General features: G+C 35.2%; 1 protein-coding gene and 1 pseudogene across 1 annotated transcript; both read right to left on the bottom strand.

Moving 5' to 3' along the window:
- Positions 1 to 15,620: 15,620 nt before the first annotated feature.
- Positions 15,621 to 232,809, bottom strand: LOC149534865 (acetyl-coenzyme A synthetase, chloroplastic/glyoxysomal-like). Its single transcript, XM_089807220.1, has 18 exons — positions 231,972 to 232,809; positions 222,509 to 222,652; positions 222,139 to 222,294; positions 196,398 to 196,520; positions 196,116 to 196,284; positions 145,262 to 145,344; positions 108,525 to 108,626; positions 108,329 to 108,417; positions 88,588 to 88,678; positions 74,764 to 74,877; positions 26,658 to 26,734; positions 26,278 to 26,356; positions 25,946 to 26,014; positions 25,649 to 25,824; positions 25,183 to 25,239; positions 20,872 to 20,962; positions 20,664 to 20,762; positions 15,621 to 16,103 (listed from the first exon to the last, which is right to left on the bottom strand). The coding sequence occupies exons 1-18, from the start codon at positions 232,263 to 232,265 to the stop codon at positions 15,918 to 15,920; spliced, it is 2,199 nt and encodes a 732-aa protein (XP_089663346.1). The 5' UTR covers positions 232,266 to 232,809; the 3' UTR covers positions 15,621 to 15,917.
- Positions 232,810 to 283,478: 50,669 nt separating this feature from the next.
- Positions 283,479 to 288,358, bottom strand: part of LOC149534866 (uncharacterized) — a 13,094-nt pseudogene continuing 8,214 nt past the window's right edge.

Consider the following 288,358-nt stretch of genomic DNA (forward strand, 5'->3'; position numbering starts at 1 on the left):
CTACAAGGTTAAATTTGACATCCAAACAGCTGTCACGACAGTGCAATATGGCATGCATGTGACAGTTAAATGGTTGTCAAATTTAGGATACTGAAAAGGTGATGTTAGCAAAAGAATTAGCCCTCTGGCTTACGTGGCAGTATAGATGATGATGTGGCAGAGTTGTACGATGATGTGGCAGTACAGATGTTGACTGTGTAGGTTGTTGACATGTTGGTATGGACTGTCGACTGTGCACTGATGTGTCCAATGATTGGGATCCAACATGGCATTGTGGCATCTGCGTGGCAGGGACTCTGTCATGTCAGACGATGTGGCGCCAATGTGGATAGGAGAAGTTTGATGTTGACAGTGGAGAGGAAGGGTGACGAAGGACAGTGGAGATGTGTCAACAGAGGGCAGGTCACAACTATGGTGTTTCTCTGTCGGTTGACAGAGGCAGAGCAGCTGGGCGGTGGTGTGGGGATTTAGTCCCACATGTACCACATAAACAAACACAACCGAGAATAAAAGGTGAAAGCCACATAGGGTTTATCGGCTTTGATCTGCCAGTTACTGATTTGTGAAGTCCGCCTATTTGTATGGCAAGCTGCTTGTCATGTGATTTGGAAGGCAATTTATGGAAGTTCGTCGATTATGATGAATGTATCAGATTATGAAGAAATTTTGGTCGTAGGCTGCTGGGGTTTGATCGCCCGGTTCGCTTGCAATAAATGCTCTCCTACAAGCTTGATGGCTAATTTTTTTTGGAAAAATAATAATTGTAGATCCAAAAAAATGTAGAGATGGAAATAAAAAATACAGATTCAAAAATTAAATGCATAGATCTAAAAAGATCATACCAATTTTGCAAATTAGGCCTTCGGGTTTCGGTTTGCAAATTTTTTTTGTCTCAAATTTGATTATGGCCTAGGATAGGCAAATTTATATTCAAAATTCATCAAATTGACACTTTGGATGCAATGGTGAGGTCCTCTTTGGCTCTAGACGCTTCCAATTGCTGCAGATACTCCAGATCTGAATCATGATCCTTTAAGAGGTGAAGCAAAAATGGTCTCCAATGGCTATGAAATGAAGCTCCCTTAGCTTTGATACCATGTAAGAATTTACCTTAGAGAAAAATGACACCAACATCAAGAAGCTCAAGAACTTAGCACAATATGGACCAACAATGTATGATCATAATAACAATATGAAAATGAATAATTGATTAATACACACTAGAAGTGCCTGTATATAAAGGCCTCTAGAATGACTAGGAGTTAGCAAAGTGATAAGCCTCACAACTAAGCACATGTCCACCAAGAGTGGATTATCCTCCACTGAGCATAGGAGTTTGTGCGATGATGAGAGGATAAGCTTACATAGGTGTATCTCGTAAAGAGATGTTGTAGACACCATGTGCTCAATTAGAGTACAAACAACTATGTTGTCTACGTAACAACTCAGTTGAATATGCAAACTCTTGTGTTGTCAATAAGACAACTCATATGACTACGCATACTCTTAGGTGTCTACATGACAACTAATATAATAATGCATTAACCTAAGTAAACTCAAGTAAAGTGTAAATAGTAATTAATTATTTCCACTAACAAGATGATCACATTTAATCGAACATTAGTTTCATCACATGATTTTAATGATGATTTTTTTGCATATATAGATCAATTAATTCATACATCCACATCCTAATGCTCTCGAACAAAATAAATTAAATCCAAGATTTTATGGAGAAAATCAATTTGAGCTTTATGCAAAGCAATAAAATTGGAAGTAAGATATGATAATTTACAAACTAATATCGCTTGATCACATAACTTTCTTATTTCATACAATAACTGAATTTCTATTTAACAATATTGAAGTTACAACATTTATTCCATTTCTTTCATAATCATTCTCAACATGGATATACAATACAATAGGTGGTATAACAATGGAGAAACCTCCAATAACATGACGTCAAGAACACCATTAGTGCCCCAAGATAACTCGGTTGCTCCATCTTGAGAACCTATCCAGACAATCTACAAAATATAAAGAACAACCATGGAGAGCTCACCTCTCGTCCTAGGCCTTGAAAGGCCATCCACCGAGCTAGGAGAAAAATAATCAAAAGGGTGACATTCAAAGACCAATCAAAATGACATAACTCAACATATAATTCCCATCCAAGGTATGCACAACAGATTTCATAATGAACCTATGACTAGGGAGAAGGTGGATTTTCCTAGGTAGGAGATCTCAAATGAGAGACCAAAATGAAAATCTTGATGGTTTGTAATGTATAAGGTTTTGGGTCCTTTCAAAACCTTTTGCTCGCCTGCTCTTTTAGAGGTTGTTCCTTTTAGTCAGGCTCTCTTGGCCTTCTATTGCATGTTGTTTCTTTGATGTTTTATTTGGTTTAGGACTTAATGTTTGTATCCTTTGTAAACCATTGGGTTCCAGTCACCCGTTAAAACCTCTTTTACTTAATAAAAAATATTAAAAAAATTGACGAGTTATAAGTTAATTTGTTAATGTTAGAATTTAAATGTTATGATAATAAATTATAGTTCAAGTAATTAATTGAAGCATGTTTATTGACCATTGATATGTGTTAATGATGGGAATCAAATTTCAAATTGTAAGTTGGAGACTCTTAAATGGTTTGTTAGTGATGGCATCTTGTAGTTGCCATGTGTCCTAGAGGTTGTTATAGACTTCGAGTCTTAGGTGATGACCTTTGAGTTATTTTATGAATGATTTTTGAAGTTCTTGGAGTTGTCATCTATAATCACCTAAAAATGGTCATCTAGACTATTAGCCCCCTTCTCAACATTTTGGCTAATTTAATTAATCATTTACCTAGACCAAATTGCTAATAATCAATTAATTATAACTTATAGTTTGACTATGCTATCCTAAGTTCATTATTTGATTAAAAGAACATTTTCCCTTTTAATTAAAAAGTATCACACGATATTTTGTGAAAAACCCTACAAATGTGCAAAAAACACCAAAAAAAGCTCGAAAAAATGACAAAAAGAGGGTGTCGCAACCGACTGCACCTGAAATAGTGTCGGTGAAGTGGAATGTTCACCAAAGCCATGATAGCCTCTTAAACACTCACAAGCTCTTAACAAATCACAAGTCAAAATGATTTTGAAAATGACACTTGGGCCCCTTTTATAGCCCCCAACCTCATTGTTGACCTAATTTTTTTACCCCTCGAAATTGCGTGAAAATTGCACCCCTGGATAATTTTGACATCCTGGATCAATTTTTTGGATTGAAATCAAAATCTGAGTTCATCTCAATGGTCAAAATTGCATTTTAAAATTTCACCTTCTTCTGAGCAGTTAACCTTCTGAGGTTTAATCTCCGAATCATTGCTGGGGCATCTTCATTTCTTCATGTCTTCATCATTTCTATGCTTCATATCTACTCAAATTCACCTTTTCATGTCTAAAATCACCTTTCTACTCGATTTGACCTAATTTTCATGCTTTATCCTTTGTGGTCAACTCTGGTCAAACTAGGGCATTCTATCACTTCTTAGTAGTCGTTCTTTGGTTCTCATCACCTATCTGTCATCTTGGACATTGCTATACCTCAATTTTCTCATATCTAGTCTGCTTCTGCATTCCTTGTACCCCATTTTGATTTTGATCCCGAGGGGGCATACATATTCTATCATCACTTGCTATAGCTATCTATTTCTCAGGAGCATTTGTCCAATCTTTTCATGTGCTCTTGATCTATCTGCTTTGCTAGGTGTTAGCATTCTTCTTGAATTCTAACATCATCTTTTTTTTTTTTCTAGTGTTCAGTACTACTGTTATCAAGCTGTACATTTAGGATTTGCTATCTATTTCTATATTTCGTTCTTCAGAATTAGATATCTATATCTATTGCTGCCTACTTGGCTTCTTTTTTCTTTGATGTAATGTGTTCCCAGATCAATGACACATTAGTCAAAGAGGGCAAATGTAATCACCTAAAAATGGTCATCTAGACTATTAGCCCCCTTCTCAGCATTTTGGCTAATTTAATTAATCATTTACCTAGACCAAATTGCTAATAATCAATTAATTATAACCTATAGTTTGACTATACTATCCTAAGTTCATTATTTGATTAAAAGAACATGCCCCCTTTTAATTAAATAAAAGAGCCCATTCTTCTAACCCACTTAAAGTGCACACATAAAGTCCTTTTTCTATTTAGCAATTAAAAGAAAAGGCTTGTGAGACTTTTTTCTTATATGACAAGTCAACTTATTTTCTATTTGTTGACTTGTGTGTGCACATGGATCCCTCCCATTTTTGAAATCAACCGTTGATTATCCACCATCTCAATCTTGATGTCTATTGTCCGTATGACTTTAAAAGGGAGAGAGCTTTCCCCCTCAAAGGATCCACACTCTTGAGTATTGTTATGCTGCAGGTTTTCTATTCAAATGCTTGAGAGCTTTTGTGGAGAACACCATTTCTTGTCTACATTTCTTTCATCCATAGCATTTTGTCATATGGCATCCTAGTTTAGTTGCATGTAGTGTAATTCTTTAGCAAGTAGTTTAGATCACATAGTCTAATTATTATGGATGTAACACTTCCATTTGATTAGCTTAGTTGCATTGTGCATTTCATCTTAGTTTACTCGCATCCTTGTGTTGCATATTCAAGAGTTCTTTGACATTAGCATTCTTGCTCTTGCTCAAAGAATCTCCCATTTCATGGTTTACTAGCAAGGGTTGCATTGCTAAGGCTCAACTGAGAGCCATTTTATGCTCATTCATATGCTTTTTGCACTTCATGACTAAGGAGCCCTAAGCTGCCATTTCAAGCTTTCCAATCTATGAAAAACTTTGGATAGAAGGGTTTAGGGAAGTGCACTTTTCTTAGTGTACATCATCATGGACACTTGGTGAAAGAAGAGTTTTAGATCATTTGGAAATTTTTTTGGAGTTCTTAGAGTCCTCTTTTGAGCAATTTTCTCTGATATCCGACTTACACTCCTTGATTTTTAGGGAAGGTTGTTGCATTTGTTTTTTGTTATATACTTCTCATTTTAGTGAGAAATGGTTTAGTTTTTTTTGCATTAGATATATGCACATGTGGAATAGATTTGTTCTAGGCATTCTTCTTCATTTTTTGGACTGTTCATGTGATGATCTATTGTTCTTTTGGCCTTTGAGCATAATACAATTTCTTGGACACAATTTTGGAGAGATATTTGGTTGTATATTTGGTGATTGATGTTACTTGATGTGTTTTGTTTAAAAAACCTTTTGGTAATGTCTCATTTCTACATCTTCCATAGTCGATCTATGTTATTTACAAGTCATGAGTTGTGCACTTAGGTGATGTATTTGAATATGATTATTTCCTTTCATACTATCCATTTTGAGCCTCCTCATTGAAATACTTATATGTGTAACGATTTCTTCAAGAGCGTGTCTAGTGTATATTTGTTAAGGATGTTCATTGTGTGAAGATATAAGATTGATCTGCATTGTTTATTTGGTGTATCACCTTTGTTGTGCATTATATTCAAGTTTTCCATTAAAGGCTCTTTCTTATTCCTTTTTTCGTCAAGTTTATAGTTTTCCACTAGGATAGGTGAAATATCAAGTTAATACCTTATAGGAGTCAACCTAGAACCTAACGGTTCAATAGTTTTGTAATTTACCCACAAGCTCTTGATTGTTTCGATGTTACTCCAAAATTGCTGAAGTTTTAGAACCTTTGCAGTCAGGTGTAAATTTTAGAGGTGACAATAACCTTACATGTTTTTCTATCCAAAATTGTAAGTCTTTTGGGATTAGTAAGGTTGTGTAAGGAAATTTTAAAAAAAATCTCTAGAGATTAATAAGGTTGTGGGAGGAATTTAAAAAAAATTCAAAGATAGAATTAATAGCAACATAAGTGAGCTCCTTGGGAGGTGGTTGGTCATTATTCAATTTAAGATGGGAGATATAAAATTAATTGAATCTATATAAGTTGGACAAGGATTATGCACGTATTCATACAAATACAAAATTATTATTATACATAGATCATATACACAAGCTACAAGATAAAGTGTCATCCTTTAAAAAACAACCAAAAGGGAAATACTCTACTTTTAAATGCATCATCCACACTCTTTTTTTATAGCAAATAATAGTTTGTGTACTTCTAGTATTACAATAAATACTTCTGAAATATTAATCCCTTCAATGCATCCTTTATGTGTCCACGTCTAGACCACATATCCCATGTGATACTCAAGATAAGCACTCCTTAGGAAGACACAATAGTATGAAATCCTACTCACCCACCCACCCTCAATCACTAACTATGAGCTTACTTTTAATGATATATCTTCACACAAATACAATGAAGTGCTAATGTAAAAGTTTTTCGACAAAATTGTGGACACAATACCATTGATCCCCCATTTGAAATTGGTATTAATTTTTCAATTTATCAATATTTTCCTAGCATTAGATAAAATATATTATTTTTCCAATATAAGACCTCACATTAAATATGTTTCAAAATGTCTCTTACAACATAATGACCCAAAAAATGTTAGCTCATAATGATGCATGGCCAACTATACCCCCTTCACTAAACACAACAATAAAATTATAATTATAATCATTAAGCAAGGTTTTAACGCTTTGTCTTGAGGGTCATAAAGGAAGGATACATAATAATCATTTGAAAAAAAAATTAATGACCATGATTGGGTATATTAGTATTGTGGAAAGTGAATGGAACAATACATATTTTTAAACGCTTGCTTGGAAAATATTAATTAACAACGAGTTTATTGTAAATGAAGTTGGTCATTTTATGGAGGGTAGAGAGATCTCTAAAGATGGAAAGATGAAGAGGAGGCTATGCAACTCTTTTGTAAAGGGGACAAAAGAAAGTATATAGTGAAGGTCTATAATGAGTATAAGAGAACCACTCTAGATAACCATTGTTGAAGTGATATAAAGCATCTTCCCCTAGAGGGTCAGTTAAAGATCATTTATAGTTACCATTTTATCTTTGCTAAATGACTTTAAAAACACAAAGTGATTGTTACACGATTGATTCCTAATGTTGTTTGAGTTTTTCATTGAGCATCAATCATTTTTTTAAATTTGCCCATAATTTATGAGGGGGCTTATCTAGCTCTTAATCAACCATATGAAAATATTGGCCCCCAATAAGCCCCTTGGTAAATCTAAAAAACTGCCCAAAAAGTTTGTGATTGTGTCTTCTCTAAAGAGTAAAAGCCTCCTTAATGGGTTTTATTGCTAATTAAGGACTTGGGTGATGATGTGAACTTTGAGAAGTTTATGGAAATAGAGGAAAAGATTTAGTTGCAACTTGTTGGCAAGATAACAAAGGGTGCTTAGTAGATGCCGGAGAAGAAAGGTTTGAAGTGAGTTAAGAGGTTGCAAAGAGAAAATAAAACTAGATTGTTGAGAAGCCCCCTTAATAGGAGAATAGATAGGGAGACAACAAAGATGACAATGAAGATGAGCAATGTCAAGATGCTTATGACACTAAGATCAATTTTATTGGGGCAAGAACAAAAATTCATGATGGAGGCTTTTAGATTGGTAGAGTAGTCGATTGGTACAAACTTCTTGAGCATGGTGTTGGTATTTTTCCCTTTCCATCCCTAACCTCACCCCTAGAATCCCAAAGGATTCCCCCCCTTGATTATCTAATGGAAAGAATCTAAAAAATATGTTGAACTTCATTAGGGATGTTGTAAATTCCCAAAAAGAATCACTAAATGATTTTTATCAAACTAAACTACATAATTAGGTGAATAATTGTCATTTAGGAGTGGTAGGGAGGTCAATTGACTCTTCTGAACCCCACAAGGAAATGAATATGAATAAATTGGAGGGTATCTTTAAAAATAATGGTCTAATGGTGAACAAGAAAATATCTAGAAGATTGAGGCTTAAAGACATGAGATGGAGGTAAGAGTTGATTTCATGGAAAAGGGGCATTTAAAGCATTAAGAATAACTTTGAGAGGATTGTCACTAATAGTCAATGCTTCATTTGCAATAGAAATAAGGGAATCAACATTCTCTTTAACAAGTTGAAGACCCTTTGTGAAGACCACCTCAAGGATGGTGAAGGGAGGAACAACAGTATCAAATTTTTGGTAAAAGTTGTCTTAGTCCAAGTGGGGATAACAATCTTTTTTCATGCAACGTCTCATTTAAGTTTAGCAGCGAACTGGCATCAGCTTTCTATAATAAGAAAATATAGTAACATCCCTCCCTATCCCTCTACGTGCATGAATTGGGTTTCAATATAGTTGCCATTTCACCCCCTGCATTCACTGGCTTCTACAATGGTAGCCTTAATAGCCCTCATTTAGTATAATCCGTACACCACAGATAGTAAAAATAAATTATTTAATGATGAGAAGAAAAAGTTGACCATTTTTGCCACCCCTACATGCAATTATATCAACAAGAAATTGAAATTGTCAAAGCCTTAAAGGAGATTTAGCTATGTTATCGTTTATGTTTTTTCTAGTTTTATTGTTGGTTTTTTGTTAAATGCCCTATGAACTTCTATTTTGTTGTTAGTCCATTGTGGGCATTTTATTCTGTGTGATGTTCCTTGCATTTATCTTGTAGTCATCACTTTGTAAAGAACTTTGAGGCCCATTCAAAACCTATTTTCCCTAAGCAATATAAAACATTGTAGTTTGATGCATGTTATAGCCTAGGTGCTAAAATTTAAAAAAATTAACAAGATGAAAATTTTTCAAGTTTCAAGCCCTAACCATAAATGGATACTTCAAGATTATTTATTACATTAAATTCATACTTAGACAAAACCTTAAATGACAAGTTGCATAGAGTGGAAAATTTTATTATATTTTGAAATATATGGTAGACTAAATTAAGTGGTTTTGAAAGGGAGGCTTTTGTCATTCATTATTTAATTGTGTGTTCTCATGAAAGTGACAAATTAAAAAGCAATAAACTTATGCCTCACAAACCTCTACAAAATGCACTATACACTCTCACCTTTTTTATTCCTCTTTGTTGTTATAGTACCTAAGAAAGAAGTACCCTTTTCCCATTTCCAAATAGGTTGAATTAACCAAGATTTGCATATCACACTATTTGAACATTGAAGGAGAGATATCCTTTTAGATTTGTAGTAATTATCGTAGAAACAATTAGATTGTGACACAAATGATTAGTGAAATACTCTTCATTTTGGAATTATAAACATCATATTTTCTTCCTAGTAGTAACTTTGCATTTTTCTATAGTCACGTGACTTGGCTCAATAACCGAGTCACAATTTGCCTTGATCTTACTTTTACCTAGAGATTTGGTGTGAGTGGCGCATGCTAGTGGGAGCTAGTCCCCCCAAGATCCAATAACTCAAACAAAACAAACAAACAACAATTAAACCTAACAAACAAGAGTTGAACCTTGTAACTATATGTGAATAACTCAAACCCTTAGCAAACTCTTGTCAACTACTCAAACTAATGGGCTAACCCTAAATAACTTGGCATGTTACTAATGGATTTTTTTATCTTACATCTTACACTATATATTCTATTATTAGCCAAATAGTTCCTTTTGTACAATCACTTCACATTGCTGGTGAGAGTTTGATGGTCTCTACTCAAACACATTGAAACTTTTTTTTTTTCATGCATATTATTATGTAGCTTAAAAAAAACAAAAAAAACCTTGATATAAATACTTTCAACTCTTATGCTCAATTTCAAAAAAAAATTAAAAATGATATATTTCTTTTGTTTTAGCTCCTTTAATATAATAGCCTAGAAGATAAATTTGTACAATGTGCCCTAGTAATAAGTTTGTCCATTTTTTTATGTTTAGAAAATACTTTAAACCTTAAGAATCTTACATTAGTAATTTAGATAATTGATTTACATTGCATACTATTTTGGTTTGAGATGTTCCCAAAAATAATGACAATAAAGTTGTTGAACACAAAGAAAGTGATCATCTTAAGAGGTGCTTTCAGTTCACACATGCAGGAAGCAATCATTCAACTTTCTTTTGAGCCACAATACTCCTCTCAACCAGCTCATTGGAATTTCTTTTCTCCTCCTCAGATTTATATTACAAGTTTTTTTAAATTGAAAACTGAGGAAGTGTGAGTACAAAAGAAAAAAGAAAAGGAAACAACATTACAAATGAGAAAATAATTCCCATTGTAATTTATGTTATTTCAAAACATCAAATCAATTTGAAAGTTACCCCAGCCCATGAGTATGCAGGAAGCACACTAGAATTTGAGGGTGTACAAAAAAGCTATAAAACGAAAAGGGAAAAGTTGACTAAATATAGCTTTTGAGAATGGCTGAACAAAAAGAAAGAGATAAGAATCACATTATCACCATCCATGAGAATCAAATCTATAATTCTCCTTAAAAGACTTATCATAGGCTTCTAGGGAAGCCTTGTTGCAATATATAGACTTCTTCCTTTTAGGCTAATTGTTAGAAACATCAATTTCCTTGATTCATAATTATTGGAAACAATTTGTTGGTGGAAGAAAAATGCATATTAAGCTTTTTGCGAGAAAACATTTATTGCTGCTACGTATCTCTTCTTCAAAATGCTCCATGACATGGCTTGCAACTACCTACACTAAGGGATAGCCCAAAGCAACCCCTTGATTTTTCATTTAAATTCCCCCGAGCAAAAGAATGTTGACTTTAGACATCGTAAGTTCAAATTTGACAGATTGCTATAGTCAATGATAATTTGTATATATTAGATAGGATAAAAACATAACGCTATTAGACTATTACCAATATTTTTAGCAATAGAATAAGCTACACTTTTCTATCCTAACTATATTATGGTCAATCCCAGGATTAATCCCAGCTTCTGTACAAGAATCCTTGCAGAGATGAAGTATTAATATAGTCACAATATTCCCTAATTATCTCATCAAAGTGATCAGATACTTGTAGCAGTGCCCTTATCATTGTTGATAGAACATATTAGGCTATAAAGACACCTAACTAGCTAGTTATAAAATCTCCATATCATAATGGAAGTGTGGTGCAAGGCGAGTCTCTCTCTAATAAAATTAGTACTAAAACTGGTGAATGAAGGGGATAGATAGAAAAAAGTAATGCTGTCAAAATCATTATACATGGAATTTATGCAAGGAGCTAATTCTAATTATAAAGACTTCTCAAAATCATTAAAGATACGAGAGGAAAGCTGTGAACTAATTAGCTGATAGGCTTTCCTTCTGGAGTTGCCTCCAGTCGAAAATTGTCTCATGTCGAAAAAATAGTTGTCAAAAAACTTCTTGATTTACATTTGTCGCTTCTCAGGAATGGTGCAAGAAGAAGGTTGGGTTGAGCGCGGTTTGGCGGAGGTTGAAATAATGTTGAGGGTTTGATTAGAGAAGTGACCTGTCAACTGGATAAAGCAATTATTGAAAGCTTTACAACCATTATTGAGATCTCTAGCTAAAGGTCTCACACCTGAAAATAATTGCTTGGAATTGACGCACGCTGGAAAAAATTGCCTGAATATGTAGTTTACAACTCATAGTTCTAGATGACATAATTGCCTGAAAATGTAGTTTACAACTCATAGTTCTAGATGACATGATCGTTATTAGCTATAAACTACATATATGACTCGAGAAGTTTTTCCATCATCCGAACTGTCATTACTTTCCAATGAAGCTTTATCAGGCATGCCAATATTGTCAAAGGATGTAGGTGGGAAGGAAGCGGTGCACCGTCCAGAGAGGCAATTGATTTGGAGGATGTTCTCCTCTGCTTCACCTTTGATAATGTATGCATTGTCACACTGAGAGTCAACCTTGGTTGTTTGGTGGGCGGAGGAGCAAACACATAAAGTAATTGTTACGAGCCATAATTGCATAGCAAACAATGCTCTAAATTCAAAGAACACCAAGGTACTTTCAGCTGAGTGAGACAGAGTTGAGTTTTTGACATTTCTTGTAGAGTATTGCATAGATGATCTGCTTTACAATTATTGGCTGCTCTGGACTTTTTTAACTCATTTTTTGATGCAAACATAGCATGTAATTCTTTGTGTTGTTATGATGCATAATTTTATTTCTGTATTTTGTGAGAAGATATGGGTCGGAGTGAGGATGCGACTTTGGAAAATGACACCTCATAAAAAGGCAATGAGGATGCAAGTAAGTCAAAGAGGAAGAATAATCACTACAAAGGTATAGCCACGTATGCAGATATGCCTTCTGTTGATGATGCACACAATAGCCAGAGTGTGTAGCAGCTCTACCATTGCATGCTCAAATTCACACAATTCCTAGGGGATTCAACATCCCCTGCTTTGGAGGTGTACATGGCCCAAATTTTGGTCCTCCTATTCTTCACATTCTCCCGTGGGTTTAAGTAAACACACATGATTTTCTAAAATTCTCTAAGCTATCATTCTACAAGCTCATTGGTAGGCTCTTTGATAAATTTGCTTGACCACTGATAATGATTAGGTTTCCACAAGCTGTATTACACATTAGTTTTGCATTTATCTTGATAAGTTTCTACAGGTTTTTCTTATTGGTTAGCTTACTTATTTTAGAAGCCCAAGTGCATTTATTCTTACAATAGGTTCAAGTATGTGAGATTACTTTTGCACCAAACTTCTATGTAATGCACTTTAAATTATTCTCTTTCTTAAATTATTGAAAATTATTGTTACTTATCAATTATAGTAGTTTACCATCTATAGGTTCACACTTGGTTATTAAGAAGAGGAAACGAAAAAGATTTATAATTACAAATACTACACTATTTAGTGTTTCATGCATTTGAACCAATATGTTTTTTTAAGATGACCTATAAAAAATGCATTAGGACACTATTAATTTCCAGGAGAAAATGCTCTGGCTGCTTTCGAAATGTAGCCATGCTTTTCAACCTAAGTGGATCGACATGTGGGTGTGTTCTCACATTACTTGTCTTGTCTGTAGAGTCAATATGATCCCCATTGAAGTCTGAGTTCCATTTGGAAATGTTGAATCTTTTGTCGAGTAAAAATTGTCATCATTGTAGATCGTGAAAATGATGAATCTTTGGTTGCAATTAATTATGAATTTGCTCAAGTTGTTAGGGTTACGAAGGTGGACGAGAGCTCAGTGGCTGAGGATTTGAGAGGAAACGAAAAGGTGTAGTGATCGCATTCAATAGGGCATTCTTTGGTTTGTGTACACAAAGATCTGGAGAAGTTGAAGGAATGGTACATCGCTATGCCCTGCAAATTACTCCTGATTTGCACCGGAGCTGTAGTTATGTTGGAATGCACCATTCAAGGTCGCAAGAAGTTTCTTCAAGCTTGAAGGTCGAGACGACGGATCAAGTCGTGATGCAGGGTACAATATTCAATAAAACAAACAAACAAAACTTACCTAGGCATTAATTTTTTTGAAAATGCATCTAATATTACTCTGAGGAACATAACACGTAATGTCTATATTATGACAGAATTACATAGGAGGTCTCTCCCTAAATAGAAAGAACACAGATGATACACTTTCCTTTACCCCTTGAGGCACTGGCCCCATTACTTAATTAAAATTGTTGGGAATGCTTTGGATACTACATATTTGAAAGCAAAAAATGTTTGACAAATTTATCTCCTGAGCTCCAAAATTCAGAGTAGGCTCACTAGTCTACATAAAATATCTCAAAATCTGGCAGATATGTCTCTCAGATGTTCTCAAAGTAACCACAATTAGTAAAAAAAAATCTCAGCACTAGTAAGATCTATCTTCTAACCTTTACAATTCATAATTTAGTCACACCAATTCAGCTAAGAAAAATCACATCTTATAAGGCATCAAGTTGAACTCTTCCTGAGCAGAAATGAAGCTCTTGTGGTAGACATGAGACCAATTCCTCCATCCAAATACTTCTTTAAGAAAGGAACAAACATAGAGGACTCTAGATCTTATTTTTCAAACTTTGTAATTTTTTATATTTTCAAAAATATTAACAAACCACTTCAAGGCAGACATAGTAACAAATAGAGGAAGACATATTACACCTGACAAACTGATACAATATTGCTAAAAATCAATGTTGAATTTTAGTAAATAACACAAATTTTGAAGCACAAAGACTTAATATGGATTCTCTAATATAATCTTAGTTAAGGTTAGCATCTTCTAATGCTAACTCACACTAAATTTTGAACATTTTAATTGTATAATTAATAAAATATTGTTTTTTTATGATAAACCCATGGCTAATAAAATTGGGTGTGAAGTAGCTTTGGTCTAGTTCCAACTTCAAGCCCATTAATTTTTCGACCCTAATTCAGTGAAGTAACATCAGGAAGGGTTGTCCACTTTTAGTCACTTTATCTTTTACTAAAATTGTTTTTAATTATGTGTCATTTGGTTCAATAGAGTCTTTTTCTATTGGAATGAGGAGAGATTCACAATGGATATAGATTCACTATTAGCTTATTAAAAAAAAAAGTCATCTTGTCTTAGATATTTATTTTTGTTTAATATACAATCTTATCACTTTGGTAAATGATCGGGTTATATTTTAGTCTTTGTGAGATAAATGGGCTCAGAGTGAGGCAGATGCCCATCTTTGTTTACATCTACACCTGTATGCAACGTAGTAGGGATCACAATGTCCACATCCTATATCAACAAAAAATAATTAATTAGATTTGTCTCCATCTTTCAAGAGTCTCTTTCAATAATAAGCATACATTGTAGTTTGGGTTTATGACAATTAACCTTGAGGTCGTAGAAAATCAATATCTCAGTGAAAAGGACAATTTTAGGTGTAAAAGAATGTATACACCTTTCTTCTATGAACATTGGTCTAGAACTCACATTTCCTGTTATGACCCAAATCAACAATTTCAAGAAGTCACATTGTTGGTGATATAAACCTTTATTGAAGTGCAAAATATACAAGAGTAAAACCTTTTCATTTAATTTTGTTTCTTGTCTTTAAGGTAGAAATGATGCAATTTTATCATTTTGCGATATTCTATTGAGCTATGTATGCCCTTGTTGTATGTGCATCACACTTGTGGTGGAATTTTTCTTGGATTCAATGGAATATCATTTCCATATAATGGAGTGGTTTACATCACAAATCTCTTTCTAAAATAAAAAATCAGATTGTTCAACATTCTTTTTTTTAAAAGATTGAATGATAAATTGAAATCGGGAGGTTATACATTGACATATTTGTGATAGAAACTTGTACATGTGGATGAAACCTATCCAGACTTCAAGGCTATTAGAAATACATCAATGCCAATAGTTCATTGAGCTTTTATTTTATAATTATTAGTATTTCTTTCAATGGAATATACGATACTATCTTTTAACTCTTGAAATCTATTGTGCATGGGCTTGGTTTTTTATGTTTTGCAACCTTATGTGATCAATTTTGGTATGCATTGATTGGTTTTAGTATTGATCTTGTGTTCCTTATTTATTTTGCATTTTTACATTTAAAATATTTTGTCAAACTAAGAGAATGAGCTCTACACTCACTTTTAAAGTATTGATTGTTAAATTACTTTGTTTCTTCAATTCATGAAAAATATTCACTCATGAATTATAACATTTCACCTTTTGAAATAGAGACGATTTGTAATTAGAAATAAAACAAAATTTTTCCATGTATTTTAGTATAGTGCTTTTTTAGAACCTAAAAAAGCCACAAACTCTATTTGACACTAGTATTTAGTAGATTGCTTTCTATAATTTTATCATGCAAAAGTTCAAATATACTTTCAAATTAAATACCTATCGGCATACCTCTTGCACCTCTTTCTGGTGCAAGTGCTAGTAAATAGATACACCAAAAGGAGATTGAATTTGGATCACAGATTTGTGCAAATCAGACTTTGTGTCAAGCAAGAAAGTTTTAGATATTGCTCAGCTCAATCAACTGGTCAATTACACCTGGATCTGCCAGTGTACTGGTATCACCAAGTTCATCCCATTGCCTTGAGGCAATCTTTCGCAGTATTCTCCTCATAATTTTTCCACTTCTAGTCTTGGGTAGGCCTGGGGCCCAGTGTATCCTATCTGGAGTAGCAAAAGCTCCAATCTGAAATTCAAAAATTGCAAAACTACTTAACATTCTAATATATATTTAAGCTACACTAACAATAATAATGGAAACAATGCCACAAAACAAGAGCATCAGTTTAAAAACCATCAAGTTTAGTGTAGTGTGAAAGAGAACTCTCTTTCATTTGCATCTCTTTAATTAAGGAATATACTATACATTTAAAAAAAATTAACATCAATCATAAATATTTTCTTTATTGAATAAACGTGTCAGAATGTTTTGCAAATTACCCCAACCACTTAATCATATAGTGAATTTACCATCTAATTTGACTTGAGCTGCAAAGAGTCAAGGTTCTTTTACTTTATGTTGTTTTGAGATTTGAGGCAAGAAAATAAATTCCAACAAGAAGATTTTGGTAACTGAAAATGAAATTATAAATGAAATGAATATTCTTGCATGTGTCCAGGGACCAACAGTGGAGTGGACAGCATCTAAATGATAAGGTAATTCTATATGCTAGAGATATTATAATTAAGGAAGCTTCAGCTGTAATATACCCAAAACAAGGACTCGTGCATGTGTCAAGGGGCCAACATTGGGGTTGACTTCATCCAATGCTAAGGTAATACTATATGTTAGAGATACCTAACTAAAGAAGCTTCAGCTTTTATATACCCAAACCAAGAATGTGTGCTTGAGCATGCGTGTGCATAAGTGAGAGAGAGCTCAAACACTAACAAAAAGGAAATATGTTTGTCAAGCACTGTTAGGCAAGCCTTGATAATTCATGTGTACCAAGTCAGTTCCATTACATCCCATCCCATGAACACATTTGCAAAACAAAACTTCCTGAGTGTCTACTTTGTAGAGCAGGGATAGCCCTGAAGCAATCCCCATAACAACAAAGAAGCTGCTCCTCCTCAGGGTTAGGAAAAGCATAAGCAGACTTAGCAGTTTTACCAGCCTACTACTCTATGTAGCATTATCATTCTCCAGAAAAATCCAATGAATACCAAAAGCAATTGAAAAAGGTGGAACAAAACGAGATCCAAATATAGGTACAAGTATTTGAAAATACTGCAAAACTGTATGACATAGATTAAAAGACAGGTGCATCAGAGTTTGGACCATACCAAAGGTGCCCAAGAATTGAAGACCGTAGTGCAGGTGTGTTGGTGTACCAAACCACACTGGGGATGTGTAGTGCCTGCCCCTAGTTTATATTTCTGTTATCATTGCCTAACTCTTTTAGGCCAATTTTATGCTTGATTATTAGTAGTATTGTTTTGAGATTATCAAATATTGTTTCACATTCAGTTGATTATATGACGAGATTACTTATACTTCATGTATGCATGATGATTATTACAGTGATTTAAGTTATTGATGATGATTAGTTAGATGGATTATCATGTGTTTTCTTGTGGATACTTATCCCATATTGCATGTGTATGGTGTGCGTGTATATTTTCTTTATGTATGAACGTTTTTGATGTGGTCAAGGAAGAGAGTCGTAGTCACCTGCTAGTCGAGATCTACAGAATGCACCACTTCTTGCCATTGCCTATTTAACTTAGTATATATGTGTTTGTACATGTGTGGATTTTATGCGGATTGCAGGTATCGGGTATCGACTTCCTTGAATTGCTAGGATGAGCATACCCTATCGCATTATCTCAATGGTAATAGAGGGGAGATAAATTCTTAAGTCCAAATCCTAACCTTTAAACCCATTTGTCCTAGAAAATTAGGACAAGTATTTGAGTTTATTATCTTCCGAATGTGTCTTTTGACGTAAGTTCATGATTATAACCCTTTAGCTTCATCTTCTATGTGTTTTTCTATGATGGGTTTCATATTTCATCCTTTAAGTCTTTGGTGATTTTTCTATTAATTAAGTCAAATTAAATGATTAAATTAATTAAATAAAAAGAATTAAATTTAAAGATAAAATTATAAGTTTAATTTTAGAATGGGATAATATTTATTTAATTTAATAATAATATATTTAGGAGTCCATTTTTAAATAAATGCTAAATATCATTATTACTTAAGATAATAAATATTTTATCAATTAAAGTTTCGAAAATAAATTAAAGCATGGAAAAAAATTAATTTATTAAAAAAATTTAAGATTGCATAAAGCATGCATGAAAAGAAAATTTAATAAATTAATTAAAAAGAGAAGTCAAGTGAATTTAATTAAGATATTTTATATTTCAATAAATGTGCATGAAAAAGATAAAGAAAAAGATAATAAAGAGTTAAAAACTGGTAAGCAAGGAGTCCTCTCAGGTGATCACACAATTAATGCCCCGATTTTAGGAGAGAACTCCTTATTACAATTGAGGGTTCATTTTCAAAGGTCCATGAATTTTTGTAAGGAAAATTTTGGAAGAGAGAAGGTTTTGAGAGGAGAAATTTCTCTCACAAATCTTTTTGGGTGTAGCGATTTAGCATCAGAGCCCAGGTAGATTCTTGTGATTAATTCGCACAGTTAATTACGCTATTTCTTTTCCTGTCTTCTTCGTGATTGTGATATAATTATCTGACGAGTATTTTAATTTGGAATTATCGGTATGCATGTAGATTTCTTCTGCATACGTAGAGATTAAAACATCTTAGATTTCTTGTTCAGTAATTTTGAAAATTAGATTTAATCTAGGAAAGGTTTTGAAATAAAAAGGGAAATTTAATGAGAAAATTCGACTGTTTGGTCGTATTTCCTCTATCAGATCATAGGTGGTCTAACTTTGGGAGTTTTGACTTTGCACTTATGCCTTGCTTGAATGATTCCCATGAGTTTGATAACCCACTTAGAGCTATAAGGTATAATTCTTTGCTTTCTATCTCATGCCCTATGTTTGATAGTTGATCCCTCAATTCTATTATTCTCATGAAGTAAGCATTTACAGATTCTTCTTTATTCATATTTATGTGATTCAACTGTGTTTTGGGTGCAAGGGTTCTGCCTGTATTATTTATCTCGACGGTGCTCTCTGGAGATTTTAACATAAGGTATGCAGTTGTCTGCTGTGCCAAAATAGGTGCTATGTGGTCTCTCATAGAATCCACAATTAATTTCATATAATATCTCGACGGTGCTCTCTAGAGATTTTAACATAAGGTATGCAGTTGTCTGCTGTGCCAGAATAGGTGCTATGTGGTCTCTCATAGAATCCACAATTAATTTCATAGCTTTCTTGTTCTTTTCAATCCATTGGGATTTTTTAGGCTCATCTGCAGGTTCTGACCTTTTATCTTTCACATATGAATCTACTTTGTGCTCATCCGATATCATCATGATTCTTAATTTCCATGCTACGAAGTTGTTGGCTCCCTCAAGGCGATCTTCAAACCTGATTGGATTTGTCTTTTTGAATGAACGAAGAATGGCAGAACTCCATCAGCATAGGCATTCAGATTTCTTAAGATTACCTCCAATATTCTTAACGAGGCTTTGATACCATGTGAAAGTTCTGGTAAACATAATTAAGACTGCAATAATGTCACTTGCAGAATACTGATTTTGTTGTCCTCTCTTCTTGGTTCAGGTGATCACAGTCCTAATACACAATTCCGACTTAAGGATTTTATTCTGGATTCAAAAGCTCTTGTTATTTCTGATATCTGATGCAGATATAGAATGATTTTATGTTTTCTATTGTTCTATTTTCTTGCAACGATATCACATGTATAGCCTTTTGAAAGGGCAGTCATGACTATTGATTAGAAATAGACATGACGTTTCAAATTGATTTGTGATTGGTCTCAAACCTAACTAATAATTTGATAAACAAACTAATCCATATATATCAGAATGCAGATTGGGGATAATTCATATTAATGATGCATGTTAGAGACCAAGAGATGATAGAGGATTTCGAACCTGGAAGTGTTTGTAGCCAGATCATAGTTGAAAGAATCGATGCATGTATAGTTATCAGATTTATCATTCTTTCATCCTGACCGACGCTACCAATTTTAACAGCTTTGGATCCCATTTCCCTTTTCCCAATTTCATAGATTCTTTGGATTGTTTGAACAAATTCTAGTCTACAGTGTACACGTACTTGCATCCCCCAACCTCTGCTTTTAGTTGTACAGTGTAAGCATGATAATTGCCATAGGTCTTATTCTAAGTATGAATTGCATAATTTGAAACACACTTTTAGTTCGGTTGAATATTTGTATTTCCAGATTTGGGTTTTAGGTTTTATTTACAATAAGCTTCCCTTTCTGATTCAAATGATTGTTTTGCCATACTCTTTCATTTTGTATCACTAGAATTTGCAAATTAAAGTGTTATATACAAGTCATAAGCATTTTTCAAAACCATATTCCACAGTTGCTTTCCTCGGGTTCTTCCATTCTCCTAAATGCCATAATAGCAATCCTTTTGAAATTATTTTAATTATGAAATAAATAGACATCAGACATTTCATTCTCGTTAAGACATGTAAATGCACTATTGAGATGCACACAGTAATCATTGTGAAGTATTGCCATTCATAAGTATAACATTTGAATTAAAAAGTTATGAGAAGGTATGGTGTTCAAAATAGGTACCAATTATTTGGTTAAAAACTCTACCTGATTTCGAACAGATAATTTAAGTTGTGTACGAAGCTCTTCACTATATTGAACCCCTTCAACAATTGTCACAAAAGCATAAATACTCTGACCTTTAACCTGGAAAATACATTACAACAATAAAAATAAAAATATTAATATCTGCAAAAGGGACATATTCTGAGCATGCTAACGTGGCAATACTTCTTTATGCAGTTGTAGGGTATACCTCGTGCTCTACCCCAACCACAGCTGCTTCAGCACAAAGTGGATTTGAGACAAGAGCAGATTCTACCTCTGCTGTGCCAATACGATGCCCGCTGCACATACCATAAGCAAAGCAACACTTTTATGATAAATGAATAAAATAGAGAACACATTATCTGAGAAAGGAAATAATAAAAGTAAATGTGAAAAAATCGTATATTTTAACAGTTGAACTGCATTCTAGCAAAAACAACAATGTGAATACAAAGTTTGAATATGAAACACAAAGAAAGTTATATCAGGCACCTCCTAAGGGCCAGTACTAAGGAATTAAGAATTTCTAGTCTAAAAACACCACAAAACTTAGATGCAAGTGTAAGTCATCAGAGCGATGCATACAGGCACTTTATGAAACATAGCAAACACTTAGATTTGATTATATAACACACAATGACTCTAGTGTAGCAATTAGGTTATGGTGACATGGACAATTGTGAAATTAAAGTGTAATGTACACATCTTTAATCTGTGGATTATAGATGGAATTGGTAAGAATATGCATGAAACATTCCATTCAACAAAAATGTCTTCAAAGTTTCCTTGATTATCTGTTTGTTGGGTCAATACAATATGTTTCCAGTAATTCATCAAGTTCCATATGGTCAAGGTTGAGTATGTTGAGAAATATGTACATTAGAAATGTGAATAATGATGTCATTCCTCTTCATCTAATGTCCTGAATATTCATTTCTATCTACAGTGTTGCAATCTTATAAAGTCAATAGAATAGTTTACCTCTGCACATGTGCTTCAAGCAATTGATCCATTCTAATCAGCCAAAGGTATACTAAGACTGATAACAGCATCTAAATAAGGCAATAATGTGAATGGAAAGAGCAGGCTACTATATGACTAGCAAAACATATTACTACACTCTCACCAAATGTTATTTAGCATGTTCATCTCCACTTACCTATAAATCAGACCATGCTGGAATTTCATTTACATGGTATTGACCAAGAAAACTGAAGGTGTAAATAAAATTCAAATAATTGGGTTTAAGATGAGAGAAACCCAGCAAATTAAAAATACTGAAATATTTCTAACAAAGAGAAGAAACAAGAACTATTATTTCATGGAATCTAGTGTATGGAAAGGGAAACAAAAATAGAATGATTTGAAATCCATTTACAACTCATACAGATCCAAAGATAATCTTGACCTGGCTGAATAATATACTTTTGGCTTCCAATTCTAAACAACGCTTAGTTATTGTACAACCATACAGATTCAATATAATCTTGGCCTATCCGAACATACCAATGACACTTCCTATAGAATGGTTTGGAATCTAATGACTATGCAGATTCAGCATAATCTTGACCTAGCTGAATATAATACTATTGCATTTGTTAAATCGCAATTTTCAACCTAATTTTAAATGTTCATATAGCCATTGAGATGTCATGTGAAGTCAGTTGACAGTTGAAATTTGTTATAATCATGTGAAATGGTAAGATGGTTAATCATTATAATTTCATATGAAGGTGACATGCTAGTTAATCGTTATGATGCTATTCTATTGTTATCTTGAAATCTTAGAAAATTGGTTATCATCATGGGCAGTGGGATGATGGTTTATGAATAATAATTTGTTATGGTAAATTGTCATTATATTGAGGAATATAATATAATCATGGAGAATTCCCTTGCAGGAGCACGTCAAGGGGGGGGGGGGGAACATTGCCAGAAAGGAATTGGGCATGGAGGGGCACCACCATCACTGAGAAAATAGGTACAAGCCCTAAACCACCTAGGCTAAGGATAACGACTAGGCAGGCAAGAGTGTACATTGGACGACCATGAGCTAACTTGTTAAATCACATATCATTTAATAGTAAAAGAGATTACTAAGCATGAATTGGAAATTGAAAGAGTTTGTACCTTTGTAATTGTGTTGTTGGTTGGAGCCTTCTAATGTATAATCACGTCTTATCATATCGACATCATGATACCTACATATCTATACATGTACATAAATGTATAGGCGTACATACGTAAACCAACTTTATATATCTAAGGACGTATATGCATACTTGATATTTGGCGTAAACGAAAGAAATATATAGTTGGGGCTTACACATGTACACGTATATGCATACATACATATCTAGGTATCTATAGATACCATGATGCTAAATACTAAGACAATATTATTTCTTTAACCTTGGCGGTGGTCTAATATTATTTCATGCATAGCAACCTTTCATATTCTATTTTATTTTTTCATCGGGCCTTATAATTTGAGTAGGCCATTTTAAATATTGGGGCCGATGACTTCTTGTTTACATTTGTAACTCTCACCGCCACCCTCTTCTTGTTATTAATGTGCATATGATTTTTTTTTTATTATTCTTTCCGATGCCATGGAAGCGGGTCTCTTCCTCTCGAAATTGTCTGGGTTTACATTTGTTCTGCAAGGCACAAACCCTCGGCAACATGGATTACTGTCTTTTCTTGCATCGCTATTTCTCAGAACTATAGTCGTAGTTCTTACATCTGTTTGATACGAATTTTTCCTACATTCTGAGTTCATCTAAACACCAAGTAGAGTCACTAGAAGTGATGCTTGTTCTACACCTTGGTTTGATAGAACACAACAGCGAATTGTATGAAACGACTCCAGGCACAGCACAGTCCAGATCATGGTTTGCTTTTTATGTTTAAATTTTTATGTGGTCTTTGAAATATATGCATCTAAACTTGAAGCCTTTTTGTGGCTCAGGCAGTACATACAACCACCCATTGGGTGAATATGTAAGTGAATAAGGCTTTTATTGCTTGAAGTTGTGGTAGCAAATCGGATTGCCCAATTTGATGGCAAACCCTGGTTCAAATCCGACTGATGACCACAGGGGGGGTACATCCAATAGTTTGAATAATGAATTACAACTGTTTGCTGATGATTCCCACTTAGAAAATTAATCGCATAATGATACATGTTTTTAGTTAGTCAAATCTATGAAATATCCTCAGAGTAAAGACCTCTACTCTTTAGTCTATGAGTTAAGGACAAGAAGTAGAATAAGATGCAAATATAGTTTGCTTCATAATACTGTGATAAGTCCGGATAGGACATAAGATTTGATTGTGATTACAATACAGAAAGAACACATAAGCGTGCACCCAAAAATTCATCCAGGAGGCCATCTAGGCTGAGATGAAAATCATTGTACCATAGAATTATTTCTTGCATGAAAAGAAATCAGCCATTATTAATAATAATTGTAAGCTCAAAGAAAAAAGATATTAATCCTCAAGAGTCGGCTCATGGTAGTCCAATATTCAAATCTTTATGCTTAGTCGAGCGGTGGGAATGATACCCTAGTACTAGGTTGCTCAGTGACTGGTTAAGTTGTTCCATGTCTACTTTTGGGTAGGGACGGCCTTTCTGGTTAAGAGAAAGTGTGGGGATAAGTTTGAGGTCCATGGTTGGGTGGTTAAGGCCCTGACAATGTTTCCCCTCTCCATGAGATGTCAAGATGTGCATCAAATAAAGATAAGTTGAGCATTCAAACATTTATTGGTATCAGGTATTTTACTTTTGTGATGTTTATTCAAGTAAGAAGATAAAATGGATTTATTATATATCATCATTTCAGATATTTTCCTTTATTGAAAGCAACCTTTCTCGTCAATATAATTTGTAACCAGTTAGATTGGTTGATCTTCCAACTGAATATGGAATATATCTATAGGATTGTTATTTTAGTCTTTCATTTATAAGAATAATGATTATGAGCATATCTTCTAATCTTATGTTATCGCCATAGTTAGCAATGGGAAGAAAAGGAATGAAATAGAGATAATCGACGCCCTAAATGATCCAATGGTAATTGATGCCCTATTTGATATAGTGGTATGTGATGCCCTAAATGATATAGTGATATTTGATGGTAATCGTTGTTTGATTTTGATATAGTGGTATTTGTGGACTAACCTAGGCGTTTGAAGAAGCAACCCTAGATTGATTTCAGTTTCGAGTTCCATGGTATGTATATTTTAATTTCCATAGTAAATTTATTGATGGTGTTTCAATTGTTAGTTATGAAAATTTTGTGTAACTGACTATAACCTTTAATCTCATTCACTTGAAACTGTCTTCCTATGAAAATGAAGTAGTAACTATATTTCTTAAATATGATAGTTGCTAATTAAGACCCGGGAAAAGTGGATGTTACAGCCTTCCTATTCTCAATGACTTCTATGGTCTTTGTAAGTGAAATCTACAAAAACATCTGAAAAGCTCAACAATGAAAGTTCTTAAACACACCTGACATTAATAACGTCATCCACGCGTCCCGTTAACCAATAGTAGCCATCCTTGTCCCTTCAAATGCAAAGTCAGACAATCAATGATACAGTACACATAAATATATCTAAAAGAGAAGCTTATAGGTACTTGAATAACAAATGTGTTTGCTTGGCATCTAATATTTATATTTAAAATTTTTATCAAGGACTAATTTTTTCTCAATACTTGTCTTAGTGCATGCTAGCTTGTCTAATTGCACCTCAGCCTTGGATTGAATTGCACACAATACATAAACTTGTTACAAAAGCAAATAATTATTAATTAGAATAATCTTGTAACTATTTGACTAGTAATACCCATTTGCTTTACATTATTTCCTAATCATCTCGCATTTGTTTCAAACACTACACATAAATAATAATTCACATAGGCAATATAATAATTTACAAGAGACTTCATTTATCAGTTCTACAGACTTCTTTACCTATTACACCCATCGCCACTGAAGTAATAACCTTTGAAGGGTTTGAAGTAAGTTGTTTCATATCTTTCATGGTCACTAAAAAGAGTTCTGAAACAACCAGGCCATGACTTCTTTATGCACAAATAGCCACTGCATTCTCCTTTCATTTCAACCCCATTTTCATCCACAACAGCAGGCTGGAAACGATAATTTAATAATGTAAATTTGGCAACAGTTGCAACATTTAATATAGTAAAATATTCAGAAAGCTAATTTGAAAAAATTAACCATGGTTGCATAAAATATGTCAATACCTACCTCAACACCAAAGAAGGGAAGAGTTGCTGAACCAGGCTTTAGTGGCCAAGCACCTGGTATAGGGGTAATCTAAGCAGATAACAGAAATAAATGAGATTCAAAACTCTCAATAAAATGTTACCTCAATTTAATTTAAGTTCAGACAATCGCGTTTTCATGATTACATAACATAAGGCTGCAATCATCCATACATGGTCTAAACAGAATTAACTATAAATTTCAAAGCCACCCCAGATAAAGATTATATACATAGATTTAGTGATCATAACTGCCCAAATGTGACTTTTCTTGATGAAACTAAACAATCTAATAAGCACATCAACAAAATATACCATGAAGCCACCAGTCTCAGTTTGCCACCAAGTGTCAGATATAGGACAACGACCATCTCCAACAATGTTGTAAAACCACCTAGACTTATGGTCAAAATCAATTTCTATTAGTATTGTCTATTCTTTTCAAATCACCTAGAAGAAATGTTTTAAGCTTATACTTCATAAACGAGAAGTATTTATTATTTTTATTAGGATAAATGGTTCTTCTCACTGAACATATATTGTTCTGAATTCCTATTTGTGAACTACAAGAAGCAGACATTATAAAGTTCAAAACCCTTTTGATTAAGTGGATTTTATTCCCACTAAGATATTTGTAAATATGACAAAAATTAACTATCTTGCTGAACAGTTCTCAGCATAATGAATGTACACACCTCCAAGCTGTTGGATTTATGGGCTCTCCAACACTTCCCAAAACTCTCAATGATTTACGTGAATGACGCCGAACATTCTGCATAATCAAGTGCAACAGAAGAATCAAATCATGTCACTCTTGCAAAACATATTACAAAAAGTTTGTATAGGATCAGAAAAGTTCTGTTTTTAAATTTATTCAAAGAAAGAACACAGGGAACAGAATAATACAATCTTCCCATAGCTATCATCATAAAAGTTTCCATTTGTAGATGTAGGACAAAAAGGATAACAATCTAAAGATTTGAAACCCTTTTGAATCTATCCTTTTGCATGCCTTCAGTATTAAAAAACATTTCAAAAGTTGATAACTACTTTATAAATGGAAAGAGCAGTGTTAAGTGGTTATAGTATATACATGTACAATTTCAGGATCAAAGAGGACATAAAGAAAACATGATAGCCAAACCAATAAAGTATATGATTATGCAGAAACCCCTCACTTTACTCATTCAATCATCATATATAAATAATACATGATTCCAGATGGCTATACTAATATGCAGCTACCCAACCGATGAGCATTTGCTAACAAATAATTAGGTAAGTAGTAAATAAATTTATTAGGAATCAATGAGAAGGTCATAACAAATAATTAGGTAGGCGGAAAATAAATTAAGCAGGGAACACATAGGGGAAGATCAAATATGTACTGAGCTATACATGTAATACAAATTCAAAGTAGACAGGATACTTTATATGCAAACATTCAAATTTCAAACAATTCCCTTTTAATTAAAAGTCTCAAATAACAACACAAAGTATGAATCAGTCCAATGGATAGCTCAGGTGTATATTGACTATAACCTAAATAGAAAGAGATTGATGTTGTGCACAATTGTACATTGTGCATATGCAACTTTGGCAGAATTTTATTTTTATCCTTCAGAAAAAATGTCTCAGCCCTTGGTATTGGCATCTATCAATCACAGAAACTGCCGTAAAGATTCAATTTCCTAACCCAATGCAACCATAAATATAGGTAACACATTTGTAAATGATTCACTCTCCCAAATGATTACTTTTGACTATTGTGTAGAGCCATCTCCAAACATGGTTAAGTTGTACTCCTACTCATCAATGCAATCAATCTCCAATCAAAGAGATCAACTCAAAAGCTAACGTCAATCGCATCATAAGTTCTCACTCCCATATAATGATGTGTCTAGTAATATCACTAACCCTTTCCACTCAAAAAACTAGAATCAATGTCCAACATCAAGCAAACCAGTTACCAAATGATGTCTCATGATCAAGATGCTAAACTAGTCGATCCCACTTTGTAATAAACCAATCATAATGGGATGATCTCATTCATCTTTCAGATCCTATCACTTTGCTGAGCTGCAGCTGATGTGACAAATCCATAGTGGCCAGCCACAATGATAGTCTTCAACTCTCACCATCTTTGGGACTGCTTCTTAATCTCAAAAGCAATATCAAAATCTATCAAACAAGGCAAATTTGAAGTGTGGACATGTAAAAAACGTGTGTAATGTTCCAATCCTTGTACTCAATTATGTGAGCCTTAGATAACAATTGTTCCAATCCCCGTACTCAATTATGTGAGCCTCGGATACCAATTTCTTCGATGTCAATTGAATAGGCAATGCATATGGTAGGGGAAGAAACAATTGAAGGCCTGGAAGGGACCGTACATTGTTTAAGGTAAGGTTGTACAGTGAGGATGAAGAAAGGCTGTACGGAGGAGATAACTTAGATATCGTACGGTGGGAGAAAAGTGATGTACGGTGACCAAATTGCAGGTTGTATAGAGTCCAACGCAAGTTTAGTGACAAGGTGTTCGTACGGTGACAAAAGTAGTGGGGCCATATGATGGGACAGAGGGACGTACAGAGAGAGTCTAACTTGGCTATACGGTGCCGGTTGAAAATGGCCGTACAGGGTGACAAGGATGACCGTATGTGGGGGAAAATACTAGGGGCCGAACGGTAGGCTTACGTGGTGAGCAAATGTATGCCTAAGGGGATCGTACTATTGATGCATGAGATTGGAGTGTACAGACAGTGTGTCAACAGAGAGCAAATAAACAAAGAGATTATAATTACCTAATACAAAATACTAGAGAGTTGATCAATTAAACAAAGTGATTAAATTCGCAATATGATGGTGCTCTGACTTGCCAGATCCGAGCGAAGTGTTACAAGCGGCAGAATAGGGTGAGGGTTAAATCCCACCGAAACCGGACAAAACCAAATAGGGAAGGTCTTTCACTTCCGAAATGGCGAACAACAGAGAACTCCAACAGCAATTCACAATACAGAAAAATAATCCAAATTGCATATCTAATGACTACCTATAAGCCATGCTTAAATACTCGTCGAGGAAAACTTTCCGAGGGTGTACAAAGATAGCCGACGACGACACAAACTACGAAAACAAGACAAAAATGGGTCCAAGATTAATTGGCCCATTAACAATAGTTTGATATTGGTTTATTTTATAACGGGAACATTATAGTCCTCTCATCCCAAATTTTGCTTGTCCTCAAGAAAATGCAATGCCGAGTGTTGGAGAGTGTGCTCGCCCTCCCATGTCACTTTGTCCAATGGCAAGTGTTTCCAATGCACCAAATATTCCTTCATCGTGCAGTTCCGCAGGGTCTTCTCACGTACTTCGATGATCTCGACTGGTTCCAATATGAGCTTTCCTTCTTTATTGAGTGGCGGAAGGTCTGTGGCTACCATGACGTTCTGCCCCATGACCTTCAGACATGACACATGAAAGACGCTATGAATACAGCTCCCTTCCAGAAGTTCCAGCTCGTAAGCGACTTCACCAATGCGACGAACTACATGATAAGGGCCATAAAATCATGGCTTCAATTTTTCTTTTCCCTTTTCCTTCAATGAGGATTGTCGATATGGCTGGAGCCTGAGATAAACCAAGTCTCCTACTTTGAAACTCTTCTCCATTCGATGTCTGTCGGCGTACATCTTTTGTTGATTCTATGCACGTTGTAAGTTTTCTTTCAAGTATTGCAGGATGTCCTGTCACTCCTGAAGCCAGTCCCTTGTCCTTGGTGCACGACTGTCTCCTAGCACTGTGTCAATGAAGGAGAGGGGTTCATACCTGTACAGAACTTTGAATGGTGCCATTCTGAAGGATATGTGATATGTGATATTGTAACAATATTCTCGTAGGTGTATATACTTGACCTATGCCCATTGTTGTGCCGAAACATAGTTTCAAAGGTAACCTTCAAGCCACTTGTTCACGATCTCTGTTTGTCCGTCTGTCTGAGGGTGGTAACTAGTACTTGGTGACAATTCTGTCCATGCCAATCAAAACAGTTCTGTCCAGAAGATACTAATAAATCACCCATCCCGATCACTAACAATGTTTCTTGGTAACCCGTGCAGATGAAAGACTTCTCTAAAAAACACATCGACAACTTGTGTGGCCTGAAAATTTGAGGGGATGGCGAAGAAATGTGCGTACTTTGTCAATCTATCAATCACCACAAAAAATACAATCCTTTCCGTTTACCTTGAGAAGTCTCATTATGAAATCCATCAAGATACTTTCCCCATTATGTTCTGGAATTGGCAGAGATTGCAGTAACCCAACAAGTAGAGTATGTTCGGATTTGTTCTACTAGCAAGCCGCACACTCTCTTACATATTTGCAATGCCTCTCATTTAAGTCCTTTCCATGAAAACCTCTCCCGGAGACTTCTGTAAGCTTTGAGGAAGTTCGGGTGTCCTGCCAAGGGTGAGAAGTATACCTCCTTCAAAATTTTCTACTTCAATTTGGATTTCGGCACTAAAAATATCCGACTCTTATAGTAAATGATGTCATCCACCACTTTGTACCAATCATCCAGGGTGTTGCTATCCATTAGCTTACAGGCAAATGTGTTTTTGGAATATTCTACCAACAAATGCACCTTCCAGTCAGCTGAAATCTAGTTTAGTGAGCAGATGGCGGGTCTCCTGGACAAGGCATTTGCTACCACATTGTTCTTTCCTTTCACATATTGAATGTCAAAATTAAAAACTTAAACCTTACCCATTTTTGTTGCCTCTCGTTCAAGTCCCGTTGCTTTAGAAAATATCTCAAACTATTGTGATCCATATGAACGACAAACTTGGCACCCACTAGATACTGCCGAAACTTGGTTAGTGCATGTACAATGGGCAACATCTCTTTGTCGTAGATGGAATATAAGTGTTCCGTTTGTGTAAGCTTCTTGCTCTCATAAGCTATAGGGTGTCTATCTTGCATCAAAACTGCGCCAATGCCTTCTCCGAATGCATCACACTTTAGGTAATGCAAGTACGGGACAAGTGCTCATTGTCTCTTCCAGCTTATCAAAAGTGAGTTGTTCCTTTTCATTCCACTAGAAAGACCCCTTCCTTGTCAAATCTGTTAAAGGTGTGCTGAGCTGAGAGAATCCTTTAACAAACCTTCGGTCATAACTGCACAGCCCGAAAAACCCTCCCAAATCCTGAGTGATTTTGGCGGAGGCCAATCAAGGATGGCCTAAATCTTCCCCTGATGAACTTGAACTCCATATTTACTGACAACATGCCCTAGGTATAATACTTCTGTCATACCAAATTCACACTTGGATTGTTTGATGAACAAAGACTGCTCCTTCATGATCCTTAGGACTTCATCTAGATGCTTCAGGTGCTCCTCCCATGTCCTGCTATAAATAAGATCATCAAAAAATACTAGCAAGTACTTATGCAATTGTTTGTTGAAGATGCGATTCATGCATGATTGAAATGTAACAGGTGCATTTGTTAATCTGAATGGCATGACCAGGAACTCATAATGTCCGTAGTGACAACAAAAGGCTGTCTTTTTCACATCTTCCTCCCTCATGCAAATCTAATGGTAACTAGAACGGAGATCTATTTTCGAAAAATAGACTACACCATGTAATTCATCTAGCAACTCATCTATCCTTGGAATGGGATATCTATTCTTTATTATTTTTTTGTTCAACGCATGGTAGTCCACACATATGTGCATCATCTTGTCCTTTGTGACTAATGATGCGAAGGGACTGGAACTGGGACGGATCCATCCTTTCTCTAACAGTTCTTGAATCGTCTTTTCAATCTCATTTTTGAATTTCTTGGGATGGCAGTAAGGTGTGGTTATGACTGGCTTGGCTCTTGCTTCCAACTCAATAGTGTGTTCAAACTCTCAATGAGGCGGTATGCCAAAAGGAATGTCTATAAAAACTTTTAAAAGTTTACATAAAATATTCTGGAGATCATCATCATGGGAAGGTGTCTATTTCCCTTTTATAGGTTCTGCCAAAACAAAACAATGTGCAGCCCAAGGCATATCATCACGCCAAAAAATTGTCTCCATCTGATGTGCGGAAACTTCCTTCGGACCCTCATTTTCCATTCCGCAGAGAATAACCTTCTTTCCATCGACAACAAAAGTGAAATTCATTCGTTTGAAGCTCTGAATGTATTCATCAAGTGTCTCCATCCATTGTATGCCCAAAATAACCTTCATGTCATAAGGTCCACCATGAAGAAATCCCTGGTCACCATGTGATTCGCCATTGTGATACTTAGCTGAGGAACAAGGTGTGTGCACGGCAGAAGAGTCCCTTCGACAACCTTGACCTGAAATCTTGCATGTGTCTCCGTAGGTAGACCTCTTCGCTTCACCAGAGATGAGTTTATGAAGTTTATAGTGGCTCCGCTATTGAGCATCACCATAACCCTTTGTCCTTGAAGGGTTCCTTGTACACAAAATATTGTGCACCTCGAGCTACTGGCTAGGGTGATAGTTCCTTCGCACTGTACCAATGCTGTAATTCTTCCCGTATGGTTCAAACTAACCATGTTGGTGTCATCGTGATGTTGGTTGTCTTCGACGGGTATTTCTTCCTGTTCGTCCTCATCATCGGACACGACCTCAATGTAATGGATCTTTCATTTTCCAAGGCATCTGTAGCTAGGTTCCCAAGTTCCCTTGCAATTGAAACATAGTTTCTTCCTTCAGAGCTCCTATCTGGTGGCTTCTTCCAACGAAAGCTTCTTGGGCGGAGGTTTATTATCTCTGTCTTTCGGAAACACCGACGGTTTGGAATGTGAGTCACTTCGCGAGGATGATGCCGATGATGATGCCATGCTCTATGCCTTCTTAATGGCCTCCAACAGGGTAGCAGGATTAAACCCCTTTACCCAACCTTTTATTGGGTCTGTCAGTCCGTCCATGAAGAGCACTATCCGACTGCTTTCAAAAATGTCCATGACCAAAACATAGAGTTTTTGAAATTCTGCAATGTACCAGTCAATTGAGCCGGTTTGTCTCAGCTATGCCAAATCTTTGAAATTGAGTTCCAGATCTTTACCATCAAATTGATCTATCAATCTCTCAGTGAATTCCGCATAAGTATTTATTTGATCATGCCCCAGTGTGATGGTATTGTGATGCCACCATTAATGCACTACTCCCTCTAGTGTAATGACGCAAATTTAATTGCTTCTTTCTTTTGGCATGGGATTAAGATGGAAGTATCGACCTTCATTACCCACGCTTGCACGGATATGGATCCGGATCCATCAAATGGAGACAAATTTACTTTACTCAACTTCCTCCTAAGAGCATCATTAAAATATCCTCTGTAATCTTTGTAGGATGTACCTTCCTCCAAATTCGCATTCTTCCAATCTTCCCTCAGTTTTTCTTGCATTTCTTCAAAGGTCGGTTGTTTCCCTCTGTGTGGTGCCTCCATCTGTAAAGGAAAAGATGACATGGAAGGTCGAGAGCTTGCTAGATGAGGGTTTGTTTTACCTGACACTGAGTTTGTGCTGCGACCATTTTGTTTACCAGATATTTTATTATTTGCCAACTTCTTGAGAGTTTCTTCCATGAGTCGTTGAGTATCAATGATTTGTGTCTGATTCCTTGCAAGCTCCCTCAGTAGTGCCACTAGTTCGGCGACTGTGGGTTCCGGTTCAGCAGCCACTCTATCAACGGAATGTGTTTTTCTTCTTTTCCGGCTATAAACTCTCATTCACTGTCTACAGCCTGGCAGGATCGAAGCTCTGATACCACTGTAATGTTCCAATCCCTGTACTCGATTATGTGAGCCTCGGATACCACTTCCTTTGATGTCAATTGAATAGGCAATGCATATGGTAGGGGAAGAAACAATTGAAGGCTTGGAAGGGACAGTACACTATTTAAGAAAAGGTCGTACAGTGAGGATGAAGAAAGGTCGTACGGAGAAGACAACTTAGATGCCATACGGTGGGAGAAAAGTGATGTACGATGACCAAATTGTAGGCCGTACAGAGTCTAATGCAGGTGTTTGTACAGTGATAGAAGTAGTGGGGTCATACGATGGGACAAAAGGTCGTACGACAGGAGTCTAACTTGTCTGTAAGGTGCAGGATGAAAATGGCCGTACAGAGTGACAAGGATGACCGAATGTGGGAGAGAATACTAGGGGCCGTATGGTAGGCTTACGTGGTGAGCAAATGGATGCCTGAATGGGATCGTACTATTGATGCATGAGATTGGAGTGTAGGGACAGTGTGTCAACAGAGAGCACATAAACAAAGAGACTAAAATTACCTAATACAAAATACCAAAGAGTTGAACAATTAAACAAAGTGATTCAATTTGAAATATGATGGTGCTCCAACTTGCCAGATCCGAGCGAAGTGTTACAAGCGATAGAATAGGGTGAGGGTTGAATCCCACCAAAACCGGACAAAACCAAATAGGGAAGGTCTTTCACTTCTGAAATGGTGAACAACAAAGAACTCCAATAGGAATTCGTAGTACAGAAAAATAATCCAAATTGCATACCTAATGACTACCTACAAGTTGTGCTTAAATACCTGTCGGGGAAAACTTTTCGAGGGTGTACAAAGATAGCCGAAGACGACACAAACTACAGAAACAAAACAAAAATGTGTCCGAGATCAATCGACCCATTAACAATAGTTTGATTAATGATTTATTTTATAATAGGAACATTACAACGTGGACAACATGAATAATCTCTAGCTGATTGTAGTGTCTCCTATCAAAACATTAGTTTATAAAACCTATTCTTACATACATTTCTCCATTTTCCAAATACCCCTATTCAAATTCTATTTTATATATATATATATCAATTCTACAAGTCATACCTTTTCATAATATAATAATTATATTAATAATATAATAATTATATTAATAATATAAATTATATCAATTACATAAGTTTAATTATATTAATTATATATTAATAACATAACAAATATTATATTTCTTATTAATAATATTATTTAATTCTCATATCTTAAAAGTAATATATTATGCATTATTATAGTATGATTATAATAAATTATTAACTATATCATTATTTATAATAAAACTGTTGTCACCAGAATTTGCAACCTCAAAATAAGCGTTTAAACACTTAGAAATTTTGATGAAACATTGGAACAATCACGAGTTTGTGGGTAAACTATTCAGGTGACTGAACCTCCGGATTCTAGGCCGGTCCCTGTATGATGTTATGATATTTCACCTATGGTATGAACTTGTGAGGGAAAGGGAAAGAGAAAATATGAAAATGGAAAAGAACTATCTGAACTAGAAAGGTGATACACCAAGACGAAATGATTTTATGTCTAAAAGCACAATGAAATGACATGCAGTTGAGAATACTATTTTGATGAAAAATCTCTGCATAAAAGTGTTTCAGGAGAGGGCTTTTAATGAATAATATCAAAAAGACATGGATCATAATCAATATAATTTCATTAAAATGCACGACTTATGACCTATGCATAGAGGTTTTACTAAGACATATAAGTACGAAAATGAGACATAGACTTTAGAGGTTCTAGATAGAACACAGAAAAATAACATCAAATCACCTGTATTGCACACAACAATGAGTCCCAAAATAGATTCTGCCAACTGTATTATGCCTTCAAAGGTCGAAAAAACATCAGTTCAGAGATGCAACTCAGAAAAATGAGTATACAAAGGACAGTAAGATGTCACAATGATCTATTCTCCCTCCAGAACTGTATCCATCCATTCTTGGTATTACAGTTTTTAGAAAACTAAATACCAAAACTCCTGGTCGAAATCAGGAAAAAAGGCTACAATAAGGGAGTCAAAACCTATCAACAAAGCTGACTCACAGCTTAACAACTGCACCAAGTCATAACAGAACCTATGACTCACTTTTAACTGCCCTTAAAAGACTCAAAAAATCAACACATGGCCTAAAAAGGCTAGGACAAAGTCAAGATTCGACCCACAGTCCTGGAAAGACTCAAAAAGCCTTAAATAGACTTTAAAAGAAGCTACTAAGTCTCTAAAAACAAGACTCTAGGACTTAGTCTAAAAGACACATGCTACAATGATTTGTTAATCATAAGATCAACTTAAATTCCCCCTTTTCTCTCCTAAATCCGAAAATAGATTTATTTAACTTAAATTTGCTTAATTTTAATAATAATCAATTGATTTATAATATCATCAATTTGATTATTACTAATTACATTTTAAGTTTTGCAAATTTACATTACAAATTACTCATCAATAAAAGTTAAATAATATAATAATATATTATTTTGGCTAAAATAATACATTATTAAAATAAATGAGTTTATAAATGCATCAAAAGATGATGCCGATATATCTTGCTGTCGGATTTCAAACTTCATAAAATATATGGAAATGTGTTTGTCGGTTTTGAAAAAAACCTAAAAACTCCATCTTCATTTGCGTTTTTTTCACTTTATGAAAAGAGGGAAGTCGGCTGGGGTTTGCTGAGAGAGAAACCATTGCTTGCCGTCACCAGTTTGCTGTAGCGTTTGAAAAACCTTGTTAGCTCATTCTCTGTTGTGACTCAGTGCTGGAAACACGAATTTTCTTTCTTGCTTTTGTTCTGGAGTCGCCATGGTTTCTTACGGCTGGAGGTAACGTTTTTATTTTATTTTTTAAAAACGTTTTGCTGTTTGTGAAGCACGATTTTGTGGAGCACGTTCCCCTTCTGAAATACATGCTTCGGTTATATGATGGGGTATTTATAAAATGTTATGACAAATGCTTTTTGTAACAGCTGCTTTTAAAACCAGTGTTTGAAACACGTTTTTTTGCCTTTATCTGTAGATCTGTGACTGTAAATAACAGATGCGTTTTTTGCAAGGGAATCTGTTCCACTCAATAGCCGTAACCCCTTTACTAGCAATTTCATTTGAGAAAAATAAATTCCTCTTCTACTGAGTCCCTTTCTTGCCTGTAACAACGGATGTAACACTTGATGTTTTTATTGAATGTCTATCATCATTTGGGTTCTCGTTAATTTCTCTTGGCAACTTCTGCATCAAAATGACAGCATTTGGTTTGCTACTGTACTGAGATTTGGCTCCTTTTTTGCATACATAAATTTGTTACTTTCGTCTTATTTCAGGCTGTAGCTTGTGTTCTAAAAAACACTTGACACATAGGGTTTTACTGTGCTTACCATTTGCCCTTATGTGCTAAAAGGGTTCTCTATTGTGTTCCAGTCTTATTACTTCTTTTGCACCCTTAGCTTCAAACTGGTATATATAACCATTTAGCTGTAGTTATTTTATTCATTCACGCATACTGTAGCAGATTCGAGCAGCAAAACTTGATATGGCTTGATAAACAATTTTTGTTTAACTGCTGGCACGATTTGATGTGTTCAAATTTCATCATTTCCTTTTCCGGATTATTACTTTTATGCAATGAAAAACACTTCTTACTGCTGTCTAATAAGAGTTTTGTAACAAAATCTGGGCATTTCTTACCTTAAAGATGCCATTTTTATGAAAGAAAACATGTGTTTGCTAATCTGATTTCTGTATGTGTTTGACTGAATGCTCGTCTTTTATCATGCTTTGTGTACTAATCTTGCAGATTCTGTTACGAGTACCTGAGAGAAATGCCAGAAAAATACATTGTTGATCTGTATATTAAATGAGATTTTCTCTTTAAATTCCACATTGATTCAAGCATGCTGTAATCATTTGATTTCTTTCATCTGATATGAGCTTTAAAACATTCCATAGTAATAGTGATAAAGTATGTGTGCATATCTTCGTGCTTGTTACTCCCTTTTCAGTTTAGAATGCTTCTGTTGTTTCTCTGTAACTGCTGGTAACTGTTGTGTTGGATTTTCTGGAAGATATCATGGTCTGCAATATAGATTCCTTGTGTCTGTTATGTAGACACGCAAGAATTTTCTCTGCAACTATAGCTCCCTGCATTCCCTTGCATTGTATTACTTAAAGAGTCGTTCCTATTTACTTACAGCATATGCACAAACAATAAATAGAACATTTTATGATGTTCGAGCACGGGCTCGTGACAGTCATAATCCATTCCATATTGTATTTTGCAGTTATTTCTTATAAACTGAACATACCTATGTTTGATTATAATGAAAGGTTTCGTATCAAAATAATACGTCCCTTTCTAAAACATTATGCTTTGCATCTTTTGTATGTATTCAGAATAGGAGAAATGTAACATGTGCAAGAATGTAGCTGTAGGTAACTAGTTATTGCTTAGATCAAAAAGATCTAACCCCACCTTTTTCACCTGCAGGGGAATGATGAACCAGGAGCTTTACCAGATCGAGAGCTGTACCACGGGCGACAATGTAACAACAGAACATCTAACCAGTCAAAGTCTGAAAGGCAATGACTGGTTATCTCTGACTTTCTCCCATATGTTTCATTTTTTTTGTTTTGAGTACATATGAAAGATAGCAATTGTTTTCATGACTTGTGTGAAATACTTTGCCTCCAACATTTCATTATTTTTGGTAAAATATCAATTGTATATTCAAGAGACGAAAAATACAAGGACATTTATATTCTTTCAAATATCAAAATGAAATGTGATTTTATCAAAATAAAATTTTTCATGTCAGAATTTTAACATGTGTTAAAATTAAGCAACAATTACTATTTTATTAATTTATCTTTTAACTATATTTTAATTATATGATTCCTATTTTGAGGGGGATATTAGTCCTCCCCTCTCAAATTTTGCTTGTCCTCAAGATAAAATATTTATACGTGACTATTGTAGAACCATCATACAACGCATATAATTAGGTGCAAGAAGATTTTTAGTATACATCATAATGCATGAAAACACGAAGCATACACAAACTAGGCATATGTATGCATGAAAACACGAAGTAGACACATGAATGCATGAAAACACGAAGCAAACACGATGTAGACATATACATTCTTGATTAATGCTTTACAGTTCACTAAAGTCAAGAGATGATTTATAAAGTTTATTTCTTCCATAGAATTTGACACCCACAAACGATCATTAGTACACGTCTATATATTATTTTCTAAGAAAATGTAAGTCGTGATAAGTTACTCCAAGATTACCCCATACTAAGCTCAAAAGCAAAACCTTTGGCTAATTACACTTCTTTTCTCTTCCCTAAAACTTAATATTGATTATACTATTCCTTGAAAGAATTAGTTGTTCATCTTTGACACTTATATCAACCTCAATAGATGGAAGGAGTTGATGTTATCCAAGTTGCTTAGGCACCAAATTCATGGTGGATTCCCTTAAAGGTTACAAGTTGAAGCTTGCGTCCCAAAAGATCATGGATCACTAATCCCTACCCTATCTTGGGACAAAGATCCCATTGTTTGGATTTAAACAAGCCCCTCCTTGGTAACATCACTGCCTTCTCTTATTAGCCATATAGGAATAGAATACATGTCAATAAATGTAGTCATGGATTGGAAGTAACATTAATTCTTGTATATCCAGTCATATTATTATTTTAACTCGATGAAGGACAAGGAAGGTGTTATCCAAGTTGCCTAGATACCGAATTTGCAATGGATTCCCACAAAGTTTATAGGTCGAAGTCCACATCTCAATATATCATGGATTGCTGACCCCTATCCTATCTTGGGACAAAGATCCAATTGCTTGGATTTAAACAAGCTCCTCCTTGGTAACACCATACTCTTCCTCCCATTAATAAAATTTTAATAATATTAGAAGGTAATTCTATTTTCAATAATATCAACATAATAATATTAAATTATTCAAATACAATATAGATTAAACTAATATCTAATTTAAACATATATTCAACCTTCTATGTAAATTTTAATCTATGTTCTCAAACATATTATCTCCTTATTTCTTCAAATATTTTAATAATCTAAAATTCACTGAAATTACATATTCATGATAAAATAGGCAAATAATACTTACCTTGCACTACTTCCCTATGCAAGCGGTCCATGGAAGGCTTTATGTTCAATATATATACTTAGTAGTGCCTCTACCCCATTAATCCACATGGAGTATCCTTTCTATGCAAGGTGGATAGGTTACAATTCATTTGCCACCTTCAATATAATTTGCAGCGACAATATTAGCTTTTTATAATACTTTCTTTTTTGACTAATCTTTGACCTGGAATCAAACGTTTTTATCATTGTCATTGTGCCTTAACTATTGAGGGTTCTAAGGTAAATGTTACTATTCTTGAGGCACAATCCGTTTTTCTATGAACATTATACCGATCGATTCTCTTGCCTGGACATGTTAATGCAGCAGTATCTATCAGGCCTCCATATTAACCTTTTTCAACCCTTAGACATATAGCAATTCAAATTCTTTTCTACAGTATATGCGTAGCTCCTAAGATATTGTCTCACAATTCAAAGTTTCAATAAATATAGGTATTGCAGTCCTCTTACCATTAGTATTTGAGCATGGCAAGTAGTTGAGATATATCACAGCATCATGTAATGCTATGGTAAAAGATACGTTGTGTATGATTTTCGGTTGTTAAGTGTATTAAAATCTCTGATTCTCTTATTTAGTTTTGATCTCACATCTCCACTTGCTTCTGCAATGATAGGTAGATGCCTGCATGCAGACATGACTTTGTCTCTCCATTCCGATTGACTTTCGTAGATGTCACCTCTTTAACTCATCACATGCCTTCATCTTTGTTTCAATGCCCATATATATTATTATTTTTATTTGAGACCCTGCCGATGTCATCTGCTTAAATCATCACATGCCATATGTTTTCTTTTTAGTTCTAAAATGTGCTGCTGGCAATTAATGATCTTGCCAAATTATATGGACACCACATTATAGGTTATTTTATATTCAATGTCCCTTTTACTAATAATTTTTTCTTCCTTATATCTCCCTTATACTAATTATCTTGCTTATATATGTTTTCACGAATCTCCAAAAGTCGCGTATTATTCAGTGCTACATTAGATATATCTATATTATGAAGATCATAGAGTAATCAGTGAAGATGCAGTGATTATATCAAACTAGATATGAACAAATAGATGTAGTGGTCATCGTTGGGAGAACTGTGTGGAGGGACAGCAGTATTCTTCTCTGTAATTATTTTCCTTATCTATGATCAGGAACACACTATTTCTGTGATCTGAATATTGGCAATCTATTCTATGTACGATCTGTATGTGACATGATGGATGAGAAAAAAAACCTGTGCAATAAAGTTGTATTGCAGGTTCTGAATCAATCCTCCTCCATAATATTATGAATCAATCCCTTGTAATTTGAACCAGTCAACCTCCTCTGATCTGATTTTCCTCCAAATATGATGACTGTGATTTTTCTAAGGTGATTAGACTTGAGCTGTATGTCTATTGTCTCAGCTGAACATATTCGGTTGCAAATTGATGCATCTAAAATGGCACTTTCAAGTTGAGAGTAGAATTTACAAACTTCTATACAATGCTCTCTTTTATGATTTTATTCCACTAAATCACTTTTAGTTTTGCTTTCAAGTTGAGGGTAGTATGCTGGCTAAGCCAGTCCAAGATTCCTTGCTCCAATTGGCTAAAACTATTTTCTGCCAAACCTTAGAAGCCTTTTTCCAATTTATGGGGATTCGTGCTTCATTGTGATATGATAATGTAATGTTGGGTTTATGTTGGTCTGCTTGCGGCCGCGTATTCAAATTCTTATCTCGTGCTTAGAATATGAACACTTCTTTTGAGTTCGTCATTGTATTATGTATTCCAAATTCCAAATAGGGAATTTGATGTGAAATTTTGTGTTTTATTGAAAAACACTTCAAAATTAACTTCATCAAAGTAAAAACAGGGGTCTCATTGCTCGCTGGGGGTTACTGTGTTCAAATAAAGTAATCATCAAAAGTCAATTATTCGTTCTTATTGCTGACTGACACTCTTGATTGATGATGCATGTTCACATTATGAAGTAATTGGTAAAATACTTGCCTATTATTAACAGAGACCGAGAAGTTTATATATACAAAAGAATAAAACGACGTTTCCTTAGGAAACGATCGTAAAGAATAGAAACATTCTATTCTACCTAAAAGAAAGCTAAAAAAGCTAACACATAATTACAACTAACTAAATATTAGAAACATTCTAATATTTACTGTTACCCACATATTAGCCACGTCACACCTTTTCCTCACATGTTGAAATAAAACCCTCTTTTTCCAAACAAGTCTCCAGCGTAAACCTAGAAGTCAAGCTGTCCATTAGTTTAGAGTCTTCAGACTCCTTCCTTTTTGTTTCATTATTAGCATGAGCCTCAAGTTGAACATGAACTTTGAACATAATGTATATAGAGGGTCATTGTTCATTAGTTCATGGGTACAAAGAGTTGGGTTGGTAGATATTTAGGCTAAATTGTCAATCATCGGAAATTGTTGCTCATTATCTATGTTACCCGAAAACGCGTTTCCACCTCTAAGACACAGGTTTCAGAAACGGGGACAGTTTCAGGGACGAGGGGACAGCAGGAAACGTTTCCAAGCCATCCCCACCTAGATAGGAAAATCGGAAACGCGTCCCTGAAACACAGGAAACGGTCAACGAGTTTCGAAAACTTGTTGACTGTCCCGGGGACTGCATTTTTGTTTCCTAGAGGTTTCCGGGACTTCTAAAAAAGTTTCTAATTTTTACCACAAAAATTAAATAAGCCACCTGCGGACCCCGCAACTTCAAATATATTAAAAAATAAAACTTTTAATGTTTTTTATATAGACTTAGGTTTGTTAATATAATAATAACTCAATGTTTTCATTTCCTATCTTGATGTTTTATTATATATAATCATAACCTTGCGTCCATTAATAATAATAATAATTGTATACTTCTGCTGTTACATGATCCATTATCCCCACGGATATCATATAGATCTCTTTATCTTTTATGGTTTAATTTATATTACAGATCTAGTTTAATTTAAAAGTTTAATTGTTTAAGTCTTAACTTTTCAATGTTTTCATTTTGTTGAAAGTTGATGTATTTCATTGTCTCATTTGATTCATTTCATGACTTACTAATGGTATTGTAAGTACTTAGATGATGATTGAAAGTGATTATTTGAATTTTCTTAGATAATTGAAAATGATGCTATTTAGAATTTTGATTTTCTATGACGACTCAATTAGATGCTGATTGCTATGCCCTATGATCATTGATGAAATGAATTGATAATTTTTAACTATGTTGCTGTGATGAATGTAGAATTGATGAATATTTTTGAAAATTCATATATATATATATATATATATATATATATATATATAGCCGTCCCTTGCCGTCCCCTATTCCTGCAAAAAAAATAACCGTCCCGGAAACCCATTTCCCCGTCCCCCTGTCCCCTCGTCCTGAAAACTTGGGGTAACATAGCTCATTATTGAAATTGAACTTTGAACACTTCATGTTCAAGTTAAATAGTTCACTCAATAGAGTTTTGTCTTGTTATGAGTGTCAGTTCCAATGTTTTAAGGCCCACGAACTTGAACATTGCACTGTTACTAAGTAGTCCAATAGTTCATAGTTCACGGGCCGAGAGGCTCTTGATGGTAGAGACACGTGTCCAAGCAAGTGGCATTACAGAGGATTTCCCTTTCCTTTCTGAGGCTCGTGGGAAAGATACACATTTATTGGTAATTGATGGTAATAATGACAAAGTATGCTTCGGTATGTGCGAAACTGAAGGAACAATTAATGATGGAAAGTAACCTGTCTTTTCAATTATGCTCTTCGCATCCACACGCTTTTACCTCCAGGTTGCATGCCTTAAAAGACTCCTTTCTTTTCATGTTGCCTTAGTTGTTTAAGGTAAAATATTTTTTGTCTAGAGATACAAAGAGATAGTAGTAGGCCACATTATCAGCAATGCTTATACATCCAACACGGTGAGTCCTCCATTTTCTTTCTGTTGCTTGTTGTTTCTTTTCTACAAATTGATTGCTTGTCTATGTACTTTCTTTTGGTTTGGTCTTTTCTCTGCTTCTTGTCTGTCAATCCCAAATACTTCATGGCTGCCTTTCGCCCCAAATTACTTGAGAAATTCAAATCATCAGCCATAAGTAGTTTTCTACCCGAAATTGAAGATACATTCTTGGCTAATGAGGATATTAGCAAGTTAGTGGCTAGATTCTCCAATGCAAAACTTGGGTCAATATCCGAAAAGGTCTCAAGTAGTGGGTTGTTGGAAGCCTCTAGCTTTCCTGATGTTATCCCCTGCCCAAAACTGGTTCTAGCGTGTCGTGATAGGTATGATGTTGTTGCAAGGTGTATCCGCACATACAATGGTGAAGTATTGGTATATGTAAACAGGGTTGTTATGGGCACGTTGAGGAGTCCCCTGTGCGAGGTTTATGAAGATTGAACCATCAACTCTTCCTGTGCCGAATTCACCACCAATGCCAACAAATACAACAATGCAATTGCCAAGGGTTGGTTACTCAAGCCTAAAAGAGGTGGTTCCTGTCTTCCACATCCTTTGACCAGAGAGCACATGATCCCTAAAATTAAAGATATCATAACCCTGCTGAACAAAGTGAAAGGGAACTCTCATGCCTTCCATTGGAAAAATTGGATGTACTTTTTCATCCAAACTATTCATAAGAAAGAACAAGTTTATTGATTGGGCTGACATTATAGCAACAAGATTGCAAGAGGAGCTTTCTCAAGTATCTGCAACCTCCAGTTTTTATATGTCGTCATATTTGTTTTTCGTGCTAGCTTGTGGAAGAGAATGGAAAGGCCTACCTCACCAAGTGTGGAGCTAGGGCATGCCCATTTATGAATACTATCCCTTATTACAGAAGGATAAAAACCTAAAAGGTTTTAAGAGAGTTCAAGATAACTTTTGGTCAAATTAGTGTTTGAACTCCAGCGGAAGGAAAATAGGAGGCTATAAGAAGAGGCAGCCCAGCTGGTCAACATTTTTGGTAGTTTCTTTATCTAGTTTCAGAAGTTCACTTACTTGAGGATTGGAGGATATGAAGGGAAACCTTTAAGATTGCCCCAGCATTGTTTTGACCGTTATGTGTTAATTGAAGTATGCAGGCAATTGACAGAGGTTGAGAGAAATTGTAAAGCTCGGAAAGGCTCTAGTTACACCTTTCTAGTAGAAATTGGACATTACAGATCCAAGTCTTTTGAAGATGCCTTGAGCCTAAGGGTGGAGGTTAAAATTATGAACCTCTCATTTTACACCCCTTGTTCCAATTTCGATAGTCAGGAATTTGCATCACAGTATTTTGAGATGCGTACATCTTTCCCCCACGTTCCTCAAATTGAAGACTACTGGGCAAATTGCCAAGATAATTATGAAGTAAGGAAAAGATTGTGGTTAAGACTTACTTTAAAGGAAATCAAGGCTTTTAGTCTACAACTTGATATTTCAGGAGTCCTTGAAGTAGTTGATCCAGTGTATATTGAACAGATTGAAACATACCCCCTGCCTATTGTCGATTGGTCGACTTCAGAAGAAGATGTCTTACAAGCCAAAACCCTGCCTGTGATAACCAGAACTAAACAATGGCTCGCAAGAAAAAGACGACCCTCAACAAGTACCCTTAATGTTCAAGACACGCTTGCTAGCCCTAGTTCAACTCATCACGTTGAAGACACTAATGAAATTGTTCACTCTCACACTGTAGGTTTGTTGAAGTAGAACATTGAACTTGAACTAAATGTTCAAAGTTCAGTTCAAATCCACCCCTAGGTCAAGTGGACCTATTGGTGTAGCACGCAGAGGTTGAGTCAGTAGGGCTCCATCAAGGAAACTTGCACGAAGCCAATTGAAATAGATCCAAGGGACTCTATGACTGAGACCTCGAGTAACAAAATGGATCGAGGAAGTAAGCAAGTAGTTGAAGGGGCTAATACTTTGAGTTCAATGGCACTCAACACTTCTTCCGCGTTACAAACACCTTCTCCAAAGGATAGCTCTTCAGGTCCTAATTGATTTGATTCATCAGTAAGGATGAAAAGAATCTCGGTTCCTGCAACTCTCCCGGTTGAAGACATGGCGAGTAAATGCTTGGGAAAAACCCCTAAAACGAAGAAGCCTATTGTTGAAACTATACTAGACATTGATGAGAAGATTGGACATTGGGTAGTAGATGTTCTAAAGTCGGCAACTGATAAGAGTTTAGATGACATACTTCCTCAGGATTATGGCGTGGAAAAGACCACCCTTGATCTCGCCTCTAGGTCTATAGCTATGAAGATATGGAGTGTTGGTAATTCTAGGATCTCCTGTCGTATATGTTGACAATTGGCTAATGAGGATATGTAATTGTTGTCATTTATGGCAACGCATGATGTACGTGCTTATAGGAAACGTCAAAAATAAAGATACTTAGCTTTTGGAATTAGAAAATTGTCCAAGTATGGAATTTGGTATACAACAGTGTATTGTTTTATTTATAACTTGTTTCTGATATCATATTATGACTAGCGAAGATAGATGGAGATAGTATACATGTTGGTGATGATGTGTATAACCTCGAAAGTCAGTACGGATTGTACAAAGAAGAGATATTTGTATTTTAGCGAAACAAGATAGCGGAATTGAAGGAATGAATTATTTTGTTCACAAAAAAATTACTTGGTCCTATTAGGACCTGATGGAACCTAAATTTTCAAAAAATTTAGGGTTTCCATTTAAGCAATAATGTTGGAGATTTGATGAAGCCTTGTCATTGGTCCACATTAAGATGCTAAAGCACATTCAAAGAGTATATGCATTTCGAATGCAACATTAAATATCTCTTGCATTGATATGAATCAAATTCTGAAAGTGCATGGCTCATAGTGAATGTTTCATGTGTCACAACTTGATAAGTGAGAGTCCGAACAAAGGGATATGCAGTTAGATGTAACCATGAAATCATATTGAGAAGATGGTTTTCAAAAGAGTTAAGTACACATATCAACTAAAAGAATTTGCAGATCTGAAGAGCAAAATATGAATAAGTATGGGATGCTTTTGTTAGAATTGATTGTATGTGAAGGGTAGACAGTGGTAAATATGTTCAAGCTTTGATGCAGATATCTAACAGGTAGTTAAGAATGAAGTAGCAGAATGTAAAAGAATTGATTTTGTTGTCTAGTTTGAGGAGTACAAAAAATAGATATGATGAAAAGCTTTCAGACAAACACACTCAGCAAACATAGAGAGATTTTTGCAACCTTTACCAGCATCCTCCTTATGTAAGGATGTAAAAGCACAAATTGTGAATTGTTAAAAACATAGATGGAATCACCTAACAGGCAAAAATATGGAAGCCCTGGAAAGCTGCTCTTTTATACGATCCTCCTGCTACAGGAAATACTACATGTGGGGCAGGGTATGAGTCACAATTGTTATAAGCTTGTGCTGACAGTCATTAATATCATGTGCATTATTAACCTGAGATGTTTGAACAAAAGTATCCACATCCCTTTGTCTGACTTGAAGGTGAAGCACTTTGTGTTTCAAATGTCTGGAATAAGCTTTGGTGAGGCATGTGAAATTCAGAAGTGATCAAAGTATTTTCTAGTATATTTATGGGAAAATCGTCAGACTTTTTGTTCTGTAATAGCATTGATTGGGCATGTGGTGTCAAGCCATTCATTATTTACATTTGTTGTATGTAATCATGTGCAAAGTGGAATAACTAGAATTCGTGGAGCAGATATGCGATCTCTATCACATGGATTAAAAAGCACCCCAAGCAATCTGTGCACAAGGTAAACATGGATGTTGATATGAAAGTAAGCATGAGCCTCGGTTGTTGAAGAATGGTCTTCCAAGTGATTTTTGAGTGTTTTGGTGTGATTCCATCTATGCTCTTCACTCTGTGAGCATTGAGATTTTAGTCCAAAGCTGTATGAAAAAGAGGAACATTCTTGTGATTCCATGATAAATTTATATCTGACGTTGCTTTGTATTGGTTGCAGATAAGGAAGAGATGATTGGAGCAGATACAGATAGATTGATGTCTTCAGGCACCCGAGCAGAGGATGGACAACTTGAACATACTGTTGAAGATTATTTGTGAACCTAGGCACAGGAGAAAGAATGATGCGTTAGGTGACCTTTTCACTTTGTGGTGCCGTCAAGTTCAAAGATGCATGCGTGAATTGAAGAAATGCACCTGACTCCATGGAGATAAAGGCTCAGGTCATACAAACCGCTAATCGCACACCCAAACAGATGTAACCAAATCACGAGATGATGGATGATTCAGAAGATGAATGCACACATCAACACCCTTGAAGACACGTCTATGAGGTAAAAGCAAATTCTGGAGGTTGTTTTATTAGCATTGATGAGATGCCCCTGTTCAATTTATATGATCCAATTCGCAGCCGGTTATTATGAGAAGTTTATATTTTAAATATTTCATACGAGTTAGTGATTAGTCATTAGTTTTGAAAGGATATGTCATTAAAATATGATTTTTCATAAAGACACAACTGTTCAAATTGTGACTCTTCACATATTATAAATAGGAGATGTAAAATCAAATTCAAGGAGGGACAATATTCATTCTTATATTTTAGAATTTTACCTATCCCATGCTCTATGATGTATTATATTTTTCAATTGGTGGAGAAATGAATTTTTGAACTAAGCTCGTCGATTTGAGTTATTGGGTGGATTTTGTGCGACCTGGATATGTTCGCAATAGATGGATCATCTGTAAGGAATGATTTTATTTCCGACATTATTATTTATTTTAAATTTTGGAGTTTTAAATTATTAATAAGTTGTGTCCTTTGTAAATGTTTTTTATTATTTTCTATAAATATTTTACTATTCGGATAAGTGGACTGGGTCGTTACTGCATTTTAAATTAGATAAACATAAATATTGTGAAATATTTAATTATTTCCATATTTGTGTCTAATTTGTCTCTGTAGGAGTTAAAGTGCATATTATACTAATTTAAATTGCATTTATATAATTGATCTGTTGTGTCTAAATTATTAAAATTGTTTATAGTTAAAATATATTGAACTTTATAAAGTTGTATGTTTCAACTTATAATATTGACTCAAATTGCCCATTTAATTAAGCACTGGTCCTTTACTCCTGATTCATAATCCATATGCTAGCAACTGTTTCATTTCTTTCCATTGAAGAATTACTATATTCATTTGTTGTAATCATCTATAATAATCACTTTTATTTAAAAAAATATTCATACAATTATTTACTTTTATTTTTAATTCGTAATTTGCAATCTTAAAGCTTTCTATAATTCTTGCCGTTTTGAAAGCTTTCATCGCATTCGTATTTTAACTGATCTCCTTTAAGCATCTTGGATATAAGGTTGTTATCCAGGATCAGGCACACCCGCCTCGGTTTTGCAGAGTCGAAAGCACAGGAGATTTAGATCATGTCGATCGATCTCATCAAGTTGGCCTTAACCAATTGGATATCCTAGCATCGAGTAGGCAAGGCTCATAAGATTCCAATCTGCGCTTTTGGGAACCAACACGACCGACATCCTAGATGTTTACTCTAAGATTGGAAAAGTGTATTTTGGTCTTAGTCGACCTAGCAGCAATTTGTGTAAAGGCATGGTATTTATGCAAACGACATTTTGCAATGAGAAGTGATAATATGTGCTAATTGTGATGTTGAGCAATTGTATGTGAATTTTTGTGAAAGTGATATATGCGAAGTTTTGTGAAAGCTATTTTTGTGATCTGAGATCGAGCTGAAGATCGGAAAGAAGTTCCAATACCTATATTCCAAAAGTTTGATTACTTGTTTGGGCAATGAGCTCTTCTTGTAATCGGAAGTGCATGTTTGGGCAGTGGGCTCATCTTGCATCTATTGTACTACAACTCTTAATAGGGTTGGAATCTCCTAACAGGGATTCAAAGTCTCCTAATAGGGACTCCTTATACTAAATTTTCTCATTGACTCCTAACAAGGTCCATCCTCTAACAAGGAAATTATATATCAGTATATTATCTAGTGGGTATCATCCCCACTGGGGTTTTCCCTTGGCTAGGGTTTCCCTAGTTAACAAAATATGGTGTTATGAGTTATCTTTGTGCATAGTTATTGTTACTGTTCAGCATTACTTTATTACTTTGTTATGTATGGTTTAAAGTAAGAAATAATATCCAGTTGGCGACTAAAGTTTGTAGGTTACTGATTCACACCCCCCCCCTCCCCCCCTCGTAATCCCTATTTCTAACAATTGGTATTAGAGCACAGTTACTTTGAAGAGGCTTAACAACTTAAGTAAGATCCCTATGGATATGGAACAATTGATGAAGAGGCTCTTGAACAAATTGATCTCCTTACTGAAGAAAGAGATAAGCTGAAGGACATATATGAAGACTCCAAAATATACATTGGACAATTGAAGGAAAAGATTGAACATCTCAAATCCAAGCCTGAATCTATTGAATCTAGAACTAGTGATGATGATTATTCAAAGCTAAAGACGGAGTACAAGATCTTGAAGCATGAATTGAAGATTACGAATCCGAAGTTGATTTTAAGAAATGATCCTAGCAAAGTCGAATATGATTTGAAGACTGAGAATGCAGATCTTAGAGCAAGTCTGGCAAAGAAAACATCTGAATTTGAAACATTGAAAGAAGATCATGAAAACTTCATAAGTACAATACTATTGTGAAAGGTGAATTAACTCAGTGCAATTAGTAGCTTGAGAAGCTTTATTCTAGCAAAGAAAAGCTTGATAGTTCAATGTCAATACGTAGACCTACTTATGGTAAGATTGGTCTTGGTTATCTAATTAACATGTCTGCGAAGAAACCTGAGATTAGATGAGATCCGGAAGAAAAAGATAAATCTGATGATAAGATTGAATCTAGTTAATCTTCTGATAAACCTAAAGAAGTTGGACAAGACAAGGAAGTTGAAATTTTAGATGAACCTAAGCAAGTGGAATCTCCTAAGGAAACCAGGTATGAATTTAGAGGAAAGTGTTTTTCATGTAATGAAATAGATCATATGAAAAGAGACTGTACAAATAAGTCATTTAATCATGTTAAGGACTTTTATTTTCATAATTGTCCTAAAGCAATTGATTGTCGGAAACCTAAGAATGATAACGATAGAAGGAATAATAAAATGTCTAGAAATACTAACCCTACAGCTAGAAGAACATCTAATGAAAGGACATCGAGAGAAAGAAGACCTTATGAAGATAGAAGATAGGTCATGTGTTATAAGTGTAACAACTTAGGACACACTGCTCGAAATTGTCATGCACCAGATGATCAGCAGAATCCTAGAAGCAAACCACCAGTATGTCAGTTACGTAACAACTTTGGACATACAACAAAGTATTGCAGAATGGACAAAAACTTTGGAGATAGAAGGAACAATGGAAGAAACTTCAAAAACAGAAGGAATGATGGAAAGAACGTTGGAAATGATAGAAGGAACCATGAAAGGAACTCTGGAACTAACAAAGACAATGAGGAGCAAAGAAACATAGTCAGTGAACTTCAAGAAGAACTCAATGAGGCATTTGTAAAAGGATTAGATATCTCAAAGGAAAAGCTAGATGATGATGAGACAGCTAGATTGAAGTCATTTATTGAGTTTGATTCAATTAAGTTGAATTAAGCTTGTTTACAACCCCAGAATTTGAGAACTTCATTCAGAGATTGAATTAGAGGTAGCGAAATTGGGAAAAGGTGTATCGAGCTAAGTTTAGATGGCAACTAAGCTCGCTTGCAATTTGGAGCTTATCTAAACAAGTTATGAAGGAATTAAGAGTTACTGGTATTACAAAAAAGGTTAATTCTGTAGAAGACGAAAACTATGTTTTGCAGAAAATTTCGTGAAGCGAAGTCTTGAGGAGCATTGTCATGATGAAAGGAGGCTATAGTAAACCTCGGGTGGCATCTAAAGATCGGATAGATGATCTTGAGCAGTTATTTGATTATAGAATGTAATTGACAGCTTTTTCATGTTTGCAAAGTATGCAAATAATGCAAGTTCAAGTTGATGAAATAAATGGAGTACAAAATTGATTTTCATTTCATTGCAAATACATTTGAAGCGAAGAGCACTCAGAAGCAACTTGTCAAGGCGATTTCGAAGCTAACCCTATTTTCGAAAAGAGGTATTTTATCATTTTTCCACAAATTTATTCGGTAAAAGTTCATATTTCATAGAATCATGGTTATGTCAGTAGTGCACAATGTTGAGAATGAGGATAGACCTAAGTTGAAGGTCATTTCCCTGAAAGCTACTGAAGGAAACCCTAACTTAGCATTATCCATTACTCCAAATAATGTAGTATATTTGGAAGATGTAGGAAGTTATCTTAATAGTAAATTTGAATCTATTGGGAGTGAATACATGAACAAGGATATGGAATTAGTTGTCAATCACGACATGACTATGAAGCCTGAATTTGAATATTTGAAGGAACCAGACCTGTTCAAATATCATTTCTACCGTGAATTGGACACAGATGAGTGGACACAGATCATATTAAGTGTGATACATGATGGGAAACTATGGATGCAAGATAGTCCAATTGATATTTTTGCCGACCTTATTCATGAGGTTATTGGTCTTAGTAAACAAGGCAGTGTACCTATAGGCAAGAAAATGGTCAAGAAGAAAGTTGAGAGTTATACCAAAGCAATGTATAATGGAAAAACTATGGGATCAACACCATTAAGTAAGATGATGTAAGAATCCTAAGTGGAATCATTTCCTACTCTGTATGTGCAAGCTCAAAGAATGATGAATTATTAGCTGGATTCATCTATGCAGCGTATAAGATATGTGTACAGAAGGAACAAGTAAACCTCAGTGAAATTCTAAGAATGCAATTACTTGAGAATCTAGAAAAGATCAAGAGCACTAAGAATAGTGTGTTTAGATTTCAGTCACTAATTAATCACATATTCTTTCATGTGCTTAAAAGATTTCCATATTTATCAATCACAGATATAATGAGCAGTGATAGATGTACTATGGAGAAGATCACAGAAGTATGCAGAAGGCATCCTGCAGACAAGACATTGTGATTGAACAATTTCTAGATGAATGTGCTGAGTTACAGAAGGAAATGAACTGTCTCAAGGAAATCTTAACTGCTTTCATTAAATGTATCGATGTGAAGCTCATGGAAAACACTGACCAAGAAGGCAAGACTTCTAAAGAAGTTGAATTGGCTTTCCTTTCCAAAACAGGGGCATTGAAACAGACAAAAGAGATTAGTGTCAAAGATCTCATTGTTAACATGAGGGCTGATTCTATGATGATCTTTTGTGCTAATCACCTCGAAACGCAAGATAGGAAGTTGGAACATGTCAATAGAATTATGATGATGTGGAAGCTGCACCTGGAGCAACTCGGAGTTCCTTAGCAAAATGAACTGAACAACTTCCTAGTTGTTCACAAAGCATGGAAAGAAGCTGGCGGCGGTTTTCCTATGACCCTAGAACAAAATGCTGATGCTGGCAATCTTGCTGGCAATTAGTTAGGGATCTAGGGGCCATAAGCCATAGTGGTTTTATTTCCTTTTTGGTTAATGTTTTATTAAGACTTGGTTTACTCGACAGTTAGTAACTCCTTGAGGAGTTAGTTTCTAAAAACAGATTCAGAAGCCCTACGTGGCTATTTTAATTGTTTTTCGTTAGATCCCTAGGGTCGAATCTTTGAACTCAAAAGCACTAATAATATTCCTTTTTTGTTGATATAGTAGTAATCATATTTGGTGGCATTTTGATAGTGAATTAATGACAAATAGTGTTTAATCGTATGGTTATTCTTAGGTTATCACTCATATGATCATATGGTTGTTTGAATTGGTTGTTATTTCGTGTGGAATCCAATCTCATAGTGATGGCTTATTTTCATTAATTTGCTGAAGTAGTGCATGTATTTATCTTTACAGTTCAGTAGGTTTGATCAGAAATCAGAATGGCATTTTGATTTATGTTGTCTGGCATAAGTTGTGGAATAGTTATCCTTTGAATTCGTAGCATTCTTTGGTGTTTATAAGAGGATTTTTGTCCTTCTATATGTTCTTTCAAGTTAAAAGAACCATTATTCAAAATTCTTTCATAATAAATGCTTATCATGATTAATCTTTTAGAAAAGGAGATGTACCTTTAAGAAGAGTGAATCTTTTTTTTTTCTTTCTGAAGTGATAGCAAGACTCAGTTGTGGCGAGTTAGTTTTTCGTTTGTTGTTAAGAGATAACAATACTCAAGAGGGGAAAAATTGTTTGCCAAGATTTACAATAGATTACAAATAGATTACCATTAACTAATAATAGACGTTTATCTATTATTGTAATACCCTCCCTTAATGGTTAATCTATCTACAACACCAAGTTGTCCTCTGAATTTGACAAACTTATCAGGACCAAGAGGCTTGGTGAGAATGTTTGCAGTTTGATCTGTGGTAGAAACATACTACAAATCTATTGTCCCGTCTTCAATTGTCGTATGTAGTGACAACAAACAACCACATACTTGGTTCATTCATGAAAGACTGGATTTTGGGCTAACTTGATAACGCCTTCGTTATCAGCAAATAGAGTAATCAGTCTTGCTAGTGACATTTGCATATCCCCAAGCATTCGACGAAGCTAAACAACTTCACATCTTGCCTTAATAGTCCCTCTATTCGGCCTCTGTAGAGGAGAGAGAAACTTCCTGCTACTTCTTACTGGTCCACATGATGGCACCGGTTCCCAAACTGAACACATATTATCCAGAAGTTAACTTTTTATCGTCAACAAAGCCTACCCAATCTGAATATGCGAACCCATTGAGTCTAGGATTAGAACTTCAAGAGTAGAGAAGTCCCTAATCTTAAATGGCCTTCACATAACGAAGCACATGCTTTGCGGGCATCCAATGGTTAGGCTTGGGAGCTGTCATAAAGCATAAAATGTAGCTAACTGCGAAGCTAATGTCAGGTCTAGTAGTAGAGAGATAGATGAGGTTGCCTACTAGTTGCCTGTATGTAGTATCATCAACAGGAGGAGAATCAGACTTGGTTGATAACTTGAGGCTTCTCCATGACTATTGATGCAGGCTTGCAATCTTGCATACGCAATTTGTCTAATAGAGCCCTATCATATTTGGACTGAGAGGTGAATATACTAGAAGACTGTTGCCAAACCTCAACACCTAGGCAATAATGCATGAGCCCAAGGTCAAACATATCAAAAGATTGGCATAAATTCAGTTTGATTCCCCAAATCAAAGATGTCAAACTGCTAGTGATGATCAAATCATCCACATAAATACCCAGAAGGATGATGTCATTGTCAGTAGTCTTAATGTACGGATTTGAGTCTGAAGAACTCCTCTTGAAGCCTTGATCACTGAGGTACTTATCAATTTTTATGTGTCATGTTTGAGGGGTGTGCTTCAAGCTATAGATAGCTTTCACCAATCTTAGAACCTGATGGTCTTTACCAACAACCTTCAAACTAGGCAGCTACATCATGTAGACCTCTTCATGGAGATCACCATTCCGGAAAGCACTCTTGACATCCATCTGATGGACCTTCCAGCCAAAGTGTGTTGCCATGGCTAGGACTATTCTGATGGTGCTCATCTTTGTAGTAGGAGCAAAGGCCTCCTCATAATGAATGCCCTGAGGCTAAGAAAAGCCCTACACAACTAAACAAGCTTTGTATTTATCCAAAGTACCATCAGATTTGTATTTGATTTTGTAAAACCATTTGCAACCAATGGGTTTCTTCCCTAGTGGAAGATCAGAAAGGACCCAGATGTTATTCTTCAGCAAGCTCTGGTGTTCAGATGTTATGGCCTATTCTCACTCTAGAATTCCCTTAGCCTTGGAGTATGTTTGAGGTTCAAACACACTATGAATGTTGGCCATGAGAGAAAAGTTAACAGAGTTTGTAGGTTTGCTCTTTTTCTAAGCAGTTCTCCCATCAATGAGCTCATCATCACGAAGATCAACAAGTCTCTTAGCCCACCACTTAGGTCGAAGAGGAGAACGACCAACATTAATATCAGGAGATGCTTGGTGATTAGGTTCCTCATCAGAAGAATCTAGATCAAACTCAGGTGAAGCATCTACAAATCGAGGTGATCTTGCAAGAGAAGGTAGAGGTGTCTGTATAGAAATCACTGGAATAACTAGAGCTGCAGGAGCTACTGGAGCCCTCCCATCAGGTGGACCTAATGGAAGCTAACTCCAAAATCACGAGGATCAAGAACAAGAGAAATAGGTATGAATGGTCATCGTTGCTCATCAAAGACTACGTCATAATTGTAACAATTGTGTCGATCAAACGGTAGGCTTTGTGAAGATTACTGTATCCAACAAGCATGAGATTCTGACTCTTGGCATCCAACTTGGTGTGTAACGCATCAGGGATCCAAACAAAAGCAAGAGAGCCAAAAACCTTCAAGTGACTGATTTAGGGCTTGCAACTTGACCAGGCCTCTTCCAAAGTCTTACCTGTGACTGCTACTGTGGGTAACCGATTCAAAAGATAAAATGTGGTGTTGACTATTTTTGCCCAAAACTTATTTGGAACATGTCTGTGTTCGACCAAGGAACAAACCATCTCAGTGATTATTTTGTTTCGACGTTCAACTACATTGTTCTGTTGTGTTGTGTGGGGTGTGGTTAACTAGTGTTTGATGCCATGAGTATCCAAGAAGCTAGAGAATTCATTAGAACAAAAGTCTGCCCCATTGTCTAATCTAAGAGTAATAATAGATTTCCCAAATTCTTTTTCAACTAAATGTTTAAATTTTGAAATACAGAAAATGCGTCGGATTTCTGTTAAAGAAAATACACCCACATTTTTCTATTGAAATCATCAACAAACAACAGAAAATATCTGGACCCATTGGGCTGCAGATATTGGCATGAACAAGCTAAAGTACCTGAGAAGCTCGCCATGAATTGCCACTGGTGAAAGGTATACGATGTTGCTTCCTAGCCTGGCATGCATCACAAACTCCAAGCTATTGAGTTTGAATCTTTGGCAGTCCAAGGACAAGCTCATCCCGAGCAAGTTGAGCGAGCTAATGCACATTTCAGTGCCCATATCGCTGATGCCAAAGTTTGTTGACTAGAAAGACTGCCAAGCAACCATAGCTAAGTCTCGAGAATCACCAGAATTAGTAAGTCAGAAAAGACCATGATCCTCAAAACTCACTACAACAGTAAACTAAGTTGCCCAATTAATGATAATACACTAATGTGAACTGAAGGTGACATCCAAGTGTAGAGAATGTCATAGTAACTGACTAACTGAGAGTAGATTCAGTTCCATCCATGGAACGTAGTACACATTGAGGAAAATAAGATTCCTCCCAGCAAATTAAATCTGAATGTTGCCTTTGCCAACAACGGTGTACTCTTCTCCATGACCAAAAATAACATAATCTGAATAAGGCTAGTAGTCAATAAACCAGTCTTTGCAGTGAGCGAAATGATGAGAGGCACCTCAATCAATGTACTAGGCAAATGACTTCACATGATCTACAAGTCTTTTAGCCATGAAGGCATAAAAGACAGATTTTGTTTTCTCAGTGTGCTCTGCATTGTTCACTTTGGAGTGCGAACATGATTGCTTAGATTGGGCAGCTAAGCATTTCCAACATTCAACCTTCATGTAAACAAACTTGCGGAAAAAGTTGCATTGAATGTTCTTCTGGGAGCCTTCTCAAGCTGGAGCAAAGGACTTTTGCTAAGAGTTGTCTTTATCCTTCTGAAAGGATATGCCAGCAAAGGCTTGCTCTGTGGGGGTGGAGCTGGAGCTACTACCAAATTGTTGTTTCCACCGATCTTGTTGAAATAGAACTGTGCAAACATTAGTGAACTTCAACACCAGAAGACGTAATGTTGAGAGTCTTGATAAAATGCTCGTAGGACTTTGGTAAACTCCGAAGAATGATAACCACAATGTCCTCCATCTTGCGACTGATGGCAAGCAACTAACCACGAATTTCCTAAATCCTATTCAGGTGAGCCTGAAGAGAGGTTCGCTCATCCATGATAATAGAAAATAGGGTGTTCTTCAAGAAGAAAGCTCTTCTTTTGTCAGAAGTCTCGTGAAGACCTTTGAGATATGCCCATATCTTGACAGTTGTCTTGCTGGATGTAATTTGAGAGAGCTAATCATCAGCTATGGATAATTTGAGAAGCATCACCGCCTCTTGATTATTTAGATCCCATATATCCTGATCAGTACCAGAAGCAATCGGACGCTTTGTAACATCTAGAACAATTTGATTAGTATTCTGATATTAAAAAATTGCTATGATCTGCTGCTTCCAAGTGCCATAATTTGCACCATTGAATTTTGAGGTGTACTCAAGCAAAATATTAGTCAATGATGCCATGGCATGTTTTTCAATGAAAAATCGTTAAAATCTAAAAAGGCATGTACTTCGAGACAAAATAATAGAAGACCCAAAAAATTTGAAGAGTGACCCAGAAGAGAGCTCTAAAAATCCCAAAAGAATATGTTGTTAGTTTCTGGATCTGTTATCTCAAAAATCGAGGCACACAAAAAAATGGACAACCCAGTTGAGCTCTCAAAAAACCCACCAAGAATTTGGAATCAAAAAATAATCCTGAGCTCAGAAATCAAGGTTTCGAAGAAAACCCTAGTTGGCAGCCATTGAAGGTTAGATTTGCAAAAAAAACATAAAAAAATTGGTAAAGAAACATTAGGCATTTTCTAGGATTGGATGTGCATGGATGATTGTTGCTAAAGAGGGTAGAACCGACACCAAAGAATGGTGTAGCAGGAGCATATGGAGAGAAGAATGCAGAAAATCGTCTGCAAAAAAAACCGATGCTTGTTCACTCAAACAAATTCGCCATTTTTTGTTGATGTGTGGTCATGAGCAAAGGAGTCATGATCACCAAAGACTCACAATTTTAGAAGTCGCGATTTGAGAATAGACGCAAAAGAATAGAAGAAATAATAGACACATTTTTAGAAGTTGTGATTTCTGTCGATTTCTTTGTAGGAGAAAAAACGAGCATGTATAAACAAAAACAACCTTTGCTTTTTTGTTTGTATGGACATGATTTGTAGATGCGTTTTGCAAATCTTCAAACCCAGATGCATTTCAATATTCAATTTCCTCAAGGTAGAAACCCTAGGTGGGTTGTAGAGAAATTAACTGAAATAATTTTAAAAAATTTAAATAATTTCGAAAGAAATGATAAATTTTGTCGAAAAAAATTGAAGTATTGGCTCTGATACCATAGTACGAAGTAATTGGTAAAATACTTGCGTATTATTAACAGAGATTGAGAGGTCTATATATACAAAAGAATAAAATGATTTCTTTAGGAAATGATCGTAAAGAATAGAAACATTCTATCCTAGCTAAAAGAAAGCTAAAAAAGCTAACAAATAACTACAGCTAACTAGATATTAGAAACATTCTAATATTTACAATAGATTACAAATAGGTTACCATTAACTAATAATAGACGTTTATCTATTATCGTAATAGTTCATCTTCCCTTCTCATGGTCAATCTTTGTTTTTAAATGCAGATCTTTGTTTTATCTTTCTCTATAGGATGGCAAGATTGTCGCTCTGATACCAATTGTAACCCTATCAGAACATTAGTTTATAAAACCTATTCTTACATACATCTCTCCATTTTTGGAAAACCCCTTATCAAAGTCTTTATTCCATATATATATATATATATATATATATATATATATATATATCAACTATATAAGTTTAATCATATTCGTTATATATTAATAACATAACATATATTATATTTCTTCTTAATATATATATATTTTTGGTCGGTAATAAGTTTAATTTTATTAATACTATAATAATAATTACATCAAGATTATAAGGTCCTTAATTCTATCTATAGGACCATCATTTACAATATGATATGTTTCACCTATACATCTAAAACACAAAAGGCCTCTCCTAGGCTGATTTGCTTAAAAGCATTTCCTCCTTTTTATGAAAAACGCATCACATAAACCTGCATCCATCATATCCTTGACGCTTCCAAAAAATTTCATTGAGTCGCTCCTCCAAAAACATCCATATTCTGAGGTTGCAAATTCATATCGACATCTTCCATTACAGAGCCAGACATCCTTATCTGCATTATCTCTCATTCCTTCAGGTCTTCCTGCTTTCCAAAAACGGCTCTTCTGTTAAACCAAGAGGCGGCGTTATTCTACTATCATCTTCCACTCCCCTTTAGCAAAAACATCCAACCCTCCCTTACCATTAGCTTTCATAACCAGAGTTTCCTTTGCTGCATCAAAATTTATCACTACCCTCCATCACATTAAACATGGCGAAAATTTCTTGCCGACCTCTTTCCCTTTGGGAAATCCATTGGGAAAGTGGCCCCCTTCTTTTGTTCATTGTAGGCCAGGATTGCAGATTTGAGATCATTCCATGCATGGCTTCGCTCATTTGTGTAAGTTTCCCTGTCAATGTGTCTGTGCAGCCAATTTACAAAGGGAAAAATCTCTTTTTCTATTTCTTCTTCCTCATCTACGTAGCCTTCACTAAAGTCGAAGGCCCATCCTGGATGCGCCCATTCCAGCAGTGTCTCCAAGTATGATTATAATAAATTATTACCTATATCATTATTTATATTATTATTATTATTTTGTTAATTTATTATTTAACTAAGTTTTAATTATATGATTCCTATTTTGACGGGAATATCACACTAATCAAGCTATGTGGGGCAGCTTAGCACCATCACAAGGTGTTGCAGGACATCCAGAAGGCAACTTTACAATGCAAGAAAATAGGAATTACTAAACACAACAATACAAACAAATTATGCATCTAAACAATCACAAAGCATTGTTTGCTAAACACACAATAATGTGGCCTCAACCATCTACAACTCTTCATCAAGCACAATTTAGGCAGTTGCAAAATAAAAATCTGCAAGAGGTACAACACAATCGATTTGCATCTCTAAAGAGAGCAACACAAGTCCTCAATAGCAACAACTCTTCAAAGTACTCAACAAAAAAACAATGGATCAACTATTCTCTATAACAACTCAATGTGTATAAGAAATATCCATTCAAATCTGGCACACACACAAGTCCCCAAGCAGATAAGAGAAGATAATGTCAAAAATAGTCTTCCTTGTGGAGGAAACAGTGCAGAACATCATATGCTCCCCCCTGATTGGGAAGCACAAAAACACATGTCGTTGAAATGAAATGATCCCAACTGCACTAATTCAATGACACCTTTAATTAAAATGAAATGGTCACAAGTGCACTAATTCAATTACACCCTTTTGGATTTTCATCATGAGTCCCCATTGAGCCTATCTTACAAGCTTTCAACTTAATGAAAGTTAAGCCGCTCTTCCAGGGTTTCAGTTTAATGAAACATGTACAAAAGCATCACGCCACTAATCATCAAGAGGACTTGCACAAATTACCAGCCTTCAAAAATTGTGTTCTATAAAGCTGGTCACACACATCAATCACACCACATGGTGCTTCTTGCATCTGCCAACTCACACATCAAAAAACTTCCCTAACAAATTCTCTTAAACACTAAATTTTGAACCCAAATCAGAAGGAGAGAAGATCATTTACATCAAAATCAGAAGCTGAAACAATAACTTCTAGCACATGTATTACTTTCAAAGCATCCCTGGCAGTAAATATGAACTAAGAATTGGTGACAAGCAACAAATGCAACAAAGGTCTAGACAGATTCTTAGAATATGAATCCTAGAGAACATATTCTTCACATATTAATTTGTTCAGCTCCCCTTTTCCTATAACATTAAATCAGTAATATTCAAGTAACCCTGTTTCACTATCAAGAAAATAATACAGCTACTTCAAAGGAAGGTTTGGCCATAATAAGTATCACAATATTAAATGGTACACCTATAATTAGGTGAAGCCAACCAATACAAATTTAACCACAAAAACTCATATAAAAAATATGCCAACAGAATAAATTCTGTATTTCTAATACAACCCAAAAGCAACTAAGTCTAGAAACCACAAACCAACCAAAAACCTTAAAACACTTTTCTTCAGAATAAATCCAAAAAACATTGATACGCTATTGAAACTGCTCTTTTTGCACAATGCAATCCGTAAATGGAATCAAGTTTGTTGAGTAAGAGGGTTCCCCAAATCCAATTCAGAAATCAAGTGGGTTTTCATCTTCTAATTTCATTACCAAGAACATTCTTGCAACAAACATACATGCTCAATCTTCAAGAAAAGAGTTTTTGTAACAAACAATACTCATTTTAATCTCAAGCCTAAACACTCAAATAATCTTCTATAATTAATTTCCTCGATTATAGGGGCTTTGAAATTTTATAATAAAAACCTTTCACATAGCTTAAACTAAATTATTTTCCAAGTCCTCAAAGGTGGACACAATATGGAATCAGATGATCCTAACAAAAACATCATCTATTATAAGTCTAAGGATAGATCCTGATCAGACCTGTTAAAGAATGTAGCTTTGGTTTGACAATGACTGTGATCAAGATCTATATATACATGTGTGTGTATATATATATACCAATATGATTTACATATTGTTATATATACATACATACATATATAATCTCTTTAACTATCATTCTGCAAATGATTGATGCAGTTGAAACCAATTGAACATATATATATTTTATATGAGATCCTATCTCTGTCATGATCGTAACATTATTCGATTCCTTTGATTTAAGATCATAATCGATCTGAATAAATATCATTATCAGACTGCATATGAATCGAGTTCATTATGATGAGTAATATATGATTAGACTTGTTCTAATGTCCCTGGTTTCCGATTAGGTTCCTAAGTTGTAACCTACAACCATTTGTTAGTACAATATCAAAAATTGTATGTGTTACTGTAGTTTTTTATTTCCTAGTAGGTTATTTATTTTTTCCTGTATTGCTAGGTTTTTCCTACACTTTTAACAATCTCGCTTACGTTAATAAAGCATGTCTTATTAGGGGAATGGTTGCAAGGTGTCACCTTCCTACATGTGAGCATCCAGTAGCTATATTAGGAAGATACTTTGCTATCTTTAGTCTGATAGATGGTTGCTCCTCATTGGTCGGTGTTTCCACCTCCTCCCTCTTCCTAGCCTATATAAGCATGCTACATCGCTTGTATTTGCATCTTCTTAATGCTATTTTGCTTCTAGCATTTGCATTAATCTCTTGGTGACTAACTCTATGTTGCTATTTTGATTTTGTATAATTTGCATTCATAGTTTAGATATTTATTCTTTGCACTAGTTTTCTAAGTTATTAGTCTTTTTAGATTCTAACATGGTATCAGAGCTTTTTTATGTGCAAGAGTAGATTTTAGTTTCCTTATTTGAGAGATTCAGGGGGGGCTAATAAATCTTATTGTAAGTTTTTGAAAAATTCAGTATGCTCTTCTCTCGCATCTTTAGATGATCTTGAGAATCATATAAGTTTGACAAAAACATTTTTAATCTCCGAGTGATTGCAGCATTTCTGGTTATATTGGCAACATTTCTGGTTGTTTCAACGTGTCCAACAGGCTTGAGAAAGTCAGATTTGGCTTTCATTTTACCGAGATTAGAGATTGTCATACAAGTTGCAAAACTAGAGTTTCAATCTCAAATCTGACAACCAACTTGCATATTTGGTGTTTTCAATCAATATTGTAGATTCCAGCATGCCATTTATTGACTTAAGTAGCTGATTCAATCTTTTCATGACATCTTTTGGTTGCTGGGGTCATTTTTTGATTGTTGGGGCCGTTTTTTGTTGTTAAAGGCATTTGATTTACACTACAGCTACATCTTTTGTACATTAGTAAGAAAAATGCTTTCTAGGTTTTGTTAGCAGCCCCGAAAAACCATCTGGGTATCTTTTAGTTTTTGCATGCAATTTGTAAATTTTGCAGAATTGAGCACGGAAAGCTACAGTCGTACCCCTCTCTGTTGGCAGTCACAGTTTTGAACGCAGTTTCCAAATGCCTTGTTCTTGCTCATACAGACTCCAATTGCAACGATTCTTGTTATGACCTTGGACATTTTTTTGTGCTCTGTCCACTAGTGGAGTTGTTTTTTTGATTTTCATGCATAAATTTTTTAGAAATTACAGATTCTCGGCCGTGATTGTGCACAGTTCTCGTTTTGAAAACTTCTGAGGATCATAACTTTCTCATACAACCTCGTATCGAGGTGATTTTTTTTTGAAAGTGCATGATTTTTCAAGTAGATCGTAGTGGTGTTATTTGTTTCCTTGATTATTCTGCCTAAGTTTCACTTTCAGCATATGCTCTTCATGAGGGTTTGTAATGCATTGAAATCAAGACCACTAAGTATTTCTTTATAGTGGTAGTTGTAAATGCACTAAAATAAAGTGCCAAATCATATTTCTTTGGGAGGGGGGGGGGGGGGGAGGATGGGGGTTCTTTGATTGAGTAAAGGGGGCGGGGGGGGGCATTGTCATGGTTGGTTTCTCTTCTTTTTAGCGTTTCTTCATCATGGATCAAACAAATATGCCCATCCTAACTCCATACAATTACTTTGAGTGGAAATCACACATGACAATTCACTTAAGGAAAGCTGGATTAAATAGGATAACTATGGGACTTGAAACTGAACCTGATAAAGATAAAGATAAGCCTAAGTGGTTTAACAAATGTGATGAGGCATATGGAACATTTTGTTTGTCTGTTTCTATTGACTTGCTATTTCACATTGAGTCTTTGGATACACCAAATGAAATATGGACAAAGCTAGAAACACTATTTGGCACACAAGATTTAATGAGGGGTCATATGTTGGAAAATGAACTAATTAGTTTAAGTCCAGGCAATTTCAACACAATCTAGGATTTCTTCACCAAATTGAAATCATTAAGGCTACAGTTAAAACAATGTGGAATTGAAAAGAAAGATGAACAACTGATTCTTAGTATTCTCTCTAAGCTAAGTTCAGAATATTATGTGTTTGTCTCTACCTTATGCTACTAAGGGTGCACTTGGTACTCAATTCACCATGCCATCTTTAGATGATTCTGCTGTCAATCTCACTCGAGAACAGGACAAGCTAATCCAGATGGGCACTCTTAAGTCACTCTAGATCTCTTGCACCACTCTATTGGGCAGAGGCCATTAACTCTGCTTGTTATATCCAGAACTGTGTTCCTCACCGAGCCTTGAAGGGAGTTACTCCTTTTGAAGCTTGGAGCGGTCGGAAACCATCAGTTAAGCACTTTCGAGTTTTTGGCTCTCCTGGATGGGCCCACATTCCTACAGAGAAACGTAAGGCCTCGGATCTGCAAAGCAGACCTTGCATATTTGTAGGTTATCCTGATGGTGTGAAGGGTTATTGGTTGCTCCACCCTACTACACATGAGTTATTCATTGAGAGGAGTGTTCAGTTTGAGGAGGGATCTTCAAGCTCACTTTCTATCACTTCTCCAACTCCTACTTTGACATTGGAGTCACTTGGAATACATGAAAAATCTTCTGATGAGTCAGATTTACCTGTACAGTCTTCTATCTCCACTTCCGATGCAGAGAGTGATTCAAAGAACTCACCTCCTTCCTCTCCTAGTCATCATTCAGAGGTTAATGATTCCCCACTAGATTCTCCATCTTCCAGTCCACTTTGGGCTAGACCGACCTTCTAGTCCGCAGGTGATTGGGTTGGAGATCCATTAGACACCAAGTGGACTTGTTCACAATTCCAGGATGCTCCACGTGTCTTCATTGCTACTGCCTCAGATCCACGTTCCTTTCATGAGGCTTTTGGTATTCTTGAGTGGGATACAACTATGCAGGAAGAGTATAGTTCCTTGATGAGGAAGCACACTTGGGATCTTGTCCCTCTTCCTAAGGGAAGAAAACTTGTTCAATGTAAGTGGATCTATCGAACAAAATTTGCAGCAGATGGGTCAATTGAAAAACACAAGGCTCACTTGGTCACCAAAGGATTCTCCCAGGTTCCTCGGATTGACTACTCTGAGACTTTTGCACCAATTGCCCGAATGAATTCCATTTGACTTGTTCTTGCCATTGCTGCAACTAAACGTTGGGAAGTACATCAAATGGATGTGAAGAGTGCTTTTCTAGACGGTGACCTTCATGAGGAGATCTACATGGAGCAGCCACAAGGCTTCCTTCAGGATTCTTCACTTGTGTGCCATCTTCAGAAGTCTCTCTATGGCCTCAAATAGGCTCCTCGGGCTTGGTATGCCAAGATGGACTCCTTCCTTCTATCACTTGGGTTCACTCGGTTGCATTCTGATCCTAAGGTCTACATTTTGCAATAAGGTGATTCACTTCTATTTTTGGTTTTGTATGTTGATGACTTGTTGATCACAGGAAGTTCTTCACCCACCATTAAGGCCATCAAAGTGGCCCTTCAGGGCAGTTTTTTGATGATTGACTTGGGCTTGTTGCATTACTTTCCTAGGACTGAGATATTTTAGTCTCCTTCTGGGATCACCATCACATAGTCCAAGTATGCTCTAGATTTACTCTCAAGGTTTCATATGGCTGACTGTAAGCCTGCTCTGACTCCCTTCCTTTCTGCAATCAAACTTGAGGCTCAGTGTTCATCTCCACTTGTTGATGGCACTTTGTATTGCCAACTTGTTGGGAGTCCCATTTATCTAACTCATACAACACTTGACATCTCATATGTTGTAGGCATGGTCTCTCGATTCATGCAGGAGCCCCATGAGCTGCACTGGAAAGCAGCCAAGCGGATCCTTCACTATATTCAGGATTCTCACAGTTGTGGGATTCACTACGTAGCAGGTATTGAGCTTGATTTGGTGGGCTACACAAATTCAGATTGGGCAGGTGATTCTCAGGATCACAAGTCTACTTTAGGGTACAACTTCTCACTTGGTTCAGGTCCTGTTTGTTGGTTGAGCAAAAAGCAGTCTGCTATTGCTCTATCTTCTATTGAGGTTGAGTATCGGGGGGCTGTAAATATCACCACTAAGGCTATTTGGCTTCAACATCTTCTCATTGAGTTTGGTATCCAGATTAGATGACCATCAATCATATTTTGTGACAACCACAGTGCCATTCAGATCTCACAGAATCCGGTTCATCATCAGTGGACCAAACACATAGAGGTCCACATGCACTACATCCGAGAGCTCATCCATGGTCATGTCATTGACCTTCGCTATTGTCCGACTTCCGAGCAGGTTGTTGATATCTTCACCAAACCCTTCACTGAGAGCAAGTTCCTTCATTTGCGAGCTTTGTTGGGGGTGCGGGATGCTTCATCTTTTTGGGGGGCCTCTTCCTCTCACTCGGAGTCCTAACTTTTTTTGGGGGGTCTCTTTTCTCTCTCTTTTGGGAGGAATCTTATGTACATGGGTACCTCATCACGCTTGACTTGCCGAGACCCATTTCTACATCCACTTAAGCTTCGCTTATGGGGGGGTGTTAGTGTAGTTTTTTATTTCCTAGTAGGTAATTTATTTTTCCCTATATTGCTAGGTTTTTCCTACACTTTTAATAATCTCACTTAGGTTAATAAAGCATGTCTTATTAGGTGAATGGTTGCCAAGTGTCACCTTCCTACATGTGAGCATCCAGTAGCTATCTTGGGAAGATACTTTGCTATCTTTAGTCCGATAGATTGTTGCTCCTCATTGGTCAGTGTTGCCACCTTCTCCCTCTTCCTAGCCTATATAAGCATGCTACCTAGCTTGTATTTGCATCTCTTGTTTTTGCATCCTCTTAATGCTATTTTGCATTTAGCATTTGCATTAATCTCTTGGAGACTAACTCTATATTGCTATTTTGATTTTGTATCATTTGCATTCATAGTTTAGATATTTATTCTTTGCACTAGTTTTATGGGTTATTAATCTTTTCAAATTCTAATAATATGTAAAACAGATTAACATTAGATTTAAGTAAATACTAATCTAAATACTACCCAAGCTACCCTTCCTAATCCTTTGGGAGAGATCCTTTCTCCAATCACCTAACCCTCTGGTGAGAACTACATCTCGAATAGGTAATTGTCATAGAAAGAGCTTCTCCCTTAGGCCTCTTTTGGGATATTTAATAACACTACTTGTTAGAAATCCCAGCTCTACCAAGTCTTTTATCTCTAACATATGCATATGTTTGACCAATACAATATATATTGTCTCTAAGAGATTCTCTACAAATCTCTCTCTGGGACTTCAATCCCAACATTCATTTCTGAATGTCCTCTAATCTTTAAGTTCCCCCTAAGGAAACTCGACATCACACAATGGGATGTCCTCTACCAAGGTCACTTGGTCTCTTAAAAACTATACAACTCTTATTTCACTATGATTTATAACATAAACATTATAAAATAAATGTATCCCTCTATAGTGCTCCTAATACTTCCTTTGATCTACTTTGGTTTTAGACTCATCTTATATGTCTCTATATTGTCTTCTTAATTATGGAATTCAACAGAATAATGAGCTATTATATATAATGACCAATCATCTTTGTTCACTATGGTGGTGCTTCTATGTTTACTCATAAGTGATGAGAATGATTCTTATTCCTGTCCCTCTTAACTTTTTCCTTTATATGTGGTTGTTGTTTGTCCAGTGGTCATTGTTTGTTCTACATGGTTCTCCTATATATCCCACGTGGTTTCTAAGAAGACTTGTATTATCATTCTGCTAGCTCTCGTTTATATTTGAACGAAATGCTTGTTTCCTTCATTGGCACAAAGGACATTAAATGCCTTTAATGTTATTATATGCGTCCTTACTCACGGAGTCATGACACTCAAATTGCTCGAACATGTGTATGCAGCTAAGAGATGGGATTTGTTGTATGTAGGGATAAAATTGTTTTTATTCAATTTCTATTGTTATTGATCCCCTCTCGACATGGCTTTCATATGTTGTGGTTCAACTTGTATGGATTTCCTTCTATTGAACTTTGTCCCTTTGCTGATGTTTCACGCGACCTACTTCAATCATCCTTTGGTGTGAATTGGACATGCACTTGGAAGTGGCTCCACTCACTTTGATGGTAATTTTGTTCTTAGCATCAACCAAGAAAGTTTCCATAGTCTTATCTATTGCTTAACACTTATATTTATCCATGTTTGCCGCTTCCATTCATCCCTACCCTAACAATTGGCATGTCTATCCTTTGTAACACTTGACGGGTGTTTATATGGTTAATGATCTATAGTGGATCAAGCTAACCGAGTGGAACTCGTGAATTACTTCAAATCTTCTATCTTCTTATATTGCATATGTCAACTTTGTTTGTCTAGCTATGTGCAATCCTATGCTTCTTATGTTTGAGTGTTTATCTCATGCTTGATTAGTAGTTGCGTTTGTGTTCCTTCCTATCTATTCCTCTAATTCTCTCTTTTGTTGGCTTTCGACAATACAGGTGCATTGGAATTCCATCTCTGCTCCTTTGTGTGGATATATTCTTGGAATATATATTTTCTGGATATAATTTGATGTACTCCAATATTTTTTTTCTTTTTTTTGTTTCCTTTCTCTCAATTCCCCTTCATCCAACGTGGACTTCATTTTTTGTAGTCTCGTCATGCTTCAATAATATATATTCTTCTATAGATGTGACTGAACTCATCTTGCTTGGTCTGCACCCTTTTTCCCTTTGTATGATTTTGTTATATATTGTTTCAGGTCTCTCTAATAGTCGTGTCTCTACAAGATCCATCATTATCTTTACTTAACTAAATAATATACATTATTCACATATTGTTATAATATATCATATTTAGTTATAGATTTTTTTAATTAATGTTTCCATGAGATAGAAAATAATATTGACTCATTTATATTGTTAAGTTTTCATTCTTTATAATATTTATAATATAGTTAATAACAATTTATATGATTTTTTATTATAATTATATTTTACTATTTTATTAGGATTAATTAATCAATCAATTATATTATATTTTACTATAGTTCAAAATCATAATTTAATATAATTATACATATAATTATCTTGGGAGAGGGGATATTACACTTGTGTTGAGTCTAACCCTGAACGGGTATGATAACAAACACCGAATAGGTGTGACAGTGAATGGTCATGTCTCCATTCAGAGACATGCCCATTCACTCTCACACCCCTCCTTATTTTATATATATTCAATCTGCCCGATATTGCAAGGCATCAAAATCAATTAATGCAAGCATATCAAAGGATCGTTAACATCTCAAGTTCAAGAACATCTTTGTTATCTTTGTTATTGCTGTACTAACATATACAGATTCTAGAGCAAATCAAATTCATTTACATTAGTGTTCAAACCTGCAATCAAAGTTGTGCATCAGTCAGCTTCATATTGAAATCTGATAAGAAACTTTACATGGTATTAGAGCATTGTTAAGGAGAGATCTCATTTAGTTTAAGAGATTAGATTTCACATTAAGTTGCAGTCATCATTATTCTTCAAGATGACAAACATTTTAAGATTCGAAGACCACCTTAATAGTGCTAACAATTTTGAATCTTGAAAACTTCATATAATGATGCTATTAAAAGAGAACAAATTAGATTCCTTTGTAAAAGAAGAAAAGGAAGAACCTAAAGATGATCCAAAGAAAACTCTATGGATCGAGAATAATGAGAAGGCCATGAAAATAATAGTGGATGTTGTTTGAGATCACATAGTGCCTATTGTGGTCAAATATGCAATAGCATATCGCATGTTTAAAGCACGTGAAAATACATTCATAGTAAATAACACTAGTAGAAAACTTTCTCTTAAAAGACAAATGAATAACATTAACATGAATAAAGGAGAAATAGTAAATGTCTTCTTCATGAGAATTACAGAATTGAGAGATCAATTAACTTTTGTTAGCTATGAGATTGACAACCAATAGTTATCCCTAATAGCATTAGGAGGACTGCCACATTCTTGGGAGTCATTTGTACAAGGTATAAGTGCAAGATCTAAAATTCCAAAACTAGATCGATTAAGGTCTAATTGTCTTCAAGAAGAGTCAAGATTAATAACTAAAGGAAAACATAAAACCTTAGATGAAGACATTCATGTTCTTAACACCAACTCTCATAAGAAGGGTAAGAAAAACACAAAGAGGAAAAGAAACTTTCATGGAAAGGGACAGTCAAAATAGAAGACTTGTCTAAAATTCAATGTTTCAAATGTGATCACTATGGAAATTATGCACTAAATTGTCTTGATCAATCAAAACTTCAAGCATCATTTGCCAAAACTGATAAATCAATTGAAGGCCATGATTCTGAGAAATATGTTTTCTATTCAGCCTTGTTTAGTCAAATATCAACCAAGTCCAACAATTGGATAATTGACAGTGGATCTTCAACATACACTACTGGATATCAAGATAACCTAGAAAGCATGCAAATAGAAACAGATGAAGTTTAGAATCTAAATTCTTCCATTTATACTCAATCCAGAGATGAATATGATATCATGAAAAAAATCCAACGTACTAGAACTAATACAATCACAAACTTCAACAAGGAATATAAGCCAAAGATACGTTGTGGGTAATGTTTGATTGTAAATGAACTTTTTACATAGCAAGGTATATGTTGTCCCAGCCATTATTAAAAATATAAACACAATGTGTATGTACATTTATTGCTACGTTGATGAATTGTTGATGCTATAGATTTGATTTTCTTTCTAATTTTGCCTTGCTCCAGGTAAGTGATAGCCAGGAATCATAGTATGGATCCATAGGTCATTATGCCGAAGGCTATTAGAGTTAAACATTCAATTCTGGAATCTTAAAATAACATAATCATGTAATCACAGAATGTGAATGATGATTGTATGTACTCTTCTTGAATAATTGATAGAGCCGTCTGCTCTGAGAATTCTAAATACCTGGGACTCACCTGGCTGTGTAGCCAAGATGGGTGATGAGGTGTGAGAAAGGAATCTATAATAATATGAATCAGTATCAGTTATGTCAATTTAATATTTATCATTTAATATGAATTAATTAATAGCTCATGCATATTTTTGTTATTATGATCTCCTGTTGCCAAGTCATATGGCATGATATATACCATGATGCCCAGTGGATGGCAAGATGTCCCCTATCAATTCCGAGTAGGGAGGACCTTTCTCATTACAGATCGTGTGGGGATATATTGTGGTCCAAGGTTGGGTGGTTAAGCCCCTGACAATGTTTCACCTCTCTCAAGATATTGAACATGCATCAAAAAGAGATAAGCCATGCATTCAATTGTTTATCGGAAACAGGTATTATCATTTTTATTTATGAGGTAAGATTAAATTGAATTATTTTCATTGTTACTATCATTTTACTTTCATATATATGAATAACAAATATAAGTATATTTTCTAATCTTGAGTTACTGTCACAGTTAAGTAATCGGAAGGAAAGGAATCCAAAGCCCTAATTGATTGAGTGACGACTAGAACCCTACATGATATAGCGGTATCAGAAGCCCTAATTGAATCTGTGGTAGCAGAAGCCCTAATTGAATCCATGGTAGTAGAAGCCCTAATTTGAATTCGTGGTACTGGAAGCCCTAATTTGAATCAGTGGTATTAGAAGCCCTATTTGTAATAGCAGTATCAAAAGTCCTAAATGAACCGATGGTAAACGATGCTCTAATTGATACAGTGGTATGTGATGCCCTAATTATTAATTTGGTGGTATTTAATTGTAATTATCATTTGATTTTGAGATAGTGGTTTTTAGATGATAGTCGTCATGTGATATAGTTAAATTGGTATAGTGGACTAACCCAGGTGGTTGCAGAAGCATCTGTAGTTTTGATTTCGATCTCAGTTTTCCGAGGTATGTGGTTTTAATTTCTAAAGTAATTTCATTTGATGGTGTTTTAAAGTTTTTGGTTAAGAAATTTTGTCTAACTGATTTTTAATGGTAAATCTTATTCACATGAACCTGAATGATATAACTGTTTTGCTATGAAATGAAGTAGTAACTGTATTCTTTGAGTATGTTGGATGTTAATTTAGACTCGGAAAAACTGGATGTTACAGATATCATGAGACTTGATATCTGTGTACACACCATAACTGGAAAGAATATCATGAGACTTGATTTTCTTAAGTATATCACTATCTAGGTGATATCACTTTTCAAATAAGGAGAACTTATATATATATGCACTTTGTCTTCCCTAGCTAAGACAGGGTGTTAAAGCATGTAGCTTTGGTCTGGCAATGACTGTGATCAAGATCTATACACACACACACACACATACATACATATATAATCTTTAACTATCATTCTGCAAATGATCCCTGCAGTTGAAACTGATTGAACATATATATATTTTATATGAGATCATATCGCTGTCATGATTGTAACATTATTCGATCCCTTTGATTTAAGATCATAATCGATCTGAATAAATATCATTATCAGACTGCATATGAATCGAGTTCATTATGATCAGTAATATATGATTAGACTTGTGTTGAGTCTAACTAACCCTAAATGGGTATGATAACCAACACCGAATAGGTATGACAGTGAATAGTCATGTCTCCATACGGAGACATTCCCATTCACTCTCACACCTCTCGTTTTATATATATTCAATCTGCCTGATATTGCAAGGTATCAAAATCAATTAATGCAAGCATATCAAAGGATTGTTAGCATCTCAAGTTCAAGAACATCTCTGTTATCTCTGTTATTTCTGTACTAAAATATACAGATTTTGGAGCAAATCAAATTCATTGACATAAGTGTTCAAACCTGCAATCAAAGTTGTGCATCAGACAGCCTCCTATTCAAATCTGGTAAGAAACTTTACAAGACCACACAGTATTCAACTTTGGTTAAAATGTATCACCCAAGATTGATCTTCTCAGCATGGTTGCAGTCAGATTAAAGTCCTTATTCTTTTGCTTGTCACACCAATTATCAATAAGGAAAAGAATGGAAATATATATTGATTGCAAGGGTTCTCAGATTGAAGACAGAGATTTAGACATGTGAATAGGCAAAATTAGTGAAGAATTATCACTTGGTCCAGATTTTCTCCACATTGGGCTCCAGCAACCTCCCATACCACTTCTCCCTCAAGCAGAAAAGGTTGTAAGGATCTCCGATCAAACTTATTTGTGTTGAGCTTTAAAAATGCAATCAGGGTCAGCATCAATAATAGAATTTCTCTAGACTGTCCAATGAAGAAAATTCATACTTATAATATCTAACAAGTAATGATGTATATGCACTATTCACACTTCGATTCCAGCTTCACTTAATAAGCAACAATTACAAATTAATTTTGAATGATCAACAATAAGAAGGGTAGAGGAAATACAATTATAAATGCATGCAACAGAATGATTGAATGAAAGAGATAACTTCCACCTACAAACTTGCTTGCAAATTGCAAAATATGGAAGGGCACCATGATATAAACTACACTCAAACGGAACTGAAGAAATAACCAGTGAAAAAAGAAATTATAAATATCTACAGATCACCAAAGGAGGGATGGAACTCACATGTAAGGTAGAAGAAGTAATATTGATAAGTGAAGAAAGTAAAAGTAAAAGCTCAAATTAAATTGAGCAGACACTAATAAAAGAACATAACCAGTAAAGTGGGGTAAAGCCAAAGGTGGTAGATCTAAAAATGTAAAAAGATAAAACCATCCACTACAAACATTACAACTTCTGCATAGGTGATGACACTTTGCTAAAAAAGTAATATAAAAGAAAACTGAAATGTATGTCTTGCCTCATCTCCAAACCGCATAAGAGAACGCACTAATGTTGGAGCAGTGTAGAAAATAGTAACTTTGTATTTGTCAACAATTTCCCAACATCGTCCTGCATCAGGATAATTTGGTACCTACAAAATTAACATTTTCTTCATCAGTGAAGTTCTCATGTACAAATTACTTATGCCAAGGAAAAACAATATGAACTTAGAGATGTGCATGCCATTAACTACAATTCTAATTAAGTGAGGAATTCATATATAAGTCAAGAAGATTCAACTAGATCGTACATTCCATTATAAACTTTACATAAGGAAATTATAAACTATTGCTAAAAGTTAGAAACATAGAATATTTTCATATACCTGCAATGACCTATTAAACAACCATGTGTACAGACTATTACAAGCTATAACTTCATGTATAATGAAAAACCCAACAAATGTAAGTAAAAGAAACAATCCCGATGACAAAAAAAACCATAATATTATGACAAAAAAAGGTGCAGCAAGTGAAATATACCAATACAAGAACAAATTGCTCCATAATTGAATTGTAAATCTTAACATCATCCATTTCAAATATTAATGATTTTCTTGCATACATATGCACAATATGATTTCCATCGTAAATGACATTCTTGTCGAAGAAATGGAATTATCATCAAATGTAATAGATTATCTTTCTTCAATTATTGCAAGGAAATTATATGTTGTGATCTCTTGTACTAAATTTGTGATACTAGCAAAATATGATGCTTGGCAATTCAATTTAAACACTAATCAATGCTATCTAACTCAATCACCTCATTAATCTACTTCCCCTCCACCTTCTCAACCTGAAGACAAACGTTGTCATTGTACTAAACAAAAACAAGGTCACTGAAACAATTTTGGGTCAAGTCCATTGCAGTTCTATATATGAATAGCCTCAAACATATTCTTTTTAGAATTGTGCTCAAAAGCACTGCAAGGCTACAGTAAAATGCAGATGGCAAGGCTTTGAAAATTTTGTGATTTTGCACTAAAAAGGCTTTCAACCATAAGATAGTGAAGACAATATTTTGAACTTTGTAATTACACATATTAAACAAGTTTCCTAACTATGCAGTCGCCCCTTTTGTTGAGCAGCCAAAAAAGTGTCCCTTTTTAGGCAATTCGATTCCTGTAGGCTAATTTTAGGCTAAATAAAGTTGTCCAATAAAGTAATTTTTTGAATGTCTTTATTTTGAGGACTTCTTGCTTCTTCCTCTTAGAAGTAATTGCGCTAGGCCAAGGAGGTAGGTTGAAAGAGACATTGCGAGTAGAAATGCTAGAAGCCATTGTAGACACTGGTCTTGATTGTATACTAGTAGTCACAATAGGTGATGCCTCAGTCTAAATGGCTACAAGCGCTTGATTGCTTTGAGAAGCTTATGATGGAGCTCTAAACTTTAGCCCTCCATTTGTGAACCATGGGAAGGACTGATGAATATTGGCATCGCATCCTATTCTGGAAAGTTGTGAGCTTTAAATGTGGTCGCTATAATAAATTTGTGTTCCCCCATTCTGCAAATAAAGAGTGACACTGAAATTTGCTCTTTATATCAAACATACATAGATTTATGGCTACATGATGTTGTACTTAAGCAAACCCGATGCATCCAATACTAGATAAAAAGTCATATAAGGAATAGCGACAGCAGTGAGGATGTTGTATGTGCTTGCTATCATACAAAACAGAGCCATCAGACAAGTGTTTTTATTCAACATTGAAGACATGTGAATGAAGGAATAATAAGACCTGCATTGACCCTCTACAGTTAATTTTTTAGAGAGAAAGATACAGACACTTGGAATACTTGACTCAACCTCATCCACGGCAAAGAAACAACGAAGAAAGCAAAAAATGATACCCATACAAAGAGAATGGACCTGCCAAAAGTTTCACAAACGGTAATACTAAGGAAACAATATGATAGGAGCCATTTGGAATGGTGAGACTAAGGTTCATACGATGGAAAGGGCAGCGAGAACTCTACACCCTGATTGTTTGGAATACCATTTCCAATTGCAAGTCGCATCAATAATGGGCCTTGTTGATATTACACAGACCTTTCAGAAATGCATTGCCAGGGTTATACATGCAAAGATTCCAATTGAGTGACACATCCACCACATCCATTCTCAATCAATCGACATATATCAAAGTTTCAAACTATTAAATGGGTAGAGATTATCATCAATTCATATAATATTGAGGAAATAATATTGAAGTTGCACCAATAAAGTCTAATAATTGTTGATGCCCATAAAGATGCAATTATAGTATAAGAAAAGGAGCCCGATGAATTGCAAGATTGAAGAAATAAATACATTAGAGTATAATAAACAAATAATAACAAGAACATGTAATTAATGAGGTTAAAGGATTGAAAGGGTTTTACTTATTTCTAAATAATGTGACCCCTGACTTTGAAAAGTCACATCTTCAAACAAATAAAATATAAATATGAAGTAGTCTATTTGAAAAAAGACATATTCAAAAACATTCATATTCATATTCTCAAAAAAGAAGCATTTTATATAATTTTGTATGGAGGGATAACGAGCTTAATATGGCTTTCTAATGTAAATTCTATTATTTTATTTTTATAATGAAATAAAATGTCTTGTTTATTTTTACATGGCATGGAGATTTAAATTGCAGATGAATCCTCCTTTGTAATTATATTTTGGAATTCTGTGTACAATTTAAATGTCGGATAAGTGGACATGGTCATTTAGCATTTTAAATTTGATCATCGCAGATATTGTGAAATATTAAATTGTTTTCGTATCTGTGTCCAGTTTGTCTCCCTACCAGAGGAGTTAAAGTTCAATTTGGACTAATTTAAGATTGCATAAATATTTGATCTATCGCATCTTGATTATTTAATTGTTGACAATATAAGTGCATGAAACATTAGAAAGTTGTACGTGAAAATTCACTGAAGTTGACTCTATTGCCCGGATTAGCAGAGGCATTGGTCTTTCTATTATTGAAGTCAGAAAATCTATATATTCCTCCCTACAAGCATCAAATTCATTATTAAAACCTTATACAATTCATTCAATTCAAACATTCAGTTTCAGTTTCATCGAGTTCAAGGACCTTGCCAGTCAGAGAACTCCAAAGCTTAAATTCGCTTTAGAAAAGCTTTGAACCAAGTGATCAAGTTTGAGGAGAAAATCTACCCGCCTAGGTGTAGCGGAGCCTGAAGTGCAAGGGAATCAAGGTGATTCTCATTCGTTGGCTAGAACTAACTGTGGAATCCTTCTGGAGAAGTGGCAGGCTCTTGGATTTCCAATTTGTGGTGTTTGGAACCAACAACTTCATCCATGAACCGATCTAAGTGTGCAACTCAAGTATCACGAGGAGTCATGTTGACATTTGATGGATTAGGAAAAGTAGAATATTCTTCGAATATATTTTCCAAACTATCATATTGCTCCTCAGGGATGGATGTAGGAACAAAATGGGAAAATCGGCATATGGATGCATTCACTGGAGGAACACAAACTAGAGATAATGGATTTACATCAATGTCGAGAGGAGACATAGAAGTCTCATCAGGTACTGCGACTGATGCAAGATACTAGTTTGGTTAAGAGTTTTAATTTGGAAAATTTGTTAATATATTAATTCACCCCCCCACCCGTTAGTATATTCATGTACTCTTCAGTGAGATTAGGCCTCGTGTTGATTAATCAATTGTCATTAATTTACTTAATGCAATATGAATTGTCTTCATTCCACCTTTCCAAAGCTTTTTGCTTTGAGATATTAGTGACCCATGGAGCAGGTGGAACTTGGAAAATCTTGTCAATAGTCTTAGGATCTAGACTTATGATAGTGTTTCTGTCTTGGTCTCTGATGGTTTTGGATGAATGATCAAAATTCCTAGCACATGCAAACACGAACTCTAGTTCTAGAGCAGCCAAGTGAAAGGTAGAGACCATGTGTATGCTACTCTGCTTAATGTAAATGTCATCTGATACAACAATATCAACCCTTTTCAGAAATTCCTCTATATTCATATGGGAGATATCAATATCTTTTATCTCTTCACAATGCAAGGTAACTTGTGAAGGGGGAATTGAGTTATGGTATTAATCATATTGATACTTCTTTTTCTCTTTTCCTTTGACCGATGCAGCTTCTTCTAACATGGCAATTTTGTGAGCATGAGTAACTATTACATGAAAATTCCACAAGGTTGAGATCATCATCATGAGATAGACCCATAACACACTTTTTGATGCACAAGTACAGATTTTGGATGGATATGAACACGGAATATGGCTGGTAAACTTTATTAGAATATTATAATGTTTCTTTATCATCTTAGTTTTTTGTTTATTAGGCAGTTTATATTTTCGTCTTTAGTTCACGATTGTTTCTTTTAGAAACATCGTCTTTGTAAATCTATATAAGGAGCTCTCATCTCCTTTGTTTAATACAACTACAACAGCATCGATTTACTATAATATGGTATTAGAGTAGGTCGATAGAATTTCATAAAATTTGGCAAACTTTTAAGAAAAATTCGAGCCTCTTTTGATCTGGAATTTTTATAGAAATTTGCTTTCCGATTTTTATTTCTAAAAATTGTTAGAGGTATTTTATGAAACTTTTTTGATTAGCCTTTAAGGATTTTGCTGGAAATCACAAGCCTAGTTAAGGATTTTGATCTCATAATTTTTTGGTTGTGACAAAAGTATCTGTGTTTTAAGGGTTGCATGTTTGTTGCATGTACTTGCATGTACCTGCATGTGTTTGCATGTGCTGGTTTATCATGCAAAGTCTCATGTTTTGCCGCCCTTAAAAAAAAATTGATGGGTTTTCATAATTTTTTCCCTTAAAAAACTTCTAATGGGTTTTCACAATGTTTTCCCTTTAAAAATTTTATGATGGGTTTTCACAATATTTTATCCTTAAAAAATTTTCTAATGGGTTTTCAAAATTTTTTGCCATTAAAATTTTTTAATGGGCTTTCATTATTTTTCCCTCGAAAAAATTTATGATTCCGTAATTCGCAAAGCTTCATGAGATTCCTTTGTTGGTTCATAATTTTTTCCTCAAAAATTATATATTGAGTTTTACTATTTTTTTCCTCAAAAAAGAAGTTTTGTATTCTATTCATAGTTATGGGACTCGGACTCGCCTTTGACTCAAAAAGTTAAAATCCGACTCAGACTTAGACTCGATGATCGGACTCGGCAATGACTCAAAAAATTGAAAAACCCATGAAATTCAAAGATTTTTAAGGATTTTAAGATTGTTTCATGCATCTTTTAGTCAACTAACATCAAATACACAATAATTGAGATAGATAGAAGCTACTTAATACACATACACAATTTTGCATAGATCACATAAGTATAAAAGCGAATTTCTGAAGGAAAAAAACTGAATAACACAATATAAAGTTATAAACTATAAAGTATAAACTTAAAGTAATAAACATAGTGTCACTCCAGTGTCAAAGACTCAAATGTCTACAATATTCATGGATTACAAAATCCATGGTATCAAAAGTTCAAAACATATATCAAAATAATAACTAGAAGACTAAGGCTCATAGTAGTCTATGTCCTCCTACGAGTGCGCCTAAGATAAGTCATGGAAGACTGTAGAGCCATCCTCTCTCCCTGTGTCTAAGGCTGAGGCTGAACCTCATCCTCATCATCATCCTCACCCACATAATCCTCATCATTAGACTCGGATCCATCACTCCTAGCCTCGGGGTCCTGTACTCTGTCTCCTTGCGCTCTACCCTCCTTGACTGCCATCGCTACTGCCTCAGCGTCCCGATCCATCTAATCTACCCACTCCACATCTTCATCACTGAAGATAGGATCAGCCATCTCTGTGTTCCACTCTGCATCATACAATCGGTGATGTATTAGTGCCAAGGATCCGTCTATGGTGAAGGCGAAGGTTGTAGTGAACAAAGACAAGATCATTCAATTTTTTCACTGACATACTATTGCGCTTCTTCGAGTGTATGTGCTCAAATAGACTCCAATTATATTTGCATCCTGATGCCCTAGATGGCTAGCTCAAGATGCAAATCGCAATCCTCTCTAAATTTGACACCTTTGTGCCAAACATCTCCCACCATGCATCTAAAACAAGAAAATTTTGAATCATATCAATAAATTTGAATTTATCAAATTAAAACGGTAATAGAATTAGAAATTAGGATGTAGAATCAAAGATTTTAACCAGGCCTCAATTTTGTCCTATTTTTCTTGCACAACTCTCGTGCAAATAAGTCCCCTTGAGCTTTCTTAAACAACTCAATCTCATGGACTACAATTCTTCCAAGTTCCAACTATCAAATAAGGTGACATTCTCTCTACAACATTATAAAAGCCGCTCCACACCTCATCATTAGCCTTGAAATGTGGGCTGAATTGGTATGTTGGATTAAGGAAGTAGGTCATTGCGTGTATAGGCTTGTGAAGTAAATTGTGCCAACATCTATCAATGACATCTCATATAGGCCCATACCTATCTCTATTCCCTACAAAAAAAGCGAATGGCCTCCTTCACCCTATCCATGCCCTCATAAATGTAGCCCATGATTCGTAGGAGAACAACAAGCGGCTTTACAAACTGCAATCATTATGAAAGTTGGAAGAGAAATAATCAGTTTTAGGTTTTTAAAGATGAACAATAATTTATAACATAATTTCATAAACAAAATAAAGTTGAAATGAGGACAAAAAGAAAAATTACCGTCACAATATCAGCAATCGGTGTCCAAAAAGAAGCCTCATCAAAAACATGATCAGCTGCATCAATCCTCACAGTGGTCTTTGCATATGATGATGCAATCCACTCCTCACTAACAAACATGCATGTCAAACCTCCCTTTGAATCAAACAAAGATTTCAATGTGAGAAAATTGGTTGCAAATCTAGTGACCCATGGATGAGACAGCTCTTTTTGCTCATTGTGTTTCCTCATGAGGTTGAGGACCCATGTATGATTATATATGAATTTACATACACTCCTTCCTTGCTCTATAATTCTTTTTATCCAAAGGAGTTTACCAAGATCCTCTAACATGAGGTCAATGCAATGAGCAACACAAGGGGTCCAAAATATGTGAGGGTGTCTCTCCATAAGAAGCTTTCTTGCAACAACATAATTTGCTGCATTATTTATAACTATCTGCACCACATTCTCCTCACCCATGTCCTTTCTCACTTCATCCATTACCTCACAAAGATATTCAACATTCTTTGTTTTTTCTAAGGCAACAATTGATTTCAAAAAAATCATGGCACTTGAAGAAAAAGAAACAAATTAGTATAATGATTAATGATAAATCATAATTTATAAATTTAATCACTTAAGTACAAGTTCTACTTTTAAATTTTTAATGTCTAAGACTCTAAGTACAATTATGGTTTACCTAATGAGGAGACAAGAAAATTGAGGAGTGTTCTACTCCTTCTATCGGTCCAACCATCAGTCATGATGGTGCAACCCTTCGTCTTCCACACCTCACACTGCTCCTTGATTGCACTTTCTATGTCAGCCACCCTTTGGTTCAAAATAGGGCCTCCTAGCTCATCAACACTAGAGGCTTTCAACCCCGGACCACAAACAGCAATAGCATCAATTCCAATTTGCCAATAAGGAGACATAAAAAAAATTAAATAAAATTTAAAGTTAAACAAATTAGTATATTATAAATAAATTTGAAAACAAAATACAAATTAAAATAAACAAAATAAGCATATTATTGTCTCTTGAAAGTTGAAAGTTGAAACTTTGAAAGCAAAAGAAGACATAAATTTAAATTTAGATAAATAAGTACCTTGTTGCATTGAATGAAATGTTGTTGTAGATGAAGAAGTCTCCAAGTGCCAATTTTGCATAATCACGCTTCTCCTTGTTCCAACCCATGCTCTCAAGCGATGGTTGTACACCTAGAGCCGTGCGTATAACAAATATGGAATCAAGTGTCAATTTTTTCTTACAAATGCGAGACCCAATGGTTGCATTTGTAGAAGCAGTGGTATCCGTAGGTGGAGTAGGGGATAATGGAGAGCGAAAACTAGAAGATCCCTATTGGGTTAATTGTGCCATTTCTTCTTGTTACTTCTTTTTCAATTCATTTTTCTCCATTTTTCCTCTAGAAGAGTTTGCATATCTCGCATAACATCTTGGGGTACATCTTTGCATTTCTTAGCATCACGTCTAGGTATATGTGCTAGGTGATACTTCCCCTATTATATACTACACCGCAATGCCAACATGTAACAACTCCCTTTTTGTGCCCCCGAATGCATGTTTCCAAGCCCTATCCCTTGCTATTGCACTTGGGTCTGCATTAGGGTTAAATGCAACCCTAGTTCCACTTCCCTCACCTTGAAGCATTATGTCAAATTTCAATGTGTTTGCACTAGCCTTTTGCAATATGAATATATTATAAATAGAAAAAATGTTAGCATCAAATCAGATTTTTAAACTTTAAGGCTTTCTTACTTTGTCATCAAAATAAATTAGAATAAATCTAGACTCTAAATAGTAAATAGTAGAAGCAGAGACCAAACAAATGTAAATAAAATGAGAAGTAAAAAATATGAATGTAAAAGTTTAAAACATATTAGAAAACAACACAAAGAAATGCAACTTGTTACTTACCTCTTCAAATTTGCACAAAGTCAAACAATGGAAATGCAAGTTTGTAGAAACCTCCTCCAAATGCTCCCTTAAGCTCCTTTCAATGCTTAAGTGCAAACTACAAAGTTGCACAAACCTTCAGCAATCGATTTAGGAGAGCCAACTTGTTTGCTGATTTCTCTCTCAAAACCCCAATATTCTTCTTTAACTCTTTCCTCTCTCTTGTGAGCATAAGCAAATGGTGGAATGACCTTTTTAGGTCAATTAGATGTTATAACAACCAAAAAAGGCAACTTAAAATAAAGATTTTTAAATTTTTTTCACTTTTCATGTGTTGGCCGCCGACGAGAGTCCTGGGCTTGGGACTCAGCGAGTTCGAGTGGACTCTGCCAAGACTCGACCGAGTCCGAGTCTAGTAGCAATTTGCCTCGGAAATGGTGACTCTGGCTTGGACTTGCAGAGTCCTGGTCAGATTTGCCGAGTCTCATTACACTGATTCTATTATCTATGTCTCAGATTCTGTTTGGTTTTGATTGATTTTTCACCTCAAAAATCATTAATGGTTTTATCGATTTTTCTCCTAAAAAATCATGGCTTTTTGCAGTCCATTTTGAGGCATCGTGCTCATCTACAAAGTTTGGAGGGTTTGTCGATTCTTCCTCAACATCATGCTAGTTATTCTTAGTGTTTGTCTATTTCTAGGGAAGAGCATCTTCATTATCCAACATCAGGTTGGATGTTTTGTAATGGTTTTTGATCAAATGTTTTGCTGATTTTGGGAGGGTTTGTGATATAGACTCTTCTGTGGCAGAGTCAATGGCGGGCTCTTGTCTCATTTTGCAAACCATTCTAAAGAAGGGGGCACACTTTTCTTTTCTCTTTTTTGGACAGATTTTGGCTTCTTGGTTATTAACATTTTGCAAATATAGGGAATGTTTTTTAGAATTTGTGACCAAAAGACAATAGTTAGATAATAACCATTCTCTATATTAGAATATTATAATGTTTCTTTAATAGTCACCCTAGTTAGTCTTTAGTTTATTAGGTAGTTTCTATTTCCTTCTTTAGTTTACGATTGTTTGTTTTAGAAACATCATCTTTGTAAATCTATATAAGGAGCTTTCATCTTCTTTGTTTAATACAACAATTACAACATCGATTTATCATAACAAACTTTAGGCCAGTGAAGAGATGAATGGTTTTGGACTAGAATAGCTCTTTGTATGGTGAGAAAAACCAAAAAAAGGATTTTCAAGAGGTATTGCATATGAGCACAAGTTTTAGGATGGAGGAATGTAGGAAAACCGAATGGTATGGCATCTACTTATAAATGGATGTTTAAATTACCGCTACAAGTGAACTGGTAAACAACTTAGAACTACCAATAAATAATTCAATTCTCGTGGCAGCCATGGAATAAGTATGGAAAGGGAACATGAAATGTACGAAGGTGGGTTTTTGGAATGCATTTACACGATGGAACAAATAGCTTGCTTTTCTTGCAAACTTCATTCATAGAATGGGGTTTTTAATCTCAACTACATATGCAAGCAAGATGAAGTACTTGTATATGCAACTTAGAAAAATTGAGACGAAGGAAAGAAGGATTGACACATAAACAAGACATGCAAATATAACCTTAAATAAACATGAAGGTTATATAGATAATGAATCTTGACTCAATCCTCTTGAAATGAATGCCCATTTGAGTCAAGATGAGTTGCTTGACAAGTGTGCAAGATTGAGAAATAAAAAGTACAAATTTAGCAAGCATTTTGATTTATTTAAACTTGCAAATAGTTTGATGATCCCATGCAAAGGCAACCAAATATGGTATCTAGACAATCAAATGCGATTTGTAGATGATGATGAACAAGCTGGAACAAATGTTTTTGGCGCTACATCTCCTATTTGATCTAGAAGGCACAAATCCATCCTCTATGAGCCATTAGGTGGGCTGTTTTGAAGAAAACACAGGTATTTTGGAGCATCTATATGCATCCAAAATCGCCACCCAGCCTCGAAGAGTGAAAATACAGCTTATGAAAGACCAAAATGCCTTATTTCACCTTCATTGTATATGCATTTGCATATAAAATTGACGCCTTTGGGCATTTTTCAATGAAACACAGCTTTTAGAAAAAAACACGTGTATTCTCTCCTAAAATCGTTACCCAACACCATTTGATAAAACACTGTAGTCGGAATAAATAAATGTTATGTTAGTACTTGTTATTGTTAGTCAGGTTGGGTAGTTAGGTGGTAAGGAAATGCGTCGGTTGGTTTCCAACTAACTAGCTCTTTATAAATATGTGGAACATTGTACATGTATGATTTTGGTATCAATAAAATAAACTATTTCCTTGCCTACTGGTACACCTACTGGTGTCATGGTATGAATGGTATGTTCTATATTTCAATTTTGTATATCATTTGGATTAATCTGTATATTTATAAGAAAGGGTAATATTCATGTTTGCATTTTTGGCGCCGTTGCCGGGGAACGAATCCGGGTCACCTGCGTGACAAGCGGGAATACTCACTACTACTTAGGCCAATGTAGGGCTTTTGAATGGCAAAAACATGTGTATTTTGGTGAAAAAACAAGCCTTTTGGTCCAAAACACACATGTATTTGGGCTGAAAATTGCCACCATGGAGTCTTTAATAACTTAAGTCAATATGACATGCTTTTGGAGGCACTTTGCATATGCAAACATACTTTTTGGACCCTCTTATATATGTTTAATATATGCAAGTTTATAATAACGTGCTTTGGATCACTTTGCATATGCTTTATGTACAACATATTTATTTGCATTTAAAACCCCCACTTTATGACTTGGTACTTAAAATATATTGATAGTAGAGTTTAAAAGATAACTTGCATATGTGATGGCATGCAATGTTGAATAAAAACCCCACTTAATTGCATGCAGAGTATCTCATGTTATTAAATTTACATGTAACTATAGTTTTGATGAAAAGACGTGCAAAGGGATTGGAAAAGCCCACCATTACATTAGTAAATCATTAAAACTATATATAAAACTTCTCAGAATGATGTGAAATTCTTAAATGAGCTTCTAAACCCACTTTACATGTAACTAACATTTTTATATGATGCAATTACCAATACAAACCCACTTTTAAAGGATTTTTAATAAAGGTGTGTAATCAGGTCATAGGACCCCACTTACAACATGCTTACTTCCTTAATAACATGAGCTAAGCAATTATGTTTGAGGCATAAGATAGATCAAATGAGTGGAACTTCAAGAGCTACAATCCTAGGGTTTAAAAAAAGAAGACTAAAAACAAAACACAAAACTAAGAAAAATGAAGAGAAAGACTTGAAGATTACCAAAAATCAAGTGTCACTAGTCAAAGAAGAAAAACTCGTCCTACCAAGCAATAAGATGATTAACTTGATGGAAACCCTCAAAAAGGATACATGAAAAGTTTAAAATAAAGGATGGCAAATAGCTTTTATGACAAATTATCCAATACATCAAAAACATAGAGGATACATCTATGAATCCATGAGAAAATAGCTTGGGTTGCCCCAATTTTGCAATATCAACATTGAGGACAACACCTCCTGGCAAATTCTACCTCAAACTAGGTGTACTATGACACTAGGTGCCCTAGTCATAGGACACTAGTTCCTATTGACAATGTCCCTACTAACTGTTTGTAAAACTTCATGGGAAGTTATGTCTTCGAGTCCAAAGCACAGTGGTTTCTTCAAACTTGATTTGAGACCTAAAATGGAACCTTCAAAAGAGACAAATGTTGTGGCTATATAGGGGTTTGCCTCAATCAAGCCCTCATTTTGGTGATCTCCACCTCCATAGATAGCCAAGTATAAATCTAAAAAATAGTGTGTGCTCTGAATATTAAGCATGTTAAGATTGTAACAAGCCTAAGTGCACAGACTCGAACAAGATTCCTACTCAAGTGTGTAAAAGTGAACAGTAAATGACATGAACAAAGGTGATACATACATACATTAACTCAAGAACAAAATGAATCACATAGATCATAATGAAATTCTACTATGAAGCTTACAAACAGAAACATAAGAATGACAAAAAATCATGGCATACCCCTATGGGAGAGGTGCACACTGCAAACCAGTCATTAATCGGAGTTTATCTTGAAAAACCTCAAATTTTCTTGAAGCCTAAATGATGAATAATACTTGATAAATGTATGATGTTACTGATGTAATTCTCAGATGTATAGACTCAGTTATTGTGGAGGTTTATCTTCATGTATCTGGTACTCCAATTGCCTCTTCATGCATAATAAATCCTTGCCAAATCAGGAAAACTAGCTTGCTTATATATGAGTTTTACACTTTGAGCGTTTAAACAGCCAATTTACAAGAGTCATACCCCAATTTTGAGACCAGATCTAAAAATGCCAAAGCCAACACATTACTCTACTGCAATTTCAGTCAAAAGGCATTGGACTATGCAGCTAGGCCATGAAAAAATTGGCTCAAACTTTTAGGGAAGCAAGATATTGGGGTCCTGATATCGAATCTGTAAAGTTAGAGTTGACAACATTAAGCGGGGATTCAAGTGCTTTGAACTTCAAAATAGGGCAGGACCGCATATGAGCTTTAAAATAAATTGGAAAAAAGGGCGCACTAAAAATAAGCGCTGAAAGAGGAGTGCACTAAGATATAAAATACATGACTCATATTCTTGAGCAAAATATTAATTCAGCGCCAAAAATGGCCCCAATAATACTTAGAGGAGCAGAAAGCCAAAATGAATGCTAGGAGAGTGTGAAATTGGACTCACTGATTACAGAAGTACAAGTTACAACACTACAGTTATCATGAAGGAGCTTCTACAGTAAATTTTAAATTGAATTACATTAGTTTATGAGATTTTTAACTTGTGTATTAAATTGTCTCTTTGATGATGGATTTCCATGAGCAGTCATTTTTATTATGACCTTTCTCTCATGTGTATAGGTAATAATTACAATGTAAGTGCAGCAAGAGTGTCGTGAGCACATCTTAGTGCTATTTGGATTAAACCATACTACCAAACGTGAATTTTGTTGGTGATTTAAAAATAAAATTGCAACTGTATGTACAATTAATCAAAAACATAAGGGATAGAAAAATTTCATATGATTGATGTATACAATTACACTTACTCCTTCGAAAACCACAATTGTTGCTCCATTTAGAAGAGGACCGTATGTCACATAGCTATGTCCAGTGATCCATCCACAATCAGCTGTACACCTGCAAGGTAAATCAGCAAAATTACACTATTTTCAGACATGGAATGAATGTTAGTTGATAAGTGAATATAATTTTCCATCTAACTTAAGTGTGGAATTTTTCTACAAAATTATTTTGTAAATTACAGGGAAAAACAGTGCTTAAAGAAATATACACATTTAATCAGAATATTTTTTATCAAGGTAAAAATGAGCAAAGGAAGAACACAGGCATTCTCCTCTAATTGCTTTTTTTTTTTCTAGATTAAATATTTATATATTTTTCTTATATACATGTATATTTTCCATTCTATCCCCAAGGGCTACATGCAACAATCATTTACGAAAAACCAGCAAAGCCCATTTAAGCAGGTTCTTTTACCAGCCATATTACAAAACTTACAGAAAGCACATTGTGCCTTCACATTGTACAATGACAATTCTTAGAAGCAACACAAAGAACCAACCAAGCCCTAAAATCACAAAACAAAGAAACAAATCCTAATAGGTAAAATGTCCCACAAGTCTGCCAAAGAGCCTAGTTATTTCTATAAGAGATGTAGTTGCCATTCATGATGTTAGCAATCAAAGTTGCTTCCCTCATGTACCATGAGCACAATTTGAATTTTATGTCCGAAGAAAGTCAACTTAGAACGAAAGATATACAACTTATAGGTAGAAGACACCTATGGAACAGTGCCTGATAAAGGGTTGCTTATCCTTCTTCTCTAGGCCATCCTAAGAAAAGGGTAAGGGGTGTTCACTTCATAGGATAAGTAAAGAGAAATGTTTGGGCACAACTGATCTTGGGAGTGAGCCCTATTCAACGCACTACAAACCCTAATAGTTTGTCACTAAGCTTCAGTGTGCTGGTTTACCATAATCAAGACCTAAAATCTCATTTTAATCAAAAAGGAAGCTTGTGTATGAGAAACAAAGCATTTTATACATGACTGCAAAAATAACAGCAAAGCATCTCCCTCTCTAAAGAATTCAGTTAGATAGTTCTCAAAGATGCAGTATTTCTAAAGCAATAAGTAATACAGGGCTGCTAGGATACCCAGTGCTAAATAGATTCTAAATGATTTAATTGTTCGTTTTTATGTGTATATTGTAGATTAATGCCTCGATCTTGTAAGAGTGAGTTGAATCTTTAAACCAGAGTAAAGCATGCGTGATCCAAAATCATATCGTACAAAGTATGATAATGACAGGGACTAAGTGGTGCATTCACACACCTAAGTTGGCTCTATGCATGGAAGACACAATATAATGAGATTATGCCATTGATAAGAAAAACTTCATTGATAATTCATGATCAAACTACTGAACTTCTTTTACTATGAAGAAAGGATATTTTGTGAAAGCTTCACAAAAAATTTACAACCTCCTATAATGAACAACTTACCAAACAGTGAACACAAACACTTAGATCACAAAATGTAATCAAAGGATTAGTTAGCAATCTCAAAAGCAGATCTCAAATTCATGGAGACATTCACGATCATGACCACCATACTTATATAATTCTCACTCAATCATTTACAAAGATGCAGTTACAAAATGGCATTGATTCAGAAAATGTAATCAAAGGAATATTTAGCAAGGTCACCGGGAGACGGGGAGACTTTGAGGTCTCCGGTACTGGTACGGCAATTTTTCAAATAGGAGACGGGGGTACTTGGAGACGGCAATTTTTTTTTTTTTTTTTTTTTTTAAATAAATTTTTAATAGTTTAAACTTAAAGAGTCTAATACTAAAAGTAAATACAAAATTTCAAAATTTCAAAATAGTAATACCGTAAGACTAAAAGACTAAAGTAAATAATAAATTAATAATACTAGTGTTGTCACATTAAAAATTAAAATAGATTCATAGAGTCAAACTGTCAAAGATATAATAATAATAAGCGGTTAGATACAGAAGTACACTACTGAAATAGATTTTAAAACCTGACAAATTGGCATTGCTACAAAAAATTTGTGAAAATTATTGAATTATTCAACATTGATGCATGCATAGAGACACACTTAGGATTTCTATTTTCTAACTAAGAGTTAGGATTGCTTAGTTTAAAAGGGAGTAAATCATTTTGTAATAGTGTTTTTTTTCCAGTTACACAGATTCAACTAACAAAGATTCCTATATTGGTACTAGGATATTGCCAACAGCAGATAAACAGGTACGAATAATAAATACGACTTATACATCAAACTAAAACATGATATCCTCTTGAAAAAACAGAAATATGGGACCAAATACATTCATGTTAACATACATAAAACCTCTAGTCTATCACTGTTATCACTGAGTCTTTATTAGCAAATAGATGCTTGGTTTTCATGAGGAATAATACTATTATCAAGCATTTGCATATCAGATTTCTGTAACATACGTAATACTATCTTCTAATGCACTAACAACAGTTTTTGCACCCTAATTCCTCAGCCGCATAAATTTATGTGATTTGGGATCTTTACTGCAATCCTGTACAGCTTCCAATATGTTGTCTTAGACTTGTATCGTGTTCCTGTAGGTGACGTACATCACCAAGCAATTGTTACGGAATTCATATAGTACCTTAGATTTTTGCATTAAAAACATTTAAATGAGGGCTAAAATATATAAAATTATTTAATATTATATTTTACATTTATATTTTATCAGGAGACTTCGGGGAGACTTCACTTTTTGGATTAGGAGACGGGGAGACTTCAGGAGACTTCGTCATGAAGTCTCCAACCTTTTTTGAGGTCTCCGGAGACGCGAAAAGTCTCCGAGACGCGTCTCGGTCTCCGAGACGCCACTTTTAGGGGGGAGACGGGTCTCCTGGTAACCATGATATTTAGCATTCCCAAAAGCATATCTAAAATTCATGGAGGCATTCACAATCTTGACCATCATACTAGATAAATCATCATAATGTCTCACTCAATCAATAACAAAGATGCCGTTACAAAATGGAATTGATACTCAGATTTATGATATTACATGAAAGGTCTAAAACAGTGATAAGATAAAGAGCACCCTCTGCCTTACAAATGCCATTCCATGGTGTACAGAATTTTTCATCATATCATCACTACATGAAAGGTCTAAAAAAGTGATAAGATAAAGAGCACCCTCTGCCTTACAAATGCCATTTCATGATGTATAGCATTTTTCATCAAACCATCACTTTTGGCCAAGGCTCAAGAGTCGTTAAAACCCTTTGAAAGCTGTTAATGTTGAAACCATAGAGCAGTAATTAACCCCTAAGAATGTTTACCATTGTAGTGTTAGGTTTGGGCGTTTTTAATTCTGTATTCTTTTTTCTTTTTGAATTTCACACCTATCTTGGTCAAGTCTCAATGATAAGACATTGGAGTCTGTAAGTCTTACTAGATTCACCAGAGTACCCAGAACATGAGTCTGCTAGCCTCAATCAAGTTTAACTATCCCAGAATTACAAAATCTTAGTGATTCTAAACAAGTTTAACTTTGATTCACACTGACAAGCAGTCTGCACACAGAAAATAACCTAATTGCCAAACTGAAAACTTTCAACCATAGATCAAAATCTTTCCGAGAAGTGGTAGCTATCTCTACTTCTTGCAAGAATTTTTGCAAAATGAGAAACTTAAGGTTTTCTAGCGAAAAATTCAAGCCGAGAAGACCTTAAATTTTTGCCGATAAGTTGCCCACTTCTCTGCGATAAGTCCTAAACTTCTTGCAATAACTTAAAAACTTCTCTTGGGAGGCACTAGTCAAACTAGGACACCCTTTAATTTGCCCATTCATTATTTATTTTGCAATTTCGAGTGTTTGGAGGAGAGGAGAAAGTTTTTGGTGGAGAGAAATAGATTTTGGCAGCCTTGTAGATTGATCATAAGTGGATTTGAAGTGGATTCAAAGCAGATTTGAAGAGATTGTTCAAGCAAATTCGGATTCACAAGGAAGTTTTCTAAGTTCTTCTATTTAGTGGGGCACGGAAGAGGAAGATGTAGATTAGTTTCATATTTTAATTGACATTTGTATTTGCTAATATTTTTACAGAGACAATTTTCTATTTTTAGTTTGCTTTAGAGTTGAAAGTCTCTAAATATGGCTGCCAGCCATCGACATTCTATATGAGGATGCAATTTTGTTACATATTGCATATATATATATATATATATATATATATATATATATCTCAGCTTTTTTGGTTTGTTTACTCATTTACTAACTCATTAAATAAATATCCTTATTGAATTTTGCAAAAAATGCATTTTTAATTAAATTTAAGTCATTTTTCAAACTCCCGATATTTTCATGAGAAGTTGTCGATTTATATATGATATTTGCCGAGAAATTTATTTTTTGCCTCCCTAATAAGTGGCAGAGAACGAGATTTTGAACTATGCTTTCAACAACTCTCTCTCATAGGTAGCAACAGATTCCAATCATGGACCTAGGGGATCTCAATTGCCATGCTCAAATACAATTTTAACTTTTCAGATCAAGGTAAGCAGATTTTACACTCAAAAAAACAACCAAGAAAACAGAGTTTATTGGTCGATTTACTTTCTCAAGAGGGCTGCCAAACTGAAGAAAAGAATTGTTATATGGTAATGGAGTACCACATACACAATTTTTATCCCAAAATTGATAGCAATGGTCTTAGTACAGTACTGACATATTTATAAAGATTTAAAGGGTCCTGGTTACTATACTAAACATCATATCCCTTCATAACAAAAAAAACAAACCAAATTTTTCAAAAATTTAATAAGTTTTTAACACGGTTCAGTTGTATTAAAATACAACTAGCGGCACATTGGTAATCTTTTTCTTTCATGCGTATATGCCCAGACCTTCGCTTCATATTACTTGTTACTTCCTTGCTTACATCTCATGCATTTGAAAACACCAGAGAAAACTGCTGGCAGATGCGTCTTCTCATTTTGATCTCTTGATTCTTCCGCAAACCATGGTGGGTTTTTGAGACTGTGTCCTCCGATAGGTGGCATATCTTCTTGCATATAGACATAACGCAACATTAGAAGCCCATTACCGATGATAAATAATATGCTTCTCAAGCTTGGAAGGCCTTGCAAGACTTTTGATGGTACTCATATCTATGACTACGTGAATTCCCATGCGCATTCACCATTTATATTTTCTTGCGCTGAATGTTTCCACTTACATAATTTCATATTTGAATTTCACCTGAGAGTTTAATCATAACATGAAGCAACAAAATTGCAAGATGCGAAATGTCATGTCCCATTTTCAAATAATTAAAAATAATAATCTTTTCTATGGCAGGCAGGCCCAAAAAGATGAAGTTTCGGAAAAAGGGGATAATCTTTGGAAGCTAATGGACTAATAAATTAAAATTATTATTAAAATATGTTTTATTAACCCCTCTTGGACGTGAGTTAGGGTTATGCCCTCTTTTAAGGAGTTTGGAGGCATTTTGGGCTCATTCCAGAACTTGATTTTTGCGCATTGCTTTGTTGTTCTTCAGAGGCTGCCAAACTTGTGAAGAAGGAGACCCAAGAACGGGAGTTTGCAGGTTTCCAAGAAGGCTAAGGACGGGAGTTTGAAGCCATTCCATGTGCATGCTCATGCAGACTTTGCCTTTGTGCTAAACAGTGCAGATTTGTGGATTTTCAGGTGTATTTTTTGTAAGAGTTTGGTGTTTCCGGTTGAGTATTTCATATCAGTTTGGGTTGCTGCTGTATATCAGACTTTTAAATGTTAAAATAGAGCTGAATATATGTATTTGGATATGATTATACTTCTATGATAGATTATTAAGTTTTTGTGGTGATTCCAGGCTATTTTGTGCTATTTTCGGGAGCCCGATGAGCATTGTTTTTGTCCTCCATTTGGGAGCTATTGTGTGCATGTTATACAGATCTGGAAATGTCATTTTATAGGCTGTTATGCTGCTCAAATTTTTGTAAAAATGTCCACTTTCAGATTTATTAATAATAGGTGAAGCTGTGAAGCTTTTGGCACTATTTCTGGCATACCCGATTTGGGGTTTATTGAAAAATTGGTGGATCTTTGAAATATTGGTTGTTTGATTTTAAAGATCTGATTTGAGGCTTGAAATATCATATAAAATCAGAGAAAGGGATATTTCAGTGGTATTAGAGCTATGATCTTGCCAGCTTGAGGGTTTGTAGAAGTTTGCATGTCAGTTTTGACAACTACCCAAATCTTGCATGTCATAATTTATGGTTGCATGTTGCTTCTAATTAGCTGCATGTCAAAATTTATGGTTGCATGCTACTTCTAATCATTTGCATGTTAGTTCTTGGTGAATTTGGTGGTTGCATGTTGCTTCTAATCAGCTACATGTCAAAATCTATGGTTGCATGCTACTTCTAATCATTTGCATGTTAGTTCTTGGTGTTTGAAGAAGTTATAACCTATTAGGGTTACACTCTACTTTATCCAGAATGGACAGGTATAGTACAGAGTCTCAGAGGACACGATCTTGGACAATTGATATCCAGAGTCAAAACAGTAGAAAGGATGGTTATTTAGACATTTGAGATAAACTTAGGAAAATAAGCCATGACATGTCTAAATAGTTGGTTGAGCACCACCGTATGATGAATGACATGTTGTCCAACCCAGCTAAGGTGGATAAGTTGACCAGATTTCTATTTGGCAGATTTTCTCACAGGGCAGATGACACAATTACCAAGAACTTGCATGAGGAGTTTGAGAAACTAGCTTATAGCCAGGCAGAGGTCTCAAATTCTACTCCGCCACAGGAGGTAGTGAGAAAGGATATTACGCAGATTGATAGTAATGGTCAACTTGATACTCAAATTGAGACAATTGTATACAGGTCGTTCAAGGGTGATATCATAGGTATTTAGGATGGTATAGTTACAACAGGTAGTGACTGCAGCATAGTGGGTTTAGATGATGATTATGAGGATGTTGTTGTGCATGATGGTGAGATACCTGGTAGAGATGAGCAGACATTGAACATTCATGACTTTGCTGAGAAAGAGTACCAGGCACAGTTAGATGCTTTGTCACATGAGGTTGAGGCTGGTAGTACTTCACACGATTTGTCCAGCCAGCTGAAAGTGAACAAAGACAGTATTGTGACTTCATTATCTCATCATGACAGGTATGTGGAGTTAGTTGGTATTGGTCATATTACTCAAGTGAGGATTTTGCTTGAGTTACCAGCTGATTCTAGTTTACAGATATGGACTCGAGATTGTTATATTGGCATTTGGGATTCAGTTGACTGGAGATCTTTAACACTTTTTGGTAGCAGTGTTTGTTTGGGTGCTATCATGGATTTGATTAGCAGATTGCACGGTGTTGTCTTTTCTTGTGCTAGCAGCTTTTCCGATGTTGGTATTAGTTTTTATACACCAGTGTTGGGCTTTGTTCATATATCCAGTCGACCATACCTGCTGGAATGTGTTGATGATCTTTCATATTTGGCAGTGTACAGATGAGTCCCAGGATCATATTGGCATTGTTGACATCCAGAAGGATGCAGTGGGCAATTTTGAAGACTTAGTTTCCTTGGGTACAAAGGAGTTGGACAGCAGTGCTACAGTTTTTGATACTCTGTATGTTGATATGAGCTTTAGAGTTGATTCACAGAATATGGATGGTAATACTCTAGAGACTAGTAACTTTGAGGATACTCCTTTAGACAGTGCATCAGAGGAGGTTTGTAGGAGACAGTCAAGCCAGTGCCATCATGTGTCTAATCAGTTGAGAGTTAGTGAATGAGACATTGCTATCACTTGCCAACATTTCGATGATGCTCGTCAATTGTTAGCAGTTTATGGATGGGGTTCTCCTACTAGTGATGAGCAGGGAGGCAGTTATCTTTCCTTGACAGAGTTCCACTCTTTATGGGAGGCTACCCAAATTCTGAGACAAGATTATATGCAGTTGGTAGCCGACAGAGATTATCTTATGGAGTGGGGCAGTACAGCATATGATGCATTGTTGGCCAAGGAAGATGAGGTGAGTGAACTTACTGAGCAGCTTGAGGTGACTTCTGAGATTCTTGAGAGTACACAGTTGGCTTTCAAGGAGTCACAGTTTCATTTGGCTAAGGTGACCATGGAGTTAGAGCAACTATAGTCTTTACTAGATTCTGTACAGTCACAAGTTGTGGTGTCTGATGATCTGAGGATGTCCATGGCTGAGATTGTCAAAGATAGTGGAGATGGGGATGCATCCATCCTTGATACTAACATTGGCATATCGGGTTCATCCCCACTAGAGTCAGGTTTAGTTGAGTTGGGTGCTGTAGCAGATTGTTGTGGTATGCCTGACATGGTGGTGACCTCTAGCACTAATGGCATGAAGACTAGAGATGCTGTATCAAAGACCATGTGTGATGTTGGTGAGCCGATAGTTGGCATGGTTCCTGCTAGTAATACTACTCCCTTGGCGATGTCTTTAGAGGTAGTAGTCAGTTCCAACTTGGTTACTGATCGATTGCAATTAGTTACATTTGGATTGCAGTCTGAGCCACTGACTGAGATTGGCGCATTCTATCAGCATTACATTGTGAGGTATGCTCATCAATTTACCTTTGATGACCATGTTGATGAGATGATGATACAGAGATGTACTTTGGTTCCTAGTGCTTATCATCAATTATGGGATAGTTTGATGCCTCGGGATGAGAGTTGCGATGGGCACGACATGGCGATAGGTTCTGCAGTTGATAGCTTGATAATACGTGACTTAGAGCAGGAGTTTCGGAGTGATGCTTCAGCGGGTGTTGTTATTGATTCTACTCCTTTGGCTATGGCATCTCCTGACTTAGCCGGTGATCAGTCACAGTGGGTTGTATCACTTGTTCACGGTGAGCTGTTGACTGAGGTTGGTTTTTTTTATCAACATTATATTGCAAGGTATGTACATCAGTTAGCATTTGATCCTTGTGTTGAGGAGTTGATGGCAGGCAAATTTGGTTTGGGTTCCAATTCTTGCTGTTTATCTTGTGATGGCTTTTCACCATCAGGGGTGCATGGGAGTTATGGTTATGAGACAAAGGTCGGTGATCTACAGAGTTGTGTTGACTGCAGGAGTTGTACAGTGTGTGGATTCTCCATACTTGGTACAGTTTCAATCGGGAGCATTCACCATTGTTGCAAAGTTGGATTGTACATTCCGTATAGGCCAGTGGAATGCGTTGATGGTATTTACTATGTCGGTAGTTTGATTTGTCCACTTTACTTGGGTTTTGATGTTCTAAGAGTTTGTGTCTCGTGGGTTTCTGACTATGGAAGTTGTGACTTTGGAGTTTGGTTGAGCAGTAATTGTCAGTTCGATTATGGATTCCTCTTGGTTATATTGCAGAGGATATTGCAAGAGCCTGTGTTAATTGACAATAGTATAGTTCATGACTACATTTGGGATCCAGGTGGATTGATTGGTTTATTTTTCATCCATTGCTTGAGGACAAGCAATATTTGGAAGGGGAGGACTTGTCATGTCCCCTTTTCAAATAATTAAAAATAATAATCTTTTCTAAGGCAGGCAGGCCCAAAAAGGTCAAATTTCGGAAAAAGGGGATAATCTTTGGAAGCTAATGGACTAATAAATTAAAATTATTATTAAAATATGTTTTATTAACCCCTCTTGGACGTGAGTTAGGGTTATGCCCTCTTTTAAGGAGTTTGGAGGCATTTTGGGCTCATTCTAGAACTTGATTTTTGCGCATTGCTTTGTTGTTCTTCAGAGGCTGCCAAACTTGTGAAGAAGGAGACCCAAGAACGGGAGTTTGCAGGTTTCCAAGAAGGCTAAGGACGGGAGTTTGAAGCCATTCCATGTGCATGCTCATGCAGACTTTGCCTTTGTGCTAAACAGTGCAGATTTGTGGATTTTCAGGTGTATTTTTTGTAAGAGTTTGGTGTTTCCGGTTGAGTATTTCATATCAGTTTGGGTTGCTGCTGTATATCAGACTTTTAAATGTTAAAATAGAGCTTAATATATGTATTTGGATATGATTATACTTCTGTGATAGATTATTAAGTTTTTGTGGTGATTCTGAGCTATTTTGTGCTATTTTCGGGAGCCCAATGAGCATTGTTTTTGTCCTCCATTTGGGAGCTATTGTGTGCATGTTATACAGATTTGGAAATGTCATTTTATAGGCTGTTATGCTGCTCAAATTTTTGTAAAAATGTCCACTTTCAAATTTATTAATAATAGGTGAAGCTGTGAAGCTTTTGGCACTATTTCTGGCATACCCGATTTGGGGTTTATTGAGAAATTGGTGGATCTTTGAAATATTGGTTGTTTGATTTTAAAGATCTGATTTGAGGCTTGAAATATCATATAAAATCAGAGAAAGGGACATTTCACGAAACCCCTCACTGAAGACAAAATCCGACAACGCAAAGATAACTTATTATCGTCAAGTAGATTATGCTACAGTATATAGATACGATTAATGGAGTCTTCTCTTACGGATATTCAACCTCCAATGCCCGACCATCGTCATCAATTTTAATCTATGAAACTTCCTTCTCACAGGCATCGCACAGGGGACATTTCTACTTTGAATGCTTAGTCTCAGTTTCCAACACAACGCTTCAAATCCTTTAAAAGCATTACCTATATAGACATGCGATTATTATACAGATGCCTCTCCATTTTCTGATTTCTCTGATTTTAGAGTTCTCTCTTCATCGTTATGAATAGCAGCAGGTGTAGGCAGAGTTTCAACCAAAGGTATGGCAAGCCTTCTTTTCCAAAGTCTAGACAAATCATTTCTTGTGTATAATTGAGGTTTTGCATACCATTCATGTTGATCAAAAGTGACTAGAACAGACTTGCTTCGGTAGCGACAAACATGACCTACAAATTCCAAAGCTCTTACCACTCTTTCCAGTGGAAGGAAAAATCCAGACGAATTTGATGATTTGCTTCCAGCATTTAGTGCAATGGCCTGTCCCTGACAATCAATTACTAGTGATCCACTAGAACCTCCTTTTGTCCTAGAAGTTGCTTGCATGTAAAATGTGTTGAAGTCATTAAATCCATCCTTCTTATAGTGAGGGGCATCACGATCTAGACAGGCCAAGGTCCCTACTAAAATCTGAGTGCTAGAAAACTCACCCAGAAGTTTACCATCTTAAAGAGATTAAATTTCCACAATCCATAGCAAATAAACTGATATATTTCTGGATTCGATTGTGTAAAGATTTTTTACCATCAACGTTTCGAATCACACCAAGTGATCCATCATCAGGATGAAGAGAGCAACAGATGTCAAACAAAATGACATCTCTTGCTCTCTTCATCCTGATGATGGATCACTTGGTGTGATTCGAAACGTTGATGGTAAAAAATCTTTACACAATCGAATCCAGAAATATATCAGTTTAGTTTACCATCTTGCCATTGAAATTGTTCTAAAAAAAGATGAGTATTAAAGATTTTACAGGGAAAAAAAAAAGCCAAGAGCTTTACTAACAAGAGTACAATTTTTCTTTTAAGAATTAGGGATAGTATATTTACTCCTGATTTCCTCCCAAGAACCCATATGGTTACTGATAATAACATCCTGTATCAGAGAAATGTGTTTCTTGTTGCAAATTTTTGTTGAGCAACTTTGAGTTAATGCCGAAGGTTTATCATTAAGATAAACACACAACCATAAAGATCTATCCTTGACAGAATAGTTGTATGGATTCTTCCCAATAGCATACCTTGAATGAATCACCACTCTCACCTGAGCCCAAGCTTTCCAAATAGAATGAAAAAAATTTGATCCAGCAACTCTAAACTCAAAATCCCCAAGAACAATGTCAATCAAAAGAATATTATCCTTGTTTTTACTTTTCTTAACAACAGACCTAGTAATATTGTTCCTAACTAGGACCTTCCATGGTTCATTACCACCAAGAGAATTGAGAATCCATTTAGCAGCTAAAGCAATCCCCCGCTTTTTGATATGTCTCATGTCCAAACCCCATAAATTCTTAGGATAGCAACACTAATCCTAATTCACACTATGTCTCTTCTTATTCCCTAAACCATCAGACCAGAAAAAGTGCCTGTAAGTCTTTTCAATTTTCACACTGATATTTAGCAAACAGCCAAGCAGAGGCGTAGTAAACAGTGTAAAAAGAAAGGACCTTTTGAACAGCTTGAGCTCTCCCAACAATTGACAACATATGAGTTTGCCATTTTAAATGTTTATTCTCAATTTTATTATAAACCTTGTTCAACATATCTTTCAAAGAGGGTTAAACGGAAAGGGGATACCAAGGTATCTCACAATGTGATTTGGACCAAACCATTGCCACTCTTGATTCCTAATCCAGTTAGGAGGGGAATCCAGCCAACCAAAAATAAAGGATTCCCCTAAGAGACATTAGCTCGAGAAGCCTTACAGAAGAATTGTAATCTGCTCATCATATTATCAAAATTAGCTTCAGCTAATTCCACAAAAAGGGTTGTATCATCAGCAAATTGTTCAAGAAGGAGCTCATTGTGATTAACTAGAGAAATACCTTTCACTGAAGGACCCAACTCCTTAGCATTAAGAATATATGTTAGGGCATCTCCAACCAGCACAAAAAGAGAGGGAGCTAAGGGGCATCCTTGTCAAATAGATATGCCAAAGAAATAGAGTCAAAGCACCCCCCATTAATATAGATAACAATGTTTGAATCTTTGAACAAGATGTCAACCCATTTACAGAAGAAAGGAGGAAACCCTAGTCTTTCCAACACTTTGATCATAAACTGCCACTCAATTCTATCATAAGCCTTCTCAAACTCCAGAAGAACCATACCCACATTTTGTCCATTGTCTTTAGCCCCACTACATAGCTTCCTAGCTAGTAATGAGATTCTCTAAAATGCAGAGTAACCAGAATCACGCTGAAATCGCGTGAATCGCCGATTCAGCGATCAGATTCATGCACCCTGATTTTTTTGGAGTCAGAAATCGTGATCGGCGATTTCATCGGGTGAATCGAATGAATTGCATGTATCGGCGATTCACTCAAAAAATCGCATGAATCGCCATTAGAAATCGCCAAAAATCGGCTGGCAACAGCATGCATGTTTAGTTGGAAATAATAAAAAAATCACTTATGTTTTTTGCTTTCTTTTTTACCTTTCCTCTTTTTTATAACCCTAAAGGGCCTTCTAATTGTTAAGCATGACTAGAAGAGAGGAGAAGAGAAAAGAAGAACCATAGGTTATTAAAAAAAAAAAAAAAAAAACGACGACAAATAAAAAATGTTTAGAATGCATAACGGATGATGCCCAAGGGAAGGGAAAGACATAATCAAGTAGTAAAACATCAGCGGTTCCCAGAAAGAGTGTGGGATCAGAAAAAAATCACAAAAACACTGTGTTCCATATAGTTTTGTGTGGGTTTCAGAGTGCAAATTTGGTTTTGGCGCTGCCCCTCGACCCCGCTGGGGGCGTTGCCCCCTAGACCCCCAGTCGCTGCGGTTATCAGTCGTGGGAAGTCTCACCAATTGATGAGACCTGAAGCTATTGCAGGCATGGAGTGTCTGTGGTGGAGAGAACAATAGAGCAATCCTTTCGAGAGGGGTGATATGCTTTGAAGCACTTGGAGTAGGTGTTGGATGTGAAGCTGTCTTATAAAAACTCTTTACCCCATGTGGTAAACACAAACTTCCATGTTTATATATGTTAAGTTTCAACTTCTATTTGATGATGTTATAGTGTGTTTAAGTTATATTCAATAAAGGGTGCATGAAATAAGTCTTAAATTGTTAAAATCTCTACATTTAAAGGGTTTTTTCAAATTTGCCGATTCACCGGCGATTCACCCCCGATTCACGATTCGATTCGGCCGTGCCGATTCCGATACGATTCCGATTCTCGTTACTTTGCTAAAATGTATCTTCCCTTAATAAAGCCAATTTGGGTGACCGAAACAATCTTGTTAAGCATCCCAATGATTCTTCTAGCCAACAACTTTGCAAGAATCTTATATGAAAGATTTAGTAGAGTGATGGGTCTCCAGTTTCTAACCTAAGATTTATCACCACCTTTTGGAAATAGCTTGATGATCCCTTTATTAATGCCTTCACCAAGAGTACCAAACTCAAAAGCCTCATTATATACCAAGCGAAGCTCCTTTGAAATTTAATCTTTGTTCTTCTTATAAAATTCAGCAGGGAACCCATCTACCACAGGGGATTTGCCATTGGCCATGGAGGAGATAGTGTCATCAATTTCTTGAGCACTCATAGGGAGATTTATACTCTTGGCTTTCTTGCTAGCACTTTTATTCGTATCATCAACACTATTAGCATCTTGTTCTGAACTAAAAAGCTTATTATAGAATTGATAGAAAGCCTCCAGGATATCTTTATTATCATTGGAGATACCTTTATTAGTACATATACCTTCAATGACTTCTTTGTTCTGCTTAGCTTTGATAATACTAAATAAATATTTGGAGCCTCTATCACCATCCTGCAACCAGTTGGCCTTAGCTCTAACTTTCTGACCCTGAATCTTGATATTCTGAATCTTTCTCAAGTGCATCTTAGTTTCGATCAGGTCTTTCTCTAAATTCAAATCTCTCCCTCTATCTTGTAAATCCTTCTCAATTCTATTAAGTTTCTTTTGGTATTCATTCTCACTTCTTCTCCTATCCTTGGCTTCCTTACACCCCGTGATTTGGAAGATCTTTCTCCAAGTATCCACCTTGATCATCCACCTAGATTGGGCTGAGACATCTTTGTTGCAAAGATTGGTCATCAATGACACCATATACAAGGTATTTTCAATGTCATCCTTCTGAAGCAGGGAGACGTTTAGCTTGAAAAAACCTTTTTTACTCAAATTGCAGATATTCACATTCTCCAAATTATCAATGCAAGCATAAATGGGAGAATGATCAGACCTACTAATAGACTAAACACAACAGGAGATACATTGTTTTGATGTTTCAAATTAAAAAAGAAGGGATTCATATAGACTCTATCAAGTCTGCAATAAATTATTTTACCTAAAGCTTGATTATTGCACCAAGTAAACCAGATGCCTTCAAAGTCATTCTTCCTTTTATCAAGGGGATCATGGATTTGAAATCTTCTCTTAAATTTTGACAAAAAATAATGTTCATTTCCTTTCCAACACTGTCTAGACCCTCCTCTTTTATTCTGAGTGTTCTCTATCATGTTAAAGTCTCCCATGAAGATCCAATTAGCTTCTGGTAGGGTATTAGCTAACCAATCCCAAAGAAGAGCTCCTTCTCTATAATCATTGGAAGCATGAATGTTGCAGACTCCTATAGATGAATTATTGAGATTGAAGATTGCCCAAATAGTACTATGGTAGGGGAAGTAATGGTGAGACACGCGATTCTCCACCCATTTTGGGCTGATAAGCAAAGCCACTCCACCTTTTCCTTTTTGGTGACTTGGGTAAAAGCATTTGGCCTTATCCCAGACAAACTTGAGGGTGTTAAAGGCATGATACCCAGTAACTTTGATCTCTTGCAAACAAATGATATCTTTATTATGGAAATTATTACACCAACTCCTGACCATATATTTTCTATCAGGCATTTCAAGCCCTCTAATATTCCAACTATATATGTGCAAATTCATGATTGACAATTTGGTAAGTCAGAACTCTTAAAGAATTTGTTAAAACAATTCGACATCTCAATGTTTTTGACTTTGTTGCTTCTTTCACAATTGTTAGCACTGTTGTTTCTTTCATAAGTCTTCCTCTTCTTCTTTTTCCCAATAACTTCAACAAATCCTTCATCAGAGCTATCCTTAGGGACAACAGGACAAGGATTATCAAGGTTAGAGGCCACACCATTTTTCCTTAGGATAAAGGACTTAGGTGGACCATTGAACTCACTCAAATTATGTTATTTTGAAATCACATTTGTACTACTATTCAAATTTAGCTTGCTAAGAGCTAACTATTGAGCATTCATAATTGCGTCATTATCATCATTAACTTTTTCTCTGCTAACAGGGATGTATAAATGCTTAGTACCAAATGGGTTCTTGGGGTTCGCATCCATTTTCTTATCCTCATGAACAACCACATATTGAACATCATAAAGAGGATTATGGTGAGTAACAAAACTATTATCATTAGGGTTTCCTTTCGGGTTATCATTCATGGCATTCCAACCTTCAATTTGCTTATAAATGTTAACATTTTCAGAACTCTTGCTATTATCATTCTTAGCATTAACATTTTGTGCTGCCATCTTTCCTCCATTAAAATATTTTAAAATATTTTTCAACAATGGGCCATCCTTTTTATTATGTTCATTTAACTTACAATGAAAGCAAGCACTGAAATCCCTTAATTTATGAATTTTCCAACAGAAGGTTTCGTTTTCAATTTTGTCTGAGATTTCTTTTAGGCAAGATATATCTAGATCTAGAGAAATTAGGTCTCTAGCATTTAAATGCAAGAGGGTGATTTTAGATTGTTCAATTTGAAGGATAGACCCCAAAGGTTTTAACATAAGCGAGAGAAAAGATCAAAACTCTAGTTGGATATTTTGCAACTCCACCCAAAAAGGAGAGGAATGAGTAGGTATTTGCTTTGGTTTACTGCTTGGCGACCACAGAAAAGCCTGAAACAAAGTTTTCCCTACATTCCACAAACCCTTCTTCAACACTTTTCCCTGCATTGCATGTGTTTTAAGGAAAATAACAAACATGCCTCTTTATATCATTCTGCTAAAATTAACAACAATTCCAAGTTTCTTTCCCCAAACATTGTTAAGCCAGTCGCCTAAACATTTTTTAGCAATTAGAAACTTCACATCCAAGCAGACAAAAAAAAAAGCAATATTCTACTTTGCTCATCCCTAAATGCCTTTACCATGTCATCATTCGGCTCCAAATTGAGTGTCTTTCTTGAGGGCAACAAGGCCTTACCTTCACTGCCATCTTCGCAATTTCCTCCATTGTCGGTCTCTCCTCCCCGTCTATCTCCATATAATAGTTTGACACTAGAGCTATCATAACAAGACTTGTCCATCCCATTATTACAAGATCCCCCTTCACCCTTAGAATTCCTTGCCGTATCATGATTATCCTCCGATTTTCCTTCATCATTCAACAGTAAACCCTCTTCCTTCAAACCTTTCATCACCGGACCATCATTATTCTTCACCATTGCCAAAAATCAGGTAGAGGGGGAAAGAATGGCCAAAGCCAAAAAGCAAGAAATCTTCAAACTTAAGGGCACCCACATGCGAGCCCTAAAACCAGATCCATGAGAACAAGAAAAGCAACAAGACTCGAAAAAGCAAAAAGATCAAACTCAAGCAAAAACAATAAACATAGAACCAGCAGTCGTCAACCAGCCACACCACTTGGAAGTTGCAAACAAGGTACACGTACTAAGTATGAAAGTGCCAGCGCACCCTAGTTGGAGACCTCCTTTCGGTTTTAAAAAAAAACAAATTTAAACAAATGAAGTAACATATTTAGCTATCTATTTTAATATTTTTGTATCATTTTTTGCACTTGTATTCTTGATGTTTATATTTTTTCTGATTTAAACTTATTTAGTTTCTTATTATAGCAAGAAAAAAGATTGTATTGTGCAAAAATGGTCGCCAAGAGTAATCAAAGTTCAGTAGTGGGCAAGCAGCCGATAAATTCAAAATTGATGTAGGATCTCCTTTAAGAGACATACCACAAGATTATCACAAGTTTTAGGAGGTGGCTCATATCTTTCGATGTGTAGTGTATGAAAAAGTAAAATATCATTCAATAGCTAATATTCTCAAGTCAAACTTTCATTTTATGGGCCCTATAAGCCAAGGAATGGGAATATGCGAAGGCATTGGTCTTGGATGACAATTGGCGGGCTCGTGCGCAATTTGTATTAGATTTCACTGAGGTCCTCATGACTATATTTCACTTATATGATACCGATCAACCTTGTTTGGGGGATGTTGATGATGGCATGGACACAATGGTAGAGAAGGTCAAAATTGTCATACAAACACATGAGAATGACACCACAAAATGTGAAGCCTTACACATTAAGATGGAAACAAGTATTCATCATCATTGGGAAAAGATGACTACCCCATTGCACCTCCTTGCATATGCACTATGTCTGATGTACTATAGCGAGAAAATACTCGCAATGCCAAATAGAGTAGCACTATGTGTGGATGAAGAAGTTGCTAATGGGTGCTACTAAACTTTTCAAAGGGCCATATGATAAAATGCACAACAAAATTAGGCTTGTTTGCCTTGAGAAGAAAACTTAGACCAATTGCAAAAAAGGGCCATAATGACATGGGAGCTATCACATGGTAGTACCTCTAAGGTCAACCGTTTAAGCATCTACAACCTCTTGCAATCAAGATCCTCTCACAAGCAAATTTTCTTTGTTTTTGTTTACCACTTGTATTCTACAATTTAGTGCTTACCATGCTTTGATTTTCTTTTCATTTTTATGTTTAATTTTGTGAACATTGTCCAGGTTACAAGTTCTTGAGCTGTTGAACAGAATTGGAGTATGTACTCATTTGTCCACTTACTGAAGTGTAACCAGTAGGGCTCAAAAAAAGTTTCAGACTTGGTTTGCATTCATGCTAACTTGCGTCTTTTGTCACATAAGGAGGATCACTACAAGGGGCAATCAAGCTTTGGGATGTAGCCCATTTGTGTGCCAAATTGGATGCAACAATTCAAGATCTTACGATAATCATACGTTGTGGTGATGATGATTATGGTATCATCATGACACATCACCTATCACAAGTGGAACCATTTTGGGTTTAGATGATCTTGAACTTGAAGCAGTTGGAGGTGATGAGGAAGTGGATTTTCTTGAGAATCCTTAAGAATCTGATTAGTGAATCTTGAATCTTGATTGATGAAAATTAAATCATGAACTAAATATTGATTTTGTAATTGTAATGATTTTCTGATTTGCATTAAATCGTGAACATTGATGTATATGATATTGCTTATTAGTTATTTCAATTTGAATATTTATGAACTATAAGATATCTTGATCAATGAAGTATCATACAATTAAATGATTAAATTTTGTATATTTCTTCAATTTCTACGCATATATAAATAAATGCATCCAAAACCCCCAAAAATTTAAAAAACCATGCATCCGTGCACCCGCATTGGCAACTTAAATAAAAACAGCTACTTGTAAGAAGAGCTTCATGTGGTGCACACAAAAAAGGTTGAATGATAATCAAATACAAATAGTAAGGCTTGAAAAAATGGTTAGATCTAAAACATGGACCACATCCATGGTCCAGTAAAATTAATGTTATTTTCATACCAAATGGGCTAGCTGAGAGAAGTTCAAATTCTATGAGAAATTTTTATCGGCGTTTGTGCATATGGATGATGATGAATTCGTTACAAATCAATCAAAAGTTCTGAAATTCTGTACAAAATTTCAACTCTAAGCAATTGTCATCTTGAAACTTATTAAAACCCCTAGAAAACTACAAAAAGTAAGAAAACTAGCAAATCTCAATGATTACTATTTACAGAGCATTGTTCCTTAGATATTCTATACATTTGTCTGTTCCTAAAAAGGCTTAATATGCAGACGTTATTGTTTTGATAGCACAAATTCAGAAGTGGATTAAAAAAAATGTAATAATCAAAAGCATAATACACTACTTTCTACCCAGTACTTTATATCAGCTTGCATACCAGTATACATCACTTGGCTTGTAATCAAAAGCATATTTGAATGTTGTGGCCGAGTAAACCATGTAACCACCAGTAGTATGCAGAACACCCTATCAAATATACATAACGAGAAATAATTACAATTTAATTTGGAATGGAATGTGATCAATACTTAAAATTCTACAATTCTTGCAATATCCAGCTAAAAGTAAGTCACCTTTGGCTTTCCTGTGCTACCACTTGTATATAAGAGAAAAAGTGGATCTTCTGCATCAACCCATTCAACTTCACATGCTGTTGGATAATTTGGAACTGTTTCCTGGCCAAAAAGAGAACACAATGGTCTATATAAAATTACAAATACACACTGCTTCAAAATTTATAAGTCAAAATCTACATTTTAATTGAAAACATCATATAACTACAATGTCATGTATTGGCCCATAAATGTTTTAATAGTAAACCCTTGCTGACCATGCTGAAGGAGATTTCAAATTACTCAACGTAGAAAGCCAAGTGAGTTCTCCAAATACAACTCTACTGGTACTGCAAGCCCATTCTGGTGTGTGCCACACTCATGTTTCACATTCCGCAGTACGTTTGAACACTCACCTAAGGTCCATGGTACAGCCAAGATCACCAAATGATCTCCATGAGATGGCACACACTTTCGCAAGGGTGCAATACAATCCAGTTAGATGTGATGTGGCACCATCCAACTGTAAAGTTTCTACAAATTCTGTTATAAATAAGACTTAGATTATACCTTCTTGTTCTATGCTTGCTGCAGATGATCTTCACTATACAGACTTGAGTGAATTAATAAATATAATTCTCGAAATGTTTTATTTTCTGCAAGTCATCTTAGGGCAGTATTGATCAAGGAGCAGACTTATTATTTTTTTGTGTCCTTAAACTTCAACCACACCCTATATAAATACATCAACCAAAGGAAAAGTCCCTCTAAGGAACATGAACACATTCTGCAGTACCTTTGAACACTCGCCTAAGGTCCATGGTACAGCCAAGATCACCATATGATCTCCATGAGATGGCACACACTTTCGCAAGGGTGCAATACAATCCAGTAAAATGTGATGTGGCACCATCCAACTGTAAAGTTTCTACAAATTCTGTTATAAATCATACTTAGATTATACCTTCTAGTTTTATGCTTGCTGCAGATGATCTTCAATATACAGACTTGAGTGAATTAATAAATACAATTTTGGAAATGTTTTATTTTTTGCAAGTCGTCTAAGGGTAGTATTGATCAAGGAGCAGACTTATAATTTTTGTGTGTCCTTAAACTTCAACCACACCCACTATAAATACATCAACCAAAGGGCAAGTCCCTCCAAGGGACATGAACGTTCCTAGGTCGGCCCACTTTGCAGTCTCATAATTAGTGATCTAAGAAGGTAATGGTTTGAGACAAACTTAACTAAGATTTTAGTTAAGATAATACTTAAACATAGTTATCTTAAGAACCCGCCGATCATGTCTAGACAAGGAGCAATAGGCCTTCATAAGGCATTTTATGAATGATAAGCTCTGTGTGATCTGCACAGTCAGATCAGTATGGTGATCAGAGTTATGGATTTAACACTCCCTCTTAACTTGATAATCATATTGAGAGAGAACATATCTAGCATCATCAATTACAATGATTAAGCATAGATTGATACTCTATATCTATCTGAATCTTCTAAGCATGAGGTTTCATTGAACACATGATACTAAGTCATATTACCATCTTGTGATATGACTTAGCACTTATACAAGTGATGACAGTATTGCATGGAATGCAACACATAGGATAAAATCCAAAGAATGGTTAAATTCTTCATCTATCCAAGTTGTGGCTCCTAGGTACTGGCAATCCTATATCACAACATTATCCTAAGTTAAGATCTACCAAAACACAGGATAAAGTCCGAAGAATAAATTCTTCCTTTATCCAAGTTGTGATTCATAGGCATAGAAATGTCTATGCCACAAATGATCTTGAACTCATCTAGATCTGACAATAGTTCTCTACTGTTCAGCACATTATCTAAGAAATTGTCATCTCTCATAATGTCTTTTATACAAGTGCTCATTATCTCAGAGATCGCCACCTCTTAGATAATGAATACAAATGGTTGAGCCCATAACAATCAATAGCCTAAGAATAAAAATATTTAAATAATAGTTTAAAGAATACAAATGTATTACAATTCAACCGTACCAAGTCTTTTCCTGAAGTGATCTATCTTCACTCGAGAGAGAGGTTTGGTAAGAATATCTGTTGTCTGATTTGCAATGCAAATATATTCTAATTTTATAGTATTCCTATCTACCATATCTCTTACATAATAGTAAGGAATTTCAATATGCTTCGGCCTGTCATAGAAAACTGGATTCATAGAAAGCTTGATGGAATTCTGATTATAACAATGAATAATCTTAGGACTCATGGCTTGACCGAATAATCTTAGCACTCATGGCTTGACCAAATAATCCCACAAGTAACTTTCTAAACCAAACTACTTCACGAGAGGCCATTGTTGTTGTAATGTATTCCGCTTTTGTGGAACTTTGTGCTATTGATGACTGCTTTCTGCATATCCATGATCTCATCGCTGATCCTAAACTGAAACATCTTGAAGTACTTTTTTTGTCCTTAACACTTCCACCCCAATCTGAGTCTATGAATCCGTATAAATCCAAGTCAATTTTCTCATATTTGAGTCCAAGGTTACGAGTGCCTTATAAGTATCTCATAATGTGTTTGACATCAACTAGATGAATCTCCTTTGGCTCACACATAAACTGACTTAAGGCATTAACAACATAGCAAATATCAGGTCTTGTATTTACCAAGTACATAAGGGACCCAATCATCTATTGGTAGAGAGTGGAATCTATGGAAGGTGATTCTGCTGCTACTTCTTTAAGTTTATGTAGATTAGTTTCCATTGGAGAAGACATAGACCTGCAGTTCCACATTCCAAATCTCTTCAAGATAACTAATGTATACTTTCCTTGATTGAGTATGATGTTGTCAAAATTCTGTCATACTTCTAGTCCTAGGAAGTAATGAAGGAGTCCTAAATCTTTCATTTTGAATTCTCTAATTAGATCTTTCTTGCATTGATCTATAAGATGATCATCACCTATTATTAGTAAATCATCAACATATAGTATCAAAATTACCATATCATCTTTATCCCGTTTATAATATAGATTCGATTGGCTTCATTCTTGGAGAATCCTAAGCTAGAGAGATACTTATCAATTCTTTCATACCAAGCCCTTAGAACTTGTTTAAGCCCATATAAAGCTTTCTTATGCCTGCAAACAAAAACTTTAGGGTTATGACTTTCAAATCCTTCAGGTTGCTCCAAATATACCTCTTCTGTAATCTTTCCATTTAGAAATGTTATTTTTGCATCCATCTGTTGGAAGATCAACAAATTAATACATTCTTTAAAAGAGGTGGTCACTCTATTCAATAAAGTTTTAGTTGGTAGCTCTACTGAGGAAGAAGACTCAGAAGGAAATGATTTCATTACCTAACATGGACAATACATACTATGATCAAAAAGAGGATCTATGTTACACCATGGAGGAAGTAGACATACACCCCTTGGATGCATTTTTCATTTTGGAAAGATATGAAGGTGAGACATCGACACACTTATTTATAAGGATGGTGGATATTTTTCAGGAAGTACCTTCAGACATCATGCCTCCACGCAAGAAATTGATAAGAAAGTTTTGTTAGTTGGGAATCTCGCCAAAAGATCCTAATTTGATGCTTCTCTTCCAAATATTGGATGAAAGTCCGAGTTATATATCTCCTTTGAATGCATATTTGAACTTAGAAAAGCAAGAAGATGAATCTGCAACAGAATTCTTCATAAGGATGTTTAATGCCTATCAAGAAATACCTTTGGAATATAGACCTCCATCATCTTATCTTCTCTATAGGATTGGAGAGTTAGGCCTCTTATATGATCATTAGTTTCTTAACTTTCTCAAACTCATGGATAATGAACTAGTTGCAGAGAAAAATGAACGCAAGACTGAAGTAATAAATGAGTCAAGTAAAGTTTCAGATTTGAATGAAGATAAAAATTTTGAACATTCTAAAGGAGAATCAGCCCATGATGATACTTATATGCCTACAGATGACAATGAATTTGATAATGAGGAAGAGGATTCTCTTAGTGTGGAGGAGATTTCAGCCTTGTTAGATATATAGTATCAAAAACATATCGAAAGAAATGGTCCAAATTTTTTCTCAAATTACCATGGTGAGCAAGGTGATGGATCAGTGCATTCTAAAGGGGTACTAGATGAAGGAGATGGTAATTCACAGGAATCATGTAGTGAGGATGAAGTAGAACATCATATGGTGTATGAACAAGAGGATATTTTAGAAGATAATGTTGATGAAGACATTAGTCTTGTTGATGACACATTTGTTGATCTAGACGAAAGCTCTCATGATAGTATGGCTGAATTCTCTATATTCCTGAACCCATTGTTCAAAGAAGAAGTGATAAAAGATAGGTCTAAATTCACTATATTCCCAAATCCATTGTTTGAAGAGGATTTTCTTTGCAATCAAGTCCATCAGCATCATGATGAAGTTAGCAGGTCTGATTTTAAAATTGATGAAACTCATGAAGTGTATTCAGAAGGTGAAACATCTTTCGGTCCATCCTATGAGCAGGAGGTACTGAAACATGTGAAGGTGAGGTGGAATCAGCCATGCATAATGGGGAAGAATAGTTCTGAAAATTTTCTAAGTGTCACATCTGATGGAATTCTTGATGAGAGAAAGGTAGCATTTCCTGAATATGAACCATCTTCAAAACTTTCTTCTGAGGAGAAACACTATCTGGAGTGTAGAGATGGCATAGATTGTGTACATGAAGACACTCAAGCAAAAGAGCTTCATCTAGCCACTTGTAGGGCCAATCAAATGCAAAAGAATCTTCCATTCAGCAAAGAATGTAGTGTACCTATTGATTTCTCAAAGGCCGAATATAAGAAAGATACCATAAACTTCATTTATGAAGTGGAAGCAATTAGTATTATCAATGAGGATGGCGCACCTACTACAAGTTTGATGTTTGGGTGGTAGACTAAAATGATGAAAGGAAAGCATATCATGATCAGAAGAAAGAAGGCGTTACATGATCAAAATTGGGTGTTTGATAGAGGAAAGGATTGATGTTCACTTTTTGGGGGGCCTGGGGCCACCCAAATTTTACCGTGCATCATGTGAAGCATGGATGCTCGGTTTGCTCCTCCAGAGATAGCTGGAATCTCATTATGCCCGCAAGGAGCATATGTCCCTAGAAAGAGCCACTTATGGAACTCTAAAATCTTGAAAAGTTTTAGAGTCCAAAATATGGGCTAAAGGGAGAATCTTTAGATTTTATACACTACTTATATTCAAACAATCTGTGTTAAAACACTAAAAGTTAGGATCAAGAGAACGTAGGAATTCATGATGAAGAATTGTCATTAATGTTTGAATTGTGTGTTCAAAATACAATAGTCATAATTAGTATCATTGATATTTACATGAAGAGGCTACTACATAGATATGTTGTTTGATGACTACAATTTTATTTTTGGTGGATGACGGGTCAACATCGCTTCATAGATGGATAAGTTTATAGTAATTGCAAGTTTCACAATAAATGAAACCATTGTACAGTTAGTCTTCCCAGTTTTGGTGTATGCTAGTTCTAATTTGGTGTAGAAAAGAAACATTAGCATACAAAATGAGTCAGTCTGTGATATGTCAAATCCACGCCACACGATATGGAGTATGTTGACAAGCATCATCAAATGAAGTATCCTTATTGAGTAGTGTCGAATGTCACAAAAGATGATGGAATGGATACATAGCACAAAGCCAAACAATACCTACAACGAAGAATAGCTTGAGATAATATAAAGCTACACAAGAAGTCATTAGCCAACGAAAAGGTATCGGAGGAAAATTGCACTAAGAGACGATCCTAGTTAGAAGCCATATAAACAATGTTCAATAGAAGATAGGACCCCGAGCAAGGAATACAAATAGCCTTTAGTATCGAAAGGATATAAAATGAGAATCATTGCAAAACATCGAAAGTCATTTCCAGCATCAACAACATAGAATATGATCACCAACATGTCTACATGAGTCATTGAGTATAAAAGACATCTCCATGATTTAACAGCAATTTAAAATGAGTGAGCCATCTCCAAATACGGATGGACAGAGTAACCAGTATAATGAATTGTGGCATTGTCTGAGGGGAAATAGATGAAAATACTTTATGCTGGAAAGTATGGAGTGAATCGCAAACATCTATTTGAAGGCTCTATTCACCATTCTCACCCAACCTCCCCATTCACTTCTCCGCAGCCAAAAGCACATAGCGATGGAGATTTACAGCACAAGAATGTATTGAATAGGGATGAGATTCAATGATGGATGAAGTCAAATTGATAGTGATGGAAAAAATTTCATGGCCGGATAAAAAAGATGAAGATGAACGCAACGCATGGAAACAAAAAAAAATTAAAACGCAAAAAATTAAAGTCTAAATGCTATCCAATCAAGTCTATCCATGAAGCGATAGATTTAGATTTGTAAAAATTAACCTTAAAGATTACTCGATAATCATAAGGGTGCTAGGTGATTATATTTTGAAAAGGTGTGATTATATAAAAAGATGCCATTAAGTATTGAAATAGAGTAAATTTTCTATTTGAAAAGTCGCATCTCTAGAAGAGAAAGATATAAATGCAAGTTAAAAATTGAAGTATATAGGGACATTCACATTCATTTTCTACAATTATTTATATTATTTTGTATGGAGGGATAAGGAGCTTAATATGACTTTTCTAATGTAAATTCTATTATTTTATTTTAATAATAAAATAAAATGTTCTTTGTTTATTATTAAAGGCATGGAGATTTAAATTGTAGATGAATCGTCCTTTGTAATTATTTTTGGAATTTTGTATATAATTTTAATGTCGGATAAGTGAACACAGTCATTTAGCATTTTAAATTCGATCATCACAAATATTGTGAAATATATAGTTTTTTTCGTATGTGTCCAGTTTGTCTCCCTACTAGAAGAGTTAAAGTTCAATCTAGACTAATTTAAGATTGCTTATATATTTGATCTGTCACATCTTGATTATTTAATTATTGGCAGTAAAGTGCGTAAAACATTATAAAGTTGTACATGGAAATTCACTAAAGTTGACTCTATTGCCCGGATGAGTAGAGGCACTGGTCTTTTTATTATTGAAGTTAGAAAATCTATAACTTCCTTCCTACAAGCATCAAATTAATTATTATTCAGTTATACAAAACATTCAACTATTATCCGGCATCCAATTTTCATTTTATTTGAGTTTGAGGACCTTGTCGGTCAGAGAACTCCAGAAGTTGAAATTCGCTATAGAAAAGCCTTGAACCAAACAGTCAGCGTTTGAGGTGAAGGTTTACCTGCCTAGGTGTAGCGGACCCTGAAGTGCAGGGGAATTGAAAAGTATTCCCGTTCGTTGGCTAGAATTGATTGAGAAGTCCTATTGGAGAAGTGGCAAGCTCTTGGATTTCCAATCTGCAATTTTGGGAACCAATAGGTTCGACTACCAGAGCTCTAATACCATCTAAAGTTTCTATAAATTCTGTTATGAATCAGACTTAGATTATACCTTCTAGTTTTATGCTTGCTGCAAATGATCTTCAATATACAGACTTTGAGTGAATTAATAAATATAATTCTGGAAATGTTTTATTTTCTACAAGTCGTCTTAGGGCAGTATTGATCAAGGAGCAGACTTATTATTTATGTGTGTCCTTAAACTTCAACCACACCCTATATAAATACATCAACCAAAGGGCAAGTCCCTCTAAGGGACATGACCATTCCTAGGTCAGTCCACTGTGCAGTCTCATTATTGGCGATCTAAGAAGGCAATGGTTTGAGACAAACTTAACTAAGATTTTAGTTAAGATAATACTTACACATAGTTATCTTAAGAACCCGTCGATCATGTCTAGACAAGGAGCAGTAGGCCTTCATAAGGCATTTCATGAATGATAAGCTCTGTGTGATCTGCACAATCAAATCAGTATGGTGATCAGGGTTATGGATTTAACACCAACCACATATCCAATATTATGTAGTCTTCATTCTCATATTTTTTAGGGTTCCCAATCCATAACAACCAACCAGACCCCTAAGGTCTACTCATACCACATAGTATGTTTGCAACTATCTAGCTAAAGTATCAATTGCATATAATAATAGAAACTACCAGTGCATAACAGATACAATAAGAGGGTCGGTATGTTATTATTTGGCTAAAGTATAGATAACATACAATAATACAAACTACTAGTGCATAATAGATAGAATAATAGAATATACCACAATAGAGCTTTATTTAAAAAGAGTTAGTGCAAAGCCATTGGAACCTGTAATGTCCCCATATTCGCAAGCATCAGAGTTTAAGAGATCATCCTATTCTTGTAATCCTCATAGGCTAATTATTGTGAATAGAGAGTCTTCTGAGGCAGTGGCTTGGCTTGGGTGGATCTTGTCTTCTCTACAATTCAATAAGTTATAGGTTGCTCTTCATTTGGCTCAGATTGCACTTTGTTTGGGCTTAGTTTTGTGTACTTACTATTTGTGGTAAGTCGGGTGTTGATTGAGATGGACCCTTTCTATTTTTGAAAATTGCATTTGGTCACATGGAAAAATAATAGGTCTAACTCCTATTTCAAAAGGCATATTTAGATGATGAGTAATTTGGGAGTTATTATATTTTTAGTGGCCAAATTATTATTAAATCTTTGAATGGCTTATTATAAAGTTATAATTTCACTTAAGTTGAGGGCTGAGTTATCATTCGAAGGGGCTATTTATTTAATTAGCTATAAGCCAAGCCAAGTATTAAATACAAAAGGGCAAGGAATTGTTATTCATTAAATGAATCTAATGGAAGCTTCTAATTAATGTTGTGTTGGTGAAGCTTCTTGAGTGGAGTTTTGTTTGGGAAACAAGTGGTTTTGGAGATTATAAATATGGGTTCATTGTGAAAGGAAGGGAATCCAATTATCAATTAATTTTTACTTGCTTTTGTGTCTTTGTGACTTTTCTGAGTATTGGTTCTTGTGCCCTTGCTGAAGTATAAGAGTTTGAATTCTGAGTTGTTCCATTGGATCTACAAATGAAGTGTTGTAGATTCAAATCTGAGATTTTGTTCTGAGTTTGCATTGGCAATTGTGCTGAGGTATACAATTGGCCATCTCTCCTACTGTATTTTCCTGTGGCTTAGGAGAAGTCTACTGATGAAGGTTGTGTTCTGGAATGGTGGAGGACGATTCATTTGATTCTCTACATCAACTCATACTGGAGACTGATTTATATATTTTTGTGGTGCCGTTTTTTCATCCAAAAGCACGTTTTGACACTGGGGGCATTCACAGGGCTGGACAACATCCTTTGGGAGTTAGAAATTAACCTGCAAGGAGCTGCGATTTCCATTACATGCCTGCACTACATTCCAATCGGGTCTGCAATCATTTTCCAGGCCTGTGTGAGAGATCTGGAAGGCAATGTTTTGGATCTGAGGGCTGGCATTGTCAGTGTTTGGAGTTCATGACCAGATCGGGGCCTTATTTCAAACATCTGAAGCCTGTGTGAATTTCAGCAGGGGAGGCTAGGGAATAAAAGAGCTATGGCCTTTTATTGCATCCTAGAGTTGGGTCATCTTGGCAAAGAGGCTATACATTTGGAAGTTGCGGATATAATCTAAAGATTGCGATTATCATTCTCACTTTCATACACCAGCAAATAAAACAGGTTACTTTGTTTGCAAGTTCAAATATCAGTGTAAATATATTTCAGTTGTTTCCATCCCTTTTTAGTTGCAGGAATTGAAATGGTTATTATTTCTTTCTGAGCATTGTTGGAGTTTATATGGGTATTTGTTATTTAAATCCAGGCGTTTGCAAATCTTAAAAACAACATGATGAAACTATCAGAATATAACTACCAAGTGTTTTATAAAATGCTAAATAATTTTGATTAGTCAAGAAAAATGGAGTTTGTCTAAGCTATAACCAAATAGGGTTATTACATAACCATAAATCACTAGCCCAAATCTGATAAGATAACTGATAAGATAACCATCTCCAGTGTCCACAGATAGATTGTCTCCAGGGTCTGCATACTTATTGAAGGTTCAGAGATGCTATTTTGTAATTTATTTGAAGAAAATTTACTATCGTGGTCTATTTTTTAAATTTTACCTGCATGTTATGACTGCCCCTTCAATTATTATCTCAAACTGTGGCTTCAATGACTGTAGCAATGTATTTTACTTCAGACTATGGAATCTTCATAGTTCATGGTCTCTTCTCCATTTCATAGCAGTCGTGAATGATTTTTCCAGTGTATTCTCCATTTTGGTAGTTCTCAGTAAGGTTTCCACAATGTTTCCTTCATTTTGTGACAGAGCTCTCAACTATATTTTTACAGTTGTCTATTTCTGTTACACAATGACCAAAGTCCTGAGTCAAAAACTGATGAAAGAAATTCATTATGCTAGGTTGTTGAATAGAGGACTCCACAGTCATATTCCTGTTCTTCGTTGTTGTCCTATACCTGAGGCTGAAAGTTTCCATGCTAGGTTTTTTCCTACCCTTTTTTGCTTCTCATAACTCTGTTGCTATTTTAATAGAAAAAAATCAATTATAGTTATAAAACAACCCTATAAACAAGTTTATCCATAATAACCATGAAAAGTATGTTGGCATAACTGATGCAGATTGTATTGAAGAGATGTTATAGTGCAGATTTGATGCTCAATTGATCAGTTATTATGTTATCATTGATGTCAACTTAAGTGTTGATGATTGACAATTTACCGGGAGCATTGTTTTAGCATATGTAGATTGGAAATCAATATAGAGGCTATGGTGCAGTAGGATCTGGGGTGTGTGGTAAATATGGTAGTCTAAGAGATGTCTCATAATGAAGTGTCTATGATTGCACATGCTCGCAACAAGTGTGGACAAAGTTATGATGTATTGAAGTGTAAAGTGCAAAGGGGAAGAACAGTCAGATAGTGAATGATTTGATTGGTCAATCAAATATAAGAAGATTCAAATAGTGCGGTTTTGCTTTTGTAATCTAGACTCAATTATGGGATTGGTGTTATAATTGCACATTATTTTTATTAGAGTTAAATCTCTCTATTTTTGTTTCTCTCTCTTCCGTAGATTTCCTTCTATTTCTAGTGTTCACTCCTCTTCTATGTTTCCATATTCTCTCTCTGTTCAATATGTAAACTTTCTCTTTCTCTCTATAGAATGTTTCTATTTCTCTCTTTGTTCATTACAGAAATATTCTTGTGTATACTTGTATATATAGATCATTTATGATCTTTGTTTAATAACACATTCATTAGTTTACCATAATATGGTATTAGAGCTATTTTTTCCGAAAAATAATAATTTCAATATTGAAATTTTCTAAGTTATTTTTTGAAATAGGTTTTGAAAATCTTTAATTTCTTCATGAGATTTTAGATTCAATATTTTCAACATCCATTCCTTGGTGTGTGTTCAAGAATTTGTTTGCAGGGATATTTTTCTAAAACCTATCTAGGGTTTCTGTATATATTTTTTTAACTATGGACGGCTTTTCTCCAACAACTCGTGTGTCATCTAGCTTTCCCTTACCCGCGCAACCAGCGTCCTCTTGAAAATGACTGGATTTTTTGCATTTTTTTGGGCCTGCATTTGATATTTTATTATGAGCCTACTTTTCTACAAATTTGTGGCCTTTTTGGGCATTTTTGACCTATTGTCTTATGCACGTCTTCTTCAAAAGGCGGCGTCTAGGGTGTTTTAAACCCTCTGTCTCAGAATTCTGTCCAGCAGTGTTTGTTTTTCCACCATTTTTATAGTCAAACCTGCATTTTCTTTTTTTTGAAAAATGGCTAAGGTTTCCTATGAAATTCTAACACTATTTGTTGTTTTTAAAAACAAATGCAAATTCTTGGTGGGTTTTTGCAGATCTCAACTGGGTCGATCTCCTTTTTTCTAGGTGCATCATTTTGTGTGCCTCAATTTTTGAGCCAACAAATTCAGAATCTAATTTCAAATTCTTTAAAGCATTTTTCGAGCTCTCTTCTGGGTCTCTTTTCTTTTTTTTTGGGTCTTCCATCAATCTACCTTGAAGTTTGTGTCTTTTCAAATATTCACACTTTGTGTCATGACATCTCTCACCAATCTTCTCTTCTACGGCAGACATCGTTTCAACGAAAAGAACAACAACACCTGGAAGCAGAGAATGGTGACGATCTTCGAGTATTGCTGCCTTGAGACACTTGTTATGGGTACTAATATTCCTCCTACCACCACCAGTGCTACCACAGAACAATGTTGCAGAACATTAAAAGCGGATTCCCCAGCAACTTTTTCTTTTGATGTTAGATTGACCATTAAGAGAGGGTATTAGAGTTAATTCTCTCTATTTTTATTTCTCTCTCTTCCGTAGATTTACTTCTATTTCTGATGGTCACTCCTCTTCTATGTTTCCATATTCTCTCTTTGTTCAATTTGGAAACTTTCTCTTTCTCTCTTCTAAATGTTTCTATTTCTCTCTCTTTGTTCGGTATAGAAACATTCTTGTGTATACTTGTATATATAGATCATTTATGATCTCTCTTTCACAACACATTTATTATTTTACCATAATAATTTTGTTTACAAGAAGGCATGGTTCAGATCAATTGTAGTTCTATGGAAACTAATACAACACTTAGAACATTTTATCCTTATCCTTAACCAGTGATGTAGTGGCCAACTCCAGTGGATCTTTCGCAATATAATGTGTCAAAATGATGTGGCACTAATAGCTTGTGATGAATTAGTCTTACATTGATCGTTGCAATTGAATTTCTTGAAGTCTTACATTTTTACTTGGAAAAGTGAAAAGGGCCAAATGTTCTTGGTTAAGTTGATGTGCGGTTCAAATTGCATATCGAATAGATCTGGTAAATGATGGATTAGGGTTTGGTAACATGTTTTGGTTGGTTAGAGGTAAAATTCAAATGTAATACATTTTGGTTAAGGTAGTGGCCACCCTAGCAAGTAAAGTTTGTATTTATATTTCAGAATGTTGTATATGCAAGTGCGTAGATTATGAATGGTTCATGCAGTCGAGCAATTGATTGAATGTCTGCAAGAAGAAGCAGAATCTGAGCTTGAATGGATTTTACAAGCAAAAGAGAAGTGTTATTCCCAAATCATCCTTCTTGTTGAATCATATTCTCCATGTTAAATGCCTTAACTGAGTCACTCCTAACATTGTGAGTAGGATCCTAACAGGTCTAAAGATTAATTCCGTTCATCGAGTGACTCATTAGCTTGAGTTAGAAATCCTCCAAAGTAAGAGGTTACTCCAACTAGGGTAAAGCTCCTAACAGGGTAAGGCCTTTGACCATATGCATTTCAAACAAATGCAAAATATTTATTGGAACTAATTTCCACAATGGTTATTTCCTTTGACCAAGGGTTTCCACGTGAAAAACACTAGTGTAATCTTATTACTTGTGTGGATGCTTTCAAGTGTTGTTTTTCTTCTTACTTCACAAGTTAAGATTGGGTGAAAGTGGTTCAATGTTTAAGTAATTAGATTTGATCTGTGTTGATAAGTTGTTTAAAGTTTTAATCTAATAGATTACTGATTCCCCCTAACCCCCCACTCCTCTCAGTAATCTTGGACCTAATAATACCTTACAATAGGTATCAGAGCCTAGGTCCTTTTGGTGGTAAGCCTATTATCTTGAGGTAAAGATCAAGATGATGAAGAAGGGAAGTTCAAAGCTTTCTAAGGAAAACTACTCCATATGGTGTGAGCGGATGAAGATCAATATAAAATGAATGTGACCACAATAGTAGACGTGTTGAGAACAAATATGTCATACCTACTAAGACACTTAGTACAGATCAATGTAACGTGCAGTTGGAGAGAATTCAAGCATTGGAATCCATTGTAAGTACTTTATTTAATACTATAAATATTGATATTCGTGGACTTGATACTGCTCATGAGGTTTGGGAAAAGTTTTAGGTAGTCTATGGTGGAGATGTACATGTAGAAAGAGCCAAGGTAGATAGTTTAAAAGGAAAATATGATGACATGAAAATGGTAGGAGAGAATATTTCTTAGTATGGTCATAGGATAAAAGAAGTTGTCGTTATCAGAAGTGTTGGTAGTACCATTGATGATGAAGATGTTGTACGTAAAATGTTGATAACCTTGCTACTTGAGTATACCATTAGAGTTTTTGTTATTCATGAGTAGAGAACTTTTGAGAAAGACTCGATTGATGAACTAATTGCAAAACTTACTGCTTTTGAGTTAAGCAATTATAATAAGTGTTCCCAAGGTTGAAGCAACTTTCAAGGCCTCCCTATCTTTGACTCTGGTAAAGAAAGGTAAAGAAACAAGTGTGTTAGTGTAGTTTTTTATTTCCTAGTAGGTTATTTATTTTTCCCTATATTACTAGGTTTTTCCTACACTTTTAATAATCTCGCTTAGGTTAATAAAGCATGTCTTATTAGGTGAATGGTTGCGAGGTGTCACCTTCCTACATGTGAGCATCCATTAGCTATCTTGGGAAGATAATTTTCTATCTTTAGTCAAATAGATGGTTGCCCCTCATTGGTTGGTGTTGCCACCTCCTCCCTCTTCCTAGCCTATATAAGCATGCTACCTGGCTTGTATTTGTATCTCTTGTGTTTGCATCCTCTTAATGCTATTTTGCTTCTAGCATTTGCATTACTCTCTTGGAGACTAACTCTGTGTTGCTTTTTTGATTTTGTATCATTTGCATTCATAGTTTAGATATCTATTCTTTGCACTAGTTTCCTGGGTTATTAATCTTTTCAGATTCTAACATGGTATCAAAGCAATTCTATGTGTAAGAATATATTTTAGTTTCCTTATTTGAGAGATCCGAGGGGGCTAATAAATCTTATTGTAGGTTTTTGAAAAACCCAGTATGCTCTTCTCTCGCATCTTCAGATGTTTTGAGAATCAAAAAGTTCTGACAAAAACGTTTTTCATCTCTGGTGTTTACACGTGTTTTATGAAATCTGGGTGATTGCAGCATTTCTAGTTATACTGGCAACATTTTTGGTTGTTCCAACGCATCTAGGAGGCTTGAGAAAGTCATATTTTGGCTTTCATTTCACCAAGATCGGAGATCGTCATACAAGTTGTGAAACTGGGGGTTCAATCTCAAATCTGACAACCAACTTACATATTTGGTGTTTTCAATCAATATTGCAGGTTCCAACATGCCATTGATTGACTTAGGTAGCTGATTCAACCTTTTCATGACGTCTTTTGGTTCCGAGGGTCGTTTTTTGGTTGTTGGGTCCATTTTTATTGCTAAAGGCATCTGATTTACACTAGAGCTACATCTTCTGTACATCATCAAGAAAAAAACTTCCTAAGTTTTGTTTGCAGCACCGAAAAACCATCTAGATATCTTTTAGTTTTTGCATGCAATTTGTATATTTTGTAGAATCTAGTGCAAAAAGCTACAGCCGTACCCCTCTCCGTTGGTAGTTACAAATTTGAATGCAGTTTTTAAATGCCTCGTTTTTGCTCATACGAACTCTAATTCTAACAATTCTTGTTATGGTCTTGGCTATCTTTTTGTGCTCTATCCATTAGTGCAATCATTTTTTGATTTTCATGCATAAATTTTTGAAAAATTGCAATTTCTCAGCCGTGATTTTCTACAGTTCTTGTTTTGGGAACTTCGGAGGATCATAACTTTCTCATACGACCTTATAATGAGGTGATTCTTTTTTTGAAAGTGCATGATTTTTCGAGTAGATCGCACTAGTGCTATTTATTTCTCTGAGTATTGTGCCAAAGTTGCATTTTCAGCATATGCTCTTCATGAGGGTTTTGTAATGCATTGAAATCAAGACCACTTACTATTTCTTGCTAGTGGTAGTTGTAAACCAACTAATATAAAGTGAAAAATCATATTTCTTTGGGGGGGGGGGGCTCTTTGAGTAAAAAGGGGGGGCATTGTCTTGGCTAGGTTCTCTTTTTTTTAGCATTTCTTCTCTGCATTTCTTCATTATGGATCAAATAAATATGCCCATCTTAACTCCATACAATTACTTTGAGTGGAAATCACACATGACAATTCATTTAAGGAAAGCTGGATTAAATAGGATAACTATGGGACGTGAAACTAAACTTGATAAAGATGAAGATAAGCCTAAGTGGTTTAACAAATGTGATGAGGCATATGGAATATTGTGTTTGTTTGTTTCTCCTGATTTGCTATTTCACATTGAGTCTTTGGATACACCAAATGAAATATGGAAAAGCTAGAAACACTATTTGGCATACAAGATTCAACGAAGGGTCATATGTTAGAAAATGAACTAATTAGTTTAAGTCCAGGCAATTTCAACACAATCCAAGATTTCTTCACTAAATTGAAATCACTAAGGCTATAGTTAAAACAATGTGGAATTGAAAAGAAAGATGAACAACTGATTCTTAGTATTCTCTCTAAGCGAAGTTCAAAATATTTTGTGTTTGTCTCTACCTTCTATGCTACTAAGGGTGCACTTGGTACTCAATTCACCATGCCATCTTTAGATGATTTTGCTGTCAATCTCACTCGAGAACAGAATGAGCTAATCCAGATGGGCACTCTTAAGTCCTCTAAGTCACATGCCTTGGCTGCCAACCAAGGCACAAAAGAACAAAAAGGACAAAGTAGTAACAACAATAGTAAGGATAAGAAACAAAAGAATAGCAAGGAGAAGAAGGATCAAATACCAATTGCAACTATTGATACCCCATCTTCCAAGGGCGATAAGCCTAAGAAAGAAAGGGTTTAATGTGCCTATTGTAAAAAGACCCGATCATGATGAACATAAATGTTTGAAAAAACAAATTGATCACTTGACACACATTCTTGAGAAGAATAATATAAATGTTCCTGAGTCTATCAAACAAAGTTCTAATGAAGGGTCTAACAAGGCAAAAGAAAACAGCAAGGGAAAAGGAAAGGGCAAGGCCTTTCTTGCAGTTGCTTCCTCACTATCCACTTGGGTTCTTGATTTAGGTGCTTCGCACCACATGGCTTCATCTAAGGAAGAACTTGTATCCTTGGAGCCATGTACTATGCCTTCTATTTTGATGGGTGATGACACTCCTCTTGAGGTGTCTGGGAGAGGGTCTGTTGATGTGGGGGATGGCACATTCCATAATGTTCTTTGTGTACCCTCATTATCAACTAATCTCCTATCGGTATACTAGATCACTCACACAGGTTTAAGCAAGCAGGTTGAGTTCACTCTTGATTCAGTGGAGATACGTGAGTTGCACAGCGATTCTACAGTTGCAGTTGGGAAAGCAGATCATCAGTCACGACTCTATCTGTTTTCTCACTTTGTTCCTGATCCTCCTTCGACTTTTTTTCTCACTCACTCTAATGATGTGAGTAAATTATGGCATGAGCGGTTTGGCCATCTTAACTTCCACTACTTACATCAGCTCAACCAGCAAAGCATGGTCACAGGGTTGCCTTCAGTTCAGTTCTCACGCAGTGTTTGCCAAGGTTGCATTCTTGGTAAGCATCCTAAGGAAAAGTTTGACAAAGGTAAGGCATGGAGAGTTTCACAGATACTAGAGTTAGTTCACAGTCATTTGGCTAGTCCATTTCAGCATCCTTCTTTCAGCAAGGCCCGATATGTCCTCACATTCATTGATGACTTTTCTCGATATACTTGGCTGTACTTTCTCAAACAGAAGTCAGAGGTATTTGATCATTTTCAGGACTTCAAAACTTTTGTAGAGAAGCAATCTAGGAAAGCCATCAAAATTTTGCACACAGACAATGGTGGTGAGTATGTCAACCATCAGTTTGAAAGATTTTGCACTTCAGAGGGGATTGATTTGCATCATTTAGTTCCATACAATCCTCAGCAGAATAGTGTTGCAGAATATAAGAATAGATCCTTAAAGGAAATGGCAAACTGTATGATTCACTCTCAATCTCTTGCACCACAGCATTGGGCAGAGGCCATTAGCTGTGCTTGTTATATCCATAATCGTGTTCCTCATCGAGGCTTCAAGGGAGTTACTCCTTTTGAAGCTTGGAGCGGTCGAAAACCATCAGTTAAGAACTTTTGAGTTTTTGGCTCTCCTGCATGTGCCCACATTCCTACAAAGAAACGCAAGGCCTTGGATCCGCAGAGCAGACCTTACATATTTGTAGGTTATCCTAATGGTGTGAAGGGTTATCAGTTCCTCCACCCTACCACACATGAGTTGTTCATAGGGAGGAGTGTTCAGTTTGAGGAGGGATCTTCAAGCTCACTTTCTATCACTTCTCCAACTCCTTCTACTTTGACATTGGAGTCACTTGGAATACATGATAGATCTTTTGATGAGTCACGTTCACCTGAGTAGTCTTCTACCTCCACTTTTGATGTAGTGATTCAAAGAACTCACCTCCTTCCTCTACTAGTCATCATTCAGAGTTTAATGATTCCCCTCCAGATTCTCCATCTTCCAGTCCACTTTGGGCTAGATAGACCTTGCAATCTGCAGGTGATTGGGTTGGGCATCCATTAGCCACTAGGCAAACTCGTTCACAATTCCAAGATGCTCCACATGTCTTCATTGCTACTGCCTCAGATCCACAATCCTTTCATGAGGTTTCTAGTATTCCTGAGTAGGATGCAGCTATGCAGGAAGAGTATAGTTCCTCGATGAGGAACCACACTTGGGATCTTGTCCCTCTTCCTAAGGGAAGAAAACTTGTTCGATGTAAGTGGATCTATCGGACAAAATTTGTAGCAGATGGGTTGGTTGACAAGGATAAGGCTCGTTTGGTCGCCAAAGGATTCTCCCAGGTTCCTAGGATTCACTACTCTGAGACTTTTGCACCAGTTGCCCGAATGAATTCCATTCGACTTGTTCTTGCCATTGTTGCAGCTAATTGTTGGGAAGTACATCAGATGGATGTGAAGAGTGTTTTTCGTCACGGTAACCTTCATGAGGAGATCTACATAGAGCAGCCACAGGGTTTCCTTCAGGATTCTTCACTTGTGTGCCATCTTCGGAAGTCTCTCTATGGCCTCAAACAGGCTCCTTGGGCCTAGTATGCCAAGATGGACTCCTTCCTTCTCTCATTTGGGTTCACCCGGTGCCATTTTGATCCTAATGTCTACATTTTGCAATAGGGTGATTAAATCCTATTTTTGGTTTTGTATATTGATGACTTGCTAATCACAGGAAGTTCTTCACCCACCATTAAGGTTGTCAAAGTTGCCCTTCAGGACAGTTTTTTGATGACTGACTTGGGCTTGTTGCATTACTTTCTCGGGATTGAGATCTTTCAATCTCCTTCCGAGATCACCATCACACAATCCAAGTATGCTCTAGATTTACTCTCGAGGTTTCATATGGCTGACTATAAGTCTGCTCCAACTCCCTTCCTTTTTGGAGTCAAACTTGAGGCTCAGTCTTCTTCTCCACTTGTTGATGGCACCTTGTATCGCCAACTTGTTGGGAGTCTCATTTATTTGACTCATACGAGACCCGACATCTCATATGATGTAGGCATGGTCTCTCGATTCATGCAGGAGCCTCATGAGTTGCACTGGAAAGCAGCCAAGTGGATCCTTCACTACATTCAGGGTTTTCACGGTTATGGCATTCACTATGCAGTAGGTATTGAGCTTGATTTGGTGGGCTACATAGATTTAGATTAGGCGGGTGATTCTCAGGATCGCAAATCTACTTCAGGTTACAACTTCTCACTTGGTTCAGGTCCTATTTGTTGGTCGAGCAAAAAGCAATCTGCTATTGCTCTATCTTCTACTGAGGCTGAGTATTGGGGGGCTATGAATGCCACCACTAAGGCCATTTGGCTTCAACATCTTCTCACTGAGTTTGGCATCCGGATCAGACAACCATCAGTCATATTTTGTAACAACCAGAGTGCATTCAGATCTCACGGAATCCAGTCCATCATCAATAGACCAAACACATAGATATCCACATGCACTACATCTGGGAGCTCATCCATGGTCATGTGATCAACCTTCACTATTGTCCGACTTTTGAGCAGGTTGCTAATATCTTCACCAAACCCTTCACTGAGAGCAAGTTCCTTCATTTGCAAGCTTTACTGGGGGTGCGAGATGCTTCATCTTTTGGGGGGGCCTCTTCCTCTCACTCGGAGTCTTAACTTTTTTTGGGGGTCTCTTTTCTCTCTCTTTTGGGGGAATTTTATGTACATGGGTACCTCATCAGGCTTGACTTGTCCAGACCCATTTCTACATCTACCTAAGGTTTGCTTATGAGAGGGTGTTATTGTAGTTTTTTATTTCCTAGTAAGTTATTTATTTTTCCCTATATTACTAGGTTTTTCCTACACTTTTATTAATCTCGCTTAGGTTAATAAAGCATGTCTTATTAAGTGAATGGTTGCAAGGTGTCACCTTCCTACATGTGAGCATCCATGAGCTATCTTGGGAAGATACTTTTCTATCTTTAGTCCGATAGATGGTTACTCCTCATTGGTTGGTGTTGCCACCTCCTCCCTCTTCCTAGCCTATATAAGCATGCTACCTGCTTGTATTTGTATCTCTTGTTTTTGCATCCTCTTAATGCTATTTTGCTTCTAGCATTTGCATTACTCTCTTGGAGACTAACTCTGTGTTGCTATTTTGATTTTGTATCATTTGCATTCATAGTTTAGATCTCTATTCTTTGCACTAGTTTTCTGGGTTAATCTTTTAAGATTCTAACAAAGTGGTGTCAGAGCTTGGTCACATGTTCGAATCTTTGCAAGCCGCGATGATAAACGTTGGGAGGGGGATTGTTGGTAGTGGGCCAGTGTCCCTTGTGGGACTCCCAACATGGTTTCATAGCCTCTTGTGGATTCTACTAGTCTAGTGGTCTTATTAGGCATTGACAGGTTGATCTTTTGGTGCAACAACCCCCTAACTCCTAAGATGTTTAAAGTATTTTAAATGGATGTCAAGTCTGCATTCTTGAATGGAATCCTTGAAGAAGTCCACATTAAACAATTGGATGGTTTTGTATTGTCAAAAGATGAGGACATGGTGTGCAACTTGCAAATAACTTTGTATGATCTGAAACCAGCACCAAGGTCAGGGTATGAAAGACTACACTCTTATCTGATTAAGATTGGTTTCAAAAGAACAAGTAAAGATAGCAATGTGTATCTAAAGATTGAAGGAGATAAGTTGTTGCTGACAAAAGTATTTGATGATGATATGAACTTGGCATTCACAGAAGAAATGAAGTAGGAGTTTGAGATGTCAATGATAGAGATCAAGTTTTTCATTAGCTTGGAGGTCATGCAACTTAAGGATGGAATTTTCATCAGTCAATCAAAGAATGTGAAGGAAATGTTGAAGACATTTGAAATGGAAGATTTCATACCATCCCCATGGTAACAAGATGCAAGTTGTCCAAATATTATGAGTTAAGTGCAGTAAATGGAAAATTATGCATATCAATGATTGGTAAGGTACACTAAATTGTTTCTAGCAGACCGGATATTGCTCATACAGTTGGGATAGTTACAAGATTTCAGTCAAATCCTAAGAAAGCACAAATGGTTGCAGTAAAGAGAATATTTAGATATCTAAAAGGAACTACTGAATATAATCACTAGTATCCACATGATGATGATTTAATTTTGTTTTTGCTGATGCAAATTAGGCAGCAAACATAGACGATAGAAAAAGCTCGTGCTAGTGCATTCTTCCTAGGTGGAAGACTCGTGTCTTGGATTACCAAGAAGCAAAATTGTATTTCCAATTCCACAAAAGAGGAAAAGTATGTAGCAGTAATTGTTCACAGACTGTATGGATAAAGCAAGTTTTGGAAGGAATCGACGAAAAGATCACAGAACTTGCGACTACCATTTGTGACAATAACACTGCAATAAACATATCTTAGAACCCAGTACAACACCCCAAGACTAAGCACATTGCAATAAAGTATCACTTTCTAAGAGAAAAGGTGAAAGAGAGTGGTAAAGATGGATTATGTGTCATCTAAGGGATAGGTTGCAAATATCTTCACAAAGCCATTACATTAGGATACTTTAGAGTATCTAAGAGGTAAGTTAGGGGTTATTCCCCTACCAAAGTAGAGCTAAGATGTTGTTGCATCTTCAATCCAGTGGACTCATTGCATATCTCTTATTGGGTTGATGTTAACGCGCTACTTCTAGGGGGAAGTAGTTGGAACTACAAGGTTGGTTAAAATAGATGGTGACTCATGTTGAGTGGAACCTTTGGCATTATTATCAAAGGGCGAGAAGAACAAAGACATAAAGAGGAGAAGAACTGAAAAGAAGGAAGACCTAAAAATGATCAAAAGGATATTAGATGATGCATCATCTAAGGGGGAGAAAATTGTTACCCGAAGAGGTAGTGATAGCTAGTGTTACCATCAATGCCAAAGGGAGAGTCATTGGCATAATTGATGCATATTGTATTAAAGAGATGTTATAGTGCAAGTTTGGTGCTCAATTGGTCAGTTAGCATGTTGTCACTGATGTCAACTTAAGTGTTGATGGTTGATAGTTTACCAGGAGCAGTGTTCTAGCACATGCAGATTGGAAATCAACGTTCAAGTCGTGGTGTAGTAGGATCTAGACTATGTGGCACATATGGGAGACTAAGGGATGTCTCATGATGCAATGTCTATGATCGCAAACACAGAAAACAAATCTGGACAATGTTACGATAGATTGAAGTGTGATCGTGCAACAGAGAAGAACAGTCAGTGGCAGACAATGATGATTTGATTAGTCTATCAAATATATGAAAAATCAAATGGTATGGTTTAAGATTTGTGATCTAGACTCAATCATGTGATTGGTGTTATGATCGTGCATTGTTTTGTTTACTAGAATGCATGGTTTGGATTGATTAAAGTTTGTTATGTGGGAAATGATAGAATGCTTAGAAAAATGTACTCTTGATTCTTAACCGGCAATGTAGTGGTAGACTCCAGTGGATCTTTTGTGATATAAAGTGTCGAGATGATGTAGCACTAATGGGTTGTGATGAATCAGTCTTGTGTTAATCGTTTGATCGAAATTCTTGACGCATGTTTATTGGGAAAGGTGAAAAGGGCCAAATGTTCTTGTTCAAATTGATGTGTGGTTCAAATTTGTTGATCAAGTGGATCTGGTAAATGATGGATTAGGGTTTGATAACACAGTTAGGTGGGCTAAAGGTGAAATTCAAATGTAATATGTTTTGGTTAAGGTGGCGTTTGTAATAGCAAGTGATGTTTGTATTTATATTTTAGAATGTTGTATTTGCAAGTGTGTAGATCATTAATAGCAGGTGTGGTCAAGCTATTGATTAATGTTTACAAGAAGTAAAATTTAAGCTTAACTAGATCTATACAAGCAAAAGAGAAGTGATATTCGCATATCATCCTCCTTGTTGAATCCTAACAAGTTCTCTAAGTTAAATCCCTTAACTGGGTCACTCCTAATAGAGTGAGCAAGATCATAATAGACCTGAAGATTAATTACCTTAATGCAATATTAATAACAAGATATTTTCCGTAAATTTGGTTAAAAATACAATACATAAATTTATCAACAAATTTGCATGCAAAGATGAAAGATCCCTGATGGATCTCTGCTGCAAATCTGCTGTAGATTTATTTTGTTTTTTGTTTTTTCCTGTTTATTAATGTTTTCTTGTAGAACTAGACGGAAATGCAGAAGAGTTTGTTTGTTTTTGTGTTTTTGATGATTATTCCACATAGAAATGAGAAGTAACAAATGGCAAGAAAAGAGTCTGAAAATAAATAACAATATGCAGTAAAGTCAGAGTTGATACAAATCGTAACAGGCAGATCTCTGAATCAAAGAGCCAAATAAAAGATCCAGTACATTTCCTCTAACAATGACGCCACAACTGGCTGATGAAAACGGGCTGATAAGATGCAAGATTCTGCTGCTGAGTAACCGATTTTTCTATGTATCCAAGTGCTGCAAATGACAGAGTACGGCTGCAAGTACGGCTGCAAGAAATGGCAGTGTACGGCTGCTAGAATTCACCTCCCATACGCCAAAGAACATGCCCAACAAAACAAACTGTAGGCCAAAGCTGAAGTGGCGTCTACCTTCCTCCTGAATACTGTTGAAACTACTGACAAACCAATACCCAATGCTGCTGAGGGTTATGTCCCAGCCAGTAATTACCCTGGGGTTTGCGTCCCAGAATGCAAATCGCTCAAGCAGAGCAAATCTGAAAAGAAGTGTTTGAAAAATATGCATAATCATGAGAAATGGCGCCCATCTCCTTATAACCCCTTGCAAAGCAATTCGAACCCTAAAGTGACCCCAATTGGCGTTGGCTATAATAATGAATTAAATCTTATTTTAAAGTGACCATGTCACTAGAAAATGACCTTTTCCACCATAGTAATAAATCCGCTCATCGAATTTCCCTGAGACCAAAGAGGAAGATTTAGAGAATTTCAAGACCTTTCCAACGAGCTATCATAACATGGGATACGCATCCAAATGAGGCCAAAATTCTCTTATTACTCCAAAATGGCTATTAACTTAGCCTTATTTAAATATTAAACGCTAACTTAGGAAATATTAAAAATATAACCCAAATAGCCACAAACTGCCCAACTGACATCACAAACCATAAAATCATCCTGTCACCTGTCTATGACTGAAGTCGAAAATCAAGGATCCACTGGCAATCTCATCCCTAAAATCTAGGGATGCTCCTAAAATTTAGGAAACAAGCCCTATCCCTCTGAAACTGAACCCAAAGGGTCATCTCATGGAAACCCAACCCTAGGCATGATCATACCTCCTAAAAAGTAGGAATGAACCCCATAAATGTAGGAATTGCCTCCTAAAAACAAGGAACGTCACCCAACTGATCAATACCCACCAGAAAACCAAGTCCCCAACACTGAATAACCATACTGGGTCTCTATCCAACCCTGTCAGCCTACAAGACCCCATAATAAGCTGACTCATATGTCTCTGTTAGACTGAGCTAGAGTGGGGACATGACAAAAGATTTCCCATTCATTCAACAAATATCTAAATCTAGCTTAAAATATATGTATTCTGAAAACAAATTTGCTTTGCAATCCCAAAGCAAACAATGCAATAACCAATCTTAAACACAAAAATATAGTGAGGTTGGTAAGAGGAAAAGAAATGTTTAAGCACAAGTTGGATACCTATGTGATATCTTCAACAAGACAATGGGTTTTTGTCCACTGCCTTCAAGCTCAAGGGTTTCCATCCTCAAACTGGCTAAAAGCGAAAAGCTTCCCAAATAACTCTCCAAGAGAGAAAGTCAAATATGAATCACAAAACCAAGTATGCTAAAATGAGTTCCTTCTTTTAAACAAAACTTGGTGACCCTTCATATTCCCCTTTTTGTCTCTTAATTTCCCTTTAAAAATAATGTTTTTTTCCCACTAAGAAAAAATAATGCCCTCATACATAATAAAGTGACATTAATAATATGAGCTTAAGTTATAAGTCACTTTAATAAATCACTAGGCATTCAAATCTTTGATCAGATGGACTCGGATATCCATGCATGATAGCTTGCTGGAAATGTCTTGACAAGATGCTCCTAGTCCAACCCTGAAATGCCAAGAAGCCTGCTCACTTACTAAAAATAGTAAGTGTTTAGAAACCCCATTGAAACAACTCTGATTGGCCAAAACTGAATTGATCCCAACGAATGCTCAGTAAACCCACAAGACCAGGGCAAAATGGGCTAATGGCACAACGAAATTCACTGACCTAGAAAAGGGGACATGATAGTCCTCCCTTCCCAGAGGTTGCTTTCCCCAAAGCAATCCATATTTGTATGCTGGAACCAAATGCCTAGATCCTAGATCTACCTCAAAGTTGGTGCTCTGCCTAACTGTAGTGCTACACTAGTGTAAGCTTTTCTATACCCAGAAGTGAAGCAACACAACATGAACCAAAACACTTGTCAACTGAATACCAAAATTCCAAAATATCTCATGTGTGTGCTCAGTTAGGGCAACCTCCCATGCGCTATCATAAAAGGAAATTGTCTCTATCCAATCAAGTACCTCACTCCAACAGTAGCTACATACACCTCTAATATCCAGAGGTGGAGGGTGATCAATAGTATACCAATCTCCATCAAGAAAGGAATGCAACAAATCACTCCTCCCAACTCCTAGATCCACAACCCATGTGAATGCTCCACTTGGATCCCAAGTGAAGACCTGTGTGATGTCTCTGGTATCACTAGCTCTTGTAATACATGTGGCAATGAAGATGATAATACCTACCCAACTAACACCACCACCATGCCACTATGTTGGAGATAGTGGGTTATCCAACAGTACGTGTTGCAGGAGTGGACATCTTAGTAGAAAGAAACTCAAAAAGTAAACTTGTCACACCTCCCTCAACTACACAAGAATATATATCGTACCAACTATCCAAATCTAGCACACACAAGGAATCCATCAAAATCAAAATAGGTCCAAGAAGATCATCAGACCCCTTTCACTCAACTGGAAACTCATCTTCACCAAGTCGGAAATGGTGAAGCCCATCAATGGAACCTACCCAAGTTATTATGCTAAATATGTCAATACTCAAGTCCCAAACCCAACTGCCCTCACATCCATCAGTCGTAAGGAGAAACAAATCACTAGAAAAACTTGCAATCCCACAATTGCCTCCAACCTCTGCAAGACCCCCACAGATGTGTTAACTATGCAAGTAATCCAACTTGTAGCAACTAACGCCATACTCACCCTATAACCCTATATTTGTGTGAGATCCCTGTGATATAGAAATAACCAACCCTCTTTGATACACATCGCTATAATGGAAAACAAACTAGTGCCCTTGTAAGTACTCTCCCAAAATCACCCGAGTCATATACTTGCAACCTTTGATCCCATCTCCTGAAGATAGTATACCTCCATCTCACAAAGGAAAACATCCTCTCAGATCCATTCCAAACCTATGCCTCATCAAGTCCTCCACATGTGGAACAAACGGAAAATGAGGAGCACAACTCACCGTATAGCCATGGTAAATATCTCTAACCTCCATGAATGGCTCAACACTAAGTGCAATCTACCCACTAAATGTAGAAGAATCATGCTCATTCTAATAAACTCTCATGCTATCATCGTTGACAACCTCCTCAACTATCAAACTTGAATGTTGAGAAGGCTGCAAATCACTGGTAGTTTGTTGCTCTTCTTTCTCAAGACCCCTTGTTAGCTGATTTTTGACTGCTGAAAACTCCTCATGCAACTCTTTGCAAGCTCATTATGCTAGAAGTTCATGGGCTATCTCATGGTATTGTTTCTTTGTTGCATTATTCTTGTTTTGAAGACTTGGCTGAAAGTCCATGTAATCAATAAAGGGTAAATCTTATTTTGACGTGCATAGGAAGGGTATTGTATTCACTCAACATACTAAGTACTCTGTCCCTTTTACTCTGCTGAATATTATGGTTTAACTGAAGCTGAGATTAACCAAGACCCTTCTTTAACTAAAGTTGAGTGTGACCATGAGCCTTCTTGCACTTTCCCAAATCAAGTGTCTTTCCTTTGTTCTGATATTTTGGCATATTGTCAAACAGTTGGTTCACAATCTGAACACCGACTAAAAGATAGTTTCTATTGTGAATGTGCAGGTCTCCACTCATACCATCTTCTCCAAAACATCACAGCATTAGTATCAAATAGTAAGATGAGTATGCTTTCTTTATCTGATCGTCTGAGATCAGTTCCCCTCTAATAAGCACAATTTCACATCCTAAGAGTTTTCATCAAAGACATAATAACTGCATATGCTCCAGCCCTGTCATTTGTTGAAGGTAATCTACCAGAAGAGTTCATTAATATCAAATACTGTAGGAATTTGCAATAAAATACAGCCATGAGTTCCACCTCACCAGCTTCTCGTTATTGCAAAGCAGGTATACAATATACTGCTCTGTGTCTAGTATGTATCAATGACTGTATAAAATAGAATTCTACCAATGAGCTGTACAGGTTCTTCGAAGAACCAGTGGTGTTGTTTGCATCTCTTGCACTAGAATATGAGTTTCCATTAGCTGTTTGAACCTTTTCTGTAGTGACAAACATTCAACAATAGGCAGAAAAATAATTTGAACTCCACCCAACATTAACTCTAGAGGGCACCAAATTCAATAAAGTTTGTTCATAGCAGCATTCTCACTGCTCAATACCCCAACTCACTACCTGCTATTGCATTCAGATTTGTTAGACATCAACTCCATGTGAATTCACAACAATGATCAACGTCATGTATTTTTTAGCATAATTACAAACTCCTGTGTGAAATTCATGGCACCACCAATGGTTGACACTACAAGTTGGAAGGCCAATGACATTAACAATGCATATGCCTCCCTCCTCCGCACAAACCTAGTGCAAACGCGGCCAGGCTATAATATGGAAAAACTCCAAAATCAGATCCCTTTCCAGACAATATGAAGTCCGCTTTGCAATCTAACCAACAACTGCTTCAATGCCACAACATGCAGTTTGAAAACCAGCAGATATCCACCTTGAAAAAAGGATCATTTGGCATGGTTGAGATAATTCCTAAATGAACAGGCTCGATGACAGAAACAAACATTCAACAACAACCAAGAGAATTTGAAGTAGCTAGCTCCATTACTCACACCAAGGTAATACTCTATGAAAGATTATGTGTGAATGAAGGCATTACATAGAAGTATCCCACGATAATATTAATTAGTGCCAATTATGTTATACTGCCAATATGATGTTTGCTGTTCAAAATTTGCTTAACAATATGATGTTATAAACTTCCCCAAAAGTTGAGGTTCCACAAATTTTAATGTATGTTTATCTCCATTGAAGTATAGCTTTCAAAAACATGACCTGCTATTTATTATAAACTTATAATGATTCCACTCAAGTCCGACCACCATACCTCCACACAAATATATTACATTGAAAAATACAAAGGCCCAACTGCTCATTTTAAAATTTCAATCAAAGCCACAAGTGAAAACTAGACTCCCGTCCAAGTATGGCTCACAACACATTTCATTAAATTATATTTTCCCCAATAACTTCTATGGTACACCACTATATACTTCAAAATTTAACTCACAGAAACTTTATATTATATTAAATTCGGCTTAAATAGATTCCCATGAAAAAATAAATTCCCAATGCTATAGAGTGCCTGCTTATAATGAAAGGTGTGCTCATCATTAAAAATTTAAAAAATTAAAACTTTAGCCACCACCAATCGTCAATTTCTTCAACGTGCAATTGTATTACTTTGATTTATTTTCATTTAATACTCTTCAATCTTTAATATATGTGCACCCAAATAATTCCTATAGCTATGGTATGAATTGCAATATACTCCAAATACTCCTTATGGCAAGGAATTTTGCTTACCATTGTTGCTAGTGCCATCCGAAATATTAAATATTTTCACACTTAATGTGGAGTTCCTTCGGCATTAAGAGTCTAGCCCTTGAAAATGCAATTATTCGATACTCTAATGAACATTTGAAATATTTGAGTTATACCCCTCTAATCTATTTTTTGATCAAACCTCATTAATAGGAGAACCAGTTCAGTTAAAACTATTTTGTGAAGTTGTCTCTGAAATAATTCCACAGGCTGGTAGGATAGACAGCTCTGATAAAACCCTTCTGTAAATTATTTCTGATGAAACCTCTAATTAAACCAAACAAGATTACAGGTTCAATGCTCTGATACCAATGTAATATCCCAAACTAGATATTGTTGTCCTGCATTTTGTCACCACAAAATGTTGGTAATAGCACGAATCTTTTCCAAGCTAGATATTCATTTCTCTAAGCTTGAATTTGATATTCAATTGCTTAATGTTGATTGATCCATCCATTTCAATTCATATATCAAATCTTTTTACTGAAGGCCTTCATCAAGTCTTTTTCGTTTTGCTTTCTGTTGAGCCTTTGTTTGATTTTTGAAGTCTTCATCGTCCTTTCTTTTCTTTTGAGTTTGCTCTTATTGGTTTTTAGTCCTTCGGTTTTGCTCATGTCATGCCTTTCGCTTTTCCCTTTGATTTGGTCTAACCTAGAGCTCAATCGGAGTTGTCAATCAAAAGATATGACCATTTTAGTGCCTGAAAAGTGGATCATTTTGGTGCAATAGCACGAATTAAAAATATGATGTCATATTTTTAATTTGACTTTCACTTTTTGATAAATATAACTTAAATTCACTTTTTGTTACGTTTTTAAGTTACTTTAACTTTAAATTTTTAACTTAAACTGACTATAGTGCACTTTATGTTATAATTTTAAATTGGGTTACTTTTTAATTTTTCACTTAAAGTAATTATATAACTATATAATTCCAGTTTAATTTTTTATTTTTAAATCAAATGCTTATTTAAATGTTACTTTTTAAATGATGTTTATATGTTATATTTTTTAATATGATATATAAATATTGTTTATGACCCATTTAGTAACATTTTTATAAATTTAATTGAATTAAATGACTGAGTTATCGAAAGTGGACATTTTACATGTTACTGCATGTAAAGTTCAACTTGGTGGACCTTTCTGATGTGATTACATCAAAAGGTTATCAAAAGTGGACCTTTTGATAACTCATGCAAGCAACAATCTCACTTAATCAAAGTTAAGTCTCAAATATAAATATATTATATGAATTATAATAATTGTTGCTTGCATGATTATATAAAATGATTATATTATTATGAGTTATGCTTTGTCTATAATTCATCTAAGTTATCTTTCATTCATGTTATCTTGTGTTTTTGGTAATTGTATCTCGTGAATTGAATAGAAAATAGTTAAGAAGCAATTGGAGCCAGAGCTTTAACTAGGAGCAATTGTAAAAGTGTATAGCTAGAAGCTTTGTCTGTAGCTTTATTTTTGTTCTTAACTTGCAAAATAGTTAACTTATTCTTACTTTTAGGAGTCTTTATGCCCTAATTGTAAAGTTTTTCCATATAGGAGTACGACCAGACTTAGAGCCAAACCGGTACATTTTCAGATAGCCTTTGAGTTAGTGAAGGTTTATCAGTATCACTGTTTCTAGCTCTTGATAGAAGTGTAGTTAGAGATTCACCCTGCCTATTACTCGCTCCACGAGTAAGCGGATTCCTTCTTGAAAGATAAGAAGAAAGGATATTAGTAACACCCATTTTATAAAATCTCTGGACTCCTTGGTTACCTTGAGTTCATTCGAGGAACGGTGAGAAGGGGGAGCCTCCCCTTTAAGGTAGGAGAGACTCTGTCTCACACGCTGTGGCTAGTCATCCTATTTTGCGATTGGATTTTTACTCAAAACTATTGGTTGCAAAATATCCACCCAACAGATATTTTCCCCAAATTTGCTCAAAAACACAGTACAAATATTTAACAACAAATTTGCATGCAAAGATTTCCCATTCATCTAGCAAATACCAAAATCTAGCTGAAAATATATATATATTGAAAATAATATTGCTTTAGAATCCCATAATAAACAATGCAATAACCAATGTTAAACACGGATATATAGTTAGATTGGTAATAAGAAAAGAAATGTTTAAGCACAAGTGAGATACCCGTGTGATATCTCCAGCAAGACAATGGGTTTCTGTCCACTGCCTCCAAGCTCAAGGGTTTCTATCCTCAAACTGGCTAAAAGCTTAAAGCTTCCCAAATAACTCTCCAACTGATAAAATGAAATCTAAATCACGAAACTAAGTATGCTTGAATAAGTTCCTCCTCCTTTTTAGACAACTTGGTCGCCCTTCAGATTTCTCCTTCTATTGCTTAATTTTCTTTTAAAAATAATACTTTTTCCCACTACGGAAAATAAAGTGCTCATACATAATAGAATGGCATTAATAATATGAAGTCATAATTCACTTTATTAACAAAACAATCAAATCTTTAGGCATTAAAAGTTTTGATCAACTGGACTCGGATATGCACGTGTGATAGCTTGTTGGAAAGGTCTTGACAAGATGCTCCAAATCAAACACTAAAAAGCCAAGAATGTTGAGCCTATTAACTCACTACAAATAGTAAGTGTCTAGAAACCCCACTAAAACAACCCTGATTAGCCAACAACTAAAACTCACTAGGTCAATGTTGAATTTTCTGGGATCATTGCAAGTGTAGTTGTATTGCCTTCTTAGTATATAATTTCCAAAGACAACTATCTTATTTTTATATAGAAAAAGAATCAAGAGTAGACATGTCCCTTCATGGGACATGTCTATTCAGTAACATAATAATAATTATAATAGTTTTATATATATATATATATATATATATATATATATATATATATATATATATATATATATATATATATATATATATATATATAATTGTATTAACTTCTCTAATATAATCACACATGATTATATAAATATATAATATCTCACAAATATATACTTTAGTCTCATAGTTCATCCAACTGAAGCTACCAAACATCAACACTCCCTCTTAGCTAGGGAGGATGAACACATGACAGATGTTACACCATTGGTAATATTACGAATGGCAAATTATAAGGTTATCTTTGATTAGAAGATATCCACCATTTTGATATCACATTTGATATCATGACAATTGGTCTTTGAGCATATCAACACATGATATTCACCAAGTACTCAAATAAGGTTTGATATCATGAGTATTGGCCTTCCAGAATATCAACACATCATATTCACCAAGTACTCAATGTTTATAAGGTTTGTGCACATGCATTCTCATAATGACTACCATATAAACATCCATCATGCAAAGTATAATCTATCATTATTTGCATAGACATTGTAAGATATCCATCATAATAGAAATACTTATTGTAAGATCATCACCTTTCAATAACTTTTGCAAATACAAGTGATAATCATTTAGAAGTAATCACTTCCTCATGATGTACAAAGGGGGTAGGCCCATTAAATCATGCAATCATACACATGATACCAAATGTTTACATGAAATCAAAACTCCCTCTGGTTCTGATATGATCAAGATCAACTGAAACATATCCTCTATCCACTCCTTCAAACAGATATGTCAGACTCCCTCTGAACATCAATCCTCTGAGCTCCTTTACCTTTGAAGAAGTGTCAAACTCCCTCTGACTTGGATATCAATCATCCTTTTCTTGCAAGAACATTCTCAGAGGAAAAGATCAAGACACATATCTCGTATCGTACGTATAGAAATACAAATAAGAGGGATTTATTGTGTTAAGAATACAATATTTAGAAATTGTACTCAAGAGAATACTTATCTCATGTAGTCAAAATATATGAATTAAAGAAGATTATTCAGCTGCCTGGATTAACATAAAGGCATACCTTTGAACAATAACCTTCATCTCTATACAATTCGAAAATTATAGCATATAGTGTTTTAATAAGTTCTCTAACTCTTGAGTCCTTAGAAAGACACAAGTCTTCGACAAGAACAAACACTTTGCTTTGAATCCAGGCCCACTCTCACTGCTTGGCTTGAAATTGATCTTTAACTTTGTCTTTTGTAAAATAACATAATCATTCTTCATAGAAGGTCCACCTCCATCCATGTGGCATGTGATCCCATCGAAGAGGGTCTACTCTTATTTATTTATTCATCCTACCTTTATCCCTTCCATATAACTCTCGTGGTTTCCCTATATCAACTCTTTTTAATTGCAAGGGAAGATCCTTGTTTTCTACACTCCATATATTCTCCCCTTTGCACTTAGTTTATGTTACCTTTTATAAGTGAGTTGATATCTATTAAACCTGACCCCACTCTTGTGTTTGTCACTTGAATGCATTCTGTATCGCCTTATCGACTGTACTGCAAGTTCCACCTTCTAGTACTTGTCGTTCCCTCTTTACATTTTGTCATGCATTTGATGGGAATCAATACAAGTCCCCGTCCTTGGTGAGTCTTCCCTTCAACTGTAGTCGCTAATGTGGAAGTCAAGCTATGTGGGTGAATTGTTCCCTTCTGTCCTGCATGGAAGTACCTTGTTAGCCAGTCTTGTCAACTAACATGTATGACACTACCAAAACAGTGGGGTATGCTTGTTCAATGCAGGTTGTGCTTCATCTTTCTGAATGCCTTCCCTTTCATTCTCGATGAAAATGGTATCACTAGTGGCGGTTAATAATTCCTTCACATGTTATGTGTAAAACTATTAACAGTTCAAACCATTGGGATTACTCTATTTCAATTTCATTTATTTAAGTTGTCTTCCCAACAATCAGTGTCTACATAGATAGTGGTTCCAGTGGAAACTTTTTTCCCAGGTAGCAGTAGTAGATTGGCTTCCTACCATTACAAGTATGGTCATTGTCAATAAGATCTCTGTTAAATCTTTCGAAAGAGAAGATTTTTCTTTTGAAGTTATCTAACGCCCTTGTGCAAGGTTGGCTAAGAAAGGTGTGGAGCCATGTCCAAGACTCGATGAAGAAGCTAACTATTTCTACATCGCAATGATGCACCTGAATAGGGCCTATGTCTGTCGTCACCCAATTTTTCTTTCATACGCTGACTGATGCCCATACGTAATAATTATATATTCTATATCTTTTTCTAAATTCTATACTTTGCAGCCTGGCACTCTGATACCATGTTGAATTTTCTCAGATCGCTGCAAGTGTAGTTGTACTGCCTTCTTGGTATATACTTTCCAAAGACAACAATCTTATATTTATTTAGAGAAAGAATCAAGAGTAGGCATGTCCCTTCATGATGGGACATGTCTATTCATTAACATTATGATAATATAATATTTATATATTTGATTGTATTAATTTCTCTAATATTATAACACATAATAATATATATATACATATATATATATATCATTTATATATGTGTAAGATATGATATTGATATATATATATATATATATATATATATATATATATATATATATATATATATATATCATATCTTACACATATATAAATGATATATATATATATATACATATATCTGCACTTTGGTCTCATAGTTTATCCAACTGAAGCTACCAAACATCGACAATCAATAACTGAACTGATTCAAGAAATCAAAGAAAAACGGGGTAACAATGCAACGAGATTCACTGACCTATAAAGGGCGGCATGACACTTTATTGGGTGGCTCATTAGCTTGCGTCAAAAATCCTCCAGCAAGGTTACTCCTAACAGGGTAAAGCTCCTAACAAGGATAGAGGCAAACCCCTTAACTAGGTGACTCCTAACAAGGTCTATTCTTAACTAGGCATTATTGTAAGCTCCTAACAAGGTTAGGCCTTTAACAAGACACATTTCAGAAGAGTGTAAAATGTTTTTGGGCACTAATGCCTACTGTGGTATTTCCCTCTAACCAAGGGTTTCTACATGAAAAATACTAATTTTACTGTGTTACTTGTGTGGATGCTTTCATGTGTTGTTTTGCTTCTTACTTCACAAGTTAACATTAGGTGAATGTGGCTTCTTAATTCACAAGTTAACATTGGGTGAATGTGATTAAATGTTTAAGTGATTAGATCTCAAATATAGAATGAACATTCAACATGATATATCTTGATATTCTAAATAGTTATCTTCGACTAAAAGTGTGGATATCAAATTTTTGTGATTCAAATAAAGTATACCAAGACATTGCTTGTGAAATTCAAAATGACAGACTACATGCCCAAGTCAACACAATGGAGGCAAGTTGGCAACTACCAATTAATGACCCATCATTCGAAATGAGCACTTTCCTTTACCCCCAATTGATTAGGAGTCTCATTTATTAGACTTACACCAGGCCAAATATCAACTATGTTATATATTTTGAGGGTCGTGCACAAACTCAAGTTCTGCCACTAGAAAGTAGAAAAAAAAGTGTAGGTGCATCCATAATACAGTGCAAATGCCTTGGAATACAAACAAAATGATATTTAATGTCTTGGTATGAAATTCAAAATGGTAGAATACGTGCCCATGTCAACGCCAATGGAGGCAAGTTAGCAGCTATCCATAATTGATCCATCATTTCAAGTGAATGCTATTCTTTATTCTTGATTGATTAGGAGTCTCAGTTATTAGATTCACACGAGGCAAAATAACAACTATTTTATGACCTATCTTTTGCAGGTCATGAACAAAACCAAGCTCTGCCACTAGAAAGCAGAAGAAGTGTTGAGGTACATCCATGATAGTGGAAATGTCTTGGAATACAAACAAAATGATATTTTTCCTTGACAGACAGACAGATGAGTAGTACGCAAGCTTACTAGATGATGGGAAACCCAGTTCAAGATTTATTTTGTTTTTTGGGGATTTGGTCTAATATCATGGGGGTGTCAGAAGCAAACAACTGTTTCTTGTTGTGCATAGAATCACACCACACATGGAGCAAGCAGATATGGCAGTTGGTGAGGTATAGCTTGCTCAGCAATACCTTAATCTAAATTCACTTATCTGCTCCTTTTTCAATAATAAATTTGTTCTTTGTAGTCCATTCATGTTCTTGATAAACACTTGTCAGTTCTGTTAATCAAAACAAATATTATCTCTAGGGAATATACAATTCACAAAACACAAAAGATGAAAGATAGTTTATCTACAAAATTAAGCTTGGCGAGATATTTCTAAAATACTTCAAGATAGAAATAATCAAATAGAAATACTCACTCAGTTTATATGCAGAGAACATACATAGTTCAAACTGTTATTTTAAAAAGGGCCAAAAATGGAAATCATTCATAAAATGAAAGAAATATTTCGCATAGCCTTACTGACCTGCCACCAGACGTCTCTACCTTTTTTCCATGGTGTCTTTTTTTTGTTTAACACAGATTCATTTGCATATGTTAAACAAACACCTATTTAAATACAATTAACAGAAACTGATGAGAAAAATTCTCAGAATTTCCACAGATAACACTTCAATGCAAATGTAAGAGAAATGGGACTTCACAATAACCCACTTAAAGGACCTTACACATGATTTCGTTGGTTAAAACATAGAATAACAAAATTTAAAATTTTGGTAATAATCTTGAACTGAAATATTTCAAGGTATGCATCTTGAACTGCTCCATTTCATGAAAAATTTAACAATATTTAAATTTAAATAACAAAAAGGGAAAGAAAATTACGGAATGAAATACTTCTAGATTAACAAAATCAGCAGAATTTGATAACATAAAGTATAATAAAATGTAAGCAATCAAAAGAATGACATGTTTTGCAAACACAAAAGCTATATATAGGAATAATATATATGATGCAATGGATATTTCTAGAGGAAACATGTCTATAAGTATATCACATTGCAAAAACAAACATACTGCTACTTTCATGAATGATGCATCATTTGATTCTTAAGCTACATTATTCTCAATAATTCAGCCAGATATTTCCATTTTAGATAGAACATGTTGAAATCAGTTGTCTATTATGCCAGTGCTTAAGCAACATCATGATTATATAATGAAACAAAGTGTAAAGCATCTCCACTGATAGATTATATTTGGCCTCCTTTGCATGAATATGTTGTCTCTGTTTTGTGATTGTGCCTGTCCTATGATACCCACCTCTCAAATTGTAGTTTTTTAAGAAACTGCCATAACTAATCCCCACTCTCTTCATCTAAGAACTCATTCAGAGCTCTTTTTCTAAATTAAACATTCTCAGAGATATTTGTACAAGCAGCAGAATCTTGCAAGGATACAATAATGTCCAACATCATATTAGCAAATGACAATAATCAGAAAAGATGCAAACCCTCCTCTAGATAAATTTGTCTTTTCTCTGAATATGCACCAAACAGAAGATTTAGTGACAGAAATTCAGAAGTCACTAAATACCTCTCTCTAGATGCTTCAGCAACAGTAAACCAAAAGGAAGCTTGAATCATTTTAGCAGTACCATAACAACATATCAGGAGTCCCACTGCCAATCACCCTGAGGTTCCATTACCAAGCCATACCATGGGAGAGGCTTCATAAAATTCTCTCAGGAGCTATTGCTGACAAATTTAGGATACATTTCCGGTAAACTAGTCCCATAGACATTACATATCAGGGTTACTTTGGAATTGGAGTATCAGCTTCCATCATCAATCAATTCTCAACAAAAAAAGAAAAGGAAAAATCAATGTTATCATATAGCAATAAAGGTTGAGGTGGTGCTACCTTTCAGCCTGCACCTTCAACAACTGCTAGACATATTCCTTCAAAATAGCTGCTTTGATTTTCTGTAAGATGCCACTAAAGAATAGGCTCACTGCAGCATGAATGAGTGATACAGATGGAAAGTTCAATTGCCTTATAATGATCTTGAGCTTCAAGATCAGATGGCAACAATCGGGTTTAAGGTGAAGGAAGATGAATTGTCCATGGCTATGAAAGAGTTCCTCAATCTTGGGACAGATTTTTTTAGCTCATCTATACTCATAAGATGCTTCCCACTTTTGATAAATTTTAAGATGATTTTGCTATTTGGAGACTAAAATGGATACTATATCAGCCAAACTGGAAAAGGCCAAAACCTAGCCCTCATCAGGATTGCAAGGGGAAGAAGGATTCTAGTTCTTCTCAATTGAGGAAGAAAGATTAGAAACATAACATGTGTTTCAAATGCCACAAGAATGGCCACCATGCTTCTCCCTGTCTTATAAATAAGAACAATATAGGCAAGTAGCAATAGCAGCAGTTTATAAGTAATTCAGAAGCTTTTGCAATGGATAAGTTTTCATCCAAGCCTGCCAACACTTTCTCCATTATGGAATGGCTATCCACTAACACCATTTTCAACTTGAGTTGGTATGTGGATAATGGAGCATCCAGGCACTCTCAATACAAATGCTTTCAACAAAATTTGAGAGAAGGGAAGATGTACAAGTGAAACATGGTGATCATTCCACATAACCAATCACAAAGACAACATCTATCTTCATGTGTATGCCATTTAAAGATGTTTTGAGCTTCATGATTTCTCAATGTTCCTAGGCTGACTAAGAACTTGCTTACAATGTCAACCATGACAGACCTTGACTGTGTGGCTGACTTTAATGATCAATACATCATTATTAGTAATTACAACCAAGATCTAGGTTGCATTTTGGCCATAGGTATACATGAGGATAGTGTTTATAATCAAACATCAAGACCCAATGGATGACTTTGACCAACTATGCAAGCATTGGCACAATATACTCAGTCACTTCAACTATGTACCATTATCTCTTTTAACATTGTATAATGTATAGTGATTGCCAAACTTCAATATTTAGATGAAAAAAGCATGAAAGAGTTGCACATGCAACAATGGTCCCAATATTGTTTTCCCTAGTAGAGACAACAAATCAAGAGGAATTCCCTAGTAGAGTATTGTCAAAAGCTTTGTATGGTCACTCTTGCAACTCAAGACTCTCAAGAAAATACTTCATGGATGGCTTTGTGCAGTAGAAACTATATGAAGAAGCATCAACTTGTTCCCCTAAAATCCATAGTTGATCCCTTTGAAACTATAGCATTACCAACTATGTATCGCTATCAGTTGTATGAGATGAAGTAATAGATTTGCTTCCGACAAAAGAAAAAAAATCCCTATGAGACCTCGTCTCCAAATCAGATGATACCCTACCCAAGTCCTGTGAAGAAGCGGGAGTAGTGTCAAGAAATAGCACACGATTCTCTGAATAACCCACTTTTGGTTCTTTTAGTTCTCTTCTCATCCTGATGATGGATCACAGAGTGTAATTCAAAACATCAATGCAAAAAACTCACACAATCAAATCCAGAAACTACATTATCTATATTACATGGATTGTGTAAATCTCTTCACTTTGATAATCCACTATTGTCAAATCAAGACTCTTGATAACCTGTTTTGCCTCATCTATCAATATCCTAACTACTGGGGACCTGGTACAATCTGGAGCTCTCTGCGGTCCTCCACTGACGCACTCATCTCATCTATAGCTATTCCACTCATATCAAGGATGGATGTAACTACATCCTTATCACATCAATCATCCCTATCCATCGTAGTCAACTCACCACCAACCACCACTATATGGAGTTGAATTGGACCTGGGGCTAGTGTAGACTGTACATGAAGAGCACACGACTATACTGAGAGGGGAGAGGGGTGAATCAATATAATAACTTTTGCAATTTTAAACTTTAATCCAAACAATAACATCAATGCTAAAATAAACAATTATCCAAACAATAACATCAATGCTAAAATAAACAATTATGCACTTGAACACAATAACACAAGATTTACATGGAAACACAATGCAGAAGTGTCATGTCCCCACTCTAGCTCAGTCTAACAGAGACATGTGAGTCAGCTTATTATGGGGTCTTGTAGGCTGACAGGGTTGGATAGAGACCCAGTATGGTTATTCAGTGTTGGGGACTTGGTTTTCTGGTAGCTATTGATCAGTTGGGTGACATTGCTTGTTTTTAGGAGGCAGTTCCTACATTTATGGGGTTCATTCCTACCTTTTAGGATGTATGATCATGCCCAAGGCTGGGTTTCCATGAGATGACCCTTTGGGTTCAGTTTCAGAGGGATAGGACTTGTTTCCTAAATTTTAGGAGCATCCCTAGATTTTAGGGATGAGACTGCCAATGGATCCTTGATTTCCGACTTCAGTCACAGACAGGTGACAGGATGATTTTATGGTTTGTGATGTCAGTTGGGCAATTTATGGCTATTTGGGTTATATTTTTAATATTTCCTAAGTTAGTGTTTAATATTTAAATAAGGCTAAGTTAATAGCCATTTTGGAGTAATAAGGGAATTTTGGCCTCATCTGGATGCGTATCCCATGTTATGATAACTTGTTGGAACGGTCTTGAAATTCTCTAAATCTTCCTCTTTGGTCTCAGGGCAATTCGGTGAGCGAATTTATTATTATGGTGGAAAAGGTCATTTTCTAGTAACATGGTCACTTTAAAATAAGATTTAATTCATTTTTATAGCCAACGCCAATTGGGGGTCACTTTAGGGTTCGAATTGCTTTGCAAGGGGTTATAAGGAGATGGGTGCCATTTCTCATGATTATGTATATTTTTCAAACACTTCTTTTCAGATTTGCTCTGCTTGAGCGATTTGCATTCTGGGACGCAAACCCCAAGGTAATTGTTGGCTGGGACGTAACCCTCAGCAACATTGGGTATTGGTTTGTCAGTAGTTTCAACAGTATTCAGGAGGAAGGTAGACGCCACTTCAGCTTGGGCCTACAGTTTGTTTTGCTGGGCATGTTCTTTAGCGTATTGGAGGTGAATTCTAGCAGTCGTACACTACCATTTCTTGCAGCCGTACTTGCAGCCGTACTCTATCATTTGCAGCACTTGGATACATAGAAAAATCGGTTACTCAGCAGCAGATTCTTGCATCTTATCAGCTCGTTTTCATCAGCCAGTTGTGGCGTCATTGTTAGAGGAAATGTACTGGATCTTTTATTTGGCTCTTTAATTCAGAGATCTACCTGGTACGATTTGTATCAACTCTAACTTTACTGCATATTGTTATTTATTTTCAGACTCTTTTCTTGTCATTTGTTACTTCTCATTTCTATGTGGAATAATCATCAAAAACACAAAAACAAACAAACTTTTCTACATTTCCGTCTAGTTCTACAAGAAATTATTAATAAACAGGAAAAAACAAAAATAAAATAAATCTACAGCAGATTTGCAGCAGAGATCCATCAGGGATCTTTCAGTGGTATTAGAGCTTACATCCTGCCAGCCTGTAGGGTTTGTGAGAAATTGTCACAACAGATTTTGGCATCTGGGTATTGGATAAAAGTTTTTGATAAATCATTTCAACATCTGGGTAGTCACTAGTTGGTGGATTGAATACAAATCTATGCATCCTGGTGGAGAAATACACAGATTCTACGAGTGCAGGAGAAACCAGTGGCAAGCAGAGGCCACCAAAGACGCACAGATACCAGCTATGGGTGAGGCACAGGGTGCTGTTGGCGACGGCATGCCTATAGAGGCAGAAGAGAGAGATGGTGCGGACCCTATTCACTACTCAGCCCAGGATCGCTCAGGCTCTAGACAGGTTACAGGATACCTTGGAGCGTTTGGAGATGGGTGGACACAGAGGCAGGCAAAGTAGATCAGTTTCAACGGCTGGTAGTCAACGCAACCATCAGTCCCATTCTTCAATTGGGAGCTCCCTTCATTCTAGTAGGAGGCATCGCCATCGTACACCTACTACGAATAGGCCATTGCTTCCCCAAGTCATACCAAGTGAACAGCCAGCGCAGGTGGAACCACCAGAAGTGGGGTTTTAGGAGTCAGTTTTGACGGCCACAGCTGAGTGTAGAGCTCTACCTCCTGAGGTTAGGGACGTCTTCCCTCTTCCCCAGTATTGTGCACAGTGTAGAGATACAACCAGGTTCAGGGGAGATCGTGGTAATAGACTACCACAACAGCAGCAGAATTATGACCTCAATAGAGCTACTAGGAAGATTACATTGGCCCCATATAATGGCTCAGGAGACACTAGTGCACGAGCTTGGGTCCACAAGCTGGACATATACCTTTCATTGAGGCCCATGCCTGAGCGTGAGGCTATTCAATTTGTTGTGTTGCATTTAGAGGGGATTGCCTATGATTGGTGGCACCATGGATTGGTCACCCAGGATCACGCCTTAGTTCACTCCTATGCTGAGTTCACCGAGCGACTCATTGCACGATTTGACCGTAAGGATACAGAACTTTATTACAGGGAGTTGGCTCACCTTAAACAAACTGGTCATGCAGAAGCCTATATTAATGAGTTCCAGCATATTGTAGTTATGGTACCGGATATGCCCCAGAAACGTAGTGTGATGTTGTTCATTGAGGGTTTGCAGGATAGACTAAAAGGATTGGTACGTGCTTTCCAACCAGCTACTCTTAAGGAAGCTATTGATGTGACATTGAGATTGGATACTGTTCCCACTTCTTATCAGGCAGATAAGAAACCATTTAGAGATTCACAGCCTGCACAGAAGGCCAATACGACACTGAACAAAGGAAGGACCTCATCTAAAACTCCTTGGATGGATCAGGAGACGAGGAATGAATTGAGGAGGAAAAAGTTGTGTTTTTCCTGCAAAGAACCATGGGAAACCAGGACACCGTTGCATGGGTAAAGGAAAGGTTCATTTGATTGAGGTGACTTCTGAGTTAGGAGATGAGGAGGTTCCTGATACTGATATTGAGGATAATACAGAGGATGTTGAGCATTTTCCGACACAATTGGAGTTAGACACCGCTGAGCCTGTGGTATCAGCTAAAGTAGCTATGGCTACCCTCTCTAGTTATCCTAAGTTTCATGCCTTCCGGTTGAAAGGTACACTTAAGGGTAAGCGGATCACCAGTTTGGTAGACACAAGTGCTACACATAACTTTATTGATCAAAAATTAGTTGAGAGGCATGGCTTACAGTACGAGGAGTTTGGTGGTTTTGGAGTGAAGGTGGCTGATGGTGCCATTTTGGGTTGTACCAAGCGGATTCCACAGCTTAGTGTTCAGATGGGAGATTATACTTTGATTGATGACTTCTATGTGCTTCCCATAGAAGATTATGATGTGGTTTTGGGCATGCAGTGGTTACAGGGTATTGGGCGTTACATTATTGATCACCACCGTATGCAGTTAGAGTTTGTTTCTGGCAGGCAGAAGGTGATTTTGAGGGCAGCGTCAGATGGTGGACCCAAGGAGGTGACTTCTCACAGGATGGAGACCATCCTTAGGCATAATGATGTGCTTTGGGCTACACACTATTTGGTTAAATCCAAAACACCCATATCTCAGGATGGCCGTGTATTTCATGTGGACATTCAGTCAGTGATGGATTGTCACAGTAGAGTGTTTGGTGATATACCTCTTGGAGTGCCACCAGATAGAGGGTTTGAGCATGGTATAGAGTTGGAGGATGGAGCGAAGCCAATGATTACTACCCCATACCATCATCCTAGAGCCTATAAGGATGAAATTGAGAAGACTATTCATGAGCTATTGGACATGGGTTTCATTCGACCTAGTTCCAGCCCCTTTGCTTCTTCTATAGTGCTTGTTAAGAAGGATGGGACTCTACGGATGTGTGAGATTATGGAGGGATTGATAGTGGATGACAAATACAGTGTGGTAGATGATATTATCTACCATAAAGACAGGGTTTACCTTGTTCCGGTTTCTCAGTTGAAGGAACAAATTTTGCATGCTCTCCATGATATTCCTACAGCCGAACACCCAGGATATGGTAAGACTTACAGGGCGGTACGTGAGAGATTCTCTTGGAAGGGTCTCAAAGATGATGTTTTACGCCATGTCCGTGAGTGTATGACTTGTCAGCAGAACAAGTTGGAGTATACCTACCTAGCGGGATTATTGCAGCCTTTGTCTATACCAGAACAGAAGTGGACAAGGATCTCCATGGATTTCATTACAGGTCTTCCTTGGGTTTAGGGGAAAGATTGCATCTATGGTGTTGTGGATAGGCTAACGAAGTATGCCCACTTCTTTCCCATTGCATTAGATTTTACAGCATCACAGGTGGCTGAGTTGTTCTTCAGGGAGGTGTTTAGACTTCATGGTCTTCCCAAGACCATTGTGAGTGATAGGGACAGTAAATTCATGAGTTCCTTCTGGCAGGAACTTTTTACACTAGCTGGTACTTTGTTAACACCTAGTACTAGTTACCACCCTCAAACGGATGGGTAGACAGAAATAGTTAACAAATGGGTTGAGGGATATTTGCGTAACTATGTGTCAGGGCAGCAAAAAGCATGGGTGCGTTGGCTGCATTTGGGCGAGTATTGTTATAATACTACGCATCATATGTCCATTGGCATGACGCCTTTCAAAGCTCTCTATGGATATGAGGCATTATCTTTCACTAATTTGGCATTTGGTGACAATAGAGTTCCCTTGGCTCAGGATTGGTTACAAGAGAACCAGGATGTCATAAGATCTCTTAGGGAGAATTTGCAGAAGGCCCAAAATCAGCAAAAGATGTACGCTGACAGGCACAGGATTGAGAGGGCATTTGAGGTGGATGATATGGTCTTTCTGCGTTTACAACCATATCGGCAGAGCACCCTAAAAAGGGGGGGAGCTGAGAAGCTCAAACCACGTTTTTATGGTCCATACAGGATACTCAGGCGAGTGGGAGAGGTTGCATATGAGGTTGAGTTACCACATGGCAACAAAGTTCATAATGTATTTCATGTATCTTGCCTGAAAAAGGCCCTTGGACAGCATATTATAGTTTCACCCGAATTACCTCCTGTGGATGAGGAAGGTAAATTGATTTTGGTCCCTAATGAGATTCTTGAGGTGAGGGAACGGCGGCTGAGAAATCGGGTGATTCGAGAGCATTTGGTTCGATGGAGAGATCTTCCCATAGAGGATGCCACCTGGGAGGGTGAGAGCATTTTACAGCATCCTACATTACAGTTGCTTGTGGGCAAGCATCTCCGAGAGGGGAGGACTGTCATGTCCCCACTCTAGTTCAGTCTAACAGAGACATGTGAGTCAGCTTATTATGGGGTCTTGTAGGCTGACAGGGTTGGATAGAGACTTAGTATGGTTATTCAGTGTTGGGGACTTGGTTTTCTGGTGGGTATTGATCAGTTGGGTGACGTTCCTTGTTTTTAGGAGGCAGTTCCTACATTTATGGGGTTCATTCCTACTTTTTAGGAGGTACGATCATGCCCACGGCTGGGTTTCCATGAGATGACCCTTTGAGTTTAGTTTCAGAGGGATAGGACTTGTTTCCTAAATTTTAGGAGCATCCCTAGATTTTAGGGATGAGACTGCCAGTGGATCCTTAATTTCCGACTTCAGTCAAAGACATGTGACAAGATGATTTTATGGTTTGTGATGTCAGTTGGGCAGTTTATGGCTATTTGGGTTATATTTTTAATATTTCCTAAGTTAGTGTTTAATATTTAAATAAGGCTAAGTTAATAGCCATTTTGGAGTAATAAGGGAATTTTGGCCTCATCTGGATGCGTATCCTATGTTATGATAGCTCGTTGGAAAGGTCTTGAAATTCTCTAAATCTTCCTCTTTGGTCTCAGGGCAATTCGGTGAGCGGATTTATTACTAGGGTGGAAAAGGTCATTTTCTAGTAACATGGTCACTTTAAAATAAGATTTAATTCATTTTTATAGCCAATGCCAATTGGGGGTCACTTTAGGGTTCGAATTGCTTTGCAAGGGGTTATAAGGAGATGGGCGTCATTTCTCATGATTATGTATATTTTTCAAACACTTCTTTTCAGATTTGCTCTGCTTGAGCGATTTGCATTCTGGGACGCAAACCCCAGGGTAATTGTTGGCTGGGAAGTAACCCTCAGCAGCATTGGGTATTGGTTTGTCAGTAGTTTCAACAGTATTCGGGAGGAAGGTAGACGCCACTTCAGCTTGGGCCTACAGTTTGTTTTGTTAGGCATGTTCTTTGGCGTATGGGAGGTGAATTCTAGCAGCCGTACACTGCCATTTCTTGCAGCCATACTTGCAGCCGTACTCTGTCATTTGCAGCACTTGGATACATAGAAAAATCGGTTACTCAGCAGCAGAATTCTTGCATCTTATCAGCCCGTTTTCATCAGCCAGTTGTGGCGTCATTGTTAGAGGAAATGTACTGGATCTTTTATTTGGCTCTTTAATTTAGAGATCTGCCTGGTACGATTTGTATCAACTCTGACTTTACTGCATATTGTTATTTATTTTCAAACTCTTTTCTTGCCATTTGTTACTTCTCATTTCTATGTGGAATAATCATCAAAAACACAAAAACAAACAAACTCTTCTGCATTTTCGTCTAGTTCTACAAGAAAACATTAATAAACAAGAATAAACAAAAATAAATAAAATCTACAGCAGATTTGCAGCAGAGATCCATCAGGGATCTTTCAAGAAGAAAACCACAACAAATAAATGCTTTTATATAAAATTGTGAAGCTCCAACTCCCACTTTTTGCCTTTGCGAGCACCAATCCACTGCGCACAAACTTCTTTTCCACCTTACCAAAGTTGCTCTCTCAATTTATTTTCCTATGAGCACAAACTTTGCTATATTATTTTCTCAAACTTGAACACTTTACCCTCTTGTTTTGTACTTTCCATTTTAATGTACATTTATAAAAAATAAGTCAATAAATATATATAGTCTATTTCATTCCTTTCTCAAATATTTTATTCACACTTTAATATGTATCTAAATTTTATATATATATATATATATATATTTAAGCCTTCTCTGTATTTTCACCTTTATATAAATATTCTTTCACTTTCAATCTCCTCTTTTTTTTTTACGCTCCCATTTCTATTTCACGGTTGCTTCTTCAATTTTTAAATTTTATTCAATCTGCACACTCACATTTTTTACCTTCAAAATTTATCTCCATATATATTTATTTTTTATTATTTTTATTTATTTTTTTCGTGAATGTTCAAGGAAGTGTAATGAATCTTCATTTATAACTGATCAGTATCTTATATGCATTGATTATTATTTGATTACCATGGGTTTGTTTAAATCATATTTTCCCTTCAATTAATATTAATACTTCTTATTCATTGACTTCACTTGCTGCATATCTCATACTCTACAGAATAATCAATCTTTTTGTCCATACCATAGCATAATCTCCTTGTATCTTTATACTGGTGCTTGACAACACATACTTGTTAGCCGATAGGCTATTATAGGTGGACATTTCACTAAAACCTCTCAGACACTTAAAACAACTAGTTGTTTTTATAAGTGGTTTGGAATAGACTGGTCTGCGTATCTTTCAATAAACTCCCATTGGACCATCTTAGACCGTTGGATTTCATGGGAAGGAGGTACAATTCCAACGCGTGACTGCAGTGACAAATTTCAACAGCAGCAAATACGCAGACATCCAAAAGATCTTTTACAACACTGCTTTACCATCGATTGCACATCAAAATGGAGGATTAAGGGATATTTTTGTCAGAACAACTGACATCTTATAGGTTGGAGGTTCGAGTCACAGCTAAAACCCAGGGCATTCTCAGAACGACCCTGTGCACAATAATGTGCAGCCACTGAGAGAATTTTCACCTACTCTACTTCTTTTCTCCACATCTAAACACGATCCCTCACCTGAGGCGAACTGTGAGTCGAACAGTTCTTAAGAAAAAAACTGGATTCAACAGCCTTTGCCTCATCACCATCATTTACCAATGTTGGCAGCTTGGAACAACATGTAACCTGATTAAGTCCTTCCAATTTTCTTACTCCAATCTGCCTCAGATCAGGCAAAAGGACCTTGTAAACAACTTTGAATCCTACATTACCCAGTATTATGCTGAAGTCATTAGTGGCTTCTTTGAGCTCTGCATATGTGATTTTCTTAGGCCCGCAGGAAGGAAGAAGATCCATGGCAAATATTGGCATCTCTCTATTTTTTTTAATTTGTACTCAGGCCACATGATCTACTACAGGTGGAGTCATAGATGTGATGAAACACAACCATGGCTCAATCATTCTGAATGACAATGTAATTTCCACTCTTATTAAAGGCCCACTCAACATGACAAGTGGATGCCATGTATAGAGCAACTGCAAGACACCATCATGAGAGTTTGGGACTACATAAATCCTGGCGTTTGGGATATAGTCTGCCTGATACTTGTGTAGCTGGAGTATAATGCATTGGGAAGGCGCAAATCCATAACCTTCCGATCGGTTACAACATCATCCTTGGCTGTGCTAAATGGGAGTTTTGGAAATCAAAATTTTCAATGACGTTTCACAGTTTGCAATGACTCTCGGATATTCATAAACTAAATTTGTTTGAAAAGGCTTTAGTTTCTTTCAAGAAAATACAATTGTCTAGTACAAGGCCAATGTAGCATAATATTGTTATGTCAAATGTTAAACTTTACTACTGTATATGGAGCATACAAAGACTGCATGATTTTTGAGGGAGAATCGTTCATTGCAGAAATAAGCAAAGGCATGTCAAGAAGATAGATCTTCAAGTGAATAAAAAGCCAATGAATGCGTTCATCAATAGAAAACACTCGTAAATATTGGTCAATACTCAGGCCTCCTGATCTACTAAAGGTGGGGCCGCCCTAATTAGGGTTTATTGATTTGGTAAAATTTTTGGTTTATCATACCTGGTACTTAATACGGTCAGACTAATGAGAAAATCATGGGATGTAATTGTTCCTACCTCGTTCAAATGTAATGCAGTCACATTGTATGGTGATCTTTATGGTGAAGAATTATTTTGTGAAGAAAATTCACTTTCACATTAACGTTGAGAATATGATGCGAGACAATTAAAACAATTTATTTTGTTTATCATTTTATAATACATATATACAACTTTGTTTTGGTGCCCGCCTGGTTGGATTTTTTATCTTGCACAATTTGTTTTTGAATGACAAAAATGAATAGGTAGAAAATTTCACATATAAATATTATGTTTTTAACTGTTTGGTAAAGAAATAATTAACTTATTATAGGTTTAATTATTAGTCCCGCCTTTTTAAAGGCAAGACTAATGTTTTCGATAGACTGCCCCGAATTAATTTTCCACAAACAAAATGTCATATTCTAAAGTCTGCTCAAAGTTTGAAAGCTTTGATTTTTACAAACAATTATCAGATAGTAATTCTATTTTGATTGGTTCATGGGCAATTTCCTGGGGGTTTCAGTTAATTTTCTAATTAGAAAATAAAAATAAAAAAATGTCGGTGCTTCTAACGACACTTTCCTGAGCGAGATTCTTTCCCAGCGAGGTTTCCAAAGCGTCCACATTAATATATATTAAAAATAGAAAAGATCAATGTTTTGCATTTATTACTGGACTTGATAAAGGCGAAGATCAACGTTGCTTCAATCATCAGATTCTCATTACTTCACCACTACCTAAATTTTAGCCGGAGTTTCTCTGTAAATGAATATTATGTCTTATATTTCTTGAATGTAATTAGAAATTTTCTTGAATGTAATTAAAAATTTTCTAAGTACTGTAATTTTATTTATAATTATAGGTTAAAGAACACTGTTAATATTATTCTTAGTTTAATTTGAAGGATGAATATAAAAAACTTCAAATTTATTTAAAATAAAAAAAATCGTAATCTAAATTTAATTTCTCTTTCAAATTATTATAAAAATGAAATGAATAAGTATAAAAATTGATTTTAAAAAATTATGATATTAAAGAATTTTTAAAATAGTTTTACCTTCAATTTTTAAATTTTTTTACAACAATAGACTCATCTATTTTTATTAGTTACCCTTTAAAAGTATCATTCTTTTTCATTATATTTACTCTTCTCATTTTTTAATTTAATATTTTTCATTTAATATTTGATTTAGTTTCATACAAATCACACAGAATTTTATTTACCTTTCTATATAGTTTCTATATTAACCTTCACATACAACATGATCCAAATCAATCACATTCATATATACAAATAGTTAGATAATTTAATGTTAAAAAGTATATTTATAGTGAAAATCTTAAAATCTTTGCACTCTATCCTTTTGCATAAGGCGGGACTAAAGCTCTTCAGAGCTCTTGTTTTTATTTTTATTTTATTTAATGCTTTCAATAGATACTTAATTTGAATTTCATTTTCAAATACATTCCACGTTTCGAGTGTGTTCTTTTTATTTTGTTCAATATTTTCAATAGATAGTTTAATTAAGTTTAATTTTTAATATTTAAAATAATTATATTTAAATTCATATTATAATTATATTTATACTTGTTAGATTTTGTAAACATTATTTATGCAAAAGAAAAAAATTATAAATAATAAAAATTATGATGTACTATAGTTACTTCATATCAAGTACAAAATAAATAATTAAAAAATAAATATAACAATTGTAAATATGTCTTTATTAAAATTAATTTTAAAGAACTATAATTTAATAAAATAATTAATCAAATATTGAAATTAACTTTTAAAAAATATTTTAAAAATATAATTTTTCTAAATGGATAAATCGTAGACTCAAACCCAAGACCTCCCACATGAGAGTTGTGTTGTAGGTTCTTGCCTTAATAAATATTAAATTAATAAAATGAAGAATTTTTTAAAAAAATTTAAATGATATTCAATATTCAATATTTTCACCCATCTTTACATTTTGAAATGTAGGAGCTCTACCCATGAAAATGCCGAATAGCGAAGTCTAGAAGTGGAATTACCCAAAGCATAAAAAAAGAAGCACAAAATATCAGGGTCCTCCAAGATATGCATCAAAACCAGTCAGTAACCCTAAATCGGAGCAGAGGGAAATAGGATGCCCATGGCATCAACACTCTAGGAAATTCGAAGGATATGCTCTGAAAACATCAAATACATTCCAGCCACTAGAGAAATTAAGGGCACTGGAAGGGAAAAACCGATGGATTGAAAGCAAGAAAGCAAGCCCTAAAGATGCTATTACAAACAATGCGGCTTCAAATTCGGACCCAAAGATATTCAATTTGCGTCTGATTATTTTCACTACTGAGAAACTTGATCAGCAAATGAAATTTTATAGCTTTACTAAACATGCGAAACAAGGGTTTGAACAAAAGCCTAGCACTAGCTCTGCCATTCTAATAACACATAACCCTTGCTCGGCTCCAAAAAGCCCTAAGCACTCCCCGGCATATACCCCTCTTCTATCGTAGAAGAGAATCTTAAGGCTGCCGGCTCTCCTGAAAAATCAAAAGAGGGTTTATCCCAAAAAGATGCAAAATCAGAGGAGAATATTATTATTATAAGTAACCAATACAGTGAAAAACGCTGGAAAGATTGCCAGGAATTAGGCATCTTCGCCTACTAGAACGGTCCAACTGCAGAATTCAACAACCTCACTAATTGGTTGGAAGACTTCTGCCTGGATCAGGTAAGTATTTCTCATTTTACAAATAGAATAGCTTATCTTCATTGTTTAAATGAGTCGGTTAAGAAAGAGTTTCTTAGTCAATCAGAGTGCTTTTTCAAAGGTTATGCAATTAAATTTTTTGAGTGGTTTCCAGACTGCAAGGAGGAAAATTTAAATTTCCTTATCCCTACATGGATAACCCTTCAGTTGGTACCACCCAAATTGATGCATATGGAAATTTTCAGGAAAATAGGCTCCTCTATGGGAGACCTAATAGGAATTGATGTTTCCTATGAATTTTGCAATAGTATCAGATTATTGGTTAAGTGTAAAGTTAATTCTTTTATTTTTGATCCTATCAAAATCATTACCAATTCTGCAATATATAACATCAATTGCCTCAGGAAAGAATCTGAGATGTTTGAAATTATCAGATTAGATATTGAATGCCGTACAGGTTTTAAGAATATACAGCTTACAACTGATCTTGAGGATGCCTTCCCTTCGATTAATATTAAAAACCAAAAAGATCAAAAAGAACATGATTCAGATCCCCTAAGGCCTCAATTGAAATCTATTCTGATTAAAGATACAGACAAAGAGAACAGTCCCAAGAGGGAAGAAACCTTCGATCAACCCAATTCATGTCACAAAGAGCCAGAAGTACCATCCATAGAAGGGGATGAGCTTTCCAAATGTTGGGAAGAAGAAACACAGCAGATATCACACCATGAAAGATCAGTTCCACAAAAGGAAAAATCCAGAAGCAGAAAGAAAAAAGGAGGAGCAATAAAGGGAAAGATAAAACTAAAAATAAAATATCTCATAGGTTCAGCAAGGAAAAAGAAGATGCTGGCAAGGAACATGAAGATCCAAATAACAATCTCCTAATCAGCAATGGAAAAACAGAATTAGATACAATAATATCAGAATCTAATCTTGAGCTGGCAAACTGTGTAGTTGATGATTCTTCTCCAAACAAAGCAGGAAAAAAGTGTTCTAAGTTCTGGCAATCACCTGAAAATCATAAAAATAATGCAAATAAAGAAAAGATCAGAAGCCTTAATCAGAATATTGGGGCAATTTCCCAGGATTTCAGTAACTTTCTGAACAATAATATTAGCTACTTTGAGGACACAGACAATTAAGATAAAGAAGATGAGAATCTGGAACAACTAACTGAAGACCTTACACAAGTCTTCAGCCTGGACAATATAGGAGGAGAGGACTACTCCTTTGAAGATTTAAGACAAGATATTATAATTATAGAGGAAGAAGATAGAAAATAGAGACAAAGCTCAGACAAACTCAAAGAAGATGATAAAATGGACCAAATCATAAAGCAAGCAGAAGAACAGATCAGCGTTGCAGAACATATCTTACAAGAATTTGAAGATGAGGAAAGAAGTAAAACGATGTTATCAGCAACGCCAAGGATAATTATGAACAGTTGGGCATTCTAATGAACCAAGAAGGCATTAAGGCTCCTAGATATGGGAAATCTAAAGCCAAAAGAGGTAGAAAATCATTAAAAGAGCTCAAAGAAGCAGACCAATAGGCCAAAGAACAACAGAAAATAAGTTAAATTTTTTATTCTGAGAAGGGGAAGTTCCTTCCCAAGGAAGCATGACGATCACTACATGGAATGCTAGAGGCTTAAATGCCTTTACCAAGAAAAGACTTTTATATCAAAATCTAAAAGCCTTTGAGTTAGATATTATTATGTTGCAAGAAACTAAACTTAACAAAGATGAAGGTCACAGATTAGAGAATAAAATGAGTAGATGGAAGCTATACCTGCAAGAATCCAGAGTGGCCTTAGGAGGTGAGGGTTTTATTTGGAATCCAAGGAAAGTAATCCTCAAGATCATTGGATCAAGCCATTCTTGGATCAGCAGCTTTATCAAAGGTATCAATTCTAACTTACAATTTATTCTAATTAATGTATATGGTCCAATTCAAAATATAGATAAAAAAGCTCTTTGGATAGAAATTAGTTCTTTTATAAAGGAACACAACAATGAACTCATTTTCATTGGTGGAGACTTTAACACCATTCTTAGTCTAGATGAAAAACCTGGAGGTACTCAGCAGATCCCCCCAAAATCTATAGATTTTAAAAACTGGGTAGACAATAATTACCTAGCTGATATTCCTACCAGCAATGGGAAATATACATGGAATAACAGAAGGAAAGATTTTAGTTATATAGCTGAAAAATTAGATAGGTTTTTGGTCAGAGGGGATCTCAGCAATTTTGATTTTCATATTCAATCTTCTATCCTCCCTATAGCAGGATCAGATCATTACCCCGTGCAAATAATCTTATCTGAACCTAAAAAACCACATAGAAACCCCTTCAAATGAGAAAAAATGTGGTTTCTAGACAATAATTTCATGAACCTTATTAAAACATGGTGGACCAAAGAAACTTTCAAAGGATCAAAAATGTTCATCTTGTGTCCAAAATGAAATATATCAAAGAAAAGATTCTTAAATGGAATAGAGAACATTTCAGAAACATATTTAAAGAAAAATTAGATATTGACGAAGAACTAAATAAATTAAATACCAAAATAATCAAAAATGGTATGAATAACAATTCCTACCTTTTAGAAAAAGAATTACTAGTCAAACAAGAAAATGTATTAGCGAAAGAAGAAATCTTCTGGAGACAAAAATCTAGAGAAAAATGGTTAAATGAAGGAGATCGAAACATAAAAAAAATTCATAACAGCACTCTGTCTAATAGAGCCTTTAAAAGTATTACCAAGATTAAAGACTCATCAGGAGCTCTCATAGAAAATCCAAATATGATCGCTGAAACAATGGTCAGTCATTTTTACAATATTCTCAACAACTTTAAAAGTTCCAATAAAACAACACAAGACAAAATGTTGGAGACTATTCCCCAATTAATAACTTCATAAGATAACAAACATTTAAACAAACCCATCTCAATGGAAGAAGTTAAGTCAGCCCTCTTCAGTATGAACCCAGACAAATCTCCAGGGCCAGATGGTTTTCAGGCCTTTTTCTTCCAAAAATGCTGGGACATTATTGGTTTAGACTTATGGAAGGCTATCGAAGCTACTAGGAATGGAGGTTTACTATTATCTGAGATAAATTTTACATTTTTAACCTTAATTCCCAAAACTGAAAATCCAGAAAATCCATAGGAGTTCAAACCAATAGCCTTATGTAACACCATTTACAACCCTTGCTATCCAAACTTATATCCAAAGAACAAACTGGTTTTGTTCCAGGGCGATCTATTTTAGATGGTATTTTAATCATACAAGAAACTTTCCATTCAGCTATAAAAAACAAAACTCCTAGTATGTTTATAAAACTAGATATTCAAAAGGCATATGATATGGTTGACTGGAGATTTCTATGTAAAACTCTTGAAGCATTTGGTTTCTCCTGTCAATGGAACAACCTTATTTTTTAATGTATCTCCACTACCAAAATCTCTATTCTTATCAATGGAACTCCTGAAGGTTTCTTTGAAACTTCGAGAGGCCTAACGCAGGGAGATTCCCTATCTCCTTTCCTTTTTATCATTATGGCAGAGGCCTTTGGGAGAGCCTTTACTAAAGCTCGAGTAGAAGGAAAAATTAATGGAATTTCTGTAATGGACAATGTTCCTAACATTACCCATCAACAATATGCAGATGATATGATTCTCCCTAGTGAGAGCTCTCTTTCAGAAGCCTTTAATATTCAATCTATTATTCAATTATATTCGGAACCATCCGGTCAAAAAATCAATGCGGATAAGTTTGAAATCTTCTTTATCAATACTAATCCAAAAATGGAAAAACAAATTTGTAATATCATGGGCTTCAAAAAAGGTAATTTCCCATGTAAATACTTAGGTATTGAATTAGAAAATAGAAATAAACATAATAAAGTTTGGAATCAGGTTCTAAATAAATTAGACTCAAAAATTGGACGATGGAAGGATAAATGGCTAACCAAAGCTGGGAAAATCCCCAAAATTAGAGCAATCCTTTCAGCTTTACCCATCTATCCTTTATCTTGTCTCCCTCTGACCAAGCTTATCAATAATAAGCTAGAAGCAAAGCTGAGGAACTTTCTTTGGAAAGACTGTGAGGAGGATAAAAAGTGGGCTCTTATTAAATGGGATAAAATAAGTAAACCAAAGGAGTTTGGAGGTTTAGGCATCAAGAAGCTAAACTAGCAAAATGAAGCTCTTGGCACTAAGTTAACTTGGAGGCTTTTTAAGGAACAAAACCACAAATGGGCTAAGATCTTGTACAACAAATATCTTAATGCTGATGACCCCCTCTCTATCTTCAGAATGAAAACTCTTCCTAAAGGCTCTAATAGTTGGAACTTTATAGCTAATAGTAGACAACTAATAACCAAATTTCTTTCATGGGATGTAGGCAATGGACAAGAAGCATTGTTCTAGGAAGATTCTTGGGATGGCTATCCTCCTATAGATTCTCTAGGGTTTCCAAAAAAATGCAAAGCTCTTCTCACTAACCTTTGGGGTAATAGAGTAAAGGATTATATGACTCTTAACAAAGAAAATAAATGGATTTGGAAACTAGTTGATGATTTAGAACTAGATCTAGAAGCTAAAGACTTATTCAGGAAAATGATCTCTACTAGGGAAGATAAATTAATCTAGGCAGCATCAAAAGAAGGTAAATTTAGTGTTAAAGAGGGATACAAATCTATTATCAATTCTCAGAAATGGGAAGAGGTCAATATCCCACTGAGTCTCTATTGGGATGCCTCTGCCTACCCAAAGCAGGACTCTTTCTATGGCTAGCTTTTCAAGGTAAGATCCTCACTGCTGACAAATTACAGAAAAGAGGTATTCAGGGACCATCGAGATGTGTGCTCTATAAACAAGACAGTGAAGTGACAAATCACTTACTATATAACTGCTCTTTTGCTAAAATTTGCTAGGATTGGCTCAGGCAAAAGATGGGTTGGACTTCCCCTCTACCAGAAACTTTTAAGGACCTCCTACTAGGATGGCCTAAAGGTCAAAAATTGGCATCTACAGCAAGTTATGGAATATTTGCCCATCTATACTCATCTGGGAAATATGGAAAGAGAGAAACAGAAGAATTTTCCATAATAAAGAAATGCAAGCAACCAATCTAATCAAAAAAGCTGAAGCCAGCATCATTGAAACTCTCAACTCTCATATCAAGAAATCTCAATTCGAAGAAGGGTCCTTCTCCTTCTGGGATATTATTATTAAAGACAAATGGGCTAACTTGATTAATCCTCCTCAACTTTATTCAACTAGGAATCTAGCAGCCAGACAAAACTGCAAATGGGAGCCCCCTACGTCGGGTTTGTATAAACTTAATTTTGATGGTGCTTCTCAAGGCAACCCAAGGCAATCTATCATTGGATGTATAATCAATAACGAGGTAGGAAAGTGGATTATTAAAAGAGCTAAGCATATTGAACCAACCTCAAATAATCTAACCGAACTAGAAGCCCTCCTTGAAGGTATCAAATTATGCCTTAAATTAGGATGAACTGAGGTCATTATAGAAGGAGACTCCCAGATAGTTATCAATGCTTTATGAAAGAGAACAACTCCTAATTGGGTCTTAAACTCAAAACTAGAAGCAATTCTTAATCACCTAGACGAATTAGAGGAATTTCAATTGACTAATATTTTCAGAGAAGGCAACTCAAAAGCAGATAAATTGGCCAATAAAGGTGCCGACGGTTTCAACCTTCTCAAAATTAATAAAAATACTTATTCTAATCTAACTCCTTTCCTATAATTTCCTTGATTTCAAAGCTTATCCACTTTATTTCTGCATATAGCTTCCTTAGGTTCTATTCCACATTAGTGTCTTCAATTATTACCTTTCCGTGTAGCCCTTCTTATTTAGTTTCATTTGTTCCCTTTCTTATTATAGGAATGTACTTTAGTCATATATCAAATGTTTTTTAAAATTTGGCATATCACAAACCCCCTTATAATCTTGAGGCGTGCCTTAGTCTTTACATCATTTTAGAAGCTTCCTTCCTTCTAGAGTCTTCGATGACCTTCCTTATTTAACTCCCTTTGTTTGATCAGGTCGCTTTCATTCAAAACTATGGATTCAAATATTTGCATTTTCCATGTAGCCAAGGTTAGGACGATGGCATTCAGGGGGAAAATCAAATCGGAAAGGTGGAATAGAGTCTTGAATTAGATCGACGACATGACCAAGTTAGCCATGAGCAGAGCCCTGGGTGAAGGTATGTTTAATTATGACTTTACTTGGAGGACAAACAGCAATATAATTGGAGCTTTTATTGGATGTTTAGCTAGGGCAAGAATTGGGAAATGGGAAATGATAAGATTATGCACTAATTCGTTTGATTCAGTCTAGTGCTATGGGCTGGAAGAAGCCATAATGAGTTTAGATGATAAAGCTAGGGTTTCCCTTCCAGAAACTTATATGGCTTATCCTCCTGGAAGTTTTGATATAGCCATTGTACCTAGGCGCCCGACCCTTGCCATCAGGGTTAATCTTGAATTCTCTCAGGTTTGGCCCAAGATGGAGGCCAGCATTAATTTTTTGTTAAGATGGAGAGGTATAAGGGTTGATTTTGATATTGAATGGCTTTCAAACTATCTTAACATTTTCAATTCCTATAGCGAACCTAGCATAGATCTGAACGATTGGGTAAATCTAGACTTTTTTTTACCCAATTTTGAAAAAACCAGCAAGGAGCAGAATTCTCTGGTCTTCCCTCCAAAATTCTAGTCAGATGACTCTAATGAAATATCTGAAGTCATTATGGTTTTCAAAAATCCAACGTAATTGGTCTTCCTAGTTTTAGCTCTGGTTATGTATAGAAAATTTTTCTCTCGGGCCTGACAGATGATATAATGTAGCTCTTAAGACAAGGGTCTATGGCCATTTTGTATTCTATTATAGTTAGATGTCTCGTTTCTTTATTTTGGATTATGTGTGACTGTTTCCTTAGTGATGAACAATATTAGTATGTTCTAAAATTTAATAAAGCTTTATCATATATTCTGTAGTTTGCTTCATGCTTAGTACAAATTTAATATGATATTTTAGAGGTATTTTCTTATCCTTGATATCTCTCCTTCGGTTATGGTTTTCTCTAGGGTATCGGCCATGTTTCTCCCACCATGCCTTTCCTGATGATATTGAGGTTTTGTGGATCATGCATAAATATATATGTGAATATGCATACCTGTATATATGGATCAAGATTAACATATATACATTAGCATATGCTTATGTATATAGTTTAGTGTGATCCTTGGCATTTATGATCATATATATGTGTGTGTGTGTGTGTGTGTGTGTGTGTGTGTGTAGTCTAATTTATTTTGTGTTAAAATTCATGCATATATACACAGGTTTATACTTATGTATATAATTCTGGGTGATTCTTCTGATTGATCCTCAGGGTATTGGTTATTTGATGTATCTCTCTGTTTTGGTTGGCATCTTTGTTTGCCTCTAGATTTCCTTTAGCTGGTAATTAATTGGCTTCAATCTCCTTTAATCCATCTGGTGGGGTTTGTTAATATTATCTTTTATGATTTCTTAACTTAAAGCTTTGTTTTAACAATATCTTCTATCTTAAGCTGCTTTATTATAATGGTTTTATTAATTAAAATCTCATACTGGTCTTTAGATAGTTTGGTTTACATGGTATAGAGCTTTTTCTAGCATATATATATCTCACTCATGATTAGTTCATCTGCTGATCTTTTATGGGTTCAATCCTCTCTTGGCTCATATGGTAAAGTTTCAGGCATTGTAGTTTGTTTTTTCTCTTTATCTTGTTTCATTTTGACTGGAGCATTTCATTGTATCTGATAGAATTCTCTCTCCTTATAGGTTTTATTTGGTATTGACGTGATTAGATGGATATTTATAATATCTCACAAGGTTTGATTACATGGCTTTTTTAAAACTTGTCCTCTCCTCATGTTACTAGTTTGCTTTTCTGAACAATATATTCCTTAATTTTCAAGCTTATCAACCTAGCATCATCTTCCTATATAGTATCTATGTGTGGTGGTTTTTTTGTGGTTTTACAGGTTAAAGTGAAGCTAATACTAGTAGGATTTCTTCCACCAATATTAAACTTTCTCCTTTTTAAAGAGTTCTTCTCTTCGCCATAACAGCAATTTGTTCAAGGACTATTTTGTAATAAGATCCGATATGGATCAAGCTATGTAATCATCTGGGGTATGCCTCGGTATTAAATGTACTTTTAGGACTTATGTCCCGGGCAAGACTGGAGGTTTTCTTTCCCATTCTTTCCTACCAGTGCCCGTTTGAACGAAGGATTGGACAACAAAAATTTATTAATAAATATATCAAAGGCCTTGACCGTTTACCGATCAAAATAAATAAATAAATTCAATATTTTTGTTATCTATGCATTTTAAGCTTTTACAAAAGAGAGTTTTTTTTGTTCTATTATTATTATTTTTACCGTATAAATAAATTATGTTGTAAAATAGGATTTCTATTTTATAAAGTTATTTTTAAATAAATAGGTAGTTTGATTGTGAACTGAACTAACATATTTTATTATTATAATTAATATATTTTTATTCTAGTTAATAATAATTTATATAGTGTAGGCTTGGGGCATACCGATTGGTGATATCTTAATGCTACAACTTAGCACAAAAGACATGATAGCATTTGATGAATGTTTAAGTGAACACAAAAGTTCCATCTTGACAAAGTAGTATGTAGTATGTGTACCAGTACAAGAGCTCAAAGATGTAAGTTATAAGAAAAACCTTTTAACATGCACAATATTATGAATTTGGAATAACATACATGTTATAAGAGAAAAATATAAACATACAAGATACTATAAATTTTTACTAAGATGTGAATTATAAGAAAAATTTAATAATATACATTTTAATAACATGCAAGTTATGTCCCTCTTTCTATCACTATTTCTCCATCGCAATTGATATTGAAGTTTAAGTATCTTTCTATTCATGAATTTTTATATTGATCATGTTTGGATTCTTATTAGTGGATACCTATTTGATTTGGGTGGGAATCGGTAAAAGGTGTCGGTAGATGAAAATGTCCTAAAGGGATTCTATACAATGTATAATATGTAGTGTGTTTGTAGTACACAAAGGTAATATTTTATAGATGTGCATCGTGAAGAACTAATATGTTTTTTAATATTACTATAAGATGTCTTCATATCTACAATGATAAGGAAATCTTGGCTTGGATATGAAAATATGGATAAACAGGGAATAATATTCTTGCAATAGATCCAATCTGGTAGTTTTGAAAAGGCAGCTTGGCACAATGGTATTCTATAATAGGGCTAGGGAATTCAGATGAGCCCATTGTTATTTTGATTTCCTTATTATGTCTTAAATAGATCTATGCAATTATTGTGCATATGAGATTGACAGTGAGGGGCCCTCATCTTGATCTCCAAGGATCACACCATTATGGAAATGTATTACCATTTCTAGAAATATCGAGCTTGCAAACTCAGGCCCCTTCATCAATAGGAAACAACATTGTATAATGGATGACATTCCCTTTGTATAATTTGATACAACATAGAAGCTTGCATATTACTACAACATAGGTATATAGTTTGTCTTAAGAGACATCCCTAATAACCTAGATGGTAGACCTCCTTAGCAGTAGACTATTGTGATCTCCAGAGCTTAGAGGGTGTTTACTGAGATTGTATTGCAAAACTACAAGAACATCATCCAAACATGGATTTGGATGGGCACTCTTTGTTTGTAGCAAGTTAAGTTACAAATCTTGAACTTGATAACTTTTTCCCCATTCTCTTCTCTTTATTACATTGCACGAAATACCTATGTGTTGTAAACTAACAAAATGTATAACAAATTTAGCATCAAGTATATGCTCAAATATATGCCCATGAAGACATGTAGAAAAAAACCATTAGTTTTTTCGTGCCTCTTTACCTTATTGTGGTATTTTATCACTATAGTTACCTAATCTTCTAAAGCAACAAAAACTTAGAATGTTTCTTCATATTATTTTAAGCATAGAGCACCAAAAATGACCATCATTTTTGAGTTACTATCTCAAATGGTTGTAATCTTTTTAATTTTACTAGACAAAAAAATATGCATGGGCAACCATCACCTTTTCTCACTATCGGCGTACCCCTTGCTCCTTCGGGTGCAAGTGCTACTTGATACATATTTGAATCTATGTTCGGTTTCTCCACACCAACCTTTGACTAATCGCCAATCACTTCTTTGCTAATGGCAGTGTTCTGCATTCTTATGGTTTCTTCCTTAGTGACAAGTCCAATCATCTCAGCGCATATGCAGATCTTTGATCATTATTATCGCTGCAGAATTGTGAAGGTTGTCCTTTCAATTCCAACCATTTCAAACTCATCAATGAAAACCCAAAATGACATGGCATACAACATATGATACGATAAGTATTTCTTATTTTTAAAACTGTCGGCACCTCTGTCACTTTATATAGCTGCATTCGATGACTGATATATTCAACATCATATTCAGCTCTCTTTAACTCCTGAGCACATCATATTTCCTAGGCTCTGCTGTAATTTTTTAGACATAATCGCTGCATTCAAACTGAAGTTTCTCTTTTATTTTAATCACTGATATTGGTTTGTATTTTATCGGCATCCTTTAAATGATATATATATGCTTGATATCAGGTATTTACACAAGACTAATACCACACGATTTCTGCTTTATTAAATCTCCTGTGTGTCTTCCACTTCTAATTTTTGATGCCACTGATTTGTGTTGAGAGACTCATGTCGATTCATATTTTTCACTTAGTTTGTGCAACTAATATTTTTAATAATGATGATTGCATCGTGTATTCCCAATACACAATTCATATCCTTCCATAGCGGGCTCTTGGTTCGTTCTCCGTTTTCATTTCAAAATGTTAAGAATGTTAGCCTATGTGAAATTGAATTTATAACTTATTATGATTATTCTATAATAAATTGTAACTGATTACGAAATTATATATACATATATACATACATACATATATATATATATATATATATATATATATATACATACATACATATATATATAGTTGTGATTAGTGTATATAACGTAATCAGTTCAGAATTATATATAATGCCGATAGCACACTTATTTTTATACTACCGGCGGCACATATTATTATAATCTGCCGATAAACTAAATTCATATGCATACCTTATAATACCAACAGAAATATATATTACACTCACATATTATAAGGCAGATTATATTACGTGGTCAGCGTGAGCAGAAGCTTTAACTAATACTGCTTTCGTTTGTTAACGTTGTGACCCGTCTTACAAGTTATAACAGACGTGATGTTAGTACATGATCTTTCATCACGTCTTCTCATCTTATCGCTGTGTATATATATATATATTATGATCTGTAGGGTGAAGTTGATTAATAACAGTGGCAATCATACTTTCACACCTGCAGATCATAATACATAATCAGGATATAAATTTGTTCAATAAATTATCATCAATTAGACTCAGAATTTTAATATCAGTATCATCTTTAATTTCAAGATTATTAAAATTGAGATTTACACCAATAAAATACACAACACAGTATAAAACTTTTCATGGTATCAGAGCCAACTTGGTAGAGAAATCTCAATTTTAAAAGGAAGAAATAATGGCAAACAACGTCCGGGTAGAAGACAGACTTGAAGGTGCATCAAATTTCTTCTCTTGGAAAACCCGTATCATCACAATTCTAGAAGAATTGGAACTTGAAGAATACATTGAAAAAGATATCCCAATACCTCAAGATGAAACCGAAAAACTCACCTGGAAAAGATGAAATAACAAAGCAAGAAAAATCATTGTTGATTCAGTTAAAGATCACATTCTGCCTTCCATATCAGAGATCAAAAGTGCATATGAAGTATTCAAAACCATAAAAAAATACATTTGAGATAAATAACTCATGCAGGCTAATCACCTTAAAAACCCAATTACTGAATACAAAAATTCAAAAAGGAGATTCAATTCACTCTTACTTTGAGAAAATCTCTGAAACAAAGAAACAATTATCTTCCATTGGAAACAAAATTGAAGATCAAGAACTCTCATTAATAGCTCTAAGAGGGCTTCCAATGTCTTGGGACACTTTCATACAAGTTGTAAGCAGACCCGCTATTCCTACTTTTGATCAATTGAAAAATGAATGCATAACAGAAGAATCTAGGCTAATCTCCAGAGGGATCACTACTAATGAAGAGGGAGAAAATTAGGCTCTTCACACTGTCTCAAACAAAAGGAAGAGGAAATTCAATAAAAGGAAATTCAACAATAATAATAAAAAGAAATCTAAGAAAGATCACTCACATGTTAAGTGTTTTAAGTGTGAGAAAATAGGACACACATTCAAAAACTGTTCAGAAAGAGAAAAGATTCTAGCCTCCCTTGCTGAAACAAAGGAAGATGAAAATCAACTATACTATTATGCACTTTCAAGTGAAGTAAATTCAAATAAAGAAGCTTGGATTGTAGACAGTGGTTTATCCCGTCACATATCTGGATTCAGAGATATGTTTGATACATTTGGAACTCATATCACTGAAGGAGTTACTATTGGAGACAACTCTACATATCCTGTAAAAGGTATTGGGACATGTTCTATAAAATTAAAGGATGGAACTACACTTAATCTTAAAGATGTCTTATTTGTACCAGGCATAAAAAGGAACCTTATTTCTATCTCTAAGTTAACAGATGATGGATTTCATGTCACCTTCAACAAAGACAAAGTACTATATTGGCATAATAACTCAAATATGAAAAATGCTATTATCATAGGGTCTAGATTTGGAATATTATATAGATTAAGAAATATTCAAACTCAAGCTCTTAGTAATGAAACATCCAATGTTAATGAATTATGGCATAGATGACTTGGGCACATTGGGTTTAGTTCACTTCCTAATTTAGATAAGATAACTTCTGGTACTCCTAAACTAGACTCATCTCATAGAGGAACTTGCAAAGGGTGTGCTCTAGGGAAAATCATAAAAAAATCTTTTCCCTCTAGTGAACATAAGTCAAAATCAGTTTTGGAACTAGTTCATTCAGACCTTTGTGGACCCATGCCCACGCCTTCCCTAGGAGGTTTCCTTTATTACATATCCTTCATTGATGACTTTTCTAGGAAGACTTGGATCTATTTCTTGAAAGTCAAAGAATCAAATGAAGTTTTATCAAAATTCAAAACCTTCAGAGCATTAGTAGAAAACCAAACAAGTAAAAGGATTAAAACATTAAGATCAGACAATGGAGGAGAATATACATCTGACATCTTCAAAAGTTTTTGTAATTCTGTTGGGATTAAGAGGGAGTATACAATACCTTATAATCCTCAACAAAATGGAGTCGCAGAAAGGAAAAACAGAACCATCATTGAAGCTAAAAAAGCTATGTTACATGATCAGAATATGCATTCATCATTTTGGGCAGAAGCATCTTAGACCGCAGTATACATTCAAAACAGATGTCCACATTCATTCCTAAAGAATACCACACCTGAAGAAGTCTTCTCAGGAATCAAACCAGACCTAAGTCATCTTAGAATATTTGGATGTCCAATATACATTCACATACCCAAAGAAAAGAGGACTAAACTTGAGCCTTCTGGGAAGAGAGGCATATTTGTAGGATATTGTGAAAATTCCAAGGGTTATAGAATTTACATTCCTGGACAAAGATCAGTTGAAATAAGTAGAGATGTAATTTTTGAAGAGGATTCTGCCTTAAAACTTTCAACTGGCTTAGAAGATGAACCAATCTCAAATGATGAGGAAATTAGACCAACTGAAAATCAGAGGGAGCACACACCTGAAGAGAGAGAACTAGATATACCAAATGGGAAGAAAAGAACATTATGGGCAAGGAAGATGCTTGAAGAAAATAATGTGGAACCAGATGAGATCTCAAAAGAAAACAAGAGAACTCGAAATCAATCATGTTATACTGCTCTCATAACTGAGATAAACAAAATCGAGCCATCTACAACTGAAGAAGCCCAAAAGTCACAAGAGTGGAAAGATGCCATGATAGAAGAATACAATTCCATAATCCAGAACGATGATTGGGATATTGTACCAAGGCCTACAAACAAAACAGTTGTATCTTCAAAATGGTTATACAAAATCAAATACACTACTGATGGAAGTATTGAAAAACACAAAGCTAGATTTGTTGCCCGAGGTTTCTCCCAGAAAGTTGGAATTGACTATGAAGAAACCTTTACACCAATAGCTCATTACACTTCTGTAAGAACAATTATTGCAATTGCAGCATCAAAAAGATGGAAGATTCATCAAATGGATGTTAAAACTGCTTTCCTAAATGGGGTGATTAATGAAGAAGTCTACATAGAACAACCTGAAGGATTCATCATAAAAGACAAAAATTTATATGTATGTAAACTCAAGAAAGCCCTCTATGGTCTCAAACAAGCTCCTCGAGCCTGGTATGAAAGGATAGATAACTACCTTTCCAAACTCGGATACTGAAAAAATGAAGCTGATTCTAACATATACTTCAAAACCACAAGTAATGGAATGGTAATACTTGTTCTCTATGTTGATGACTTGTTGATAACAGGTGATGATTAATTAATTGAAAAATGTAAGCAAGATCTGATAGCTGAATTTGAAATGAAAGATCTAGGGTTACTACACTAATTCTTGGGATTAGAAGTTAATCAGAAAGAAGACTACATTTTCTTACATCAAGGAAAGTACACTCAAGATATTCTGAACATATTTGGAATGATGGATATTAAGCCCTTATCTACTCCTATGGAGACAAACTTACACAAGCTAAAAGAAGACGCATCAAAATCTAAGGACATTGATCCTACTCTCTTCAGACAAATAATTGGATCTCTTATGTACCTTGTAAATTCTAGACCCGACATATGCTATGCTACAAATGTTCTTAGTCATTTCATGTGTAAACCTAAGAAGATCCATCTTATGGCTACAAAACATATTTTAAGATATTTACGAGGATCCATTGGTTTTGGTTTAAAATATGAAAAAGTTGAGATAAATTTGGAAGGATATACTGATTCAGATTGGGCAGGATGTTCCTCTAACCGCAAGAGCACTACAGGTTGTTGCTTCAGTCTTGGGTCAGCTATGATATCTTGGTTCAGTAGAAAACGACCAGTTGTTGCCTTAAGCTCTACCGAAGCCGAGCATATAGCCGCTTCCATGGGAGCACGTGAAGCAGTTTGGTTAAGAAAACTTCTATTTGGGCTATTTGGAAAACCTCTAAAACCAACTGTGATCCATTGTGATAATGAAAGTTGTATCAAGCTATCAAAAAATCCAGTTTTCCACAATCAATCTAAGTATATCGAGACTCCCTATTACTACATAAAAAACATGGTCAGCAAAGATATCATTAAATTGAGTTATATCAATACAAGTGAACAGACTGCTGATATTTTCACCAAACCTCTTGCGAAGTTGAAAATTGTGTACTTCCGAGAAAAACTTGGTATGATATTATTGTAAATGCATCTATTATTCATGAATACAAATTATTCTCTTATTTTTTGCTTGCAAGCTTATATTGTGAAAAGTGACGACTTTTCTTGAGAAAGGTGACGACCTTTCATGTGTTATGATCCTATGATAAAACGACGACTTTATTTTAGTTGATCTATTTTCAAACAATGGTTGAATTTGTTGTTATCTTTTTTTTTTTGGGCCGGATTCTGCCGGACTCAATGATAACCTTCATGGATCTTTTGGCGATAGCCGAATACCATGAAAACCCATTGTTTTGAAAGTTTGGGTTATCCTTGTTCTTTGGGCTGGATTATGCCGGACACAATGATAACCTTCATGGGTCTTTTGGGGCGATAGCCGGACACCATGAAAATCTATTATGTTTTGTTTTTTTTTCCCTTTCTCTCCCTTACTCTAAAACATAATGTTGATCATGTGTTACTGTGTAATTCAATTTCCCTTGCTAAAGAGGGAGTGTTAAGAATGTTAGCCTATGTGAAATTGAATTTATAACTTATTATGATTATTCTATAATAAATTGTAACTGATTACGAAATTTTTTATATATATATATATATATATATATTATTATTACTATTATTATTATATATATATATATATATATATATATATATATATATAGTTGTGATTAGTGTATATAACGTAATCAGTTCAGAATTATATATAATTAACATTATCAGATTTCCACAATCCATTAATAATGAGAGCAATGTTTCTAGATTAGATTGTGTGAGGTTTTTTTAGCATCAACATTTCGGATCATACTACATGATCCATCATCAGGATGAGAGAACATCAGAATATGAAATGTGCAAACCAGGAAACCACAAGCCTGCACATTTCATATTATGATGTTCTCTCATCCTGATGATGGATCATGTAGTATGATCCGAAACGTTGATGCTAAAAAAACCTCACACAATCTAATCCAGAAACATTGCTCTCATTATATATAATGCCGATAGCACACTTATTTTTATACTACCGGCGGCACATATTATTATAATCTGCCGATAAACTAAATTCATATGCATACCTTATAATACCAACAGAAATATATACTACACTCACGTATTATAAGGCAGATTATATTACGTGGTCAGTGTGAGCAGAAGCTTTAACTAATACTGCTTTCATTTGTTAACGTTGTGACCCGTCTTACAAGTTATAACAGACGTGACGTTAGTACATGATCTTTCATCACGTCTTCTCATCTTATCGCTGTGTGTATATATATATATATATATATATATATATATATATATATATTATGATTTGTAGGGTGAAGTTGATTAATAACAATGGCAATCATACTTTCACACCTGCAGATCATAATACATAATCAGGCTATAAATTTGTTCAATAAATTATCATCAATTAGACTCAGAATTTTAATATCAGTATCATCTTTAATTTCAAGATTATTAAAATTGAGATTTACACCAATAAAATACACAGCACAATATAAAACTTTTCACAAAATGATTCCATCAATCATTGTAATTCTTACCTTCACGATACCTTTGATGGCTCTTAGTTTTCTAATCAAGTGATGATGTCGTATGTGTTTTAATCTTCTAAATCTATGCCGTCTTGACTAGCAATCCGATCCTCATTATGATTCAAATTAAAGGTTGTCGAGCTTTTTTCTGGGATCACTACTTGTCATACCTATGCTCTAGTTTTGTTCTTTTATCCCCATCACTTTATGCAGTCGTCTATAATATTCAGATTTTGCGTTGACCCTTCTAAGACTCCCAATGGTGTATAGTTATCAAACAGGCTTCATTGTTTCTGTCATGTACAAACAAATTCTCTGATATATACCTTTTCCATAAACAGTCTAGAGCTATGTATTGTTGCTATCTTTTCTTTGACCTATGGTTACTTCGATGTCTTTGACTTGCCATTGCTCCCATAAAAAAATTCTTTGACTAATTGTGCTGATATTCTTGGTCTGGACTGCATGATATGTCTTCCAGTGTCTTCATTGATTCTTGGTATGCATTCAAACTAAGTCTTGATTGCTCCAAATATACTACTCAAGATATTTTTTGTAAGTTCGTTGTTCATACTTTCATCGGGCTCCATCTTTTGTCGGGCATACATGCTCTATGTATTCACTGCTGTTTGTATCACAATATAACCAAATAGTTTTTGGCCTTTATAGACTTGCTGTAATAGCATCCTACATTCTTTTATCACAATCAAGACTAACGAAAACATGCAAGGAAGCTTCGAGTTCATTCGTGTTCTCTCCAGATCTATCTTTGTTGTGAGACTCAGTTGGCAATGGTATTCATGAAATATCTATCCTCTATTACTTTGTCTGTAGCTTTTTCTTTGTTGACTTATCAATGACACATCTAGCCATCACTTCTTTACACACTCATTGCTACCTTTTGAGTTAAACAAAACTTGTGTTTGTTGACTCAAACACTATTCATTGTGCGATGTCTATTGTTCTAGCTATGACTCTATTTAGGAGAATCGATCTTTACCCAGATTTAGAGGAGAATGTGATATACCAAATTCAACTTCATACTCTTGATGGCACATGACATGGCTCTAGTTACAAGTACATCTTGTTAACTTAAGGTATAATGTTGTTTCTATTCATGCCCATCATGATATGTCTTTTCCACTCTTTCCACCAAACCTTTAGTTATACTTTCATCACCACTTTATTGCCATTACAATCATTCATACACCTTTGGCATTGATGGTGTTTCCACATAGTTTATTCATGCTCATAAGTCCCCTTGACATCAATGACAATACTTCATCAGTACATGCTCCAGCTCCACAATTGCCTCTCTCAACTGCAATTGCGACTCCCAGTGAGCCAACTGGTGCTCTCCAACACCACGAAAGTCGCCTTAAGCTCATGGGTAAGCTTAACCACCTCTCCCCTTTCCCTAACAATGCCTCATAACAAGTGCTGCCCCACTCAAGAAAGTAATCCCTACTAGCTACCAACTATAAATAATTATGCTTCAAGATCCTGACAGCCTCTCGAAGTGAATGAATCTCTACTAGGGAAGAACAACTACCAATGTGCTCAACTTACATAGAAGCACCCCAAACAAATGCAAATAACATCTACCAGATAGCATAATAATGCTCAAGAGCTGAAAAGATATCACTATCACTCACCTTCATTTGTCTGATCACATGATGTCTTTGTATACCCTAGCTCCTACATGAGCTCTCTGACTCACTAAATACATTCTGATAGGAAACAGTATGATCACTGCTCATCACATGATCACTCTCCTCATGTGCACTAACCACCTCGCACATGTCCACCAACAAGGTATTGTCAGTGGGTACCTCTACCAATACCTCCTCTAAAGAAGTGGAAACCACTAATGTATCAAACTCCTCACACGTCTCTACTTCCCACTCATCTACAAGTCCCTACAAATTACAATCTTGGGACCTATCATCATCTCACAACCACTCTGAGTCATCACCCAACATCTGATATGATATACTACACACGTTGTAGGATGAATCCTCATTGCGTGAAACATCAGAGGTCCCCCCATCACTCACTGAGATCCCTCTACTAGCACTTGTTGCTGCATACATGACTCAATGTCACCATGTAAATCAACAACACTAGGAAATAAATCTACATTGCCTGACTCCTCTTTAACACTCAAATCATGAGTATCGTAACTAGGTAGCTTCATGCCCTCATCCTTCCTGCATGAGATGACTATTGTCTCCTATACTGACTCAACACTATGACAGCTGTCATAAATATCAGAGCTCTCACTCTTCATTTGCAGTCTTCAAAAAAAACACTATCATCAAGAGAGTCTAAACTAGTGGTGGTATCAACAACCTCTTCTGCATTTGCCCTTTCAGCAACAATAACAACATGATCAAATAAGAGTCTATTGTCCTACGAATCAGATCTTGTATTACTAGCATTTTCATAACTACTAATTTGGGGGAGGCTGCCATCAATGGTAGTGAACATGTCATCAATATTTTCTTGTTCACTAGCTCTAATCTCATCAAGATGCTAAGACTCCATGCAGTTGTTTTGTAGCAAAACGGTCATATATGTGTGTCCCTGCAAAGAGTCACCAACATCATGCATGCAATATGGACTAGTGGCTACCCCAATAAGCACGGGATCATCTTCATCATGATCACCAACTGCTGAAAACTCGTGGAGAACACTTTTGGATGTCTCACTTGTGAAAAACTCCATTTTCTCTTCCTACACTCTCGCTGAGGGAGACCCTTTTTAAAATGGAAACCATATACTTAGTTGCTTTGTCAACTATCGCCAGATTAGAAAGTCTTGCATCTATCCTTTCCTGATTTTGTCTAAGCTTTTCTACACTTTCCATCAGGGCATTTTTTGCTTCCTAAAATTACCCCTTCTATTCAACTGGTTTCCATATTTACTAGATTTCTTGTATTTGTCCATAATTGAAATAGGAGTGTTGGTCATTAAAATAAAAAGTGCAGGACCAAAATAATAATTTATTTTCCTACCCCATAGGATGGTAAGAAAACTGCTCTAATACTACTCTAGGAAACACCAACCAGCTATACCTTCAATTCTATAATATCCCTTGTTATTCTTATCAAAATGTGCTATTATGAGACTTCAAGGAATATTGTCAAACATTTAGCATGCAATGTTTGAAACCGCTGTTATGAAGTCTCTATTTTTCTTCGTTAAGTTTCTAAGCTGCAATTGAAGTTATTAAATGCTTCTAACAATGCAAGGTTGTTATAGAAATGCTATACTAGTTGTTTTTAACCTTTGGCAAACATACATATGACTGAAATTAACTATCACAGTTAATAGACATAAAGACAAACACTTGTCACACATCCTAATGTGCACCTACAGCCAATATGCATTTCTACAAACACTTGACATGCATACTAGTGATTCAATATAATTGAAACACGACTACCACTTGGTTTTTTATCAAACAATTATTGTGCAACCAAGCAGCTCCTTATTTCAATTCCAAACCAATTACAATGACAATACAATGCTACTATAGAACTAAAGATTTGCAATTATAACACTTGTAGCATATTACAAACAATTCTCTTGGACAAACCAAATTAAAACAAGGAACCTGATAGTATATGGCATCCAATAAATGTTGCAACAGATTGAGTGTAATTTGTAGCTAACAGACAGGTAGGCGTTGGACAAGTTACAACAGATTTTCCTCAAAATCTCCATGCCCAAGAAATAATTCCCCAGCACGTTGCTAGCAATAATTCCCCAAGCATCGCTGGGAATTTCAAACCCAATGCAGCCTGTAAATCTGCAGACACTGCCTTCCAAAACCCAAGGCCTTGCTAGGAAACTGGGGGCCCAAATTTAATATATAGTTGAAGACTTCAAATGCCCAACAGAAGTTATCAATGGCCTTCAAAGAACCAGCAAACTTACACAGGAATAAAGGCAATGCTTGTCATCTAAACTCTAATCGAACAGCAGCAAAATAATGGACAATTCGATATACAACTGTAAAGTTTCTGCAAATTCTGCTATAAATCAGACTGAGATAATACCTTCTATTGCTTGCTGAAGATGATCTTCTATAATTCAGACTTGTATGAAGTGTAATCAATACTATAATTACTATTCTGAAATGTTCTTATCTCTGGAAAAAATCGGATAGGGCAGTATTGCTAAAGGAGCAGACCATGTAATATTTTGTGTGTCCTTTATCCACAATAATACCCTACATAAATATGGCACCTCTCTAGGTCGGCCATAAATGTTCTCTCCAAATCGGCGTCTAATGAAGGAGAAGATTTAGTTAGTGATTAAACTAACTAATATGTTCAAGTTTAATCTCAAACAACATTACCCCAAGGGAGACGCCGGTCATAACTGAAGACTAGACAATTATATATATAAGCCTTCATTAGTAAATCATTTTATGCATAATCAGATCTGTACGATCTATACTATCAGACCAGTATGATTTCGAAGTTACAGAATGAACATTCCCTCTTAACTTGATATTCATACTAAGAGATAACATATCTAGCATCATCAATTAAGATGAATAAGCATAGATTGATACTCTATATCTATCTAAATCTTTTACACGTGGTATCATTGAACACATGATACAATGTCATATTACTATACCTGTGATATGACTTATCACTTATGCTAGTGATAACAGTATTGCATGGAATGCAATATACAGGATAAAATCTGGGGAATGATTAAATTATTCCTTTGTCCAAGTTGTGACTCATAGGTATTGGCAGACCTATATCACAATATGACCCTAAGTTAAGATCTATCAGTTCACAAGATAAACTCCGAAGAATGATTAAATTCTTCCTTTATACAAGTTGTGACTCATAGGCATAGAAATGTCTACATCACAATGTGATCTTGAATTCATCTAGATCTAACTGTAGATCTCTATCGTTCAGCACATTATCTAAGAGATCGTCATCTCTCATAATGTCTTTTATACAAGTGTTCATTATCTCAAAGATCGTCACCTCTTAGATAATGAATACAAATGGTGAAGCCCATAACAGTCAATAGCCTGAAAATAATAATTTTAATTCAAAATTATTAATAATTAAAGAATACAAATGTATTACATTTCAACCATACCTAGTATTTTCCTGAAGTGATCTATCTTCACTCAAGAGAGAGGTTTGGTAAGATTATTTGTTGTCTGATCTGCAGTGCAAATGTATTCTAATTTTACAGTATTCATGTCTACCATATCTCTTACATAATGGTAAGGAATTTCAATATGTGACCTGTCATGGAAAACTGGATTCACAGAAAGCTTGATGGAACTCTGATTATCACAATGAATAATAGTAGGATTCATGAGTTGACCAAATAATCCCACAAGTAACTTTCTGAGCCAAACTACTTCCTGAGAGGCTATTTTCAGCTTCTATGGAACTCTATGCTACTAATGTTTGTTTTCTGCATATCCAAGATATCATCACTGAGCCTAAACTAAAACAGCAGTCTGAAGTGCTTTTCCTATCAGTAACACTTCCAGCCCAATCTGAGTTTGTGTACCCATGCAAGTCCAAGTCAACTTTCTCGTACTTGAGCCCAAGGTTAAGAGTGCCTTGTAAGTATCTCATGATGTGTTTGACTGCAACTAGGTCAATCCCCTTTTTATAATAGAGATTTGGATCAGCTTCATTATTGGAAAATCCTAAACTGGTGAGATATTTATCAATTCTTTCATACCATGCCCTTAGAGCCTGTTTAAGCCCATAGAGAGCTTTCTTGAGCCTGCAAACAAAAACTTTATGGTTATGAGTTTCAAATCCTTCAAGTTGTTCCAAATATACCTCTTCTGTAATCTTTCCATTCAGAAATGTTGTTTTTACATCCATCTAATGTAATTTCCATCCCTTTAATGCTACAATAGCTAGAACTGCTCTTATAGAGGTGTATCTGGCAACAGGAGCAAAGGTTTCTTCATAATCAATTCCCTCTTTCGGAGAGAATCCCTAGGCTATGAATCTGGCTTTATATTTTTCAATGCTACCGTTAGCAACATGCTTGATTTTAAATATCCACTTAGAAGAAACAACGGATTTTCTGTCAAGTCTTGGAACAATTTCCCAAACATCATTCTTAATAATGGATTGATATTCTCCCATCATAGCATCTTTCCAAGTTGTATGTTTAATAGCATCTAAAACATTGGTTGGAATCACAAATCGCTCATGTTTGTTGCATCACTAGAAAATCTTTTGGGTCTTTTGCTTTCTCTGAAGGTTATAGATGGTGCAACGAAGTCTTGTACTTCCTCCATAGTCTTTATAGCCCAAAGTGGTATTTTCTTAGGATTTTGAGTTTCCTCAATATTAAGATTTTGAATTTCATCCTCAATTTCTTCAATGTTATCCCTCTGAGACTCAGATTCATGATTTTCTTCAGAACTAAGTAAATGTGTGGGATCTTCAGAACTTAGGGCTCTTTTGAATGCTAAATCTTATTCAAATATTACATCCCTACTAAGTTCAATGTTTTTTTGACCAAGTATGAAAATTCTATATGCTTTACATGTTTCACTATACTCGACAAAAATACCATTCCTCTCGGAAGGTTCTAGCTTAGTTCTCTTTTCCTTTGGAACATGTATATATACTGGGCACCCAAATATCCTAAGATGGCTTATATTAGGTTTAACCTTAGTAAAGACTTCTTCAAGAGTTTTATCTCTAAGATAGGAGTGAGGACTTCAGTTTTGATTATAGACAGCAGTACAAGAGGCTTCTGCCCAAAGATAATATTCTAAATTTTGATCAAATATCATAGCTCTTGTTGCTTCTATAATTGTTATGTTCTTCCTTTCTGCTACCCCATTTTGCTATGGGTTATAAGGAACAATATATTCCCTCTTAATTCCTACTTCTTTACAAAACTCTTTAAACAAATCTAAAGTATATTCCCCTCCATTATCAGTTCTAAGAGTTTTAATTTTGTGTTTTGAAAAGTTTTTAGTTAAGGTTTTGAATTCTTTATATCTCTTAAGGATTTCTTCTGATTGTTTACATTTTGAAAGATCCCTGATGGATCTCTGCTGCAAATCTGCTATAGATTTATTTTATTTTTGTTTTTTCCTGTTTATTAATGTTTTCTTGTAGAACTAGACGGAAATGCAAAAGAGTTTGTTTGTTTTTGTGTTTTTGATGATTATTCCACATAGAAATGAGAAGTAACAAATGGCAAGAAAAGAGTCTGAAAATAAATAACAATATGCAGTAAAGTCAGAGTTGATACAAATCGTACCAGGCAGATCTCTGAATTGAAGAGCCAAATAAAAGATCCAGTACATTTCCTCTAACAATGACGCCACAACTGGCTGATGAAAACGGGCTGATAAGATGCAAGATTCTGCTGCTGAGTAACCAATTTTTCTATGTATTCAAGTGCTGCCAATGACAGAGTACGGCTGCAAGAAATGGCAGTGTACGGCTGCTAGAATTCACCTCCCATACGCCAAAGAACGTGCCCAACAAAACAAACTGTAGGCCCAAGCTGAAGTGGCATCTACCTTCCTCCTGAATACTGTTGAAACTACTGACAAACCAATACCCAATGCTGCTGAGGGTTACGTCCTAGCCAGCAATTACCCTGGGGTTTGCGTCCCAGAATGCAAATCGCTCAAGCAGAGCAAATCTGAAAAGAAGTGTTTGAAAAATATGCATAATCATGAGAAATGGCGCCCATCTCCTTATAACCCCTTGCAAAGCAATTCGAACCCTAAAGTGACCCCCAATTGGCGTTGGCTATAAAAATGAATTAAATCTTATTTTAAAGTGACCATGTCACTAGAAAATGACCTTTTCCACCATAGTAATAAATCCGCTCACCGAATTGCCCTGAGACCAAAGAGGAAGATTTAGAGAATTTCAAGACCTTTCCAATGAGCTATCATAACATGGGATACGCATCCAGATGAGGCCAAAATTCCCTTGTTACTCCAAAATGGCTATTAACTTAGCCTTATTTAAATATTAAATGCTAACTTAGGAAATATTAAAAATATAACGCAAATAGCCATAAACTGCCCAACTGACATCACAAACCATAAAATCATCCTGTCACCTGTCTGTGACTGAAGTCAGAAATCAAGGATCCACTGGCAGTCTCATCCCTAAAATCTAGGATGCTCCTAAAATTTAGGAAACAAGCCCTATCCCTCTGAAACTGAACCCAAAGGGTCATCTCATGGAAACCCAGCCCTGGGCATGATCATACCTCCTAAAAAGTAGGAATGAACCCCATAAATGTAGGAACTGCCTCCTAAAAACAAGGAACGTCACCCAACTAATCAATACCCACCAGAAAACCAAGTCCCCAACACTGAATAACCATACTGGGACCCTATCAGCCTACAAGACCCCATAATAAGCTGACTCACATGTCTCTGTTAGACTGAGCTAGAGTGGGGACATGACACATTTTAAAAAGTAGATCCAAGTTTTCCTACAGAAGTCGTCTATAAAAAGCATATGTACCAGAATCCTCCAAGAGAAGGAACAGACATAGGTCCACATAAATCTAAGTGAACTAATTCCAAAACATTGTTAGTTTTTCTAGTGCTATCATGAAATGGACTTTTGGTGTTCTTACCCAGAGCGCATACTTTGCATATGCTTGAATGGTCTTTATCCAACTTAGGTAAACCAGTTACCATCTTCTCCATAGTTGATAAGGCTTTGAAATTTAGATGTCCTAACCATTTGTGCCATATTTCATTTATATCAGTAGCTTCATAAATTAAGGCTTGAATAGTTTGACTAGGTTCTATATTTAATTCATACAAGTATCCCTTTCTTTAACCAACCAACTTTGATTTCTTGAATGAAGAGTTCTTAGAGGAGGTCATTACTTTACCGTCCATGAATGCAATATTACGTACATCATCTTCAAGTGTTCTAACAAAAATTAAATTCCTCTTTATTAATGGTACATAGAGTACTCTTTTGAGATGTAGAGAAATACATGACTATAGTTTTAAGGTGCAATTTCCAATTCCTTTGACTGAATGAGAGAAATTATCACCGATGGTAACTTCGCCATCAACTCTTCTGATATTGAATCTAGTACTTCTTTGTATCCTGTAATGTGTCGAGATGATCCACTATCAATTACCCATGCTTTGCTTGATACTTCATTTGATAGAGCAGAATACAATACACGATTCTCAAGATCATAGTTTTCTTCTTTCTTGATAAGGTTTGTACAATTTACTTGTTGCTTTGTATTCTTAAGGCAATTAGATCTATAGTGTCCAATTTTTTCACATTTGAAGCATTTTATTTTGGATAAATCTTTCTTAGGTCTGTCATTTCTTTGATTTCCCTTCTTCTTGAAGTGCTTCTTCTTACCTTTATAGGAATTTGTGTTGAGAACATGAAGTTCTTCATCTTCAATTTTCAATTTTCCTCCTTTCTTAAGTTTCCTAGATTCTTCTTGCAGGCAATCTCTTTTAAGTCTATTAAAGTCTGGAAGATTGTCTCTAGCACTTACTCCTCGTGAGAATGTTTCCCTTGAATCTGGTAACGCATCTATAGCCATAAGTGTTAGTTCCTTGTCTTCAATTATGGTCCCTATACTTGCAAGTTTGTCTCTTAGACTAGCCACCCTTAGGAAGTATGAAATCATAAATTCTCCCTTCTTTATCTATATATGATTTAGTTGCCTTTTTAGTGCAAGGGTTTTAGTCGCATTGTTAACCTCATATGCATTTAATAATGCATTCATCATAAGAAATGTTGTTTGATGTTTCATTAGCATAGGTACTATTTCATTTTTCACTCCATCTAATATCATTTGCATGGCCTTCCTGTTTCCTTTACTCCAGGTAGTTTTATTAGGTTCAACATCAAGTTGCTTGGATGCTTTATCAAGAAACTGTTTCACATCATTGTCTTCAAGAATAATCATAATTCTGAATTTCCAAGCAACAAAGTGTTCTTTTCCATCAAACATGTCCTCGGGTCCGATTTTGCTTGCCATTGAAGATAGAAGGATGTTGCTAGATATTTAAAGTCTGATGTCAACTTGTAGAGCCTAGGTTTGACTACCAGAGCTCTGATACCATGTAAACTTTCTGCAAATTCTGCTGTAAATCAGACTTAGATAATACCTTCTATTGCTTGTCGAAGATGATCTTCTATAATTCAGACTTGTATGAAGTGTTAGTCTAGACCATTTCCTGCTAATGGCTATGGGGCCTACCCCTACCCCGAATAGAGAGGAATATAGATATAGTATGGATCCATCAATCGTGGTGCACCAGCTGACGTTCAAGTGAGATCGCTATGGGCTATTCTGAAATGTTCTTATCTCTGGAAAAAATCGGATAGGGCAGTATTGCTAAAGAAGCAGCCCATGTAATATTTTGTGTGTCCTTTATCCACAATAATACCCTACATAAATATGGCACCCAAGGGGCATGTCCCTAGAAGTGACATGTCCCTCTCTAGGTCGGCCAAAATTGATCTATCCAAAACGACGTCTAATGAAGGAGAAGATTTAGCTAGTGATTAAACTAACTAATTTGTTCAAGTTTAATCTCAAACAACATTACCCCAAGGGAGACGTCGATCATAATTGAAGACTAAACAATTATATATAGGCCTTCATTAGTAAAGCATTTTATGCATAATGAGATCTGTACGATCTGTACGATTAGACCAATATGATTTTGAAGTTACAGAATTAACAACACCAAATTTCTATTTGAAATAAGCATAGATAATTTCCAGAATATTAGGCACAATTCACCATGTCTTTCAATAGCTCAAAGTGCAACAGCAATTAGAGGAATCAGTCCTCACAACAGGCTCATGAAGAAACCCTCAACCAATTCATGAAATGAATAAAAGAAAATGGCATAGAATGAATTGATCATCTCCAAAAGGCCTCTTTATTATTATAAAATGAACTTGGCTTCTTCCTCACACTTTTCATTAAAGATGCTTCATCAATACACTTTTCAATTAAGAGCTTTCATCCAATAATTTTGAATCAATAACTCCCAAGCTAAAAGCTTCATGATGACACTTCTCACTTAAAAGGCTTCTTCAACACACCATCAAATTATAATATAATGATAAAGTTATTCATTAAGAAAGCCTTAATAAATAACTTATAACATGAAGCTCCATTAAATGATCCAATCAATCACTGAAGATGTCAATCACCAGGTGCCTCAATTTCACTACTAAAAATAGTAACCACTCAAAATTGACTTACTATAATAGCAAGTCACTCAACAAAGACCCTCAAAACACATTGCCAGCTCACTTGGTCGCAATGATTAACTAGCTTCACCAAGCTACGGGAACCTACTAAAATGGGGATATTACATTTATCAATGATTACATATTACTCTAAGAAATCCTAGCTTTTCATAAAGACCAAATATGAAGGCTTTGGAAAGTTCTAAACGTTCCAAGATCTTGTGGAGAATCAAACAAGTAGGAAGAATAAGGTTTTGAGATTTGACAATGGACGTTGGTATACCTCCAAGACTTTCACGTCATTTGCAAAAGTACAAAGATTAAGAGGGAGCTTACTATGCCTTAAAACCTTCAATTGAATAGGGTTGAGGAAAAATAATGGCTTCATCACACAAACACTACAAATCATGCTCCATTGGATTAAGGTGTGTGATTGTGTTGTTTACATTCTATATAGGGCTCCAAACAAGGTGTGAAGGACAAGAGTTCTAAAAGAAGCTTTCCTAGGAGAGAAACTTGATGTTGCCTATTTACAAGTGTTTCAGAGCCTTGTCTACCTTCATGTGCCAAAGGTGAAGAGGATAAATCTTGAACCCCCAAGCTTGAATGAAAAGTATGTACAGTACAACAAGTCCTCCAAGGATTACATGGCATATGTATCATCACAGTAGAAGAAAGCAGTTAGCATAGACTTAAAGCTTTGATGTAGATGTTTAGTCCTCAATGTCTCAAGAGCCTTTTATGGAGATTGAGGAAGATGAACCAATTATTGTTCCAACAACTGATTCATAGAGTACAACAATACCAAATGCAATCCAATCAGTTCTCGTGCAAGAACAAATAGATCATTACTGTCTAGTACAATTGGGAAGCATAGATGGCTCACTCAAATATTGCAAGGAGCACAAGACCACGTTTAAGCACCAAATGTTTCTTTATAGGTGAAACACCCAGTTCATACAAATGTTTTCCATGGCCAATGCAAAGCTATCTAGTTTTAAGACGGTGATTTCATAGCGCTTTTGGCAAAATGCCATGAGTTGTCCAAGACTTGTCTTCAATTTTGTACCTGCAAAATTGGACAACCCTACAATATACTTTGCTATTTAACACTGTACATTGTTCAAGGTAAGTCTTTGTTTGATTCTTCTTGATTGTTTTTTGGGTTTTGGTTTTGTTTTCACCTTAGGATTGTTGTATTTTCAATTCTGCTCATTTCGAGCTATCTAAGGTCTCAATCGAAGTTGTATTTCAAAAGCTATTGAGGAATTAAGCACACTGCAGGTGGAGTTTTTAAGCTTGATTACATAAGACCTTGATTAAAATCTTGCACAAATGGTCTTTTTGCCAATTATTACAAGACATATTGGGTGTCATTTATATGCAAATTGGAATTTAAACTCCACCGTACATATTTGCAACAAAATATGAAAGCATTTATCAAGATTTTACTCTGTTGGTAGGCTTTTTAAGACTTACTGCATGTTCTCTCTTTGAAAAGTTTAAAACATGTAAATTCACATGAAAAACCCATTTTTTTAATCAAGAGAGGTTTTTAAGCTTATATTTATTCGTGGGATTTTTGAGTTCACTCACAAAGTATGAATTTATGTCTGTTTTTCACTTGAAAGCATTATAAAATCCCATCTTTCACTTTAAAAAAAGAAAGGTGTTGTTTTTAGAAGTCATTACACATTCCAAATGACTTGCAAATGCTTAGAGAAAAAGTTTTTTCGTGACTAAAAGTGGTGTTTTTTAAATGTAATGCATATTACAAATCCCATCAATGCTTTTAAGTGAAGTTTTATGACTTGCGAACCAGATGTAAAAGTTCGTTAATGATGTTTCTGCCATGATTTGGGTTATGTTTAGCTTTTTGCACTCATTTTTGCTTAGGAGAATAGATTTTTGCAATATTTCTTCGTTCAAATACTTTCAATGAAGCCATGGCAGGATTTTGAATGACAATATATCAAAGTATTGATTGTCATTGAGAATAGCAGTTCATAGTGCTTTAAGAAATAAAATGCATCAAAAAGAATTAAATTACATGTTATGAATGTACAAAATCGATGAAACGAAAAGATCAAAATTGCTCAGAAAGTTTAAAAGGAGAAGATTGTTTAAACAAAAGCGGTGACATAGAGTCATGCCATAAACAGTGAATGATGACACTGGAGATTGTGCTACTGAAGAACGGTGAAAAGACATGATACCATTACAGTATAAAGAGCTTTCAAAATAAAGAGTAGAATATGCGTTATCCTCAAGAATCATCCATGATCCTTAATGTATGATGCTATAACACACATGCTCAAATACACCCCCATTTAGAAAAAAGAGAGGGAAAAGAACATTACTTTCAGTCTACTTCCCATATGTTTGTGAGGGGCAAAGATCTTCTGGGTTAGATTCTTCCAATGCTTTTCTCCACTCACAGATTCCAAGGCGAGAGTGACACAAGGCAACAACAACCACATGATGGAATCATACAAGGAAAGTGATGAAAGAAAGAATACGGGCATAGAATGCTTTCAAGACAGAGATAGAGAGACACAAAAATGCTCTCTCAAAAATCACCATTACGATGCAGAACTATCAGGGATGTGGGTTCTTATTCCAATTCGTGATGCTTTCACCAAACCTGAACATTTCAAACATGGACCATTCAGTACCACCATGAACACTGACAAAGGACATACTGTAGTTGGAACCACCATTTGCAATCGATCCTTTAAAAATGTTAGTTGCAAACTATCCACAACTTTACAAGTTGTGGTCATGGTGACTTACAAGGTTGCCACCCAACACCATGGAAGAGATGTGTCACTTAGAAGATTGTGCCAAGTTCGTGAAATATAGTTCCATTAGGGTAATTATGTCATTTATCTTATGTCAATTGGTGTCTCTATCAAGAAAATGTAAATAATTTTTGGGAGGAAGACAAAATCGAGAAAGAAGTGTATATCAATCAACCTATGAGGTTTTGGGTGCATGAACCAAAGAGCCATCAGTGCAAATTGAAGAAGGCCCTATGTTAAAGTAAACAGCATGTGCTTGGAACATACAAATTCATGAGTATTTTGAATTAAAGCTTTGCCAAAACTGCTATAGATCATAACCTTTACTATTTGTTTTGTAAATCCAAATTGTTAGTTTCATTCCAATTAATGAGCAACCAAATCCTTACACGTAGTAATGAGAAGCTCCTAGCATGGGCAAGAGAGAGTTGGCCTCTAAGTTTGATATAAAGGACATTGCACTTGAGCAATAATTTTTGGGTCTTGAGATGTGGTCAAGCATTAGTAAGGTCTTCCTCAATTGAGGGAAGTATATAACAAAGATTCTAAAAAGAATTCAGATAATGGATCGTGAGCCTCTGTCTGGTCTTATGGTTCTGAATCTATAGTTGATTGTGGTTTTTTATTCAAATTTGGTGAATCATTTAGCATAGAAGCAGTTGATTTATTCCCTCATTTATATGGCAAATACCCAAACCTACATTTGCTTTTTAGTGAATACATTGAGCAAATTTGTGGTTCAGTTGACAAAAATTCACTGGATTTCTGAAAATTGTGTTCTTTAATACTTGAAGGCATGATTCATTATGGATTGAGGTATGTCGGAGATGTAGAGTTGATGTTGCATAGCTTTGTGGATTCAAATAGGTTGTTGATGCTAGTGCTAGGAAGAGTACTTTTGGGTTTTAATTCAACTTTGGGTCAGGTATGATATCTTGATTTAGTAGTAAGTAGATGAGAATGGGATTGAGCTCAATAGATGGAGACTACATTTGCAGCCTCTTAAACTAGTTGTGTGGCTATTTGGCTTCACAAGTTGATAGCAAACGTAACCGATTAGATGTTGAAGCCCACAATCATGTACTCTAGTGATTCTAGTTGGATCAAGTTGTAAGAATCCAATATTTCATGATTTCTCTAAGCATATAGACATTTGGATCAGATTTCAGAAAGGAGCAGTGGTGCTCAAGTATTTTCAAATTTTTTATGAAGTCTTAATGATCTTTTCCAACCAAAATTTGCAATATTTAGTAATCCCTCCTTGATATCCACAGCCACAACAGATGAGGAAAAAAGGACAAAATTGTTCTCGACTCTGGAATACTTCTCACCAAGGAACAAAATATTTTGAGACCAAAGACTATGATGTAGAAAAAAATCTTCAAATTCAATTCCCACCAAACTGGTTCACCCTATATCACCCAAGTTATCCTTAAAATAATCTATAGTACTCAAAAGCCAGCCATCAATTGCTATTGTCCATGGACTGTCAACATTCTGTAGTTCTTAAAGCTTTTCTGGTGTCCACTTAATGGCATTTTCCAGCCAAGCTCTGCAATCTTGAGTAGTATCTTATCCTTAATATCCCCAGGCACAGCAAAACTGGAAATGGCCCTAAACATCCTCAACTCTGAAGTGCACCTCACCAAGGAACAAGATTGTTTGTGACTCGGATAAAAATATGGAAATATTCTTCAATTTCAATTCCAAGCGAGCCTCCAAATCAATCAGTGGTGACTTCTAAAAATGTAGCACATACTCGGGCATTAGTCCTATGTACTAAATGGAAATCCTCAAAATAAATGTATTTCCATGGCAACAGTTTTATTTTCCTATTCTCTTACCACTTCACTCTCTTCATACCTGAAATTTGCAATTTAAAGTCATTTTTTCCTGTATAGACCTATTATTTCATTCCCAAAACTATTTTCTTTAATCTCAAGTTTTTGACCAGGGCATGTAGGGCTCTCACAATAATTCCATTTCCATTTTCTTGACATGTCTTTCTATCCCTATTTAATGCAAAGCTTGCCGATTGCAGCTTTACAATTTCTAAGTTATCCTTTTCAGAAACCTTTCCAAGGATCTCAGAATGCCTGCTTCCTTCCAAGAACCCTATGGAGGGCTCTACTGATATTGTTTCTCCATTTTCTTGACATATTGTGTTGTTTTTATTTAGTACAATGCTTATTTATTTGCAACATTTTAATTCCAATATGATCTTTTGCAAGAATGTTTCTAAGGACTCAGTACACCCATGCTTCCTCCTGACTCGGTGCTCTAAACATGACCTCTAACAACTATGTCACTGGCATTATCCCTAACTTTCAACAATATCTATATTTCAGTTTTTCAACCAGATTTTCAATCCTGGTATTTTGAAGTCAGTCTGAATGGGATCTGAGATCAGACATTGCAAACTCTACGAGTACTTGCCAAGTTGCCATGTGAGTCCAATTTTTGTTTTCTAATCCACGATTTTTTACAAGTTTAACTCAAAGAGTTTTTACAAATGCAAGAAAAATGGAGAAAACAATGTCGATGTGGGTAAAACATTAGTTGAATTTAAAACAGGTTTTCCACACTTTTTTTTTTTGCTATAAAACCATGCATTTTCTCTTTGCGCCTCCCTCTCATCAATGTTCTTCAAAATCTGCCAACCTTCATGGTTTTTGATTTTCTGTTGAGTTTTGTTGAGTATTTGTTGAGTTTTGTTGAGTATTTGCTGAGTTTTCAACCAGATATTCAATCCTGGCATTTTGAAGTCAGTCTGGACTCTGAATGGAATCTGAGATCAAAGATTGCAAACTCTACAAGTACTTGCCAAGTTGCCATGTAGTCCCAATTTTTGTGTTTTGATCCACGATTTTTTACATGTTCAACTCACAAGTTTTTACAAGTGCAAAAAGAAATGGAGGAAGTAATGTCAATGTTGGTAAAACAGGTTTTCCACACTTTTCTTTTGCTATAAAACCATGCATTTTCTCTTTGCACCCCTCTCATCAAGGTCCTTCAAAATCGGCCAACCTTCATAATTTTTTATTTTGAAAACCTGCCAGCCTTCCTCATGGTTTAAGTGGCCAAGTTTTTGCTGATTTTTTGCCAAGTCACAAACTTTGGGCTTGTTGAGTACTCTCCAAGTCAGTGATGTCCCCAATTTAACAGGTTTCAAGAGTATGGGTATGTTAGGTCATCATCCTGACCCTCGTGAACTAACACTTGGATTTGAGGGTCTTTGTTTGGTCAGCTTACTATTTATGGTAAGTTGGGAGAGTTGGTTTCTATTTTTAGCAGTGCACAGTGGTGACGCCTTGGGTCAGGTTATCACAATATTTTCATAGAGCATTGACAATAAGAGCATAATGGAGGTTATTAATTAAGTTATATGTTCTAATTGAATGGTGTGACCAAGAAGCCTCTTTAGTGAAAAGTGTGCACAAAAAGACTCTAGCCATTGAGTTGTAAAAGAGAAGCTCTTGAATTTAAAGTTAGAAATACAGTGCCTTGGAAAAGTTCGAACTATCTCACTATGCATTTTTGTTTTGTTATTTGTGAGCCTAAGAAATTTGAGGGTTTGATCAATTTGACGCTGAAGGAATTGTGAATTCTTCTCAGCCTTATGTACTTTGAATTGGTTTGGGAAAGCCAATGAATTGCGCTACTACTGCTACAAACTAGTATTTGAAATTGCTGAAACAATCATTGCTGGAAGTGTAATGTGAGTGCTTGAATTGGACAGCTGGGGTTTCTGATAAATTAAGAGGTATTGACATTGAGTTTGGATTAATTCTGCACATAATCATTGAGATACAAAGCTGCATTCATCTATAGGAGAGCAGTGTTTCATTAAGGAGGGCTGTGATCAGGTTTTCTATAGCAGCGTTGGAGTGGTTCAAGGCTACAAAACACTAAGGAAATATGTGCAACATCTGATGAATGATCTAGGGTCTGCAATTGAAGTTAAAGACCAATTTCTTATCCCTTCATCAGCAATAAAGATACAGTGTTGAACATTTTCATTGTCAGGCTCTCCCAATTATTAAGTTAATGCATTTTGCTTTGGCATTTGTAAATGCTTAGAATTTTCATTATAGCAAATTAAGTTGGTGTGCAATTTGTGAAATTTTTTTCAATTTGATGTGCGTTGCCATCTTACAACCTGCAAATTACAAAAAAATGCTATATATTCTCAAAATTCAAAAAAAATTATAAAACTTCCAAAACACAAAAAAAAATCAGTTCTTCAGCACAGATAGAGTGTGAGCCAGCAGGGCTCATTACAAAGTCTGAGTTTACAAACAATCTCTGAGATAATGTCCTAGACACCTATGTAGTAGATGAAGTCCTCAAAACTTTTTAAAAAGTTGATCTATTGTTGATGTTACTAATCATCTGCAAGCAAGGAATACCTTCTAATTGCATTTACACAAAAACGGATAATAATGGTAATAAATGAAGAACTGAAGATCCATATCTACAGAAAGGCAAGGAGGAAATTTCAATGCATTTACTGTGAAACTCATGATAATGGTAAATATGAAGAACTCAAGATCCATACCTACAGATACTCCATTTCTAGATGATTCTTCCAGAGCATCATCTACTATTTCTTTCAAATTGACAATTTTTGCCCCCCGTCGAACGGCATTGCAAGTTAGGACTGCTTTAGGTTTGCAGTCCACAATTCGTTGGGCAAGGGAATCAGATGAAAATCCAGCAAATACAACCTAATTATCATGGTAGAGACAAAATTAAATCACCAATAAGAAAAGTTTATAACAAAAGAAGTAACCCACTGTTATTATTCTTATGTCAAGAAAAGCAATCCATTCATACACACCGAATGGACAGCACCAATGCGAGCACAAGCCAGCATGGCTATCGGCAGTTCTGTTAACATAGGCAAATAAATTGCCACTGCATCTCCTTTCTTGACACCAATATCTTTCAAGTAATTGGAAAGCTATACAGAAAGAACAGAAGAATAAATCAGCTAGAAAACCTTTTTTGCAGTTTGCAGGTAGATGCTTTCCAAGAAATGAATGACAGCAAAGAAATATTGTGTCATGTAGCATTCATTTACCAGTTAGACTGGTAAGCAATGTGTAGTTTGTCATTTACCAAGCTATTCATCAACTGAAATATTAAGTTATCTAGTATTCATTTACTTAGGTTGGTAATCAACCGTATATTCCATCAATTGCCAAGATAGTAATCTACTGGAATCAGCAATCACTAACAATAACTAAAACTATCAAGAAAATAGAAATGGGATTGATATTGTGATTGGCATATTAACGTATACCCTTTGACAGTGTAATAGGTAGAATTTGTTATCCAAATTGTCAAATCATTCCTTTGTACGGAGCATTAATTTGGTGAAAAGCTCTTATTCAGTTTAGGCATTATTCTGTACTGTAGAATCCCATCTTAGTCAACCGCAATCATACCGTACTGTAGAATCCCATCTTAGTCAACCGCAAACATATTTTATGGGTCTCAAAGTACAAATATGTTTCCCAATAATTACTCTTCAGCCCCTAGGTATTAGTGACAGCTTACAGAACAAGCTGTTCCAGAACATAGATCACATTAGTAACTACAAGCATAACTAGTATGGTTTGGATCTTTGACAAGAAATCATATTCTTTGTACAAACAAATAATAATCATTATCTATTTGCCCATTTTTGCAAGCTTCAAGTAAATATTGCCAAACTAATTGTCCTGGCCTGTTCTGAAGTGTGCATGGACTTGACATGTTAAGTGAATTGCATTCACCACAACCAGTCTAGAAGAAAATGCGGCCCAACTAACAGGGGGATGCTATCACTAACATGATTATTTCCAAAAAGCCTCGGGCTGGGAGGATGACACCGGCATAAGCATCACCTGTGCTAGTATCAAACATTGAATCCAAAAGCAATTTCAAAGACAAATAGATATAACATGAGCAGCTTCCATGAGACTGTCAAAAACCATAAGCAACCGGATATACTTGCCTGGAGACAAATAGCTAGACTACAAGTCAACAACTAAAAGTTCTGATCAACAAAGTAGCTATTATAGACCATCAAGTACACAAGTTAGATAAATTTATCATACCAAGATAATAAAAAGCTCAACAACCTATAAAGCTTCAGGCAAGCATTTTGGCAGCAATGAGGTACAAAACATGTGTCAAGACTCAAAATATATTCCAACACCCACAATGTTATTAGCATAAATACAACAAGGCACAAACTCAAGGAGCTATGGTGTTGGAAGAATGAATGAATTGAGCTTGAGAGAATCGAGTAGCGGCAACTTCAATCTGTGCATGCATTAATCGATGAGGAAGTTTAGTGGCAGTTGTAACTCATATTGTCCAAATCATTTTAGACATAAAAACATGGTGTTATTACATCACTATGGTTAGCAATAAGTGCCTCTATGCATGGTGTTATTACATCATTCTGGTTGGCAATAAGTGCTTCTATGCACAAAGTATAGTCTAAGTATTATATGATATCAAATACCTCCTCTTAATAGCTAGATCCTAGACAACTCCAATTTTATCCTGAAATTTGACAAAGAATACTGTTCTGAGAAGTTAAGTCATTTTATTATAACTAAGTCACCAGATTCACTCCAAGAGCGCCCAAAGTCATGTTCAATTCTTGTCCAAATTCAGGTCCCTATAAAATCTGTTACAAATTTGGCCACAATAACCAAAATTCGCTGCAAATCTGACAGACAGACCCGGGAGGAAATTGGAAAAATTTGCAACAAATTTGATTTCCAGTGGACAAACCCACGCCGAATTTGGTCCAAAAACCAAAAAAAAAAAAAAACAGTTTTTTAAAGATATTTTTAGCCTAATTTAGTCTATTTGACCCTCCAACCCAAAATCCAACCACTAAAAATGGCCAAAAGGGTTGTTTTATATGTCGTTTGTGCATATGTGAATGAAAATAAAACTTCTTACCTAAATTGGTAAACTTTCTTGTTTTGTTGTCATTGCTCAAGGGGTGTTGACAAGTGATTGTTACATGCTCTAATCTTGTTTGTGAGCTATTCTTATGTGGTTGCTAGGGTGGACAACTACTCAATGACATTGACAAGGAAAATTTCAACATAAGAGCTAGGGTTTTGTTTATTTGTTTGTTTTTTAATATTTATTTTGCATTTTTGTTACAAAATGAAATAAGCACTCTAATTTTTAATTGTTTTTGGTTTGTGGGTTTGTATGCTGTGTGTAGATACATAGAATGGAAATTGTTTCTAGCACCAACATCTCCTGGTTCAAAAAAACCCAAGCTCTCCACTATGTAAATATGTGGAAATGGTTCAGCAAATGCCAGATGAAAGAGGTTATGCTTGGATTAGTAGCCACTGCAAAGTGGAATATAGTGGCTCTTATAGTAAAGTGAAGGCATGAAAGATCGGGAATAGGGTTTTAAACAAATATCTAAAGGTGGTTTCCTCAAAATTGTCTTCGACCAGCGAGGTGACGAATATAAATTTTGGTTTTCTCCGTTTTCTGATTTTTCTAGTTTTTGATAAATTGAAATGCAATGAAAAAATCAACTAAACTGAAATAAACAACTGCAAACCAATTTCACACTAATCTGAAAGTTTGAAACAAATCTGATCTTTTATTATTGCCAAATGTCATACTAGAAAAAATTAACTAGTAATTCCGGGCATAAATATGGCAGGTCTTCTACAAAATTGCCCTCCAAAGTACCTGCTGCTGGTATAGCTTGTATGGCCAAGTAGACAATGTAGGTATTGCATGTGGGGGACAACTACCTGATGAAATTTATAGGGCCCCTCAAATATACTCTCCAAGTGTAATGACCCGTACCAGCACTCTAATAATTTGAACCAGCACTGAATTGTCCTAAATCCCGTTTTCCCCTTAAATGTAAATCTTAGAGTACGAACCCATATAACAGATAACCCACAATATGAATAATCAATGATATTCAGCTAGGTATTTACTCAAACTCAATCTTAAATAACACACTTAGAAATGTATCCACATGCAGATGAAATATGAACAGCAAATAAACCCGAATCCTCTCCAATAAATATGTCTTTTCAAAATGATATATTAAGACTCAAGCATATGAAAATGTAGTACAAATCCAAAGCACTAAAGCAGCAACCTTTCAATGAATCCGGAAGCGTGTTATTGACTCATACATCAGCAGAATAATAACCAGCAACATCCAAAACAGCTCCTAAGACGTTATTGTATTATACAACAACAATACAATAACTAGCAACTATAAATCCAATCTTAAACACAGTTCTACAGTCAGATTGGAAAACTAAAGAGAAGAACCCGTAAGCACAACCGAGACACCTGAAATGATATCTCCCCTGACAATGGGTTTTCGTCCATTGCCTGCCTGCACGAGGGGCTACGTCCTCACACTAGCTGAAAGCTGAAGCGTTCTGAAAACTCTCACAAGAGAGAACTGGAAATCTGAATAGTAAATCATGCCTGCAAAAGGAAGGAGACTCTTCTCTTTTATTCTCGCAACGAAGACCCCTTCGACTTCCTTTCTGGGTTTCGTCTTATCCCTCCTCGTCCTTTTGTGACCACAAAGAATATTAATTTGACCTCTAATAATAAATTTCTGGCTTACATAGTCAAATTTAATATTATAAATTCGTTCCCTCTTGATAATTCTAATGTCCCCAAAGAAGGGACATTACAAATCTCCCCTCCTTGAGATTGCTTTCCCCTAAGCAATCAGTACCAAGATCCCATACAAGTCTGCAGGAAACCCTAAATTCCAAACTGAAAACAATTTCAGCCATATTGCAAAGCCAAATGTCTTTCTACAATAAGACTTTTAACCGGATCCCTGGATCCCATATAACTCTCTAAAAGAACTCAACACCTGCACCTGTAAACTGTTCAACACTGGCCAACACCCAGACCACAATAAGATCCTCGTCTAACCATAGATGTAATCTGCCAACACCTGGGTCCTAAACTCTGTTATGTCGTTCCGCAGCTATGATGAGGTAGAAATATATCCAAGGTCCATGTATAATCCAGTAGAGTGTGAAGACCTGACCCAAACGGATGATGTAAGAAATGAACTGCTCCAAAGCTGAAAGTAGCACTCTGGGTGCATCAAATACCATATTGTCATTATCAATTTGGATAACCTCTGGATACATAGGTACTATGAATAAGAATGAAGCTGAAAGAGCATTACCTATGACCAAAACATAACTCTCCTCAAAACTAAACCAAAATCTGTCCAAAGGCTGATGTAAAAGATCCAACCAACTTCGGTATGGTGTGAAAATAGGAAACCAATGTGGACTAGTTCTGCGATACATAACCGTAGTCAATTCGCCACTTCCATCCTGTGACCCATATTCATTGCTAGGAATTATACCAGGATTCCATATCTTGAAATCAGAATCATCTTCATCATGATAACCAAAAAGAGAGTCTTCGTTTATTTTAAAAAGAGGATTGTTGGAGATCCAATCAGTGTCAACTTCAAACACAGGATTATCGATAAGCTGAAAGTGATCTGAAACTTGGATACTTGAATGCTTGGGACAATTATCCAAGGCATACGTTTGCTGGATGCTATCAAGTTCATCAATCACTTCTAGAAAAAATTCCTGTCTCTCTTTATACTCCTGCTCTTGAGAGTGATTCATGGTCCTAATCAGATTTTCTGCTTCCTGCAGAGTAAATCGAGCCTCATCCAGTGCCTCGTAAGTATCCTTAATCTCCCTTTTAAGCTCCATAATTTCATTCCTTTCTTTATCTAGCTGATCACCCTGAATTTCAGAAACCTTAAGAATGTTATCCCTGTTGGAAAGCAAGTACAAATATTCTGATTTCATGGATTCAAGAGCTATTTTGATCACCTGCAGATCGGCAACAAGCCAATCTTCTTTCCCTTCTCTTCGTGCCTTCCTGTAGATATCCTCAACCAACTTGTGAGTGCTATCATAATGTACTAGAGAAGACACAATTCTCTCTTCATTAACTTTCAACTGACTCCTTAAGGTGTGCATTCCCTGATCATCTTTTCGAAATGGTTCATCATTTTGTTGGGTCATCGTGATATGTTCTTCTCATTTAATGTCATGGGCATCAAAAGTAGAAGATTCATCATGCCAAGATTCCAACCAGCAATAATCTCGAGTGCAACAGTCCTCATCCGCCTGTTTGTCAACACTCACCTTCATTTCACCAACATAAAAACTTGTATCTCGTGTAACATCTTCAATGTGAGAAGGTTGCCCATCAATTTTAGTTGTCTGTTGTTTTGTTTCAAGACCATCCATATGATAATTCTGGTCTCTTAGAATTTTTTCGTACAACCTTGTGTGTTGTTCGTTTGCAAAGAGATCTTGGGCCAACTCCAGATACTTTCTTTTTGCCATATCTATCATATTTAGCTCCTTGAGATAAAGGTCCATATAATCATTGAATGAGAGATTATTCCGAATTCGGGTAGGAAGAGTTCTATTATCTCTGTAAATGTCGAAGTCAACAATCACCTTCATTTCACCAACATAAAAACTTGTATCTCGTGTAACATCTTCAATGTGAGAAGGCTGCCCATCAATTTTAGTTGTCTGCTGTTTTGTTTCAAGACCATCCATATGATAATTCTGGTCTCTCGAAATTTTTTCGTACAACCTTGTGTGCTGTTTGTTTGCAAAGAGATCCTGGGCCAACTCCAGATACTTTCTTTTTGCCATATCTGTCATATTTAGCTCCTCGAGATAAAGATCCATATAATCATTGAATGATAGATTATTTTGAATTCGGGTAGGAAGAGTTCTATAATCTCTGTAAATGTCAAACACTTTTGCTCTTATGACAGATTCTGAATTCTGAACTTGTAGTTTCCTAGTACCTCTCAAGATTTGGATCAAATTTCTTCCCATCGCTAAATGTTGTTATCCTATTACCGTGAGTCCAGAAAGCAACTAAATTCTGCTTTATTCTTCGTAATATGAATTCTACAAATTAGAGTCACAATGGCCCTTATGAAATTTTCAACACTTACTAACCACACAGCATTATTTTCATGAGCTTTGCATGCTGAAGGTCTTCCAAGTGAGGGAAATATAATCTGATTCAAAATATACAAAATAAAACTTCCCTGTATGACATTACAGACTTTAAGTACAAACAGACCTTTTAATTTCTGCTACAGGATGTTATTGGTGTGATTGCAAGTTGAGAGGTATTGACGTTGATGCGAGATTCCAACTAACTTTGCTGATCTTGCACTCACTCAGCTAACAAAGATAGCCCAAACTTGAAATCAAATTTAGTTTGTTATCTTCTTCAACTTTCCTTTGTTTTTTTGTAATACAATATCAAAATCTTACTTCACTGTCGCATTGCCTTCAAGATTTAACTCAAGTCACCAATGTCTCTGCATGATACTGTATCCTTCCCGTGTGCATATTGAGATCCAATTTATGAATTCTCAGACAGAAGATTCCTGCAGCTGCTCATTCATTCTACAATAAAAGCTTTCTTGCACTACCTCTTTCCTTATACCACCGTACAAACTCCAACCTGCTTGCCAATGAACACAACGCCTTCCTCTGACCTCTGTTGCAATCAACCCAACCTCGCTGTTGTAAGTAGCTCCCAGTTTCCAAATATATTGTTCAACTCTCCTGTTGTCCAGTTGTGTTAAACTCCCACTGTGAACTGTAGAGTCTCCTGTAGGTAGAGAATTTGTGCCACACTTCTGTTGTTTCATAAGCTGAGGCTTCAAAAACCACAGTGGTTATCGCCGTCCTGTATTCAACATGAATAACCTTCACAAAAAATACTAAGCACTACAATAACTTCCGACTTCAAACAATGCCAGTTGTTTGATAGTAACATCGAATTTAGGAGGATAATACAACACCTAGCTTTAGCAAACAACCATCATTTTCAACACTCCTGTTACTGACCGCTACCTTCTAACTTCTGAACTTCATTCTTCCCTGGTATTGTTAATGCAATAGTACTGCCCAGACTTTTCAGACTATCTTACTTACTGCACTAGGAGTGATAGCAACTAAAGAGCCTAGAACTAAGTTTATCAGAAACCTTGAATTCACTATTGAATTTTCCGTCCAGACACTGCATTATGGTGTAGTGCAATTGCTAAAGTATCTCCTCCTTGCTGTTAAATGTGATTGTATAGAGGATGCTGTGACCAAAGCAACAGATGTTTGAATTTATGATGTGCAGTGGAAGAGATTCTATGGCTCTTATGAGACTCACTAATAACCCAACCTCCCTCTTACTGCATATTCGAGCATGATAGACTACTTCCCCTGCCTTGCAAATGTCCAGCTGTAAGCGCAGAATTTTTATGTAATTGCAAAAATGTATCAAACAAACCATTTGAAGAGACTTATGTGCAACAGAAATGGGTAGCAGTCCAGATTCCGTTGGTTGGAGGCTGTGCGTAGCTCATAAATTTAGCACCTCCTTTTTCCTCTTTCTTTCTCCATTGCCAACTACATGAAAGTAATCTTTGACTTACGTAATTCATCAGCATTTTTTAAACCAAACTTCAAATGAATGGCTGAAAAGGAGGAAGTTTGTCACTGACACATCTCATCTCCATTTCCAGCATCTATAATTCCCGGAAGTCATTGATTTTGAGTAATGCTTAGACGTTACTAAAGCTTCTTAACGGCTCCTACCCATCACCCGAAATTATAAACGTCTGCCAAACTCATGATTCTCAATAACCATGGGCCCGACTGCATTTTTCTTCCTCCTTTATGCAATCTGGAAAGTCCTACCGCGATTCTTGTTTTTTTTTTAAAGCGGCATCAGTAACAATTTCTGCTTCCTCCACGTGTAGTGACGCTTCCTCTCGAATAGATTAAGTTTAAAATTTCGTCGGGAATAGCCAATGCTCTTCTAGCAATGCAACCGGCTTACCACGTTACGTGTCTCGTCTGATGCGTTATCCGTAACTCCCACTGCCGCCGCCAATGTGAGTAAGTAGAGGTAGCACTTAGCGCGTCTAAAGATCATTTGACAGCGTTACATTATTCTTGCTTGTCGTTTTATTTTAATTTTAAAACGAACGTAACTCCCTCCGGAACAACTGCTATTTACGAGGAGTCCATGAATATATCGAGTTCGGTCTAGGAAAAGAGGTTCACCATTGCTCAGCCACTGCTGAATGCTCAGAAAAATCACCCTCTTGCCTGATGAAAATGTAGTCACCTGCTCTAGAATACTCCTGGGACGGCTACCATATCAAATCTGGACTTTCACACTATTCCTAAGACCTTCCAACTGTTGTGTGAGAGTGTCTTACTGAAATGCTTTGAGGTAACACGTGATGACAATACCTGACAAGAAGTAACCTACACGCGTTTTCTTATACTGCCCTATGCTCACTATGGAATGGTACACGCCGGCTTCTAAACCTTTCTTCACCAACAATGGTGTCGCCTTGGCTGGAGAATGGATAGAATACTCCCAGCGCTAGAAATGCCCTGTTCAATGATGACCAACAATCAAATCTACACCAGTCGGGTTCTACTCCGTACGTGTTAACAAAGGATGCTCATGTCAGTAAATAACTCCTTGCACGTAGCCTAGAGTGAATCTTGCTACCGTTTTCTTAGACCAATGTCAAGGCCCCTGCTATCCAATACAAATACGACTCCCTGTATTGGACCAATTCTATTCAAAAACTTCTAATGCAAACAACAAAATGGAACTTACTTTTTTGCTTGAACTGGAAACTCACCCCTCTTTTTTTTTTAAACAATCAAGTTTGTTACAGAGTTCATTTCTTAGAGAAGGTACACGATCTGATTAGCCTGATTTCTCCCTTGAAATGATAAGGTGAAAAGTACGTTTTGTGGCAGATAAAATATTCGGGTAACTTCTCATACAGTATTTGCTTTTCTGAGATTTCTGAAGATAAATCTTCGTCTGCACCTTTTTGCAATGGTTCCCCAGTATTCCAAGTGTTCTAAGTAGACAGACCCCAACAAGGATATCCCCAGAATTTCAAATCTTGTATTCCAAGAATTTTCTCTTAGCTTAAAATGTTTATGAAATATCCTTATAGAAACTCATCACTATTATAACTTCACAAGCTGGCAGGAAAACCAGCTCTGATACCACTGTAACGAACTGTACCAGCACTCTAATAATTTAAACCAGCACTGAATTGTCCTAAATCCCGTTTTCCCCTTAAATGTAAATCTTAGAGTACGAACCCATATAACAGATAACCCACAATATGAATAATCAATGATATTCAGCTAGGTATTTAGTCAAACTCAATCTTAAATAACACTCAGAAATACATCCACATGTAGATGAAATATGAACAGCAAATAAACCCGAATCCTCTCCAATAAATCTGTCTTTTCAAAATGATATATTAAGACTCAAGCATATGAAAATGTAGTACAAATCCAAAGCACTAAACCAGCAACCTTTCAACGAATCCGGAAGTGTGTTATTGACTCATACATCAGCAAAATAATAACCAGCAACATCCAAAACAGCTCCTAAGACGTTATTGTATTATACAACAACAATACAATAACTAGCAACTATAAATCCAATCTTAAACACAGTTCTACAGTCAGATTGGAAAACTAAAGAGAAGAACCCATAAGCACAACCGAGACACCTGAAATGATATCTCCCCTGACAATGGGTTTTCGTCCACTGCTTGCCTGCACGAGGGGCTACATCCTCACACTGGCTGAAAGTTGAAGCTTTCTGAAAACTCTCACAAGAGAGCATTGGAAATCTGAATAGTAAATCATGCCTGCAAAAGGAAGGAGACTCTTCTCTTTTATTCTCGCAACGAAGACCCCTTCGACTTCCTTTTTGGGTTTCGTCTTATCCCTCCTCGTCCTTTCGTGACCACAAAGAATATTAATTTGACCTCTAATAATAAATCTCTGGCTTACATAGTCAAATTTAATATTATAAATTCGTTCCCTCTTAATAATTCTAATGTACCCAAAGAAGGGACATTACACCAAGGTACTAATCTTATTTGAAATACATTACTGGCACCAACCCCAATTGAAACAATGCATTCACCAGCTGTATGGGATGCCATTCTCCTTCTTGGGGGTGTATGGCCTAGAAGAACACACTACGAAACTCCAACTCACTACACCAGGTCTTATCTGCAGTTCTGATATAGAATCTTTGCCTCTCCTCAGAAAATTACATAAATCTCTCCACAAATAGTAATCAAATTGCTCCTTTTAGCTAATGTAATAATGATTACCTAACCTGCAGGCAAACTGTGGGTACGTCCAACTTGTCTTCTTCAAGCATTTTCCTTCTTGATGAAACCGCTGCAACCTTGAAATCAGAGATCCAACCACAATTCTAGATAAAAATGATAAACCTAGTTTTGTATAATGACCTCCCAACTAAGTCATTTCATCCGTGAGATTCGGATTTCAGCACACTTTTAATCTTTCTGAACTTCTTTCGAATTTTGTGATATTTAATATAATATTGTTATTTAATATAATAGTATTTTATTTTAAACTGATATTGAGTTATTTAGTTAAATTGTTTAGTAGTGTTAAACTATTTTGACAATTTTGTGGTTATATTACTAATATTTAAAAATACATAAATATATATACCTAAGATTTAAAGTCGAATTTTTTTCCGAATTTTTACCCTTGCTGAATTTCATTCAAATTTTATGATCGACGAACTCGAATTCGAATTTGAACCTTGTGACTTAGACTCCCAAATGCCTTTTTTAAAAACTCAAAACCCTAGGTCATCACTTTTGGGATTTCCATGATTTCCTTTTATTATTATTTAATAAAATGTCTCTACTTAAAAAATGACTCCTTAGGCATCATATTTCATCATTATAATATTTCCCCCTTCTTATTACAATATTTTATGCCTCAAATGCCTAGGAAAATGGGGTCAACTTATTAAAAGTTGTTTTACTATAAAGTAACAATAACATCACTTCAATCTTTATTTATTTATGCTCACAACTTAGGAAATATTAAAATATTTTCTTATTTATTGATAAATCCAATCTGGAGCTCAAAGTCAAAATCCATTGTAAATGTTTTGATCACCTCTGCTATCTAAACCCTTACGGGCTAATTAGAAGTTTCTCCTAGGAAATAGGAGCTTGCCCTAAATATTAGGAAACTCGTCTAAAGTACCAGAAACAGTCCCATGGGTCACTCAACTCCTTAATCCCCTAAGTGGTCAACCTGCTAACTGCTAGTTCTCCCTGAAATCTAGGGATGCTCATCAAATAAAGAGAAATGATCCTATCAACCCCAAACTTTTGTTGCAAATACCTCTAGAGCCACTTCTACTAAACTAGGATTTCCTCCTTAGAAATAGGAAAGGCACATAGTCACCAAACGATCCTAGAGGCCTCTAGATATCCCCTAGACTACCCCAGCCAATCCATAAAAGATAGGAATCCCTCCTAAATTTTAGAAGACTATGTCAACTGCCTAAAAAGCTCATGCATGGCTCTCCAAGCCCCTATACTAGTTCCCTCTACACTTTGTTGACCTATGGAAACCAAATGCTAGACCAACCTGCTATTCTACTCTTGTCACCTAGAAAGGGGGCATTACAAAGCACATTAGTGTTTTATCCCTCAAAAAGGATTTAAGTATTGTACAAGGAAGCCAAGAGTTGATGGGGTAGTGCCTAAAACCCTTAATGCGAACCATATTGTGAACAAATATATTCGAGAGAAAAAACAAGTAGATGAAGCAGTTGGGAATGCACATGCCCATCCTTTGCAAAAGTCTACAAGTAAAACTAAAAAAATATCTGGCTTTAGTTTCCACTTCCAACGAACAAACCCTAGAGAGCCATCCATTCTTGTGTGTTACTCAAAAACTGTTTATGAATAAGCGAGCAAAGTGGCGCTTGGCAATGTCATTTCAGAATGAAATTAGAGACATTGTCAAGCAACAAATGGTGAGATGCATCTATGCAAAAGGGTTGGGATAAAATGTTGTTTGCTCACTATATTGGCAAAAAATGGTGAGATCAATTAACGAGACTCCAAGGGGGTTCAAGGGCCTATGTTATGAGAAGGTGCACATCACTTCATTGGACAAAGCGGTGAACCCTGTAGAGGCTTCTATGCAGCCCATCAAGGATTCATGGCTCGAAACATGTGTGTCCATAGTATCCAATGGATAAAAAGATGCAAGAAATCGCCCTTTGGTAAATTTTATTGCAGTGCCCACAAGAGGTGCAATGTTTATTGCAAGTTGTGGATTGTGAAAAGAAGGTGAACGACAATCCATTTATTGCAAACATTCTCATCCATGCCATTGAACAATTTGGCCCTCCAAATATTGTTCAAGTAATAACCACAATGCCAGAAATTGTAGGGTTGTTAGGTTGTTAGTTGAGGAGTGCTTCAACCATATTTTTGGACACCTTGTATTGTCCATGTACTCAATCTAATCTTGTAAAAACTAGGCAATGAATTGAATGGATCAAAAAAATGTATGAAAACATGCAAGAGATTCAAGTGTTTGTCACAAATCACCATATGACGAAAGTTTATTTAGACAATTCTCAAGATTGGAGCTCTTGAGGGTAAGTTATATTATTTAGTAAACTTCTAGTTTCTAATTTTTTATTTTAATTTTGATTTTAACTTATTAATGTTTTGATTTTAAAATAGGTTGTTGAGACCCATTTTGTCTCTGACACTATTGTTTTGAGATGTCTTGTGAAGGTTAAAAAGGCATTGTCTAGAATGCTAATCAATGCTAATTGGAGTATATGGAGGCAATCTAGTCGTACAATGGTTGTAGTAACTAAGTTAATGATACTAGATGACTCTTGGTGGGATTGTGTTGAGTACCTCTTGAGGTTCATTGAACATATATTGAGCATGATTTGATACACTAACATGGGTAGGCATTGCTTGGGTGAAGTATATGATGGTATAGGCTCCATGATTGAGGATATTAAAAATAAATGAGAAAGAGCAAGATCGTGAAGAAACGTTCTTCAAGGAACTACAAAAAATCATGGTGGAGAGATGGAACAAAATGACTACCCCTTTCCATCTCCTTGCTTTTGCATTGAGCCCCAATACTCTAGTCAATTGATCCTTAAGGACTAGAGTCGCCCCATACAAAGATCTTAAAAGTTGCTCGTGGGCATAATGTAGCCCTTCATAGAGTCTATCCCAATCACATATGGCCTATGGTAAGGTCTAAGTTCATGAGTTTTACAAGCACCAATGTGGTGATGAGGCTCTTGAAGACAATAAAATTTTGATGCTCAAAAATAGTGATACTTCCATGGACAAATGTACCAACACCAACAACCTTTTTCCATCAAAATTTTATGACAAGTTCTTAACTCTTAAGATTCTATTTTCTAAATTCTTGTTGATGAATATTGAATTTGTTTTTTTTAAATTTTAATCAAAACTGTGAACTTTAATTTCAAAATTGGAAACCTTAATAGGTTGCTAGTTCATCATTATCTAAGAGGAACTAGAGCACATACTCCATCCACTCAATAAAATGCAATAGACTACATTCCAAGAAGGTGGAAGACTTGGTCTATATGCATTCAAAGTTGAGGCTCACTATACACAAACAATACCTACAAAAAAGGGAGGCAAAGCATTGGGATGTTAAACCGAAGTATGCAGAGTTGGAAGATTCAATTGCCCACCTTGATGCACTTGCAGTTGATGATGATGATCACGAGCTACATAGTGATATTGGGGCTTCTCTTGAGGCTGACATTGCTAGTGTTCGTGCTAGTGGGCACTATTTGTGCTAGTGGGCACTATTTGTGCTTCTATTTGCACCAAATGAATGATGATAATATGTTTAATGATTTGTGATAATTATTGATTAGTGATGGCTGATAATTAATGTTGACATATTATTTTTGAACTGAAACATTAGTATTGTGGTGTATTTTGGCATTTTGTTATGTCATTTGGACTAAAACGTTAATATATATGGAGGTGTATTTTTCTATGTTGCTTTAAATTAGCATAGTCGTGTATTAACTTACTTGCTACTAGACATATATACATAGATATATTTTTGAATGGAAGAACCCAAAACGAATCCAAACCCGACCAAAAAAAAAAATTGAATGAACTTTGAACACAAATCTCAAACCCAAATCTGAAGCATAGCAGTTTAGTATTAAAATATGGATGCTAGGATGCACAAATAACATCAATTTTACACCACTTGCCAAATGATGTAATGATAAACTACAATGTTCTTGGTACGAGCATGATTACTTGAGTTCTTCATTAACTTAAAGATTCTTTGAATGTCACAGAGATATGGAGTTACTACCTCAAAAATGGCATTGGTACCTACTTTGTACTCTACTCCAATGGAAGATAAAGGTGTTGTATGATAAAGAATGATCAGCTAAATAACAACTCCTACGCCAAAGGAGTAAGAAAAGCTAAATTTGATTGCATAGAGCTTTCAAAATAGAATCGTCTATTCTCTAAAAACAAATATATTGTATGACGAAGCTTGCCCAATTGCAAAACAACTCCTAAGCCCAAGGAGAAAACATAACCAATAGTCAATCTACAAGTATCAATTGAACCAGCCCAATTTGATTACATCTACCTTCTCCGCCTAAAACCACATGTCCTCCAATATAGAAAGCCAAGTCTAGAGTACTTTTGTGTTGTCATGTTTTTGGGTTTACCCTAAATCTTTCCCAGCACCCTTTAACAATGGTTCATACTGATCCTTGCCCTCTTAGATTAGAGTTATCCCTCAATGTTCTGATCTTCCTTGATTGATGCCTTGAGGTATGGGTGAGTGATGATGGATAAGCCCCCTTTAATGCTTGGAATCAGTTATCCTTTCTACCAAATTAATCTCCCTTTCTTATCTCTTCAAATGAAACCTTCTCCCCTTTATATACTTTGATGTGACAAAGACAACTCTTTGTAATGGTCACAAACTTCAACAATTACCACCATTCTAAAGGGCCACAAGCCGTCATCATTGTTGCCCCTTTCAAAGAGTTACTTCCTTATATTCTTCCCATTTATTTCTTCTTCCATTAATGCTTCCTTTTTCCTTTTCTCCATTCTCTCCTCTTTTCTCCATCTCCCTTTTCAAGTGAGCTCTTCTCTCTTTTATATCTTATGTTGAGGGAGTCACAACTCTTCATTGCATGCCTCTTGATTTTTCATCAAACTTAATTAATTTGTAATTATATTGTTTTTCTATTTTTTGGTTTGTTACACTAGAGGTAGCACCGCACCCTAACCCAACACCCAACCCACTTACCTTGGACTAATTGCTGCCAATTTGGGGTCGAAAAGGGGCAAACCGAGGCAAGACTAACCCTATATGGATGTACCAATTTGCCCACAAACCAGGTGCGTCAAGTGAGTTTGGGTTTCAAAGTCAAATTCAAGACTACTAGGGAGTAAACACAAGACTCAAGCCAACTCGACTACCTATGCGAGCTATTTGTAATTATACTTTGTCATTTCTTTAGTATTAAATCCTATTCCCAAAAGGGGGCATTATTATCAGCATCTCTATTAATAGACTCCCTCCTTCCATATATTCCTTAGATGCTCCTACCTGACTGCTTTCTTTGAAAGAGACCATTATGTTGGAGTGTCCAAGCTTACAACTAGTCCTACATCAACCAAAAATATTTTTCGTTTCTTTGCTTTATTTTGGACAATAATTGGTTTTGATAGTTTGTTCAAGTAGACATTTTCTGGTCAACTTTTGGTCAAGGACTTCATCTTGTTGAAGGGCTCAATGAGGACTTGTGATTCAAATCTGATGGGGGTTGGAACAAATTTCGCTGAGTTAAGGTAAGTCAGAGAATTGCCTATGTAAGGAACAAATCAGAGCTTTCAAGTGTCACCTTAAAACCTCCAGCAGTTCTAACCCTCAACCAGTCCACTTCTAAGAAATGTGTCGACTAGTCTTCGATAAGATTGTTGTTCTCATCAGAAGCCCCTACAACTTATAAGGAAGCAAAAATATTAAGCATTTCTCAATATTCAAATAGTTCCTAAGTGTAAGAACCCTTACTAATTTCCACCCAAAAACTTTGCACAAAAACACCAATTCAATGAACACACATTTGGACAAACATTTGTAAGATGCATCATTCAGAATTAACATCCAATATCAAAGTCATTCTGCCAAACAGTTTGCAGCCTTCCTCTGATTATAAGAAACTCCTGCTCATGTTCTCGAAACTACAGATTGCTGTGAAGACTGAAATGAGGTAGAATAGATGACAAATATGAACTACTAATGAACTCAGGAAAATCCAACTGAAGCACTTCAGATTTGCATTCATTAAAATCAGAAAATTCAAATACACAGTAGCAATGGTTACAATTAAGACTGCCATGACAAAAACACAATTATTGTCTGATTTCAATATTAACTTTCTCAAAAAAGACATAAGATTCAACACATCTTCATTACATTCAGCAGTATGAATCGACATGAATTATAAAATGATAACATAGCACCTGGAGTTCAATCCTTTGACTAGATAGAGCAATTTAATCCTTGTTCTCTCAGAGGGAATGATTATTCAGGGGTTGAATGCAGAAAACATGTATTACCATGACCTTTTTACCTTGCTGTAGGTAACCAAGAAAATTTCGTTCATTCTATAGCTTGCCATCCATACACGCCCAACATTTGTGATGCTAAAACTTGAGACACTCCATATTCATTGAATACAAACATATTAGATCATGTTACAGTCTATTTACCTTCAGAACGACTCCTCAGTGAAGAAGAAGCTTTGCGATTTGATTGCCAAAACCCACATGCATGCTGTGTATTCAGAGACATAAAGTGTCAGCCTGGTGAATCTCATCTTACTTTGTTTACTGGCTGTGACAGATTTCAGACTGAGCTCACGCTTATGCTCTCAAGACCTGCTCAATCTGCATTGTTATTTCAATCTGCATTGTTATTTCCCTTACTCAACCATACTTCTCTTATTTCTTTCAAACTTCTGGCAAATTAATTCAATAGTGAACTCAAAGTGAATCCACCTCACATGGAAGGAATGGGTTTCCATCCAATCCTTTAAAGTTCCAGGGGGATTTTCCCTCAGAATAACTAGTCACTGTGTACCAGCGAAAATGGAGAAATCACATAGGATAATCATATAACATGCCAAAATGAGAGTATAAGCTCCATTTATAAAACCCCTGTAAGAAATTGATCCACCTCAACTAAGCAATGTGGGATAAAAGTCATTTGCATTTTTTTATAAGGTTACTTAACTTTTTATATTGTTAGAACTAAGCAATGTGGGATAAAACCCATATTTTTTTTTTATAAGGTTACTTTACCTTTTATAATGTTATAACTAAGCAATTTAGGATCAAACTCATTGGCTCTTTTTATAAGGTTACTTTACTTTTTATTATGTTATTTATAACCTAAAGTAACGTTAATAATATTAAGCCCATTAAATATAAACTAATTTTCTCCATTTCTTCACAAATAAAGTTGTGATTGGACATGCATCCATTTTTAATATTCTATTACCATACCGGGATGAGAAAATAAGCTAACCAGGCTGATCATGAGCTCACTGAGAAGGGTAAATTACTCTAAGGGAGTGGGAACCTCTAATGAGGTGGAATAGTTCCTAGTTCCCAGCACAGTGTAAACCCCTGATAATTGGAACCTGTTCTTATTCCTACTAAAATTCCCAACAATTCTAGTTCCTTGTGAAATCATCAAAAATTCCCAGCCCCAGCTTTTTAGTGAAGCTTTCATGAGTTTGAGAGTTCCTAGGGAGGTAGGAAACCCTGTTCAGTGGTTGGTGCTTTGTTCCCAATGGGATCAAGATCCCGAACGAAAGGCTACAATAAAAAAAATGTCTCAAGAGTTCTTAAGCAGGTAGGAAACTCCAATAAAATGCTTGGTGCTTTATGGGATCGAGACCCTTGACAAAAGAAGAAATATTGGGTTCCTAAGGTGTTTGGAACAGCTGATGAAGTGCTCAGTTATTCATTTCCATCACAGTGGGGAACCTCCATAGGAAAGAAAATGCAGCAGAGCACAACACACTTGAGAATCCAATTGCATGTTGATACATGGTGGAGTGATTCAACCATTTGTGGTAACAGTTCAACTTCCTCTTCCAACAGCTAAACTGCTACACATGGAGTATAAAAGATGCAAGGGGCAATGTGTTTAAGGTGGGGCGAATTTTCAGGATGAAAATCATACCAAAAAGAAGTTCATACTCTTATAACTAAAGCATTTTTTATTGGTAACCTTAAAAAAATTATGCCAGATAATAAAGATATTGAATTTGTTTTTGTAATAATTACCGTTGTTTTGCACAATTTTTTGCACTTCTTCGCAACATTATTTGTCAAACAGTTTGCACACTTCCAAAGCTGTAACGATTTTTTGCATAGTTGTGCCATTTAATTTGCAATTGATTTTCATGTTCATATGTGAAGGTTCATATTATTTTGGCAATACAAATGTAACAGTACAGGACATACATTGACTGCAACCATTATATACAAAAACATTCCCAGATTACAATAAGATAATAACTTGCATACAACTTTGTCCTTTTTGCAGAGTCATTAATGGAGTTCCATTACAGAAATAAAGATTTATTTCTTGTCATTACAGACCTTTGAATCAGGAAGTTCTGGCAAATAATATTTTAATGAATAGCTTCCATACATGATATTGCTGCACCATAAAATTGTCGATTCCACGGTATCTTTCCATATCCCAGTGGAGGATAGAACTGCAACCAGATATGTTTACAAACTGCTCAGATAGGTGTGTCAAAGTTTGGAAAACTTGCGGCAACCTCTGGTTCTGATCAGCTTGTGAAATAGGAACCACGACTGCCAGCAAACAGCCTCTCAACCTCATGCCAAACAACAAAATAACACCCAGTAACACTTTGTGCTCGACAATCTGAAATAGACTCATTTGATTGGCAGAAAATATTATCAAACCCTCACCAAAAACCACAGAAATATCGCCCAACAATAAACTTATCAACAAAGGTGGTCAAAACTACAGATAATTATACTCAACAATAAGAAAAACACTACGCCAAGCTTTGACTCGCAATGGCATCCAGATTTGAAGTTTATTTGCCTTTCCTTCGCCAATACTTAGTCGTCCAATATTGACTGTTATTCAAAAGATGGTATCCAAATACCTTTTTTCCTGCAAACTATAGAATTTTGTCTTGTCTAGCAAGCTTTCACAATACTAAATTTTCATTCATACCTGCAATCTTCAATCAACCCTACAATCCTTTAAGCTCAAGCTGAAACTTTGAATGAACCTCACTGCTTTAACCAATGACAATCTTTCACAGCCAACACTAATCTTCTCTGAGAGTATTTCATCCTCTAGAAGGCTGAGATTAACCAGGTCCCATGTCACAAACCACAAGGGTTTCACCAAAAAAAATTAATAATTACATAAAAGCTATCCAAACCTCCTCATATACTATCCTCACCAAACTTTCAGAAGACTCCATTTTCAAATTAAATATTAATTTTTGCTCCAAAAGATCCTGTTATAAAGATAAGATGATATTGGATATGCAAGGTCCCTGTTTTACATGATTTAACACTTTTTTGGAAGGGATCCCATGAGAGGGCCTACAGCTCTATTTTTTAGGTAGAAGAGGGTCTCATAAGAAATTGTTTGGGGGCTGAAGGATTATTTGGAATCTTTTCCTCCAAATAGGAGCCCCACCTTTTTAGGCCTCTAGATTAAAGCAGGTTGAAAATGGGATCGGGCTGGAAATTGTCCCACCAACTTAGGAGAGATTTTTGCCACATGTCAAAGATTTGCATATCAAAGATTTTATGCAGAGCATTTTCTTGAGATTCAAAATTGTATTATTGTGCGACCAGCTTATCTCTATCGGCGTTGGTGTCATTCCCTTCATTTCTCTTTGGGCTCCTTCAGAGTTGGTTCTCATCGTCTTCGGATCCGGGCTGGTCACCATATGGTTAGAGAGGATTAGGTTTGTAGATTGTGTACTTTGGTAGAAGTTGAGTTTGAGACCCATTTCTTATTTTGTTGCCCTATTTACTATGAGATCAGTGGGAGGTTTTATTGTTTTTTCAGGGATTGTTTCTCTCTTTTTGAGTTCTTCAGTTATGATGATCAGGGGTGTCTTGCACTTTATCTTCGGGAGGCCACCCAACTTCGTCAGCATACTCTTCAGCTAGCTATGTCTCAGATCCACACCTCTAACCAGCTCATTTCCGCTTTTACTCTCCCTTATCATGTGGTGTTAAAAGGCCTTTCAGTACTACTCCTCCTAGATCAGTTAGGCATTGTACCAATCTTTTCAAGCAGCGACACTCCTCCAATGGGCCTCAGCATAGATCTAAGACTTTGAATCGTACACAGTTATATCCTTCTGTTTCTGACTACTTTGTACCAAGGAAGGACTCATAATCCTTACCTGTTGTTTCTTGGTCTTATGTCTTGTTTTAGTTTCTTTTTTGACCATTTTGGTGTTTCTTGTGTGGTCGGCTCTTCTGTTTGTATGCTTAGTCCCATAAACCTTTCTGGTTTTTCATTGGACATTAATATTATTATCTTATCTTATCTTATTTTCCCAAAACCAAAAACTTAGAAACAAAATAAAAGATATATTTTTTTAACATTTTTATTAATTACAAAGTCCATAAGTTTAGGAGACTTTTAAGATGAAATAGAAATACAATATTAAAATTCATGGTACCACTAAAATTAAAATACTCCTAAAAATTCTCAACAGCCACAACTCTATTTTTAAGCAAGCCCCTCTCCATGGAACCCCAGCCTTAATCTCATTCTGAAGAGCTATCATACTAAGGTGCCCATTGAATTTTTTTAACAAAATTAAGCAACCTTAGTAAATAATACATTTAAAGCTAGGATGTCCAATTTGCCCCCCTAGGCCCCCAAACCAGCCATGGTACAAATTAGTATGTGATTCTAGTCCGCTTTGCCTGAGGGTCTGAACAAGGTGTAGCCCATAGGGGGGTGATTCAACTAGACCATGCCCACTTCGGACCTAAGAGAACCTGGGCAAATTTCTAAGAACCAGGTATGAACTTATCTAACCAAATGGGTGAGAACCTCTCTTCTATATATAAGATCTAGGCATTGACTGAAATGAAAAATAGATGAGTTTGCAAGGTAAAGGAATCACATTGTGAGAAAATGACTGATAGTTCCAATCAATAGCCCAAGTGGCTCATAGAAGCAGTTCCAAAAGCTCCTATTCTACATATGGACCAAGTGTTTATCATTTCTTTTCATTATACATCCTAGAGAAATGTATAACAATGGGAAGATCACATAATATTCTTTCTAATTATTACATGAAGAAAATGGTTCATTCTCTAAATGTTATGAGTTTGCATGCTCAATTTTATTCATTTCCTTTACATGAGTTCCTCTTTTGCCTTGCTTTTGTCTCTTGCATTTGCCATTGACTTAAATTTTAACCTGCTATACAGATGGTTCACAAGGAGCTTTTAAGACCTCAATGCCATAATTTACTTGAAATCTTTGAAACATGATTCTAGTCATTGATCAAACGGCATACAAATTGCTTTGGATTCTTTTATCCCACAAAGCCTTAGGTTGGCTTTATTTAAATGTATTTTGACACATTGACGGCATGGCTTATAAGCTTCTTGTTTTTATGATACTATATGACATTCTACTCTTAACTCGTGCTTCTATGCTGCATAAATGTTTGTGTGTGTATAATATTTACATATTTTTGTACTAAAGAACCCAAAACCCTTTTCAAAATTTTGTCGTACCAATGAACTAGTTCTTCACACCCAAACCCAAATTGGCGTCCTACATTTAAAGCCAATAATACACCCAAGTTGCAAAAACTATAGAGAAGCATTGGAATCAAAATGTGAGAGCACTGGAATAATATCAATGATGAATAATGAAAATCAGGTCTGACCAGGCAATTTGTTACAAATAGACACTCTCTCTAAGAATCGTGGAGAACCCACCCAAAGCTGGAATTCACTGCAGATCATAGAGTCCTCTAGACCAACTAAGCTCATTTCCAACATCAAATATCCTCTTAGAATAGGCTGATAGTCAACAAGAAAGCTGAAGCCAACTACAAATACTTAAGTGACCAAAAACAGCAACATTACAGATTTGTCAACTGAATATTATTTTCAATCAACAAATATACTGATATGATTCGGCTACCTAATAAGGTTCCTTGAGCTAACCACATCAACCATCGCTAGAGTTGATAAGAAGGATCATCAAACAATATATCCAAGCATAGTTTGCAAATTCTCCAAGTACTCCCTGAGTTGTCGGGTACTCTCTATTTTTTTGCTGGGTGAGTACTCTCAAGTTTAACTCTTGTGTTTTTATAGACTCAAAAAGTCATGGGTTGAAATGTCAAAGAAGGTAAAATGATGGTTGAAATGTGTTTTTCATTACTGTTTTTGTTATAAATCCATGCATTTTCTCTTTTAAGACGTCAATTTTTTAATTAATACATTTTGTTATTGAATTTTTTATTTTACAAAACAAAATATTTATCTTCAAGAGATTTTAGTTTTCTGTTCTTTCTAAGTTGCCAAGTTTTCCCCATGTTTTTGTTGAGTTTTCTCCGAGTTTTTGCCAAGTTGAAATTTTTTTTGATTGCTAAGTACTCTTCGAGTCCGAATCTGAAAACTATGCATCCAAGTAACCTGAACCTCACACTTATGCCATTTAACCAAAAAAGTTGTGTTTACGAACATTTCTTATTAGTAGATGGTATCTTATGTCATCCTTAGTATCTCTAGCACCATTGGTCACATTGTCTGAAGCCTCCTTGTTCCCAAATAAGGGTGTTCCCACAAAGTCCAACTTTAGATGAATCGTCATATTCTTTGCCATGACCAAAGTTATCATATTTGCCCCCTCAAGAGTTGGAAATCAAGGAGCATTTCATCTTGACATGCCACATTTACTATGAAATCTAATGGAAATATCTATTCCTTCACAAGGACTCAAGCAAAAATCTCTCTACTTTCTTTTCTTGAGCTCTCTAACATCTTGATGATAAATCACACAGTGTAATCTAAAACGTTGATGCAAAAGACCAAACACAATCAAAATCCAAAAAAAGCTACAAGAAACATTATGGATTATGGAAAACTAATATCCTTGAACATCTAGACTAGTAGTGCCTATCCCTTTGTCAATAGAAGGTTATCATCCTTAGCACAAATCCTTGCAAGGGGCCTCTAAGAATCCTAGAGCAACGAGATTCGTCACTTTCTTCTTCCAACGCATATACAATTCTTTGTTAGCAATACCTTGCACATCGACATGAGTAGACATGATATAGCCTCTCATAACTTCTACCTCAATGAATTCCCCCTCATCACCGTGGTTCAAGTCCTCAAGAGCAAGTGGCTTGGCTCCTACTCCATTGAAATAGGTCTACTAGATGGCCACCCACCTCCTCCAACTCCCTCACCCCCATGCAAACTACAAGATAGACATGTATTACAGGCTTCCTCACTAATACAAGAGTTAATTTGAGTTGGATGTTAGGTGCAATTCTAAGGGAACTGCCTTGAACAAATTTAAACCCTTAGGCACTCCATAATGACAGCTACCATATCATGTATCAGCCCCTTCATAGTGATTGTTGATGACACTAAACAATCCTCCATTTCTACCCCGAATTGTGATACTAAAAGAGACCTCCCTAATTATCCTCCACTTATGCCCTTTGGAGTTCTTGTTCCCTGTACTTGTCTATTTGTATTGGTGTTCAGACCACCTATGTTGGTACTCCCCTATTATTTTTATTTGTGATTTTGTTTTTGGTTCTTCCCCTTTGTATGGCCTCTCTTCCTAGAATTTTCCTTGCAATTAGTGTATTTCTGAGTCCCGTCGACCTACTTTTTTTGTATTGCTAATCATTTACAAATATTCTACTCATACAAGCATCAACATAAGATGAATGCAAGCACAACCTTGAGACCAATATTGGCACTATTTGAACAACCATACTAAAAACCACCTATAGAATACCAAGAGTAGCAACTTAGAAATACACTTATTTAGAAATCACTACCACACTAGAAGCCAACTCTAAAAGACCAAAAGTCACAGCTAAAAATCCCATACTAGATGTCTCTTTGAGATTTCAACTTGGGTCTCTACAGTGAGAACTCAACACTTTAACCAGTTAAGCTCAACCCCTTGGACATTGACATACGTTTGGTCATTTGTGGACATTAGTATAGTTTTAATTTTTTGCTCTTACTTCCCAAACTTTGGAAAAAATTCAAATTTCTAATTTGAAAATAGCTTTTTGCTTCAGACAATTTCTAATTTCTAATCTCCAGTTTTGTTTTTTCCCTTTGTCCTTCTGACAAGAAAGGGGGAGATCTATGTATCAATGATATACATAATATACATTTTGCAATTTGATTTTGACAGTTGGATTTTTTTTTTAAATGGTTATTTTGTCGGCTTTGACAGTAGCTTTTTGCTTCAGATAATTTCTAATTTCTAATCTCCAGTTTTGTTTTTTTCCCTTTGTCCTTGTGACAAGAAAGGGGGAGATCTATGCATCAATTATATACATAATATACATTTTGCAATTTGATTTTGACAGTTGGATATTTTCTTTACAATGGCTATTTTGTTGGCTTTGACATTTGAATATTGTTTTGACAGTTGGATACTTTGACAGTGGTTATTTTGATAGTTGTTATTTTGCACTTAGTTATATTGAGTTGTTTTGATCAATAATTGTTATGTTTTATTATTGACACTGATACAATGATCATCTTCCATCTTGTTGTTGAACAACAATCATTTTCCACAAATGATGCAAATTGTAGGGAAACTTTGGGGGACAACACTCTCAACTGTGGATTTAAATGTGTTGTGTGGAGAAGCAATTTTCAGTGACCAACCACCTATTACAGTCAAAGAAATACGAATAGGACAGTATCAGAATTGGATCATTAACATTGAAGGGATTAATACAATAGGAAAAGGTTGATTAGGAGACATGGCCAGACATATGTACAGAGAGCGAGGCTAGAAATGTAACTTGCCTCATGTTCTCTTCCTTTAAGTTACAAAGGCCGGACATTCTACAGGAAGTTTTAATATTAGTAATGCCCAGAGTTAAAGCAATAAAGTACCCCCATTTGCACACTACATGTCGGTTGATCTATTAATTTTAAGGTACTCCAATTGTTCTCCTTACTATGATGACCTTACTTGTATATGTGCATAGGTCCACTATTTGTATGGGCTTAGACCATATGAAAGGAAGCCATTGGATATGAACATTCCATAGCCAGTAATACAGGTCCGTATTCTTTTTTAACTGACAACCTGCAGCAGTAGCTACAAGTAGCATATGATTCTTCTCAAATCAAAAAGCCTGGCAACATAAAGTGTATTTCATAAAGTTGAAGTTCACAATTCATCTTAAACTAGTATCTTGTAGAAAAATAGATGGTGAGAAGTGCATACCTGGCAAACCTTCATGAGTGTTTCATTATAGGTTAACTGTCCATCACAACCAGGGTCATTGCCCTCCCAGTAAATTGCAATGTCATTGACTTTTCCAGCCTTAATATGTCTATCTAATGCATTATAGCATATATTTGTAACTCCGCCTTTGAACCACTAAAAAGAAAATTATCTAGCATCAGTGCATGACTCATAATACTTTCAACAACCAATTATAACACAATAGAGTAATAAATTGGTCAAACCAAGAATAGTTAGAGAAATGTGCATAAGCGTAGATTTGACTAAAGTATTCTATAAGTAACTAACACTAGTGAAAATCTACTCTGATTTTCAGAACAAAAATATCGAAATTCTTTTTTGAACTTACCTCAACTTCTATTCTTCCATTGCGCACATCAAAATTCTGAGAGCAAATTTCTGAGCCCCATTTAGCATTCCAGTGAAATTGAGATGCAATATCAGCCCAGAAACCAGCTGGATCCTGAATAGATCTATTGTACATGGATAGATACTGAAAATTTTGGCAACAAAACTAATCAATGCCAATGCTCCTGGCGTTTTTTGAAAACATAAATTACATTGCCATATGTATCCTAGAAAAAACTAGGTACTAGCAAGACTAACAGCATAACCCCAGGTGAATTAATTATTCTGGCTATTAATATAAATTCAGAAAGACTGAAGCCTGAACTTTACTCGTTTAAATTTTTCAACAAAATGAAAAAAACTTCAAAGCAATAATAATGCATTTAATATGCAAAGGGTTGCAATGATAAACGTTGATCTTTTATTATTGTTGTTCACTACTGCATAAACATTCAAGTATTACATAGTTAGGAATCACGAAAAATTTGCGGGATTTACAAAAATATTAAAAAGGGACAACACAATGATGGAATGTCATTTTTGATGGGTTACCCAGTTCGGACCCTGCTGCCTGGATCCAGGTTCGCGCCCGCCTTTGCTGCAGGTCCAGGCAAGGTCCTTATTTTGGTCTGCAGGTCCACTCAGTTCCACGTTGGCGCAGACCCAGGCAGACCCATAGTCCAAAATAAGGTCCCTGTCCAGACCAGCACAGACCCAGGCGGAGCCATAGTCCAAATTAAGAACCCTACCCGGACCGGCACAGACCCAGACGGACCCACAGTCCAAATATAGGACCCTGGCTGAACCCGCAGCAAACCCGAGTGAACCCAAACAGATCCATGGCAAACCCAGGAGGACCCACGGCTAACCAAGGAGGACCCGTGGGTTTCTCTTATCCTTTTCTATATATATATATATATATATATATATATATATATATATATTATAATTACACCTCTTTAGGGGATGGGGGTGCAAGTTTCTGGGACAGGGGGACAAAGGGGCCTTAATTTGGTGACGAAGGGGGGACGGCAGAGGGACGGTAGCGGGGGACGGGAGGGGTTGTATATACTATAGATATGGCAATTAAAATGCTAGTTATGAAATGTATTGCAATATAAGATACAAATATGTAAAAGAGTAAATGCTTGAACATTGCATTGAATTGGATCATCGAACATTGAACATAAGTAGTCAAATCAGCAAATAGTCAACACCAGGGCATGCCCCCATCCTTGGTGAAGGTGACAGAATTTGGTGGCGCTGCTGGGGGCGGGGGAACGGAGTTCCTTAGTCCTTGGTGCATCCCCATCTTTGAGACGTGGGGCAAAAAGGGGGGGTGCGTCCTCGTGTTATATATATACTCACAAACCCACCCACGAACCCAAATGGGAAAAAAATTGCCCAAACCCACAAACTCGAACCCGAATCCATCCTTGAACCCAAACTGGTAACTTAGCATTTTTGTGTTCTTGAATTCCAGCATAGCATTACAAGAGTTAATATGCATCTTCTTCACATCCCAGTAAACAAGGTGACAATTTTATCTTCCAGTTTGATAGTAGAGTTGTTTAATGAACAAATGAAAAAACAAGATAAATGGTGCTAATGGAAAAGGGTTCTTTGCCAATGACATCTCATCTCATGTTGCTCACTCTCCTTATTACAAGGAGGTCATGGCCATTGAATTTAAAATCAAGGCCCTCACGTGTACAATTAGGGGAGGTGAAATTAAGCACATATGTCTTGGACAAGAACTATTCCAATATGAACATTGTATGGAGATAGTTATAAAACGTGAATCACAAGTAAATGAGCATTATGCATCATACGATCATCAATATCATGGTAACATTTACAAAAAACCCTTACTTCCTTCGGGCTGGTTGTTTGAAGCAGCACAAAGAATACAGTTTTAGTTTCATATTGTCAAATATGTATTGAGAAGGTTGACACTAAGAAAATGATGTAAGTTGTGACAAATATGGTCTACATGTGCAAGCCAATGAAAAAGTTAATTGGAGCTATCTACAGACATAACATAGCCATTGGACCCCTTTTTGTGTGCATGCCATGAATCATACATTGAAGGACATGTGGAAAATTGATTTGATATAAAAGGCAGCACTTGATGTGAGAGATCTGAAAACATCTATATAATCAACACACATTGCATGCACAAGTTTGTAATGTCCTCTTATGTAATCTATTGAGAATATAAGACTATTTACTTATAATTTAATTGCAAGTGACTTCTTTTTAATTAAATCTTTACTTATAAAATAAATACAATGTCTTGATACTTTCCAAGATTTATATTGATTAGACCATTTATAATAATGATCTTTCAACTCAATCAATTATCCTTATGAATGGCTATAAATCAACTACACTATAATCAATGTACTCTAACTTGGTGTACCTTGTATCACGCAATCAATGTATATGCAATGGATATTTTTTTTATTCAGATCTGCAATATATGAACCTTATTGACTTGATATCATGGAGTTTATCTTGCTGATACTACTTGTCTATTAATGATAATCTTTCAAGTTTTCAACTCATTCAATTATTCTTATGAACTACCATAAATCAAATGCACTATAATTGATATACTCAAACTTGATAAACCTTGTATCATGCAATCAATGTATATGCAATGGATATTTTCCATATTCAGATATGCAATATGTGATGTGAACCTTATTGACTTGATATTATGGAGTTTATCTTGCTGATACTACTTGTATAATAATGATAATCTTTCAATTCATTCATTTATCCTTGTGAATTTCTATAAATCGAATGTGCTATAATCAATATACTCTGACTCGATGAATCTTGTATCATGCAATGGGTATCTTGGATTATCAGATCTGCAATATATGAACCTTATCAAATTTGATATTATGGTGTTTTTTCTATCTCAGACATAGCCATGTGAGTTATGGATTTGATCTCTTCCTTGTCACGTATGGTGCTGAAACAATAATTACTGTTCCTGATATACTTCAATGTATGCAATGATGCTGCAGTTTTGAGACCTCCCACTCCAAGATGAATGTTTGTACGACATAATAATTAAAATGTTGATGTATTTTGGTGTTGTTCTTGCTTGATATCTTTTAATATGAGCAATGCTTGCCTTCAGAAGGCTACTGCTCAATTAGAGAGATTCAAATATGGATGAAATAATAACCTTAGGAAAAAAATGAATTCTCTTTTTAGTTGGTATTGTTTCTTTAATGGTCATCTTAGTTGATCTTTAGTTTATTAAGTAGTTTCTATTTTTGTCTTTTGTTCATGATTGTTTCTTTTAGAAACATCATCTTTGTATATCTATAAAGGAGCTTTCATCTCCTTTGTTTAATACAACTACTACAACATTGATTTACCATAACATGGTATCAAAGCAAATTGAGGGGATTTCATAAAATTTGGCGATATTTTTAAGAAAAAATTTCAGCCTCTTCCAATCTGAAAATTTTTCCAGAAATTTGTTTTCCAATTTTTTAAATAAATTTTATAAGAGGTATTTTATGAAATTTTGTGCTCTATCTTCAAAGATTTTTGCCGATAATCATGACCCTAGCCAAGGGTTTTAATTGCACGATTTCTTGGTTTGGGCAAAAGTCTCTAATTTTTTAAGATTGCATGTGAGTTGCATTTTGCTGCATGTGCTGGTTTATCATGCAAAGTCTCGTGTTTTGCCGCATGAAGATTTTTCCCTTAAAATAATTTCTGATGGGTTTTCATAATTTTTCCCTTTAAAAATTATTTGATGGCTTTTCATAATTTTTTCCCTAAAAAAATTTTCTGATGGGTTTTCATAATTTGTTTTCCTTAAAAAATTATTTGATGGGTTTTCATAATTTTATTGCTTTAAAAAATTATTTGATGGGTTTTCATAGTGTTTTTCCTAAAAAAAATTATTTGATGGGTTTTCAGAATTTTTTCGCTTAAAAAATTATTTGATGGGTTTTCATTGTTTTTTCCTTAAAAAATTATTTGATGTGTTTTCATGAATTTTTCCCTTTAAAAAATTTTGATTTTGTAATTCTCAAAGTTGTGTGAGACTACTTTGAGGGTTTATAATTTTTAACTCAAAAATGATATGTTAGGTTTTACCATTTTTCCTAAAAAAATGAAGCTTTGTAATCTCTAATCCGTGTCTCAAATTTTGTTGTCTGGTTTTGATCGATTTTCACCTCAAAAATCCTATGCTCCACGGGGACGCATTTCCTGGGGTTTTACCCTCGTACCCGTACCGGGGACGAAACGGGGACGCGAGGACGGATTTTGGCCGTCCCTTGAGTCGTCCCCTTTTTGAAAAATTCAGAAACGTCCCTGAAACGGCCAATTTTTTTTGGCAGGAAACTTGGGGACGGCCAGCAGTATCGGGGACGGTTTTTCTGTCCCTTATCCGTCCCCGAAACTGCTGGCCGTCCCCTTTTTTCCAGTCAATCTGGTAAAGGCAAACCATCCCCAAAAAAACATTTTTTTCTAATTTTTGTTGTTCGTGTGGCCCCTAGTCATCTTAAAGACATAATAACAATATGCAACCCATATTTGGTCCATTAAAACACTAACTCTTCTACTCATTTTTCGATTTAACATACTTGCTAAGAGGAAGGGAAAAAACATAAGAGCAGTAGCAGCAATGAGCAAAGATTGTGTTTAGTGAGGAAAGATTGCGTTTGGTATTTACTATTTACTAACTATTTTAGTTGGACTTCTCTTTATTTCATTCTGATTTCAGCATGATACTTGAAGCCTTTAGGCATTTTAATTTTTGCTATATATGTATGTGATATTGTTATAATGGAAGCACTTAGTATTTGCCATTTGATAATATTCCATGTATTTATCTTTTAAAATGTCTATGGTGAATGGTTTATCAATGTTATGATATATATATTTGAATTTTGTCTCTTTATTAAAAAAATCCCCTATGTTTTTAATCGCCGTCCCTTGATGTCCCGTCCCCTAAATTTTGGCTTCGACCCGTACCCGTACCGGAAACACGTCCCCATCCCGGAAACTCCGTGGAACATAGCAAAAATCAAGTCTAGTTTTTCCAAATTTTCTCCTAAAACAATCATAGCTTTTTGCAGTCAGTTTTGAAGCATCGTGCTCATTGACTAAGTTTGGAGGGTTTGTCGATTTTTCCTCAAAATCATGCTAGTTGTTCTCAGTGTTTGTCTCTGTCTCCAGGGAAGAGCAACTTTGTTGTTCAACATTAGGTTGGATGTTTTGTGATGATTTTTGGTCAAATATTTTGTTGATTCTAGGAGGATTAGTGCCAAACTCATCTCAATGGCAGAGGCGGTGGCTGAGTCAATGGCAGACTCGTCTCTTTTTGCAAAGCATTTTGAAGAATAGGGTACCCTTCTCTGTTCTTTTTTGGACAGATTTTGGCTTCTTAGTCGTCAACATTTTGCAAATCCAAGAAGGGTCTTAGCAGCAACAAAATGCTATTTAGAATTTATGAGCAAAAGACAACTGCTAGACAATGACCTTTAAGGGGGGATATTAGAAGATTGCAATGTTTTTTTAATGGTCATCTTAGTTAGTCTATAGTTTATTAATTAGTTTATATTTTCATCTTTAGTTCATGATTGTTTCTTTTAGAAACATTGTCTTTGTAAATCTATAAAGGAGCTTTCATCTCCTTTGTTTTATACAACTACAACAACACTGATTTACCATAACAGTGGGAGTTATGGATTTGATCTTCTCCTTGTCACTTATGGTGCTGAAACAATAACTAGTATTACTGTTCCTTATATACTTTACTGTATGCAATGATGCCGCAGTTTCGGTTCGAACAGACCTCCCACTCCAAGATGATTGTTTGTTTGATATAATAATCAAAATGTTTATGTATTTTGGTGTTGTTCTTGATTGATATCTTTTAATATGTGCACATGATTGCCTTCATAAGGCTACCTCTCAATTAAAGAGATTCAAATATGGATGAAATAATAAATAACAATGTTTGATGATTTCTTCCTTCATCTCATCAACCTGCCTTGATATCAGTTTATTTGGTTTGGAAGAATTTGACTCTTCTCAAGAGCATATCCTTTGATTCAAACTTGTTTTACTAACAAATTAGATTAACCCTTAATGAATTGTACCTCTTGGTTAATATAATTACTACCCTTGATAAGATAAGTTTATTAATGTCCAACAAGGGACCACCAAAAGGTTCTAAGGGACTAAAGGCTTACAAACAAGAAAACAACCTACAACAGAAGCACCAAATGGTGTCCAAGAAAGAGAAAGCAAGAAAGCAAAAGAAAACTGCAAAGGAAAGGACCTTTATTAATTTCCTCTAATAAATCTTAGTTGTTGTCTCCTCTGTGGAACATAGTCACAACTTTTAACACTTCAATATTATTATTGTTCAAGTTTATGAACCACTCTTTGTTCTTCATACGACAATCTCTAATTTTCTATATCTTTAAGTAATGCCTATAGAAGTTAATCGCATGGGAATTGATATGTTTGATTGTATCAACTATTTGGAGTGAAACATTTCAAACAAGAATATTATTGGATTCTATCAAAGAGATGCATTCCTTAGCAGTGTGGTAGGATTTGTCCTCCAACATAGACAAAATATGACAGCAGGAATTTATATGCCAGACATCAAGAATTATTGAACAACCAAGACAGTTGTCATTCTTGGAGATTACCAACAACTGGTGGCAAAAGTATGAAGGAAAATCGCATTAAGAGGAAGGTTTTTGGAAGCCCTATAAATCCCAATTGTTCTAAACCATGGAAACTCTGTTGAGGACTTCTTGGCTTGGCACGAAAAATAATTGAAGTAGCTGTCTTTTGTTATTAAGATTGGGGACATTATATTGTTCGAACTTGTGAATTAATCTGCTCTATTCTGGAAATGAAAGTAAATCAACTGTGCTATAAAAATATGCTATCTCTGTTATATGAAAATTATGTATGCCATATATGAGTTGAAGTAAGTTTGTCAAAGAGAACTTGGATTTAACTTCATTCATTTGGAAAGATTAAGGACAATACTGTTGTTTTCCTATTATATCTGTTTGGGAATATTTCATTTGTTTTACCTAGTCTTGTTGCAATCATATCAATCAATCAATAAAAGGGAGTGTATCATTCCAAACCAAATTGCATTCAGCTCTTCACTGCCTTCACTGGCTTGATGTGGATCAAGTGTTGATCTCCCCTAATGGAATTGGTGGAATGGGATTAGGTTTGACCTCAATTAGACTGCCTACCCTAGTTCACACATTTCAATATCCCAAAATGTATAACCCCCATACAACAAAGAGACAATAAGAAATATTTGGAAACTACCCCTTGGACAAAAACTCGTCCCCCATGTCAGTTGGTAATTTTAGAAACATGGAAGAAAAGGAAAGAACAGACAGACCCTATAATTCTAAAAAGTAAGGTAACGTGAAGAAAGTAGACAAATGTTGCAAAGAATTTGGAACAAGTGTTATTAGCAGAATGATTTACTACAAAGATAGAAATAGCTAATGAAAGATAAAATAGCCATTATCAAAGGACAACACAAAGAAAGCCTAAGAGAAGAGAAAGTAGCCATTACCAAAGGATGACACCAAGAAAACTCATGTCAGCTTCAACACGGGATTCAAACAGCAGCAGCACAAATAATAACAGGAAATGTAGGCCTAATACACATCCATCCATGGAAATAGACAGGATGAAACTTCCCCTGCTAGGTAAAGACAACAAAGATACACGAGAATATTTAATTGTACTAGAAACCTATTGAGGATGGGGATTATCAACCCTGACCTACACTATTGAATTTGTTGGGATTCTAAACGATGATGCATTAAATGGCATATCAAGATCAGTCCACTACATACCCTCAGCTAGAATGACATAAAGCAGAAATTCAAGATATGTACCTTCAAGGAAATGTTCAAATTCACCAAGAATAATACCTCCCAGATGTAGTATCAAAGATAGCTAGGATTAGGAAGTGATGCAAATGGCAACGGGGTGGTACCGACTCCAAATTTGGTTAGGAAGGGACACATCTCCCCATCATATGCCCTGCTATACCATATATGTATACATGTACACAATTGACCAACACAAGATGATATGAATGAATATATGAGATGAATAGCATAGTATGAACATGAGAGATGATAACAGATGATGTAATGTCCTACATGATATAATATGTAACATCAATTTTAATATCTGTATCTGACAATAAATGGTAGAATAATGTTCTGTTAAAATTGTTTGAAATGACCTCTATTCTACTCTGACATTAATTCTGAGACTTCAGACTTCTCAAAAAGAGGTCACCAGCCACTTGGCCTAATAAATCTTGCTAACAACTCTTTTTCCCCTTTTCCCTGAATTAGAATAGAAGAAGCTAACCTACTACAGAGGTTCTTCTGAGATTCAAACCATCTCAAAATTTTCCGTTGTGAAATTGATTGTGGGTGCTTTGAACTTAATCATTTAATACTGTAGATGAATAGGGTACCAATGGAGCTGCAGATATGATGGGTTTATTAATCAACAAGCAGTGGCTTTCTTGTTTCCAACAGTTGTAACAATGTAAACTGGCACAGCGTCCACAATGCATTTTCCTCATGTAGGCCAAAACCTACATCTCATATACCTAGTTCCAATGTTTGATAACGTGCAGGCAGATAGGAGATCCATTCAGATCAACAGAAACTCCACATCAGACAAAAGGCAGCTGCAGAAACGACCCGTATCTTGCTGGAACGAAGATAGGAACTGTTGTCTAATCTTTTAAACCTCTTCAGCCCAGACTGAACTATAGAAGATTTTAATATATCATTTTGGGCTGCGTGCTTTGAGATTTTTGGTGTCTTGTTTACGAAGTTTGTTTCGTAAAAATCTGGTGGGCTATAATCAGACACCATAGTTTATGTAAAATTTTGTATCTCGCTGTATGACCAATTCATGATTTATTATGCAGGTGTATGCATATAGTTTCATCATTTAGCCAGAAAAGGCAAATTGAAAAGAAATTGACTTCATAACTGACTGCAATGGTATTGAGAAACTAAATTGTATAGAGTGAAGTTATTACAGCAGCGGCAAAGTGGGGATAATAGAGAATAAAATGGGAAGCGAATGTAGTAGAAAAGGGAGGTCTGCGGCCGATTGGAGTGATGCTGAAAAAAGGATTTCATTCTACAGAGCAAGTGAACTGCCACCAGATCCATTTTTACTACAGACGAACAAAAAGCTCCAAAAATTCTTCAAGGACACACAATTTTCAGTGTATTCCAATTTCCACATATTAGTTTAAGCTTGCATACAGGTTTATATTACAAAAATTCAGAGCTCCCAAAAGAGCAAGGTTCTACCACTATGCTCTGTATCGTTAATTTGAGGAAAAGATGAAACAACTCAGAATGAAAAAACTCAGAGAAAGGCTTTACTTGATCGAGAGAGGATATCAAGGCCTGATTTTTGAATTGGTCAGAGGGCAACACGAGATCCCCATCGGCAATGTCTTGTGCCATTGATTTCACTTCTCCTGCGGGATGTGATATATTTGCTGTGACAGGCGGCATTCCTCTTCGCAGCCTACTCGACATCAATTTCCTCCTACAGATGCGGCGACCAGTACAAACCAAACTTTCAGTGGGATATCCAAACTTTTCAGGTAGATCAATCGAACTGCTGGATCCCCCAATCAACCCAAAAAACCTCGTAGATTGCGCACATGCCATAAGACCAGCGAACCTTTTTTTTTTAATTAATTGTAGATAACGATGAAACACGGTCACATTTACTCTCGCCGGACTTTTAAAAGGCTCTAAACTTTCTCCATTTATTTAGTTCCTTTTCACCTGGTTTTTGACAAGAAGCCCCCAACTAATTGGATCCCATCAATATTTTATATTCAACTATTTCGTTTGCCATTACGATGCATTCGTTCGGGCGTGGACTTTCTGTTTGTTTACGTCCAACGGCCTGCAGAATTGGAATGAACAAAGTTTCTGATTTTCAATCAAATAAAACTAGGCCTAATGGCGTGACTGCAATCTGGGCCCACCTGATGCATGTGTTTGTCCTCGTTCACGATTAAAATTCCCTCGGATTGTAAGATCTTAATCCAACACGAATTGTAAAAAGTTACGCAATAACCACCCTGGAAAAAGGAATTTATATATTTCGTTGCTCCTCGTGGTCCCCCATTGAATAGGAACTGCTCGCAAGCTGAGCAGCTTTTGGGGATTGCGTCTCTGTACTAATTATGACACTCGCTAGGGTAAAATATATTTGCATCAGCTGGTATATGTGTCATGTATGGCATTTGATGCATCCATTGGGCATGGCATGTGACGTCTTCATTCTTACTTCAAAAATAAATGAAGATGGGACTAGAAAATTAATAAGACTCTTTTTGGTTAGTTGGGGTGGAGAGAAATAGAGAGAATTTAGAAACAATTAATTACAAGTAATCTCAAAGTCAAGAGATTTGTGCCTATGAAATTCTATCAGCTGAAATCGGGACTTTTCTGTTAGAGGCTTCAACGGTAATGCGGTTACTTAGTGACTTAAAGAAGATTGAAAATATGCAGGATAATCGCTTGCCGAAAATTGTGAAATGAGAAGCTCTTAACCAAAGGAAGAAAACATGGACAAAGAAAAACATTAAATGGTTAGTTAAATGGAACATCAAGTTACAGGATTGCCCGAACAAAAATGCGGACATAAGAAAGTTTGTCAGAGGGAAGTTTCATAATGTCATGTGGAACAATAATATGAGTAGTAAAAAAGCCTATTATATTAAAGAATTCAATTCAACCAGGGAACTTGGTGAAATAGCGTCCCTTGGAGTTGGTATTAAAGGATAGGCAAGGTTATTAGTGGCACAGTTGAGGACGGGATCATCAGCGCAAGTGCAAGATGGGAAGATGGAAGAGGCCCAAAGAGTTTTGGGAGGAGAAATTTTGCATATTTTGCAAGTCAGGAGCGGTTGAAACGAAATGGCATTTTTTCTCAGAATGTGCGGCATACGACAACCTCTGATTTCTCTATGATGTCCTCTTGAAGGCAGAAAACATGCATAGCTTATTTGAAGGGGACAAGCTAAAGTAGACTATTGGTTTTTTTGTTAAGATCCATATCAAAAGATTAGAAATGGAAAGGAATTTGGAAATTATCTAGTGCGATTGTTCTTTGGTCCCTTACACTCTCTGGTTTGGTGGACGTCATTAAAAAAGCATTCATTCATTCAAGTCTGACACCCACCACAATGCATTTGTCATCATTTTTATAACTTTTAGACAATCAAACTTTTTTTTGAAGGGTTTTAATTAATTTATATATTTAAGTTTTAATCAATCAAACTTCGTAAGCATTTTTAATTAATTAATATTTTTAACTTTTAAGTCAAATTTTTTCTAGCTTGGATAACATTATAACAATATGGATTTTGAAATAAATAGAGTCTATAAATATTATTAAAATTTAATTTAGATTTTAAATTTATTATGGAATATTTTATAAATATAAATATTTATATTTCTCTTAACTTGTATTACTTTAAAATTAACAATTTCTATTAAAAAAAATTAAAATTATTTAATGAGTTTTAAGTTAGTATATTAAAATTTGACATTTTATTTATTTTAACTATTCTAATGTACCTAAATATTTAATTGAAAATATTAATTTTTAAAAACTTAAATATATAGTTTTATATAAAAAAGATAAATCAAATAATAAAAAAGATACATTTGTAACTTATGCAAGTTGCCCGAAACTGGTAGACACATTCTTTTTTGTTATTTATTTGCCAAAGAGATCTGGAATATGTTTGGTATTTTTTATCCTATTAATGTGAATATTCTTGATATTGTTACTGGTCATATCAATGGCCTTAACAAGGATGCCAATTTTTTTTGGAATATGTTGTCTTCTAACATCCTCTGGCAGATCTGGAAGTGCAGGAACGAGGAAAGGTTTCAAGGTAAGCCGAGAGTTCTTACTGAGTTTTTTTTAAAACTCACACATTTTAAAATCTTTCTGCAGGTCCATACCACCATGATGATTGAAAAAGAGAAGCTAAGAAGATTTCTTAAGGATGGGCACGCCACCTTCTTCTTCTACAAGTTAAAGCATGGCTTTGAGTGGACGAGAACCCTTGATGATCTCCAGATTTTTGAACAAACCTACAAAAGAGTGAACAAAGAAATCAGGAAAAATGTCAATACTAGGAAGGAGGAGTTGTTTATGTTGACTCAGATCCAGGAGTGCAAAAGTATTGTGTGGATGGAAGGCCTGCTTGAGTGGACTACTTGGGTTGATACCCACTATGATGTCCTACATTAGCTTTTCAGTTACTTCTTTTTGAGTTGTTTGTAATTATGATACTTTGATCTTGGGTTGAGGCTTTGCCTCTTTGTTGATACTCGGTGAACTTTCTATAATATTTTTGATCTCTCTATAGTTAATATTAAAAAAAAAAAATTAAGAAAATATAGAATGAACATTTTAATTTAAATATTGAAAATATTACTTAAACAAGTGACACATGGCGTGGTATTTACCACTATAATTAATTGTATTTGTTTTGATTTTATGGAATATAAGTTGTTATTTTGTTATATATTTTTAATAAATTTAATTTAGTTGAATGTATAGTTCAAAAAAATAATTTAGCCAATCATTTTTTTTTATACTATATAAAATTTATAAATAAATTTAAAAAATTAAGATATATTTGAGTTACTTAAAAATAATTTCTTTTTGATTGGTGAAAATTAATTAGATTTCCAGAGAGTGAATACCATGTATTGCCTATTACAAATACAATTTTAAAAAATTAAAAATAAGATAAGTGGAATAAAAATATTCAAAATTTTAAAATCTTCCTTAAATCTAAATTAAATTTTCAAAATATTAAATTTAATTAGTTAAATATTGTTAGTGTAGTTTTCTATTTTTCCTATTTTGCTACACTTTTAATAATCTCGCTTAGGTTAATAAAGCATGTCTTATTAGGTGAATGGTTGTGAGGTGTCACCTTCCTACATGTGAGCATCCATTAGCTATCTTGGGAAGATACTTTGCTATCTTTAGTCTGATAGATGGTTGCTCCTCATTGGTTGGTATTGCCACCTCCTCCCTCTTCCTAGCCTATATAAGCATGCTACCTGGCTTGTATTTGCATCTCTTGTTTTTGCATCCTCTTAATGCTATTTTGCTTCCAGCATTTGCATTCATAGTTTAGATATTTATTCTTTGCACTAGTTTTCTGGGTTATTAATCTTATCAGATTCTAACAAATATAATACTAAACATTATAAATGAAGGTAAAAACTTAAAAAGTCAAATTTTAATATAAAAACTTAAAAATCATAAAATAATGTTTATAACTCCTATTATTAAATACTTAAAAATCTATTTTTTTTTTAAATTTATACAAAACCAAACAAAATTCATAAAAAATATATTTTTAAGCATTTTATTATAAGATTATAAATGTTATTTTATGATCATAAATTTTTTAAATCAAATTTTGATATTTTATTTTATTTTATAGTTTACCTTCTTATTAATATAATTAAATTTATAGGCAAGAGCCTACAACACATCGGTAAATTGTGAGCCTCTCATCGGGGAGGCCTTGGGTTCAAATCTACTCGTGATTAACACATAATAATAATTAATCTTAATAATAAAAAATAACCTAGGCTTCGGTCATTTACCTATATATATGTGTGTGTGTGTGTGTGTGTGTGTGTGTGTGTGTGTGTGTGTGTGTGTGTGTGTGTGTGTGTGTGTGTGTGTGTGTGTGTGTGTGTATGTGTGTGTGTGTGAAACAAGGAAAAAATTGTTAGTGGAAGCCAGCAAAGCAAATTACACAAAAAATGAAGAACGTGAACTTCAAAAAACATAATAAAGCCTTCATGCAGGCCCTCCCAAGACTCAGAAAAAACCCTAAATACTCTAATCTTAAGCAAAGGAAAAGCAGGTAATGGACACCTAAAAAATTGAATGTATCCTCCATTGCGACTACCAACTCTTTTTCCGCATTAGAGGAACCAGTCAGTCCATCAGTTTGGAAGCATAATGGCTCTCTACTCAGAGAAAAGGAGGTACCAAATTCTGTCAAGACTAGTCCCATCCATGAAGGTTATATCGAGCCACAATCATATTCAAAAATAGGGCTATCTAGCTTGTGTTTGATTATCTTTACCACTGAAAAGTTAGATCACCAAATTAGTTTTTTCAATCACACCAAATATGTGAATTTAGGGTTTTTTCAGAAGCTGAACTCCTTTGCCAACCCAGGCCCAAATGCATCAAACCCTTCCAACAATTAGGCATGCTCCCATCTTTCCCCTATTTACATTCTACCTCATCGAAGGAAAGAAGAATCTAAGCCATCTGCTCCCATTAATCAACCAAATAAGGACCCCTCTGAAAAGCTCTCCAAATCTAAAAGAAAGTATTGTTATTATTAGTAATCAAAATAGCAAAGAACGCTGGCAAGAATGTTAGAAAGTAGGTATCTTTGCATATTGGAATGGACCAACAATAGAATTCAACAACTTGATAGACTAGTTGGAGGATTTCTGCAAGCATCAAGTAAGTATTACTCACTTCTCCAATAGACTAGCTTATATCCACTGCTGAAATGAATTTGTTAAGAAAGATTTCTTAAATCAATTAGATTGCTTCTTTAAAGGATATGTAGTCAAATACTTTGAATGGTTTCCAGACTGTAAGGAGGAAAAACTAAATTTTTCCATTCCAACTTGGATTACCCTATAGTGGTTACCACCAAAATTAATGCATATACAAATTTTTAGGAAAATGGGCTTTTCCATGGGAAAATTAATAGGAATATATGTTTCTTATGAATTTTGTAATAATATTAGATTATTGTTGAACTGTAAAGTATATTCTTTCAATTTTAAACCTATTAAAATTATTACCAATTCAGTAATATATGATTTTAAATGTCTCATAAAAGAGACCAAGATATTTGAGATTATCAGATTAAATGATGAAAGCAGAACAATATTTAAAAAGATACAGTTAACATCTAATCTTGAGGATCTCTTCCCTATGATTAGAATTAGAAACCAGAAAGAACAATAAAAGCATGAACTAAACCTCTTAAGGCCACCTTTGGCTTCAGTAGTGGTAAAAGGAACAGATAAAGAAAAAAGCCCAAAGAATGCAAACAAGTTTGCTCAATCACTCAGCTTAAACATTGAAGATTCGGAAGCAAATTCTAAGGAATTTCATGGAAAAATAAAAGAACGAGATAAGGAAAACCAGCAAGCATTAATTAGTAGCAAATTAGAAATCCAAGAAAAGAAATCTAGAAACAACAGAAAAAAAGGAAGAGAAGTAAAAGAAAAGGAGAAGAAAATAAGAAGAATTCAAGCTCCAATAGGGAAAAGGAAGATTCAGACAGGAAAATTAGAGATTCAAATATGGATCTCATAGTTAGTAATGCAAAATCTCCTCAAATGATAATATATATATATATGTGTGAAACAAGGCAAAAATTGTTAGTGGAAGCCAGCAAAGCAAATTACACAAAAAATGAAGAACGTGAACTTCAAAAAACATAATAAAGCCTTCATGCAGGCCCTCCCAAGACTCGGAAAAAAACCCTAAGTACTCTAATCTTAAGCAAAGGAAAAGCAGGTAATGGACACCTAAAAAATTGAATCTATCCTCCATTGCGACTACCAACTCTTTTTCCGCATTAGAGGAACCAGTCAGTCCATCAGTTTGGAAGCATAATGGCTCTCTACTCAGAGAAAAGGAGGTACCAAATTCTGTCAAGACTAGTCCCATCCATGAAGGTTATATCGAGCCACAATCATATTCAAAAATAGGGCTATCTAGCTTGTGTTTGATTATCTTTACCACTGAAAAGTTAGATCGCCAAATTAGTTTTTTCAATCACACCAAATATGTGAATTTAGGGTTTTTTCAGAAGCTGAACTCCTTTGCCAACCCAGGCCCAAACGCATCAAACCCTTCCAACAATTAGGCATGCTCCCATCTTTCCCCTATTTACATTCTACCTCATCGAAGGAAAGAAGAATCTAAGCCATCTGCTCCCATTAATCAACCAAATAAGGACCCCTCTGAAAAGCTCTCCAAATCTAAAAGAAAGTATTGTTATTATTAGTAATCAAAATAGCAAAGAATGCTGGCAAGAATGTTAGAAAGTAGGTATCTTTGCATATTGGAATGGACCAACAATAGAATTCAACAACTTGATAGACTAGTTGGAGGATTTCTGCAAGCATCAAGTAAGTATTACTCACTTCTCCAATAGACTAGCTTATATCCACTGCTGAAATGAATTTGTTAAGAAAGATTTCTTAAATCAATTAGATTGCTTCTTTAAAGGATATGTAGTCAAATACTTTGAATGGTTTCCAGACTGTAAGGAGGAAAATCTAAATTTTTCCATTCCAACTTGGATTACCCTATAGTGGTTACCACCAAAATTAATGCATATACAAATTTTTAGGAAAATGGGCTTTTCCATGGGAAAATTAATAGGAATATATGTTTCTTATGAATTTTGTAATAATATTAGATTATTGTTGAACTGTAAAGTATATTCTTTCAATTTTAAACCTATTAAAATTATTACCGATTCAGTAATATATGATTTTAAATGTCTCAGAAAAGAGACCAAGATATTTGAGATTATCAGATTAAATGATGAAAGCAGAACAATATTTAAAAAGATACAGTTAACATCTAATCTTGAGGATCTCTTCCCTATGATTAGAATTAGAAACCAGAAAGAACAATAAAAGCATGAACTAAACCTCTTAAGGCCACCTTTGGCTTCAGTAGTGGTAAAAGGAACAGATAAAGAAAAAAGCCCAAAGAATGCAGACAAGTTTGCTCAATCACTCAGCTTAAACATTGAAGATTCGGAAGCAAATTCTAAGGAATTTCATGGAAAAATAAAAGAACGAGATAAGGAAAACCAGCAAGCATTAATTAGTAGGAAATTAGAAATCCAAGAAAAGAAATCTAGAAACAACAGAAAAAAAGGAAGAGAAGTAAAAGAAAAGGAGAAGAAAATAAGAAGAATTCAAGCTCCAATAGGGAAAAGGAAGATTCAGACAGGAAAATTAGAGATTCAAATATGGATCTCATAGTTAGTAATGCAAAATCTCCTCAAATGATAGTAGCATATGAAGCTAAGCAAGTTGTGGAAAGTTCCTCAAAAGATAAATCCCCAATAGACAAAGTAGAAAAGAAACTTACAAAGTTTTGGCAAACCCCAACCCTCTCTAAAAACAATAGTGAAAGTAAGGCTAAGACAAGTAGCCAAAACAAGGAAATTGGAACAATTACTCAAGATTTATATATTTTTTGAAAAACAACACCAGTAGCACTGAGGATTTAGATAAAGAAATCAATGCAGTGGATGAAGATGAGAACTTGGAACAACTCACCGAGGATCTAATCCAAGTGTTTAGTTTTGAGAATATTGACAAAAGTAGTACAACTCAAAAAGAAAGTCTATTAAAAAGAGTGCTTAAATTGGGAGGGATGACTACACTTGTGAAGATCTAAGAAAAGACATGTTAAGTATAGAAGAGGAAGATAAAAATAGGAGGTATTGTCTAGATAATAAGGAGGAAGATAGGACAAAACAAATCTCAGGTAAAGCAGAAACACAGAATATCATAGCAGAACAAATTCTGCAAGAATTAGAATATGAGGAAGGAAGTGATATGGAAGGAAAACATTACGATACTATTGAAAATGCTAAAGTAAATATAGAACAACTAGGTATTCTAATGAATCAAGAAGGAATTAAGGCTCCAAGATATGGTAAATCAAAAGTCAAAAGAGGAAGGAAATCATTGAAAGAATTAAGAGAAGCAAATGGGCAGGCAAAAGAGTAGCAAAAGATCAGTCAAATTTTCAATGTAGGGAAGGGGAAGGTCCTTCCCAAGGCAGCATGAAGATCACATCCTGGAATGCTAGAGGCTTAAATGCCCCTGGCAAGAAAAGGCTTTTATGTCAAAATTTAAAAGCCTTTGATTCTGATATAATTATGTTACAAGAAACTAAATTAAATATGGATGAAGGTCCCAAACTAGAAAATAAACTGAGAAGTTGGAATTCCCATCTGCAAGAATCTAGAGGGTCCTCAAGAGGTTTAGGAATAATCTAGAATCCTAGGAAAGTCATCCTTGACATCATTAAATCAAGACATTCATGGATCAACAATAAAATTAAAAGTATCAAATCTAATTTACAGTTTATTTTAATAAATATTTATTGACCAATTCAAAATTTAGACAAGAAAGTCTTATGGGACGAAATTAGTTCATTTATCAATGAATACAACAATTAGATCATCCTTCTTGGAGGAGACTTCAACACCATATTAAATTTAGACGAGAAAGTTGGAGGATTACAACAAATTTCTCCAGCTTCTATGGATTTCAAAAACTAGGGACAAAGTAATTATTTAGTTGACATCCCTACTAACAATGGGAAATTTACCTAGAATAATAAAAGAAAAGATTTCAATTACATAGCTGAAAAACTAAATAGGTTCCTTATTAAAGGGGAGCTTAGTAACTTCAAATTCAATATTTAGTCCTCTATCTTGCCCATAGCAGGATCAGATCACTACCCAATACAGATTGTCCTATCTGAACCCAATAAACCACTTAGAAATCCTTTCAAATGTGAAAAAATGTGGTTTCTTCTTAAAATTTTATGAATCATATCAAAAACTGGTGGACACAAGATAACTTTAAAGGCTCGAAAATGTTCATCTTTGTTTCCAAAATGAAATCAATTAAAGAAAAAATTCTTAAATGGAATAAAGAACACTTTAAAAATATCTTCAAAGAAAAATTAGATATTGAAGAAGAGTTATGTAAATTAAATACTGAGGTAATAAAAAACGGTATGAATAACAATACCTACTTCTTAGAAAAAGATTTACTAGCAAAACAAGAAAGTATATTGGCAAAAGAAGAAGCTTTCTAGAGACAAAAGTCAAGAGAGAAATGGCTAGAGGAAGGTGATCGAAACACTAAATTCTTTCACAACAATACATTATTTAATAGAGCTATTAACAGTATAACTAAAGTAAAAGACACCTCGGGATCATTCATAGATAACCCTGACAAAATAGCTAAAATCTTTGTTAGCCATTTTCATAATATTCTTAATAACTTTGATAGTTCTAATTTGGTAGCCCAAACAAAAATGTTAGAAGCTATTCCCCAAATCATAACGACAGAAGACAATAAAAGATTAAATAAACCCATTACTCTGGAAGAAGTTAAATTAGCTTTATTTAGTATGAACCCGGATAAATCACCAGGCCGAGATGGATTCCTAGCTTTCTTCTATCAGAAATGTTGGGACATCATTGGTATAGACTTGTGGAAGGCTATTGAAGCCACAAGAAATGGAAGCTCATATTATCCAAGATTAATTTCACCTTTTTAACTCTGATTCCTAAGATAGATAACCCAGATAACCTAGAAAATACAAAATTTTCTCCAAAATATTAACAAATCGATTAAAACCTTTTTTTACAAACTCATATCAGAAGAACATATAGGTTTCATCTCATTACGATCAATTTTAGATGGTATCCTATATAAGAAACTATTCACTCAGCCATCAAGAACAGAACTCCTAGCATGTTTATGAAACTAGACATTCAGAAAGTTTATGATATGGTTGATTGGAGGTTCTTATACAAATCCCTAGAAGCCTTCAAATTCTCACACCAATGGATCAACCTCATTTTTCAGTGTATTTCAACTACCAGAATCTCTATTCTTATTAATGGAACCCCAAAGGGTTTTTTTGAAACATCTAGAGGTTTAAGACAAGGAGACCCCTTATCTACTTTCCTATTCATTATCATGGCTAAGGCATTTGGGAGAGCCTTTTCTAAAGCTAACAAAGAGGGAAAGATCAATGGTATTACTGTCACTGACAACATCCCCAACATTACCCATCAACAGTACACAAATAATACTATACTTCCAAGTGAAAGCATAATTAAAGAATCTTTGAATATTCAAACCATCATACAATTATATTCGAAAGCATCAGGACAAAGAATCAATGCCTCCAAATCTGAGATTTTTTTCATCAATACCAACCCTAATTTGAAAAAATAGATTTGTAACATCATGGGCTTCAAAAAAGGTAACTTCCCATGCAAATATTTAGGAATTGAATTATAAAATGGTAATAAACCTAACAAAGTATGGAGTTAGATCCTTAAAAGATTAGATACAAAAATAGGAGGATGGAAGGATAAATGGTTAACTAAATCAGGAAAGATAACCAAAATCAGAGCAGTTTTATCAGCCCTTCCTATATATCCTCTATCTTGCCTTCCTCTCCCCAAATTTATCAACAAAAAGTTAGAAGCTAAGTTCATAAATTTTCTATGGAAAGACTATGAGGAAGATAAAAAGCAAGCTCTTATCAAATGGGATAAGATAAGCAAGCCTAAGGAGTTGGGAGGGTTAGGTATAAAGAATTTAAACTAGCAAAATTAAGCATTAGGCACTAAGTTAACTTGATGACTTTTCAAGGAACAAGATAAAAAATGGGCTAAGATCATGTACAATAAATATCTTAATGCAAATGACCCCTTTTCCATTTTTAGAATGAAAACTCTCCCCAAAGGGTCTGACAGTTGGAATTTCATAGCAAAAATTAGATCCCTCGTTACTAAATATCTCACATGGGATGTGGGTGATGGACAAGAAGCTCTATTTTGGGAAGATTCTTGGGATAGTCACCCCCCAACAGATACTCTAGGCTTACCAAAAAGTAGTAAAGAACTTCTCATTAATCTCTAAGGAACTAAAGTGAGTGATTACAAGACACTAATAATGACAAATCAAGGAACCAAGTGGGCATGGAAACCAGTAGATAAGTTGGATTTAGATCCAGCAATAAAAGAAGTTTTTAGGAAAATTATTCACAAAAGGAGAATAAAGTAAGTAGTTAGGGAAGATAAACTTATTGGGTAGCATCTAAAGAAGGCAAGTATAGTGTTAAAGAGCATTATAGATCCATAATAAACTCACAAAAATGGGAAGAAGTAAATATCCCACGCAATCTATGTTGGGATGCCTCTTGTCTACCTAAGGCAAGATTCTTTCTCTAGTTGGCATTTTAGGAAAAGATTCTCACCGCTGAGAGATTACAAAAACGTGGTATTTAGGGACCCACTAGATGCATTCTATGCAAGCAAGAAAGTGAAGATGTTGACCACTTATTGTATAATTGTAAATATTCTCTACTTTGTTGGGACTGGCTCAGACAAATGATGAACTGGACTTCACCTTTGCATAAATATTTAAAGGAACTTCTATTAGGATGGCCAATAGGTCAAAAATATGGAATCTATGGTAAACTGTGGAATATTAGCCCATCCATTCTTAATTGGGAAATTTGGAAAGAAAGAAATAGAAGAATCTTCAAAAACCAAGAATTGCAGGCAGTTGATCTTATAATAAAAATTGAGGCTAGTATAGCTAAAACACTTAACTCACACATTAGGAAATCTCAATTTGAAGAAGGATCCTTTTCAACATGGGATGGATTAATTAAAAACAATTGGGTAAACCTAATCAATCCTCTGCAAGTATATTCAACAAGGAATAAAGAAGCCAAAATCAACTGTAAGTGGACCCCTCCACCCTTGGGTTGGGTCAAACTTAATTTTGATGGAGCCTCTTGCAGTAATCTAGGGCAAGCAGGTATTGGATGTATCATTAATAATGAGGAAGGAAAGTGGATTATCAAAAGAGCCAAATCAATTAGTCCCACTACCAATAATCTAGTAGAGTTAGAAGCCCTCCAAGAAGGTATCCAATTATGCTTAAATACAAGACTATCTAAGTTTATTATAGAGGGTGATTCTCAAATTGTTATTAATGCCCTGAGAAAGAGGAAAATGCCTAATTGGGTCTTAAACTCTAGATTAGAAGAAGTCTTAAATATCTTAGATCAATTAAAAGAATACTAGTTGAACCACATTTTTAGAGAAGGAAACTCTAAGGCAGATAAATTAGCTAATAGAGGTGCAGATGGTAATAATATGCTCAAAGTCAATAAGTATATAAAAAATTAATTTAGATCTTATCAAGTATCCTAGCATTAGTTCTTAATCTAGTATCTAAATCTATCCATCCTACCAGTCTTTAGGTTTCATAAATTAAAATTCTGCTTTGTATTCTACTTTAAGGATCTCTCCCTAGATAGAATTTGTAGCATCATATAAAATTAGACTATACTAAACTAATTTTCATTATGAATCTAGAATAAATTAAAAGATTGTCTTCGTAAAGGCACATCTAAGTCATAACCTTTAGATTTATGTGTTAACTTTAGATCCCCCTTCGTATAATGATTAGTGACTTATTTAAAGGAAGTTTCTAGAAAGTATTCTCTCTCCTTCTAGATCCTTTGATTCAAATATTTATTTAGCCTACCATTTGATAATGTCATTTTCACAATCGGCTACAGATTCAAAAAATTGTATCTTTCATGCTGTGGAAGTTAGAACCATGGCTTTCAGAGGTAGAATTAAGCCCGAGAGATGGAATAGGGTCCTTAATCAGGTAGATGATATGACTCATTTAGCCATCAGCCATGCTTTGGGAGAAGCTATGTTTGACGATGATTTTACCTAGAGAACTAATAGTGATATAATTGGAGCCTTCATAGGATGCCTAGCTAGGGCTAGGATAGGAAAGTGGGAAATGTTTAAGTTATGCTCTAATTTGTTTGATCTCATTTGGTGTTTTTGTTTGGAAGAAGCCATTATGAGCCTAGATGAAAAATCTAGGGTTCCCCTTCCAGAAATATATATGGCCTACTCCTAGCGGCCTTGATTTAGTAGTCATTCCTAGATGCCCAACATTGGCTATTAGGGATAAGATTGCCTTTTCTTGAGCATGGCCTAAAATGGAAGCAAGCATCAACTTCCTGCTAAGATGGAGAGGGATCCTAGTTGACCCTAATAAAGATTGGCTTTTAAATTACTTAAATATTTTCAAGTCATATGTTGAGCTAGGTACCGACTTGGACAATATGGATTCTTTGGAGAACTAGCGATAGGGAGAACTGGAATTAAAAAAAATTGATTATGAATAAAAGGATTCCTATGTATATGAAAGGGTCATTTTACTACCATGGATTCTACTTCATTCTAGTTTGCCTTTCTCATTCCAGTGCTCAGCTTCATTCCATTTCCCTGTTCATTGCTTTAGGGTGTATCTCCTCTTAGTTACATGGCTAGTTTCCCAGATTGCCATGCTTAATTTAGTTCTGCATTGCTTCGATTCCTTTGATTTATCTCTAAGTTTTGTGCATATTTATATTGAAAGATTTTATTGTATTAGAGTATTGGTTATGTCAGAGTTAGGCCATTTTAGTAGTAAATGGATTCTTTTGCAAGCTTTATACTCGATTGCCTCAAATAACTTATTCATTTGATGTTTTATGAATGAATAATCATCTTAATGGATATCTGAGGTAGGATTAATCAATGGTTTTATCGATTTTTTACTTTTGATAAGTGATCTGGCTCAAATGTAATGGTCTTATATCCTACTCCCTTTGTAGGTTGGATTACCTACATTATTTACTAACCTATCTCTTCTCTCCCATCTAGTTGTTTGTTGGTTTTCTTCTATTGTTTACAAGATTGAATAAAGTTGATGCAAGACCATACTCAGTCTTCCTCATCAGAACAACCACCTACAAGAAGTCTTTCAAGGATTTTATTTTAGACAAATGGTTTTATCATATCATATTTCATGAAGGTCAAAATGTAATTAAAATTTGACTTTATGGGTCGACCCATCAAAGGGCATGTAATTTTATTATCTGGGGTATGCCCCTTTGCATTGTAAACATCTTTGGACTTATGTCCCAGCAAGACTAGAGGTTTTCTTCCCCGTTCCTTCCTGCCAGTGCCCATTTGAATGGAGGAAATGTAAAATTATTTTTCATTAATAAAATATATATTAGGGTTTCGGCCATTTATTGATAAAAAAATAATAATAATAATTTTATATATAAATAAAATTAAAAATAAAAATAAAAATTACAATGAACAAATGAACAAATTGAATTAAAAATATATATATTATATAAATATGATTATTTGAAATCATATAAACATTGATTGTGTGTGTGTGTGTGTGTGTGAAAAGAAATTTGATTCAATAAGTTTTAGGTTCAAGATTGACATTAAAATAATTATTAGAAGTAAAGTTCTAGTTTATCATGGGTTAGATTTAATGTCACGTAAGATTAAGATTTGAAGTAGTTTAGAGATCAATCAAAATGATGTTAAAAATCAATTGACTTAATATAATTTTGTATTAAATTCAAATAAATTATAAATATTTGAAATATTATATTTTCAATTTGATATTAAAATTGTTCAATTTAAAATAATACAAGTTAAATAAAACATGAATACTCAAATTTATCAAATATTGTAAAACAAATTGAAATCTAATTTAATATTATAAAATATTAAATTTTGATAATATTTTCATCAACTTAAAAATCTATTTTAAATTTTATATACAACATTAAAAAGATTAATGAAAAAAAATTAAATATATAAATTAATTAAAAACCCTTCGAAAAGTTTGATAGTTTAAAAGTTATAAAAATGATGGCAAATGCACTAAGACCTATGTCAAACTACTAGCATACGCACGATATTGATTTCTGATGGAGGCATCTCATGTATATATCGACTAGTGCAAATATGTTGCACCGTAGTTGGTGCCCTATATTAGTAGTTAAACTATTTGAGGGTAATGATTTTGTGGATAGGAAGAAAATTTAATGATATATGGACAACCCTCATTATGGAAAAGGTCTAAAGAAACAATTATGGTCTATCTAGGAATCCAAAAAGGATGAAAGGTGGTATTTTTTATTGAATTTTTATACGAACAAATAGAATAGGAGAATACTTTGTTATGAAATGTGAGGTTTTTAAGGACATTATAAGCAAGCATATCAATTTATTGAAAATTATTTACTAACAAGGTTATGGAGACTATTAAAAAGATGGGAATGGTTATCATTTATTTGAATAAGAAATACAGTGAAACATATAAAATGAATATAATAAGGTTAAGCTATCTATAGTCTTAGAGAAGTTAAAAGATTTATCTATTTATGCTTTCTTGTTGGTTGTAAAGCTCTTACATCATAACGAACAAGGTAACGATTGTGCCCATCGTGAATTTGATGGAAGGATAACCTAACCCTTAGCTCAACTCAACTTAAAGATTGTGTTCTCTATTGAGTAGGTATGTAGTGCTTGCCCCTAGTTTACTTTTCATGTTATATTGTCAAATTCTTTTAGGCTAGCTTTATGGTTATATTTTATGATTTAGTGGTGCTTGGGTACTTGATTTGATTGGATGTTATTTCACACTCAATTTATATATTTGATGAGCTACTTGATACTTAGTTATTTCATGTGTTCATATTTATTCTTTTGATGATGATGTTTTGTATGTTCATATAATGATTTTAGTTATTTCGTGATGATAGTTAGATGAATGATTTATTTACGATTTTTATGGTTACTTACTCATCCTTCCATGTGTATGGTGTACATGTATGTTTTACTTTTAGCTTGATGTCCCTAATATAGTTGTGGGATGGAATCGTAGTCACCTGCTAGTCGGGATCTACATGATGTATCACTCCCCACCATTACATGTTTAGTTTATATATATATATATATATATATATATATATATATATATATATGTCTATTCAGCTTTTATGCAGATTGCAGGTACCAGGCATCAACTTCCTTGAACTGTCAGGATGAGCATGCCCTATCATAGTATATCAATGGTAAAAAGGGGAGATAGTTCTTGAATTCTCTTGAACCTAAGCCAATTATCCTAAAATGTAGGACAAGTATCTAAGTTATTTACCCTTTTGAATCCATCAAGTGACGTGAGTTCAAGATTTTGACCCTTGAGCTTGATTTAGAACTTTGTCTTTCAAATGGGTTTTCTTATTTAGGCTTGTGGGTTTGTTGTGATTTTCAGTTATAATTAAACCAAATAACGATAATATTAAATGATTTAATTTAACAAAAAAATTAAAAATTAAAAATCAAAATTTCAATTATATTTAATTAATTGAGAAATTAATTAAATAGAAGAATTAAATTTAAAAGATTTAATTAAAGTTTCAAATTTGGCATTTTTTTTTATTGATAAGAGGCCAAAGCCAAGATTAATTATTATTTATGTTATAATTAATTATTATTATTTATTGAACTCGAGTAGACTCAAACCCAAGGTCCACATAAGAGGCTCACAATTTACCATTGTGTTGTAGGCTCTTGCCTCCAAATTCAGCATAATTATATTTATTTAATTTAATAATAATTAATTTAGGAGTTTCATTTTAATGTTAATCTCTAAATATTATTATTATTATGTAAATTAATAAATACACTTTTAAGTACATCTTATTATTTAATAAAGCAAGAGAGAATAAATTAAATAAAGTTTATTTTCATTAAAACACAAAAAGTTTGCACATGAAATTAAAATAAATTAATAAATAAAAGAAAAGACTTTGCATGTTCATAGAACCGAAACCCTAAGGGCCCATTTGGTTGTTGGAATAGGAATAGAAAATTTGGAATACATTTTCTATTTTATGTTTGGTTTGTCAATTGGAAGGGAATAGGAATACATATTCTCATTTTGCCTCTAAAATGAGCTTATACCAATTCCAAAAAATAGTTGTTATTGGAATAGCCATTCCTAATCCCAATATGCATTATTATTCTCCATTCTTATGCCTACAACCAAACAAGCCCTAAAGGAGAAAGCTCTTTATTAAGAAATTAGAGCTCACTTCTCCAACACACATGTTTGGAGGAGCAAATTTCTAGAAAGGGCTTTGAGAGAGGGGAATTCTTGCAACTTTTGAGCATTCATCTACTTAGCATCAGATCAAGATAGGAACTTTGTTGAATTATAACAGTAAATTGCTTCGAAGTTTTCCTCTGTCTTCTTTGTGTTTGTTGTGGATCTTGTTTCAGAGATCGACTTTGGTTGAAACCCCTATTTGAGAAATTATTGTTTTTCATTATTGAAATGTCTGTGAGAGAGAGATCAATCGAATTCTCTTATTGGAAAATTGGAATTTTAGAAAATTAAGATTGGGATAGGGTTTGAAAAAAAAAACCACATTTAATTAAATAATTGTGACTGGTTCAATTAGTTTTCCCTATCAAATATATATTGAAAATGAATTAAAAATATATATGTATTAATACCACAGTTATAAAATTATTACTGTGATAATAATACTAAAAACTAAATTAATTGGGATTCGTGTGGAATGGAAATTTTATAATAATTTTTTAAAAATAATATTTGTGTGGGGCAGGGGGTAGGCGGGGCGGTGACCCCATCCCTCACCCTCGACTGCCATTGGCAGTGATGCAACTATCTGAAGACAGTGACTTCGGTTGCAGCCCATATTTGGGGTTATGATATTTTTTTCAATCGCATATTTTTATTTTAAAATTTTAACTTATAATAATAATAATTATTATTATTAATTTAATAATTATGATTATTAATAAATCAATATATATTATTTTATTAATAATTTAATATTTTTTGATTGGTTATATTTTTATTATTAATTTTGTTAATATTTAATTAAAATATTTTGTTATGTTATTTATTATTTTATAATAATAATAAAAATAGTTGTACATGCCATTTTAATTAAAAGAAAACATTTTGATAATATTATGATTATTGTTTTTAAAAGTATTTCACTTTATATGAAAATGGTATAATGTACTAAGGTGATTTTCATAGATTGTTGTGTCCTCTAGAATACTTGTGAACTCAAAAAAAGAACTTTATCAAATATGACACTTTGAAAACAAAAACTTGAACCCATTTGTAAATTGATTTTTTTATGATTTCAAACCAAATGAACTATGAAACTACACTTGTTTAAATACTTGATATGATGTAAGGTTTATTTTTGTCATGGGGTTGGGTCTAACTTATTACGTTGACCAGTTAGGATGTTTACTAGAGGTTTGGGAGTTTTGTGTTATGATTTTGTGTAAATGTCATGATAAATGTGATTTGATCTTTGACATATGGATCAATGTTTATATTATGATTTCCAATTGCTTGTATAGGATTGATGTGGTCATTGTGACTTGATGAGACTTTCTCTTATAAGATTAGGATAGGTTATATTTATGCATGTTGGGAAGTGGCTTGCAATGGAGGCTGGAGCCCTAAAGATGTTTCCTTGGTAACCCATTGTAGGTTGTATTAATAAGTGATAATATTTCATTAATTTTTTAAAAATGAATTAACAAGAGTCAATGGATTACCTCACCCATGCCTCGAGTGCTAGTACAAACTAGGATGGGAGTAGAGAGGATGCTTGGTTGTGACCTTTCCTTGTTATTATGCCTTGTTTGTAAGAAAGGATATTGATGTCATATAGAGTCACTAGAGGTTTGGAGACTAGAGAGACTACCAAAGTAACCTTAGAGTTGGCTCATGCAATGACACTTGCCCACTTACATAGTAGATTTACTACATATCTTTGTTGCCTCTAGGATTAGATGTTACTCATATCTTGGTACCTTTGAGATATCCCACTATCAGGATTTCCTTGACCTGGATCATAGTTATGACTATCAGATTGTTATTTGTATGGGACTTGAGATTATCTCATCTGCATGGTGGGAGTGGGTCATTTAGGTTTTAGGAGGTCAGGTGGTAGTGTTTCTTATACCATTGAGATCTAATAGCTAGATGTCGTTGTTGGATATACTTGTGTTGTTGTTATATTCTTCTGATCTTGTGACTATGTTCTTTAGTCATACTCTGATGTATTGTACTTGATTACTGGAGATCTTATGAGATGTTGTATTTATTCATGATGTATATTCTTTAGCATTTCATACCCTTTGACTTGTATAGAGGATGATTATGTTATACCATGTGGCATCTTATGTATTTATATATTATTTTATTTGATTCATACTTATGGTTATTCTATGATGTGGATTTTTTTATGTATCAAATTTAGTCTTAATAAAACTTTGTATGTGATTCAACATCATGGAACCCTTAAGAGATTTAATTGTTGATATATTGCTTTGTATGTATGTGAGTTATTGCTTCCACTATGTTTCTCTTGTTGTTTTGATCTTTCAAAAAATAATTGTTTGTCAAACTTAGTGACATAATAGATTAATTTCTTTTGGGTTCTCTGGTGAGGCATTACATCTAGTATCAGAGCCCTAGTGTCTATATTGGGAGCTCTGGGTATATTGGAACACCACTAGATGACAAGAAGTTAAACTTAAATAAAACTTAAACTACTATATGTATCTATTACAACTTGAACAACTTGAACTTCACTCTTTAATACTTAAACCTAGGAAAAGGAAAAACTAGAATAAATCTTTATTTATTTTGAAAGCATGTTTCTTATGTTATGCTTTATAGTAGTATGCCCTTGTTGATTTGTTGGCATTTCGTTGCTCTTTCTTGGATATTGTTGTAAGATGGTGTCCAGGACTAGATCGACTATGAGAGGTCATAGCTCAAGTCGTAGCAGAGGTTGTGGGCAAGGCAGCGATATCAACTTGCATTAAACTAGTCATGAGAGTCATGTTTAGGAGGAGAATAGGGAAGAACACAATGGGGAACATCAGGTTCATTTAGAAGAGGTTATTTTGAGACAAATGATGAGGATTATCCTAGAGCACCTATCCCCTCCAAAGAGTGTTGATTAGGATGAATCACATCATGCGGGGAATAAGGAGAGATAAAGATCCAAGAGTTCTCATGGAGATCCCCATGGTGATAGATAGAGGTCAGTTAAGGCTACTCAGATGAGGGACCTACAATGGTCCAACATCAAACCTTTCACTGGAGGAGGTACATGATATGTTGCAAAAGTGGTTGATTGCCTTAGACAAATATTTTGTGATTCAAAACTTTGACTCCAATGTCAAAGAAAGGTATGCCATCAAACACTTGAAAGTCTTTGCGGCTACATGGTGGAACATTAAAGAAAAGAAGCTAGGTGTGGATATGAACACTGTTACTTGGGAGTTGTTTCATGAATTAAATTTTTGTGATCGCTTCTTATTGAAATAGTGATAGCAGTAAATAGTCGATGAGTTTTATAACTTGAGGTAGTATACCATGACCCTGACAGAGTCATTACTAAACTTGGGCCTAAATTGTGACGATAGGCTATTGCAATTGCAATGGAAACCCATTGACCAAGCGACAGTACCACAATTTGGCTCCCATTGGATGGGTGTCAGACTTTTGCTTTTGCAAATTGCGATGGTAGGGTCGTCTGTCACAATTGTGACACCTAAAGTCATCACAATTTGGAAGAAGGCAAGGGCAAGGGTTCATCTTCACATCATTCCAATTATGATAGTAGATCGTCCCAAATACGATGACTTAAGTTTTCAGTCTGTCATCACAATTACAATGGGTATGTGACAACATAGCGATGGGAGCAATGTCTACCCATCAAATTAGTCTATCATAATTGCGATGGGAATTTGATGATAATGCTATGGGAGTGAAGGCAAGCCATTGCAATTGGGATGATTTGTTGAATTATTTTTTGGAAAAAATTGGTGCCAAATGTTGAATTATAATTTGACATTATCTTTTTTTTTTGGTTTATTGTATGAGCCAAGACAAATATATAGTAGATCTACTAGTGATGTAATCCCTTCCTATTTTCTAATTTGTATTTGGATTCCTATGGTTATTGTTTCTTGTACGAGCCATGAAATATATAATAGATGGATTCTTATTCTCATCCATGATGAATGCAACCTGCTAATTAGATCGAGGCTTAGGAGGATGAGACTTTATAGATACCAACACTGAGAGAATGATGCTTGGAACAATAATGTTGGAGACTTTATAGATAACTACACTAAGATAATGATGATTGGAACAATAATGTTGGAGACTTTATTGATAAGTACACTCAGACAATAATATTCTTAAACTCCACTCTTGCCCTCTTCGCAAAGGCAATGACTGTAGCCAAAGTTCATAACTCTACAAATTTCTTGATATATATAAGGTTTTAGACAATTATAAATTTGACTGGAATAGAGTTTGTTGCCAACATAACATAAAAGAGAAAGAGAATGGGACCATTCATCAAATTTTTATGCATTACAACGATGCTAATTTGTTCAGTGTGTATGGCAAGTATATTGATAGGGGCTCAAGAAGATCTTTGCGACAAAAATGTTGTATGCAGTAAATATGGTGACTATGAGAAGGAGACTGATGTATGCTATGACATCAAAAAAATGGTGGTAAGACACTGGGATATTGTTTTTACATTGATCCCTGTGGTGGCATTCTGTGTGACACAAATGGTGACTATGAGGAACATGAGGATGTGTGTTGTGAGAAGGGAAAGTTTGATAGGAAAGGATACTACTCCTTGTTAGAAATGCTCTAGAATAACTGAGAGGGGGGATGAATCAGTTATGCAAGGTCCAAATGTCCAATTCAAACTTTTTCATCAAGTAAAGTGTGCCCATCAAACTATTCATTCATCCAAGCTTAAACTTTCCTACTTAGCAAGTTACTGTAAATCAACATGCAAGCATAACACATGAAGAATCACCACATAACACAATGATTTACGTGGAAACCCAATTTGGTAAAAACCACTAGTAACATGCTACTCAATTCTCACTCTTCTAAAGTGATGCCCTGTGAAAGGCCTACCCTGTTAAAGACTACAACACACTGTTAAATGTGACCTAGTTAAAGGATTTAACCACCCTGTTAGAAGTGGGCCTAGTTAGAGAACTTTAAAACATTCACTTGGAATGCCACCCTGTTAAATGATTTACAAATGGCTATTAAACCAACATAAGTCCATAGGATTTTACCCTAACTAATAAAATTACTAGAGAGTAACAATAAGGGGTTTTGACCTGATTACAATTCACAACTTATCTTGAAAATTTTAGATCACTTCTTTAGCTCTTCACATTGCCTGGTTTTCAGTCTTTGCAGCTCTGACGGCTTGCTCTCCTTGAGTCTCCATGCTTGATATACTAGTGCAATCTCCTCTTTTTGACCACTTATTGAAGTAGAGTCTTTGTGCTTTGTTCTTCCTCCTCCTCTTGATATCTTCTTCTTGACACCCTTCAACCACTTCACAATTTGGCACACTAGCAACTCTTGCTCCTTGGTTTGTGACTCCTTAAATAGAAGTCTAGAATTGCTTTTCCCCCTTGATTCTTCCCTCATTTAATTTCAATTTGAATGGATTAGGTAGCATTCATTGAATCCAACCCACATCTTGTTCCTTCTAGAAACATCATGAAGAATCCTCTTGAATTCACTCAAAAACGGTTTATCTAAATTTTTGTGCCACTAGCTCATCATCCTTATCCTCCAACAGGTTCACAAAATTCAAGGTAATAACTTTGTCGGCTCAGATTTGGAAAATTTTTGATCTTTCCAATAATGCAGCAGCTCAACACTATTGAAATTCTGGTGCTCGACACATACTGTGTTACTCGGCATTAACTATGTTTTACTGATGCTCAACACCTACTGTGGATTCACTTGACATCCACTAAGTTTTACCGACACTCAACACCTGTTACTTTGCTCGACACCTGAACACGCTCAGCTCCTTCTGTATTACTCGAAAAATACTAGATTTTCATTTGCTCAGCTCCAACTAAGAATTTGCTCGGCTTGAACCGAAAATTTGATTGGCTTGAACTAGCTTACTTGGCACTTACTAATGAACTTAGTTAAGCTTTACAATCAACCTTGTTACAACTTATTCCTTCAATATTTCTAAGTGTGGCCAGCCTCTGTATCTTCAAGTATATTTTCAATACATCAGTTTACTAGTGTCTTAACCAATCCTTGCACTTCATTACAAAACCTTAACTCAACCTTTCCCTTAGGTACTCTTGTTACATCTTGTTGATTAAATCCTCTTCATCAATCAACTAAGTGATAGTACTTGGATCTTATAAGCAATTTTCATTCTAGAAACTAGTAGGTTTGACATCAATGACAAAACAATGATTGAAAACATTCTTTTAACAACAATCTCCCTCTTTGCAATCAATCTTTTTTTTTTTTTTTTCAATAATGATATTTTCAATCAAATTTTTAACAATCTCCCTCTTTGGCATTGATGGAAAACCAAATTGATTAACCATCAAAGAAAACTATTCAACCAAGTTATCAAAATGCTATCTAGGTTAGAACAGTAAGTCAAATACCAAAAAGAAATTATGTTACCATCAGTTTTCACATCTCCCTCTCTGATTCTACTTCTCCCTCTCAGTTGTTGTATCCTATTTCTTTCCTTTCAACTATATCTTCCTAATCATCCTTTCTCTCCCTCTTTTCTGTGGCTTACCACTATTCACTTTGATCTTGTAGATTTGATCAATTTCTTGCTACTTCTTCCTCAACTGTCTTATCACTTCTCCCTCAATTGTTGATCAGTTTTATGTTACTTGTCCCTCTTTGACAACAATGCCAAAGACATATTATCTTAGCATGTAAGTGTAGCATTTGTAGGTACTTCCAATTTCTCCCTCTATCACCTTGCTTGTGACTGATTTGGAACTTTAGCACTTTGATTACTTTAGGCATGATCCTAAAGAAATATCCTCTACATCAATTTGTAATATGCCAACATTCAACTCATTTGATGCAGGGCAGTCTTGCTTTTGCTTCAAGTAGCCTTGGCTAGGGGTGTCACACCTAACTTACCCCTAAGATACTCAAAATCATCTTTAGGTAGTGCTTTAGTAAAGATGTCAGCAATCTGTTCCTTTGAGCTAACATATTCCATCCTCAGTTGCTTGTCTTCCACCAATTCTCCTACATAGTGATACTTAATTGCAATATGCTTTGTTTTGGCATGCATCACATGATCCTTTGATATGTTGATGGCACTTGTGTTATCACAATAGAGTATCACAGGTTCAGTTACCTCTTCCTTCATACCTTGCAACCAATGTTTGATCTATACAATATTAGTGCAGTTGATAGTAGCTACAACATATTCAGCTTTTGCAGTAGATTGTGAGGTACAACTTTACTTTGTGCTGGTTTAAGTAATCATTCTTTTGCCTAAGAAAAGTGCTCCTCCACTGGTGTTTTTTCTGTCATCAATATTACCTCCCCAATCTGCATCAATGTAGGCTCTCAACTCAAACTTTTCACTCCTCTTGTAGTATAAGCCAAAGTCATCAGTTTCTTTTAGGTACCTCAGTATTCTCTTTACTATCATCAGATGATTTTCTCTTGGATTTGCAAAAAATCTTGCCACTATTCCAATAGCTAATGCAATGTCTAGTCTATTATGTACAACATACTACAACTTTCCAATCATAGATCTATACAATGTTTGATTCACTTCAGCTGACTCATCATTCTTGGATAACTTATGTGCTGTTACCATTGGTGTACTGATTGGTTTTGAATCTTCAAATCTAGATGTCTTGAGTATCTCCTTGATGTATTTTGATTGGGTCACAAATATGCCATGCTTTAGTTGATGTACTTGCAATCCAATAAAGAATTTGAATTCTCCAAACATTGACATCTCAAACTCATGTTTCATTTGATCAACAAAATCTTTGCATAGAACATCTTTTCCTCCAAATATTATATCATCAACAAAGATTTTAGATATCAAAATATCTTTACCTTTTTCTACCTTGATATACAAGTTGTCATTTTCATCTATTCTCTCAAATCCTATCTTCACAAGATATTTGTGCAGTCTCTCATACCGTGCTCTAGGTGCTTGCTTCAAACGCTAGAGTGCTTTATGCAATTTGCAAACCATATCCTTGTTGTTGTCATCAACAAATCCCTCAGGTTGTTCAATGTAAACTTCCTCTTCTAGTATTCCACTCAAAAAAGAAAACTTCACATCCATTTGATAAACTTTGAAACCTTTATAGATAGTATATGCAAGTAGTGTTCTAACTCCTTCCATTCTTGCAATAGGGGAAAATGTTTCCCCATAGTCCAGTCCTTCTTCTTGTGCATAGCCTTTATAGACTAGTCTAGCCTTGTTTCTTGTTATCTCACCATTCTGATCAAGTTTATTTCTAAACACCCATTTGGTACCAATTACATTCTTATTAGCTAGTCTAGAAACTAGAGTCCAGGTTTTGTTCTTTTCAATCTGGTCTATCTCTTCTACCATAGATTTATACCAATCACCATCTTACAGTGCATCTTTCACTATTTTAGGCTCAATCTTGCTTAGCAGACATGATTCATTCCTTAGTGTGTTCCTTGTCATTGGTCTTGCATCCTTGTCTCCAATGATTTGTTTTGCAAGGTGATGTCTTCTCACATACTTGGCTAGTCTTGGTTATGTCCTTCTTTCCATGTTTGGTCCTTCAGCTTCAGAGTCACTTTGCACATCACCATCTAGTATTTCATTGTCTCTTTCATGTGTACTATTTTCAAAGTCAGAATGTGCATTTTCTTCATTCTACAACTCGACTTCTAAATGCAGCTCGACATTCATTAGTTGTGACTCAATTGATACTGAAATTTGTTGTTGATTTCCAACTTTATTGACAGCTTCATCCTCAATAGGCATTCCTTCATAAAAGTATACAAAGGATGTATAATCTTATGATTTCTTGGATTCATCAACTTGGATTTCTACATGCTCATCAAAATTTACATTTGTACTCTCCACAATCTTGTTAGTGTTAATGTTCAAACACTTATAGGCCTTACTTCTAGTGGAGTATCCAAGGAATATGCCTTCATCACTCTTTGCATCAAACTTGCCATTCCTAGTATCTTTAAGAATATAGCATTTACAACCAAATACTTTGAAATGCTTTACATTAGGTGAGTGACCATACCATAGTTCAAAAGGTGTTGCATTTGTACCTTTCTTAACTTGAACTCAATTCAAGGTGTAGATTGCAGTACTTACAGCTTCTCTCTAGTACTCCAAAGCAACATTTTTCTCCATCATCAAGGTTCTAGCACAATCTATTACTAATCTATTCCTTCTCTCAGCAATGTCATTCTATGGTTTGTCTCATGATTCCTTTATCATTGCAAAATGTGTCAAATTCTTTTGATGTAAATTCTCCTCCTTTGTCTGATCTCAGGTACTTCAGACTCTTTCCTATTTCTTTCTCAACTTTGGACAAATACCACTTAAACATTTGAAATGCATCATATTTTTGCTTCAAGAACATGGCAGTCATCATCCTGGAATAGTCATCTACAAATAACATTATGTATCTATCTCCTTGGTAGCTTTGTACTTTTATTGGGCCACATAAGTCAGTATGTACTAGTTCTAGTACTTCTTTGGAAGTGTAGGTTTTTCTTTTGAAACTAGACTTAGTCATCTTTCCTAGTTGACATTGTTTGCACATTGTATTTTTAGGCTTCTTCAATTTAGGCAAATCTCTGACTTTCTTCTTTTTGCTGATGCTAATCAGTTTATCAAAGTTAACATGACATAACCTTCTATGCCATAACCATACATCATCAAGTCTAACAATGAAACAGGTTGCATCTTCCATATCTAGGTAAAATAGATTACTCCTAGTTTGTTCACCTTTTCCTATCAGATTTCCATTCGTATCATAGATTTTGGCAGTTTTGTTTTCAAATTCTACTTTGCAACCTACATTGCCTAACTGTGATACACTCAGCAAATTGTAATTCAATCCTTCAACATAGTATGCATTATCACATGAAATTTTCTCTATAAGTTTAATAGAACCTTTTCCTTTGATTTGACATGGAGCATCATTAACGAATCTAACACTATTTCCATCATATTGAGTAAAGGTAATAAACTTACTTTTGTCTCCTGTCATGTGATGTGAGCATCCATTGTCTATGATCCACTTGACATTCTTTTTCACATAGGTTACCAGTGTTGTTGCCTCATCTTCTTCTGATTCATCCTTAATGGTTACATAGACTACTTCATCATCATTCTCATCAGAATCCTCTTCAAAAATGTAACATCTTTTATCTTTTTCCTTGTAATCTCTACTATCATCTTCTCTTTTGTTCTTGTAGTTGTTTCCTTCTTTTTAGTCATTCTTCTATGTACACCTTGCAACAATATGTCCTACTTCATTGTAATTAAAACAAGTGATAGGTAGCTTACCTTTGAATTTACTTTTGCCTCTATGGAATCTTCTAGCCAGTAGTGCTTCCAATTGTTCCACATCCTCTTCATTTGTGTTGATGTCACTGGATACATATTTTCCTTTTCTACTTTTCTTCTTTTATTTCACCTCCTTAGTCTCTTTCAATGTCATCTTGGCCTTGAAAGCAGATTCAAGATTCTCAGGTCTGTAGTTATCAAAGTTAGACAATTCAAATGTAGTAAGTCTTCCCACTATACCTTCAAAGGTTAGTGTGTTTCCTGGTACACACCTTAACTCTTGGATGGCTGAAACTCTAATAGCATAAATAGGGAGTAGGGTTCTTAAATATTTACTATTGATAGTATCATCTTCCAATTGATGACCCAAACTCTTGATTGCATTTACCACTTCTTTCATTCTAGCAGCATATTGAGCAACATTCTCACCTTCCTCCATTTTCATGTCATCAAAGTTTCCTCTAAGGCTTTCTCTTTTTGCTCTTTGAACATTTTGATCTCCTCCATAGATATCTGACAAGGCTTTTCACATCTTGAATGCAGTATCACAACCTTTGATGTCATCAAATTCAGCGTAGCTGAGTGTAGAGGCAATTTCCAACATTGCCTGATTGTGCTCCTTCCTTTTGTTCAAATCATTTGGAGAGAGGGATCTAGCTGGATCTACATGTTCCAGTCCAATTGAAGTTTTTGCACAATCACGTATTGATCCAAGGTGCAATTTCATTAGACTTTGCCATGCAATGAAGTTATCTCTGTTAAGGTTGGGAACTTCTCTCTTGGACATCTTGATCTTCCTACTTCTAGTACTTTGAAACTAAATCAGCAGATGGCTTTGATACCAATTTTTAGAAATGCTTTAGAATAACTGAGAGGGGGGGGGGGCGGGGGGGGGGGGGGGGGGTGGGGTTTGAATCAGTTATTCAAGGTCCAAATATTCAATTCAAACTTTTTCATCAAGTAAAGTGTGCCCATCAAACTATTCATTCATCAAAGCTTAAGCTTTCCTACTTAGCAAGTTACTATAAATCAACATGCAAGCATAACACATGAAGAATCAACACATAACACAGTGATTTACGTTAAAACCCAATTTGGAAAAAACCACTAGTAACATGCTACTCAATTCTCACTCTTTTGAAGTGATGCCTTGTGAAAGGCCTGCACTGTTAAAGGCTACAATACATTGTTAAATGTGACCTAGTTAAAGGATTTAACCACCCTATTAGAAGTGGGCCTGGTTAGAGAACTTTAGAACATTCACTTGGAATGCCACCATGTTAAAAGATTTACAAATGGCTATTAAACCAACCTAAGTCCATAGGATTTTATCCTAACTGATACAATTTCTAGAGAGTAACAATATGGGGTTTTGACCTGATTACAATTCACAACTTATCTTGTAGATTTTAGATCACTTCTTTAGCTCTTCACATTACCTAGCCTTAAGTCTTTGCAGCTCTGATATCTTGCCCTCCTTTCAAGCTTTGTCTCCTTGAGTCTCCATGCTCGATATACTAGTGCAATCTTCTCTTTCTAACCACTTATCAAAGTAGAGTCTCTATGCTCTATTCTTCCTTCTCCTCTCGATGTCTTCTTTTTGACACCCTTAAACCACTTTGCAATTTGGCACACCAGCAACTCTTGCTTCTTGGCCTGTGACTCCTTAAATATAAGTATAGAATTGCTTTTCCCGCTCGACTCTTCCCTCCTTTAATTTTAGTTCAAATGGATTAGGTAGGATTCATTGAATCCAACCCACATCTTATTCTTTCTAGAAACATCATGAAGAATCCTCTTGAATTTGCTAAAAAATGGTTTATCTAATTTTTTGTGCCACTAGCTCATCATCCTTATCCTCCAACTGGTTCACAAAATTCAAGGTAACAACTTTGTCAGCTCAGATTTGGAAAATCTTTGACCTTTCCAATAATGCAACAGCTCAACACTATTAAAATTCTGATGCTCGACACATACTGTGTTACTCGGCATCAACTATGTTTTACTGATGCTCAACACCTACTGTGGATTCACTTGACATCCACTAAGTCCACTTTCTTAAATGACAAGTAAGTTTTTCAGCACCTACTATGGATTCACTTGACATCATGTGGATTCACCTAATATACTTCAAACCTTGGCCCACTTTCTCAAGGAACCTAAGTCTTTGAAAGATGTTGGGTCCAAAAAGTGTTGTCATGACATCAATGAGTTTATCCTTTAACTCTTTAGTTTGCAAATTCCACCTTTTAAGAAAAGAAAAAAGGTGTTAGATTCATAAATGAATTGAAGCTACCTTTGAATTTACTTGAAGAAATTGATCAAAGGAAACATGATTTAACAATGAAATCAAAATATGATACCTATGCATATGGTTGGCCCAAATATAAGTAAACACTCATCATTAATTTTTTCATAAAATAGATTATTCCCTACAAAATAATAATAGGATTTGTAGTTATTGCAAGGGACTGCATGAGAGGTTAGTGCATTTGATTATAAGATTGTATAGTAAAAGAAAGGACCAATCTTGAAAGTACTTGGAAGTTGGGCTACTTTCAAGGGAAGAGCATCTTCATTGCTAACAAACAATTGATCACAATTCTTTATTATTCCCATACATCTAACATGGGTACACCTAGAAATGTCGTCATTGCTTCACGCATAAAATCAATCCAATATTAAAAAATGCCCCTTAATCAATAATAGTTCAAGTGAAATAAACACATGAAAAATGTAAGAGAAAAAGAGAAATATACTTACCAATAGGCGTTGCCACCGCATCTGTCATCATGCTATGTGTTGCCAAATTTGCAGTTGGTAGTGCCTCTTTGGTTATGTTCCTTGTAGCAGGCGACATAGTGAACAGAGGATCAATGGTAGGAGCTAAAAAATGATATTTTTAGAGCACAATAAAACAAGATTGTTAGAGTTATTAAAAAAAATATTGTTTGAGCAAAACACAAGTGTAGGATAGAACATGCGATGTACTTGAACCACTTAAAGTATCATCCTCTAGGGCATCGCCCTTGTACATCCGTAGCATCCTCTATAAAAATAACACATATTAATTTTTAATGTAATGACATAAATAAAAGAGTACACTATAAAAATTGTTATTGAACATTTGTTAAATTAAAAACTACATTAATACTTATTGTATATCTACAAACTAGGTGCATCAACCTATCCACTATCTATTGTATTTTAGGATTCTGAGGTTGAGTTGATGCCAATTTCATTAACCTTCTTCCTATAGCATGAAGCACTTTTTTCACTACAGCCACAGGATCAGCGGCTGATGTAAAATCAATAATAAATTCATAAAGCTCCTCATCCTCGTAGACTACTTTTTCCTTTCCTTTTTCTTGAACAACACTCATTTATGAGAGCAATATTATTAGCTCTATATTTAAAATCAATCCAAAATAGTAATGAATAATAAAACATAATAAAAATATGCATTAACATATTTCTTGTATCTAATTTGTACAACAACAATGAGTTTTACCTATCGGGAAGAAGAACCATCGTTGTTGTGCATATCCTATGGTTGTTGATCCATACTATAGCAATGTATTTTAAAAGAAAACATTGAGACATGTTAAAAAACATGTGTTATTATTCTAAGTTAGCAAAAAAAAATAAAAATTTAATGGTGTGTTGGATTCATTGATTGGAGTTGATTTTAAATGTGCATACTATGTACCACCTCACCCATGATAGTGCCTTTTTTTGTATCCATGCGATTCAAAATATAATCAATAAGAAGCTCTTCACCTCCATGTATTGATTTTATCACGCATAAAAATACACAATTTCCCTTGCATGCCTCAAATATGCAATTGGGTCACTTCTTAGTTGACGCACGGTGTGTACTATTTATAAAACCTGCAATAGTCCTTGATGATTTTGGCCTTTTGTTAATGTATATAACTACTATTTTACTTTGTTCACTAAATTTTTGTTGTATATAATTTTTCATGAGTGCAAACCTACACATAATTTTTTATATATATCTAACAATCTGCATCCAACTACTGTAATCATAGCAAGGTCTGACATACTCCATCAATTCAACAATGTTGTTTTAAGAGACCTTTATGCCATCCATGGAAAATAGGCCCAAACTATGTAATGAGGATGGTGCTATGTGATATATCCTCTCTCCAACACAAAAACCAATGTTTATTAGAGGAAGCTCATTGTGGACCCATTGTTTCTATAGATATTTGTACTAAAGGACACATGAGACTCACCTACACTTATCATCATAAGAAAATGACCCCCCTTGAGCAAGGAAAAATTTCATGTGCTGATTGAATTTCTTTCTAATTTTTTGACCTCAAGTTGATCTCCTTGATATAGACATATTAAATGTCTCACTTTCTTCTTTTATTCCTACATTTTCCTCGCTCAAGGAAGACAAATTTGACAAATACCTATTCCCTGGTACCTACACTCCAAGAAATAAGAGAGATAGGTGGTAATGAGAGAGATATTTTACAAATGGTAAAAGACATTAATCTCTATGGGGCGTACTGAATTATACTTGATGATCCATGAGATGATGACTTACCTTGATGAAGGTATGCCAATCATGCATTTTTAGCCCTGGCCCAAATTCACTTCTCTTTGATATGAGATTACTTATAGTTGCAACAAATCTTATAAGAAATTGAATTTTTTGTATGACTTCTTTTATGGCACTACTTTGCTGCTCCATTAATAACAAAGAAAGGACACTTGCATTAGTCCAATCTCCATTGCTATTTGATTCAATGATAATTTTCATTGCATGATCGAAATCATGAATGTCACTACAAATTTTGGCAATTTTTTCTTTGTCATGCCTTCCATCCAATATTTATCACAGTTTCTCTATTACACTCTTTCCAATATGCATAGTATCAAACAAATGTACAATTTGTAGCTTCTCATAGTAGGGTAGCCTACTAAATTCTTTGGGATGACATTTTAGTCCTTTTGGAAGGTGACTAGTGATGCTTTGACGACCTTCATGATCATCAAATTACATAATTAGCCAACAAAACACAATCAAAATATACAATTTCCAAACACAAACCATTAGGTGCTTTGATACTACCTAAAATTCTATTATATTCCAACTGCCAAAAGTGAGGTGTTATTCTTCATGGCTTTGATGTAGTCTCTTCTTTCCCATTGAAAAGATATTTTTTGGCATTTTGATACTTATGATGTATGTGGAGGAAGTGCCTTTTCTCATCAAAAACTTGCTTTCTTAAACTTTTGGAATGACAATATTTCATATTTGGACCACACATTAGACATGCAAATTTCTCGTTTGTTTGAAGACCTACAAGACAACTATACAATTGGATTAAATATGTTCATTTTTGGAATTAGTATTGTCATGTACAATGAGATTTCAACATAACATACCACCAATATGTGTCAACCCAGGGGCATCATGCATTGTCCACACAAGCATTGCATAAAACTGAAATTGTTCTTGTCCAATTGGTCTAGAGATATCATACTTAGTGAAACCATTCTATAATGCCAGAAAATCGTCGATAAGAGGCACAATATATACATTCATATCTTTCACTTGGTACTTACCTAGTTAAATGAACAACATCAGATAATTATTGTGGTCATTTCACTCCAAGACTTATAATTACATGTAGGTAACAATAAAATAATAAAATACTTGAAACACTCATTTCCAACATAATGTGCTCCCTTTTTATTGACATCCATGGAGGAAGGTTATTGTTGATAACAAAAATAGGCCACACTAAGTAAACATATCTCATATCCCCAAATGGATTGACACCATCAGTTGCCAAAGAAAGTCTAAGTTTTCAAGGTCCTTTAGAGTGTGGCCACTTTTCCTCTATGTTCATAAATGTTGAACCATTTGAAGGCATTCAAATAATGTCATCTTGACTTCTACTGCGTGCATGGTAATCCATAAATTGTGCCAAGCTATTGCACCTAAATACTCATTTAAGATGTAAAATAATGGGGATGTAATGAAGAACCTTGCGAGGTACCTTTTTTTTATCACTTAATCATGTCGATATCTTCTGGTATGGCATTTGGGGCATTCTGTTTCATTTTCATGTTCTTTATGATAAATTACATGATCTTTAGGACAACCATCTATTGCTTGATACTCCATTCCAATATGTTTCATAGTGGCACATAATTCTCGGTACGAGAAAGGGAGAACATTTGATGGTGGTAACAAATAGTCACCTATCAATCTAGAGCAATAAATATAAATCATTAATATAAATAATCTTAATGGTACATATTTCACCTTTTATAGAGTATAATGACGTATATCACAAACCTTGGCATACGTGGCATTGTTATGTTGGATAAACCAATCATAACCTTAAAATTCACCAAAAACAATACAACAAAGAGAAAAGTTAATTGGGATCCTTCATTAAAGGTTGTGTTTTCCTTCTCAAGTAGAGGTATATCATGAACGAACTCAATGTCATCCTCATCATAATCGTTGTCATCATCAGTAGCAACACCATTACCAAATGTGTCATGGATCAATGCATTCGTGCCATCACCTTCAAATGTGTTTTCTGGCGCATAGTCGTCATCTTCCATAGGATCATGATCTTCTCCTTCAATACTCACACCTCCATGTTCCTCCATATTCATACCTCCATGTTCCTCTAAGATGTGGTGGTCCATATCATGTACTACCCTGGGGAGATCAACCTATATAAAAATGACGATAATCAAACCTTCATTATGTGGTTCATATGTATATTAAGTTTGAAAACAATATAACAAACAACTTACCAATGGATGATAATCAAACCCCTCTTCAATGTGATCATTCTCCCTATAATGTATCTTAGTTTTTTTCATTTTGATTCTTCTTGTCTTTAAGCCATTACAACTCTTGCAAGGACAATAATATTTGTCATCACCTTCTCTTTGAAAGTTAGACAATAATCTAGTGTTTGTCTCCCTATTTTGATCAAATTCCCTTGTATTATCGAACATGGTCCTTCTTCACAGTAATAACTTTTTCTTGTACCCTTATTGACTTGGTTGTACTTAATGTTTATATCTGTACATATGGTTTTGAAAGAAAAATTTGGTGTAATTAATGTGTATATCTACAAAAATATTGGACATGTTGTACTTAATTTTTATATCTGCATGTGTGGTTTTGAAATAAAAATTTGGTTTAATTAATGTGTATATTTGCAAAAATATTGGATATTTTATACTACATGTTTATATTTGTACATATGATTTTGAAAGAAAAATTTGGTGTAATTGATGTGTATATTTGCAAAAATATTGGACATGTACTTAATGTTTATATCTACACATATGGTTTTGAAAGGAAAATTTGGTGTAATTAATGTGTATATCTGCAAAGATATTGGACATGTTGTACTTAATATTTATATCTACACATATGGTTTTGAAAGAAAAATTTGGTGTATTTATGCCTCTTCATTTTGATTTTGTTCAAGGGAAGCAAGTCAATGATAATATAAAACAAGAATGTATTTTCTAAGAGTTTACAATTGTTCAACAAAATTAAAGTTTTACAAGAAAATGCACCTGAAGAACTATTAGCTCAGAAGCAAGAACATGATGTTGAAACAATATAGAAAGTGTTTGAAATGAGAGGTCTGCAAGAAAGGGTGTTGACCAATCTTGAAAACTTGAATGTTGAAATGAAAATGATCAAGGATCAAACACCTATGCTAGAGTTACACAACAATGTGGAGTTGATTTTAGATATGGTAGAGGAAGATATTCATGAGTTTGATCAAAATTTAAGGCATGAGAGAGAGTCTGTGGAAATATACTAGAAGGAGAAGGAGTGGCTTTAGAAAGAGACTGCATGATAGAAACAACAACTAGACCACATATAGGATATTATGGGAGCACTGGATAGAATCTAGGAAAGTGTTTCGGTAGGTACTATGACATTGGAATCACTTGCAAGTGTCTTTGAGAATTTACAGTCTAAATATTGGGAGGACTACAAGTTGTGCAATTTGTCATGCATTGCATCTGCATTTGATTTTCCATTGCTTATAAGAGTGTTTCAAGGTTGGGAACTACTTTTTCATGGTTTAGAGGTAATGTCATTATGGCAGAGGCTTCTGCAAGGGAATCTACCTATTGATTATGGCATTTACACAGAAGCAAAAATTACTTTTTTAACCCCTTACACTCAACTCTTCACTAAAGTTATTCTTCCAGCAAGAATGCAAATGATCAAATAATTTTAGCGAGAATGTAAATGTACATTAAATAAAGTTAGGTGGGGATGTCTATTTGGTATGAAAGAGATGTTTCTACCCCCTTTTTACGATCGAAAGAAAGATGCCTCAGAAGGCTCAAGTTAAACTTGAGTGCTAAATATGACAAATTTATAGTTAGGGATGAAATGGATTGGGGGAATTTAAAATAATAATGCAAGCTAAATTATTCAAATAAACTTAGTTAAGCAATTTTGGAAAATACACACTAACAAAAAAAAATTAAAAAAAATTGTGATCACCATAATTGTAAAGTTGAAAATATTAACCTTTTTACTAGATTTGAAGTTTTTATAAGTGTAGCAAAAAGCCTTACACATTCTATTTTAGGCAACAAAATGGGCTAGGCATTTTGTTCCCTGGGGAATTTTCCCAAAAAATTGACTAGTTATAATCCAACAAGTGTAACCTTTCTGAAATTGACTAGTTATAATCCCGCAAGTGTTACCTTTATGAATCTGTTATGACATTTACACTAACACATAAAAATATGGAAAAGATGGGGGAATGGAACCCCTATCTAGGAATGAATGAAGAAAACCAAATCTAAAGGTAAGTATTAGATCTACATTGCTAACTCCTAATGGGTTGGGCTATTATTATTTGTCCCCATCACATTTGATTTGATAGACATGTTAGGGAGGTGATCTCACCTACTTCATCCTCATGAATTTGAATTCCTTAATCATGACCTTGGGTGCTCAAATTAATGTCCAAGATATTTGCGCCTTAGATCCCAGGCCCTATTTGATCATCATTTGGAAGGGCCTCAACGTCGACCACAAAATGTCTCTCAATATGTTGTTCATTACTTTCATTAGAGGGGGAATTTGTCTCTTTCTTACTTAGACATAAGGGTGAGTACCCTAAACTTGAACTTCTTGTTGTATCTAATTCAACCACAACTTGTGAAGCCATCTTGCCTTTTGACCTTTGCTTCTTTTGAGGTGGTCCCTTGTCCTCTATCCCCTTCCTCTTCATTCCTCTTGTTTGTAACTCCTTGTCGCTCCCTCCATTCTTGTTGTTGTTTTGGCATTCTTGTTTTCTTTAAAATTCAGGGAGTTGTTCACATGATTCCTCATTTGGTTCTTCTACATCTTTCATTAGTTCATTCCTGGAATGTAAGTGATGCATTTGCATGTGAAATTTTATCACCTTGGAAAACTGTATTTGATCCTGCTAGCTGGGTGTAACGCCCCTCTTGGGAATCCAAGAGAAATAAACCTATTTTGTTACAATGTTTAATGAACTATTTTTTAAAAGTTTGACATCATCAAGATAACATTAATGCGGAAGTAATATGAACATACACATCAAATACACATAAGCAATTACAGATACAATTTCAATATCTCAAGGGTTCCTTTATGTAGAGTCACATTTAAGAAGTTTAAATTAATTAGTTTAAGTTTCAAGTACAATGTCTCTTGAACATAAAGAAATAATAAATACATAATCACATAAGAAAATGCATAAGTATAAATAATACAATGAAAGTACATCCAATAAATAACATCCATTGCACATGTCATAGGGTATATGAGAATAGATACAACACATTAGAATACATGATAACATATATACATCAATTGAAAAGAATTCTCTGAGATAAGAAATAAGAATGATAAAGGTACAATTACATCATCAAACATCCAACAACTAGAAATGTAAGGGGGACCCAAATGGTAAGAAGAGACTACCTCCCGACCGCGTGGTTACCTAGTCAGGCTTCTACTCCCACCATGCAGGGAAGATAATGAACAATCCACAAATGGCTAATAAAACATAAAGCATTCCTAGGATAGGAATCCTAAAAGCCAAAACTACCTCATAGGTAACACATATTACTCAAGAAGATAAGATACTCCAAAAGAAAGAACACTCAATCCAATACCAACATTGCATAACAAACATCATACATATACCAAGAATATATCAAATCACAAAAATCATAAGATAGAGTGAATGAAAGATATCCACCTCAAGTCAAGGACCGCATGACAAAAGTACAATATCCATAAACCACCAATCACTATCAATGAAAGTAAATAACCACATTAAATACATCCAACTATAAGTACACCACTAGAGGTACAAAAAAAATCTACATAGGAGACTCAGGCTACATTCTAGGGAGTGTCATCACATGGTCAAACTACTTGAGTTACCGTGGACTAATCTCTCAATAGACCTCAGACCCTCAAGCATTGAGTTACCCTAGACTGGTTACTCTAAACCCTAGACCCTCAACGTGACACATGCAGAACCAAAGAACCCTCTCAAGAAGATGAGACAAACTAGTCATACTGTCATCCCATTCCCATCCTTAGTCTATACACGCACTCAAGGCATGGGCGAGGTAAATATCTCTAACTTATCTTTTTAGTGTGTTTCCCCAAAATATTAATTACTAGATTATCACTTATTACATAACTTACAATAGGTTGCCCTAGCACTGATTGCTTTGGGTCTCGGACCCCTACTGCAAGCCACTCTCGAAGACATGTACCTATATAACCTCTCCTAAGTACATAAAACACACTTGTGTCCCATACCATAACACCCATAAAGATCAAACCCAGTTCCTTAATAGGCAGCTCGAAAATAAGTTAGTTCTCCCAACATAAGTAGACATAAATGCACCACATAGAAAAACTCATAAATGCTCTTTTAGATTTTGAAAAATGCAAGCTCATCATAATATTCAGAATAAATATACATCATAAAGGAAATCACAAAGACAATCTCTAGTGCACATCCTAACTTGGCCAACTAAACAACTCACAAAGAAAACAATTATCAAGAAAATAAATATCACAAGACTATAAATAGAATATTATAAAACACATAGTTTTCAGCCACATGATTTAATTCCACCATTTTCTCTTGTTTAATTTGGGTCATAAGGATGTGTTTAGAAATAAAGTAAGAACATACATGTTAATATAAATTTTAATGCTAATAAACTTATTTAAAACAATAAGTATTTAAATATCCAATCTTTCTGTGCATATAAAATATCATGCAATATTATCATGTTATTAATTTAAATAATATTAAATCATAAATGATTTAATTAATAACATAAATGTATATTATTAGATTAAATACTAATATCAATTTCATTCTAAAATATTAATTTGACTTTTATTTAAGTCCAATATTAATATTTACTTTTCCTTTAGTTCATAATGTAACTAGAGATAAAATTATAAATTTAATTGAATTATTTATAATTTCTCTCAAAGTCAAATAGTTATTAAACTAGATGATTAAAAGTGAACTCTACCACAACTTCTCTTAAAACATAATAAAATTCTAAATATTTATTTATTAACCTCCCTCTTGCATTAATAAATATAAAATTATTTATATGCAACTAAGAGTTTACTTAGACTTAAATAATCACTAATACTAACATTCACTTTATAATTAATTGGATAATATTTATTTAATTTTAGAAATTAATAAATTATTATCATTTTTAAAAATAAATAAATCTGAAAATTAAATTATATAAAATAAAATTACACATACAATTAGAATGTTCGCATGTCTTTGATCTCTCAAATCATGCAATCATACTATACTTAGTTTTTCTATTTTAGCATTTTTGTTTCCACATGCATGTAACCATACTATACTTAGCTTTATACTTTTAACATATTTATTTTCACATGCATGTAACCATACTATACTTAGCTTTCTATTTTTAGTATATTTGTTTTCACATGCATGTATACATGTTTTCTTGTCAATTAATCTTTTGCTTTCCAAATAAATATTGCAATTAAATTATTTTAGATGTAAGAAAAATTTTCATCTATATTTAAAAAATTCATGATAATCACATAGTTCTAATGAAAAATTTAAAGTTGAAACCCTAACTATTTAATTTATTGTGATATTGCTATCAGGATTTAATTGTGTGATTTTGAGTCAAACTCATTGAACCATGTTTCATGAGTAGTGATTCAACATGAATCCATCTCTCATGAGAATAAATGGAACACTTAGCACTCATTGGATCTAGGTGATGCTCACAGGGGTGAAGCATCGGGACTTCCCGGGAGGTCAATCCTGATAGCAATATCTCAATTTTACTTGCTATGGAAATTATCTCCTATTTATGTTTAATTTATTGTTTTCTTCCAATTTTTAGTAATTAAATTTTCATTATATTAGAAAAGAGCTTATAAGAATAGAGTCATAATAATTTTCTACAGTTTTTCTATAATTTTCCTCAGTCAAGTTTTCTTGATTAATAAGTTTTCCTTTTTCAAAATCTACAACATAATTCTTTATTCCACAATCACTATAGTAAATTAATAAGCAATATGCAAACACCCAAGAAGACACGAAGTAGACAAATCGTTCAATGAAATTCTACAATGGGTATTCAAACCCTACCTCAAAACTACAACTAAAATTTGAGACAATATGTGAATGCACGCAAATCCAAACCTTGAAACTTTCCACAATTCTTTTGATCCTATTCTAAATTTTGCTCCCCAAAACTTGTGTAATTGCAAAATGAGCTCTAAATCTCTAATAAAGAGTTCTCCCCTAAATTAGGGCTTTGATTATGCAATCATGAGATGGAACTTACTGATCAATTACTATTTGTTACTTGTTATCTTTTTGCCTTTTCATTCACAATTTTTAGATCTTTAATCAAAATATCTTTATTAAATTAATTATCTTTCTCTCTTTAATTAATTTTTAAAGTATTTTTTTAGTCGGTAATAAGTTTGTATTTTATTAGTATAATTAGGTTTACATCGAAGACAAAAAGGTTCATATTTCTATCTTAGAGGACCATCATATACACTAAGCCTTATTTCACCATTACATCCATTACAAAAAAACACCTCTTTATCAGGCTAATATGGTTTAATATGCACATCCTACAACTATATCCTCTATGTCTTCTACTACGGTCATGATGACCTTAGCATTGCCAAAAAACTTTCACTATGGCGTAATCAAAAATATTTTTATTTTAATTGCTTTCAACTTCTCAACTTTTTTTTTTTTTTTTGCCATTTGTAGAGTCGCTTAAACCTCCCTTTGCTCTGCCTTCTACTCCAAAGGTCCTTCATTCCTAACAAAACATGGTGTTGTTTTTGTAACTACATTCTATTGCTGCCATCAAAAACCCTCCCTTGCGTTGCACCATCCCGCAAAAAGGGATTACACTGTCTTCATAAAAAATGGATGCCCACCTTTGCTTTAAACTCTATGGAAATTCCTAACTATCCTCTTTCTCTTTGGGAAATCAGTTGGGAATATGGCCCCATCTCCATTTGTCTTGATAAGACTAGATAGTATTCTTTAGGCTCTCCCATGCTTGGTGATGTTCATTAGTTTAAGTATCTCTATCAATCTGTACCTCTGTGGCCAATTAACAAAAGGGAAAACCCCTTTCTCCCTCCCTTCGTCATCATCTTTATAACCTTCACTAAAATCGAAGGGCCACTTGGGGTGTGCCCATTCCAAAAGCGACTCCAATTTTGGAATTAAGGCCTTTTCAAAGAGAGTCTTCATTACCCAAGCCACATTTTGTTCATGGTCTCCCACATGTAGACCCCAAGCCATCAACATCATCGTGATATCCACCTGAACCTTCCAACAATGGTCTACTTCTTGGAAGAGGGGGCCCAAAATTTCTTGCATCACTCGAATGACTTCTTCTGATGGGCATTTCACCATTTGCTTTAGACGTCAATCTGTCACCTACCCAAAAAAAGCTTTCTGTTGCTTCTCCATCTTAAAGGTGAATGTCAGCTCCATTGAAACTATACAATTTCTCTTTCTTAATTTAGACTTATTCTTTAAAGAGCTACCCCCCCTTCTTATTTTAAGAGCCCCTCACACACTTTGCTGATGCAATTCTGTCAAGTTTTAATGCATCGACATTCTTTTTAAAAATTTTGTCTCTACTGCCGCACATTTTCATTTTCCACACGATTCGCAAGGACTAGTTACTCCTTAAAAAATTTGTCTAAATCCTCCTTTTTTGACTTACCCATCCTTCAAGAGCATTCATTTAAAGTTACCTACATTCCATAATCATTAGTTGTGTGGTTCAAATCCACTCCACAATTTAAATGTTTGATCCAAACTATTTCATCAGTTAAGGATATTGCTTGTTTTGACAAAATGTCCACCTCCATATTACCTTCACGTTTGATGTGAGTAATCTTAAAATATTCAAAATTACTTAATTCTTACAAAATTGAGTCAATTATTGTTTGGAGATGCCATGCGTTAATTTCCATTTTTGAGATTTCCTGCACCACTATGAGGGAATCCCCTTCTAAATGCAACTTCTTGATCCCCTCTTTTCTTGCTAACCTTACTGCTAATAGGGCTTCTTGACACTCTGCTATGTTATTGGTGCCTATGGGTAGCTTTTTTGCTCCTTTCAATAAAATGTAGTTTGCACTATCTCTCAAAACAACCCCAACACTTGAGATCCCTGGGTTGCCTCTCGAAGCTCCATCAAAATTTTCTTTTACTCATCCTTCCATTGGAGCACTCCATTCTATCTTTTTCGGCTTTATCTTTTTCTTATTGGTTACCAGTGTCCCTGAGGAGGATTTAAATCTTATCCTTGGCCATGATGATTATAACACACTATCTTCTTTTGTGTAAGGTATCTGCATCGCTTGTCTTTTTATGGCTGAGGCACTTACTATCTCCTCTATTGCATTAATAATCCTATTTAAACATCTTCTCAGATTCTCCTTTCTCCTTGAAAAATCCTTTTATTTCATTCCTTCCACAATTCCCAAATAATCAAATATGGGGCAACTAACCAAATGCTTGAGAGAGTTGTTTTTCTTTGCTCCCTTGGCCATCCATCAAAAACCTCCTTGATATTTTGGGCTCTCGGACCTTGCCATCTCAATTTGAATTAAACCAGATCCCAACATTTCCTTGCATACTGACATTGAACCAGAAGCTGATCTAATGTTTCGTCATTCTTCTCACACAAAGGGCATCTTGATGGACCTATTATGCCTATTTTCCTTAACCTTTCCATAGTTAAAATTCTACCATTATAAGCTAACCATGTAAAGGCACCTGCCTTGGGTAATATATCCTTGTTCCAACATAGATCTTTGGAGGTAAAAACTTCACTCTTTGTTTCAACCAAAATATTGTGGCCTAATTTGACTGAGTAATTACTTGACAGAGATCCACACTAAATAATTTTATCCTTATTTATGATCACAAGAAATTTTTTTTCATTTAGGATGCTCTCCATTTGCTACTTCTGCTCATCAATCAACTCTTCTCTTGAAACATCTTTCCAACACTATTCCTTCCCTGCCAAACCTTCCTTTTCTGCCATATAGTCAGACACAAAATCCCCCATCTTTCTTTAAAGTATGTTTTTAGCTCATTACAACTTTCATCCTTCCCCAAAAGTTTATGCCCATTTCAAGAGTCTTCCCAAAATTTAGCTTGTTTTCCATCCCTAATATGCCATGAGATATGCTTCACAATAATCTGTCTACACGAGAGCATGGAATTCCATATTGCTGATCCTTTTGGTGGATCTCGCACCATAAAGATCCTTTGATCTTCATCAGAGTTTAAATATTTACCTTTTAGGACTCTCACCCAGTAGAGGTGTGGATTTTCATACATTGCCCATATTAGTTTAGCTCCCAATGCTTTATTCATAAGTTGTCGATTTCTAATCCCCACTCCTCCCTCATCCTTGGGTCGACAAATCTTTTCCCATGCTAGTAAGGGTATTTTATCACCTTCATTAGATCCATTCCAAAAGAACTTTCTCATCTTCTGCTCCAAAATGTGGACAACTTTTTTGGGTATATCTAAACACATCATTGCAAAAACTGGCATGGCTGAGATTACTATTTGGAGCATAAGAATTTGGCTTGCTATAGATAACCATTTTCCTTTCCAACCCTCCATCTTCTTCTAGCATTTATCTATCAAATTATTCCATAGTTTTTCTTTATTTCTACCTACAAAATAAAGTATCCCGAAATACTTACTTGGCATCAGTCCCATTTTTATATTCATGATCCTGCAGATTCTAATTTTAACATATTGTGGGGTGTTGAAAAAGAAGATCTTATATTTATTCCAATTAATGAACTGCCCTAAAATCCTTCCATAGCATTCTAGAGTGTGCTTCATAACCTTTGCTTCTTCAACACTTGCTATACTTGCTAAAAAGGTATCATCTAAAAATTGTGAGTAAGGACTTCTACTGTCTATGTATTTTGATCCCTTTCCACAGTTCTTGTTCTTGTTGTCTATGGATTAGCCCTCCCAAAACTTCTTCCATAATGATAAAGAGAAAAGGGGATAGGGGGTTGCCTTTTCTGATGCCTTTTTCTTGTTCAAAAAAACCTTGAGGGCTTTCATTTATCAATACTGAGAAATGAGGTGTATATAGGCAACTTTCTACCCATTGCACCCATTCCTATCCAAACCTAAACCTCCTTAACACACTTAGCAAGAAACCTCTGTCAACCTCATCATAGGCACATTTTATGTCTAATTTAACCATCATGTTTTGAGTTTTTGAATCTTGAATATTGTGAATTGCTTCATGTGCCACAATAACCCCCTCAAATATGGATCTTCCTGGTAAGAAACCAATCTATTTTGTCAAAATGATTGAGCTTAAAACCTGTTTGAGTCTATTAGCCATGACCTTAGAAGTAATCTTATAAATTGTATTACATAATGATATTGGTCTGAAGTCTTCAAATGTCAGTTGTGTAGCTTTTTTTGGCACTAGAGCTATAAAGGTATTGTTGAAATCTTTAAGGATGAATCCCCCTTGCCTTGATTCCTCAACCACTTCTGACAATTCTTTTTGAAAGATAAACCCCAATTTTTGAAAGAACATTGCAGGAAATCCATCTGGTCCTGGAGCTTTATCCCCACCTAAACCTTTTAAAGCTTCAATAACTTCACTCTCCATGACTGGAGCCATTAGTGCTTTGTTTTGAGATTCTATAATCAAAGCTAGAATGACATTCAAAACATCTTCCACCTCATTCTGGTTCTGTTCTTCCTGCTATCTCCTATGAGAGAAGAAATTCACTGCCTCTAAATTGATCTCCTCACTATCTTGGATGAGAGCCCATTCTAAATTTTGAGTCTCAAAAATATTTTTTTTGCCGCCCTTCTTGTTTTCACCGAATTATGAAAAAAAAGAGTATTCCTATCTCCCTCTCTTAACCATACTTCTCTTGATTTCTACCTCCAAAAAGTTTTTTTTTGATAAGACACACATCTAATTCCTTTCTCAGAACTTTCTCTTCATTAAAGTCCTCTTCAAACATTCCATTTTCAATGACTCTTGGGCTTAAAAATTTTAATTTCTCCTTTATGTCCTTTTTTTGTTCAAAAATATTTCCAAAGTGCCCTTGGTTCCAAATCTTCAACTATTCCTTAAGATATTATAATTTTTTGAAGAAAATGAAAGCTTTGTTACCTTTTCTTGTTGGAGCATTATTCCACCATTCAACAATCAAATCAACAAAGACTTCAATTTTAAGCCACATAGCTTCAAATTTGAAAGGGCAAAGTTTTTTCATCTTGAATTCTCAAAAAAATAGGGAAATGATCAGAACCTTGAAAAGGGAGAATTTCTGCAGAACATAACCAATTTACCTCTACCTAGTTGCCTACCATAAAAAATTTGTCCAACTTTTCAACTATATGCACAAAATCCTTTCTTCTATTAATCCATGTGAATTCCTTTTTTTTGAAAAGGATTTCCACTAATCCACTATCATTAACAAAATTACTAAAATCTCTGTGGCTTTCTGAGCTCTAACCTTTCCCACCTTTTTTGTCTTTCAGGTTCAAAATGGCATTAAAGTCACCACCTAAAATTGCCACTTCATTGTCTAAATCTTTTAATTTAGCAGATATGGTTTTCTATAAGATACTTTTTTGAGCATTACTATTTGGACCATATACCTTTATCACTGAAAATGAACAGTGTAATTATTTTACATATACTTTGATCCATTGCCAGTTTGAGTCTAGTTGGGTAACAATTACCTCTAGAATATCTGATCCCCATAAAATAGCCATGCCCCTTGAAGCACCCTGAGCCCCTATTAACAAACATTCCCATCTTCTAAATTTACTCTTGAAATTGGTAAAATCCTCCTCCTTAATCTTTGTTTCTTGTAGAAGCAGAAGATCTAGTTTTGATTGTTCAAGACATCTTTTAATCAATCGAATCTTGTTAGGGGCATTGTAGCCCTTGACATTCCATGATAGTGTTTTCATGGCTCCCAAGAAAAGGCTAAACCTTTTCCCAATCTTAAATTTTTTGATTGACTTGTTGCATTGCCTACCAATTGCACTTTTAACTTGATAGATTTGGGGCCCCTTCTCTTTTTGCTCCCTACATTTGGTTTCTTCTTCTTAGAGCTTGTTTTCTCTATAGATCTTTCATCCATAATACCTAGAAACTCCAATAAGCCTAAGTCATTTAGGTTATCCTCCCCTTCTAGAGCCTCCTCAGATGATTCTCCTACTTCCTTCAAGCTACTACTATCCATTGTTTCCTCAAAGGAGTCATAGAGGTTTCAACTTGGATAGACCTCTATATCCTTACAGACATTATTTTCCTCTCCTAGAATTATCATTTCCCTTTGGTCTTGCATTATCAAGGGTGTCCCCAATATTCCTCCTAAAAGTCATTTGGGAAATGCTTCTAGGTTTTCAGGTGGACTTTTATCTATTTGATTACCAAACACCAGGACTTTAGAGGGAGTATCACTAAACTTTTCCTACATAGCTATTGTCTCCTCCTTGCTGTCCTTTTGTATACCCTCTCCGTTATTTCCTTGCCAATGTTCCATAGAAGTTTCTGTAACCACTTGGGTTGAGATCTTTTTATGTTCTTGGTCCCTCACATCTGTTTCCAAAAAAGCTTTCTCCACAGTTGTTGTCTTTATAGTGTTTAAGCTCTCTTGTTGCTTGTTGAGCTCTTTAAGGTGGTTTTGATCATTTAAACTTTTCTCCTTCTCATTCTGACACTCCCTCAATTCCAGCTTCTCCAAAAGTTTATTAGCATCTAGTTCCTTCCCCTTCAAAGATCCGCTACTCTGCAAAGCCTCTTCTGGGATTGGATTTTCCTCCCCTTCCCATACCTCGATAGGTTGTTTCCATACTCTATTTTCTGTGTTTAGAGTGATGAGGTCTAGGATAGTGTTTCCTTCCTTCATATTTATAAGAACCCTTGGGTGAGAAGATGACTCTTTTAAGTTTAGAACTTCCTCTACTATAACAAAGGATCCAATTGAATTTACAATCTAGGCTAAAACCTACCCCCCGCAATATTTCCCTGGTAAGTTATAGAGATTTATCCATATAGGAAATATCTACAGCTTTTCTTTACCTAGGTCAAAATTTGGCTCCCAATCCTTCATAAAGATTCCTTGACCTTCTAGAAGGTAAGGGCCATTGTTTAGGATGTCCAATTTATCTAATTTTCTAGGCGCAACCCCCATGTAAAAGCCATTTGTTAGGGTTTTCAACCTACATTCCTTACCCCATATTGCTTTACAACCCAATCTTATCATTCTAACAGAAGCCCACAAACCTAGCCATTTGAAAAAGAAAGCTTTCTCCTATAACTCACCAATAGTATCTTGCCATTTTGCATTATCTATGTGAATAGTAAACATGACCTCATAGGTGATATGCTTATTTGGTTTTTGGGGAGGGTCTTTGATTGCCTTTGCCTCCTTTGTCTTTACCTATTGCTGCTGCTTTGGTCTATAGAACTTGTGTGCAATTTTTGTGAAGTTGAATCTGTCAAACTTCCTATAGATTGACTTTTGATTATGTAGCTACTTTCCCCATTTTCACTCATTCCCCCATTTTTGTCTATAAATCCTTTGTGGTGGGATGAAATGTTCATGATTTTGCAAATAGGGCATGGGTCTCTGATTTCTTTCTTTTTCATATCTATTCTAAGGCTAACAATTTCTGCTATGCTACCCATAAGACCATTCTTCATGTTGTTGAAAATCTGAATGTGTATTTGCTTGCCTTCCAATTTTCCCCCCTCCATTTGCATGTAGCTATTGCTGCCCTTGCCCAAATTGCTCTCACTCCATTTTTCATTTTTGAAGCATTTTTAATAATATATTGATTAATTTAATTAATAACATTATTTTAGAGTTTATTATTAAAATAAAACTCCTAAATAATTATATTAAATTAAATAAATATAACTATGCCACAATTAGAACTATAACTTTATTTTTAAATTTCATTCTTTTAAATTTTATTTTCCTCCAATTTATTAATTAGTGCAAGTGCTAATTAAAGCATAGTTTATAATTTAAATTAATAATAATAATCAAAGCTCATTGTTTAAATGCAACTCTAATTTAATGATTATTAAATAAATAATTATAATAAAGCAATATTAAATCTTTAATATTTTAATATTTTAATTCTTTTTTTTTCTAAAAGTTTCTTAAATTAGAATTTTAAATTAAATACTTTAAACTGAAGAAAATATTTAATTAATTTATAATTAATTAAATGTCATCATATTCTAATTTCTTTTTAACCAATTTTCTAAATTTAGACTTCTCAATTAAGACTTTTAAGTTTAAGCACATATTTAATTAGTTTTTTAATTAATTAAATATTCTCATGCTTTAATATTTTTTTTTAATAAAATAATATTTAATAATTATCAATATTATATGATTAGCTAAAATATTTTAATTAAATCATTTACCAAATAAATCACATAGCGAAATCCACATAAAAGCAACATTACCAAAATAGACCAAAGCTCAAAATCAAACAACATAGATAGATAAACTCATGGGTTTAAAAAGGGTAGATAGTCTGTTACGAGTCCTCCTTGCAGGACAAGTATTTAGGCTATGTCTGGGATTGGATCTAATCATTATCTTCCCATTCTCACCATTTGAGTATTTGTAATTGGGCACACTCATCTTGGCAATTTAGGGAAGTCGATGCTTGGTGTCTGCATCCTGCATAAGAGACAAGCATGTACATGTACATAAATATATCTAAACTAAATAGATAATGACAGGGAGTGGTACATTGTGTAGATCCCAAATAGCAGGTGACTACGAATCCCTCCTTTAACTACATCAAACACATCAGACAAGATAAAATAGACACATACATTATGCACATGCAAGTATGGGGGGAGTACCATAATAAATCACAAGTCAAACATCAAATGCTCAGTTAGAACAATGCATCATTAAAAATATGAAATAGTCATCGTTAAAAACATCATCTCACGTCACTATGAAATAAATCTCATTTGTTAACAACGAATCATTAAAGCATCATTAATGCATTAGTAACCACAGTCATTAAACAACACATGAAACATAGTCAACCAAGTAATCATCACTGATATATCACTAATCCAAGTCATGAAATAATATCATAATACTGTAAATCTAGTATATCTAAAACTAATCAATGCATAAAATTGACCTAAAAGAATTTGGCAATTAGAACATAAAAGCAAACTACGGATGGGTATTACACTGGGAACAACTGATTGTTCATTTTATTGTACCTAATCTGATGATAGTTGGACAAAAATTTGTAATTAACCTAGCTAAGAAGCAACTAGACCAATTTAACTTGATTATGGCTTGTTTCTTTCTAAAAATATCTTCTATGATATATTTTTGTAAAATTTCTTGTGAACTCTACCCATTTTTCCTAGTCTACATTATTTTTGTGTAGTACTAGAGCTAAGCCACTTAGCACGGGTTGAGTGAGTTTTATTGTTTTATTATTTGGATTCTAGAATATGTATGCATCCAAATTAATTTTTTTGTTGTGCTAATATTTAATAAGCACCTTAAAAAAGATCTCTCTCTCTCTCTCTCTCTCTATATATATATATATATAAAGACTAAAAGTTGTGCAATTTGTCTTGTATTGCATTTGCATTTGCTTTGCCATTGCTTATAACAAGGGTGGGAATCACTTCAACATCTTTTGCATGGTTTAGAGGTAATTTTATTGTGGAAGAATCTTCTATTAGGGAATGAGCCTCATGAAAATGACATTTACAAAAAAGCAAAGCTTTTTTCTTCAAATCCTTATACTGAACTCTTCATGTTCCAGTAATGATAATTGCTACTATAAATTCCTGGGAGCCAAGGGACCCTAAACCTATGCTACATTTTCTGGAGACATGGAGAAATTATTATAGGCTTCAAAACTTCATAATATTTCGGATCATATAGCAATGCCCAAATTAACAACAACAATAGATACTTCAAATCCTCGTAGGGAGACCGTGTCAATACATGCATGGTTACATCCTTGGCTTCCATTGTTGTGCCAATGTATGGAGCCTTTATATCCAAACATTCATTATAAGTTGGGGAACACACTTCATGCTTGACATGCAAGTGATGCATCTACATATGCAATTTTATCACCTTGAAAAACTGTATTTGATTCTGCTAGTTGGGAACAATTGATTGTTCATTTTATTGTACCTAATTAGATGATAGTTCTACAAGAATTTGTAATCAACCTAGCTAATAAAAATTTAGACCAATTTAACTGGGTTATGGTTTGTTTCTTTCCAAAAATATCTGGTATGATATGTTTTTGTAAAATTTCTTGCAAACTCTATCCATTTTTCCTAGTCTGCATTATTTTTGTGCAGGATCTTGAGGTAACCCACTTAGCACGGGTTGAATGAGCTTTATTATTTTATAATTTAGATTCTGGAATATGTATGCACTTGGATACAAAATTTTGTTGTGAGCTAATATGTGATAAGCACCTTAAAAAATCCTTTTGTATATATAAAGCGATACATGTTTAGAAGGAAATACAAAGACAAATGTTTAGAAGGAAAAGAATTTTTTTTTACATAGGTACCTCTTCTCCCCTTGAAGAAAATCAAAGAGCAAGAGCACAAAGATCATAAGGGCATGACACAACAAAAAAATCATAGAGCAAGGGCACAACAACGAAATGCATAGATCACAACAACAAAATTGCAAAGCAAGGGCATGACAACGAAATGAAGAGATCACAACAATAAAATTGCAGAGCAAGGGCACAACAACATTTAGAGCTCTCCACCTCTTTCACGTGCAACTCTCCACAATCAAAACAAATGGGGAATGAACTATGTCATGTTTTCTTTTTCTTTTTTGTTTATAATTAGGCCTACATTGCAATTACAATGCCAACATTAGTATTGTGACGGAGTCAGGGACAATTGCAAAAAAGAAAACATGAAAATCACCACAAATCACACCGTCATAACAATTGCCATCACAAATTAGCCTTTAAAAGACAAATTGTATTCTTCACATCATAGGGGGCAAATTACACCCTAAATATTGGAGGTGTGGTAGGTTTGAAGAACCAACACCCATTCACTGTTGGTGCTCACTTAGATGAGCAATACTTGGAGAAAGATTTCCAATAGCAAAAGATGCTTTGGATTTTGCCAAAATTGTTCTTGAATAAAGTAAATTTACAAGTAATGGATAAGTTCCCAATTGGACAAGCATATGGTGAGTTTTCAAACATGATGGGTTGGTAAATTTGAGTAGTGCACCAATGGCATTTTCCTTTGCGTTAGGAGATCCACTATTTAACACTTGGATAATTGATGGAAGCACTTCAACCTCAATTATAGCGATAGCTACTTTACCATCAAAATCAGGCTGGGTTGATAGTATACCTATAGCAACTGCTTCTATGTGAGAAATAATAAATTTCAATCACCTACAACCCTAAAAATAATAATTTTACCACCCTAAAAGTTTCTTGAAAACAACTATTACCGAGTGACAGTATTTGCTTGGTAACCAAAGAAATCAAGTGGCAGGAGTGTTTAACGATTGAGCTCGGTAAATGAAGAGAAAATAACTTGATAGCCAAAGGATGCCAAGTGAGCTCGGTAGTGTGATTACTGAGGGAACTCGGTAGCCATAGGAAGGTGGAGCTCGGTAGAAGAAAGCACCGAGTGAGGTTAGTAGAAGAGAAACTCGGTAGCCACATGAGAGTGGAAATTGGTAGAAGAAAGCATTGAGTGAACTCGGTAGCCATTGGAGAGAATGATTTCTACCAAAGACAATACCGAGTGCAGACTTATGACATGAATATTTTCACCATTAAAACTAGAGACCCAAAGCTTAAAATACTCAACAATAAACTTATCAAATGCAATGAACAAGGAAAGAGTAATAGATTCAAGTATGCTTGCTTGCTTTCTATTTAACTTTGATTCAAACTAATACAAGATCTAGGAGCATTTGGCTTCAACCAGAAAACCCTAAACTTTAAACTGATAAAACTTCAAACTTGCAATGGTTGCATACAATAACACCTGGAGCAATCACTACTTCAACAAGTTGAAACCAATAAACTACAAACTTACAAAACGACAGGAAGAAGCACATGCAACTGCAAGCATGACAACGATTCTTGCTATCTCTGCAACAACTGATTTGCATATCACCTTTTCCTTTCTTTTTCTACTTTGCAACTTCTAAGCTCTTCCTGCAACTTCTACTTCTTCTACAGGTTGAATGGAATAGAACATTCCTTTTTGTCTTTGGAAAAATATTTTCCCCCTCATTTCTAAATTTGAAAAAAATTCACCTACCAGTAATAAATGTTTATGACTGTTCTGCAATCCATCAGGGGTAGTAGGTGGGCATTTGGCTCCAGGGAGAAATGACCAACTGCAATTAATATTCCAACACTCCCCCTTTATCCCAAGCCAAACAATCAAGGATCACTGCTGATCCAAATCAACTACACCAAGACACTCTCTTAGGTGTACAAAAGTCCCAATGCCTAATGACTTAGTAAATATGTCTGCTAGTTGCTGCTCAGACTTGTAAAATTTCATCTTGATATCCCCATTCTCCACCAACTCTCTAATGAAGTGATATCTAATCTCTATGTGTTTGCTTCTCCCATGGAAGACTAGATTCTTGGACAATGCAATTGATGAGATGTTGTCATAATAAATTATGGTTCCATCCTCTTGCCTTTCATTCAAATCTATCAAGATGCTCCTTAACCAAATAGCTTGACATGCTACTACATTTGCTGCTATATATTCAGCCTCTGCTGTAGATTGAGCAACAATAGGTTGCTTCTTGGATGCCCATGAAATTGCACCCGATCCCATATGAAACATGTATCCGAAAGTGCTCTTCCTATCATCTATACTTCCAGCCCAATCACTATCTGTGTATCCCACCAACTTGAAATCATCATTTGTAGTATACAAAATTCCAAATCCCTTGGTACCTTTCACATACCTTAGGATCCTCTTTCCTGCTTGCCAATGGAAATCCTTTGGTGTTTCCATAAATCTGAAAATTAGACTTACTGCATGCATTAAGTCTGGCCGAGTTGCAGTTAAGTACATTAGACTTCCAACCATACTCTTGTATAGTGTTGGATCCACTCTCTTGCTAGAGTCTTCCTTACTCAACTTTAGACCTACTGCTATTGGTGTGGGAGCTGCCTTACTATTCTGCATTTTAAATCTCTCCAAGATCTGCCTTGCATATTTTTCTTCAGAGATGAAGATGCCATCATGCATTTGTTTTACTTCTATGCCTAGAAAGTATTTTAAGAGACCTAGGTCTGTCATTTCAAATTCACTTTTCATGACCTCTTTGAACCCACCAATTAGAGCCTTGTCATTACTAGTAAAAATCAAATCATCTACATACAAGACAACAATCAACACATTACCATTTGTTGCCTTGATGTAGAGAGTAGGCTCACCATTTCTTTTGCTAAAGCCATTTCTCATCAAATATGAGTCAATCCTACTGTACTATACCCTTGAAGCTTGCTTGAGCCCATAAAGAGCTCTCTTCAATCTATATACTTTGTTCTCTTCACATGCTACTTCATAACCAGGTGGCTACTCCACATATACTTCTTCCTTCAATACACCATTTAGGAAGGTAGACTTCACATCCATTTGAAATACCTTCCATTTGTGCTGAGCTGCAATTTATATAACAGCATGCACAATTTCCATTCTTGCAACTGGGGCATAGGTCTCATCATAATCTTTTTCGTATTGCTGTTTGTAGCCCTTGACTACCAGCCTTGCCTTATGCCTATCAATTTTGCCTTCAGCATTGCATTTGGTCTTGTAGACCCATTTCACTCCAATCACTTGCTTCCTGGGAGGCAAATCAGTTAGCTCCCATGTCTCATTCCTTTCTATAGCATCTATCTCCTCATCTATGGACTTACACCATTTCTTCTCCTTAATAGCTTCTTCAAAATATATTGGATCACTATGAGAAAATAATGCAAAATTAACACTCTCATCATAATCTTCATACCTTTCATCTTGGTATATCTCCCTAAGACTCTTGGTCTTTCTTGGTAATAGGGAGGAGAGTGTGGGATCAGAATCTTCACTATTGTTTCTTGGCACTAACACTCAGTTATGCCTAGAGGAGCTCAATAATGACTGAGGCTACTTACCTTTTTTTCTATCTACTTCTTCTTCTTGCTGTTCATCAACATCCTCTTCACTTATAATTGGCACTTTACTTGAAGTGCTCGATGACTCATCAATTTGACCATACCAAGACTAATTTTCAAGAAATTTCACATCTCTTGAAAGAGTTATCTTATTGTTCAATGGATCATACAATCTGCATGCCTTTGATTCTGAGCTGTACCCTGTGAAGATGCACTTCACACCTTTGTCATCCAATTTCTACCTTTTCTCTTTAGGCACATGTGCATATGCAACACATCCAAACACCCTTAAGTGTTCAATTGTCCATCTTCCTCGTGACCATGCTTCCATTGGAATTCTATCACAGACTGCCTTTGTAGGACACCTATTAATTAGGTAAACTGCTGTTGCTATAGCCTCTCCCCAAAATTCAATTGGGAGACCTTTCTCTTTCATCATGCTCCTTGCCATTTCAACAATGGTCTTGTTCTTTCTTTTAGCCACTCCATTCTGCTGTGGTGTGTAGCTGGCTGTGAGCTCTTTCTTTATGCCATGTTTCCTACAAAAATTTACAAAAGAATTGGAGGTATACTCCCCTCCTCTTTTTGATCTTAGGACCTTGATATAATGTCCATATTCTCTTTCATCTTGGGCTTTAAATTCTAAATTTTTTTCAAATGCTTCAGATTTATTCTTTAAGAAATACACCCATGTCCTATGACTGAAATCATCAATGAATGTCATGAAATAAATACTCCCCCAATGGAAGTAACTTGCATAGGACCGACTAGGTCAGTATGCACTAACTCTAATGGATATCTAGCCCTCCTAGAATTTCCAGAATTAAAGGGAAGCCTATGTTGCTTACCCAAAATACAAGCCTCACACTTGTCACATGAATTTCCTATTCATGGCAAACCTTCTACCATTCTTTTATTTGACAACAAATTTAAACTAGCATAGCCTAGATGACCATACCCGAGGTGCCATAGCGTGAGGGGTCTTCAATCACACTCCTTAGGGCTGATTGTGTGGGAGGTGTAGCACCAACTTGAGATGAGAAACATGTCTCTATCCTCAAGGGAAACATTCTATTCTTTGTCATTTGAACTACTGCAAGTAAGTTCTTGCTCCCATCCTTTTCTTGAATAACACACATGTCATTCTCCATTTGCACTTTGTATCCATTCTGAATGAACTGACCAATGCTCATCAAATTGTGCTTCATACCAGGGGTGAAATACACATTTTTTATTTCCTTCTTCTCACCTTTCTTGGTGCGGACCATAATAGATCCTTTGCTCACTACTGGTAGGGTTCCATTGTTACCCATTTTAATTTCAGATTTGAAACTCTTGTCAATGAATGAAAAGAAGGTTTCATTACCACTCATGTGGTTGCTACATCCACTGTCAAGGTACCAAACCTCAGGGCTTCCTTCTTCCCCAACATTACACATGATGACGGTAGTGGCATTGTTTTCACTTCCCATGTTCATATCAGCCACATTTGCTTGTCCTGACTGATCATTTTCCTTCTTCTAGCATTCATTTGCATAATGCCCATATTTATGACAGTAGTAGCATTCTACATTACTCTTATTTGAGTTGTAGTTTTTCTTACCTCCTCTTGATGTATTTTGTGAGCTACTTGCTCCATCTACTCTTCCTGAGCTTTCTGCTGCAGCATTTCTTTA

This window comes from Cupressus sempervirens, chromosome 10 (genome assembly GCF_028749045.1).
Source record: "Cupressus sempervirens isolate cs-2001-9-10 chromosome 10, ASM2874904v1, whole genome shotgun sequence".
Taxonomy (NCBI): domain Eukaryota; kingdom Viridiplantae; phylum Streptophyta; class Pinopsida; order Cupressales; family Cupressaceae; genus Cupressus; species Cupressus sempervirens.

Coding starts and splice junctions, on each gene's coding strand:
- LOC149534865 (XM_089807220.1), bottom strand. CDS start 232,265: ATGGCATGTGCGCAATCTACGAGGTTTTTTGGGTTGATTGGGGGATCC. Junction 145,345..196,115: donor TAGAAATGGAGTATCTGTAG/GTATGGATCTTG, acceptor GTATTTAAATAG/GTGTTTGTTTAACATATGCA. Junction 20,763..20,871: donor TGGTTGGGGTAGAGCACGAG/GTATACCCTACA, acceptor TGTATTTTCCAG/GTTAAAGGTCAGAGTATTTA.